We start from the raw sequence: 264,606 nt of genomic DNA on the forward strand, positions 1-264,606 counted from the left end.
CAGACCTCTTCTGTGTCCGTGGACAGATCTAAACCTCATCTGCATAATGTCATTCGTAAACTTAGGAAACACAGGTGATGTAATTGAAAAATGTGGAGTTTCTTTTCCTCATTTCACAATCACATCACCTGTGTTTCCTTTGCTTAGGTATCTCATACTGCAGATGGACTCTAGCATATCAAAGAGTACACATAAGCTGAGCAGTGTATACAACAATTTTGACATTTACATATGATTCAGCTTCTTATCTTGTTGGAGATGAAATGAGGCCTGTCTTGCAACATGGTGCATCTTTTCCATCACTGCTGCATCGGTTTCATGTGGCACGGGACTTTACAGCATGACACATCTGCCTAGATGCATCAAGTTGTAAATATGTCGCCACATAGCAAATCTTTTGCACCGCCGCTGCGTCACAAAAGTGACGCACAGCGGCGCAAAAGAGTCATACATCTATCATAAATCTGTCCCTAACATGTTAAATGATTGATTCAGGATGACATTAAGGTGTGGCCTATCCAGAGGTTTGTTTAAGGTAAGGCCTACTCAGGGTTGCAGATTAAATTTACGCTTGTTGAAGAGTATAGAGGATATAATACATGTGAAGACCTACCAATGAAGTAAGTCATGTCCACTTCACTCTTGAACAAAGGCCAGACCTCTTCTGTGTCCGTGGACAGACCTAAACCTCATCTGCACAATGTCATTCGTAAACTTAGGAAACACAGGTGATGTAATTGAAAAATGTGGAGTTTCTTTTCCTCATTTCACAATCACATCACCTGTGTTTCCTTTGCTTAGGTATTTTATAGTGCAGATCGACTCTAGCATATCAAAGAGTACACATAAGTTGAGCAGTGAATACAACAATTTTCACATTTACAGAAGATTCAGCTTCTTATCTTGTTGGAGATGAAATGAGGCCTGTCTTGCAACATGGTGCATCTTTTGCATCACTGCTGCATCGGTTTCATGTGGCACGGGACTTTACAGCATGACACATCTGCCTAGATGCATCAAGATGTAAATATGTCGCCACATAGCAAATCTTTTGCACCGCCGCTGCGTCACAAAAGTCACGCACAGTGACGCAAAATAAGCTTACACCTATCATAAATCTGTCCCTAACATTTTAAATGATTGATTCAGGATGACGATAAAGTGTGGCCTATCCAGAGATTTGTTTGAGGTGAGGCCTACTAAGGGTTGCAGATGAAATTTACGCTTTTTGAAGAGTACAGAGGAGATAATACATGTGAAGGCCTACCAATGAAGTAAGTCATGTCCACTTCACTCTTGAACAAAGGCCAGACCTTTTCTGTGTCCGTGGACAGACCTAAACCTCATCTGCACAATGTCATTCGTAAACTTAGGAAACACATGTGATGTAATTGAAAAATGTGGAGTTTCTTTTCCTCATTTCACAATCACATCACCTGTGTTTCCTTTGCTTAGGTATCTCATAGTGCAGACGGAGTCTAGCATATCAAAGACTACGCAGAAGGTTACAACTGTATGGAACATGGCTATGTAAGTCAAAAAATCAAAATCTAAATTTGCCAAGCACACGTGGGGGCGTATTTACAAGGACCTTGCACCACAGGGAAAGGTCTTAAATTAAAATGGGAAAAATAACATCAGAGAGACTCAAAGGCCTTATAAATATGCCCCAAGCAACCTATGAAGCTCTAGCATTACATATCAAGAAACCTAATTGATTTCAAAAATCGTTTTTAAACACATCATCTAAATAAATTATATACCTACATTCATCAGGAAGTGACTTAAAATGCCCTAAGACACATGAAAGCGTTTTTTTTAAGCCCTTGCTCCATTTTTAGATCACTTTTAACATGGCTATGTAAGTCAAATAATCAAGATCTAAATTTGCCAAGCACAGATGGGGGCGTATTTACAAGGACCTTGCACCACAGGGAAAGGTCTTAAATTAAAATGGGAAAAATAACATCAGAGACACTCAAAGGCCTTATAAATATGCCCCAAGCAACCTATGAACCTCTAGCATTACATATCAAGAAACCTAATTGATTTCAAAAAACGTTTTTAAACACAACTTGTAAAGCAATTATATTCATACATTCATGGGGAAGTTACTTAAAATACCCTAAGACACATGAAAGCGTTTTTTTCAAGCCCTTGCTCCATTTTTAGATCACTTTTAACATGGCTATGTAAGTCAAATAATCAAGATCTAAATTTGCCAAGCACACATGGGGGCGTATTTACAAGGACCTTGCACCACAGGGAAAGGTCTTAAATTAAAATGGGAAAAATAACATCAGAGAGACACAAAGGCCTTATAAATATGCCCCAAGCAACCTATGAAGCTCTAGCAGTACATATCAAGAAACCTAATTGATTTCAAAAATCGTTTTTAAACACATCAACTAAATCAATTAGATACCTACATTCAAGGGGAAATGACTTAAAATGACCTAAGACACATGAAAGCGTTTTTTTAAGTCCCGTGCAACATTTTTGGGTCACTTTTAACATGGCTATGTTAGTCAAAGAATTAAAATCTAAATTTGCCAAGCACAGATGGGGGCATATTTACAAGGACCTTGCACCACGGGGAAAGATCTTAAATTAAAATGGGAAAAATTACATCAAAGGAAGTCAAAAGCCTTGAAAATATGCCCCAAGCAACCTATGAAACTCTAGCAGTACATATCAAGAAACCTAATTGATTTCAAAAAACGTTTTTAAACACATCTTGTAAATCAATTATATTCATACATACATGGGGAAGTGAGTTAAAATACCCTAAGACACATGAAAGCATTTTTGTAAGACCCTTGCACTTTTTTTGCATCACTTTTAACATGGCTATGTAACACAAAGAAACAAAATCTATTTGAAAAACACTTGACACAAAGCAACATTTTAAATACACAACTTTCTTCATAATTTTCTCCCTAAACCATACTATTCTCTACCTAAATTAAATGAATCTTTTCTCACCTTAGCAAATACTTTATGAGTTTCAAAACAGTCTCAGAAACACACCAAATTGTCTTTAGCAGAGCAAAAGGTATGCACTCCAGAGTCTGCAGCTATGAAAAGCACAGAAATGCTGTAACTCATCACACATATCTCTCATGTCACCCAATCAAAACTCTTCCCTCACTTTTTTCAAATCAACACCCTTCCCCCCTCTGGCCTTTCTGCCTTTTTTGCATAGCAACCACCTCCTGAAAGACCTCTCATGTTTGCAAGTTCACACAACAATGTTTCAATTGAACTCTGAACTCTCAGTGCACCTGCGTATCCAGTGCAATCTTTCATTAAATGATTTTTTCTTGACCATTCAAATTACATCTTTCAAACAACACATCCATGCACCCTAACTTTCTGTTCTCAGCAATCAAAATCCACCAATCACTGCTACTGCTTCCTTAACACAGAAACTCCACAGTTTTTTTCATTTTAAACTCTTATTTTTTCAACTCCCATTTCATTGCCACACTTCATCTGACTGCAGCAGAACCTCCTCTCACAATGTTTTCTGTCTGGATTGTTGGACATAGTTACATCTACTGGGCTCAAAGGTATGCTGAGAACAGAAATTTACCTAACCTCAATTTACAAGATGTGAAAATTAAGTGGTTTGGCCACAGAGGATTAAAATGTCACCAATTGATACCATTGGTGAAAACCTTTATGCATTTGCCTAAACCTGACCTGTTAATTGTGCACTGTGGAGGAAATGACTTGGGCACTTTGACTGGTGTAGGTCTGGAAATGCTTTTAAAGGACACCTTTGAGCAATTGATGGCACTTTTTCCTCAAACTGCCTTGGTATATTCAAATATATGCCAAAGACAGAAATGGAGGTGGTCGAACCAATTTTGTCCACAAATTGAGAAGTCGAGGAAGCATGTAAACAAATCTGTTTCAGCTTACATGAGAGACCATGGAATGGGCTCCATGTACAACAATAACTTGCGTTACTACATGCAAGATATCTACAGAGGAAATGGAGTTCACTTCTCAGATGAGGGCAACAGAGTTTTCATTTTGAATTTAAGACTGTGCATTGGTACCTACTTATAAGTACCTAAATGTACCATAAACCCAAAAGCTCTTCTCAGAGCTACCCTACATCTGATCACTCACAATTATTATTTTACTCTAACTTTTTTCACAAATTTTCAACAAAGTACGCTCCCCGGAGCGCTACCCGGTACGCGATCCGGAAGCTAACCGCGCGAAATTTTTTAAAAAAATGTTTTTTTTCCGCACATATGGGCCTCCTCAGCCATGCACAGAAAATCTAGGGGGTCAAGATACGTCTACCGTGCCCCCTTCTACCCATTCTGAACATTATTTGCCCTCCATCTTGTATCTTAATTCGACCGAAACACAAAATGGTGGACTCCCGTAACGCTGCCGGTTCGCGTACCGGGGCGCTCACCGGGAAGCGCTCCATCAAAAAAGGTGGGAAAGTAATTTACAGAAGAAACCCTGGAGACACTTTCACCAAATATAGATTAGCTCATACTACATACCAATCCCTACCATTTTCAAAAATTTGGTTGGAATTCCATTTAGCCCTTTAGCCTGTAGACCTCTCTAAATACCCTGAGGTAAATTACTTCACAAAACACATCTGAAGTGTTGGAATTGACAACCAATTAAAATGTTACTTTCATTTTCTATCTTTTTTTTACCTGACATTTGATTGGTTATGTACCTGAATATATATAAAGGAAGAGAAGGAAACACAGCCATTTTGACTACTACTTCCTGGTGTACATTTCAATAGGATTTTCACTAATAACTTCAACTTCTTTTTAAAGGTAAGTTGTTATTTTAAAAACTGAAGTATATTGTGCACTTTAAGTTAATATGGTAAACTTTTTCTGATAGTTATATACTATCCCTCTGTAGTAGTTATAGATTTAGATAGACTTCTCTGTTATAGTTATGGATGGACTTAGGCTTCTCTTGTATAATTATGAATTTACGTACGTTAAATCACATACACTTTTTTATATTTCTACTTCCACTCTGATACTATACACTGCCCAAAGATAAATTCACTGTTAAAAACTGCCTATCTAAAATTAATCCCAACAGTGCCCTATCTCTACTAATATATATTTTTTTATGCAAATTTCAGACAAAATGGAAGGCGAACAGAAAGTTTCATTTGAAATTGTCCTTGCAGAGACCAACCAAGAAATCATTGATCCAAATGACATTGAATTTATGGATGAAACTTGGGACCAAGAACTACTGCAATGTGTGCAATCAGTAGATGTCCTCCTTGAAAATGAGGACATTTTACACACTCAAAAATTACAAGCTATGTTCAATGAAAATAACGACATTTCAGACAGTGAAATGTTAGACATTTTATTAAATTTTGAAACACAATGACAATAATAAATAATTGCTTAAAAAAAATCAAAAAAAAAATCAACAAAACAAACAATCAATTAACATACAATATTTGAAAAGTCTATCATTCTTTTTTCCTTATAGTACGCTCCCCAGAGCGCTTCCGGGTGCGCGTACCGGGCGCTCCCCACGCAAAAAAACTAAAAAATATTTTTTTTTTTGCCCCGCGGGGCCCTTTTAAAGCCTCCACATCAAACCTAGGGGGTCAGGGAGGATCTACTATGCCCCCTTATGGTCATTTCCCCCTTTGTTTTTGCCTCCTCTTGTCTCTCGATCCTACCGAGAGACAAGATGGCGGCCGCTCCGGACTGTTTAGAATGTTGACAGACACCGGAGAGCCAAGTAGCGAAGTTCCGTTACGCGTCAGGTACGCGAACCGGAGCGCTGCCCGGAGCGCGCTTACAGATATATATCTTTTTTTGCACGTTAATTTCTCAAAATCCACTGGATCACATATATTGAGACCTAGCAAAGGCACATCGGGCTACCAGTCCCTACAATTTTGCCAAGTTTCGTGCAAATCCATTCAGCCGTTCGGGCTAAAAGTGAGGCCAACCGCCCTATGGAAATTAACATGGGAAAAACACGTTTTGGGACCCCCCTTTTTTCTCAGCCCCCCCTCGACAAACCCCCCCCAAATTTTCAGTATCTGCTCAGAAACAAAATGTTCCATTTTCCTGAAAATTTCAGCCAATTCCGTCCACAAACGCCAAAGTTATTAGACATAGAATTTTCAAAAATCCCATAGAGCAAAAATCCTAACTATATATACCTACTGGCGACCGCCAGTAGGTAATATATATATATATATATATATGTATATATATATATATATATATATATATTACCTACAGCCAGTCACCAGTCGGTAGTTATAGTTAGGACCTTCTTTATATTCAAAAAGCATTTTATTCTTTTGCCAATATCTTTGGCACCGTTTGACGAATCTTCGCAAAATTTTCAAAACCAATGGTTCACTCAGGCCAGCCCCTGTTTTTTAATTTTTGGGGTAATTCATCAAGCAGGAGCCGAGGAAATTACATCAAATTTGACAAAAAGTTAGATCTTGGTCCAGAAAACCTGCTTTTTTTAAATAGTCTAAATCCATAGAGTAGTTGCTGAGAAATAAAAAAATATATATTTATATATCTGAGCACCGAGGAGGATTCGCGAACCCCCCCAGCACGAGCTTCATTCTGATTGCCAGAATGTGTTGGCAGCCATCTTGTGACTCTGTAAAACCGAGTCACAAGAAATCAGTTTAAAAAAAGAATAAAAAACAAGTAAAGGGGGCAGGGTAGAAATCCCTGACCCCCTAGGCCTGTTCAGGGGGTCCCATAAGGGCCCCCAGGGCAAAAAAAGCATTTTGTTTTTAAGAAAAGGACAAATTCATGCTGGATGCGCGAATCCAACCAGAAAAAAAAATGAAGAGCGGGCTCCAGCGCTTTCTTTGTTTTAAGGCCCCGGCTGGACCAGGTCCCGGGGGCAATTCATAATTATGGTGTGGGGGTCCCCACAGACCCAGGGACCTCCACCTCCCTAGGGCTTTTTAGTAAAAATGCGTGGGGGGTCTTGCCCTCCCTTGCTGCCCCAGGGACAGCCACCTCCTCGGGCATTTATTTTTTTAGGGAGGGGTGGCCTAGCGGGACCCTCCAAGGCCCGGGGACCACCACCTCCCTGGGTCTATATGCTATGAATGCAGGGGGCAACGTGCCCCCCCAAAGCCTAGGGGACACGCCACCTCCTTAGGGCTACAATTTAAAACTCTGTTTGGGGGTCTTGAGCCCCCTCACACTGCCCCGGGGACCACCACCTCCCCAGGGCACTTATTATTGAAATAAGGGGTTCCATTATGGATCCCTATCCCGGGGACACCACCTCTCAGGGCTGTGCAAATGTAGGGAAGAGGGCCACACGGCCCCCCTCTCGGAGCCCTGGATGGCCTTGGAGGCCGCCACTCCCCTGGGCCGGCTCCCGCAATGTCCGGGGTACCCACACCCAGAACATTGCTGTTTGCAATGACAAGGCTTGGAGAAGCAAAGCAGAATTGCTTATGGACAAGGGGAGCTGCATGTTAGCAGCTCCCTTTGTCCAAAAGCAATGCCGGCTCCTGCTGGAGGTGGGGAGCTGGCTGGGACCGTGGGGGCATTGGGGCTCCCCCACGGTCCCTAATGTAAGTACAGGTTGTGGGGGATGGGGTCCCCGGGCCCACATCTGGCCTCAGGAGGGGGTTCACGCTACACCCTCTATAAAGATTTTAAAAAACAAAGCTGTCCTGGCTCTGAGGATGAGGTCCCGGGGCCACACGGCCCCCCTCCAAAAAACAAAGCTGGCCAGGCCCCGGGGGATGGTGTCCCTGGGGCTATAATTGGCCCTCTCAAAAATAATTTTAAACCCAGTGCTGGCCAGGCCCTGGGGGATGGGTTCCCCGGGGCCCAAAAAGGTGAGAGGAAGGGGAAGGGGGCTACATGGCCCCCCTTCCTAAAATAAAAAACGGTAATCCTGCAACTCGCAGAAGCCCCGCCCCTTTCACTACTACTCTGCAAATGCAACTCCTGGTGTGTTCTTTGTTTGGGGTTGAAGTCCCCTACCCTACTGATGGTCCTTAGGGGCCAACTAGCCCATCTCTTACCTCCAGTAAACCCTATACAGTGGGATTGCTGTGAGGTGGTCCGAGGCCACGTTCCTTTTTACACCACTCTGCAAACGCACCTGTTGGCGCACTGCTGGTGAGGCATTGAGATCCTCTTGTTTCCTGAGGACCTCAGGACTAAAGTGGACTTCCTCCACCGAGCAGGAGTTGCACCAGGAGGTGCATTTGCAGAGTGGTGTAAAAAGGGGCGCGACTTTGGACCACTCTCAGCAATCCTGCTCTGTGGGACTTACTACAGATAAAAGAAATGTTAGTTGGCCCCCAGGGACCTTCAGGAGGCAAGGGGACTTCATCCCCCAACCAAGAGTACACCAGGAGGCGTCTTTGCAGATTGGTGCAGAAAGGGGTCGTGGCCTGTGTCCACCTTTCAGCAATCCCTCTATATGGGACTTAGCAAAGGTATCAGGTAGGCTAGTTGGCCCATAAGGACCCCCAGCAGCAAAGGGGTCTTAACTCCCCATCAAAGAGTTCTTAGAGGAGCGCATTTGCAGACTGGTGGGCAAAAGGGGCGTGGCCTGCTTTGAGAACTTACCAATGCTGCTGTGTGGGACGTACTGGAGGTAATAGGAGGGGTAGTTGGCCCCCAAGGTTGTCCTTGGGGGCCAACTACCCCTCCTGTTACCAGCAGTAAATCCCACACAGTGATATTGGTAAGACATCTTTGGAGGCCGCACACCCCTTTCTCTACTTCTCTGCAAATGCACCTCCTGGCACAGTACTGGTTGTAGGATGAAGTCCACTTTGCTCCTGAGGGACTTTGGGGGCCAAGAACACTCCTGGTACCTCTTGTAAGTCCTACGCAGCAGAATTCCTGAGTGCTGGTCGGAGGCCCAGCCCCCTTTCTCCACCTCTCTGCAAACGCGACTACTAGTTAAAGAAGCATTTGCGATGTAATAGGTTTCACATTTGTGCCAGTTAGAGCTATAGGCATTGTAAATGTTAAAGTGGTTTACTGATGTTTCTTTGAGTGGAGTGGATGTAGGTTGTGTGTAGTGAAATTATGTTTTATGATGTGCAGTGAAATTATGTGGATACACTCTGACTTTGATGTGGATAGAAGGTATGTGGTATTTAGTGTAGAGGAATTATGTAGAGTGGGATTATGTGTTATGGAGAGTAATTGTGTGGTATGATAGTCCATGTTGTGGAGTGGTAACCTCAGGTGTAGTCTTCCTCGTTTCCATAGAAATGAAAATATAAACTTAATGAGACAAAAAAAGGGAAGGAACCACTGAGGAGCACTTTTGGACCCAGTCAGAGGTATGAGCAGGGCTACTGGAATTATGCGCCTGTTTGGCTGCACTGACCTTTGCACAAATATGGATTTTCCAGATTTGCCACATAATCCATCATCTGCTGCAAAATGTGCAGATTAGAGCAAAAAAAACTTGTTTCCAGCTCAAAAGGTTCAAACGTTACCAAAAATGCTGCAACAAGTGTTACAGCATGGTGTTAGGCCCTTTGCAAACCTAGAATGGTCACCTTTTACTTATTGCTAAATGTGGGCATTAAATTAGTACTAATGGTGTACAAACCACTCTAGCTTCTTTCTGCGCCTCTCTTGCCTCTTTAAGCTTTCTGTTGCTTCATTCTGCACCTTTCTTTCTTTGTCTGCACTTCCTTTGCCTCTCTCTGTTCATCCCTTCTATTTTCTGCACCTCTCTTGCATCTTTCTGCACCTCTGTTGCCTCTTTCTGCACGCCACGTGCTTCTTTCTGTACCCCACTTGCCTCTTTCTGCACCCCTCTTGTCTCTTTCTGCACCCTTCGTCCCTCTTTTGGCACCTCTTTTTCCTTTTTCTATACCCCTGTTCCCTCTTTCTGCACCTCTCCTACCTGTTTCTGCACCTCGCTTGCCTCATTCTGCACTTCTCTTGCCTCTTTATGCACCTCTGTGGCTCATTTCTGCACCTCTGTTGCTTCTTTCTGCACTTCTCTTCATTCCTTCTCCACCTCTGTTGCTTCTTTCGGCACTTCTTTTGCCTCTTTCTGCACCCTTCTTTCCTCTTTGTGCAACTCTCTTGCCTCTTTCTATACCTCTTCCCACTTTCTGCACCCCATTTGCCTCTTTGTGCACCTCTGTTCCTTTTTCTGCACTTCTCTTGCCTCGTTCTGCACCCCTCTTGCCTCTTTCTGCACTTATGTTGGTTATTTTGCACTGCTTTTGATTTTTTCCACACCTCTCTTGTACATTTCTGCCCCCTCTTACCTCTTTCTGTATATCTTTTGCCTGTTTCTGCAAATTGTGTGCCTCTTTCTGTAGTTCCCTTGCCTCCTTCTGCACCTCTGTTTCTTCTGCTTCTGCTTCTTTCTGTACATCCTATGCCTCTTTCTGTACCTCTCTTGCTTCTTTCTGCACCTCTCTTGTCCCTTTCCGCACCTCTATTGCTTCTTTCTGCATCCTTCTTCCTTTTTTTGCATTCCTCTTGCCTCATTCTGCAGTTATTGTGCCATTTTCTGCACCTCTCCTGCCTCTTTCTGTACCTCACTTGCCTCTTTCTGCACTTATCTTGCAACTTTCTACACCTCTGCTGCTTCTTTCAGCAATTTTCTCGGCACCTCTCTTGCATCGTTCTGCATCTTTGTTGCCTGTTTCTGTACCTCAAGTGCTTCTTTCTGCACCCCTCTTGCCACTTTCTGAACACTTGGTGCCTCTTTTAGCACCTCTGTTGTTTCTTTCTGCACTACTCTTTCTTCTTTATGTACCCCTCCTACCTCTTTCTGTCCCCTTCTTGCCTCTTTGTGCACCTCTCCTATGTCTTTCTGCATCCCTCTTGCTTTTTTTTGCACCTCTGTTGGTTCTGCACTGCTGTTGCTTCTTACTGCATCTCTTCTAGAAATTTCTACATCCCTCTTGCCTCTTTGTGCACCCCTCTTCCCTCTTTCTGTACCTCTTTTGCCTGTTTCTGCAACTTTCGTGCCTCGTTCTGCAATTCTCTTGCCTGCTTCTGCACCTCTGTAGCTTCTTTCTGTAGTTCCTTTGCCTTTTTCTGCACCCCTCTTGCTTCTTTCTGCACCTCTCTTGCCTCTTTCTGCCCACTCTTGCCTATTTCTACACCTTACTTGCTTCTTTCTGCAATTCTCTTGCTTCTTTCTGCACCTACCTTGCTTCTTTCTGCACCCTTCTTCCTTTTTTGCATCCCCCTTACCTCTTTCTGCAGTTCTTTTGCCATTTTCTGTACCTCTTGTGCTTCTTTCTGTACCTCACTTGCCTCTTTCTTCTTTCTGCACTTCTCGCTTCTTTCTGCACCCCTCTTGCTTCTTTCAGCAATTCTATTTCCTCTTTCTGGATTTTTCTTGCTTGTCTCTGCAACTCTCTTGCTTCTTTCTGCACCCCTATTACCTCTTTCTGCACCACTTTTTTTTCTTTCTGTACCTCTCTTGCCTCTTTCTGCACCCCATTTCGTCTTTCTGCATCTTTCCTATCTGTTTGTGCACCTCACTTGCCTCTTTCTGTACCTCTGTTGCTTCTTGCTGTATTTCTCTTGCCTCTTTCTGTACCCTTCGGGCCTGTTTCAGCCTCTCTGTTGGTTCTTTCTGCCCATCTCTTCCATCTTTCTGCACCCCCTTGGTTCTTTCTGTCCCGTTCTTGTATCCTTGTGCACATTTCCTATCTCTTTCTGCATCCCTCATGACTCGTTTTGCACCTCTGTTGGTTCTTTCTGCGCTGCTCTTGCTTCTTTCTGCATCTCTTTTGTAAATTTCGGCATCCCTCTTACCTCTTTGTGCATCCCTCATCCCTATTTCACTACCTCTCATGCAAACTTCTGTATCACTCTTACCTCTTTCTGCACACCCATTCCCTCTTTCTGCCCTTTCCTATCTGTTTGTGCACCTCACTTGCCTCTTTCTGTACCTCTGTTGCTTCTTTCTGTATTTCTTTTGCCTCTTTCTGTACCCTCCGGGCCTGTTTCAGCACCTCTGTTGGTTCTTTCTGCCCTTCTCTTCCATCTTCCTGCACCCCCTGCCTCTTTCTGTCCGTTCTTGTATCCTTGTGCACATTTCCTATCTCATTCTGCATCCCTCATGACTCTTTTTGCACCTCTGTTGGTTCTTTCTGCACTACTCTTGCTTCTTTCTGCATCTCTTTTGTACATTTCAGCATCCCTCTTACCTCTTTGTGCACCCCTCATCCCTATTTCACCACCTCTCTTGCAAACTTCTGTATCACTCTTACCTCTTCCTGCACCCCTGTTCCTTCTTTCTGCACCTTACTTGCATGTTTCTGCCCCTTTCTTACCTCTTTCTGTACCTCTGTTGCTTCTTTCTGCACTTATCTTGCTTGTTTTTGCACCACTCTTGCATTTTCTGTACCCCTTTTGCTTCATTGTGTACCTCTCCTGGGTCTTTCTGCACCACTCTTGCCTTGCTCTGCAGTTCTCTTGCCTCTTTCTGTACTTCTGTTCATTCTTTCTGCACTGCTCTTGCTTCTTTTTGCTCCTCTCGCTTTCTGCACCCTTCTTTCCTTTTTTCATCCCTCTTGCCTCTTTCTGCAGTTCTTCTGATATTCTCTCCACCTCTCTTGCCTCTTTCTGCACCTTAATTACCTATTTCTACACCTCTGTTGCTTCTTCCAGCTATTCTCTTGCCACTTTCTGCACTTCTTTTGACTATTTCTGAACCTCTCTTACTTCTTTCTATACCTCCCATGCCTCTCTCTACACCAAACTTGCTTCTTTCTATACCCCTGTTGCCTCTTTCTGCACAACTCTCCCCCCTTTCTCCACCTCTCTTGCCTGTTTCTTTACTTCTCTTGCCTCTTTCTGTACCCTTCGCACCTCTTTCAGCACCTCTGTTGCTTCATTTTGTACTTCTCTTCCTTCTTTTTGCATCTCTTCTGCCTCTTTCTGTACCTCTATTCCCTCATTCTGCACATTACTTCTTTCTTTCTGCACCCCTTGCATCCCTTTTGCCTCATTCTGTACCCCTCTTGCATCTTTCTGTACCTCTCTTGCCTCTTTCTGAACCCCTGTTCCCCCTTTCTGCACCTTTACTGCCTCTGTCTGTATCTCTGTTGCTTCTTTCTGCTCTTCTCTCGCCTCTTTCTGCACTCTTCTCGCCTCTTTCAGCACCTCTGTTGCTTCTTTCTGCACTGCTCTTGCCTCTGTCTGCATCTCTTTTGCAAATGTATGCATCCCTCTTGCCTCTTTCTGCACTCCTGTTCCCTCTTTCTGTACCTTTCTTGCCTGTTTCTGCACCTTTATTACCTCTTTCTGCACCTCTTTTACTTCTTTCTGCACTTCTCTTGCCTCTTTCTGAATCCTTCTTGCCTCTTTCTGCACCTCTGTTTGTTCTTTCTATACATCTTTTGCATCTTGGGGCACCTCTGTTGCTTCTTTCTCACTTCTCTTGCCTCTTTCTGCACCCCTCTTGCCTCTTTTAGCATTTCTGTTGCTTCTTTCTGCACTTCGCTTGGTTATTTCTGTATGCCTTTTGCCTCTTTGTATACCCCTTTTGCGACTTTGTGCACCTCTCCTGCCTCTTTCTGCACCTTTGTTGCCTTTTCCCGCAATTCTCTTGCCTCTTTCTGCATCTCTTTTGCTTCTTTCGGCACCTCTTTATGTTCTGTCTATATAACTCTTGCCTCTTTCGGCATCGCTGTTGCTTCTTTCTCACTTCTCTTGCCTCTTTCTGCACCCCTCTGGCCTCTTTCATCATTTCTGTTGGTTCTTTCTGCACTTCTATTGCTTGTTTCTGCATCCCTTTTGCCTTTTTCTGTATCCCTTTTGTATTGTTGTGCACCTCTTCTGCCTCTTTCTGTACCTTTTTTGCCTTTTCCTGCAGTTCTCTCTTGCCTCTCTGTGCACTTCTTTTTCTTCTTTCTGTACTTCTCTTGCATCTTTCTGCAATTCTCCTACCTTTTTCTGCACCCCTCTTGCCTCTTTCTGTACTCCTGTTCCCTCTTTTTGCACTTTTTTCTGCCTGTTTCTGCACCTCTTGCCTCTTTCTGTACTTCTCTTGCCTCTTTCTGCACCCTTCGTGCATCTTTCAGTACCTCTGTTATTCAATTCTGTACTTCTTTCTGCACCCTCCTGCCTCTTTCTGTATCTCTCTTGCCTTTTTCTGCACCTTACTTCCTTCGTCCTGCACCCCTTTTGCCTCTTTCTGCACCACTCTTCCCTCTTTCTGCACCTCTATTGCCTCTTTGTGCACCAGGGTTCCCTTTCTGCACCTTTCCTGCCTCTTTCTGTATCTCTGATGCTTCATTCTACATTTCTCATGTTTCTTTCTGCACCCTTTGCGCCTTTTTCAGGACCTCAGCTGCTTCTTTCTGCACTGCTCTTGCTTCTTTCTGCACCTCTTTTGCAAATTGCTGCTTCCCTCTTGCCTCATTCTGCACCCCTGTTCCAAGTTTCTGCACCTTTTTTGGCTGTTTCTGCACCTCTCTTGCCTCTTTCGGCACTTCTGTTGCTTCTTTCTGCACTTCCCTTTGCCTCTTTCTGAACCCCTCTTGCCTCTTTCAGCAATTCTGTTCCTTCTTTCTGCATCTTTCTTGCTTGTTTCTGCACCATTCATGTCTCTTTCTGTACCCGGCCCTTTGCATCTTTGTGCACCTTTCCTGCCTCTTTCTGTATCTCTCTTGCCTTTCTTATAGTTCTCTTGCCTCTTTCTGCACCTCTTTTGCTTCTTTCTGCACTTTTCTTGCCTCTTTCTGTATCCCTCTTGCTTCTTTCTGCACCTCTGTTCGTTCTTTCTGCACTGCTCCTGCTTCATTCTGCATCTCTGTTCCAAATTTCTGCACCCCTCCTGCCTCTTCTGTACCCCTCTTCCTTCTTTATTCACATCTTTTGCTTCTTTGTGCACTTTTCTTGCCTCTTTTTACACCCCTCTTGCCTCTCTCTGCACCTCTGTTCATTCTTTCTGCACTGCTCATGCTTTCTGCACCTTTCTTGCTACTGTCTGCACCCTTCTTCCCATTTTTGCATCCCTCTTGCCTCTGTATGCAGTTCTCCTGCCATTTTCTGCACCTCTCTTGCCTCTTTCTGCACCTCACTCACCTCTTTCTGCACTGTGCTTGCTTCTTTCTACACCTCTGTATCTTGTTTCTGCAATTCTCTTGTCTCGTTCTACACTTCTCTTGCCTGTTTCTGGACCTCTCTTACCTCTTTCTATACCTCTCTTGCCTCTTTCTGCACCTTACTTGCTTATTCCTACACCCCTCTTCCCTCTTTCTGCACCTCTTCATCCCTCTTTCTGCACCTCTATTGCTTCTTTCTGCACTCCTGTTTCCTCTTTTTGCCACTTTCCTGCTTCTTTCTGCTCCTCTCTTGCCTCTTTCTGTACTTCTTTTGCCTCTTTCTGCACCCTTTGTGCCTCTTTCAGAACATCGTTGCTTCTTTCTGCACTTCTCTTGCTACTTTTTGCACCCCTCTTGCCTCTTTCAGCAATTTTGTTGCTTCTTTCTGCACTTCTCTTGCTTGTCTCTTTCTGTACCCTTTGTGCATCTTTGTGCAACGCTCCTGCCTCTCTCTGCACCTCTGTTCATTCTTTCTGCACTGCTCATGCTTTCTGCACCTTTCTTGCTACTGTCTGCACCCTTCTTCCCATTTTTGCATCCCTCTTGCCTCTGTATGCAGTTCTCCTGCCATTTTCTGCACCTCTCTTGCCTCTTTCTGCACCTCACTCACCTCTTTCTGCACTGTGCTTGCTTCTTTCTACACCTCTGTATCTTGTTTCTGCAATTCTCTTGTCTCGTTCTACACTTCTCTTGCCTGTTTCTGGACCTCTCTTACCTCTTTCTATACCTCTCTTGCCTCTTTCTGCACCTTACTTGCTTATTCCTACACCCCTCTTCCCTCTTTCTGCACCTCTTCATCCCTCTTTCTGCACCTCTATTGCTTCTTTCTGCACTCCTGTTTCCTCTTTTTGCCACTTTCCTGCTTCTTTCTGCTCCTCTCTTGCCTCTTTCTGTACTTCTTTTGCCTCTTTCTGCACCCTTTGTGCCTCTTTCAGCACATCGTTGCTTCTTTCTGCACTTCTCTTGCTACTTTTTGCACCCCTCTTGCCTCTTTCAGCAATTTTGTTGCTTCTTTCTGCACTTCTCTTGCTTGTCTCTTTCTGTACCCTTTGTGCATCTTTGTGCAACGCTCCTGCCTCTCTCTGCACCTCTGTTCATTCTTTCTGCACTGCTCATGCTTTCTGCACCTTTCTTGCTACTGTCTGCACCCTTCTTCCCATTTTTGCATCCCTCTTGCCTCTGTATGCAGTTCTCCTGCCATTTTCTGCACCTCTCTTGCCTCTTTCTGCACCTCACTCACCTCTTTCTGCACTGTGCTTGCTTCTTTCTACACCTCTGTATCTTGTTTCTGCAATTCTCTTGTCTCGTTCTACACTTCTCTTGCCTGTTTCTGGACCTCTCTTACCTCTTTCTATACCTCTCTTGCCTCTTTCTGCACCTTACTTGCTTATTCCTACACCCCTCTTCCCTCTTTCTGCACCTCTTCATCCCTCTTTCTGCACCTCTATTGCTTCTTTCTGCACTCCTGTTTCCTCTTTTTGCCACTTTCCTGCTTCTTTCTGCTCCTCTCTTGCCTCTTTCTGTACTTCTTTTGCCTCTTTCTGCACCCTTTGTGCCTCTTTCAGCACATCGTTGCTTCTTTCTGCACTTCTCTTGCTACTTTTTGCACCCCTCTTGCCTCTTTCAGCAATTTTGTTGCTTCTTTCTGCACTTCTCTTGCTTGTCTCTTTCTGTACCCTTTGTGCATCTTTGTGCAACGCTCCTGCCTCTTTCTGCACTTCTCTTGCCTTTTTTTAGTTCTCTTGCCTCTTTCAGCACCTCATTTGCTTCTTTATGTACTTTTCTTTCCTCTTTCTGTTCCCTTCTTGCCTCTTTCTGCACCTCTGTTTGTCCTTTTCTGCACCTCTCTTGCCTCTTTCACCACCTCTGTTGCTTCTTTCTGTACTCCTCTTGCCTCTTTCTGTACCCCTCTTGCCTCTTTCTGCATTTCTGATGCTTGTTTCTGCACCCCTCTTGCCTCTTTCTGGATCCCTTTTATGTCTTTGTACACCTCTCCTGCCTCTTTCTCTACCTCTCTTGCCTTTTCCTGCAGTTCTCTTGCCTCTTTCTGTACCTCTTTTGTTTCTTTCTGTACTTTTCTTGCTTCTTTCTGCACACGTTTTCCCTTTTTTGCATCTGTCTTGCCTCTTTCTGCAGTTCTCCTGCGATTTCCTGCACCTCTCTTGCCTCTCTCTGCACCTTACTTATCCCTTCTGCACTGCTCTTGCTACTTTCTGGACCTCTGTTCCAAATTTCTGCAACCCTCTTGAATCTTTCTGTACCCCTCTTCCCTCTTTCTGTACCTCTTTTACTTCTTTCTGCAACGTTCTTGCCTCTTTCAGCCATTCTGTTGCTTCTTTCTGCACTTCTCCTACTTGTCTCTTTCTGTACCCTTTCTGCATCTTTGTGCACCGCTCCTGCCTCTTTCTGCACCTATCTTGCCTTTTTTAGTCCGCTTGCCTCTTTCAGCACCTCATTTGCTTCTTTATTCACTTTTTTTGCCTCTTTCTGTTCCCCTCTTGCCTCTTTCTGCAACTGTTTGTTCTTTCTGCACCTCTCTTGCCTTTTTCGCCACGTCTGTTGCTTCTTTCTGTACTTCTCCTGCCTCTTTCTGCACCCCTCTTGCCTCATTCAGTATTTCTGATGCTTGTTTCTGCACTTTTATTGCTTCTTTCTGCACACTTTTTCCTTTTCTGCATCTCTCTTGCCTCTCTCAGTTCTCCTGCCATTTCCTGCACCTCTCTTGCCTCTTTTTGCACCTTGCTTACCCCTTCTGTGCTGCTCTTGCTTCTTTCTAAACCTCTGTTGCTTCAGTCAGCAACCCTCTTGCCTCTCTCTGCACTGCTCTTGCCATGTTTCTGAACCTATCTTGCTCCTTTCTATTCCTCTTTTGCTTTTTTTCTGCACCTTACTTGCTTCTTTCCACACCCCTCTTGCCTCTTTCAGCACTCTGCTTCCCTCTTTCTGCCCCTCTATTGCCTCTTTATGCACTCCTGTTCCTTTTTTTGTACCTTTCCTGCCTGTTTCTGCACCTCTCTTGCCTCTTTCAGCACCCTTTGCGCCTCTTTTAGCACCTTTCTGCACGGCTCTTGCTTTTTTGTACCTTTTTGCAAACTTCTACACCCCTCTTGCCTCTTTCTTCACCCCTATTCCCTCTTTCTGCACCTTTCTTGGCTGTTTCTGCACCCCTCTTCCCTCTTTCGGCACCTCTGTTGTTTCTTTCTACATTGATCTTGCTTCTTTCTGCACCTCTTTTGCAAACTTCTGCAGCCCTCTTGTCTCTTTCTCCTTTTTTCTTGGCTGTTTCTGCACCTCTCTTGCCTCTTTCAGCACCTCTGTTGCTTCTTTCTGCACCCCTCTTGCCTCTTTCAGCAATTCTGTTGCTTTTTTCTGCACTTCTCTCGCTCGTTTCTGCACCCCTCTTCTCTCCTTCTGTACCCCTTTTGCTTCTTTCTGTACCTCTCTTGCCATTTTTGCAGTTTTCTTGCCTCTTTCTGCACCTCATTTGCTTCTTTCTGCACTTTTCTTGCCTCTTTCTGTACCCCTCTTGCCTCTTTCTGCACTTCTGTTCATTCTTTCTGCAGTGCTTTTGCTTCTTTCTGGACCTCTGTTCCAAATTTCTGCACCCCTCTTGCCTCCTTCTTTACCCCGCTGCCCTCTTTCTGCACCACTTTTGCTTCTTTCTGCACTTTTCTTGCCTCTTCCTGTACCTCTCTGGTCTCTTTCAGCATTTCTGTTGCTTCCTTCTGCACTTCTCTTGCTTCTTTCTGCACCCCTCCTTCTGTACCCCTCTGCCCTCTTTCTGCATGCACCTCTCCTGTCTCTTTCTACACCTCTCTTGCCTTTTCCTGCATTTCTCTAGCCTCTTTCTGCACCTCTTTTTGCTTATTTCTGTACTTTTCTTGCCTCTTTCTGTATCGCTCTTGCCTCTTTCTGCACCTCTGTTCGTTCTTTCTGCACTGCTCTTGCTTCTTTCTTTACATTTCTTCCCTTTTTGCATCCCTTTTGCCTCTTTTTACAGTTCTCTCGCTATTTTCTGTACTTCTCTTGCCCCTTTCTGTACCTAACCTGTTTCTTTCTGCCACACACCTGCCTCTTTCTGCGCTTCTTTCTACACCTCTGTTGCCTCTTTCTGTACCGCTCTTGTCTCTTTCTGCACCTCACATGCTTCTTTGTGCACCCCTCTTGCCTCTTTCTGCACCCCTCTTCCCTCTTTCTGCACTTCTCTTACCTCTTTCTGCACCACTGTTTCCTCTTTCTGTACCTTTCCTGCCTGTTTCGCCACGTCTGTTGCTTCTTTCTGTACTTCTCCTGCCTCTTTCTGCACCCCTCTTGCCTCATTCAGTATTTCTGATGCTTGTTTCTGCACTTTTATTGCTTCTTTCTGCACACTTTTTCCTTTTCTGCATCTCTCTTGCCTCTCTCAGTTCTCCTGCCATTTCCTGCACCTCTCTTGCCTCTTTTTGCACCTTGCTTACCCCTTCTGTGCTGCTCTTGCTTCTTTCTAAACCTCTGTTGCTTCAGTCAGCAACCCTCTTGCCTCTCTCTGCACTGCTCTTGCCATGTTTCTGAACCTATCTTGCTCCTTTCTATTCCTCTTTTGCTTTTTTTCTGCACCTTACTTGCTTCTTTCCACACCCCTCTTGCCTCTTTCAGCACTCTGCTTCCCTCTTTCTGCCCCTCTATTGCCTCTTTATGCACTCCTGTTCCTTTTTTTGTACCTTTCCTGCCTGTTTCTGCACCTCTCTTGCCTCTTTCAGCACCCTTTGCGCCTCTTTTAGCACCTTTCTGCACGGCTCTTGCTTTTTTGTACCTTTTTGCAAACTTCTACACCCCTCTTGCCTCTTTCTTCACCCCTATTCCCTCTTTCTGCACCTTTCTTGGCTGTTTCTGCACCTCTCTTCCCTCTTTCGGCACCTCTGTTGTTTCTTTCTACATTGATCTTGCTTCTTTCTGCACCTCTTTTGCAAACTTCTGCAGCCCTCTTGTCTCTTTCTCCTTTTTTCTTGGCTGTTTCTGCACCTCTCTTGCCTCTTTCAGCACCTCTGTTGCTTCTTTCTGCACCCCTCTTGCCTCTTTCAGCAATTCTGTTGCTTTTTTCTGCACTTCTCTCGCTCGTTTCTGCACCCCTCTTCTCTCCTTCTGTACCCCTTTTGCTTCTTTCTGTACCTCTCTTGCCATTTTTGCAGTTTTCTTGCCTCTTTCTGCACCTCATTTGCTTCTTTCTGCACTTTTCTTGCCTCTTTCTGTACCCCTCTTGCCTCTTTCTGCACTTCTGTTCATTCTTTCTGCAGTGCTTTTGCTTCTTTCTGGACCTCTGTTCCAAATTTCTGCACCCCTCTTGCCTCCTTCTTTACCCCGCTGCCCTCTTTCTGCACCACTTTTGCTTCTTTCTGCACTTTTCTTGCCTCTTCCTGTACCTCTCTGGTCTCTTTCAGCATTTCTGTTGCTTCCTTCTGCACTTCTCTTGCTTCTTTCTGCACCCCTCCTTCTGTACCCCTCTGCCCTCTTTCTGCATGCACCTCTCCTGTCTCTTTCTACACCTCTCTTGCCTTTTCCTGCATTTCTCTAGCCTCTTTCTGCACCTCTTTTTGCTTATTTCTGTACTTTTCTTGCCTCTTTCTGTATCGCTCTTGCCTCTTTCTGCACCTCTGTTCGTTCTTTCTGCACTGCTCTTGCTTCTTTCTTTACATTTCTTCCCTTTTTGCATCCCTTTTGCCTCTTTTTACAGTTCTCTCGCTATTTTCTGTACTTCTCTTGCCCCTTTCTGTACCTAACCTGTTTCTTTCTGCCACACACCTGCCTCTTTCTGCGCTTCTTTCTACACCTCTGTTGCCTCTTTCTGTACCGCTCTTGTCTCTTTCTGCACCTCACATGCTTCTTTGTGCACCCCTCTTGCCTCTTTCTGCACCCCTCTTCCCTCTTTCTGCACTTCTCTTACCTCTTTCTGCACCACTGTTTCCTCTTTCTGTACCTTTCCTGCCTGTTTCGCCACGTCTGTTGCTTCTTTCTGTACTTCTCCTGCCTCTTTCTGCACCCCTCTTGCCTCATTCAGTATTTCTGATGCTTGTTTCTGCACTTTTATTGCTTCTTTCTGCACACTTTTTCCTTTTCTGCATCTCTCTTGCCTCTCTCAGTTCTCCTGCCATTTCCTGCACCTCTCTTGCCTCTTTTTGCACCTTGCTTACCCCTTCTGTGCTGCTCTTGCTTCTTTCTAAACCTCTGTTGCTTCAGTCAGCAACCCTCTTGCCTCTCTCTGCACTGCTCTTGCCATGTTTCTGAACCTATCTTGCTCCTTTCTATTCCTCTTTTGCTTTTTTTCTGCACCTTACTTGCTTCTTTCCACACCCCTCTTGCCTCTTTCAGCACTCTGCTTCCCTCTTTCTGCCCCTCTATTGCCTCTTTATGCACTCCTGTTCCTTTTTTTGTACCTTTCCTGCCTGTTTCTGCACCTCTCTTGCCTCTTTCAGCACCCTTTGCGCCTCTTTCAGCACCTTTCTGCACGGCTCTTGCTTTTTTGTACCTTTTTGCAAACTTCTACACCCCTCTTGCCTCTTTCTTCACCCCTATTCCCTCTTTCTGCACCTTTCTTGGCTGTTTCTGCACCTCTCTTCCCTCTTTCGGCACCTCTGTTGTTTCTTTCTACATTGATCTTGCTTCTTTCTGCACCTCTTTTGCAAACTTCTGCAGCCCTCTTGTCTCTTTCTCCTTTTTTCTTGGCTGTTTCTGCACCTCTCTTGCCTCTTTCAGCACCTCTGTTGCTTCTTTCTGCACCCCTCTTGCCTCTTTCAGCAATTCTGTTGCTTTTTTCTGCACTTCTCTCGCTCGTTTCTGCACCCCTCTTCTCTCCTTCTGTACCCCTTTTGCTTCTTTCTGTACCTCTCTTGCCATTTTTGCAGTTTTCTTGCCTCTTTCTGCACCTCATTTGCTTCTTTCTGCACTTTTCTTGCCTCTTTCTGTACCCCTCTTGCCTCTTTCTGCACTTCTGTTCATTCTTTCTGCAGTGCTTTTGCTTCTTTCTGGACCTCTGTTCCAAATTTCTGCACCCCTCTTGCCTCCTTCTTTACCCCGCTGCCCTCTTTCTGCACCACTTTTGCTTCTTTCTGCACTTTTCTTGCCTCTTCCTGTACCTCTCTGGTCTCTTTCAGCATTTCTGTTGCTTCCTTCTGCACTTCTCTTGCTTCTTTCTGCACCCCTCCTTCTGTACCCCTCTGCCCTCTTTCTGCATGCACCTCTCCTGTCTCTTTCTACACCTCTCTTGCCTTTTCCTGCATTTCTCTAGCCTCTTTCTGCACCTCTTTTTGCTTATTTCTGTACTTTTCTTGCCTCTTTCTGTATCGCTCTTGCCTCTTTCTGCACCTCTGTTCGTTCTTTCTGCACTGCTCTTGCTTCTTTCTTTACATTTCTTCCCTTTTTGCATCCCTTTTGCCTCTTTTTACAGTTCTCTCGCTATTTTCTGTACTTCTCTTGCCCCTTTCTGTACCTAACCTGTTTCTTTCTGCCACACACCTGCCTCTTTCTGCGCTTCTTTCTACACCTCTGTTGCCTCTTTCTGTACCGCTCTTGTCTCTTTCTGCACCTCACATGCTTCTTTGTGCACCCCTCTTGCCTCTTTCTGCACCTCTCTTCCCTCTTTCTGCACTTCTCTTACCTCTTTCTGCACCACTGTTTCCTCTTTCTGTACCTTTCCTGCCTGTTTCTGCACCTCTCTTGCCTCTGTCTGTACCTCTGTTGCTTCTTTCAGCACTTCTCTTGCCTCTTTCTGCACCCTTTGCGCCTCTTTCTTTTGATTCTTTCTACACCTCTGTTGCTTCTTTCAGTAATTCTCCTGCTTATTTCTGTTCTTCTCTTCCTTTTTCTGCACCCTTCCTGCCTCTTTCTGTACCTCCTTTATCTCGTTTTGCACCTTCTTGTATATTTCTTATCCCTCTTGCCTCTTTCTGCACCTCTGTTAGTTTTTTCTGTACCTCTCTTGCCTCTGTGTGCACCCCTGTTCCCTCTTTGTACACCTCTTTTATCTGTTTCTGCAACTCTCTTACCTCTTCCTGCACTTTTCTTGCTTCTTTCTGCACCTCTGTTGCTTCCTTCTATACTTCTCTTGCCTCTTTTTGCATCGCTCTTGCCTCTTTCTCCACCTCTGTTGCTTCTTTCTGCACTTCTTTTGCTTCTTTCTATACCTCTCTTGCTTCTTTCTGTACCCCTCATCCCTCTTTCTGCCCCATTCTTCCCTTTTCCTGTAAGTCTCTTGGTTCTTTCTGCACTACTCGTGCCCCTTTCTGCACCCCTCTTGCTCTTTCTGCAACTCTTTTGCTTCTTTCTGCACTTCTCTTGCCTCTCTGCACCTCTTTCCTCTTTCTGCACCCCTCTTGCCTCTTTCAGCACCTCTGTTGCTTCTTTCTGCATGTATCTTGCATGTTGCTGCACCTCTTTATATACCCCTTTTGGCTCTTTGTGTACCTCTCCTGCCTCTTTCTGCACCTCTTTTTCTGCAGTTTTCTTGCCTCTTTCTGTATCTCTTTTGCTTCTTACTGTACTATTCTTGCCTCTTTCTGTACCCTTACCTCTTTCTGCACCTTTGTTCATTCTTTCTGCACTGCTCTTGCTTCTTTCTGTACCTCTGTTACTTCTTTATGCACCTATCTTCACTTTTTTGCATCCCTCTTGCCTCTTTCTGCAGTTCTCTAGCCATTATCTGTACCTCTCGCCTGTTTCTGCACCTCACTTGCCTCTTTCTACACTTCTATTGCTTCTTTCTACCCCTCTGTTGCTTCTTTTGCTAATTCACTTGCTTCTTTCTGTACTTTTCTTGCCTTTTTCTGGATATCCCTTGCCTCTTTCTCTACCTCACTTGCTTCTTTCTGTACCTTACTTGCGTATTCTGCGTTCCTGTTCCCTCTTTCTGCACCTCTCTTTCCTCTTTCTGCATTCCTGTTCCCTCTTTCTGCACCTTTCTTGCTTGCTTCTGCCTCTCTCTTGCCTCTTTCTGCACTTCACTTGCCTCTTTCTGCACAATTCATGTCTATTTCAGCTCCTCTGTTTGTTCCTTCTGCACTTCTCTTCCTTCTTTCTGTACACCTCCTGCATCTTTCTGTACCTCTCTTGCTTCTTTCTGAACCTTGCTACCTTCTTTATGTACTCCTTTTGCCTCTTTCTGCACCCCCCTCCCCTTCCCTCTTTCTGTACTTCTCCTGCCTCTTTCTGCACCCCTGTTCCCTCTTTCTACACTTTTCTTGCCTCTTTCTGCACCTCAGCTGCTTCCTTCTGCACCCCTCTTGCCTCTTTCTACACCGCTCTTCCCTCTTTCTGTACCTTTGTTGCTTTTTTCTATACTTCTTTTGCACACTTCGTGCCTCTTTCAGCACCTCTATTGCTTCTTTCTGCCCTTTTCTTCCTTCTTTCTGTACCCCTCCTGCCTCTTTCTGTACCTTACTTGCTTCTTTCTGCTTCTCTTTTGCACATTTCTGACCCCTCTGGCCTCTTAATGTACCTCTGTTGGTTCTTTCTGTACCTCGCTTGCCTTTGTGTTCACCCCTGTTCCCTCATTGTGCACCTCTTTTGCCTCTTTCTGAAACTCTCTTGCCTCTTTTTGCACTTTTCTTGCCTCTTTCTGCACCTCTGTTGCTTCACTCTGTACTTCTTTTGCATCTTTCTGCACCCTTCTTGCCTCTTTCTGCACCTGTTGCTTCTTTCTGTACTTCTCTTGCTTCTTTCTACAACTCTCTTGTTTCTTTCTGCACCCCTCGTGCCTCTTTCTGCACCCTTCTTCCCTTTCCCTGTAAGTCTCTTGGTTCTTTCTGCACTGCTATTGCCTCTATCTGCACCCCTCTTGTCTCTTTCTATATATCTTTTGCTTCTTTCTGCACCTCTGTTGCTTCACTCTGTACTTCTTTTGCATCTTTCTGCACCCTTCTTGCCTCTTTCTGCACCTGTTGCTTCTTTCTGTACTTCTCTTGCTTCTTTCTACAACTCTCTTGTTTCTTTCTGCACCCCTCGTGCCTCTTTCTGCACCCTTCTTCCCTTTCCCTGTAAGTCTCTTGGTTCTTTCTGCACTGCTATTGCCTCTATCTGCACCCCTCTTGTCTCTTTCTATATATCTTTTGCTTCTTTCTGCACCTCTTTTGCCTCTTTCTGCACCTCTGTTGGTTCTTTCAGCACTACTCTTGCTTCTTTCTACACCTCTGTTGTTTCTTTCTGCACGTCTCTTGCATCTTTCTATACCTCTCTTGCTTCTTTCTGCATTCCATTTGCCTTTTTCTGCACACTTCTTCTTTCTTTCCGCACCTCTCTTGCCTGTTTCTGTTCCCCTCTGGCATCTTTCCGCATCTCTTTTGCTTGTTTATGCACTTCTTTTGCCTCTGTTCCTTCTTTCTGCACCTCTGTTGTTTCTTTCTGTAGCTCGGATGCTTCTTTCTGCACCCCTTGTCTCTTTCTCCACCCCTCTTCCCTCCTTCTGTAATGCTGTTGCCCCTTTCTGCACCTCTGTTCCTTCTTTCTGTACTTCCTTTATTTCTTTTTGTACCCCGTGTGCCTATTTTTGCAGCCTTTTGCCTTTTTGTAACCCTCAACCCTCTTGCCTCTTTCTATACCTCTTTTGCTTCTTTCTGCATTCACCTTGCTTCTTTCTATACCTCTCGTGCTTGTTTCTGGACCACTCTTGCTTCTTTCTATACCCCTTGTGCCTATATCTGCAGCCCTCTTGCCTCTTTTTGTAACCCTCTTGCCTCTTTCTATACCTCTCCTGCTTGTTTCTGCACCACTCATGCTTCTTTCTGCACCCCTTATCCCTCTTTCTGTACCCCTCTTGCATCTTTCTGCACATCTGTTCCTGCTTTCTCTACTTGTTTTGTTTCTTTCTATCCCTCTCTTGCTTCTCCCTACTTCCCTCTTACCTCGTACACAACCCCTCTTCCCTCTTTTTGCATCTATGTTATTTCTTTCTGTACTTCTCCTGCCCCTTTCTGCATCCCTCCTCCCTGTTTCTGCACCTCTGTTGCTTCTTTCTGCATTTCTCTTGCTTCTTTCTACATCCCTGGTACCTCTTTCTATACCCCTTTTCCCTCTTTCTGCACCTTTCTTTCCTCTTTCTGCACATCTGTTCCTTATTTCTGCATTTCTTTGGTTTTTAACTGTACCACTCTTGCTTCTTTCTGTACCACTCCTGCCTCTTTCTGTACTCCTCTTGCCTTTTTTGTACCTCTTCTAACCCTTTCTACATCCCTCTTACCTCTTTTTGCACCTCTGGCTTTTCTCTCTGCACCTCTTTTGCTTCGGTCTTGCACTTTTCTTGTCTCTTTCTGTATCCCTCTTCCCTCTTTCTGTACCTCTGTTGGCTCTTTCTGCAACTCTGTTCCAAATTTCGGTACCCCTCTTGCCACTTTCTCCATACCTGTTCCCACTTTTTACATCTCTGTTGCTTCGTTCTGCATTTCTCTTTCATCTTTCTCTATCCCTAATCCCTCATTCTGCAGCTCTATTGCTTATTTCAGCACTTCTCTTGCTTCTTTCTGCACCTTTGTCCCTACTTTCTGCAACCCTTGTTCCTCTTTCTGTACACCTGTTCCCTCTTTCTGCACCCTTCTTGCCTCTTTCTGCACCACTGTTCCTTCTTTCTGCACTTCTCTTGCTTCTTTCTATACCTCTCTTGTTTCTTTCTCTATTCCACTTGCCTATTTCTGTACCCTTCTTCCCTCTTTCTACACCTCCTTTGACTCCTCTATACCCCTCTAGCGTCTTTTTGCATCTCTTTTGATTGTTTATGCACTTTTGCCTCTGTTCCTTCTTTCTGCACTTCCCTTGTTTCTGTCTGTAGCTCTCATGCTTTTCTGCACCCCATGCCTCTTCTACACACCTCTTCCCTCTTTCTGCACATCTGTACCTTCTTTCTGCACTTCTTTTGTTTCTTTCTGCACATCTCTTGCTTCTTTTTGTACCCCTTGTGCCTATTTCTGCAGCCCTCTGCCTCTTTTTGTAACCCTATTGCCTCTTTCTATACCGATGTTGCTTCTTTCTGCATCCCTCTTGCCTCTTACTGCACATCTGTTCCTTCTTAATGTACTTCTTTTGTTTCTTTCTGCATCTCTCTTGCTTCTCTCTACTTCCCTCTTACCTCTTACACAACCCCTCTTCCCTCTTTTTGCATCTATGTTATTTCTTTCTGTATTTCTCTTGACCCTTTCTGCATGCCTCCTCTCTCTTTCTGCACATCTGTTGCATCTTTCTGTATTTCTCTTGCTTCTTTCTACATCCCTGGTGCCTCTTTGGATACCCCTTTTCCCTCTTTCTGCACCTTTCTTGCCTCTCTCTGCACCTCTGTTCCTTCTTTCTGCACCTCTTTGGTTTCTTTCTGCACCACTCTTGCTTCTTTCTGCACCTATCCTGCCTGTTTCTGTACTCCTCTTGCCTCTTTTTGTACCTCTCCTAACCCTTTCTGCACCCCGCTTGCCTCTTTTTGCACTTCTGGTGGTTCTTTCTGTACCTCTTTTGCTTTGGTCCTGCACTTCTTTTGTCTCTTTCTTTACCCCTCTTGCTTCTTTCTGTACCTCTGTTGGTTCTTTCTGCACCTGTGTTCTAAATTTCCACACCCCTCTTGCCACGCACTTCTCTTCCCTCTGCACCTCGTTCCCTCTTTCTGCACCTCTTATGTCTGTTTCTACAGCGCTCTTGCTTCTTTCTGAACTTCTGTTGCCTCTTTCTGTACTCAAATGGGAAGTGCAAGCTGTCACGTTTAAAGGTCTGCATGCTCTTGTGACTGAGGTATAAGTCTACTCGTATATGGAATCTCACATGTGTTATGCAAATGAAGATGGTAGCTTAAAAAGCGGGTAACTACTCCTACAGGTGGTCACATCTTTCAGTTCTGCTCTGTTATTCGGTTGCATAGGCAGACATGTCTTATGTATATATGTGTTATAGAGGCCAACAAATAGCCTATTGAATACCCATGTGCCCTGTATTATGAGCAAAAAGAAATATATACACCTTTTTGTATACATATTTACAGAGTATACTGTTTATAACACAGGTATTTTTATGTTTTTTATGTAACATGTCACTAGGTAAAAGCAGAGGTCTTTACAAACGTGGTCACACTACAACAGTGATATGCTTAGGATTGCTGTTTTATATTTGGTATGCCTAACATTCTGAGCAGTCAATGAATAGTGAATCTTAAAGAAAAAAGTGGTGTTAAAGACAACTTGGGAGAAGGATTAGTAATTAGTCTATTTTATATGAGTCTGTTGTAAGGTAAAGTTGGAGTAGGCCTCTTTCTGCACCTCTGTTGGTTCTTTCTGCACATTTCTTGCTTCCTTCTGTACCTTTATTCCTCTTTCTGGACTTCTGTTGCCTCTTTCTGCATTTCTCTTACATCTTTCTGTACCTTTCTTCCTCTTTCTGCACTTCTCTTGCCCCTTTCTGCATTTCTGTTGCTTCTTTCTGCCCTTCTGTATCCTCTTTCTATATTTCTGTTGCTTCTTTCTCTACTTCTCTTGCTTCTTTCTGCACCTTTCTTCCTCTTTCTTCACATGTCCTCCCTATGCAGGCATCGTTAGAAATTAGCATTTAAAAAACCTTAGACATTCAGTGAAAAAAAACAGAGGTTTCAGAGACGTTATGTTTAGGAATTAGATTTAAAAAACATTACAAATTCACTGAAAAAAACACTGATTTCAGGAACGTTATAGTTAGGCTGACATTTTACTCGGCCATTATAGTCAGCTGAGCTAATTATAACTCGTGCCTTCGCAATGCACTGCTGATGACATCACATATTACATCACTTCATATTGATGGGATTTCACTTTTTGCATTCTCTGGCCACTCGAGATATATGCATCGGGTCTCTAATTTTAATAAAGTTGCCATGACTATCAGGAAACGGTACTAGAAGCCGTAGTTGTATTGGACTAGTTAGTTAAGGCATGTATTCTTTTCAATCTATTTGTATTCCCTTTTTAATAATTGAATTGTATACATTGTCTTTCATGCTGTTTGTAAATAGGTCATCAAAATTACAAATGGTACTGTTGATCTTGTGCTCTTATACGGTTTTTCTTCTGAAACTGAATGATGTTATTTTGACTGACTGACTGACATCACTCATGACATGGTCAGTGACATCACTGATGACATCTCTGATGACATCTCAAATGACATCATCCACTTAATATCTGATGCACCTCCTCCAACCCTAATGTTACCTTTCACACACCCACTCTAAAATACAGACTATCATAAATGAAACCATAGACAACAATACCAGTTAGTACATACCCACTCACTGATTTATAGGTCTACACACATCCACTCACTGAACCATACAGTCACTCATACACACAGTGACTCATCAATACAGCCACTGATATATACACTCATACAACCATACAGACCCTAACATACCGCTACTCAGTCACTGGATGATGTTGTCAGTGATGTCATTTGAGGTCTTATCAGTGATGTCATCAGTGATGTCACTCACCGTGTCATGAGTGATGTAATATGCGATGTCATCAGCAGTGCATTGCGGGGTGTGCAAGTTAGTTAGCTCAGCTAACTATAACAGCTGAATTTCTCTGGTTTTGTACCAGTGAAATGTCAGCCGAACTATAACGTCCCTGAAACCTGTGTTTTTTTCAATGAATATATATATGAGGAGAGCACCCGCTCTGTGATTGCTGATATTAAAATCACCACTGCTAACACGACTGACGGTGTGATGGCGCTTTATTAAAAAGCTTGAATTTACTACAAGGAGAAGAGGTCTGCGCCTGTTTTAGCCCGCGCTGACAGCGGCCAAGATTGCTTTTATATATATATATATACATGTATATATATATATATATATATATATATATACATGTATATATATATATATATATATATATATATATATATACATGTATTCACGCTCCAAGGTTGTCCACCTTATGAGTAGCACGCGAGCAGCAGCTTTATTTATGTGTAGGTGAGGACGGGGATCCGCTCGTAGACGCCGCTCCGTAATGGATCTGCCCGACGCGTTTCGAAGCTTCATCTGCTTCTCTTCAGGGGCTTTAACGGAAGCGGTGTGCGCACCCGTTACACTTCTCCAATTTCATATAACTCACCCGCCAATGGGAGGCTCCAATGAGACTTCTGGGAAGTGTAGTGCGGAAAGCACACAATCAAGTCCTGTATGGACTCCACGAGTGGGCCCGTCCTCGATCCCATGTACGGCTGCTACTTCACTGCCGTGACCCCCACGTTAACGGGGTGGTGCATACTCTGCGGCTGGACTGCCGCATATAGATTCACGCTCCAAGGTTGTCCACTTTATGAGTAGCACGCGAGCAGCAGCTTTATTTATGTGTAGGTGAGGACGGGGATCCGCTCGTAGACGCCGCTCCGTAATGGATCTCCCTGACGCGTTTCGAAGCTCCATCTGCTTCTCTTCAGGGGCTTTAACGGAAGCGGTGTGCGCACCCGTTACACTTCTCCAATTTCATATAACTCACCCGCCAATGGGAGGCTCCAATGAGACTTCTGGGAAGTGTAGTGCGGAAAGCACACAATCAAGTCCTGTATGGACTCCACGAGTGGGCCCGTCCTCGATCCCATGTACGGCTGCTACTTCACTGCCGTGACCCCCACGTTAACGGGGTGGTGCATACTCTGCGGCTGGACTGCCGCATATAGATTCACGCTCCAAGGTTGTCCACCTTATGAGTAGCACGCGAGCAGCAGCTTTATTTATGTGTAGGTGAGGACGGGGATCCGCTCGTAGACGCCGCTCCGTAATGGATCTGCCCGACGCGTTTCGAAGCTCCATCTGCTTCTCTTCAGGGGCTTTAACGGAAGCGGTGTGCGCACCCGTTACACTTCTCCAATTTCATATAACTCACCCGCCAATGGGAGGCTCCAATGAGACTTCTGGGAAGTGTAGTGCGGAAAGCACACAATCAAGTCCTGTATGGACTCCACGAGTGGGCCCGTCCTCGATCCCATGTACGGCTGCTACTTCACTGCCGTGACCCCCACGTTAACGGGGTGGTGCATACTCTGCGGCTGGACTGCCGCATATAGACTCACGCTCCAAGGTTGTCCACCTTATGAGTAGCACGCGAGCAGCAGCTTTATTTATGTGTAGGTGAGGACGGGGATCCGCTCGTAGACGCCGCTCCGTAATGGATCTGCCCGACGCGTTTCGAAGCTCCATCTGCTTCTCTTCAGGGGCTTTAACGGAAGCGGTGTGCGCACCCGTTACACTTCTCCAATTTCATATAACTCACCCGCCAATGGGAGGCTCCAATGAGACTTCTGGGAAGTGTAGTGCGGAAAGCACACAATCAAGTCCTGTATGGACTCCACGAGTGGGCCCGTCCTCGATCCCATGTACGGCTGCTACTTCACTGCCGTGACCCCCACGTTAACGGGGTGGTGCATACTCTGCGGCTGGACTGCCGCATATAGACTCACGCTCCAAGGTTGTCCACCTTATGAGTAGCACGCGAGCAGCAGCTTTATTTATGTGTAGGTGAGGACGGGGATCCGCTCGTAGACGCCGCTCCGTAATGGATCTGCCCGACGCGTTTCGAAGCTCCATCTGCTTCTCTTCAGGGGCTTTAACGGAAGCGGTGTGCGCACCCGTTACACTTCTCCAATTTCATATAACTCACCCGCCAATGGGAGGCTCCAATGAGACTTCTGGGAAGTGTAGTGCGGAAAGCACACAATCAAGTATGTATCATAAATGAAACCATAGACAACAATACCAGTTAGTACATACCCACTCACTGATTTATAGGTCTACACACATCCACTCACTGAACCATACAGTCACTCATACACACAGTGACTCATCAATACAGCCACTGATATATACACTCATACAACCATACAGACCCTAACATACCGCTACTCAGTCACTGGATGATGTTGTCAGTGATGTCATTTGAGGTCTTATCAGTGATGTCATCAGTGATGTCACTCACCGTGTCATGAGTGATGTAATATGCGATGTCATCAGCAGTGCATTGCGGGGTGTGCAAGTTAGTTAGCTCAGCTAACTATAACAGCTGAATTTCTCTGGTTTTGTACCAGTGAAATGTCAGCCGAACTATAACGTCCCTGAAACCTGTGTTTTTTTCAATGAATATATATATGAGGAGAGCACCCGCTCTGTGATTGCTGATATTAAAATCACCACTGCTAACACGACTGACGGTGTGATGGCGCTTTATTAAAAAGCTTGAATTTACTACAAGGAGAAGAGGTCTGCGCCTGTTTTAGCCCGCGCTGACAGCGGCCAAGATTGCTTTTATATATATATATATATATAAATGTATATATATATATATATATATATATATATATATATATATACATGTATATATATATATATATATATATATATATATATATATATATACATGTATATATATATAAAATATTTCACTCTCTCCCATGTGAAGAAGACCTCACGGGACACAGCTGGGCTTTAATTCATTATTTATTCAGGAAACAGTACCGTTGACTGGTTTTGGCATGTGCCTTCTTCTGAACGCCTTAGTCCTTAAACAGTGTCAGCTCCCACTCGACTTTTATTCTAAGCTCCTCCTTCCAAGTGGTGGTGGGTTCACCTGATTCAGATTGTCTTGGCTTTCGTTAGTGTTGGGGACTCCCAGTCCCAAAATGCAACGTGCTGACAGTCCGATTTCAGGATGATGGGGGCCTCACTTTTGAAAAACAAATATTGTTCGTTGTTGTTTAAAATCCTGCATTTTCATGCCATCTCCCCTGTGGTAATCTGCTCGCAGGTATAGATAGGGTATCGGCGTCTCTCCGCCCCATCTGCCACCGATGTTAACAAGCTGCCTCACAGGTTTCGATGGCGGGCCGTGGATGCATCCGACTCCTCGGTAACCACTCCTTTTCTCCAATGAAAGCCACGGCCTCACATGGAAAGGGTCCCTTCGCGCGCTTCATTGGAACTACGCTTTACATTATTTCACTCTCTCCCATGTAAAGAAGACCTCCCGGGACACAGCGGGGCTTTAATTCAATATTTATTCAGGAAACAGTAGCGTTGACCGGTTTCGGCATGTACCTTCTTCTGAACGCCTTAGTCCTTAAACAGTGTCAGCTCCCACTCGACTTTTATTCTAAGCTCCTCCTTCCAAGTGGTGGTGGGCTCACCTGATTCAGATTGTCTTTTCTTTTATTAGTGTTGGGGACTATTCCATCTGTACCAAACACCAGTATCTGTGCCAGACGCATGTTGAGCTTACCCTGCTCTTGGTCACTGGCATACACAGAAAGCAGCTGCAGGAAAAAATTGCCACACCACAAGGCTAAATATTCCCCACCTCAATGGGCGTGTTCGCTGATACACCCTGGTAAGTGAAGTTTGCTTAAATGTCTAAACCCCAGTGCGTCCCGCTGCTGCCGAAATTCTTGCCCAAGTGGAGATGTCTGAAACTGTCAAGTAAGGTATCCACCAGTATTGACTCCTCGAACAAAGACTCACCTTTCCATTCACGTCACAGTGTCCTGACGTGCCGGACCTGCTTGATAAGCAATGGGACTCCTTTGCGGCTTCGGCAAGCCGCTATACACAAACGAAGAAAGAGTTGCCTCAGGTTGAAGGAGTCACACCCAATGAGTTAACTATTTATTCAGGGAGTTCCATGTGCCTTCCATCTGTACCAATGCAAAAACAATAGTTGATGGACAGAATGCAAAACAATGTCATACGTTCACCCCAGTACAGAGATCTCGGCCTAAATCCATTGTGTTTTTTGCTCACCATGCCATTCCAGTTTGAACCCAGCCGTATGCAAATCAGTCTTGACCCTGTGCCCCATGGGAACAGTCAAGCCCGAACTGCCAAGTCAGGCCTTCCCTGGACTGGAAACAAGCATCCTAGGACCAGGTTTGGGCTTTCAGCCCTCATCAGCCAGGATAGCTTGATTCCAGTGGCATGGAGAGCATGGGACTCACGTCTGAGCATACCCGACCCACTCAGGGTGACAAATGCAAAAACAACAGTTGATGGACAGAATGCAGAACAATGTCATACATTCACCCCAGTACAGCTATCTGGGCCTCAATTCATTGTTTTTTTGCACACCAAGCGATTCCCGTTTGAACCCAGCCATATGCAAATCAGTCTTGACCCTGTGCCCCATGGGAACAGTCAAGCCTGAAATGCAAAGCCAGGTCCTCCCTGGACTGGAAACAAGAATCCTAGGACTGGTTTTGGGCTTTCAGACCTCACCAGCCAGGATAGCTTGATTCCAGTGGCATGGAGAGCACAGGACTCACGTCTGAGCATACCCGTCCCACTCGGGGTGACAAATACAAAAACAACAGTTGATGGACAGAATGCAGACAATTGTCATACATTCACCCCAGTACTGAGATCTGGGCCTAAATCCATTGTTGTTTTGCTCACCATGCCATTCCAGTTTGAACACAGCCATAAGCAAATCAGTCTTGACCCTGTGCCCCATGGGAACAGTCAAGCCCGAACTGCCAAGCCAGGTCCTCCCTGGACTTGAAACAAGCATCCTAGGACCAGTTTCTTGACTGGGGTTGAATGTTTTGATTTGCTCTGCATTCCGTCCATCAATTGTGTGTCTATTTCTTTCCTGCCATAAGTGCACCAGGTATGCCCAGACATGGGTCCTGGACTCACTGTGCCACTGGAATCAAGCTATCCTGGCTGAAGAGGGGTGAATCCCCGAAACCGGTCCTAGGATGCTTGTTTCCGGTGCAGGGATTACCTGGCTTGGCAGTTCGGGCTGGACTGTTCCCATGAGGCACAGGGTCAAGACTGATTTGTATATGGCCAGGTCTAAACTGGGGTGGCTTGGTGAGCAAAAGAATGATGGATTTTACCCAGATCTCTTGACTGGGTTGAATGTTTTGATTTGTTCTGCATTCCATCCATCCATTGTGTGTCTTTTGCTTTCCTGCCCTACGTGCACCAGGTATGCCAGACATGGGTCCTGGGCTCACTATGCCACTGGAATCAAGCTATCCTGGCTAAAGAGGGGTGAAACCCTGAAACCGGTCCTAGGATGCTTGTTTCTGGTCCAGGGAGGACATGGCTTGGCAGTTTGGGCTGGGCTGTTCCCATGAGGCACAAGATCAAGACTGATTTGTATATGGCCAGGTCTAAACTGGCGTGGCTTGGTGGGCAAAAGAATGATGGATTTAACACAGATCTCTTGACTGGGGGTTGAATGTTTTGATGTGTTCTGAATTCTGACCATCAATTGCGTGTCTTTTGCTTTCCTGCCCTAAGTGCACCAGGTATGCCCAGACGTGGGTCCTGGGCTCACTGTGCCACTGGAATCAAGCTATCCTGGCTGAAGAGGGGTGAAACCCCGAAACTGGTCCTAGGATGCTTGTTTACGGTCCAGACAGCACCTGGCTTGGCAGTTCGGGCTTGATTGTTCTCATGAGGCACAGAGTCAAGACTGATTTGCATATGGCCAGGTCTAAACTGGGGTGGCCTGGTGAGCAAAAGAATGATGGATTTAACCCAGATCTCTTGACTGGGGTTGAATGTTTTGATTTGTTCTGTATTCCATCCATCAATGGTGTGTCTTTTGCTTTCCATCAGTACCAAACACCAGTATCTGTGCCAGACGCATTTCCAACATACCCTGCTCTTGGTCTCTGGCATACACAGAAAGCAGCTGCAGGAAAAAAGCGCCACACCACAAGGCTGAATAGTCCCCGCCCCAATGGGTGTGTTCGCCCTGGTAAGTGTAGTTTGCTAAAATGTCAAAACCCCAGTGGATTCTACTGCCGCCGAAATTCTTGCCCAAGTGGGGATGTCTGAAACATTCAGGTAAGGTCTCCGCCAGTATTGACTCCTCGAACAAGGACTCATCATTCCATGCGCGTCACAGTGTCCTGATGTGCCGGACCTGCTTGATAAGCAGTGGGACTCCTTTTTGGCTTTGGCAAACTGGTATACACAAACCAAAAAAAAGTTGTCTCAGGTTGAAGGAGTTACACCCAATGAGTTAACACCATTCATTCAGGGAGTTGCATGAGCATTCCATCTGAATCAAACACCAGTATCTGTGCCAGACACGTTTCGAGCATACCCTGCCCTTGCTCACTGGCATACACAGAAAGCAGATATATATATATATATATATATTATATATATATATATATATATATATATATATATATATATATATATATATATATATTTATATTTATATATATATATATATATCCACACAGGTTTCAACACACAATGCAGCGGACTCAATTCTGCCGCGGCACCGTCCAGAAACAGGAGACCCAGATTTCCGTGAGTAATTATTTATTTTCTGCAACGTACAGCATAACGTTTCGGCCTTCCAGAGGCCTTGGTCACATGGCGCCACTGAGGGCGGCGGCAGAAATTTAAAGTGCTAGTGCAGCTGGATTATCCAATCACAGTAGGTATGTATTTAAAACGCAAAGAAAGTAGTAAAAATACTACAATTTTAACGCTTACATTACTGTGTGCTTTTAAAATAAAAATCACAATAATGGGATCAATCCCCCTAGTCGTAATATTGCACAAGAATCTCATGAATCATGCTACTAAATTGGCTCACATAATGCTTGTAATCTTATATGTCATTGACAACATGATTATACACAGTAGCTGGATAAATCCCTAACCGCAATATACTTTATATTCATATATATCAATGACAATTTTAGAAATCTATACCATAACCACTCTGGATAGCATTGTTGATTTAAGCGTGCATTGATATGCACGACACCATAAAAGTAATAAATATTTATCTATAAACATTTATATACATATATACAAAAAAATCCCGTAAAGATGCTGAGCATGTATTTACATATGACTTATAATCCAATTTTCTATGTACAAGAAAACATGAATCAACATCAATGCCCCCAGCTTAGTTGATTCGCCAATACATGTATAATACGTTCATGTGCAAATTCGCTAATATTTATCCTACGTGATAATACCCTGCTGGATGAATCAGTGATAAAAATAATAATAAAAGTGCTCGATTTTTCTGTGGTTAACACTAATATGTGTCATATAGGTGTGATGTTAAACAGACTGATCCCAGTCTGACAACCTAACACATATGGTGGCAGGTTCTGCATAACCATAAACAAGGTTTTAAAATACAACTAAGAATAAGCATCACATTCGCACCAACCCGTTGGTATTACAGTAGGTTATATCCATTGTGCGTGCAAGTGTGTATTTATATGCTGATAACTTTGACGCAAGTTGGCACAGCTTGTTTTAAAGACAATGTTTGCCTCAGAGGCAGGTGTAAAAATCTTCTGAGGCATTGAGTCCCTGCGGTGCCTTACTGTCCAACATCAAAATATATCTAGTTTCCAACTTCCTGAGTGCAGCATCCCTGTCACCTCCCCTTCTCAGGGGTGCTACTGAATCAATGGCGTAGTACCTCAACAGAGTGCTATTGCTATTGTGGTACTCTTTGAAGTGTCAAGCCCCTGGGTAAACTGGGTCATTGGTGTTTATAGCCCTCAGGTATTGGAGAACCCGTTTGTGGACTTGCAGCTTCGAGCTGCCCACGTATCTCAAGCCACACGGGCACTCCAACACGTACACTGCAAACTCACTCTTGCAGGTTAGTTTTTTGTTGATCTTACACGGGACTTCAGAAAAAGGGGTGATATATTCTGTTCTGTTAACCCCATGGGCGCATGCCTTACAAATAGAGCATTTCCTAAAACCTTTGCTGCCCCCCAGCCAGTCTTTATTTGTTACTAGTTCTGGGCTAGATTTTACCAGAGCGTCTTGTAAGGAGTAGGCCCTTCTGTAGGTAATAGCTGGTTTTCTAGGCATGACTTTTCCAATGACTGGATCACATTTCACTAGATCCCAGTATTTGTTGACAATCTTTCTGAGTGCCCCATGCTGGTTATTGAACGACCAAATCAGTCTGACAGGTTGTTGCATAGGTATAACAGTTGGAGCTTGAGATTGTTTGAGAAGTAAAACAACCTCACGCGGGAAAGCATTAGCTTTGCAAATGGCAGCTGCAACAATCTTTTCACTGTATCCTCGTGCCAGAAACCTAAGTTTGCTGGCCTGTTGTGCTGCACTACATTGAACCTCAGTACTACAGACCCTTCTAATCCTGAGCATCTCCCCATAGGGGATGCTCCTGATTAAATGCGGAGGATGATGACTATGGGCGTGCAGTACTGTGTTTCCCGCCGTGGGCTTCCTAAACAAAGCTGTTTCCAAATGACCATTATTGATTTCAATGGCTACATCTAAGAAAGTTGCATATTGTTCACTGATGTTAGAAGTGAATGCCAGGTTGTAGTTGTTGATGTTCAACTGAGTGATGAATTGTTCTGCCTGTGTACATGTACCTTTCCAGATCATAAAAACATCGTCGATGTATCTATACCACCGGACGATGTGGTCTCTGCAAATAGCTGAGTGCTCACCATGGAGGACCTGCCTCTCCCAGTATCCCATATGAATACAGGCATAACTGGGAGAGAAACAGGCCCCCATGGCTACTCCCCTGACCTGTTGGTAATGTTGTTTGTTGAACATAAAAAAGTTATTGTTCAGGCAGAAACTAATCATAGACAGTAACATCTTGTTGTGTTCTACCAATTCAATCGCACGTTGACCCAAATAGTAAGACACAGCCCTCAACCCATCCACATGTACAATACTTGTATACAACGCCGTGACGTCAAGTGTGATTAAGAAATATTCTGGATCCCATTGTAGTTCATTGATTTTCCTCAAAAAATCACTGGATCCTGGATGTACGAGGGCAATCCACACACAAAGTCCTGCAGAAATGCATCCACATAGATAGTAGTTTTTTCCAAAAGCCCCCCACACGCAGAGATGATAGGCCTGCCAAGGGGTTTATTTGGATTTTTGTGGACCTTGGGGATCAGGTATAAGACGGGCATGATGGGATGATCATTTTTGAGATATTTCAATTCATCCATGCTGATGAGGCCCGATGACCTCCACCCCATCAACATAGAATAAAAGGTTATTTGGGACTTCTTAACCAACGCCACATCACAGTGTCTATAGCAAGAGGCGTCATTCAGCTGTAGTAATGCCTCCTCCAAATAGAGATCTCTTGCCCATAAAACAATATTGCCCCTCTTATCGGATTGATGTACGATGACATTTCCACATTCCTGTATTTTAGCCACCAAATCAGTATATTTGTGGTTGCGTCTGTGCTTGTGCTTGTTGCTCTTAAGTGTTTGTTCGTATAGGCCCTTGATATCCTTGACCACTGCCTCTTGAAAAATGTCAATGTTATCATGCACCATCTGTGGTGTATATGTTGACCGTGGTCTGAAGTTTGTGAGACCTCCAACGGGACCAGTGTGGTGGGTACTTGGACTCTGTGAAAGAGATTGTTCTAATCGTAACCCCTCCAAATCTTGTAATAATGGCATGTCATTGGCTGTGAGGGCTAGCATGCTAGAGTTGTTTTTGTCAATTCTCACTTCTGCCTTGCGTGATTTGTTATTGGCAAAATGCTTTTTCAATTTAAGCTTACGCGTAAATTTGTACAAATCAATGCGTGTGTCCGCATAATTAAAGTTCCTGGGAGGGCAAAAGGACAGCCCCAACGAAAGAGTCTTCAATTCCGTAGGCGTTAGAGTCATAGAAGTGAGATTAATCACAGAGAAATTTGCTGCATCCTGCACCCCTATTGTTGTTTCTTTTTGTTCCACTGTTTTTTGTAGGTCTTGCGTTTTGGTATGGCGCCTTGCATTTGCATTTGATTTGCGGCGCTCTCTCCATTTTGTATTGGGGCTTTCTTGGAAGTTTGGCGATCCACCCTGGGCCGTAGTGTGTCTCGTCTGTCCTGGCTCACACATTGCAATTCCTGTGCCAGGGTGAACCGAGTAAACCCCAACCCCGACCGGGTTCTGCCTGCCTCCTATTCAGACCCGCTGTCAATACTGGAACTGAGGTCTGCATTTGAGGAGCTAGCTGATGAAACTGATCTTTGAGCATCATTGCTGGCTGGGGCATTGCGCATAGTCGGAGGCTGTGACATTTTTCTAGCGTCATACTTGCGCGCGAATGTAAAAATGCGCCCCTCAAGATAGTCATTTTTGTCACGCTGGAATTTGAACTGTTTCCGTTTGATAATCGTGTCTTCCTCCTTTTGTACACGGACCATCATTTCCTCTCTTAGTTTTTGACATTCCGAGATATCCGCACCCATTCCATCTATTTCTGTGGTCAACTCCTCAATCTGCTTTTGTATCTTAATCCGATCCGATTCAGCATAGCGTACCAGAATTTGAACCAGTCTTTTAGAGGAATCCAAATTGCATTCGGCCCATTCTCTGAGCATTTCTGGATCAGGTTCATCATAGGTTGGGGCCAGCATTAGTCGTAGTCCCCTGGGTATACGATCAACCTCCAGATATCTACTTAGGGAGCGATGCTCCCACCACTTAGCCTGTTCCCGTTTGGTTAATTTCTCAAGTCTTTTAAATTTATCACGGAGACTCGGGCCACTATCAAATATTTTCTCAGTGGAACCTGCCACCTGTGACCCCCCGGCCGGGGAATCATCAAACACGTCGAAGGCAGCCACCTCCCTCCCTCTTCTTGCGCCAGCCGCCATGTTGCTTGAATAATATTGTTAATACGCAATGATGCGTTACTCACTTTTCGTCGCAAGGTAGATAAATGTCACTCGCGGACAAATATGGAACAAGTACTCCTTCACGGGACGTATCCCCAAACTTGCCGCGTTTTCTAGAAGTTCAAACAGCGCGGTTCTGAGACAGCCGTCCCACCACCACGCCGGATCCGCTTTCAAACCAAGCAGTGTTCACGGGTATCCCGGGGCTCTTCGCGGTCTCTCCCTAACAGGAGAAACAAACACCTCCGGTGCACCAGAGGTTACGACTTCCTGCCGCGTAGCCACTTTCTGAAGGAGGGGTCTCTCAACGCCGGAGAAGCACACAACCGGCTGTCAAATCCACACAGGTTTCAACACACAATGCAGCGGACTCAATTCCGCCGCGGCACCGTCAAGAAACAGGAGACCCAGATTTCCGTGAGTAAATATTTATTTTCTGCAACGGACAGCATAACGTTTCGACCTTCCAGAGGCCTTGGTCACATGGCGCCACTGAGGGCGACGGCAGAAATTTAAAGTGCTAGTGCAGCTGGATTATCCAATCACAATAGGTATGTATTTAAAACGCAAAGAAAGTAGTAAACATACTACAATTTTAACGCTTACATTACTGTGTGCTTTTAAAATAAAAATCACAATAATGGGATCAATCCCCCTAGTCGTAATATTGCACAAGAATCTCATGAATCATGCTACTAGATTGGCTCACATAATGCTAGTAATCTTATATGTCATTGACAACATGATTATACACAGTAGCTGGATAAATCCTTAACCGCAATATACTTTATATTCATATATATCAATGACAATTTTAGAAATCCATACCATAACCACTCTGGATAGCATTGTTGATTTAAGCGTGCATTGATATATATATATATCTATATATATATCTATATATATCTATATATCTATCTATATATATCTATATATATATATATATATATATATATATATATTACCTACTGGCGGTCGCCAGTAGGTATATATAGTTAGGATTTTTTCTCTATGGGTTTTTTGAAAATTCTATGTCTAATAACTTTGGCGTTTGTGGACGGAATTGGCTGAAATTTTCAGGAAAATGGCACATTTTGTTTCTGAGCAGCCCCTGACAATTTTGGGGGGGTTCGTCAAGGGGGGGCCGAGAAAAAAGGGGGGTCCCAAAACGCGTTTTTCCCATGTTAATTTCCATAGGGCGGTTGGCCTCACTTTTAGCCCGAACGGCTGAATGGATTTGCACGAAACTTGGCAAAATTGTAGGGACTGGTAGCCCGATGTGCCTTTTGTAGGTCTCAATATATGTGCTCCAGTGGATTTTGAGAAATTAACGTTTAAAAAAAGATATATATCTGTAACAGCGGACTGGGCAGCGGCCCAGGACGCGTACTTGTCGCGCAACGGAGCTTTGTGAAGCGAAGCTGATTGGTTCTCCGGCGTCTGTCAACATTCCAAACAGTCCGTAGCGGCCGCCATCTTGTCTCTCGGTAGGATCGAGAGACAAGAGGAGGTCAAAACAAAGGGGGAAATAACTATAAGGGGGCATAGTAGATCCTCGCTGACCCCCTAGGTTTGATGTGGAGGTTTTAAAAGGGCCCCGCGGGGCAAAAAAAAATAATAATAATAATAATCGAACGGCTGAATGGATTTGCACAAAACTTGGAAAAATATTAGGGACTGGTAGCCCGATGTGCCTTTGCTAGGTCTCAATATATGTGCTCCAGTGGATTTTGAGAAATTAACGTTCAAAAAAAGATATATATCTGTAACAGCGCTCCGCTTCGCGTAACGGAGGTTTGCGAAGCTGATTGGTCATTTTGTCACTGGGCTATAGTTGGGCTACATCTGGCTGATATTTGGGCTACATTTGTTTTTTTGTGTGTCTGGCGGCCATCTTTGGGCTACATTGGGCTACATTGGGCTTCATTGGGCTACATTCGGCTAATTAGCAAATAGCTCATCGCAAACTAGGAATGGTAAAGAATCGCTATTTATTCCTTAAAGTTCGCTATTTAGGAAATGCAAAAAACTTTGATGATACATATGGCGGTTCATCTCTAACAAGATAAGAAGCATAGGGATACATTTATGATGACTGGCGCATCACCAGGGATGTGTTAGTCATTCTGTGCCGCTGTTCCGTCACCTATGGTGTGCTGCATTTACAATGCGGCGCATCATGGGGCAAAAACAGCACAGATGCGTGATGTATCTGTGCCGTAAAGGTGGCGCATTGCTGGAGTTGTATCGCAAGTGTGATGAAGCTCCAGCAAGGGTCGGGGGTGCCCCTGTCGCAGGGTTTCTGTTCTCACACAGAACTGTGGACAGAGGATTGGAACCTCGGCGAATGCATTGCTGGAGTTGTATCGCAAGTGTGATGAAGCTCCAGCAAGGGTTGGGGGTGCCCCTGTCGCAGGGTTTCTGTTCTCACACAGAACTGTGGACAGAGGATTGGAACCTCGGCGAATTAGGGTGTCCCAAAACTCACGTTAGTAATGAAAAACTCCTTAGCAAGCTAGGTACAGTGTCACATTGGATATAACAAACTCTCAATGTTTAGACAATCCAGAATATGAACTTATAGTACCTCAGGATACGTGGAACTCATGAACAGTCGGTCGTTATAGATTTCTTAGAAACCAGAACATGGAGTTAAGAAGAACAGATGTGTATTTGAAATGTTTATTTACTAATGCCGTCTTCTCAGGCGTAGTACCTTAGATAATAAAAGTACACATATTATCAGTAGCAAAATTACCAGCATAGTTACTAGTACATAAAAAGTGAATGGTGATAGTATGTTAACATGCTGTAAATGAATAAGAGTTAGCAACACTTATAAGCAGCCGCGGGCCGTGGAGGGAGTTACGGTGAGGCAGGGAGGCGGGGAGGGGGAGGGGCAGGGTGGAGAATACAAGTACACATATTATCAGTAGCAAAATTACCAGCATAGTTACTAGTACATAAAAAGCGAATGGTGACAGTATGTTAACATGCTGTAAATGAATAAGAGTTAGCAACACTTATAAGCAGCCGCGGGCCGTGGAGGGAGTTACGGTGGGGCAGGGAGGCGGGGAGGGGGAGGGGCAAGGTAGAGAGGGCTCCACCCTGCTTCTCCCCCTCCCCGCCTCCCTGCACCATCGTAACTCCCTCCACGGCCCGCGGCTGCTTATATCTCACCCTCCCTAATACACATATTATATTATTTGCTAAGAAGGTCTCTTTGTGTTGGTTTAGGGCGTGCCCATACTTTAGTGTCTTAGATTTGAAGGAATCACATCAGCATACACCAGCTCTCTCTTCATGTGAACCGCATCAACTGTTGTGTATGTGTGTTCGGCAAAGCAATATAAAACCCGCCTCATGCCCAGAATTGGCAGAAGTTGCACTTATGTTATGAGTATGAAGTCGTGGAGATCAGACCTCATAACAATTCTGTATCGTGTTGTTCTTGAAACTTTAGCACTCGCTGTACAGATATAGTTTAACAAGCAAAGCAGATAGTAGAGCAATAACATATTATTCTCATGTAAACCACGATGAACTACTAGGTGGAAAGCTAAAGCAACAACTAAGTGTCGTGTGCAGAAGTTGCAAAAAAGGAAAAATGGCGTTTAAACCGGTAATGAGCCCATGCTAACTTAACACGGTGTAAAGATATCCAGGACCTAGATGACACCTCCCCATGATCCGGAAACAAACTGAATAAGATAATAGAAGTGCCATCTCATGAGAGCAGATTGCAAGTTTATATGTGGACGGTCCGCAAGGTAAAGCATTAAAAACTAGGAAAATTTAATGCTAAAGAAAAATAAAACAGCCAAGTACTTTATCGAGTCTTAAGCCAATAGGCAAGGTAAATAATAAAAACTTGACAAATAAGTCAATGAATTGTCAATGAAATGCTAGTACTCAGCATATCAAACATGAAAAAGGTCTATGACATAACTGTGTATGCAAAATAAGCTGCAACAGCCTCCAATAGGAAGTCACCGTCTTCATCCGAAAACAGTTCAGCCATCCAATTTAAAAGCGGAAAAGAACATACGTGCTCTCCCAGCACCGGATCCTCTATCACCATCAGAGGACAGCTGGGTGGGTTTTCAAGAAAGCTCTGTTCCAAGAAAGACTGTGCTGCCGCCAGTAAATTCCAGGGACCAAGTAGTCCATGCATCAATGCCACAGCCATAATCCTTTCGCCAGGAAAAACCAACTCGTGAGTAATGATAGGAGTCATCAGCTGATTAAAGTCGACGTCAGGAGAAACCGGTCCGCAGAGACACAAATCAATGGCCCAATCGAAATCACAGGTCAGGCAGTGAAATACAGGCTGGACACAGGTGAAGTAGGAGAATCGAAAAGATAATCCATATGCCGTGCTTAATATCGCCAACGGCATTGTGCCATAATATTCTAGCATGCGATTGCGGAACAGTGTCAGCAGCTGCAGGGTGGGAGGTTGCATAGGAGGGACATCCATATTTAAAAATGTAAAAAAGCACAAGAGCGTCCGCTGGTAATGCAAGTAAAAATGCCAATCCACGAACCAGAGTGGAGAAAATAGAATGAAAGGAAGCAGGGATGACTCCAAAGATTTTCTCAAATGAAGTCACGAGACCACTGGTAACAACTTTAAAAAAGTGCGCCAGGGACTTTGTGGAGGATGCGTTAAAGATAGTCGGAAACATGTTGCTGAAATTGAAAGGCAAATCTTAATTGAAAAGGGTGTGCACCTCTGTACGGGTGTTCGCTATGTGAAGTACGAAAGTTTCACGGGCCGAACTCAAGGCCACCTCTCTCTGAGACAAAAGAGCTCTTATTCTTGCCATGCCGTTGAAACGTGTCCCAAGGTTGGTATTTGTGGCCAGATTGAAAACTCCCTATGTTCATGTGTGGGAGGAAATAGAACATTTCTGCAGCAAATAACCCGTTCACTTACTGTTACGATAAAAGGAATACTTTTAATTAACTCAGAACAATCTTCATTATTGAGCATCAAATAACTACCATTTTCCAACAACTTGAACGTGGGGATGATAGCAGGAACTGGCGTGCCTTGCAACACGCAAGCCATATTTGGTCGGTGTTTGTTGCATGAACCGTGTAACTGTATGTGCCTACACATTAGTGAATGATCTGGCGTCTCAGTGCATTCCTCTCCATTCAGATAAACTTCTTGATCATCTTTGAAACATCTGTATGTGTATGGAAGCGACCAGACCTCATGAAGAAAAGCACTACCTAAAGGTTCATAACGACCTATTGGTATATATTTCATACAATTTGAAAACTTATATAAAGCAAAAGGCAGCGTTATTAAACCGTGGATAAGGCATGTTGCCAAAAAACCCGCAATCCTCTGCTGATGATGTCACTGAGCATGTCATGAATGATGTAATATGTGACATCATCAGCAGTGGATTACGGGTAATAGTATCTCTAGTTTACTCCCCTATAGCTGTCTTTCTTTTAACATAAGTGTCTGTTTCCTTCCCTTATACTTACTGTTTTTGGTTCGCTTCCGGTTCGCGTACCGGCGAGCGAACTGGGAAGCGAACTAAGAGAAATAGAGGTTGGCACAGTTCCAAATATTGTACCAATTTTTTAATAACGGGGAGGTAGTTCTGAAAAGAACTTTTTTTTTTTTTTTTTTGAACATTTTTTTACTGTTTTTGAATTTTTCGGAACAGTTTTATATTTTTTTGGGTTTTTCTTGGAGGGGGCAATGAAAACGATTCATTGTAAAGGGCTCAACAGGAGCAACAAAACAAAAAAAAGAAGTATTTATTATTTTGGGCGTTTCGTACAAACTTGCATATGATAGTCAATAGCTCTGTTGATCAGAGTGATGCTTTTTTCTCCGTAGGAAATGAATCCATCGCAAAATACGCAGATGTGTTTTACATCACCAAATCTCATTTGTATATTTGGCACCATCTCCCTGCCCTCTGGTCCCGTTACTTCCAGTACAACAGATCTTCTGGCCATAATAGGGAGATTATCTAGGTCGTTCCGAAACTGTGCAGCACTGTAGTTGTTAGGATGCCACCTAGTCATATGGCGATGCATTGTGTAGTTTCCGAAACTGTATTTTTTGTCGGTCCCTCTGGACAGTCTATCTTGACATATAAGGCAAGTTACGTATCTTGCATTTACTTTTTTCTGACCTTTGGGAATTTTAAAAAATTGCCAAATGAAGTTTTCTTTCCGGTGAGACGTCCTGGGCTGCTCAGGCAAAAACTGCCTCTCTTCGTGCTCGTCCTCCTGTTCCTCTTCTTCTTCTTCTTGTTGAATTATAACTTGAGCAGGTGGTCCACTCTTCCTTGGATGTGGTGGAGGTGGTGGGGAAGCACCAGCTGAAGCTACTAAAGAAGCCATTGCTCAGTGATCACAAAGGGTCTTTCTCTCACAATGATGAAAGTCAGAGTGAGGAAAGAAGGAGGGATTTTCATCATTTGGGAAAAACAAGAGTTCTCAACCAATCAAAAGTGTTCATTTTAGATTATATGACCTAGTCTTACATCATTAGGAAACCAAAAGTGAAATGAACCAATGAAAAGTGTTATTACCAAGTCACATGACTTGCTGTGTTTACGTTAAGCGCTTTGCAGGGCCTCCCGGTTTGCTTCCAGAAACCTGCGCTTTGCGACTCGCTTCGCGTACCAGTTCGCTAACGTAGTACGTCATATGACGTATCACGCGACAACGTGAAACGTCATGCGGACGGGAGGCGTCACGATGTTGTTTTGTAACGCGGCACTTGCGGTAAAGAAACGTTTACCGGCTCGCGGTCTATTTCGCGGCATCAAGGTCAGCTAACGGGAAGCTTCCTGATTTGCGAAGCGGGAACGAAGAAAAAAAAATATTTTAAAAAAAAATTATTCATAAACATATAAAATATATTTTTGGATTTAAAGAAGAATACATTTTACAGCTACAGATATTAGCTGTTAAAAAACCAATGAAATTCACAGAAAAAACCATAGGTTATGGACCATATATAGTTAGGAATTAGCATTTACAAAACCTTGAAAATTCACTGAAAAAACCATAGGTTATAGACCATATATAGTTAGGAATTAGCATTTACAAAACCTTGAAAATTCACTGAAAAAACCATAGGTTATAGACCATATATAGTTAGGAATTAGCATTTACAAAACCTTGAAAATTCACTGAAAAAACCATAGGTTATAGACCATATATAGTTAGGAATTAGCATTTAAAAAACCTTATTTTACTCACACAAAACCATTGAAATTCCATATATAGTTAGTTGCACTAACTATATATCGCGCACCCGCAATCCACTGCTGATCATGTCACATATTACATCATTCATGACATGGTCAGTGACATCACTGATGACATCACTGATGACATCTCAAATGACATCACTGATGACATCACTGATGACATCTCAAATGACATCACTGATGACATCACTGATGACATCTCAAATGACATCACTGATGACATCACTGATGACATCTCATTTGACATTACTGATCACATCACTGATGACATCATTCATGTGATAATACGATAAACCTCTTCAGACTCTAATATAACCTTAGATACACTCAGTGTAAACAGACACTCATAGACTGTCACTCATCCATGGAGTTACTCAGACACTTAGTCAGTCATGCAAAGAATCAATCACACCTCCATTTCCTCAACTATACAGTTATACACACCTTACTTATTCAAACATATACTAAAACATATTTACTCACTTATACAATCCTGGATACAAGTTCACAATGATCCATACAGCACTCACACATTCACTGGCTCTTATGCACAGTTATTTATATATGGTAACTCTCACATGTACTGTGTTTTACATTTGTACTTACTTTGACATGTAGCACTGAGATATCCATTCACTCACCAATACACTCATGCACACAGTCAACCGCCCATACAGCTGTTTCCACATGCACTTTTGAACCCATACATCCAGTCAATCAACTGCTCACACATCTATGCAGAGAGTGATACACCTCCCAGCCACCCACACACACACTCAGTCTCCCATACAAATGCTTGGGCAACCAATCAATAACCCATACAGTTAATCATATAGCTAATGATCAACACATGCAGCAGTTTACAGAACAACAGACATAATGATGCACAAATTAAGACAGTTTAGTCACTAACCCATGCACTCAGTGAGACACATTTAATCAGTCACTCATACAGTCAGCCATGCCCCTACTAAATCCTTCATCAAGACACTTATACATCCATTCATTCTTCAATATGTAAGACATATTTTAACTTTACAGAATTATACAGTCACTGGATGACGTCATCAGTGATCTCATCAGTGATGTCATTTGAGATGTCATCAGTGATGTCATCAGTGATGTCACTGACAATGTCATGAATGATGTAATATGTGACATGATCAGCAGTGGATTGCGGGTGCGCGATATATAGTTAGTGCAACTAACTATATATGGAATTTCAATGGTTTTGTGTGAGTAAAATAAGGTTTTTTAAATGCTAATTCCTAACTATATATGGTCTATAACCTATGGTTTTTTCAGTGAATATATATATATATATATATATATATATATATATATATATATATATATATATTCATTGAAAAAACCATAGGTTATAGACCATATATAGTTAGGAATTAGCATTTACAAAACCTTGAAAATTCACTGAAAAAACCATAGGTTATACACCATATATAGTTAGGAATTAGCATTTAAAAAACCTTATTTTACTCACACAAAACCATTGAAATTCCATATATAGTTAGTTGTACTAACTATATATCGCGCACCCGCAATCCACTGCTGATCATGTCACATATTACATCATTCATGACATGGTCAGTGACATCACTGATGACATCACTGATGACATCTCAAATGACATCACTGATGACATCACTGATGACATCTCAAATGACATCACTGATGACATCACTGATGACATCTCATTTGACATTACTGATCACATCACTGATGACATCATTCATGTGATAATACGATGAAGCTCTTCAGACTCTAATATAACCTTAGATACACTCAGTGTAAACAGACACTCACAGACTGTCACTCATCCATGGAGTTACTCACACACCTAGTCAGTCATGCAAAGAATCAATCACACCTCCATTTTCTCAACTATACAGTTATACACACCTTACTTATTCAAACATATACTAACACATATTTACTCTCTTATACAATCCCTGATACAAGTTCACAATGATCCATACAGCCACTCACACATTCACTGGCTCTTATGCACAGTTATTTATATATGTCAACTCTCACATGTACTGTGTTTTACATATGTACTTACTTTGACATGTAGCACTGAGATATCCATTCATTCAGCAATACACTCATGCACACAGTCAACCTCCCATACAGCTGTTTCCACATGCACTTTTGAACCCATACATCTAGTGAATCAACTGCTCACACATCTATGCACAGAGTCATACACCTCCCAGCCACCCACACACACACTCAGTCTCCCATACAAATACTTGGGCAACCAATCAATAACCCATATAGTTAATCATATAGCTACTGATTAACACATGCTGCAGTTTACAGAACAACAGACATAATGATGCACAAATTAAGACAGTTTAGTCACTAACCCATGCACTCAGTGAGACACATTTAATCACTCACTCATACAGTCAGTCATGCACCTACTAAATCCTTCATCCAGACATTTATACATCCACTCATTCTTAAATATGTAAGACATATTTTAACTTTACAGAAAAATACAGTCACTGGATGTTGTCATCAGTGATGTCATTTGAGATGTCATCAGTGATGTCATCAGTGATGTCATTTGAGATGTCATCAGTGATGTCATCAGTGATGTCATTTGAGATGTCATCAGTGATGTCATCAGTGATGTCACTGACCATGTCATGAATGATGTAATATGTGACATGATCAGCAGTGGATTGCGGGTGCGCGATATATAGTTAGTACAACTAACTATATATGGAATTTCAATGGTTTTGTGTGAGTAAAATAAGGTTTTTTAAATGCTAATTCCTAACTATATATGGTGTATAACCTATGGTTTTTTCAGTGAATTTTCAAGGTTTTGTAAATGCTAATTCCTAACTATATATGGTCTATAACCTATGGTTTTTTCATGGAATTTCATTGGTTTTTTAAAAGCTAATATCTATAGCTGTAAAATGTATTCTTCTTTAAATCCAAAAATATATTTTATATGTTTATTAATAATTTTTTTTAAATATTTTTTTTGTTTCGCTCCCGGTCCGCGAACCGGGAAGCTTCCCGTTAGCTCAATTTGATTCCGCGATCCGGTCCGCGAACCGGTAAGAAATCAACATAGTGACGGTATCGCGTTGCCGCGTAATGCGTCTTATGACGTACTGCATTAGCGCACCCGGAAGTGCCCCGGGGCGCGGACCGAGGCGCGAAACGCAACTCCCCGGAAGCGATCCGCGGCGCGAAAGCGCGACGTATCGCGTTGCCGCGAAATGCGTCTTGTGACGTATCGCGTTAGCGCACCCGGAAGTGTCCCGGGGCGCGGACCGAGGCGCGAAGCGCAGCGAACCGGAAGCTAACCGGGGAGCGTTCCGCAGCGCGTAACATGAGCGTTAGAGGTCATGTGACTTGTTAATAAAACTTTTCATTGGTTCATTTCACTTTTAGTTTCATAATTATGGAAGGCTAGGTCAGGTGACCTAAAAATAACACTTTTCATTGGTTGAGAAGTATTGTTTTTTCCAAATGATGAAAACCACTCCTTCTTTCCTCACTCTGACTTTCATTATTGTGAGAGGAAGACCTATTTTGCTTCTTGGAAGACCTATTTTGCTTGTGTGAAAATGGCTTCATTGATTGCTGCAGCTGGTGCACCCCCACCACCACCTCCACCTCCTCATGGGAAGAGAGGACCACCTCCCCAGGTGGTTACCAACACTGAGGAGGAAGATGAAGAAATGGATGAGGAGGGAGAACAACCACAATTCCTGGAAGAGTTGCCCCGGGTTTCAAGAAAGAAAGCCAGTTTCATCTGGCAGTTTTTTTCCATCCCTCCTGGCCAAAAAAAGGTCAATGCCAGGTACGCAACATGCCTCATATGCAAGGAACAATTGTCCAGAGGGACGGACAAAAAATACAGTTATGGTAATCACACCATGCATAGGCACATGACGAGGAAACATCCCCTAAATTACAGCCGGGCGGAATTAAGGGATATGATGGACAATCCTAGACCAACTCCTGTGGCGAGACCAACAACATCGGTTTCTTTAACACCAGAGGAGGCACGGGAAACTGTGCCAAATATCCAACCAAATTTTGGGCATATGATACATTTATGTATGCGCTGTCGTGCATTATTAGCTTGTGGCAACATGAGCATCAATGCACTCAACCTTGCATATGAACACCATGATTGCCCTAACCGCCCCCAGTAATTTTTTTTTGCTCCTGTTGAGCCCTTTTCAACGCCTGTTTTTTGTTGTTTCCCCCCCCAAAAAAACCAAAAAAAATATAAAATCGTTCAAAAAATACAAAAAAAACAAAAAATGTTCAAAAAATACAAAAAAAATATAAAACAAAAATATAAAAAAAAAAGTTCTTTTCAGAACTACCTTCCCTTTAAAAAAAAATTGATACAATGTTTAGCACTCTGGCAAGCTCTATTTCTTTTGGTTCGCTCCCGGGTTAGCTTCCCGGTACGCGGACCGGGAGGTAACCCAAAAAATTAAAAAAAAAAAAAAAAAGTGTAAGTATTAGGAAAGTAAACAGAGAGTGATGTTAAAAGAAAGACAGCTATAGGGAGTAAAGAAGAGATACTGTTTAATAGATCTATTTACCGAAGAAAAGACAGAAGAGGGTATAATTGTGAAAAACAAAATAGATAATGAAGTGAAAGAAAAACAAGCATTGGCATAGCCAATAGGTCTCGCCTTTGGGACCTTCTAAGTATTTAGTTATGCAGCATAATATCCTTGGTGCAGCAACATCAACTGTTGCATGGCTAAACACGTATAAGGTCCCAAAGGCGAGACCTATTGTCTATGCCAATGCTTGTTTCTTAAGTAGAATTGCAATACGTCTGACTCTTCCATGTGAAAAGATCTTATCTTGTGCTCTAAAGATTGCTAAAGTCTCGACAGAGAACAGGCTAGGCTGTAAGTAGGGTAAATTGCGCTTGGTGATCTGTTTGAGGGAGCGTCTGCTTTGCCTGGTGTCTTTGGAGAGCAATTTTGATTGTTATACTGGACAATATAGCCCTAATGTAAATAACATAGGGGCATATTATCAACATAGGCAATAAAAGTTTTGCAGCTTTTATCGGCAGAAATGTGTCGCTAAAGCTGCTTTTGCGGCAGAAAACTGCCGCTAAAGCCGCTTTTGCACCAGTTTTCTGCCAATAAAAAGAGCAATAATTTTATTGGCTGTATTCATAATATGCCACTTAGTGTGCTTCAACTACACAGAGAAAGCATTATGAACAAATAGTGATACAGTGATCAGTCAAAGACACTAAGAGTAATAGAGACGGAGTGAGTGAACAAGAGTGAGGAACTATGAGAAGAGAGGGACTGAGAAAAAGAGTGGAAGGAGTTGAGTAAGTAGGTAATAGAGAAAGGAATGAGGGAAGTAGCAAAGGCAGGAAACTGAGGATTAAAGAAATGAAGCTGTGGAACTAATAGTAATTCAATGTGATAGAAATGTAACGAAAAGAGTACAAAATATTTACCTTATAATTGTCGTTAAATTACTCACTTTTTGTTTTTATACTTTCAATCTGTGAAAGAGAGAACAAACATTTGAAAAATATAAAAACATGTATTAAAAAATTACAAAAGACAAGGGCAAAGATTGAAGGACAAACAGTTTTTCAACAACTTTGACACTTACAGAAGCTACACAGTCCTAAAGATATACATTTTAAACTAACACTATCTTGATGCAGATGAAGTGAGGCCTATCTTAAAACATGGTGCATATTTTGCATTGCTGTTGTTTCAGAAAAGTGTTGCAAGACACTAAAATTTTAAATAATTGCTTCAGGATGCCAATAAGATGTCTACTATCCAGAGTTTTGTTTCAGGTGAGGCCTACTCAGGGTTGCAGATGAAATTTCGAGTTGTTGAAGAGAATAGAGGACATAATACATGTGAAGGTCTACCAATGAAGTGAGTCATGTCCACTGCAATCTTCAACAAAGTCCAAACCTCCTATGTTTCCCTGGACAGACCTAAACTTGATCTGCACAATGTGATTCGTAATGATAGGAAACACAGGTGATGTAATTGAAATACATGCAATTTATTTTGCTCATTTCACAATCACATCACTTGTGTTTCCTTTGCTTAGGTATCTCATTGTGCAGATGTAGTCTAGCATATGAAAGAATACGCAGAAGTGCAGCACTGCATGCAACAACTTTGACACTTACAGAAGCCTCACCTTCTCCATGCCTCCTACACAGTTCTACATATACATCATAAATGCAAACAGTACAGAATTAATTATACATGTTAAATGGTTTATTTTTGTTGTTCTCAGAATGTATCAAAATTCACTAAAAACAGTGACTTGAAGGTATTCATCATGTAACAGCGGGGAAAAAAAACACAATCAAAATGATTGTGTTTAAAAAACCCATACAACATCAGAAATCAAAATTCAGAACTCCTTAAAGTTAACTTACTTTCCATGACGTCCAAGGATGTCCTATGAACAGCTTACACTCTGTTGTGCTGTTATTACTTTCAGCCCGCCACTTTCTGAAAGAAAATCTCCATCGTTTTTAAAAACATGTTACATACAATAAATGACTTCTTGCTCTCTACCACAAGATTCCACAAGGCCAAATCTTGTCAGAGCCATGTATAACTCTTGGATTTCTTGTTAGCCAATCCCGTCTTTTCGCATTTCCGCAACTTTCAGAATTAAAATGTTGAAGATCATTTTCACAATCCTGGAATAGTAATATCTTCCCCTTCTTGCTCAGTCATGTTCTACATTTCCTATGACACTGATACTGCTTACTATGAAGCAGACTTACACTAACTCTATGACTACTACAATTATTTAATTCTCTACATCACTTTTAATCACAAAGCAATGTAAAACAGTAGACAGCATTGCAGACTTACATTCCCTCTACTCCATGTTTTGATTGGCTGCTTCAATTAGCTTATAAAAAGAAACAGTTTTTCTGAACTCATTCAAAGTGCACTTATTTCTCCATGATGTCCAGTCTTATGGTTAGAAGTTATGTCTCTGAACTACACTTATCCTCAAGGCCAAATTGTGTAGGAGCCATTAGAACTTCTTGAAATTCCACAGAGCACATCCCGAGATTATTTCCCTAAAATTTTGGTTTTAAAAACACCAGGTAAGAGTTTTTAAGGTCATACGGCAATTTTTTTTTGAAAATTAAAACAGAATCATTGCAGAATGACCAGCCATTTTTAGACTTTAAATAAGCTGTGTAATGTCCTGATGTTATTGAAGGGCCGTCATGATATATAATTGCTGCAGTTACAAAAGTCCTTCCTGATATTGACAACTGCGAAGCTACAAAATTTTTAATTAAAGTTGTCAATTTTGTTCCATCAGGCCTACATCGTTGGAACATTAAAATGACGTACTGGCCATATGTTCGTATAAATAATGTGGACGTCATTTCAGATTTACATTGGCTACACTCCATGTTGTGATCAGCTGCTTTTACTAGCTTATTAAAGGAGACTGATTTACTGTCTGGCAAAGTTAAATATATAAATCTTTCTGAGTCTACACTAGTAGTACTTGATACCATACAGTTCTCGCAGTCATGCTGCCATTGATAAGAAAGCCCAAACAGCTGATCTACATCTACACCTTCAGCATGTAATACATCAAGCATATACATTAAAAACTCCTGACAATCTTGCTGAATATTTTGAGAGAATTGTGTTTGGCCTGGACATCTGTCTAACAGATTTCGAATTTCAGACACACTTTCTATGTTTCTTCTATCAGTGGTACATTTCTCTAACACAGAATTTAACAAACTGCAAAATCTTTGATCAGAATTGACCACAATCTCTTCTTTTACATTTTTTAGAGAAAACAAAACATTAATCACTACATTAGCATAGCAGTTGACACCAGAACTGTTTTCAAACTGAAAACCAACAACATCTTCAACAGAATCCTTTTTGTTTCTGCTTGTAATTTTAGGTTCATTGACTTTTTGTCTTTTTGCTACAACCTCCCCAGTATTGTTCTCATTTCTTCGTTTCCAGCCTACCACACGTTTCTCAAACAAAGGATACTGAGGCAAATGTGGCACATACTCTCTTCTTAACCTATTGTATTCCTTAACACAATCTAGATCCGCACAAATGTTTGTGACATCACACTCAATCAAGTACAATCCCGATAAAGTTCTAACTCGTGACAATGCCACATATGCCATACCCTCCTTGAACACAGAACTGCCAATATTCACCAATGCACTGTCTACACTTAAACCTTGCGATTTATGGATTGTCACTGCATATGCCAAGCAAACAGGAAACTGCTTACGGCGAACATATAAGTCTTTTACAAGCAAAAATCTAGCAGAACAACGAGCAATTAGCTGTACTTCCTCAATGCCATCAAATTTAATTTTTAAAAATTCAATTCCATCTCTATTTCTGTATTTTACAAAATCAACAACATTACCCATTGATCCATTTACCAGACCTCTTTCAACATGTAAATTCCTTCTTAAAATTATACGGCAGTTCAAGCACACATTCAGAGTCTTTTCAAAACCTGCAGTTTTAGATATACTCTTCTCTAATGAATCCAATTTTGTTTTCAGATTCTCAGACAAAATAATTGTTGATCCCATATGCTCTACTCTATCAATAGCTTCCAGTTTCACAATCTCTTGCTTTTCTAAATGCAACATTTTGTTGTTAAATTTGGCACATTCTGCAAGAGTTGGCATCAAACATATTCCAGATTTCTTCTCAGTAATTTTCTGAAAAATATTCTCAGGCACAACATCTTGTTCTGGATATAAATTTGACAGTAATCGTGCATGTAAAGCTTCTTTCCCATGCTCGGTCACTTTTCCAATTCTAACATCTTGTAGAATAGTCTTGTAAACTTCATCCTTCGCCTGACGCATATTTTCATGCAGTTCAGCATAATTGAAGTTTAACCATATATTGACGTTGCCAATGCTGCCTAGGCACTTCCTGGTATCTTCATGCGTGAGCATTTTGAACACAGGTTGCCCTTTCACTGGTGTCAGCTGCAGAAGATCTCCGAAAACAATGATGTGTTTGCCACCAAATAACACATCATACTCTGTTTTGAGAACTTCTTGCATTCTCAAATGCACAAAGGCAAGCATGACATTGGAAACCATGCTTACTTCGTCAATGATAAGAAGTTTCATTTTCCTCAAGATTCTTGAAACTTCAAAACAAGCATCTCCAGATAGCTTGTGATATTGTAATTTGTTGTCATGCTCCACTGGCAGCATCAGTAAACGATGTAAAGTAATCCCTTTAATATTATGTGCTGCCAGTCCAGTTGGAGCAGTGACAACACAAGACAGCGATGACTCTGTCCTTTCCTGCAAATAGCATGAAATTGCTTTAATGAGGAAACTTTTTCCAGTTCCCGCTTCTCCACTCACGTACAGTCGGACAGGCTTCAACGACGTACATGAGCACTCTTTCTTATCATGACTTAATCCATGATCAATTTGCATGGTAACTTCGTCATATATTTTCCTCTGCTCAACGTTGAGTTGTCTTTCCAACTCTTCTAAGTTAACCGCATCCTCTTGAGCATGTGCCATGGCTCTTTCCACTTCATTCATAGCAGTGGCAGCTTCATTTTCGATAACAGGTCCTCCTAGTGGATCCTGACTCAATGAAGCAAGACTCTGACTGTCCTGAGAACTGTCTCTGGCAATCTCGGCTGCAATCGTTGCTTCCTGCTCAATTTCCACATTCAACATTTCTACATATTTGGGAAAAGCAGGACATTCTATGGTCTCCTTGGCGGCATTGAAAGAGTCTTCGTAACAGAGGAAATCTCCAAGCAGTTCCTCTTCTGCACGCCAAGGCTTGAAAAGTTGCAAAAGTGCTAAATAGAAAAACTCCTTTTTTTCAGGAGATTCGCCACTCAATTTTCGATGGTTTACCAAGTGGCATTTTCTTTGCTTGACCAGACATCCCTCACTTCCTATTACAGCATACACTCCTTTCTCAGTATCTTCTTTGATGTTCCTCTTGAATATGTAATTTTGCAGAACCTCATACAGACAAACATTCTCGAGGTGACTGCTTCGATTTGGGTAATATGTATCCAACATGTTTGTCTTCAAAATGTCGGTACTGTTTGGCTCCTTTTCCGCCAAATACTCAATTTCCCGCACAGGTTTGAGAACTCGATTACGCGTTGCAGCAAGACCAAGACTCGCCCAAACGATACTCCTGGACTTGGCATAGAGACTTGCTGAAGACAACTGGTCAGAACATTCGTACGCTCCGATTTCTCGATGCGACAACATCTTCAGACTGAAACTGTACAACTTCTTGCTGAGGCTCTTTTCATGGGAAATGTCCTCCCACATATCCTTCAATTCTGTCTTCTCTTTTTTGGTGATGTAAGACGTCACATACCGAGCCACAGCCATACAGTTATCAGCCACAAACTGTATATCCATGTTAGCATTCCACATGGACAAAATCACCGGGTTGTAGTCGTTGATGTACTTGGACTCTTCGTTCCTCTTCAAATTGTAAGTGTTTTTAGGTGATTTCTTCATGACATTGTGTCGCAGCGAAGACATCAAACTGTTTACTCTTCCTTTAGAAATCACCGGTCGTGGAAAGCCGAAACGACATTTAGTGTAGAACTTGTCTTTGTTTCGGAATTTACGACGGCAGTACTTTCCACATCGATGGCTTTGGAAACGCAGAACTTTTTCTCTTAGGCTTTTCTTCTCCTTTGCGTTTGGAACAGCACACGTAGAATACTGTTGGATGAAACTCATCACTGAGTCTTCTGGATCCGTTCCAAATTTAGGTGCATCCTTGATCCACAGCAACATATGTATATGAGGAGCACCTCTTGCTTGGTACTCCTTTCTCCAGAAGAAATCCAACACCTCTCCAAGAGGTGGATTCTTCTTATTCATGATGAAAGACATCATAGCTTCAAATCTATGATTGAAGTACCTACATACATTGACTGGATCCAAAGAGCACAGTTCTCCGGGTGTCTTGAATTCGATGTTATCTACGTTAGCATTTGCCTCTCGTAGAAATTCAAGTAAGTCTTCCCAGCCATACTCGGCACAGCTCAGAGTGAGGAACCATGTGGGAGTACCTAAGTTCCTCAGCATACATTTTAAATCACCATGACGACGGTACCAGTACTCATTAGTACCACGCTGACATGCCATGAGATTAATCAGGTGAGAATCCAAAATACTATCTTGGACATTGACTTTATCCATAAAGTCACTTGCCGAGATGTTTTGCATGTGTATACCACTTTTCAAGATGTGGTTCACTGCATATGACAGTCCAGACAGATCGCTTTCAAACAGGAGATGAAACAAATAAGGAATGCATTGTCGAAACCTAGCATCTCCTGCATACAATCGCAAAGTCCGGTATTCAGAAGCAGGAATTTGATGAGGTCGCTCATCATATCTTCCTCCCTGACCTGTTGGAAAAAGCTGTGGGAAACACCGAGCTTCCAAACTTTCCTCCCAAACACTAATGGGACTCCCTTTGGCTTGTTTCATTTGAAACAACTCAATAGCATTCCCCATGACTTCCTTGGAATGCAAAGGATGAACACTATAATGTTCATATATTTCTTCACTAGTAGAGGGTTCTACTTTCTCAATTTGACCAGCACACAAATCGCTATCCTCTTCCTCACTTACTTCCTCTTCTGCAACATATACATTCTTATAGTATTTATTATTTTTTTTCAAATACAATGTTGCCTTTTTGACTTTCCTAACATCTACTAAATCTTGCCATATTTTCTTATTCTTTGTCGGAACCCCATTAACTAAGATAACCAGAGGTTCCTCTTCCACTTTTTCTACTCCAATTGTGTTAATGTTTTTCTTCAAATCTAGAGGCAAATAAACAACTCTTCCCTTTAATCCTCTCTGTAAATCTGATGGAGGCAATTTCCCTGTATTTGGCTCCATTCTTACAATAGCCTGAAAGGGATGGATACTTTGAATCAAAATAGATTCATAAGTATTTAAATCCTTCAATTCAGAAGGAATCTCAACCAATTCCAGATTATTATGAACTGCTCTAGCAGGCATCTGGTTTTGATTTAATTTGCAACAACAATAAGTACACACACGTTGATCCAATCCCAAATCAAAACAATTTTCTACCATCAAGTATGTTGCAAAATCCTTCCATTCACTATTATTTTCCCTTTCACTTTTTGCATATAAATCCACTAACTTAGTCTGATTCTTATAATAAGTGCGTCGACAACACACACAAGTGAAATTAGGCCTCTCACTTGATTTCACCTCAAACGTCGCAATTTCCCTCTGGAAATTATCTGTACTGGAAACCTGTACACTATCTTCCACATGACCCTCTTCTTCTTGCTCAATTTCAACATTCTCCTCTTTACTTCCAAAGTAACAAAACTCAATTTCTTCACATATATTCTTCACATCTATTTCAGAACCATGCAAAAGAGCAGCGCATAATTGTTTCAGCATAATTGCTGGACTCTTAGCATAATACAACATTCTAACTAATTTCCTCACTTTGTTATGATGCACTGCTAGCATCCTGAAATGATGAAAAACACTCTGGCATACTCTCCTGGAAAGACAAGCCAGTGAATGACCATGCAAACCTGTCACTTCTCTTACTCTGCAAGGATCTAATTCTTGCAACAACATCATTTTCTGCTTCAAACTTTTTTTATTAAATGACCGTACAAAATCACAAAGCAAATTGATCGAATCCTGTCGCACACTGCAAATGCTACTACACTTCCAGGTGTACACAGGACCCTTACCACGTCTTCCTAAAACCTCATTACCTAACACCTCTTCTGCCTCTGTTGTCACAAGTTTTTCTTTTTCAACTGGACAACCATCTTTCACTTCATAAGCACGACCACTGGTGTCAACTGCATGCACCAAATCATTATCCTGGAAATAACTCTCCTCATTAAAAAATGCCTCACAGCTTGAACTATGCATCCATTCTCCAGAAAAAACTTCACAAAAATTACTACGATTAACTATTCTCTTCCATCTACTATTTCTTTTGAAATCAAAAATTGCCTTGTTTAGCTTCCTAATTCTATTGATTATCAAAATAAATAACTTACGTTTAATTTCAAATGCCTGATCAATAACTTTCTCAAATTTTTTTTTCTCTTATAAAAAACTAGTTTCTGTTGACCTTTCTTAATATTTTTTAACAAATTGCCAATTATCCTGTTCCGGAACATTCGTTTACGAATCTCCCTAAACTGTTGTTTCCTTCTACTATCATGCACAGATTTATCTCTTGCTCTAGCAGTAACATTTTTCATTGTCCTTTCCTTTCCATTTGATTTCCTTCTCGTTTTATGGACTGAAACATTTTCTGTAGTAATATTTTTTTTACTACAAATATTTCTTATGAAATATTTAGAGCTCTTACCCGGTGCTTTCTTCGTGGCTTGAGAAATCTTTTTGTTAGAGGACTGCTGCGTTTTTTTTTCACCTGCTGTCTTTGACGTTTTGCAGCCTTTATCTGTCTTTCTATTGTAGGCATGATGAAATCTTGAAATGATCTGCAGTTGAATCTGTGGAAAAATATAATAAAAAATGTTATTAACCATTATTACCAAACAGTAAATCAGTAACAGTGATCAAAAACTTAACACACTACTTGACATTTTAATTAGAAGATTTTTTAGTCGTTGGCAAAATTACAATACAGAAATACCAGAAAAGAAATGACATTTATATTTATGTTACCTATGCTATTTTATATGTGAATCTGATCTAATTTTATGAGCATATTTTAATATTTTATTGAAGACACTACACATAACCTGTTTTTGAAGGTGTCTTTATTTTTAAATTAAACAGTTTACCTTTTTACTTTTTATTAATTATAAATTTTAAAAATAAATGTTTATATTTCCAAAGGCTCAAGCAGGTCAGCTTCCCATCCTATATCATATAGTTCGGACAAATCTGCATCCTCATCACGCTCTTCTTCATCCTCAGGATTTAAATCATCCAAAGGATCAACATCCACTGATGTTTCAATTACAAGTTCAATGATGAGGTCAAAATCAACTGATTGCAGATTGTCGCTCATGTTGAGGTTGTCTTTATCTTTAAAGAAAGATAACAACAATGAGATGTTGCAAGGTAAGAGACAAATCTCAGAGATTATAATAGTAAAATTGTTTAACAAGAGTAACATTTTGCAGCTATTATTTAGCCATGTCCAGCGATGCTGAGCAGGTGAAGCCTATGTCTAATTTTTCACTGAACAGGACTCATCTCTTCTTAACCTTGGATAAGCCTCACCGACTCTGTGTCCCCTGCACATACTTAAATGTAAAGGGGCAGATTTATGTTAAATAGCACATCCCCAGGCATGCACCAGTTAACGTGCACCACTGCTCTGCCACCCATGGTGTGCCGCATTTACAATCAGATAGGAGAAAGCTGCGTCAAAACCCTGCGCCTGCTTGAAGCTGGCATAGGTCTTGACGCAGCATTGTGGAGATGGGGCACCCCTGAGCCTTGCTGGAGCTGCATCGCACTTGCGATACAACTCCAGCAATGCGCCACCTTTACGGCACAGATGCGTCACACATCTGTGCCGTTTTTGCCCCATGCTGTGCCGCATTGTAAATGCAGCACACCATGGGTGGCGGAACAGCGGCGCAGGATGACTGGCACATCCCTGGTGATGCGCCAGTCATCATAAATCTATCCCTAAGCTTCTTATCTTGTTAGAGATGAACTGCCATATGTATCATCAAACTATTTTGCATTTCCTAAATAGCGAATTTTAAGGAATAAATAGCGATTCTTTACCATTCCTAATTTGCGATGAGCAAATTGCTAATTGCAAGTTACCCATTCATTTCCATGGGCTAGGAGGCTCATAGGAATGAAGGTTTAATTTGCGATTAGCAATTTGCTCATCACAAATTAGGAATTTTTCCAAGGGTGCAGGGGTGTCTCAAGAACACCCTGCTGCACCCCTGAAAAAAAATTTTGGGGGCATATGGCACACATACATGCCCTAAGGGCATGTGTTGGCGTCATATGGCACCTTTTGTTTTTTTGAAAAAAAGCTTTTTGAAAAGAATTCACAAATTACCACCAATTTACCACAATAGTTTCCAAATCCTTAATGTCATTTTTTACATAGTTTTTGTTTGATACATTGCATTTAAGTAGTCACAAAATTTGCAAATCCTTCAGTGCAATTGCAAAATAAGGAATAGCAAATTTTGCTACTCCTTATTTTGCATCAAACTTGTTTGATACATACCATTTGTCTAATTAACATTCGCAAAGGCCAAAATTCGTAGAATTGTGATCTTTGCGAATGCTAATTAGCTTGATACATATGGCCCCAAGTGAGGCCTGTCTTGCGACATGGTGCATCTTTTGCATCACTGCTGCATCGGTTTCATGTGGTACGTTTTTTTTTACACCATGACATATCTGCCTAAATGCATCAATTTGTAATGTTGTCGCCTCATAGCAAATCTTTTTCACCGCCGCTGCATCAAAAAAGTGACGCACAGTGGCAGAAAAGAGGCATACACCTATCATAAATCTGTCCCTAGCATTTTAAATGATTAATCCAGGATGACAATAAGGTGTGGCCTATCCAAAGGTTTGTTTAAGGTGAGGCCTACTCAGGATTGCAGATTAAAGTTACGCTTGATGAAGAATACAGAGGAGATAATACATGTAAAGCTCTACCAAGGAAGTAAGTGATGTCTACTTCATTGCGCCAGTCAGCATAAATGAATCCATAAGCTTCTTATCTTGTTAGACATCAACCGCCATATGTATCATATAACTATTTTGCATTTCCAAAAAAGCGAATTTTAAGGAATAAATAGCGATTCTTTACCATTCCAAATTTGCGATGAGAAAATTGCTAATTGCAAATTACCCATTCATTTCCATGGGCTAGGAGGCTCATATAAATGAAGGTGCAATTTGCGATTAACAATTTGCTCATCACAAATTAGGAATTTTTTCCAAAGGTGCAGGGGTGTCTCAAGAACACCCTGCTGCACCCCTAAAAAAGAAATTTGGGGGCATATGGCGCACATAATTTTTAACAACATTCCTTTACCTCAAAAACGATTTTCAAATCATAACTTCAAAACACTACACATGGGAAAATTACTTAAAATGTCCTTAAGACACATAAAAGCGTTTTTTGATTGGCTTTCCTGCATGGTAGGGTCACTTTTAACATGGCTATGTAACACAAACATTCAAAAACAAAATTTTCCATGCACATGTGGGAGCATATTTACAAGCAATTTGCGCCACAGAGAAAGGTCTTACACTAAAATGAGAAAAATAACATAAGGGACAGTCAATTGCCTTATAAAGAAGCATACACCATTATGTCCTTGTCATGAATTTAAAAACAATTCCTTTTCCCCAAAAACGATTTTCAAATCATAATTTCAAAACACTGCACATGGGAAAATGACTTAAAATGTCATTAAAACACATGAAAGCGTTTTTTGATTGCCTTTCCAGCATGGTTGGGTCACTTTTAACATGGCTATGTAACACAAACATTCAAAATCAAAATTTTCCATGCACATGTGGGAGCATATTTACAAGCAATTTGCGCCACAGAGAAAGGTCTTACACTAAAATGAGAAAAATAACATCAGGGACAGTCAATTGCCTTATAAAGAAGCATACACCATTATGTCCTTGTCATGAATTTAAAAACAATTCCTTTTCCCCAAAAACGATTTTCAAATCATAATTTCAAAACACTGCACATGGGAAAATGACTTAAAATGTCATTAAAACACATGAAAGCATTTTTTGATTGCCTTTCCAGCATGGTTGGGTCACTTTTAACATGGCTATGTAACACAAACATTCAAAATCTAAATTTTCCATGCACATGTGGGATCATATTTACAAGCAATTTGCGCCACATAATTCATAATTTTCTCCTTAAAGCACACTATTCTCTATCTAAATTAAAGAAATATTTTCTCAACTTAGCAAATACTTTGAGTTTGAAAACAGTCTCAGAAACACACCAATTTGTCTTCAGCAGAGCAAAAGGTATGCACTCCAGAGTCTGCAGCTATCAAAAGCACAGAAATGCTGTAATTCTTCACACATATTTCTCATGTCACCCAATCAAAACTCTTCCCTCACTTTTTTTCAAATGAAAACCCTTCCCCCCTCTGCCCTTTCTGCCTATTTTGCATAGCAACCACCTCTTGGAAGACTTCTGGTGTTTGCAAGTTCACACAACTTTGTTGCAATTGAACTCTGAACTCTCAGTGCACCTGCATATCCAGTGCATTCTTTCATTTAATGATTTTTTATTGACCATTCAAAATACATCTTTCAAAGAACACATCCGTGCACCCTAACTTTCTGTTTTCATCAATCAAAATCCACCAATCACTGTTACTGCTTCATGAACACAGAAACTCCACAGTTTTTTTTTCATTTTACACTCTCATTTTTTCAACTGCCATTTCATTGCCACACTTCATCTGACTGCAGGAGAACCTTCTCTCACCATGTTTTCTGTCTGGATTGTTGGACATAGTTATATTCACTGGGCTCAAAGGTACGTTGAAAGCAGGAATTTACCTAACCTCAATTTACAAGATGTGGAAATTAAGTGGTTTGGCCACAGAGGATTAAAATGTCACCAATTGATACCATTGGTGAAAACCTTTATGCATTTGCCAAAACCTGACCTGTTAATTGTGCACTGTGGAGGTAATGACTTGGGCACTTTGACTGGTGTAGGTCTGGAAATGCTTTTAAAGGACACCTTTGAGCAATTAATGGCACTTTTTCCTCAGACTGCCTTGGTATATTCAAATATATGCCAAAGACAGAAATGGAGGTGGTCAAACCAATTTTGTCCACAAATTGAGAAGTCGAGGAAGCATGTAAACAAATCTGTTTCAGCTTACATGAGAGACCATGGAATGGGCTCCCTGTACAACAATAACTTGCGTTACTACATGCAAGATATCTACAGAGGAGATGGAGTTCACTTCTCAGATGAGGGCAACAGAATTTTCACTCTGAATTTAAGAATGTGCATTGGTACCTACTTATAAGTACCTAAATGTACCATAAACCCAAAAGCTCTTCTCAGAGCTACCCAACATCTGATCACTCACAATTATTATTTAACTCTAACATTTTTCACTAATTTTCAACAAAGTACGCTACCGGGGCCGCTACCCGGTACGCGAACCGGGAGCTAACCTCGCGAAAATTTTTTTAAAAATGTTTTTTTTTCGCACATATAAGCCTCCTCAGCCACCCTCAGAAAACCTAGGGGGTCAAGATAACTCTACCGTGCCCCCTTCTACCCATTCTGAACATTATTTGCCCTCCATCTTGTATCTTAATTCGACCGAAACACAAAATGGTGGACTCCCGGAACGCTTAAGGTTCGCGAACCGGGGCGCTCAACGGTTCGCGTACCGGGTCGCTCCCTGGGAAGCGCACCATCAAAAAAGGTGGGAAAGTAGTTCACAGAAAAGCCACTGGAGACAATTTCACCAAATATAGATTAGCTCATACTACATACCAATCCCTACCATTTTCACAAATTTGATTGGAATTCCATTTAGCCATTTAGCCTGTAGACCTCTCTAAATACCCTGAGGTAAATTACTTCTCAAAACACATCTGAAGTGTTGGAATTGACAACCAATGAAAATGTTACTTTCATTTTCTACTTTTTTTACCTGACATTTGATTGGTTATGTACCTGAATATATATAAAGGAAGAGAGAGAAACACAGCCATTTTTGACTACTACTTCCTGAACTACATTGCAAGATCATTTTCACCCACAACTTAAACTTGATTTTAGAAGGTGAGATATTATTTTATAAATTTGAAAACATTTTCAGATAGTTATATACTATCCCTCTGTAAGAGTTAGACATTGAGAAAGGCTTCTTTATTATAATTATGGATTGATTTAGGTTTCTGTGGTATAATTATGAATTTACTTAGGCTTCTTCACAGGCACTTTTTAATAGTACTACTTCACGCCTGAAACCATACAGTGCCCATAGATTACTTCTCTGTTATAAACTCACAAGTACCTGTCTGAACTTAAACCCAACAGTGCCCTATCTCTACTGATATATTTATTTTTTATGCAAATTACAGCAAGAAAATGGAAGGTGAGCAGAATGTTTCCTTTGAAATTGTTCTGGAGAACAACACAGAAAAAGATATTGAGGACAATGATGACTCTGATTTCATGGATGAATCACGGGACCATGAATTAGTTCAATGTGTAGAATCTGTGGATCATTTACTTCATTATGATGACGGTCAAATGTGGGAACTTATGTTCACTCAACAAGAGGACATATCGGACAGTCAAATGCTAGACGTACTAATAAATTTTGAAAAACAATCCGAAAAATAAAATTGTATGTAATATTAAAAAATTGTTTGAGTCTTTAATCATTTTTATATGTAATTAATAAACTAGTTAAATGTTAGAAATGCTATTAAATTTTCAACCACAATCACAATAATAAATAATTGCTTAAAAAAGTTACAAAAATAAAAAATAATCAACAAAACTAACAATCAATTAACATACTGCATTTGAAAAGTCTCTCATTCATTTTTCATTGCAGTACGCTGCCCAGAACGCTTCCCGGTTCGCGGACCGGGCGCTACCCACGAAAAAAAACAAAACAAAAATTAATATTTTTTTGCCCCGCGGGGCCCTTTTAAAGCCTCCACATTAAACCTAGGGGGTCACGGAGGATCTACTATGCCCCCTTATGGTTATTTCCCCCTTTGTTTTGGCCTCCTCTTGTCTCTCAATCCTACCGAGAGACAAGATGGCGGCCGCTCCGGACTGTTTAGAATGTTGACAGACACCGGAAAGCCAATCAGCTTCGCTACGCGAAGTTCTGGTACGCTCCCCGGTCCGCGAACCGGGGAGCTGCCCGGTCCGCTGTTACAGATATATATCTTTTTTTAAACGGTAATTTCTCAAAATCCACTGGAGCACATATATTGAGACCTACAAAAGGCACATCGGGCTACCAGTCCCTACAATTTTGCCAAGTTTCGTGCAAATCCATTCAGCCGTTCGGGCTAAAAATGAGGCTAACCGCCCTATGGAAAAATCAATGTTAAAAACACGTTTTGGGACCCCCCTTTTTTCTCGGCCCCCCCTGGACGAACCCCCCCCCCAAATTTTCAGGGGCTGCTCAGAAACAAAATGTTCCATTTTCCAGAAAATTTCAGCCAATTCCGTCCACAAACGCCAAAGTTATTAGACATAGAATTTTCAAAAATCCCATAGGGAAAAAATCCTAACTATATATACCTACTGGCGACCGCCAGTAGGTAATATATATATATATATATATTAAGTACTCCGCTGCCTCGCCTCGCTCCGCGATAACACCAGCCAGGGCATACAAAGAGCTCACGGACACGGACCAAAGAAGTTTCCTTACAATTTATTGCAGTGCAGGTATGTCAATATATATTTATATATTTATATATTCACTGAAAAAACAATAGGTTTCAGGAGTTATATAGTTAGGAATTAGTTTTTTTCTGCTATATCCGGGTTTGTCGAGTTGAATCCAATCAGGTCCCGCCCCAGTGGGCATAACGAATCACAGGTTATTCCCGATTTGTAATATATACACAATCAAGTATTTGGTTTGATTGGATTCAACTCGACAAACCCGGATATAGCAGGAAATAACTGATTCTTGATTGCCGTTCCATGTGTAGTGTAAACATGCACAGATTATTTAGCCATCATGTATTCAAATTGTATTCACATAATGGTATTGTTAGCGCATCGGTTTCAATTAGCCCACGTGGGCGAGACGCTTCTTGAATGGACATCATGAATCATATGTTCTAAACTGTTGATAATGGTATTACAACTGAGTTGAATCTCCTAAGACTAAAAAACAGGAACTCCAGGCACAGGCTTTGTAAATCATAGACCAAAATCAATGTATCTACGAATATATGAATGTATTAATGACACTGACTAGGTTAAAATGGCGGCACAGCCACACACTAGGTGTTTTACTTTTAGAAGTGGATTTCATCACGGTGTTTAAGTCCGTTGTTTATTTCTAGTAACAAAAGTGTATTTAATGTGCAATCTGTAAATGCTTCTTAGCGTGACCAAGATGAAAGTCGAAACGCGTTGCTGTGCAGTCTGATGTACGAATAAATTACCTGCAAATCCATGCGAGGTGTCCGTGAGAATTCTTCCTGAGTGAGGAGGTACTACGTGTATTATTGTACGGGGCTGCCGGTGCCCTGATCACGGACCGCCCTGTGAGACGGCTTCTTTCATTACCGGAGCTGCTGTTTTTCATATATATATATATATATATATATATATATATATATATATATATATATATATGAAACACGAAATTTTTAGCTGGTCCCTAGCCTCTGTGTCGGCGGGCTCACGGCAGGGGTAGCCACCCCCTTTAACATCTACACATTCAACCAGCGTGTTCCTCCCTGCGATCCCAGAAAAGAACAACACAGGAGCCGTGGCCTCTGTTCGTGGTGCAGTTTAATTCAGACACAACGTAGTAGGTATATATAGTTAGGATTTTTTCTCTATGGGATTTTTGAAAATTCTATGTCGAATAACTTTGGCGTTTGAGGACAGAATTGGCTGAAATCTTCAGGAAAATGGAACATTTTGTTTCTGAGCAGCCCCTGAAAATTTGGGGGGGTTTCGTCAAGGAGGGGTCGAGAAAAAAGGGGGGTCCCAAAACGCGTTTTTCCCATGCAATTTTCCATAGGGCAGTTGGACTCACTTTTAGCTCGAACGGCTGAATGGATTTCCACGAAACTTGGCAAAATTGTAGATATTGTTTGCCCGATGTGCCTTTGCTAGGTCTCAATATATGTGCTCCAGTGGATTTTGATAAATTAACGTTCCAAAAAAAAAATATATCTGTAACAGCGCTCCGGTTAGCGCCCCGGTTCGCGTTCCTGACGCGTAACGGAACTTCGTGAAGCGAAGCTGATTGACTCTCCGGTGTCTGTCAACATTCTAAACAGTCCGGAGTGGCCGCCATCTTGTCTCTCGGTAGGATCGAGAGACAAGAGGTGAAGAAAAACAAAGGGGGAAATTAATGAAAGGGGGCAAGGTAGACCCCTCCTGACCCCCTAGGATTGATGAGGGGGCTATTAAAGGGTCCCGCGGGGCAAAAAATAAAAAATAAAAAATTCTGTTTTTTCGCGGTAGAGGCGCTACCCGGTACGCGAACCGGGTAGCTAACCGGTAGCGTAACGGGAGTCCGCCATCTTGTGTTTCGGTCGAATTTAATCACAAGATGGAGGAAAAACAATGTGGGAAATGGGTATAAGGGGGCACGGGAGACGTATCCTGACCCCCTAGGTTTTCTAAGGGTGGCTGAGGAGGCTCATATATGTCGAAAAAGAAAAAAAAATTGAATTTTTCGCGAGGTTAGCTGCCGGTACGCGAACCGGGTAGCGAACCGGGAAGCGAACAAAAGTGAAAATTAGTGAAAAAAGGTACATTTGAAATTTTTAAAGAGTAATCATAGTTAAGGTAGCTCTGAAAAGAGCTTTTGGGTTCTGTGTAAGTTCTAGGTACTTATAAGTAGGTACCAATACATAGTCTTAAATTCAGGATGAAAATTCTGTTCCCCTCATCTGAGAAGTGAACTCCATCTCCTCTGTAGATATCTTGCATGTAGTAACGCAAGTTATTGTTGTAGATGGAGCCCATTCCATGGTCTCTCATGTAAGCTGAAACAGACTTATTTACATGCTTCCTCGATTTCTCAATTTGTGGACAAAATTGGTTGGACCACCTCCATTTCTGTCTTTGGCATATATTTGAATATACCAATGCAGTTTGAGGAAAAAGTGCCATCAATTGCTCAAAGGTGTCCTTTAAAAGCATTTCCAGACCTACCCCAGTCATTTCCTCCACAGTGCACAATTAACAGGTCAGGTTTTGGCAAATGCAAAAAGGTTTTCACCAATGGTATCAATTGGTGACATCTTAATCCTCTGTGACCAATCCAGTTGATTTTCACATTTTGTAAATTGAGGTTGTGTAAATTTCTGTTATCAGCATACCTTTGAGCCCAGTGGATGTAACTATGTCCAACAATCCAGACAGAAAACATGGTGAGAGGAGGTTCTGCTGCAGTCAGATGAAGTGTGGGAATGAAATGGCAGTTGAAACAGTAGGAGTTTGTAATGAAAAAAACTGTGGAGTTTCTGTGCTAATGATTCAGTAGCAGTGATTGGTGGATTTTGATTGCTGAAAACAGAAAGTTAGGGTGCATGGATGAGTTCTTTGAAAGATGTAATTTGAATGGTCAAGAAAAAATCATTTTATGAAAGATTGCACTGGATACGCAGGTGTTCTGAGAGTTCAGAGTTCAATTGAAACATTGTTGTGTGAACTTGTAAACATGACAGGTCTTTCAGGAGGTGGTTGCTATGGAAAAAAGGCAGAAAGGGCAGAGGGGGGAAGGGTGTTGATTTCACTCACATTCTCTAAGAAACTCTTGTTTAATATTCTTCTACTCTCCTTTTTTTCTTTCACTTCCTTATCTATTTTGTTTTTCTCAATTATACCCTCTTACATCTTTTCTTTGGTAAATATATCTATTAAACAGTATCTCTGTGTTACTCCCTCTAGCTGTCTTTCTTTTAACATTACTCTCTGTTTCCTTCCCTTATACTCACTCTTCTTTTTTTTTTAAAAAAAAATCTGTTTCGCTTCCGGTTCGCGCACCGGGGCGCGAACCGGGAAGCGAATCAAAAGAAATAGAGGTTGCCAGAGTGCTAAACATTCTAGCAATTTTTTATAAATGGGAGGTAGTTCTGAAAAGAACTTTTTTTATTGTTTTTGTTGTTTTATATATTTTTTTAATTTTTCTGAACATTTTTTTACTTTTTTTGTATTTTATGAAGGGTTTTATATTTTTTTTGTTTTTTTTGGGGGGGGAAACGAAAATGATTCATTATAAAGAGCTCAACAGGAGCAACAAAAAAAAAGATAATTTACTTTCTGGGGCATTTTGGACATTTATGATTTTCAATAGCTCTGTTGATTAAAGTTATGCTACTCTCCCTATAGCAAATTAATTTGCCACAAAAAATGCAAACTTGCTTCACGACCCCGAACTTCAACTGAATGTTTAGGACCGTCTCCCTCGCCTCTGGTCCCGTCACTGCCTGTTCAGTTGATGTACTGGCCACAGGAGGGGGGTTTTCCTGCAGGTCACGTACCTGCGCAGCACTATAATTTATAGGGTGCCACCTCTCCATGTGCCGATGCATGGTGTAATTGCCAAAGCTGTACTTTTTGTCAGTCCCTCTGGACAGAGTTTTGCCACAGATGAGACATGTGACATTGCGGGCATTTACTTTTTTTTGGCCCCGGGGAAATGTATAGAATTGCCAGATCTAGCTATCCTTCACATGGGACCTTCTTGGCTCTTCAGGCAAAAACTGTCTTGTCCCTTGCTCCTCTTCCTCTTCTTCCTCTTCTTCCTCCTCTTGATTAAGGATGACCTGAGGAGGTGGTCCTTCCTTCCTAGGAGGTGGTGGTGGTGGTGGGGGTGCACCAGCTGCAGCTACTAATGAAGCCATTTCTTATCAATCAAAATAGGTCTTTCTCTCACAAAGTTGAAAGTCAGAGTGAGAATAAAGGTGGGGCTTTCATCATTTGGGAAAAAAAATGTTCTAAACCAATGAAAAGTGTTATTTTTAGGTCACATGACCTAGCCTTACATCATTAGGAAACCAAAAGTGAAATGAACCAATGAAAAGTTTTATTAACAAGTCACATGATCTGTTACGCTTACGTTACGCGCTGCGCGCCGCGCCCCGGATCGCTTCCGGATCGCGCCTCGGTTCGCACTCCGGAGCACTTCCGGGTGCGCTAACGCGGCGCGTCATAAGACGCATTACGCGACAACGCGATACGTCGCGCTTACGCGACGCGTCACAATGTTGTTTTCTAACGCGGCAGTTGCGCAAACGGAACGTTTACCGGTTCGCGGACCGGGTCGCGGCACCAAATTGAGCTAACGGGAAGCTACCCGGTGCGCGGACCGGTAGCGAAACCCAAAAATTTTTTTAAAAAATATATACGTAAAAAAATTGTATTAAAAACATATAAAATATATTTTTCGATTTAAAGAAGAATACATTTTAAAGCTTTTGATATTTGCTATTAAAAAAACATTGAAATTCACTGAAAAAACCATAGGTTATAGACCATATATAGTTAGGAATTAGCATTTACAAAACCTTGAAAATTCACTGAAAAAACCATAGGTTATATACACCATATATAGTTAGGAATTAGCATTTACAAAACCTTATTTTACTCACACAAAACCATTGAAATTCGCATATATAGTTAGTTGCACTAACTATATATCGCGCACCCGCAATCCACTGCTGATCATGTCACATATTACATCATTCATGACATGGTCAGTGACATCACTGATGACATCACTGATGACATCTCAAATGACATCACTGATGACATCACTGATGACATCTCAAATGACATCACTGATGACATCTCATTTGACATTACTGATCACAACACTGATGACATCATTCATGTGATAATACGATGAACCTCTTCAGACTCTAATATAACCTTAGATACACTCAGTGTAAACAGACACTCACAGACTGTCACTCATCCATGGAGTTACACACACACCTAGTCAGTCATCCAAAGAATTAATCACACCTCCATTTTCTCAACTATACAGTTATACACACCTTACTTATTCAAACATATACTAACACATATTTACTCTCTTATACAATCCCGGATACAAGTTCACAATGATCCATACAGCCACTCACACATTCACTGGCTCTTATGCACAGTTATTTATATATGTCAACTCTCAAATGTACTGTGTTTTACATATGTACTTACTTTGACATGTAGCACTGAGATATCCATTCACTCACCAATACACTCATGCACACAGTCAACTGCCATACAGCTGTTTCCACATGCACTTTTGAACCCATACATCTAGTGAATCAACTGCTCACACATCTATGCACAGAGTCATACACCTCCCAGCCACCCACACACACACTCAGTCTCCCATACAAATACTTGAACAACCAATCAATAACCCATATAGTTACTCATATAGCTACTGATCAACACATGCAGCAGTTTACAGAACAACAGATATAATGATGCACAAATTAAGACAGTTTAGTCACTAACCCATGCACTCAGTGAGACACATTTAATCACTCACTCATACAGTCAGTCATGCACCTACTAAATCCTTCATCCAGACACTTATAAATCCACTCATTCTTCAATATGTAAGACATATTTTAACTTTACAGAAACATACAGTCACTGGATGTGTTCATCAGTGATGTCATTTGAGATGTCATCAGTGATGTCATCAGTGATGTCATTTGAGATGTCATCAGTGATGTCATCAGTGATGTCACTGACCATGTCATGAATGATGTAATATGTGACATGATCAGCAGTGGATTGCTGGTGCGCGATATATAGTTAGTGCAACTAACTATATATGCGAATTTCAATGGTTTTGTGTGAGTAAAATAAGGTTTTGTAAATGCTAATTCCTAACTATATATGGTGTATAACCTATGGTTTTTTCTGTGAATATATATATATATATATATATATATATATATATATATATATATATATATATATATATATATATATATATTACCTACTGGCGGTCGCCAGTAGGTATATATAGTTAGGATTTTTTCCCTATGGGATTTTTGAAAATTCCATGTCTAATAACTTTGGCGTTTGTGGACGGAATTGGCTGAAATTTTCTGGAAAATGGAACATTTTGTTTCTGAGCAGCCCCGGAAAATTTGGGGGGGGTTCGTCCAGGGGGGGCCGAGAAAAAAGGGGGGTCCCAAAACGTGTTTTTAACATTGAGTTTTCCATAGGGCGGTTGGCCTCACTTTTAGCCCGAATGGCTGAATGGATTTGCACGAAACTTGGCAAAATTGTAGGGACTGGTAGCCCGATGTGCCTTTTGTAGGTCTCAATATATGTGCTTTAGTGGATTTTGAGAAATTAACGTTTAAAAAAAGATATATATCTGTAACAGCGGACCGGTTAGCGCCCCGGTTCGCGTACTTTTCGCGTAACGGAACTTCGCGTAGCGAAGCTGATTGGCTCTCCGGTGTCTGTCAACATTCTAAACAGTCCGGAGCGGCCGCCATCTTGTCTCTCGGTAGGATTGAGAGACAAGAGGAGGCCAAAACAAAGGTGGAAATAACCATAAGGGGGCATAGTAGATCCTCCCTGACCCCCTAGGTTTAATGTGGAGGCTTTAAAAGGGCCCCGCGGGGCAAAAAAAAAACATAATTTTTTTTTGTTTTTTTGCGTGGGTAGCGCCCGGTACGCGAACCGGGAAGCGTTCTGGGCAGCGTACTGCAACGAAAAATTAATGAGAGACTTTTCAAATGCAGTATGTTAATTGATTGTTGGTTTTGTTGATTATTTTTTATTTTCTTTATTTTTTAAGCATTTTTTATTGTGATTGTGTTTCATAATTTATTAAACTTTCTAACATTTCATTGTCAGAAATTTCATAATTATCATGGAATATACATTGTAGTCTCTGAGGGTGTAAAATATCCTCATTTGCAAGGAGGTTATCTACTGCTTGTACACATTGAAGTAGTTCATTGTCCCAAGTTTCATCGAAAAATTCAATGTCAATTTGATCAATTGTATCAATCAATTCTTGGCTGCTCTCTTGCAGGTCCATTTCAAAAGAAATTTGGTTTTCGCCTTCCATTTTGCCTGAAATTTGGATTAAAAAAATATATATTAGTAGAGATAGGGCAATGTTGGGAATAATTTTAGATAGGTATTTTTTATCAGTGAATTTATCTTTGGGCAGTGTATAGTATCAGAGTGGAAGTAGGAATATAAAAAAGTGTATGTGATTTAACGTAAGTAAATTCATAATTATACAAGAGAAGCCTAACTCCATCCATAACTATAACAGAGAAGTCTCTCTAAATCTATAACTACTACAGAGGGATAGTATATATCTATCAGAAAAAGTTTACCATATTAACTTATAGTGTACAATATACTTCAGTTTTAAAAATAAAAACTTACCTTTAGAAAGAAGTTGAAGGAATTAGTGAAAATACTATTGAAATGTACAGCAAGAAGTAGTAGTCAAAATGGCTGTGTTTTCTTCTCTTCCTTTATATATATTCAGGTATATAACCAATGAAATGTCAGGTAAAAAAAGTAGAAAATGAAAGTAACATTTTCATTGGTTGTCAATTCCAACACTTCAGATGTGTTTTGTGAAGTAATTTACCTCAGGGTATTTAGAGAGGTCTACAGGCTAAATGACTAAATGGAATTCCAATCAATTTTGTGAAAATGGTAGGGATTGGTATGTAGTATGAGCTAATCTATATTTGGTGAAATTGTCTCCAGTGGCTTTTCTGTGAACTACTTTCCCACCTTTTTTGATGGTGCGCTTCCCAGGGAGCGACCCGGTACGCGAACCGTTGAGCGCCTCGGTTCGCGGACCTTAAGCGTTCCGGGAGTCCACCATTTTGTGTTTCGGTCGAATTAAGATACAAGATGGAGGGCAAATAATGTTCAGAATGGGTAGAAGGGGGCACGGTAGAGTTATCTTGACCCCCTAGGTTTTGTGAGGGTGGCTGAGGAGGCTTATATGTGCGAAAAAAAAACATTTTTTTAAAAAAATTTGCGAGGTTAGCTCCCGGTTCGCGTACCGGGTAGCGCCCCAGGGAGCGTACTTTGTTGAAAATTAGTGAAAAATGTTAGAGTAAAATAATAATTGTGAGTGATTAGATGTAGGGTAGCTCTGAGAAGAGCTTTTGGGTTTATGGTACATTTAGGTACTTATAAGTAGGTACCAATGCACATTCTTAAATTCAGAGTGAAAATTCTGTTGCCCTCATCTGAGAAGTGAACTCCATCTCCTCTGTAGATATCTTGCATGTAGTAACACAAGTTATTGTTGTACAGGGAGCCCATTCCATGGTCTCTCATGTAAGCTGAAACAGATTTGTTTACATGCTTCCTCGACTTCTCAATTTGTGGACAAAATTGGTTTGACCACCTCCATTTCTGTCTTTGGCATATATTTGAATATACCAAGGCAGTCTGAGGAAAAAGTGCCATTAATTGCTCAAAGGTGTCCTTTAAAAGCATTTCCAGACCTACACCAGTCAAAGTGCCCAAGTCATTACCTCCACAGTGCACAATTAACAGGTCAGGTTTGGGCAAATGCATAAAGGTTTTCACCAATGGTATCAATTGGTGACATTTTAATCCTCTGTGGCCAAACCACTTAATTTCCACATCTTGTAAATTGAGGTTAGGTAAATTCCTGTTTTCAACGTACCTTTGAGCCCAGTGAATATAACTATGTCCAACAATCCAGACAGAAAACATGGTGAGAGAAGGTTCTCCTGCAGTCAGATGAAGTGTGGCAATGAAATGGCAGTTGAAAAAATGAGAGTGTAAAATGAAAAAAAACTGTGGAGTTTCTGTGTTCATGAAGCAGTAACAGTGATTGGTGGATTTTGATTGCTGAAAACAGAAAGTTAGGGTGCACGGATGTGTTCTTTGAAAGATGTATTTTGAGTGGTCAATAAAAAATCATTAAATGAAAGAATGCACTGGATATGCAGGTGCACTGAGAGTTCAGAGTTCAATTGCAACATTGTTGTGTGAACTTGCAAACAACAGAGGTCTTCCAAGAGGTGGTTGCCATGCAGAAAAGGCAGAAAGGGGAGAGGGGGGATGGGTTTTCATTTGAAAAAAAATGAGGGAAGAGTTTTGATTGGGTGACATGAGAGATATGTGTGAAGAATTACAGCATTTCTGTGCTTTTGATAGCTGCAGACTCTGGAGTGCATACCTTTTGCTCTGCTGAAGACAAATTGATGTGTTTCTGAGACTGTTTTCAAACTCAAAGTATTTGCTAAGGTGAGAAAATATTTCTTTAATTTAGATAGAGAATAGTGTGCTTTAAGGAGAAAATTATGAATTATGTGGCGCAAATTGCTTGTAAATATGCTCCCACCTGTGCATGGAAAATTTAGATTTTGAATGTTTGTGTTACATAGCCATGTTAAAAGTGATACAAACATGCTGCAAAGGCAATCAAAAAACGCTTTTATGTGTCTTAAGGACATTTTAAGTAATTTTCCCATGTGCAGTGTTTTGAAATTATGATTTGAAAATCGTTTTTGGGGAAAAGGAATTGTTTTTAAATTTATGACAAGGACATAATGGTGTATGCTTCTTTATAAGGCAATTGACTGTCCCTGATGTTATTTTTCCCATTTTAATGTAAGACCTTTCTCTGTGGCGCAAATTGCTTGTAAATATGCTCCCACTTGTGCATGGTAAATTTAGATTTTAAATGTTTGTGTTACATAGCCATGTTAAAAGTGACCCAACCATGCTGGAAAGGCAATCAAAAAACGCTTTCATGTGTCTTAAGGACATTTTAAGTCATTTTCCCATGTGCAGTGTTTTGAAATTATGATTTGAAAATCGTTTTTGGGGAAAAGGAATTGTTTTTAAATTTATGACAAGGACATAATGGTGTATTCTTCTTTATAAGGCAATTGACTGTCCCTGATGTTATTTTTCCCATTTTAATGTAAGACCTTTCTCTGTGGCGCAAATTGCTTGTAAATATGCTCCCACCTGTGCATGGCAAATTTAGATTTTGAATGTTTGTGTTACATAGCCATGTTAAAAGTGATACAAACATGCTGCAAAGGCAATCAAAAAACGCTTTTATGTGTCTTAAGGACATTATAAGTAATTTTCCCATGTGCAGTGTTTTGAAATTATGATTTGAAAATCGTTTTTGAGGTAAATGAATGTTGTTAAAATTTATGTGCGCCATATGCCCCCAAATTTCTTTTTCAGGGGTGCAGCAGGGTGTTATTGAGACACCCCTGCACCTTTGGAAAAATTCCTAATTTGCGATGAGCAAATTGTTAATCGCAAATTGCACCTTCATTTATATGAGCCTCCTAGCCCATGGAAATGAATGGGTAATTTGCAATTAGCAATTTGCTCATCGCAAATTTGGAATGGTAAAGAATTGCTATTTATTCCTTAAAATTCGCTATTTTGGAAATGCAAAATAGTTATATGATACATATGGCGGTTGATGTCTAACAAGATAAGAAGCTTAGGGATACATTTATGATGACTGGCGCAATGAAGTGGACATTACTTACTTCATTGGTAGGCCTTTACATGTATTATCTCCTCTGTATTCTTCATCAAGCGTAACTTTAATCTGCAATCCTGAGTAGGCCTCACCTTAAACAAACCTTTGGATAGGCCACACCTTATTGTCATCCTGGATTAATCATTTAAAATGCTAGGGACAGATTTATGATAGGTGTATGCCTCTTTTGTGCCACTGTGCGTCACTTTTATGATGCAGTGGCGGTGCTAATTTGCAATTAGCAATTTGCTCATTGCAAATTAGGAATGGTAAAGAATTGCTATTTATTCCTTAAAATTTGCTATTTAGGAAATGCAAAATAGTTTGATGGTACATATGGTGGTTCATCTGTAACAAGATAAGAAGCTTAGGGATACATTTATGATGACTGGCGCAATAAAGTGCACATTACTTACTTCATTGGTAGGCCTTTACATGTATTATCTCCTCTGTATTCTTCATCAAGCGTAACTTTAATCTGCAATCCTGAGTAGGCCTCACCTTAAACAAACCTCTGGATAGGCCACACTTTCTCGTCATCCTGGATTAATCATTTAAAATGCTAGGGACAGATTTATGATAGGTGTATGCCTCTTTTCTGCCACTGTGCGTCACTTTTATGATGCAGCGGCGGTGCAAAAGATTTGCTATGAGGCGACAACATTACAAATTGATGCATTTAGGCAGATATGTCATGGTGTAAAAAAAACGTACCACATGAAACCGATGCAGCAGTGATGCAAAAGATGCACCATGTCGCAAGACAGGCCTCACTTGGGGCCATATGTATCAAGCTAATTAGCATTCGCAAAGATCAAAATTCTACGAATTTCGGCCTTTGCGAATGTTAATTAGACAAATGGTATGTATCAAACAAGTTTGATGCAAAATAAGGAGTAGCAAAATGTGCTATTCCTTATTTTGCAATTGCACTGAAGGATTTGCAAATTTTGTGACTACTTAAATGCAATGTATCAAACAAAAAATATGTAAAAAATGACATTAAGGATTTGGAAACTATTGTGGTAAATTGGTGGTAATTTGTGAATTCTTTTCAAAAAGCTTTTTTTCAAAAAAACAAAAGGTCCCATATGACGCCAACACATGCCCTTAGGGCATGTATGTGTGCCATATGCCCCCAAATTTCTTTTTCAGGGGTGCAGCAGGGTGTTCTTGAGACACCCCTGCACCCTTGGAAAAATTCCTAATTTGTGATGAGCAAATTGCTAATCGCAAATTAAACCTTCATTCCTATGAGCCTCCTAGCCCATGGAAATGAATGGGTAACTTGCAATTAGCAATTTGCTCATTGCAAATTAGGAATGGTAAAGAATTGCTATTTATTCCTTAAAATTCGCTATTTAGGAAATGCAAAATAATTTCATGCTACATATGGCGGTTCATCTGTAACAAGATAAGAAGCTTAGGGATAGATTTATGATGACTGGTGCATCACCAGGGATGTGTCAGTCATCCTGCGCCGCTGTTCCGCCACCCATGGTGTGCTGCATTTAGAATGCGGGGCATCATGGGGCAAAAATGGCACAGATGCGTGACGTATCTGTGCTGTAAAGGTAGTGATTGCTGGAGTTGTATCGCAAGTGCGATGCAGCTCAAGCAAGGCTCAGGGGTGCCCCATCTCCACAATGTTGCGTCAAGACCTATGCCTGCTTAAAGCAGGCGCAGGGTTTTGACGAAGCTTTCTCCTATCTGATTGTAAATACGGCACACCATGGGTGGCAGAGTAGTGGTGCACGTTAACTGGTGCATGCCTGGGGATGTGCCATTTAACATAAATCTGCCCCTTTACATTTAAGTATGTGCAGGACACACAGAGTCGGTGAGGCTTATCCAAGGTTAAGAAGAGATGAGTCCTGTTCACTGAAAATTTAGACATAGTCTTCACCTGCTCAGCATTGTTGGACATGGCTAAATAATAGCTGCAAAATATTACTCTTGTTAAACAATTTTACTATTATAATCTCTGAGATTTGTCTCTTACTCTGCAACATCTCATTGTTGTTATCTTTCTTTAAAGATAAAGACAACCTCAACATGAGCGACAATCTGCAATCAGTTGATTTTGACCTCATCATTGAACTTGTAATTGAAACATCAGTGGATGTTGATCCCTTGGATGATTTAAATCCTGAGGATGAAGAAGAGCGTGATGAGGATGCAGATTTGTCCGAATTATATGACATAGGATGGGAAGCTGACCTGCTTGAGCCTATGGAAATATAAACATTTATTTTTAAAATTTATAATTAATAAAAAGTAAAAAGGTAAACCGTTTAATTTAAAAATAAAGACACCTTCAAAAGCAGGTTATGTGTAGTGTCTTCAATAAAATATTAAAATATGCTCATAAAATTAGATCAGATTCACATATAAAATAGCATAGGTAACATAAATATAAATGTCATTTCTTTTCTGCTATTTCTGTATTGTAAATTTGCAAGGACTAAAAAATCTTCTATTTAAAATGTCAAGTAGTGTGTTAAGTTTTTGATCACTGTTATTGTTTTACTGTTTGGTAATAATGGTTAATAACATTTTTTATTATATTTTACCACAGATTCAACTGCAGATCATTTCAAGATTTCACCATGCCAACAATAGAAAGACAGAGAAAGGCTGCAAAACGTCAAAGACAGCAGGTGAAAGAAAATAAGCAGCAGTCCTCTAACAAAAAGATTTGTCAAGTCACGAAGAAAGCACCGGGTAAGAGCACAAAATATTTCATAAGAAATATGTGTAGTAAAAAAAATATTACTACAGAAAATGTTTCAGTCCATAAAACGAGAAGGAATTCAAATGGAAAGGAAAGGCCAATCAAAAATGTTACTGCTAGAGCAAGAGATAACTCTGTGCATGATAGTAGAAGGAAACAACAGTTTAGGGAGATTCGTAAACGAATGTTCCGCAACAGGATAATTGGCAATTTGTTAAAAAATATTAAGAAAGGTCAACAGAAATTGTTTTTTTATAAGAGAAAAAAAAAAGTTGAGAAAGTTATTGATCAGGCATTTGAAATTAAACGTAAGTTATTTATTTTGATAATCAATAGAATTAGGAAGCTAAACAAGGCAATTTATGATTTCAAAAGAAATAGTAGATGGAAGAGAATAGTTAATCGTAGTAATTTTTGTGAAGTTTTTTCTGGAGAATGGATGCATAGTTCAAGCTGTGAGGCATTTTTTAATGAGGAGAGTTATTTCCAGGATAATGATTTGGTGCATGCAGTTGACACCAGTGGTCGTGCTTATGAAGTGAAAGATGGTTGTCCAGTTGAAAAAGAAAAACTTGTGACAACAGAGGCAGAAGAGGTGTTAGGTAATGAGGTTTTAGGAAGACGTGCTAAGGGTCCTGTGTACACCTGGAAGTGTAGTAGTATTTGCAGTGTGCGACAGGATTCCATCAATTTGCTTTGTGATTTTGTACGGTCATTTAATAAGAAAAGTTTGAAGCAGAAAATAAGGTTGTTGCAAGAATTAGATCCTTGCAGAGTAAGAGAAGTGACAGGTTTGCATGGTCATTCACTGGCTTGTCTTTCCAGGAGAGTATGCCAGAGTGTTTTTCATCATTTCAGGATGCTAGCAGTGCATCATAATAAAGTGAGGAAATTAGTTAGAATGTTGTATTATGCTAAGAGTCCAGCAATTATGCTTAAACAATTATGCGCTGCTCTTTTGCATGGTTCTGAAATAGATGTGAAGAATATATGTGAAGAAATTGAGTTTTGTTACTTTGGAAGTAAAGAGGAGAATGTTGAAATTGAGCAAGAAGAAGAGGGTCATGTGGAAGATAGTGTACAGGTTTCCAGTACAGATAATTTCCAGAGGGAAATTGCGACGTTTGAGGTGAAATCAAGTGAGAGGCCTAATTTCACTTGTGTGTGTTGTCGACGCACTTATTATAAGAATCAGACTAAGTTAGTGGATTTATATGCAAAAAGTGAAAGGGAAAATAATAGTGAATGGAAGGATTTCGCAACATACTTGATGGTAGAAAATTGTTTTGATTTGGGATTGGATCAACGTGTGTGTAGTTATTGTTGTTGCAAATTAAATCAAAACCAGATGCCTGCTAGAGCAGTTCATAATAATCTGGAATTGATTGAGATTCCTTCTGAATTGAAGGATTTAAATACTTATGAATCTATTTTGATTCAAAGTATCCATCCCTTTCAGGCTATTGTAAGAATGGAGCCAAAGACAGGGAAATTGCCTCCATCAGATTTACAGAGAGGATTAAAGGGAAGAGTTGTTTATTTGCCTCTAGATTTGAAGAAAAACATTAACACAATTGGAGTAGAAAAAGTGGAAGAGGAACCTCTGGTTATCTTAGTTAATGGGGTTCCGACAAAGAATAAGAAAATATGGCAAGATTTAGTAGATGTTAGGAAAGTTAAAAAGGCAACATTGTATTTCAAAAAAAATAATAAATACTATAAGAATGTATATGTTGCAGAAGAGGAAGTAAGTGAGGAAGAGGATAGCGATTTGTGTGCTGGTCAAATTGAGAAAGTAGAACCCTCTACTAGTGAAGAAATATATGAACATTATAGTGTTCATCCTTTGCATTCCAAGGAAGTCATGGGGAATGCTATTGAGTTGTTTCAAATGAAACAAGCCAAAGGCAGTCCCATTAGTGTTTGGGAGGAAAGTTTGGAAGCTCGGTGTTTCCCACAGCTTTTTCCAACAGGTCAGGGAGGAAGATATGATGAGCGACCTCATCAAATTCCTGCTTCTGAATACCGGACTTTGCGATTGTATGCAGGAGATGCTAGGTTTCGACAATGCATTCCTTATTTGTTTCATCTCCTGTTTGAAAGCGATCTGTCTGGACTGTCATATGCAGTGAACCACATCTTGAAAAGTGGTATACACATGCAAAACATCTCGGCAAGTGACTTTATGGATAAAGTCAATGTCCAAGACAGTATTTTGGATTCTCACCTGATTAATCTCATGGCGTGTCAGCGTGGTACTAATGAGTACTGGTACCGTCGTCATGGTGATTTAAAATGTATGCTGAGGAACTTAGGTACTCCCACATGGTTCCTCACTCTGAGCTGTGCCGAGTATGGCTGGGAAGACTTACTTGAATTTCTACGAGAGGCAAATGCTAACGTAGATAACATCGAATTCAAGACACCTGGAGAACTGTGCTCTTTGGATCCAGTCAATGTATGTAGGTACTTCAATCATAGATTTGAAGCTATGATGTCTTTCATCATGAATAAGAAGAATCCACCTCTTGGAGAGGTGTTGGATTTCTTCTGGAGAAAGGAGTACCAAGCAAGAGGTGCTCCTCATATACATATGTTGCTGTGGATCAAGGATGCACCTAAATTTGGAACGGATCCAGAAGACTCAGTGATGAGTTTCATCCAACAGTATTCTACGTGTGCTGTTCCAAACGCAAAGGAGAAGAAAAGTCTAAGAGAAAAAGTTCTGCGTTTCCAAAGCCATCGATGTGGAAAGTACTGCCGTCGTAAATTCCGAAACAAGGACAAGTTCTACACTAAATGTCGTTTCGGCTTTCCACGACCAGTGATTTCTAAAGGAAGAGTAAACAGTTTGATGTCTTCGCTGCGACACAATGTCATGAAGAAATCACCTAAAAACACTTACAATTTGAGGAGGAACGAAGAGTCCAAGTACATCAACGACTACAACCCGGTGATTTTGTCCATGTGGAATGCTAACATGGATATACAGTTTGTGGCTGATAACTGTATGGCTGTGGCTCGATATGTGACGTCTTACATCACCAAAAAAGAGAAGACAGAATTGAAGGATATGTGGGAGGACATTTCCCATGAAAAGAGCCTCAGCAAGAAGTTGTACAGTTTCAGTCTGAAGATGTTGTCGCATCGAGAAATCGGAGCGTACGAATGTTCTGACCGGTTGTCTTCAGCAAGTCTCTATGCCAAGTCCAGGAGTATCGTTTGGGCGAGTCTTGGTCTTGCTGCAACGCGTAATCGAGTTCTCAAACCTGTGCGGGAAATTGAGTATTTGGCGGAAAAGGAGCCAAACAGTACCGACATTTTGAAGACCAACATGTTGGATACATATTATCCAAATCGAAGCATTCACCTCGAGAATGTTTGTCTGTATGAGGTTCTTCAAAATTACATATTCAAGAGGAACATCAAAGAAGATACTGAGAAAGGAGTGTATGCTGTAATAGGAAGTGAGGGATGTCTGGTCAAGCAAAGAAAATGCCACTTGGTAAACCATCGAAAATTGAGTGGCGAATCTCCTGAAAAAAAGGAGTTTTTCTATTTAGCACTTTTGCAACTTTTCAAGCCTTGGCGTGCAGAAGAGGAACTGCTTGGAGATTTCCTCTGTTACGAAGACTCTTTCAATGCCGCCAAGGAGACCATAGAATGTCCTGCTTTTCCCAAATATGTAGAAATGTTGAATGCGGAAATTGAGCAGGAAGCAACGATTGCAGCCGAGATTGCCAGAGACAGTTCTCAGGACAGTCAGAGTTCTGCTTCATTGAGTCAGGATCCACTAGGAGGACCTGTTATTGAAAATGAAGCTGCCACTGCTATGAATGAAGTGGAAAGAGCCATGGCACATGCTCAAGAGGATGCGGTTAACTTAGAAGAGTTGGAAAGACAACTCAACGTTGAGCAGAGGAAAATATATGACGAAGTTACCATGCAAATTGATCATGGATTAAGTCATGATAAGAAAGAGTGCTCATGTACGTCGTTGAAGCCTGTCCGACTGTACGTGAGTGGAGAAGCGGGAACTGGAAAAAGTTTCCTCATTAAAGCAATTTCATGCTATTTGCAGGAAAGGACAGAGTCATCGCTGTCTTGTGTTGTCACTGCTCCAACTGGACTGGCAGCACATAATATTAAAGGGATTACTTTACATCGTTTACTGATGCTGCCAGTGGAGCATGACAACAAATTACAATATCACAAGCTATCTGGAGATGCTTGTTTTGAAGTTTCAAGAATCTTGAGGAAAATGAAACTTCTTATCATTGACGAAGTAAGCATGGTTTCCAATGTCATGCTTGCCTTTGTGCATTTGAGGATGCAAGAAGTTCTCAAAAGAGAGTATGATGTGTTATTTGGTGGCAAACACATCATTGTTTTCGGAGATCTTCTGCAGCTGACACCAGTGAAAGGGCAACCTGTGTTCAAAATGCTCACGCATGAAGATACCAGGAAGTGCCTAGGCAGCATTGGCAACGTCAATATATGGTTAAACTTCAATTATGCTGAACTGCATGAAAATATGCGTCAGGCGAAGGATGAAGTTTACAAGACTATTCTACAAGATGTTAGAATTGGAAAAGTGACCGAGCATGGGAAAGAAGCTTTACATGCACGATTACTGTCAAATTTATATCCAGAACAAGATGTTGTGCCTGAGAATATTTTTCAGAAAATTACTGAGAAGAAATCTGGAATATGTTTGATGCCAACTCTTGCAGAATGTGCCAAATTTAACAACAAAATGTTGCATTTAGAAAAGCAAGAGATTGTGAAACTGGAAGCTATTGATAGAGTAGAGCATATGGGATCAACAATTATTTTGTCTGAGAATCTGAAAACAAAATTGGATTCATTAGAGAAGAGTATATCTAAAACTGCAGGTTTTGAAAAGACTCTGAATGTGTGCTTGAACTGCCGTATAATTTTAAGAAGGAATTTACATGTTGAAAGAGGTCTGGTAAATGGATCAATGGGTAATGTTGTTGATTTTGTGAAATACAGAAATAGAGATGGAATTGAATTTTTAAAAATTAAATTTGATGGCATTGAGGAAGTACAGCTAATTGGTCGTTGTTCTGCTAGATTTTTGCTTGTAAAAGACTTATATGTTCGCCGTAAGCAGTTTCCTGTTTGCTTGGCATATGCGGTGACAATTCATAAATCGCAAGGTTTAAGTGTAGACAGTGCATTGGTGAATATTGGCAGTTCTGTGTTCAAGGAGGGTATGGCATATGTGGCATTGTCACGAGTTAGAACTTTATCGGGATTGTACTTGATTGAGTGTGATGTCACAAACATTTGTGCGGATCTAGATTGTGTTAAGGAATACAATAGGTTAAGAAGAGAGTATGCGCCACATTTGCCTCAGTATCCTTTGTTTGAGAAACGTGTGGTAGGCCGGAAACGAAGAAATGAGAACAATACTGGGGAGGTTGTAGCAAAAAGACAAAAAGTCAATGAACCTAAAATTACAAGCAGAAACAAAAAGGATTCTGTTGAAGATGTTGTTGGTTTTCAGTTTGAAAACAGTTCTGGTGTCAACTGCTATGCTAATGTAGTGGTTAATGTTTTGTTTTCTCTAAAAAATGTAAAAGAAGAGATTGTGGTCAATTCTGATCAAAGATTTTGCAGTTTGTTAAATTCTGTGTTAGAGAAATGTAGCACTGATAGAAGAAACATAGAAAGTGTGTCTGAAATTCGAAATCTGTTAGACAGATGTTCAGGCCAAACACAATTCTCTCAAAATATTCAGCAAGATTGTCAGGAGTTTTTAATGTATATGCTTGATGTATTACATGCTGAAGGTGTAGATGTAGATCAGCTGTTTGGGCTTTCTTATCAATGGCAGCATGACTGCGAGAACTGTATGGTATCAAGTACTACTAGTGTAGACTCAGAAAGATTTATATATTTAACTTTGCCAGACAGTAAATCAGTCTCCTTTAATAAGCTAGTAAAAGCAGCTGATCACAACATGGAGTGTAGCCAATGTAAATCTGAAATGATGTCCACATTATTTATACGAACATATGGCCAGTATGTCATTTTAATGTTCCAACGATGTAGGCCTGATGGAACAAAATTGACAACTTTAATTAAAAATTTTGTAGCTTCGCAGTTGTCAATATCAGGAAGGACTTTTGTAACTGCAGCAATTATATATCATGACGGCCCTTCAATAACATCAGGACATTACACAGCTTATTTAAAGTGTAGAAATGGCTGGTCATTCTGTAATGATTCTGTTTTAATTTTCAAAAAAAAATTGCCGTATGACCTTAAAAACTCTTACCTGGTGTTTTTAAACCAACATTTTAGGGAAATAATCTCGGGATGTGCTCTGTGGAATTTCAAGACGTTCTAATGGCTCCTACACAATTTGGCCTTGAGGATAAGTGTAGTTCAGAGACATAACTTCTAACCATAGGACTGGACGTCATGGAGAAATACGTGCACTTTGAATGAGTTCAGAAAAACTGTTTCTTTTTATAAGCTAATTGAAGCAGCCAATCAAAACATGGAGTAGAGGGAATGTAAGTCTGCAATGCTGTCTACTGTTTTACATTGCTTTGTGATTAAAAGTGATGTAGAGAATTAAATAATTGTAGTAGTCATAGAGGTAGTGTAAGTCTGCTTCATAGTAAGCAGTATCAGTGTCATAGGAAATGTAGAACATGACTGTGCAAGAAGGGGAAGATATTACTATTCCAGGATTGTGAAAATGATCTTCAACATTTTAATTCTGAAAGTTGCGGAAATGCCAAATGACGGGATTGGCTTACAAGAAATCCAAGAGTTATAAATGGCTCTGACCAGATTTGGCCTTGTGGAAAATTGTGGTAGAGAGCAAGAAGTCATTTATTGCATGTAACGTGTTTTTAAAAACGATGGAGATTTTCTTTCAGAAAGTGGCGGGCTGAAAGTAATAACAGCACAAAAGAGTGTAAGCTGTTCATAGGACATCCTTGGACGTCATGGAAAGTAAGTTAACTTTAAGGAGTTCTGAATTTTGATTTCTGATGTTGTATGGGTTTTTTAAACACAATCATTTTGATTGTGTTTTTTTTTCCCCGCTGTTACATGATGAATACCTTCAAGTCACTGTTTTTAGTGAAATTTGATACATTCTGAGAACAGCAAAAATAAACCATTTAACATGTATAATTAATGTTCTACTTTTTGTACTTATGATATACATTTAGAAATGTGAGGTAGATATGGAGAAACTGAGGCTTCTGTAAGTGTCAAAGTTAATGCTTACAGTGCTGCACTTCTGGGTACTGTTTTTTTTTTAAAACTGAATAGGCCTCACCTTAAAGAAACCTCTTGAAAGGACACATCTTATTTGTATCCTGAAAGAATCATTTAAAATGTTAGACACAATTTTATGATGGCTTTACATCTTTTTTGCGCTGCTATTGCATCACTATTGTGAGACATCAGCAGTGCAAAAGATGCACCATGTTCCAAAATAGGCCTCACTTCATCAGCATCAAGATACTGTTTGTTTAAAATATATATCTTTAGGATTGTGTAGGGGACGTATAGCAGCAGAGGCTTCTGTAAATCTCAAAGTTTTTGAAAAACTGTTTCTTCTTGAACCTTTTCCCTTGTCTTTTCAAATTTTTAAATACATGTTTTAATATTTTTGAAATGTTTCTTCTCTCTTTTACAGATTGAAAGTATGAAAAAATATTTGAAAAAGTTAACAAGAATTATAAGGTAAATGTTTTCTACTCTTTTAACCCGCAATCCACTGCTGATGATGTCATTGACTATGTCATGAATTATGTAATAAGTGGACATGACTTACTTCATTGGTAGGCCTTCACATGTATTAATGCATACACTGCTGCACTTCTGCGTACTGTTTCATATGCTGAACTACATCTGCACTATGAGATACCTAAGCAAAGGCAACACAGGTGATGTGATTTTGAAATGAGCAAAAGAAACTCCACGTTTTTCAATTACATTACTTGTGTTTTCTAAGTTTACGGATGACATTGTGCAGATGAACTTTAGGTCTGTCTATGGACACAGAAGAGGTCTGGCCGTTGTTCAAGAGTGAAGTGGACATGTTTTACTTCAATGGTTGGCCTTCACATGTATTATCTCCTCTGTATTCTTCAACAAGCATAAATTTGATATGCAACCCTGAGTAGGCCTCATCTTAAACAAACTTTTGGAGAGGACACACCTTATCGTCATCCTGAATCAATCATTTAATCTATGACATTTAACATCTATTAGTTCTACTGCTTCATTTCTTTAATCCTTACTTTCCTGCGTTTGCTACTTCTCTCATTCCTTTCTCTATTACTTAATTATTCTACTCCTTCCAGTATTTTTCTCAGTCCCTCTCTTCTCATACTTCTTCATTATTATTCACTCATTCTGTCTCTATTAATGTTACTGTTTCTGAATGATCTCAAAAAATTTTTAAAATAAGAACAGTAAGTATAAGGATAGGAAACAGACATTTATGTTACAAGAAAGACAGCTATAGGAAGTAAACAAAAGATACTGTTACTCGCAATCCACTGCTGATGATGTCACTGACCATGTCAAGAATGATATAATATGTGACATGATCAGAAGTGGATTGCGGGTAACAGTATGTTTTCTTTACTCCCTGTAGCTGTCTTTCTTGTAACATAACTGTCTGTTTCCTTCCCTTATACTTACTGTTCTTTTTTTAAAAAAAATGTTTTGGGTTCGCTCCTGGTTCGCGTACCGGAGTGCGAACTGGAAGCGAACTAAAAGAAATAGAGGTTGGCAGAATTTAAAAAATTCTACCAATTTTTTTTATAATGGGGAGGTAGTTCTGAAAAGAACTTTTTTTTTTGGTTTTTGTTGTTTTAATTTTTTTTTATTATTTTTCTGAACATTTTTTATATTTTTTTGTTTTTTCTGAACATTTTGTAATTTTTTTGTTTTTTGGGGGGGAGGGGGGAAACAAAAATGATTCATTGAGAAGGGCTCAACAGGAGCAACGAAAAAAAGAAGAATTTATTTTTTGGGGCGTTTCGGGCAAACATGATTTTTGATAGCTCTCATTATAAGAGTAATGCTACTTTCTCGGTAGCAAAGTGTTTGGCTGCACCACACGCACACTTGCTTTACTTCCCCCATGTCCATTTGAATGTTCGGGATCACCTCCCTCGCCTCTGGTTCCGATACTTCTTTGACAGCAGATCTTCTCACCATTGCCAGGGGATTTTGCTGTTCATCACGAAGCTGGGCAGCACTATAATTATTTGGGTGCCACCTACTCATATGCCTGTGCATCGTATAATTTCCGAAGCTGTATTTCTTGTCAGTGCCCCTTGAAAGTCAATCGTTGCAAATACGACAAAACACATATCTGGCATTGACTTTTTTTTGCCCTTCTGGAAATTTAAAAAATTGCCAGATGTAGTTTTCTTTTCTATTGTACCTCCTGGGCTCCTCTGGCAAAAACTCAGGCTCTTCCTCCTCTTCCTCCTCTTCTTGATCTTCCTCTTCTTCAAATATTGGTTGAGCAGGTGGTCCTTTCTTCCCTTGAGGAGGTGGGGGTGGTGGTGGGGGAACACTAGCTGAAGCAACAATGGAAGCCATTTCTCTATAATGTAAAAGGGTCTTTCTCTCACCAAGATGAAAGTCAGAGTGAGGAAAGAAGGAGGGGTTTTCATCATTTGGGAAAAGCAAAAGTTCTCAACCAATGAAAAGTGTTATTTTTAGGTCACCTGACCTAGCCTTCCATCATTATGAAACCAAAAGTGAAATGAACCAATGAAAAGTTTTATTACCAAGTCACATGACCTCTCACGCTCATGTTACGCGCTGCGGAACGCTCCCCGGTTAGCTTCCGGGTCGCTCAGCTTCGCGCCTCGGTCCGCGCCCCGGGACACTTCCGGGTGCGCTAACGCGATATGTCACAAGACGCATTACACGCCAACGCGGATCGCTTCTGGGTCGCTGCGCTTCGCGCCTCGGTCCGCGCCCCGGGACACTTCCGGGTGCGCTAACGCGATACGTCACAAGACGCATTTCGCGGCAACGCGATACCGTCACTGTTGATTTCTTATCGGTTCGCGGACCGGGTCGCGGCATCTATTTGAGCTAACGGAAAGCTTCCCGGTTCGCGGACCGGGAGCGAAACAAAAAAAATATTAAAAAAAAATTATTAATAAACATATAAAATATATTTTTGTATTTAAAGAAGAATACATTTTACAGCTATAGATATTAGCTTTTAAAAAACCAATGAAATTCATTGAAAAAACCATAGGTTATAGACCATATATAGTTAGGAATTTGCATTTACAAAACCTTGAAAATTCACTGAAAAAACCATAGGTTATACACCATATATAGTTAGGAATTAGCATTTAAAAAACCTTATTTTACTCACACAAAACCAATGAAATTCCATATATAGTTAGTTGTACTAACTATATATCACGCACCCGCAATCCACTGCTGATCATGTCACATATGACATCATTCATGACATGGTCAGTGACATCACTGATGACATCACTGATGACATCTCAAATGACATCACTGATGACATCACTGATGACATCTCAAATGACATCACTGATGACATCACTGATGACAACATCCAGTGACTGTATTTTTCTGTAAAGTTAAAATATGTATTACATATTTAAGAATGAGTGGATGTATAAGTGTCTGGATGAAGGATTTAGTAGGTGCATGACTGACTGTATGAGTGAGTGGTTAAATGTGTCTCACTGAGTGCATGGGTTAGTGACTAAACTGTCTTAATTTGTGCATCATTATGTCTGTTGTTCTGTAACCTGCTGCATTTGTTGATCATTAGCTATATGAGTAACTATATGGGTTATTGATTGGTTGCCCAAGCATTTGTATGGGAGACTGAGAGTGTGTGTGGGTGGCTGGGAGGTGTATGACTCTGTGCATAGATGTATGGGTTCAAAAGTGCATGTGGAAACAGCTGTATGGGTGGTTGACTGTGTGCATGACTGTATTGGTGAGTGAATAGATATCTCAGTGCTACATGTCAAAGTAAGTACATATGTAAAATACAGTACATGTGAGAGTTGACATATATAAATAACTGTGCATAAGAGCCAGTGAATGTGTGAGTGGCTGTATGGATCATTGTGCTCTTGTATCCAGGATTGTATAAGTGAGTAAATATGTTTTAGTATATGTTTGAATAAGTAAGGTGTGTATAACTGTATAGTTGTGAAAATGGAGGTGTGATTGATTCTTTGCATGACTGACTAGGTGTGTAAGTAACTCCATGGATGAGTGACAGTCTGTGAGTGTCTGTTTACACTGAGTGTATCTAAGGTTATATTAGAGTCTGAAGAGGTTCATCGTATTATCACATGAATGATGTCATCAGTGATGTGATCATTAATGTAAAATGAGATTTTATCAGTGATGTCATCAGTGATGTCATTTGAGATGTCATCAGTGATGTCATCAGTGATGTCATTTGAGATGTCATCAGTGATGTCATGTATATATATATATATATATATACTACTTGAACTGGCCCTTACGTTTTGTCCAACAGAAAACTTTGACTATATGAAGACCAGAATTGATATGTTTTTAAATGTACGTAAACTAAAATTGATGAAAATGTTTTTAAACAAAGAGAAGCGTGCCACAGGAACGTGGGCTGCAGGTGCTAGTAGAGATGGTACACTATCAGAGCACATATGCCTCAAATATGTTGAAGCCCTGGCATGTTTAGCAGAACTGGGAGGTGAAATGAGTGAGTGGGAAGATGAGCATGATACCATAGAACAGTTGGACTTAGAAACCAGGGGTACAGTCCCTACCAACTTCAGGCCTAGGTCCACTTTCAACCCCAACTTACCACACGACAACCTAGATACTTTTCATGAGGTAGTAATAAAAGATCTCATGAGAATCTGGAATGAAACCTCTAACAAACATGCACATAACTTAACACCTGAACAGAGAACAGCGCTAGGAACACTTAACAGCGACCCCAACCTCATCATCAAACCATCAGATAAGGGTGGGAATGTGGTCCTGTGGGATATCAAACTATACAAAAAGGAGGCAATGAGAACACTTACTCTCTCAGGTAATTATCAGAGATCCAGTAAGAGTGCATATGATGAGACAACTAGCCATTTCTACAGCAAAATTGACCAATGGAGAGAGCAAGAACTGTTGGGGGACCAAGAATACAAGTTCATATACAAAAAAACTCCCTACGGTACCATGTTTTTACATGCTGCCGAAAATACACAAGGACAATACCAACCCACCGAGGAGGCCCATAGTATCTGCCATTGGGAGTCTATTAGAGAACACATCCATATATTTAGACTCATTCCTTTTCCCATATGTCCTGAGCCTCCCATCATACTGCAGAGACAGCACTGATTTTATTAACAAGATCGACGGAATCACGTTGCAGGAGAACTTTTGGCTGGTGACAGTAGATGTAGTGTCTCTGTACACGTGTAAAAAGCATGAGGATGGCATCAATGCTTGTAGACACTTTTTTAGAGACAGGTCGGTCTTTTTTGGCTGGCCGCCGACAAACTGTCTGGGCCTCTTCGAGCTCCGCCGAGATGCCGCCATTGGGAGTCGGAGTCCCTCAGGGCTCCGTGCTGAGCCCGACTCTGTTTAACATCTTTATGACCCCTCTGGCGACATTGGTGGAGTCTTTCGGGGCCCAGATCGTGTCTTACGCCGACGATACCCAGCTCCTCTTTTCATGTCAGAAAGGAGAAGATTTCGACGGAGAGAGTGTCCGTGAGTGCCTTGGGGCTGCTTTTAATTGGTTCCAGCTGAACAGCCTCAAGTGCAACTCAGATAAATCGGAGATACTCTTCTTCGGTTGTGTCTCTGACCCAGAATGGCATGAATGGTGGCCTGCTGACATGTTCCCTCCAGCACACTCTTCTCAGTTAGCCAAGAATCTGGGAGTGAAGATCGATAATGGGTTGACTTTAAAGTCCCAAGTTCTGGCTCTCTCAGGAACCTGCTTTGGTCTCCTCAAAATGCTCCGGAAGATCTTCCCCCTGTTCTCGGAAGAGCATAGGAGGACCACGGTCCAGGCATTAATTGGCTCAAGATTGGATTATTCCAACATCCTCTATCTTGGCCTGCGGGAGTATCTCCTGCAACGTCTGCAGGTGGTGCAGAATGCGGCCGCACGGGCTATCTTCGGCCTCCATAGACGTGCCAGAGTATCCAGCCTATTGCAGTCGCTTCACTGGCTGCCCATCCGGAAGCGGATAGAGTACAAGGCCTTGACTTTGGCCCATAAGGCCCTGCATGCTAAGGGAGCTCAGTATCTCCAAAGGAGGCTTGCCTTTTATCATCCGGCTCGGTTCTCTGAGGTCTGAGTCTCTGTTTTTAGCTGAGGTTCCCCGTGTAAAAAAGGCCCGCATGGGTGGGCGCTCTTTCAGGCTGCGGGCTCCGCAGCTCTGGAATTCGCTTCCACTGTCACTGCGTAGCACATCCAATCTACTGGCTTTCAGGAAGGGCCTTAAAACGTGGCTCTTTGCCCGATAGCGGTCTTCTCTCTAGTGGAGTCTTCCACTCACTGTGGGTGTTCTGTCCTTTGCTGTCGATGTTTGTCTTTTCCGGTCACAAATCAAAGCGCCGGGACACTCTTTGGAGTAGCCGAGCGCTATATAAGACCAACCTAACCTAACCTAACCTAACCTTTGCGTACAAACAAATAAATATGCTCATTGAAATGCTGACTATATGCCGTACCAACAACTTTTTTCTTTTCAAAGACAAGTGGTACAAACAAGTGGTTGGTACCGCGATGGGAAGTTGCTTTGTGCCGAGGTATGCCTGTATGCTAATGATATGGTGGGAGGAGCAAGTGGTTTGTAGTGATGTGAATGAATGCCTGACTAGACACATTGTGTTTTGGACCTGATACATCGATGATGTATTCATGATATGGGGAGGCAGAAAAACTGGAATTGGATCAGTTTGTTATTCTACGCTTTACCCACAAGAGTGAAAAAAGAGAGATGGATTTTTTGGATGTATGTGTGCGAGTGGAGGAAGGTAGATTATCAACCTCTCTGCACAGGAAAGCCACCGCAGGGAATAGTCTCCTGCATGCCAGTAGCTACCCTCCCCCCAAACCTAAATGGAGCATTCCATATGGAGAGTTAATAAGAGCCAAACAAAACTTTAACTCCAACCTGAGTTGTGAGAAAGAGAGAAAGACCATGATGCACAGTTTCAGGAAGAGAGGTCATCCTGACAAAATTCTCAGGGTAGCCAGTGAGAGAGCGGATGCACAGGATAGGGCATCCCTATTGGTGACGAGACCAGGACCAAAGGGTGGAAAAAAAGAGATAAGGATGATAACAGAGTTCAATGTTGAGTCTAACAGGGTCCGAGATACTTTGAAAAAACACTGGCACATTGTTAAAAATGATCCAGTGATAGGAACAAGAGTCAGCGAAGCCCCTATGGTCACATACAGAAAGTCACGATCCCTGAAAGATATGTTGGCCAATAGCTACTTGGGCACTAGCAAACAACAGAGTTGGATACAACAACAGAAGAGTTTATTCAAGTGTGGCAAATGCATGGCCTGCAGCACAAGCAAGAACAGAAAAACATATCCACTGCCCACAGGGAAGACAGGGAACATATCTAAATTTATAAACTGCAATTCAGACTACTGTGTCTACGCCATAGTATGCCGGTGTGACAAAATGTACATAGGGAGCACCATCTTCCCAGTTAAGAAGAGAATTCTTGAACACATTAGAACAATGAGGAATAGTGACCTGAGTTACTCTACTGCAAAACATTGGCTGAGACATCATGACAAGAATGCCAACAGTTTGTCTTTCTTTGGTGTTGACAGGATGGCAGCAAGCCCTCGAGGGGGTAACCGCAAAAAACAACTGCGAGTCCTGGAGTCCAAGTTCTTCTTGCTCCTCAATACCAAGAACCCCTTCTGCCTGAATGAGGACGAGGAACTCTCGGTCCACATAGGATGAGTACATCACCAGTTTATAGACTCTTTTCTGCCTTCAAGAGTGATTCATGATTTCTCTGTGTATACTGTTTCACGGGGAGGGCCCTCCACCGTTACACAGTGTTAGCAGGTTGGAAAATGTTCACATGAAGCAAAACCTGCCTGGTCGACCCGACCGCTCCCTTGGAGTATGCATTTCCTTAACATCCCTACAATGGTCTAACCCCGGCACTTGCCACACACACCATTAACGAAACTGCAATACTGAAATCCGCCTAGCCTGCGTATTTTAATTTTTCTCATCTTTTCCTGAATTTATTCCTTTCACCTACAACCACCCCACACGACGGGCACTTGTCGTCATCACTCCCTTCCCTTCACTTCCTTTCCCTGCCCCTCAGCCCACTAGGAACCCCTTCACGGTATGTGAGAGCACTGTCATTCTACTGGGTATAATAAATGTAATATAGGACACATGAAAGTCCTTGTGGTTTAACAGGGATTTTTTCCTTTTCTTTTTGTTAGGTCATGTATTATTTATTGTATATAATTTAGGACCAATCCTCTTCTGTTTAGAGGCAACAATAATATGTGGTTAAAAATGGGCCACGTGGCCACAACTGCATGTTAAAACCAGTCAAACCGTATGTTTAAAGGTACCAGGAATTAAATTAAACATAGCAACAATACCCTTCTCTACCCCCACCCCTCGTTGTTATTCACAATGTGCATAATGCAAATGTAAGGACACATTTAATTTATTTGTTACAATTAATTTGTTCTTCCTACGCTGTCAAGTATGTCTATTAAGAAGGCAGTGAGTCTGTCTTCTACCACAGTGACAATAGTATTGCTTCTATTGTATCTATTTGGAATGTTCCTACCTTTATGTCTTGTAAATACACTGTTTAATGGTGGGCATTTGTGGTGAAACTTTGGCTTGTGAAGAAGAGCTTTTGCTCAAAACGCATCAGCCAGTAAAATGAAACTGTGGTTACAGTCACCGTGGAGTGCGAGTCTTCCTTTCCTGTCACCTAGTTACCGGAAAATGGCAACATTCTATTCCCAATAACTTTGGCGCCGATTGACAAATCTTTGGAAGCGCCTATGTTGAAAGTTTGGGGGTGATTCGTCAAGGGGGGGCAGAGAAAAAATGGGGTCCTAAAACGTGTTTTTTAAATGTTAATTTCCATAGGAAACTTTAGTAAAGGCTACAGGTCGAACAGGTGAACAGAATTACCCCAAATTTGGCAGGGAGAAGGGTCTAGAAAGCACGCTTTTTTTATTTGGTGTAAATCCGTTCAGTAGTTTTTGAGAAATATCGAAATTTACAGATATCAATATTTGGGAATTCTGCCATCTGATTGGCTGAGGCGTTACGAGCACGAGCCTGTTGCTGATTGGCTGCAAGCGGTGCGAGCAATTGCAACTAGGAAGTGTTGGCCGCCATTTTGTGATTCTGTTGAAGCGAGTGAGGGGAAAAAAGGGAGAAAAAAGTGGGAAAGAGGAGGGTAGGGGCGCTGTGAGGTTTGTAGGGTGGGTAGGGTGTGCTATAGAGGGAGTGTGAAACAAAGTATTTTTCCCCTACTGGTGTGAAAGTGCTGTTTTGCCCACTGTGAGATGGTGCTGAGGTGAGGTGCCAGTACACTCTGGGATGAAAGCGTGTGCCTAAGCTGTGAGTTGATTGCTCTGTAGTATACTGGCAGAAGCAAAGTATTTACCATTACCGGTGTGAAAGTGCTGTTTTGTCAAGTCAAGTCAAGTAGAGAATTTGTATAGCGCACTACATACCCATAGGGTCTCAAGGCGCTTAGGGAGGGGAGGAGGATTACTTGTCAAATATCCATGTTTTAAGCTGCTTTCTGAATGCTAGGTGGTTCTGGGTAAGGTTTTGTGTAGAGTGAAATGGTGCAGAGGTGAAGTACTGCTAAACTCGGGGATGAAACAGTGGGCCTAAACTGTGAGCTGAGTGCTGTAAACTGATGTGCTCTGGGCGGTGTAGCATACTGGCTGAAGTGAAGTATTTACCCCTACTGGTGTGAAAGCGCTGTTTTGCCCACTTTGAAATGGTGCGGAGTTGAGGTTCAGGTACACTCCGGGATGAAAGCCTGTGACTTAGCTGTGAGTTGAGTGCTCTATAGTTTACTGGCAGAAGCGAAGTATTTACCCATTCCGGTATGAAAGTGCTGTTTTGTCTAGAGTGAGATGGAGCAGACGTGAGGTACCGCTGAACTTGGGGATGAAAACGTGTGTCTAAAGTGTGAGCTGAGTGCGGTAAAGTGATGTGCTCTGGGCGCTGTAGCATAGTGGGCGCAGTAGCATATCTGTGCAGGTGCGATTAGTATGCATTTAGAGTATAGCGGAAGTGGGAAGCAGAGTACTTAGTGGTACCGGTATAAAGACTCAGGGATGAAACTGTGAGTGTAAGTTGTGGGTTTATTGCTGTGAAGTGATGTGCTGTGGGCACTGTAGGATACTGGCCACTGTAGCATACCTTGAAAGTTGTGTTAGTGTGCGTTTATTCTATACAGGGAGTGTGAAATGAACTACTCATCCCTATTGGTCTGAAGAGTCGAATGTAGTGTTTTAGGAAGCAGGAATAAAAGAATAATCGTGAAGAATATAATGCAGAATGTTGCAATGCCAGAGAAGGAAAATGGTAAAATGAGTTGTGTCTAAGAAAGTGGTTGTGTGTAATAAAGGGATGGAGTTTGAAAATTATATAGAAAGTGTCTTTATTTAAGTGCCATAATTGGACCCACTGGTGCAAGAGCTAGGGTATCCAGCTGGTGCAAGGTTGAACCACTTCTGCTGTATTCAAATGTAAGCTCCAGCATCGGTGAATTGTATATTATATGTTACAGTTACATGTGAAATAAACAATAGCTATTACTCTTGAATGACTCTACATTCTATAAGGAAAATAAAGGCAGGATACGATTACCACACGTATCATTTAAGAAAATAAAACAATTAAAAAGAAATTGCAAAATGTAGTCATCAAACTTTTTATGTACCTTGGCAGTGCTTTTTTATAACAGAAAATTATCAACAGTAGAATAGTTAGCAATCTGTTGTACAGTAGATTCAATGTGGTGCGTGTCAGAATTGGTACTAATTCTACCCACATTGGAACTTTGAGGATAAATACAAAAATGTTGCTTCTGAGAAGCACATTCGGTACCTTTGTAGTCAAACCGTACATTTTTGTCTTCAGTTGGTTCAAAAAACATTCTTGTGTAGAGAGCTAAGGCATCGAGCTTAGACAAACTCCAAACGCTTCTGCTGTAGTCAAATCGAAGCTCCTGCATCAGTGAATTGCACATTAAATGTTACAGTTCCATGCGACCTACAGAATAGCTATTAGACATGAATAAATAAATTGTATAATGAAAATAAAGGTAGTTTAGGATTACCACACTGTGCAAACAAAGTCGTCTTTTTACATTTTTATCGTGAGGTTCTGAGCAGAGGCTGACTTTGAGTAACATTGTGTGAAAGGGCTTTGTGAATAACAGGCAGGCAGAGAGGTGTGTGCACACAGAATAGACGTGGTTTCTAAATGGGTGTCAGGTTTAGGATAATTTTAGAAGTAAATAGCGTATTTGCATAGGCCATACATCACCGATTCCTGGTTAGACTGGAGATGTAAGGGGTAATGATGAGGATAGAGTTCAAATATCTGAGTATACTTAGAAAGTTATTATACCAAAGTAGTAGGATTGAAGTGTATTATAAAAAATGTAAGGGAAAAAGTGAAAAAAGATAGAAAAAATCCATTCAAGAATAATGTGAGTTTCTTACAAGTCTTGGTGATTCCAGTCCAGAAGTTCTTAAGCGACTTGAGATACGTAATGTTCCAAGAGGCTAGTGTTGCCATCGTGTGAGAAAAGCGAAGCGATCCAATTCATATCCTCAAAGAGACAGTAATGTTCCTCAAATGTTGGAGCGGTAATTTATATGGGCAGGCAATCTGTGATGTTGTGAAAGTTTGCACGTTGCAGGAGATCTTTCGCGGCTGCGCAGGAATCCCATTCCGCTGCGATTCCTTTTTGCATTGCTCCGCTGCCAGAACAATCACGTTCATTGTTTTAAATATACTCCATTACATGCTGGATATTGGGAGCGATTGTTGAGATGTTGGAAAGGCATACTTCCATTCGCCAGTCGAATGGGCAAGTTTTGCAATCAAACGATTGTTGTACGCATATTGCATAAGTGTAGATAAATGTTATGTTGTAGCTCGCTCAGATTATAGATAGATTCAGGTAGCCGAAAAGTTTTTCTGTTTTTTACAGTATTGATGTAGCTTGGCGTAGAGGCGTATTCTGTCAGACATAGTTGTTTACATAGAGAGCGTAGCCATTTCTAGATGTAGAATTAGTTGTAGGATGGCCGCAGAGAGGGCGAGAATTATGGGCTCTATTCTTGTTATTCCAGAGATGGTCGGAAGAATTTCTGATGTAGTCTGGTATTAAAAGAAGAACAGTTTGAAAGCCTGTTAGAAGGCTATGGGAGACCATGTTAAAAACGTGTGCCAGACCTTGAGTGTGACGTGTTGTAAATTGTGTAACAATTCACAAAGTGTAATTGGCGGTTCGTATTAAAAAGGGAGTACATTTTATTTGAAGCTCGTGGTATCTGCAGTCGATAAATTTATTTTGCAGAAGTGAGGGAGACTTCTGTTCTGAACAAAGGTGCTTTTAGTTTGGTTTGTTTCTTGAAATGTGTTTTCAAACTAGGAATTGAAGGCCAAGTTGAAGTTTGGGAGTTAGTTTGTGTGGGTGGGAATAGAGATTGCCACGGGAAGTTACTGTGTTTGAAAAATTAAGGACATGCGGTATGCCAGCTCACATTCAGTAGGAGTGTATGTTATTTCGAAGCAGATAACTGTTGTTAGAAAGCTGTGTGAATGTTGATGTTATTGTGGGAGTTGGCGTCCTTTTAAGAAAGGAAGCAAGATTGGTGGCTTTAAGCTTAGAAGCGCTGTGTAGTTGGACATTCTTGGATAGTAATAAATGACTGCCAGTGTGGTCGCACTATTCACCTGTGAGAAAAACTTTTGCATGCTCTTTAAGACAGTGATATGTAAATGGGATAAACTACTGCTCATGAATAAACGCGCTACCTTATGTAATGACATTCAATATGACAAACATGTGCACGTAGCAGACACTATGGCACTACATACTGTGGGAACCCGTCGCTAGCCATGTATACAAACTAAGCATGGCATGGCACCTTTGCCTCACTATGCAGGATACGGGGAGAGATGAGCTCAAAGTATGTGCGAAGGTGGCAAATAATTCTCGATTATAAAAGTATACAATGTGAAGTCCTGAGGGGATGTGTCGGGCAGACTTGAGTATGCAGAGCACAGACATGTACATGTCAACATGCACTGATGGTCTATTGAATGAAGTGGACAGTGGACGCAACCATGATAGTACAATCAGTAGGGAAGATTATGGAATGGTAGTGCGTACGTGCCTCCCCCCCCCCCCAAATGTTTAGGGAAGTGGGCTGGCTCAGCGTATGCAAGGCTAGCATAGGGGTATGAATAAAAAGCAAGTTTCTTTGGGTGTGGTTCCCTTCCGGATTGGTGAGCGTGTCTGCCAGGTCTGCGAAGCTTACACCACTACGAAGCTGACACTGTGAGGGAAGGTGGGTGCGTGAATGATGCTCTCAGCCTGTGGGAACTCAGAAACCGTCATGGCTGCTGTGATGCGTATATGCCCCACAGTTCACCTTTCGACACCGCTGTATGTCGAAGAGGGCCCACCACGTGTTGGCGGAAGCTCCTGGGCCGAGGTCTGCGAGCTCAGAAGGATCCTGAGATTAATGCTGGCTAACGCATCACAGGCACACAACGCCCAGCCTGAGGCCAAGAAGTGTGGATTGCTCTGTATACTAGTAACACAGTAGTTCGACAGGTACTGACAGTCGAACTGTGTTTTTGATACCATAGTGGGCGATGCTAGAACTGTATCTGAGAGTGGAGAAAAAGGTACTCCTTTCGAGCAGGTGGAAACAACTCTGGGTCCCAACCGTGGAACGGTGTCTTGATTCCACAATGGACGATGTTAGAATTGCATCTGAGAGTGGAGATGAAGGTACTCGCTTCGACCAACTGCAACCAACTCTAGGTGCCAACAGTGGAACTGTGTTTTTGATACCATAGTTGGCGATGCTAGAACTCAATCTGAGAGTGGAGATGAAGGTACTCCATACGACCAGCTGCAACCAACTCTGGGTCCCAACAGTGGAACGGTGTCTTGATCCCATAATGGACGATGTCCGATAATACCTGCTGGTTGCTTTTCACAGAACTCCCTCAGTTGAGGTGCATCACACTCTGTGCTTCTATAGCTAACTGCTGTACTGGATTATTGGGCTTTGTTGACTGTAGTTGCTGGACTAAAGCGCGGTACAGCAGGTCCGAACAATGAAACGGGGTCTTGATTCTATGATTGAGGATGTCAGAAGTTAAAGTCTCTGATGATTTCGGTGTACCCCCTCCGATCAGGTGCAACCAAATCTAGTTCCGAACAGTGGAACGGTGTATTGATCCCACAGTAGACTATGTTAGAACTGCATCTGAGAGTGGAGATGGAGGTACTCCCTTTGACCAGCTGCATCCAACTCTGGGTCCCAACAGTGGAATGGTGTCTTGATCCCATAATGGATGATGTTAAAGCTCCATCTGAGAGTGGAGATGAAGGTACCCCCTTTGACCAGGTGGAACCAACTCTAGGTTCTAACAGTGGAACGGTGTCTTGATTCCACAATGGAAGATGTCCGGTATTACATTCTGCTTTGATTTTGACAGAACTCCTTCCGTTGAGGTGGATTAGGCTCTGTGCTTCTGTAGTTAACTGCTGCACATGATTATTAGGCATGGTTTATTGCAGTTGCTGGAGTACACAGCGGTACAGCATGTTCGAACAGTGAAACAAGGTCTTAATTCTATGATTGAGGATGTCAGAAGTTAAAGTGTGTGATGATTTTTGTGTATAGCTTCTGATGAGGCGCAACCAACTCTAGATACCAACAGTGGAATGGTGTCCTGATCCCTCAATGGATGATGTTAGAAGTGGATCTGAGAGTGGAGATGAAGGTACCCTCTTCGAGTAAGTGTAAGAAACTCTAGGTCCCAACAGTGGAACGGTGTCTTGATCACACAACGGACGATGTCCGATATTAACTGCTGCTTGCTTTTCTCAGAAGTTCGTGAGTTGAGGTGCATCACAGTCTGTGCCTCTATAGGTAACTGCTGCACATGATTATTGGGCTTGGTTGACAGTAGTCGGTGGAGTATACTGTGGTACAGCAGGTGCAAACAGTGAAATGGGGTCTTGATTCTATGATTGAGGATGTCATAAGTTAAAGTCTGTGATGATGTGCACCCCCTCTGATCAGGTGCAACCAACTCTGTGCATTTGAATCCAATGGTATATGGCTGTGAGTTGTGAATGACCACTGGATTTGGTCTAGACTGCGGTTTGTAGGGTTCACAATTTAGATTGCGTGGTGATTGTTTAATTACAGAATCCAGTAGTTAAGTAATTAGAATGTCTATTGAAACATACTCAATATTGTTTTAGTATACTTGCGTCAAGAAGTTTTTTTATATCAGTTATAGGTTTAGTGAAATGACCAAATTCATCTTGCAAGTCCAAAGGAACAATGAATAGTGTAGACTGTGGAGAGATGAAATCCCAATTCGAATTGTTTTGATTTAGTCTAAGCATGGGTGTAAAATCCTTCCATTCGCGTAATTTGCGGATTTTCAGCAATTTCGCGGTCCGCAAATCGCGCGAAATTGCTGAAAAATCCGCGAAATCGCGTTTGGGACTAATTTTCAAAAACTGAAGTACATGAAGCACTTACAGGGTTACATCAGGTGCCCAAGTTGAAGCTAATTTCTTTGTAACCATTTACAAAATGGTTACAAAGAAATTAACTCCAACTTGGGCACCTGCTGTAACCCTGTAAGTGCTTCCTGATCGGCGCCTTCAGAGTTGTTGCCTACTTGCAACTATTCTCTGACCCGGCTCTGACCCTCGAAGCAGGGTCAGAGAATAGTTACAAGTATGGCACAATGCTCCAGGCTGTCACAAAAATAAAACCACAACAGGAAGCACTTACAGATAAGGAAGCAGGTGTCGGACTTGAAGCTCAAATTCAGTAACATATTAACCAGCCCCCGGTTGAGGCTGGGCAGGTGTGCTTTCTCCCCATAATCTACAGTGGTGAACCAGAGGGTGCTGTGATGAACCAGAAGGTGCAGTTGTGAACCAGAGGGTGCTGTGATGAACCAGAGGGAGGCAGTGGTGAACCAGAGGGTGCTGTGATGAAACAGAGGGTGGCAGTGATGAACCAGAGAGTGGCAGTGATGATCCAGAGGGTGGCAGTGATGAACCAGAGGGTGGCAGTGGTGAACCAGAGGGTGTCAGTGGTGAACCAAAGGGTGGCAGTGGTGAACCAGATGGTGCTGTAATGAACCAGAGGGTGGCAGTGATGAACCAGAGGGTGACAGTGATGAACCAGAGGGTGACAGTGGTAAGCCAGAGGGTGGCAGTGGTGAACCAGAGGGTGGCAGTGATGAACCAGAGGGTGGAAGTGGTGAACCAGAGGGTGGCAGTGATGAACCAGAGGGTGGCAGTGATGAACCAGAGGGTGACGCTGCTAAACTGCCCAGGAGCCCTGTGGGTGTGAGCCCCTGGGCTGCTGAGCTGCCCAGTGGTTGTGAGCCCATGCGCTACTGAACTGCCCTGGGGCCCAGTGGGTGTTAGCCCCCGTGCTGCTGAACTGCCCCAGAGCCCTCTCAGTCATTCGTGCTCAATTGCCTGGGAGCCCTCTGGGTGTGAGCACACATTGTGCTAAGTGTCCCCCTGCCCCCAGTACATATATACCTGTACCACACAGCACCATTATGGTCTTGCACCATGAAGTCTGGTGCCTGGATGCTCCTGATCCGTGTAGGTGGTACCACCATCTGGTGCAGTCAAAATGTAAAGTCATAACTTGCTACACAGCACCAATAAACACGTGCCCCCCTGACACCGGTATGCGCATGTACCAGGTGTGGAGCACCCGCATGCCACTACACCCTACTGCCCAGCGCCAGCATATGCCTGTACGGGGCACTTTAGTGTGAGAAGGGACATTGTCCAGCAGCAGCAGCTGCATGCGCCTGAACCCACTGAGCAGGATCAGAATGGCTTTGTACCAACACACGCAGCAGAGCTATCTTGGACATCTGAAGGATTCTTGGGTCCTGTGCCAAACGTATTTTTGCATCCATGAGTTTCCCGAGCACCATCCCTGTGTAGCTCCTGTGACCAGGAGGCTGCTTTCTCCTCATCTGCTGCTCTGCTCGGTCTCTGACCCTTTATAAACAAGATGCATGTGAACTCGCATAGTAACCCCGCCCGTTTGGCCCCATCCACCACACACTAGCGGTATGAAACATATTCCCGCCCGTCCCCACTATAATGGCCGGCTCACTCAAGGGACCTCGGCGCCTTTTGGCGCGCTGGCAAAGTTACAGGCACATGTGGTCACATATTTGTGCAAATGGCACAAAAATCCGCGAGTTCGTGGGAAAATTCGCTAACTCGCAGACTTTTTTTTCAATTTTTCACAAATTCGCGGACCGCGAATTCGCAAATTTCGCCCATACTTAATTTAGTCATTGTAAAGTTCTCTGTAATTTATGTTGTTTTATTTTGTAGAGAGGGAGTGAGAAAAAGTATTGATGGTTGTGTGTGTAGGTACTCTTGTAATTAACAATGTAGACAGTAGTGTTCACAATTCAGATCGAGTTGCTATTGTAGATGATGTAGTCCTGTAAGAGAAGAGATTGCTGTAGTGTACTCTGTCTGCACCACTTATACGCATCATTGCAGGCTCCACACACATTTTCTTTGCTTCGCGTATTGCAAACCGTAGAGCTCAAGTCAATGCCACGTGGGTGTGGGCCCTTGCTGAACGTTCTCTCTGGCCTATACTGCAGACTTCAGTGTCCCCATTTGACATTGAGTCGATATTATAGATGATGCAGTCCTGTAGGAAAATACATTGCTCCAGTGCAATCTGGCTGCACCACTGATATGCATCATTGAAGGATATGCACATGTTGTTTTTTACACGTGTATTGCAAACTTTAGAGCCCAAGTGAATGGCAGGTGGCTGTGGGCTCTTGCTGACTGCTCTCTCTGGCCTACACTGCAGACAGAAGTGTTCACAATTCAGATGGAGTCGCTATTGTAGATTAGGTAGTTTTGTAGGAAAATACATTGATTCAGTGTGGTCTGTCTGCACCACTCATACGCATCATTGTAGGCTCTGTAGACGTTTTTTTTGCTTTGTGTATTGCAAACTGTAGAGCTCAAGTCAATGCCATGTGGCTGTGGGACCTTGCTGAATGCTCTCTCTGGCCTATACTGCAGACTTCTGTGTCTACATTTGACATTGAGTCGGTATTGTAGATGAAGTAGTCCTGTAGGAAAAGGCATTCCTCCAGTGCATTCTGTTTGCATCACTCATATGTATCATTGCAGGCTGTGCACACGTTTTGTTTGCTTTGCATATTGCAAACTGTAGAGTTTAAGTCAATGCCACGTGGCTGTGGGCCTTTGCTGAGCGGTCTCTCTGGCCTGTACTGCAGACTTCAGTGTTCACATTTGACATTGAGTCGATACCTCCAAGGACTGGACCCAACCTCCTCCGCCACATACACCTCAACACCCGCACCGCACGCAAACACACCGTCGAGCTCTTGGATCTGCTCGACACCTCCGTCCTAGACGTGGACTTCCTGACAGAGACCTGGTGGAATGACTCCTCGGTGCCCGACATCGCGATAGCCATCCCGGACAGCTACAAGATCACCCGCAGGGATCGCGCCAATGGAACCGGAGGAGGAATAGCCATCATCCACAAGTCCACCCTCAAGGTCACCACCCATGCAGACGACACCCTCAACGCCGCCGAACACCTGCACTTCTGGATCCACACCGACGACAACACCACCCTCAGAGGAACACTCATCTATAGACCCCCCGGACCCTGGACTCAGTTCAGCGACTCCATCGCCGACCTCGCCAGCACCCACGCACTCGCCTCCACGGACTACATCCTCCTCAGGGACATGAACTTCCACGTCGAGAACAACAACGACGCCAACCCCGCCACCCTGATCGACAACCTCGCCAACTTCGGCCTCAGACAACTCGTCACCGCACCCACCCACGCTGCCGGCCACACCCTGAACCCCTTCTTCTCCACAGGCACCCAAGTCACCTTCAACCACACTACCGATCTCCACTGGACTGACCACCGCTGCATCCATTTCACCTTCAAGAAACCAACCACGCACCACCTCACCCAACAGCTGCCTCGCTGCTGCTGGAGCAAAGTCACCGAAGACCGGCTGATCACCACCCTTGCCCAGAACCCACCCACGACCCCACCAACCCAGACACCGCAGCCCGCAATCTCAGACAGTGGATCGACGACTGTGCCAACACCCTCGCCCCGCTCAATAAACCCTCCAACAACCACACCAGCAAGAGAGCCACCTGGTTCTCCAACGAACTCTAGACCTCCAAGCGAGCATGCCGGAAACTGGAGAAAATATGGCTCCACAAATGCACACTGCACAACCACGCAGCTCACAGGGATGCCACCCTAAGACATCACCCCCTCATCAGATTAGCCAAGAGATCCTCCTTCAAAGACCGCCTGGATAACAATGCACACGACAGCAAAGAGCTCTTTAGCATCGTAAAGGAACTCTCCAACCCCAGCGCCAACACCAAAGACATCCCGCCCTCTCAAGAACTGTGCGACTCACTAGCCACCTTCTTCCACCTCAAGATCGCTGACATCCACAACAGCTTTAACACCACGACCGCCCCGACTACGTCAAACTCTACCTCCCCTGTGAACAGCGCCATCCGCCTGACCTCCTGGTCCAACGTCAACGACGATGAGAGACGCAAGGTCATGAACTCCATCCACTCAGGATCTCCATGAGACCCGTGCCCACACTACGTATTCAACATAGCAGACGCATCCATCGCACCCCAACTACGGAAGGTCAACATCTCCTTCAAAACAGCCACATTCCCAGAAAGCTGGAAACACGCCGAAATCAACGCCCTCCTCAAGAAGCCCAAGGCGGACCCCAAGGACCTTAAGAACTTCCGGCCCATCTCCCTGCTCCCATTCCCGGCAAAGGTCATTGAGAAAATCATCAACAGACAGTTGGCCCGCCACCTGGAAGACAACAACATCTTGGACCCTTCCCAGTCCAGATTCAGATGAAACCACAGCACCGAAACAGCCCTCATCAGGCGCCAACTAGACAATGGCGAAACATCATCCTCCTGGACCTGTCGGCCACCGTCGACACGGTCTGCCATCGCACTCTAAAGACACGCCTCTTAGAAGCCAGAATCCAAGAGAAGGCACTTGACTGGACCACGTCCTTCATCACCGGCAGAACCCAGAGCATCCGCCTCCCACCCTTCCGATCCGAAGCCACCTAAATCATCTGCGGTGTCCCCCAGGGCTCATCCCTCAGCCCGACACTGTTCAACATCTACATGGTCCTTCTCGCACAAGTGGCCCGCCATCACGACCTCAACATCATTTTTCTGAAAACATATTTTATTAGCATTTTGTTGACAAAGTGCAAGATACAGTACAGGTCATTGCCATAATTCTTCAAAACAATTCCAAAAACTGTTACGTTACATCACGTAAAAAAATTATCGCACCAGTTCTCCAGCTTGACAGTGGCGCTATAATCTACTCGTGTCCTTCACCCTTCACTCTATATATGCCTAACCTCCTTATTAATCTACTTCTGACCCCAACTAACACCCACCCCCTCCCCTTGCCACTGGTGTGTAGTACATGAAGCCCAAACTTAAAACCCCTCTCATGACCCAGCTGCAATTTGAGCGTACCGATAACATCAATCTACAAGGTCTCCTAAGGTAACAATGCACCCCATTCATTCTTCCTCCGTTAGCTGATCAGTCAGCGATTGCACCAGCATCTACCATGCCGTTGCTGTCTCCATCGCTTTCTCGTTGTTCGAGCGTCGTGCCTGTTGGAATCTAATAACACTCCCACTACTGGCCCAATTACTTAGCTCTGCCTTCCATCTCTTACTGTTGGGACCCATCCTTCGACTTCCAGTGCATTGTTATTTCTCTTTTCGCTAGTAATAATCCCATGTCCACAAATTTACTGGTCACCTTCGTTTTGGGCGTGTGGGGAAACCAATGTAGCAAGCATGTAGCTATATCAAAATCTAATAGTCGATCAGTGACTGCATTTAACAGGACTCCCACTTCCTCTCAATAACCTCCTAACTTTGGACACTCCCACAGCATGTGCTCCAACTCCACCCCCTCTCTCGCACATCTAGGACATGCTGCATCTTCTACCTGAAAGTATTTCCGAATCTAACCCGGTGTTAAGTATGCTCTGTGTAGTATGAAGAAGTGCACCAGTTGGAACTGTGCATTTCTGGTGCCTTTCCAGGCCCTGCGAAGGATATGTCCCCATGCGGGTTCCGGTATGAGCTTCCCGATGCCTGTCTCCCATTTTGCTCGTAACGTGTCTAGTGGTTTTAGTCCCTCATTTAGCATCCTGGAATAGAGGCATGCCTTGAAGGTCCCTGCCACCATCACTGCATATTGACAAGCCATAATCGATTTGGGTTCAACTGATCCCTCCCTCCAGTGTTTCCTAATTGCCGCTACCAGAGCAGCATGTATTAAACCCCCCCCCGGAGGATCATACCTCTCCTGTAGCACCTGGTAGGTCAGTAACTCGCCATCCTCGTATAGGTCACCCAATACCTGAATCCCTGCCTGTTCCCACTCTATCAGAGGAGTCCAATCACCACCATGGGGTAACGCTGTTATCATCCCCAGTGGGATTTCAGGAGCATAGGGGTGTAGTACCCCAGCCCTATTCTGGCTACGATTCTAACATAATCTCAGCGTTTTCTCTTCTAACGAGAGATCCCTAATGTTAAGCTTTTGCTGCAGAACTATAAATGACAATACATGTCTTTGGATTCCCCTGCCTCTCAAGTGTTCCGGGCCTCTAAACTCCCTTGCGATGTCTTGTGTCAAAACCTGGAGTTGTGCTGCTAGATAATAAAGCTCAAAATCTGGAACCGCTAGTCCGCCTTCAGCCTTCCGGCTCACTAGTGTTGCTTGGGCCACCCTCCGTCTTCCAGAGCCCCAGAGGAACCCTACTATCTTGGATTTCAGTAGTTTGAACACCGAGCCCGGGACCAAAATGGGCAATGTCCTAAAGAAATATAACAATCTAGGTAGAGCCACCATTTTCAATAGTGCTATCCTTCCCATCACAGACAATGGTAGCGTCGACCAAAATGCCATACTCCCCTTCAAAGCTCTCACACATCTCCCGATGTTCCCCTCCAGCATATCAACAGTCTCATGGTAAATTCGGACCCCTAAATATGTCAGGCACGTCGGCTCCAAAACGGACTATCCAAGAAAGCCCAGGTATTAAACCGCCAGGCTTCACCGGTAACAGGCACGTCTTATTCCAATTCACTCTCAACCCTGAAATGTCGCCAAACTTCGATAGCAAGTCTGCGGCTCCCTGCAGCACTCCCCCCGTGTCCGCCAAAAACATCAGCAGGTCATCCGCGTATAGCGAAATGTATTGCGGTTCCCCTCTAAATTGCAAACCATCAAAACTCTGCCCCAACCTAGCTCTAGCTGCCAAAGGCCCTATAGCCAGTGCCAACAAAAGCGGGGACAGCGAGCAGCCCTGGCTCGTTCCTCGTGCTACTCGGTATTGGGGTGAAATCAATGCCCCCACTCGCACTCTTGCCACTGCCGAAGTATATAACACCCTAATCCAGCCTACAAACGTATTGCCCAATCCAAACCGCCCCAATGTTTTATATAAGTATTGCCATTCCAAACTATCAAAGGCCTTTTCAATATCCACTGATAGAACCGTGGGCATATATGAGCCTCTTTGATCGTCCCCCATAATCCTCAGCAACCGCCGCACATTTGTGGTCGTGTTCCTAGTTGGGATAAACCCAGCCTGGTCCCCATGTATCAAATAAGTCATATGCTGCAGAAGACGGGATGCCAATATTCGACTCAAGATTTTATAATCCGTGGTCAGCATCGACAATGGCCTGTACTCTGTCATATCTGTGCTTTCTCGCCCTGGTTTTAATAAAGGAATAATAAGCGCCTCCCTCATGGACATAGGAAGGTGACCCAGTTCTCGTGCTTCGGTATAAACTGTTAACAACCGCGGGGCTAGTATATCCACATAACGCAAGTAAAATTCTATGGGTAGTCCGTCTACACCCGGAGTTTTATTCCAAGCCATGTGATTAATCGCGCTCTGAACCTCCTCCAGAGTAATGTTCTGGCCTAAGGAATCCGCCTGTTCCTCCTCCAACTGCGGAAGTGGTACACTCTCTAAGTAGGCTTCGATTTCTACTTCTCCCACCACCAATGTACTGCCATATAATGCCTTATATTAGTCCAGGAATCACGCCAGAATCTCACGCTGAGTGTATATGACGTTACCATCCTGTGCTTCCAACTCCTTAATTGGAGAACCTCTCAAATTAGAATTAGCCAACCATGCCAACAATGTTCCCGCTTCATCCCCCTCAGCATGAGCCTTCGTGACATAAGTCTTATAATCAAAGCGTAATCTTTCTATTTTCCCTGCAACTGCCTCCTTTGCCTCTACCACTTTCGCTTGCACTTCCCGTGCTCCGGTCTGGCCTGTTCCGCAGCTTTTAACTTACTTTCCGCCTTCTCTACATCTTGTAGTAACACCTTTCGTACTCCTACATGCTTGCTAATACAGAGCCCCCGTATCACCACCTTAAAGGCGTCCCACTCCACTGCTCTAGTAGAAGCCGTTCCTTCATTGTCTGCAAAATAGTGCTCTATACCCTCCCCAATTTCCCTCTGGAAGTCCGGATCTTCTAACGTCTCAGGACGCAGTCGCCAAGTGGGAATGTCAGACTTCACCGTCACCCAGTTCACGGTAATCAATAACGGGTTGTGGTCTGACAGTGTCCTCGCTAGATATTCTCAGCATTTTACAGTGGGCACTATCGATGCTGAACATAAGATTGCATCTAACCTAACATGGAGTTCATGCATCGCCGAAAAGAAGGCGTAGTCCCGGTCTCACGGGTGGTGGTTGTGCCATACATCTACCAGGTTCCATCTGTTCAGCCAGTCCAACCTGCTTTTGGCCAATCTACATGTGGGGGAGTCTGCCAATGTCCCCTCCCAGTACCACTGGGCCCGTCAAATAATGTGCTAATACACCTGACATGCGGTCAAGGAAGCGTGCCTGTTCTATGTTTGGAGCATATTCACTGCATAGCGCGAAGTCCCTACCATGTAATCGCCCCTCCACCGCCACAAAGCTGCCCTCCGGGTCTATTGTCTGTTTCGTGGCCTGAAAAGGGACCCCCTTTCTCACCCAGACTAACTCCCCTCGTGCAAATGCCGAGTATGATGTACTAAAAACCTGGCCTCTCCACCTGCGCTGCAGTGCCTGACCTTCTGCTTCGGTAAGATGGGTTTCCTGTAAAAGCGCTATGTGTACTCCCCTCCTGACTAAATATGCATGGACTTTATGGCGCCTCATCATAGTATGCAAACCCCTCACATTCCAAGTGATGCAACACAATTCAGGTAACGTCCCCATTGCAGCTGAACAAATTCCACCCTTCGCTCCGCACATGCTCACACATCCCAGTGGCCCCTACTTCCCAACCAGAACCCCAACAGCCCCATCCCCCGCCCCTCCAAGAACAGGTCCTAGAACAAAACTGCCAGTCCCAGTCCAAACCATATCAACAGTCAACACACATCTAAGCCCACCAGTAGTCACTGCGGGCATGCCTTATGGGCAGTTGGGGGTGCTCAGTGCCAACAGGCGACCGCGCAAAATCCTGTACCCATCCCACTTGAATCTCTACTAAAACACCAAAACCCCTACCTTCCTGCCCATTTTTCAGATCCCTTGAAGCCCCCATCCTTATCCAGGCCCTGCGCCACAGAGCTATCGCCGAAAGCCCCCCCGGGTAACCAAGCTCCTGCATCCTGCAGCCACAGCAGTGTCCTCGAGCTCACCAGATTCCTACCACTCCAAAAGCGTTCTCCCAATGTACATGCCACTACTCATTTAGTAGTCCATCCGCTGTTGACGGTGTGACTGTCCGTTTCTGATATCTCAGTGTCCGACTGCGCCTTGTCCCGTTCCGAGTCCGTTCCTGCCGGCGAGTGGGTCCGCTGGTCTCCCAACATAGCCGATACCACTTCCAGCACCCCTCGGCGATTTCCTCATTCTGTGACGTCGATGGTTTCCGCAGTCCCTGTCGTCTTCGGCGTAGCCATTGTGATTTCTGGGGTTGATGGGCTCTCGGTGGGTCTAACACCTGAACTCCCGTACGATCTGTCCCAGCCCTGTAGGATTCCAACCATGTCCATGCCTCATCCGGGGTGTCAAAGAACTGGGTCTTGCCATCCAAAATTATTCTCAGTTTGGCGGGGAACAACAGGGAGTACTGAAGCCCCTCCGTTCTGAGCACTTTTTTAACCGATAGGAAAGATGCGCGGCAGCGCTGTGTCTCCAAAGTATAATCCGGGAATAGTGTTACCCTGCCGTTTCCAACCAGATATGGACCCTCGGTGCATGCCTTCTGGAGCAAGAAATCTCTGTCTCTATAGTGGAGTAGACGGGTCACCACTGGTCGAGGCGGGTGACCCGGTAGCGATGGCTTCACAGGCACCCTATGTGCCCGCTCCAATGTGTAGAAAGAGGATAGTCCCTCAGGGGCCACCGCCGTCTTCAGCCAGTTCTCTAGGTACTGTACTATATCTGCCCCTCTTCTTTTTCAGGTAGGCTAACCACGCGGATGTTATTATGTCGATTCCTGCTTTCAGCATTCTCAGCTCGTCTCTCCAGCGCCTGGATCCGGTCAAATGCATCCGTCATTTTGCTCTCCAACGCTGTTTGGGCTGGTGCTACCTCCTGGAGTTTGCCTTCCACTTGCTTTACCCTATCAACAAGCTGAGAGTGATCCGCTCGCAAAAGACCCAGGCCCGTCGCTACCTGCGCAATGTCCTGTTGTAAGGTGGTGCGAGAGTCCGCTATGGCCGCTAAAATGCGGTCAAACTGTTGTTGCATCCTAGGGTCTTGAGGCGTCTCCAGGGCTCCCTGTTCTGCCTGGCTGGGAGTCTCTGTGTCTGATAGCTGGGGTGCACCGTCCTTCTTCCCCTTGGGTTTCACCATGGTCTGACCCTCCAGCCCGTGCCCCAGTATGCACCGGCTCGCCACCTCGTCTTTAACACTGATAGAAAACCCAAGTATGGATCCGCAAGGCCAGCTGCGCCTCTCCCCAGGAACACCCATATGTAGAAGTTCACTCAACTCAGTCCGCAGTGCACCCTCAGTATGCAGGAATTGCAATTCTGGTGCACTAAGGGCGCGGTCCCTGTTATGCCTATCGTTGCCAGTCCCAGAGCCTCTCACTCATATTCGTGCCTGCTGCCCACCAACTCAACCCCGGGATGCAGCCTCCAGATAGTTCCCGGTCTGCTGCTCACACCGTCAATATGTCCGCTCAGGCCAAGATTATCCCCCCGAGCCCACTCCGGTGCTGTAGGTGCGGCGCCCCACTACTCAGTCCTGATCACGACCAAAGCATTGTCTCCCAATCTCCGCAGTCGTGCTAAAGACCCCAATCCAGTGCCAAACTGAGTCGCAGATCTCTCTTGTGTTCAGCCGTGCCCCTCTCCTCCTCCTTGAGCAATCTCCAGGGCACAGGTCCAATCCTAAGGTGCTCTGCAGTTCTTGCGCCTCACAGGCCCCCACCTAAGCCACAATGTTCACTTTGCTCATCCAGTGGCGTGTGCTCTTCTCCGCTCCCACCTCAGTCCGTAATCTGCTATTACTCATGAAGCTCCGCCGCCTCCTCTCCGTTGCAGGGTTCCCAACCATGCAATTCTCTCCTCATTGCTTCTTTTCTACCGTGTCCGCTCCAAATACCGTAAACCTCCAGGGCCATACCAAGTTGTTGCCGCCCGAGGTCAGCCCTTTTCCCCACCGTCCTCTTCTGTAGCCTGCCGCTCTCCTCCACTCTCCACTCTGCCTATACTAGAACACCAGTTCCAGACGTCCACCGTCACCCATCTCGGGCTGCACAGGGGCCCCAGGAATGCCTCAGCCAGCGCCACTTTGCCGTCTCCGTTGCTTCCCTGTGTGCCTCCTCACTCCAGCCCCAGCTCGCAGGGCGCGGCCTACCCCGCGCCCCGCTTCCTCCTCCGCAGCGCGGGGCCGAGGATTCTGGGTCCGCTCCGCTTCCAGGACACTCGGCGCCGACAGATGGGTTCAGGTATCGGGGGATTTCAGGATAAAAAAGGCGATTTTCGCAGAACTCAGAGCTCTCACCGCCTCTTCCATCAGCCTCCAAGCCATACCCCCATGACTTCAACATCATCTCTTACGCTAACGACACCCAGCTCATCCTCTCCCTCACCAAGGACCCACACACCTCCAAAAACAACCTCCACGAGGGAATGAAGGCCGTCGCCGACTGGATGAGGAGCAGCCGTCTGAAGCTGAACTCGGACAAGATGGAGGTACTCATCCTCTGACCCACCCCCTCAGCCTGGGACGACTCCTGGTGGTCAACCACACTGGGATCAGCACCAACACCCACCGACCATGTACGCAACCTAGGATTCATCCTCGACTCCTCCCTCTCCATGTCTTAACAGGTTAGCGCCGTCTCCTCCTCCTGCTACAACACCCCCCGCATGCTCCGCAGGATCTACAAGTGGATACCGACTGAAACAAGAAGAACGGTGACACAGGCACTCGTCAGCAGCAGACTGGACTGTGGCAACGTACTCTACGCAGAAATCCCAGCCAAACACCTACGTCGACTACAACGCATGCAAAACACGTCCGCCTGACTGATCGTCAACGTCCCCCGCCGCAGCCACATCACCTCCCACCTGAGAGACCTACACTGGCTCCCCGTCGACAAGAGGATCACCTTCAAGCTCCTCACCCATGCACACAAAGTACTCCACAACACCGAACCAGCCTACCTGAACAGCAGACTCAGCGTCTACACCCCCACTCGCCAGCTCTGATTTGCCAGCCTTGCCCTCGCCGCTGCCCCCGCATCCAACGAACAACCCGCCGGCAACAGATCCTTCTCCTACCTCACCACCAAGACCTGGACTACCCTCCCTACCCACATACGGCAGACCGAAGACCTACTCACCTTCAGAAGACTCCTCAAGACCTGGCTCTTCGAGCAGTAGCAGCACCCCCCTCCCCTCAGTGCCTTGAGACCCTCACGAGTATGTAGCGCACTCTACAAGTACTATGATTGATTGATTGATACTCTGGATGAGGCAGTCCTGTAGAAAAAGACATTGCTTTAGTGCGCTTTGTTTGCACCACTCATACGCATCATTGCAGGCTCTGCACACGTTTTGTTTGCTTTGCGTATTGCAAACTGTAGAGCTCAAGTCAATGCCAAGTGGTTGTGAGCTCTTGCTGTCCGCTCTCTCTGGCGTACACTGCAGACAGCAGTGTTCACAGTTGAGATCGAGGTACTATTGTAGATGAGGTAGTCCTGTTGGAAAAGATATTGCCCCAGTGTGTACTGTCTGCACCACTTATTGGCATCATTGCAGGCTCTTCACATGTTTTTTTTAGTTTGTGTAATGCAAACTGTAGAGCTCAAGTAAATGCCATGTGGCTCTGGGCCCTTGTGACCGCTCACTCTGGCCTACACTGTAGACAGCAGTGTTCACAATTGAGATTGAGTCGCTATTTTAGATGAGGTAGTCCTGTAGGAAAAGGCATTGCTCCAGTGTGTACTGTCTGCACCATGCATATGTATCATTGCAGGCTTTTTCACACTCTTTTTTGTTACTTTGTTGACGACAAACTGCGTAGGTGAAGTCACTTTACATATCTGTGGGTCCTTTGTGACCGCTCTCTGTGGCGTACACTGCAGACAGCAGTGTTCATAATTCAGATCGAGTCGCTATTGCAGATGATGCAGTGTAGATGGCAACAGATATTGCTCCTAGTACGGCCTGTCTACAGCACACATTATCGGTGTCTGTGCACATGGTGAATGCTTTTAATGTGGTTATGTGAGTGCACTAGGACTGATGAAGCATTTATGATATAATCTTTTTGTGTATTGTTTTAGATCTATTGATTGTGTCAGTATACCACAAGTTGTTGTTCTTTTATGATGGAATTATTTCTGTATTATTTCACATCTACTGTCCCTACCTTGCGGCAGCATAAATTATTGATTCTTTTAATATTGAATCTCTGCGTGTGATCCAATGTTTACTGTTGTAGTTGATGCTAGCGGCAACCATTCCCTGAAGGCTGGTTTACACTTACCGCACACACATCCAGCACAGACGTCACTGGATATGTCACCATGGCAATAAAAAGGAGTCGAGCGTACGTGCCCATTCCACTTCCACTGTCTATTTGTGTCCGTGTGTTCATTATATAAGGATGATACTGTCTCTGGGCCATACTATATTACGTTGTGTTGTGGACAGCGTATGCAACCATGTTACCTGTGGTATTGGAGAAAATATTGGTAATGTAACTTTTAGGTGTATGGCTATCATAGGTGGAATGCTACTTTACAAAGCATGAATATTGATGAAAATGATGGTTGCTTGTTGTGTGTAGTGTAAGATTTGTATATATTGCAAAAAGTTTTGAACAAACCTCTCTAAGCAGAAGAGGTGTGTCTCATGAAATGCAGTACAGATATTGACTAAAATGGGTGGCGTTTTCGAACTGTTACAATGGGAAATGTTATAAATTAATAAAATGCTTTTTTTATGGTTACATGGCAATCTTTCAGACAGTGCGCAATGAGATTGCACCCAATGTGATTTTGAGAAAATATATTTACTATAATATAAGTTTACTAGAGTTAGAAATATATAACAGTTCAAAATATTTTTAAGTATCGCTTGTTCTCATATACACTTAAAAGTTTTTTAGATATAGTTTTGAGACAAAAAAATGAGGGAATGGCGTATGCGGTGCAGCATCGTACGTCTATGACGTAACACAGGGCGTGGCAGTGTGCATTCATCGCATTCGCAACGCGCAGTGGGTGCGACCCCATATGTACATGACGTAACGCGCGGCTTGGTAGTGCGTACCCATTGCATACCAAAGTAGCAGCTGGCACGACCTCATACGTACATGTTGTAATGCTGGAGGCGGTGCCACAAACCTGTCGGATTCGAGATGTGCATCATTTAAATGTGGTGGATAGGATTCGCTTGTTCATCAAGCTTGGTAGACTACCGGTACAAGACTGTAGTTTTCACAAAAAAAACTATTTGAAAAAATATAGGTTTTATAAATATTAACATATGAAATTAACATTTAAAAAACCTTTGAAATTCACTGAAAAAGCCATAGGTTTTACAGACGTTATAGTTAGGAATTAACATTTAAAAACCTTAGAAATTCACTGAAAAAAAACGTAGGTTTCAGGGACGTTAAAGTTAGTTGGACATTTGACTCATATAAAACTAGAGGAATTCGCCTGTTATAGTTAGTTGAGCTAACTATAACTCGCGCGCCAGCAATGCACTGATGATGACGTCACATATTACATCACTCATGACATGGTCAGTGACATCACTCATGAAATTACTCATGACATCTCAATTGACATCACTGATGACATCAACCATGTGATAGTCTGACACACCTCTTCACACTGTAATATAACCTTTGATACATGCACTGTAAAATAAAGACTACCATTTTGAAACGCATAGACACACCAATACCAGATACTAGATATCCATCCACTGTTTCCTATCTATATATTGTGAGCCAGATATACACTGATAAAGTAACTCATACATGGTGTCACTCATCATTACATCAGTATAATATCCATTCATACACCTATAAATACATTTACACAGTGCTACTGATCCATAGAGTTACTCACACATCCATTCAGTCATGCCAAAAATCAATCATACACCCTTGTACACCCTTGTACTCACCTATGAAGATATATACACAACACCTGCCTTATTTATACACACACCACGTTCCTTATTTATATAGATACTATCACATACTTACTCTCTTATACAATCACTAATACAAGTACACATTTGTGTATGTAGACACTCTTGCAATCACTGTCTCTCACATATTCAATTATACACCCCAACACTCACATATACTGTGTAAAAACGTATATACGTACTCACATATATACAACGGAGACATCAATTCACTAATCAACACACCTGTACACACAGTCAGCTACCTATACAGCCCTTCTGAGATGCAGTTTTGAATCTATAGAACCAGTGAATCAGCCATTTAGACATGTATGCACAGAGTCAGACACCGCCCACACATCCACATAGACACTCACACCCCATACAGATACTTATACAATCAATGAAAAACACATATACACACTGATGTAGCTACTCACCAACCCATGCACCTGCTTATACACCAAGTGAGAGACTAAGAGAGACATTCACACAGTCTAGTCACTAATCCATGCATTCAGTAACATACATTGAATCAGTGACTAATAGAGTCAGTAATGCATATACTAAATAATGTATTCAGGCACTTTTACATCAACTTATTCTTGAATAGACCTTGGCATAGATATATATTTATGAAAAATATTTCAACTTTACAGAAACACACATTTACTGGATGATGTCATCAGTGATGTCATTTGAGATGTCGTGAGTGATGTCATGAGTGATGTCACTGACCATCTCATGAGTGATGTAATATGTGACGTCATCAGCAGTGCATTGCAGGTGCACGAGTTATAGTTAGCTAAACTAACTATAACAGGCAAATTTCTCTGGTTTTATATGAGTCAAATGTCCAACTAACTATAACGTCCCTGAAACCTATGTTTTTTTTCAGTAATATTATATGATAATAGTATATATAATAGTATATATATATATATATATATATATTACCGTTTCACTTCCTCCGAAGTGCCGGGACACTACAGACAGCGGTGCATCCCAGGGTCCGAGGTCGCCCTGAATTTTACAAACTTTTTTGCCGTGCATTAAACAATGCGCCGATGCACTCCCTCCAAACGAAATCACCACTCCAAATTTATTGCAAACAGGATTATTATTTTTCTTCTAGCACAGTGAGCCAGGAGAAACACCCTACACGTTTCGGCAAAAGAATCGCCTTGCTCACAGGTAGTTTGCTTTGTGAAACAGATCAGTTAAATAAAATAACAATAAGGTTATGTGAAACATTAGTGTGTCAACATAAACATAGGACTACTGTTCCAAAAGGCGTGTCGGCCATCTTGTAGTGGTTAACCAAGCAAATGCTGTATACTTTTTAATAACTACCCCAAACAATTCATCAGTGCAGTTACTTTTCCAATTTTCTTTGAAAACGTCAAAAGTAACAAATAGGTTATCTCCAATTAAATAATCATATCTCAAATTTACATCTCGAACACATTTTTAGATCATACAGAGATAAATTAATTGATATTCTCTGACAACTGCTCTGTCATTTTGTTATATACTGCATATCCCCCCAAGAATCTATATTCTGTCAACAGGTTTGACACAATCTGTACTTTGTAAGCAGCTAAAATAATTGATAGTCATACCGACATACCTGAGTATACTGCATACAGAGGTTTCTTGCACTTTTCATTATTCTGAACATAGCAACTGTATTTTGGCGATAAAATAAAGTAAAACCCAGTTGGGTAATTATTATGCAATCTATTAACCCTTAAAAGGACATCCTGTCCAATTAATCTCAGAGTGCATTCATAAGTTCTTAATTCAATCACTGATCTTAAAAATATGGCATCTTGAAGTACCTACACCCAAGTAGGCTAAATTTAAATTTCCCTCTTGAAATGCCAGTTACAGAAACCTTGTGCCGCTGTTATCCCCCGTTGAGATATAACCTGGACAGAGATAGAAAATAGACGTGAGACAAAAAGGGGTAGTTTAGAGCCAAGCCATTGTTTGGAACATATGGTGAATTAATTACATTGTGCGTGATTTCAAAAGCATGATTAAAAACTATACCAGAGATGATACATAGGTTGCTCAGCAAATTCAAATTCTAAAGATAATGGAGAAAAACTTCTAAATGCCACAGAAGGATAACTGTACTCAAGATCTATAACAATGAGCAGCACAATATGCCATTTACAGAAGCCCAGTAAAACTGAAAGGGTATAGAAATTCCTCAAAAATAGGGGAATAAAAAATACACCTAGGAAGAAATCAATCTCCTAAATGCCGTGATAACTCTTCTTCAGAATTCAATCCCCCAGGAATCTGGTGTCCAGATCTAAAATATATCTGGGCTCCAATTGACGCAACTTGCGTATTCTGTCACCCCTTCTTTTCATAGGAGGGATTCTGTTAATTACAAAGAATCTCAATACATTCCGATTACTTTTGTGAATTTCCTCAAAATGTTTAGCAACTGGTGATAGTTGGTCTTTGTTCTGAATTGCCCTCATATGTTCAAGGATACGCTTTTTTGCTGTAAACATAGTGCACCTCACATATTTTTTTGCACAAGGGTATACTGAAACATATATGCAATAGTCCGAAAGACATGTAAGATATTTACCAATTTTTCTTTCTCTGTCACTCACACGGTAATGCACACTTTTGACATTCGAGCTAAATTTGCATGCTTTACATGACATACATGTAAAGAATCCTTGAGCATCCATTCTCTTGCTTTTAATACATGATACCTCGTTCTTACATAGTTTATCTTTCAGCGAATCAGCCTTCCGATATGTGATGTTAGTAATAAAACCCACCACATCCTCCAGGGTAGGTTCAGTTTTAAGAACTTTCCAGTGTTTTCTAAGACATTTTTGTATCTGCCATGAGTTAGAATGATAGGTCGTAACAAGTCTCACAACCGTATCCTTCTCTTCAGCCATCCTGTCTCTAGGTATCAGTAGTTCAGCATGTGTCAGTTTGCTAGCTTTGAAAAATGCCTCTTTAATGACACTACTGTGATACCCTCTCTCCACAAATCGCTCAGTCAAACAGTCACCCTCTAGGACAAAATCTTTTTCCGTGCTGCAATTCCTCCGTGCCGGAGGAATTTGCCAAAAGGCATACTGCGAATTAATGATTTAGGATGTCCACTGCCAGAATGTAGCAGAGTGTTACCTGCAGTGGTCTTGTGGTACAATTTAGTGGCTAGTCTGTTGTCTACCACTTCAATCTGTAGATCCAAACATTCAATGGCTTGATTACTCATTTTTCCCTCAAACCTCGGATTCAGCTCATTCTGGTTTAGGCTCTAGATGAACTGGTCAGCAAGTTCCTGCGAATTGTCCCAGATGATGAATAAATCATCTATATACCGCAGCCATAATTTGACATGGCTGGGGTATAAATCATGTGCCCTGGGCACCTGTTGCTCCTAGCAGCCCAAGTGTTTTTCCTGGCTCACTGTGCTAGAAGAAAAATAAAAATCCTGTTTGCAACAAATTCGGAGTGGTGATTTTGTTTGCAGGGAGTGCATCAGCGCATTGTTTAATGCGCGGTGAAAAGTATGTATATATATATATATATATATATATATATATATATATATATATATATATATATATATATATATACATAAAGCGGCACTAATGCAGCTATCTGACAGGGACTGTTATGTCAGGATCAGCGCAACCAATGTAGTGAACATACAAGAGAGATACCACCAGAGTTTGTATAATTGGAGAACCGCGGGATTAATCAACAAACAGGAGTTTGATTATCTTAAGAACAATTACCCAGTCACACCTCATCTTTACCTCATTCCGAAGATCCTTAAAAACGAACATTGCTCTCCAGGAAGGCCCATAATATCCGCAATTGGGGGGTTATTTGAAAGTACCAGCAAATTCATTGACTATTTTTTGCAACCCTATGTACAGAAATTGCCTTCTTATATCAAGGACAGTGGGGATTTTTTATCAAAAATTTATGATGTGAACTGGCAACAGGATTTTGTCTTTGTCACGCTCGATGTGCAAAGTTTGTACACCGGCATTCGACACAGGGACGGTTTAAATGCCATCAAGCATTACCTACATCAGCACACCTTAATGCTACTACAAATGATAGAATGGTGTCTCGAAAACAACACGTTTATGTTTAACAAACTTCTTTATAAGCAAACACAGCGTACTGCCATGGGCACTTGCTTCGCCCCCAGCTATGCTAATTTGCATATGGGCTGGTGGGAGGAGCAAGTACTCATGGCAGAATACAGCACACAAATGTCAGCAAATGTGGCGCTTTATAGTCGCTACATAGACGACATTTTTCTGATATGGAAGGGCAGTGAAGCAAGTGCAGTTGAATTTGCAGAAAAACTAAATGAAAATACTTTGAATTTAAAGTTCACATGCACCACCAGTCAAACATCTGTTGTGTTCTTAGACTTGGAATTATTTATCACCAATGATAAGATCCAAACAAGAACGCACCGCAAACCACTTCTGGCAATACCATTCTGCATGCCGGGAGTTTCCATCCGCCAAGCCTCATTTCCAGTATCCCCTATGCAGAGTCCCTCAGGATGAAGCGTAATTGCAGCACACAGGATAGCTTTGAAACATCCAAAAAACAGTTATTCAAAAGATTGCGCACCAGAGGGTACACTGAGAAAACTCTCAGAACAGCAGAGGCGAAGAGCAGTAACAAAAGTAGAGAAAGCCTTCTTTTCAAGGACACTACACAAACGAGATCTACCAAAGAGATAGAGACACCACGCATCATTACAGGGTACAATGTCTACCATGCACAAGTACGTAAGATTCTATACAGTCATTGGCCTGTAGTACGCAGCGACCCCACAATAGGAACATCATGTGCCAAACTGCCGCAGATAACCTATAGAAGGGCCAAATCGATGAAACAAGAATTGGTATCTAATATCCCGAGACATGGCAGGAACATCAATTGGCTTCGAAGCACAAAGGGATTCCACAAATGCACTAAGTGCAAAGCTTGCAAACATGGCATAAACACCAGCAAAGTGCAGCTCCCACTTAGGAAAACACCATTAGACATAAGGGAAAATTTCAATTGTAAAACAGAATACGCCATTTATGTCTTACAGTGTACGTGCAAAAAGCGTTATGTAGGCAGTACATTACATCCAGTGCATGTAAGAATATTACAGCACTTAAGAGCAATCACCAATGATGATCAGGCCTACCCGGTGGCTCGCCACATCAATGCTTATCACAATGGGAGAGTGGAAGACTTACAATACTTTGTCATCGACAATGTTAACAAAAATGTAAGAGGGGGCAACAGACTCTTAGAACTTAGGAGGCTAGAGTTCCAGGTATATGATCATGCTCGACACCAAGACTCCAAATGGCCTGAATGCAGATGAGCCCTTGAGTGTACATTTGTAATACAACACCATGAATGGCCCGACACTTACATTCCTTAACTACAATAGTGCTCCACTGACGCACCTAGCCCGCTCTTCTTAGAACTTCTTAACAACGGTGCTTAATGAACAGTTACAGCACAACAGTTTTTTATTCATCACAATTAATAGTATCACACAATGGAGCTTGGAGGTAGTTTTGCACTAGGGTAACTCACAAGCACAATGACCGTATTTTATTGCAGGACTTAGACACACAGTATTATTTGCATACGACACAAGACCAGACAATGTTATTCCAAACACATATGTTCCCACAGCTACACAAACTCATGGGGCAATATTAGTCCCCTGTCTGTTCATCCGGCACTTGTAGGATTACCCAAGCCCACTAGGGCTATATCTGTGAACCATTGTTATTGATTTCCATTCTGTGGGGTTGTTTCATTATTGTCGTATAAGTTGCACATTCTAGTCCAAGTACTGCTTCAGTAATCATAATCACTGCTTACCACTGTTTGAAATTACACACTAGCGTACTCACAAATCACTATTTCCCTGATACATGCCTCCCTCTATGTGGACAGTCAGACCTGCAATTAATATAATTGCACGGACACAAAAACACCATTCTTGTATTTTTTATGTGTTTGGAGATCTTTCTTGCAATGATTATAATTATACTATGAACTGCATACATATGTTTTACATTTCAGGTGAACGATGGTTCTAAATTAGAAGAAAGACTGCATGTAACATGGTACATCACATGTTGTACAAAACATACCTTTTCCATGACTGTCGGTGGGAGGGGACTCACCATGGCAACCAACCCATGACACGAACAAGCTCGAGAAACCTTGTATATATATTGCACGCCGCACTAAATGTTAAGTTGTTGGGAACAAGGCGGGATCCCTGCCGAAACGTGTCAAGCCACTTCGTTCTGGAATAAAACAACTCTTTTATGATAACTGATTCCCACGGTGTCAGCGCCCTATTTCAATAAAGGGATTAAGGATTGGATTGTGTATATATATATATATATATATATATATATATTGGGGTTAAACTTACCTGTTACATTTTTACTCCTTCATACGCCTATACTTTATATGCTTTTACAATGAAAATTTGTTGTACACGCATTGTGTGGTAAAGGCATATGAGTGGTAAAGACTTGCATGGTAATGGCATGCGTTGTAGTGTCGCAATGACCGCATTGTGAAGACGCTTGTGGTAATAGTTTGTTATACAACGTGACTCAGAAACCGGGGTCCGTATCATAATGGCCTTTTCTAGTGCTACGTAGAGCCTAGAGCAAAGCACCTGTTTTATGTGATAGCAGTCTATAGTTAATTCATTTAACGTGATCTTTCTCTCAGAAATTGCTTTATTTTTAGACAGCACAGCTCAGAAACTGAGAGGCAAACCATTTCAAAATACAGTACTAACTTAGAGACATATTGGTTAAATGTATTCACTTTTTTCCCTACAGGAACATAAAACAGGCGCTGGGTTCTGCAAACATCATGACAGGGAAACTAAAAGACAAAAAAGCATAGGTAGAGCCACGCGAGCACCCGCAGACACTGATTTTTAAGAATTATTTACTGATGTACCAAAGAAAGGAAGCCGTCACCTGAGTTTCTTCGCACAGAGCAGCAAGTACATGGACTTCACTGAACAGTTCAAAAGTTCTTTGTACACTTGATGGCAGTGCACTTTCTACACCAGGCGAGCAGATGCTTTACATATAAATTAAGGAAACATTCAGATCTTTCAGTAAAGGTTATGTCTGCTGAAGGGGTGAAACGTATTTACTGCTCCAATGAGCTGAGCAACTTTAGCTAAGGTTGGCAGGGTACGCGATCTTCCGTGAATGCATTTTTCGACAAACTGTGTTTCTTCGGACAGCCTCTCATTTCTAGCAATCCAACCTGTAAAAACAAAAAAATTGAAAGTTTAGGCATATGGAACAGCACAGGCATTCAGATATTCCTGAAAGCCTAGATTTATTGTTCGCTGTGCATGATTTCACTATTCTACACCATGTTTGTTTTATAAAGTCAGTTGTTTAATAGCTAAGTAAAACTATTATTGAAGTGACACTAGGATAATCTGTACATTTAATTTTGTTTGAGCAATATAAATAAATATATGACTAACTAAATAAATACATAAATGTATAACTAAGTAAATAAATACACGAATGAAAGAATAAGTGAAACGAGGATTATTAGCAACGATAACAAAAGCAGATTTTCATTATAATCAACATATATATGAATTCGGTCTCTGGATGCAAATATATCTCATGAATAATCTTTGTGTAAATCTTGAAATTCCAGAGCCCCTAAAGGAGGCTACAGAATACCCATGAAATAGAGCAAAATCCAACACCTCAGTTTTATGCGTCTTTTTAAGCCAATTAAGTGATTTCAAATTTTCCTATCACTAGGGCAATGAGCCATGATGGTCCTTTGTTAATACTAAACCGCTGCAATATGAAACCTGATGCCAAATTTCCTTTCTGCTTAGAAGGACATTCACCTTTTTTAGTATATTGTCCGGTGGGATGAGGAGTGCGTGTTATGTTTTGGCCAGGCCAATTTAGGCCTGGGTAGTCACCTAATCTTTCACCTACATTATTCCTGCCATTGCACTACATAACTGTTTTTGGTATTGATATTTTACCTAGTTAAGGTGCTGCATAAATGTTGTGTGGTTTCCCAAAAAACTAGCCTCATTTATTATGCATGAGGATTTTCAGAATCACAGCAGAATTACTATCTTCTGCATAATAACTATGTATAAGGGTCATCCCTTCCATCATCCTCGGCCGACATGACACAGCAAGGTAGAACACTTTGAGTATATATATATCATATCTTTGCTGAGGAAGGGAGAGGAGAAATACTTCCATGCTGACACACTAACGTGAGAGGCTGAGGTTCCTGCATGCAGACACTCCAGCACGCAGTGGTCTGACATCCCCACTGGTTGTCCATCTCAAGACCAAGATGGGGTCCTTCATTCTCTCACACCAGATAATGGGATTGCGTCAGCCTAGGGGAATTCTTGGGGCTATACCTCAATACATGCTAGGTACAGTTAGGTACATCTAGATTAAATTGCATCGTAGGAGTACGCATTATTATTGTCATATATTTATATGCTTGCATATATACATTGTTTTAGCACTATGGTAGAAATCTACCATCCATTTACTCTGTTGGTACTAATAATCATTTATATTTGTTTCTGTCTATGGTTCTTTCAGCACACCATTTTACAGAAAAATGACTCTGGTTCAATGAATGCTTATTGAAAACGTCCCCACCGTTTATTCTGTGTATTTCCCTGAGAGAAACTAAGCATGAATGACCGAGCCAAAAGTATGGTACTGGTCCACGATCCCTGATGGGTTAGGGTTGTCATGTTTGATAGTTGCCAGGAACTATTCTCTCCTTGGTAAGAGGAGTTCTCAGTGGCACTGTGAGCTAGCAGGTATACAGACGAACATCCCTGTGGTGGTGTCAGGAATCAGTCTGGACACCGATCCCACAGTCTATGTTGTCTAAATGCACAGATCCTATATAGATTTATAGGAACTACATGACATGGCGCCATCGACATTTGTTTGGTACTTATTTAAGGGTCAAATCTGAGTAGTTCAGTCGTGCTTTCTCAGAGACTCCTATTCACATAAAGCCAGAGATGTCTGTAGTGGGAAGGGAAAAATCGTCCACAGCTAAGTAGGCATATGCTATGTATTGACTGTAGGTTTAATCAAGCTTGAAGGATAAATAGTTCCCTATTGTGTATAAAACCGTATCTCAGTTTCCTAGAAACTTTTTCAACCATGGCTGATGAAGACATTGCTGCGCCAGCGCTACGTGCAAATGCAGCAAGGGAAGTAGTGCAGGAAGGTGCTATAAACATTTCAGAAACTGTCAGAACAGTCCTTACTTTAAAATTAGCAGAATTTGTAGTAACAGAAAGACGTGGGACTGCAACCTTTGTGATTGAGGCACACAAGTTATACAGGACAGAGGTATTTTATTAATGGGTCAATTTCCCACCAGCATATGCACTCACAAATACATTTCATTCATACACTGAAGATGAAAGACGAGAGGAATATTGTCCAAACGAGGACATTGCAGTTCCGCTCACTTACCAGGAGCACATAAACTGGATTAAAAGTGCCTTCCCATACACAACATATAAAGTAAGACTTGGTCAGCTTGGCATAGATGGAGTGACTTGGCAGGTCCTAGTGGCTTACACACCGCATCCAGACATTGACACAATACCGGTAGCAGACTTACTTCCACTTTACAAAGAAATAATAGAACTTTACTGGAATCTGACACCGTTCATTATGAGAACACTCATACTTCAGCGAACAAGGGATACACCAGCAGGACAAATGCAGTGGTCTGCAACTAAAATAACTCTACAAACGCTGCATGCAGTTATGGGTAAAATGCCCACTAAACGTTAACAAACACCATTCTAGATATCTCAGAAAATCATACAGTTAAGGGAAGTGTTTCCACCCACAAGCCCTAAATGGGGATGAAATTGTTAGGAAATGTTGTCCAGGTACAACTATAATTGGGGAGGCAGCAGGGGTGGTGATACACCAATGCCTGAAGGATTTCACTCCTATACAACAAGAGCGTGAATTATCAAAGACACATGCCGAATTAGGTAGAGATAATTTGGAAGCTAGAGCAACAAAACCTCAACTCATGGATGGACCTGAAAAGGATAACACCAAGCAAGCACCTGATTCTTCCAAGAAGAAATGAGACAAGAAAATACAAAAGATAAGAGGGAATAGATTACAATCGAGAGGTGGGTCTCCTCAACAGGAGCCCTCCGAAATGAGGTACAACCTTAGGAATCGTGATAAAAAAAAAAACCTTACAGGTATCAGGATACTGATAAACTTTCCTTTTGTTCCTTTCAGGGTTCATCAAAACACTCCAAGAGGGAAGGTCGGTCAGAACACAGACAAGAAGAGCGTACAAAGTCCAGAGACACGCAACGCATTTCAGACTATAATATCAAAAAAGAAGATAAACCAAATTTTAAACCACAATTAAAAAAGAAGAGAGTGGCAGGTCTCAAAGTAAAAAATGCCAAGATTACTGAGGACTCAACTTTTGAACGGGGAATGGGCTCTGACGATACTAGACAGCGCAGCAGAAGTAACAATAGCTCACCAGAACTTGATGTAATATCTGGTGACAGCGGTGTTGAATGAATATATCATGGTGGAAACACCTGATTCAAGGGCAAGTGTCCCACATCAGTTACATGAAATAACTCTCCAAATGGAGAGGGACAAACCCAGATAAATTAAAGGTTTCTTTTGGGAGAACCTGACTTATGGCTATGACATCCATGTGGCTGAAAACGACTGGCTGCCTGAGATTGTTATGGAGTGCCCAAAGGGAGAAACAATAATTTTACTGGCTTTCTCTGACCTCGTTCCAGTATCACTAAATCAGTCATACACGCAGGAGTGTAGTAGTTTATTAGCATAGTTAATAAAAACTACTGCAATACAAAACATCAAAATGTAAAAGCAAATCTGCATACAATGTTAAAAACAGTATTCCATAATATGCATCTTTTATCTTTTTTAAATCGTTTATAAAATTAATATTTTGAGAGGTCCATAAATAAAAGTGCTGTTTGTGTTACGATAAACCATGAATCTGGTTTTGGCATTTTCTTGTCCACCACCCTCATGAACTTCACCAGACTACAATTCAGCTGTGGGTCATTAGGTGTAAAGCAGGCGAGAACTGCTCGTCTTCGTGATCGTATCCCATGCTGATTGAACTGGCATTTTAACAGACGCTTTCGTTCTTCGAAAATTTCATTGAAGGAACTCAGCAAATGCAGCAGATCCTCTGGCACTGAGCTGCATAGGCAGCAGGAGGAGCCCACTTATCCTTTAGCCAATGCGGAAAATGCTAAATACAAGCTAGCAAGCCCAATCTGTACTTTAAAAACATAATTTTAGTAGATTTTGTGCCAGATGTAGGTAGACAAATACCGGTCAGTAACGGCCGAAAATACAGAATTTCGGCCGTTACCGACCGGTATTTGGACAATGAGATGTAGGGGGGCATTTTACCGATTCAGTAATTTACCGAATCGGTATTTTAAGGAATCGGTAAATTACCAATTTCTTAAAATACCGAATTGGTAAATTACTGATTTTGCTATGTAGGGAGCACTCAAATGAGTGCTTTTCCCCTTTTAATATTCATTATTTACCACCAACTACAGGTTGGTGGTAAATAATGAAAACCTTGGAAAAAGCATTTTTTTTGCTTTTCCAACAGTGCCATGTTGCAGACATACATGCCCTTAGGGCATGTATGTCTGCAACATGTGCACCCATATACAATTGAGGGGTGCAACAGGGTGTCAAAGTGACACCCTGCCACCCTTCAATGTTTCCCCCTTTTACCGAATCGGTATTTACCGATTCGGTAATTGGCATTCATTCCTATGGGCCTCCAGGCCCATAGGAATGAATGGCAATTACCGAATCGGTAAATACCGATTCGGTAATTACCGAAACTTACCGATTCGGTAATTTTTTACAAAAAATGACCTACATCCCATTTGCCTGTATTTTAATACCGAATCGGTATGATTCGGTATTTAAGAATCGGTAATCTGTGATTACCTACATCTGGCCCTTAGTGTAGCCCAAATCAAGGTAGTTCTGTGGTGCTGGTGTGGAATACGAGCACAAGGTCTTCCAGCCATGTGACCTTTTCGTGAGGGATGCCTTGTCCTCAAACCACGAGAGATGTTTAATCGTCTTCCAGAGTATCCCAGAGTTGGTTTAAGCCAGTATTCGCCAGACTGCTTTTGAGGTACTTGACAGCTGGTTAGGCTGAGTGTTGCTCTAACTCCTTCCATAGGTATTCATTTGAAGTTCCTTGGATGGATTACAGCACTTTGTCCCAGGTAGTTATGTACGCCCCCTGTCTTGCCAAGAACTGTTTCTGAACGCCAACCTCTAGCATGATTTGAGCTGGTGAAGTATGTTTGGGCAAACCAAGAATAATCCTGTATGCAGATATGACTGTATTATCTAGAGTTTTTGCATCTCTGCCTCTCTGTACTTCACTACCATAAGCGATTGTTGGAAGGAGTTTGGCACGTATCACTTGAGCCAGAGGTAGGAGCGACGGGCCGGTTAGTTTATTGATTAGTGTTTTTCAAGAGATTGCTAAGGCGAGTCCTTTGCCTCTGATGCTGGTTTTCTGTAAAGTAAAATGTCCGCCTTTATCGATTTTTAATCCTAGATATTTGTATACTGATGTATCCTCGATACGTGTCTTGTCCCAAAACCAGGTAAACGATTTTTTCCTGTTTTTGCTGATTGCCATTGTCTGCGTTTTCTCAAGATTTATGGTCAGTTAATTTGCTTCAGAATAGCCCTGTGTAGCGTTCGCAAGATGTTGCAGACCTACTTGTGTATGGCTAAATAGTACTATATTGTCCGCATAAAGGAGACACAGTAGTGATAGCCCACCTAACCTGGGAGCGGGAGAGTTACAACTATTTAATATTGCGACGAGATCCGCTAAAAACAAGTTGAATAATGTGGGGCTAAGATACAACCCTGTTTGAGCCCTTTGTTGGTTAGTATGCGCCTTGACAGTAGTGACCCATCACCCAGCTTTATCTGGACCCATGTGTGCGTGTGGGGGCTGATCAGCAAGTGTAACAGAGACCTTGGTATCCCCCAGTTGCTCAGTTTAGACCATAGGATGTTCTGCTTTATATGGTCAAAGGCAGCCTTGTAAACTATAAAGCAGGAATGAATGGGCATTTTAGTTGATTCTGCCTTATCTATTAGCATTCCCATGGTTAGGATATTTGTGGTTGTCCGACAGATTTAGCAAAACCAGTCTGGTTAGCTGGGATTAAAGAATTTTCTGTGACTCAGGCCTGCAGCTCCTCCAAGAGTGTACCTGCAAAATACTTTGCCTCATTGCCTTAAGGGCCACTAATTGATAATTCTTTGGGAGCGATGTGTCCCCTGACTTAAATATTGGAGAAATAATTGATCCCTTCCAGGAGCCAGGCAGTCTGTTAAAATATCTTATTTCCAAAAACAGTGGTCCAATTGCTGCTGCCCATTCATTCTCATCTTGTTTATAAAGGATGGGTCGAATTCCGTTCGGGCCTGGCGCCCCCTATCTCCTTCCTTTTCTAATTTGGTGCTTAATGATGTTTTGTGTGCTTGTCAGACCATCATTTATTGATAATGTATTACCATTAGGTTTGCAGGTGCTCAGATGGACTGTATGTGCTTTAGTTTTTAATCATGCCTTTTGTCGCATTATCAGTTTTTGTCTCCAAATTAATAGATTCCATATCTTGATTAAAGTGATTCCTAAGGTAGCTTGCCCATACTTCTTCTGTAATTTTAGAGGAAACTCCATCCTGCAAAGGTTTTGTAAATTGGTTTATGGTTTTCCAAAATCTTGCAGTATTGTTCTGTCTGGTGTCAGCGTATAGTTTTGCCCAAAGACTGTCCTCCTCAGATCTGTTGGCTTACCATTTTTGTTTTTTCAGCATTACCTTTAGCTTCTGTAATAGATCAAATTTCACTGTATCTGTTTGATTAAGCCGAAGTTGTCTCATCGTTTGAACAATTGATTTTTTTGTGCCCCATGATCTTCTCTTTATATTCTTGTGGGACTTACTTCATGCTCCTACGGCCCGTTTGGACCGGTGGATTAGTTCTTGTAGCATAAGCTGCCATAGATTTTGTAAATTGCTCCCATTTATCGACTTCACTTGAACTGGTTCTAGTATTAAAGTCCTGTTTTGCATTTTCCAGCATTGTAACGTCGGTCACTGCTGCAAACTTAATCTTTTAAGATTGATGGTATAAACTGATTCTTTAGGAGCCAAATATCGCTCAAATTTGGGCTTGTTTACTTTAAGCGCAATTTCTTGGGGGCGGTGATCACTGTCAGCTTTATCACTCATCTGAAATTAAATCATGTGTTGAAATAGAGGCTGGTATTGTATTAATTGTTGTTGAATAATGTGTTGTAGCTGGGGGGGTTGTCTTCCATTTATTGCTCTGATATTAAAATGTTCGAAATACTCTAATATCTGTTTCCCTATTTTGGTTTGTGTGAATATTCGCAGCTTCCCTTGTAATGGGATATCCCAAGTTGAATTTTGCAATAGAATGTCTTCATCTAATGAAGTTCCCAGAAGATTAAGGTTAAAGACCCCAGTAAGCATAAGATCTGTTGTGGATTTTTCCCATATGCACACCTCCAAAAAATTGCATAGTTCCTTCGCTGCCTTTGTTTTCCTTTTTGGATGGATGTAGGCATTGATTAAAGTAAGATCCATGCCGGCTTTGCCTGGTGTTAATTGTGAGGTGAGTAAGTTTACTGCCATTGTCACTGAAGAAGTTGGTCCAACTACCTTGGCTATGTGTACACTTGTGACTGAGACGTAGGTGACTAGCCCGCCTTGGAGGTGACTATATTGTGCACAAGTAAAGAAACTTAAAAATCCCTGAAGGTGCAGAGGGTCTATTTGCCATGTTTCTTGCAATGACATGATGTTGAAAGATCTTTTGTAGCTAAAAAAGTCTAGGACAGTCATTTTGTTTGCTAAACCGTTTACATTCCATGATCACATTCGTAAATGATCATGCTTACTTGATCTTACTTGTGAACTGGTGTTTCGTCAATTTGTTTGATTATTTATTGTTCTAGCAATCCATCTTAGCTCTGTTAACCAACTTGGTGACATTGTGACATCTTGGTCGCTTCTGTCATTACTAGGGTTTTTCTCAGTACTCATACTGCAGTTCCCTAACGTTCCTCTCCACACCGATATTCCAGGTCTATTTACAGAAGCCTGAACTCCCACTATTGCGAAGTTAGCAAGTCAGGATATCCTGGCTTTATATACGGAGTAATTGTCATCCCCTTGTTTTTAAATGTATGAGCCTCTACTAATATTTTTTGTACAATTGATGGCGTTGTCCATGTTGTTTTCATTTTTTCAACAAGGGGTGGTGATGGACAGAGTCTCTGAATTAAGCAGAGTACTCTCACCCAGTCAAGAGATCAGGGCTAGATCCAACACCGTTTTTTAGCTCATTGCACCATCCCAGTTTCAGAACCTGGCTGTATCCAAATTAGTCTGTCCCTGGCCCAGTGCATCATGGGAACAGGGCAGACCAGACTACAAAAGCCAATTCTTACACTGGGAAGGAAACAAGCTTCCGGGGACCGGTTTCTGGCATTACAGCCGTCTTCGGCCCGGCTTGCTTGAATCCTGATGGTGCAATGAGCAAGGGACTCACATCTGAGTATACCCTTCCACGCTTAGGGTGGACAAAATTATTTACAACAAGGGGTGGTGATGGACAGAGTCTCTGAATTAAGCAGAGTACTCTCACCCAGTCAAGAGATCAGGGCTAGATCCAACACCGTTTTTTAGCTCATTGCACCATCCCAGTTTCAGAACCTGGCTGTATGCAAATTAGTCTGTCCCTGGCCCAGTGCATCATGGGAACAGGGCAGACCAGACTACAAAAGCCAATTCTTACACTGGGAAGGAAACAAGCTTCCGGGGACCGGTTTCTGGCATTACAGCCGTCTTCGGCCCGGCTTGCTTGAATCCTGATGGTGCAATGAGCAAGGGACTCACATCTGAGTATACCCTTCCACGCTTAGGGTGGACAAAATTATTTACAACAAGGGGTGGTGATGGACAGCGTCTCTGAATTAAGCAGAGTACTCTCACCCAGTCAATAGATCAGGGCTAGATCCAACACCGTTTTTTAGCTCATTGCACCATCCCAGTTTCAGAACCTGGCTGTATGCAAATTAGTCTGTCCCTAGCCCAGTGCATCATGGGAACAGGGCAGACCAGACTACAAAAGCCAATTCTTACACTGGGAAGGAAACAAGCTTCCGGGGACCGGTTTCTGGCATTACAGCTGTCTTCGGCCCGGCTTGCTCGAATCCTGATGGTGCAATGAGCAAGGGACTCACATCTGAGTATACCCTTCCACGCTTAGGGTGGACAAAATTATTTACAACAAGGGGTGGTGATGGACAGAGTCTCTGAATTAAGCAGAGTACTCTCACCCAGTCAAGAGATCAGGGCTAGATCCAACACCGTTTTTCAGCTCATTGCACCATCCCAGTTTCAGAACCTGGCTGTATGCAAATTAGTCTGTCCCTGGCCCAGTGCATCATGGGAACAGGGCAGACCAGACTACAAAAGCCAATTCTTACACTGGGAAGGAAACAAGGTTCCGGGGACCGGTTTCTGGCATTACAGCCGTCTTCGGCCTGGCTTGCTTGAATCCTGATGGTGCAATGAGCAAGGGACTCACATCTGAGTATACCCTTCCACGCTTAGGGTGGACAAAATTATTTACAACAAGGGGTGATGATGGACAGAGTCTCTGAATTAAGCAGAGTACTCTCACCCAGTCAAGAGATCAGGGCTAGATCCAACACCGTTTTTTTAGCTCATTGCACCATCCCAGTTTCAGAACCTGGCTGTATGCAAATTAGTCTGTCCCTGGCCCAGTGCATCATGGGAACAGGGCAGACCAGACTACAAAAGCCAATTCTTACACTGGGAAGGAAACAAGCTTCCGGGGACCGGTTTCTGGCATTACAGTCGTCTTCGGCCCGGCTTGCTTGAATCCTGATGGTGCAATGAGCAAGGGACTCACATCTGAGTATACCCTTCCACGCTTAGGGTGGACACAATTATTTACAACAAGGGGTGGTGATGGACAGAGTCTCTGAATTAAGCAGAGTACTCTCACCCAGTCAAGAGATCAGGGCTAGATCCAACACCGTTTTTTAGCTCATTGCACCATCCCAGTTTCAGAACCTGGCTGTATGCAAATTAGTCTGTCCCTGGCCCAATGCATCATGGGAACAGGGCAGACCAGACTACAAAAGCCAATTCTTACACTGGGAAGGAAACAAGCTTCCGGGGACCGGTTTCTGGCATTACAGCCGTCTTCGGCCCGGCTTGCTTGAATCCTGATGGTGCAATGAGCAAGGGACTCACATCCAGACATGAGTCCCTTGCTCATTGCACCATCAGGATTCAAGCAAGCCGGGCCGAAGACGGCTGTACTGCCAGAAACCGGTCCCCGGAAGCTTGTTTCCTTCCCAGTGTAAGAATTGGCTTTTGTAGTTTGGTTTGCCCTGTTCCCATCATGCCCTGGGACAGGAACAGACTAATTTGCATACAGCCAGGTTCTGAAACTGGGATGGTGCAATGAGCTAAAAAACGGTGTTGGATCTAGCCCTGATCTCTTGAATGGGTGAGAGTATTCTGCTTAATTCAGAGACTCTGTCCCTCACCACCCCTTGTTGTAAATAGTTTTCATTTTTTCAGCATCCATTTCATCCTTGTCTTTGATGAATTCGATCGAAGCCAAGTCCAAAGTTGGCACTTCTTTCAGAGAGGAAATATGAGATAACAGCCATAGAATATTACCTCTGTTCAGGATGTCGTGCCTACCTTTATAACACTTGTTTCCTTCCTTGAGTCGTCTGAGCTGATGGTCCCTTTATTATCTCGACATAATGGTATAGGCTCATGACTTCGTGTTTTTGATAATGCCTGACGGTTGGAAGATTCTACTTTCTCTCTCTCACTCTGAGGTATTAATTGTTGTCTTGGTTTAGACAATTGGCCTAAAACTCTCTGCCAGGGGAGATCTTGCATGGTTCCTGGTTGTTCTGCAGGTGCCAGGGATCCTTGTCTCTGATGGGCCCTTGTATGTATTATTGGTGTTGCCTGAATATTGTAGGCCGGTTGATTGTAATTTGTCTCCTTATAATCGCTCCCTTTTGTTTCACCTAGTTCCCTAATCTGTGAGCATTGGTCGTTGTGATTCTTTAGGTTTATTACCGAAGTGTTATCACCATTTGTTTGATTGATGAGGAAATGAGTTGTTGTATTGCTCTATTGTGGTACCTTCTTATCGGTTCAAAAGATTCATTTTCCTCTTTGATCATTTTAGGGATCATGCTAGACCTTTTTCGGTGAGGGGCTTCTAGTTCTTCATTCCTAGCGTTCCCGAGTTCTTGCATTTTCTCAGTTATTTGCAATGCTCTGTTGACAGTCTGATGTGTTCCTCTTGCTGCTTCTGTATTCAGTCTGGGGACCCCTACTGAATTGTTGTATTTTCAGGCGTTAGAACGCTTTGTACTAATGATGACCGAAAGAGGTGCATGAATCCATCCTTATTTAAATTTAATTTTTGATTTCCGCCTTTTCGTCTTTTTGCTCGCCTTTGCTTTGCATTAATTCTTTTGTGTAATTTATCTCCCGATAGGGCATCAGACATTTGGCCTACTAGTGTTTTAGGTTTACTACCCTCTGTTCCTATAACTGATTGCACTGGGTTTTCCTTTGTCATGGAATTCCGTTTATAATAGATTTTGGTTGAGTGTGTTTCTGTTGATTCATGAATTTCTTTTTCCGGGTGACCCTCAGAGGGTTGGTTATTTGGGCACTGCAGAGCCTTTTTGAGTTGTGTACACAGATCACTCAGCATTACTGGGAGGAAGGCCAATTTGTCAATAATTGGGCCACATTTGCAATTTAAATTAATGTTTCGTACGATTGTCTTTAATGTGCCAAACTTTCCGTCGATAGCAACCACAAAGACAGCCGGAGTGTCTAGCAGCGTTAGTTGAGTGTACATCTTGTCAGATTGGTATTGGAGGGCCTCTACCAGGAGTTGCCCTGTTTTTAACAGATTTGGCCAAGCACTTCCATAATTTGTATTTTGTGGTGATCCATCTTGACTTCCTAGGTTTATAGCAGCATTTTGCTATCCATTAGTCACCCCCGCCGCCTGATCTTCCTGATTGCCTTCAGTTGTCGTTTTAGAAGTGTTTGCGGGAAGGCCACTCCTACACTTGTCTTGAGAATAGGCGGCCATAAGGTCCTCCCACTCTTCCTTCCCCAAGTATGAAGAGGCTTCTGTGTTCTCCATGGAGTGAGTTGCTGGCCTGTTTTCTTTTTGTTGCTGTAATGCGATCCTAATGGCATTTTGTACTCTTGATCATTCTGTGTTGATACTGGAGATGCCGGAGAGAGTTCTTTTTCGCTCCCTCTTTCCTCATATATTTGTACTTTATGTTCCCAGGCTGCTTTGTTACCTCTGGGCTTCTCTGTTCACAGATCATTGGTACGTCATTTGTAGCACAGTTGCCTATTACATTTCTACTGTGAAGTGATCCTCTGGCCATAGGCATTTCATGTATACCTATTTGTCCTTCACTAGACCATCCTCAGAGATTTTGCGTTCTTCCTTAGACCTATGTACTTGGATTAGTCCAGTGTCAATTGCAGCTTTCTTGACTGGGGTTTTAGTGTCCTGAGCCGCCAGTGACTTGTAACATTGTGGAGTCGAAGTTACTTGTGGTGGTCAGCCAACTAACGTACTTGAGCTTTCCTTTTTATAAGTGCTTCTCAGCGAACCAGTAAATTGTAATGGCTGGAGAGGTGACTGAAAGCCCGGAACTTCTCTGGCATTCGAAAGGAGAGTGTTCCCGCATTTTTTTAAAAGCAACATTACGTGAAAATATTTGGTTGAAAAAGAGTTTGGCAGTTTTTTTATTTTTCTGGTTTTGATGGGTGCTCATTCGCTTGTTCGCTTGAAATGTTTTTATCTGTAGTTATTTCAATTAAGTGGCAGTCACACTGTACTGCTGGCCTGGTTTTAGTTGGCGGTTCTTCCCTGGAACCTTCTAGCATCTTAGCAGTCCGCTTACGCTTTTTTGTAATTCCTTTGACCGTCGGTCCTCCTCGTAGACCGCCTGACCTCATACCTTGCTTTACTGGGCTTTATATTTTTTATTAATTAATTAATTAAATAAGCAGAATAAGTAGAACCTTTAGGCAACTTTCCAAGAGACCTTTGAAGTACTACACATTTTGAGGGTTTGTAGGGTTTGGGGGGTTTGGAGGGTTTTGAGAGTTTTGTTTTCCAGTCTTTAATATCTGAATTTATGATAAAATTATGATGCTTCCAACCCAGCACAGCACATCACAACGCAGCGCCCGTTGATATTCCCAAGGCAGCCCTTGTTTACAGACCGCCCTTCCTCAATGTAGTTTGGAGGATAACCTGTGCTAGGAGCTGAGACCCCCTTTATTACCTACCTAAGTTTCAGATTATTTTTCCATTCTTTGATGTGCAGTCAACCACCTCCTGCAGGGTGATCTTTTTCTCAGACTCTCATTTTGATTATTTGCTGGATTAGCGCTGTTTAACACTATTTTCATCCTCTGTTTTCACCACTTCTCCGCCCTACAATGGTGAACGATACAGTGGTTTGGAAAATGCCACTGACAATTCTCCCTCTTGCCTGCCTGCCCTCCTGTCATCGCTGTTAGCAGGAACCTTTGGGCTGTTGGGAGTAGAATGCCATTGGGCTGTTGAAGAGAGGGGGGCCAAGGAGAAGCGGAGAGCGGCGGAGCAGTGGAGCAGGAATATGTGAAGTATTGGAAGTATGGGAAGCCGGGGGAGAACCTACGCTCTGCTCAACCTGGCTCGACCCTTCTCAACCCTGCCCAATGTAAGTTTGCAGCAGTTACCACCTCCCTTGCGAATAAATATTCAATTCAATTTAAAGCGGGTGCGCCGTACTCACCAGTGTCTCTCTCTCACTTGAACTTGGGGGAGTCCCGGATTTGTAGGCTTTGTATGCTGTAGCTGCTCACCATCTGCCTGGCAGCCTAAAAGCCTGCGTTTCCTGCCAACCCCTCACCGCTCCTCACTGTACAGCAATGATAATGCCGGTGATGACGGTGTAGGCAAGTGATGGGAGCAGGCAGTGGAAGCAGGTGGCAGTAACAGACAGCCTGACCTACCTTCACCTCTCGCCTCTCAAATCACAGCTCACCGCTCCACCGCTTCAGCTTCAGCAGAGCTGTGCAAAGCTCTTGCCTCTCAGTTCACAGCTCAGCACTTTGCCACTTCAGCTTCAGCAGAGCAGAGCTACACACATGTCGAAATCCTAGACCCACCACAGCTCTCGCAGTACCCCCATGGCTCCCGTGGTTCTTGGAGCTCCGGTGGATCCGGCAGGTTCGGATCTGGATTCTGCAGAGCAGAGCTACACACGGATCGTAATCCTAGACCCACCGCGGCTCTTGTGGCTCTAGTGGTGCCGCCACGGCTCCCACGGGTCTCGGTGGATCTGGCAGATTCTGATCTGGATTCTGATTCGGCTCACACAGCTCCTGTGATTCCAGGTCTCCCACGGCTCAGCTCTCCCAGCTGCACTGCACAGCACTGAGCTTTCTCCAAACCCGGAAACAGAGCCTTGTTGCAATTACTGTTCAGGAACTTCTTCTTGCATTAGACATATAGAGGAAGTCCTCTTTTGTTCTCTACTCTGCTTTGAACTGGTAAAGGAAGAGTAGCCGCAAAAGAACACGCAGGAGTGGGTAGTAGCACATGCTCCACCTTTGTATCACAACCATGTTGGGTGGGATGCTGAGTTACAGCACCATGTAATCCCAGTTAAAACTACTCCAACTCCACAGAGACAATACCCTATTAAACAAGAAGCAAAAAAGCAAGTCAAGGAGATCTTAGACCAACTTGAATACCAAGATGTAATAGAGGATTGCAATAATCCTTTGTTTCCCGTAATGAAACCTGACATTTCATACCATCTAGTTTTAGACTACAAACATTTGAATACACGCACAAAGACATTTTGCAGTACATAATGCACACTGTGCCGTTCAAAACAACACTAGACATCTCAAATGGATTTTTCAACCAAAACCTACCACCCGAGAGTAGATATTTAACAGCATTCTCAGCCGTAGGCTCTCAGGGTAAATTTTGTTGACTACCCCAAGGGTATAAGAATAGCCCTGGGTTGTTCTCAGCTACGGTAACAGAATTACTCCAACATTTCGATGAAGAGGCATTGTCCTATGTAGATGATATTTAACTGATGGATGATGATTTATTGGATCATTTGACCAGGGTGAGCAACATCATTTTGGGGTTCGCCTCTGAGGGCTACAAATTCAACTTTAAAAAATCTAAAATACCCCACCTCAATGTCCTGTTTTTGGATATGAGTTGTCAAGTGAAGAAAAAAGCCTAGCAGCTCACTTTTTAGAAAAGTGCACGCTACTTCAACCTCCAAAAACTCTGAAAACATACAATCTATATTGGGATTCCTAAAATTTGGCAGAACATACATTTAGGATTAAGCAGGAAAAGTGAAACCTTTCTTCGATTTAATCAGACCAGATTTTTCAATTAGACATTGGATACAGGAACACACGGATATCTTTGTTTCTTACAAGCTGACACGATAGCTTCCAAAAACCTACACACACATGTAAATACCACAAATCTGGTGATCTGTGTAATCGCGGGTCAATCAGTGTACATTTATCTAATCTTCAATGAAGGCGAAATGGTACCCATAGCATACAAATCACACAAACGTTGAAATGTGCTTTGCTTCTACAGAGAACATTTTGACAGCAGTACAAACTGCTGGGAGAGAAAGAGCACTGGCTCAGGGGAAATGAATAATTGTTGTGACTCCAGTACTGGCCTTAGAAGCTGTTACAAAGGCAAGCGTTCGAAATGCTAAAGTGCTACATCCATGATGGATGCAATGGGCTAATTCTCTCACTGCAACAAATGTAGGCTACCAGTTTGATTTCCTATTAAAAACACAAGCATTTTTGCAGTACGAACAAGAATATCTTCTAAAGAAGGAAATAATGCCTCTGGATCAGTATGAATATATTATTTACACTGACGGTTCTGCTCAGCCTGCCAGAGGAAGTAAACAGCAATGCAGCACAGCTTGTGCGATTGTGAAAGGACGTATGCAGAAAGGCAAGATCCATCCTAGCAGTATGAAGATACAGTCACTAGGGGATTTAACGGCACTGCTGGCAGAATTAAAAGCCCTAATAATGGCACTGATAAATACGGATCAGGAATTCCCCACACTTATACGATTCGATTTACTGTGTCTAGTCTTACAATGAATATCTACACTACTGGGATTGGAATGGGTTTAAAGACTCAAAGGTTGCACAATAAAGCACAAATTGCTTTGGGAACAAGTGACAAAGCTGAAAGAAATGTTGCCAAAAGCTCACGTGATACACACGCTGAGTCATCAACGTGATGGCATTTATGTTGAAGGGAATTTATTGGCTGATGAAGCCGCCAAGGTAACTGTGCAAACTGCTGCCGTAGCTGCAATCACTCATTCTAGTATGAGAATAGATGGAGACATAATGGTAGCTGTCATTGCTTCATGCAAAAACAGCTCAGCTGTAACAAAAAGCTTTCAACTCAAGTACTCCTGCAAGTTAGATGCAAAAAATATTCTGTATGCTCAAATTCCAGGAGTGGGTTATAGAGTAATACCAAATATAGATAGCAGATGAAGTTTAAATCTAGCTGCACACAAGGGCCTGGGTTCTGCACATGCAGGGATTACAGCAACAGTTTATCTACTGAAACAATGCTATTGGTGGCCATGTTTAACAGAACAAACAAAAGCATTTGTTCATAATTGCGACATCTGTCAGCAGATGAAGGGTTCCATGGTAGCACGTCCGGCACAAACACCATTACTAATATCAGACAGACCTCTCTCCCCTGTGCCTAATTGGACCACTCTGGCCCCTTACAATCTGATGGAGCTTACAAGTTCATCTTGGTGGCAGTAGATTCATGTTCTAGATTCCTGTGGGTTTGACCTCAGCGCTCGGCTAATGCTCCAACTGTTATAAAAGATTTGCGAGTCCTCATAGAGACGTACGCAGTTGGCACATTACATTCTGAATGTGGCCCTGCGTTTAGCTCTAGGGCTTACAAGGAAGCCATGGGAAGTTTGGGTGTTGTATTGGGGTATTCCTCTCCATACCATCCAAGGGGAAATAAACCGGTACTTAAAGCAATCTTTAACACTAATGGTATTAGGCTTGGGTATTTGTTAGGTCAATCACCTATATGGGGACCAGTGGGCACTTAATAACATGCCAAAAAGTTCCCTAGGAGTTATCACCCCTTTCGAAGTCCTATTTGGGATGAGAATGTGGGTATCTGGTAGCACAGTGGCGGATGAAAAACCATTTGCCATCAATACACGTGTGGCTGTTTTACAGGAACTCAATGAATTCCCGGCACTACAAATCAACGTCCTAGTGAAATGCACTGCACTGGTGAGGTAAAATCAGAAATGGCAAGACCTACCTGGGTCCCTAAAGTCGGGGATCTGGTCAGCGAAAATATTGCAGACAAGTAAGAATCTGGGCCATCATATAGAACACATGTACCTGTCCTGGCTGTCAAAGGAACAAGAACAATACTTCTTCCGCTTCTTGCTGGCAAGAAAGAAAACAGATTTGTTTCCATTGATCTGATTAAACCACACTATGTGGCCCATCCTAAATAGCAGGCCACTTGGACTTCTGGGTAGCTGCCGCACTCCTCTCGCTACCATACAGGATGTTCAGACAGAAAGACTGATAACATTCGAAGTCTTCCATACGTAGTAATGAAGTTACCAACAATAAAATAGAACTCTTTCCTATGCAAATTGAACATCATCAAATTACGAGTGAAACACAGATATCAATTCAGCCTACCACCAACATCTACATCTAGATGCCTCTACAGGAGACATCTGACAGTTCAACAAAACCTGCTGAACTACCAAAGATAGATCGAACTGCACCTGGCTACTTTATTGATTTTCAATACCAAATGGGATGTGTCTCCGCACTCGTATATTCTCAATATATTGTACCAATTTGTATTGTTTTCAACTGCGTGATTGGTGCTTGATGTGAATCCCCCACTGAGCTTGTTGGGGGTACAAATAATGGTTCAAGAGAGTGTTTCCTGAGTCTCAAGATCCACAATCACATCAGCACTCGACATTAAATTTGTTCAAATTCAAAATAAAGGTATTCTCATATTATTCAAGTATTTGTTTTCATTTATTTTCCAAATGTATCATTATTGGATCATCATAACTTTCATCATTTGCTTAATTCATTTCTTAGTCAATCTGTTTCATAATCAATTTGCCCGATGCATTTCGAGCTAACAGCTCTTCCTCAGGGGACTTTTCATCTGAAAAAATATGTCAAACCATGTATGGGTACATCGCAAAATATGCCGTTTTACTTCAACATCAATATTTATTTTCCGGTCCCCGGTTTGCATGTCAATGCTGTACTCTGACTCTGTGTCACCTTATACCCCTTTACATAAAAACCTCTAGCTTAGTGAGATCTATTCTGCATCACATGCATGGTGATATATATTCGGTGTGATATTTCTTACTAGTGTTCATCACCAACCGTTTACTCGTGTACTAACCTGGGCAGTTCATATATTTTTCTAGAGCCCCAAACTGTAACGACAAAATGTAAATACAATGTCACCTTCGACTATAATATAATAGCGTGTGATTAGAATGGCTAAGTTGACTAATGTTCAAAGCTTTCAACTGTCTCTAGTTCTTACCGTGCGTGTAAACACCTGCGGCGTATCTGTTTCCCTTCGTAGTCTATGGCGTGCGTCGCTCTATCCTGGTTTATTGATTTGACACATTTTCTCTGGGTCCAATTAAATCTTAGTCACCGCCATCTCCAGTTTCCTGCAAAAACCAACTTCATGAGTTCTACACTTTTCTGAAAAAGACATACCTAGTCTCACCATGGCTACAGCTCTGGATAATATCTGGAATGCTGTTCCTACAGTTCTGTTTTTTTCTTACTAGTGAATGGACACTATCTCCCAGAACGCTCCGCAGTATCAGATGTGAACTTGGTTTTGAAACCTCATATGTCATCTCATCATGAACAAAGAGACCTGTCCTATGTGAACATTACATCAGTTCCAGTTTCTGATGGAATAGTTTGGGACAGAGTTTCATATGATGTGTTTGGTCCCACTGAACTTTTGAAAACACCACATGTATTCAAAATGTCTTTAAATTATATCATTATCTCCAGTACATATTCTAACCCTTTTTTAATTTTTTTATTGACTCAATCCATGTCACAAATACATATCATATCAGTTATGGTCAATACATACAAATTAACCCAATACCATTCAGTACCTTGCCAGCAACAGAACACATACAAAAAAAGAACATATTTCAATCATAATATCCTCATGCTATCAGAATTCAACAATTATTTCATATATTGTATCATAGATTCTCATATCTGTATCCCACATTTTTGCCGTCTGGTTGACTTCTGAGAATATAAACTGTATTCTAAATTAAAAATATTATAAAATGTAGCCCTCCACATCTCAAATGTGGGAGCCTCACTCTGAAGCCAACATGAGGCAATGCATAAACATGGCACTGCTGTGGCGATGAATGTTATATATCTACATTTGTATACTGGTTGTTCACTTGAGGCCTTTGCCCATATCCCTGGTAAGATCATTTCCTTCTTTATTGATATAGGAATTCCTGTAACCTCTTGCAAAAACAGCTCTATTTGTTGCTTTAATTGTGACAGTGCCATACAGTTGAAGAAGACATGCACAATATCAGCTCTATCGTTGCTGCATCTGAAGCACTTTCCATCGTTATTCCCACCCCACTTCATCATACGCTCTGGTGTGTGATATAAATCAAAGACGATCTTGAAGTGTTGTGTTTGCAAATTCGATGATAACAATATTTTCCCAGTAGTACTGATAGCAATCTGCATAACCTCTCCATTATGCCCTAATCGTGCAGACCATTTAAGATCATGAGCAGCCAAATTATCCTTTTGAGACTCAATTAAAATAGAATATAATACCGGTAATACCTTAATACCCACATGTAGATGATGTCTAACAAGATAGTCATGTAATTGCAGATATTAAAAAAATTCTTGATGTTGAAGTTCATAACTTTCAGCTTAGTGAGCATAATACCCCCCTTAAATAAATCACCCAAATATCTAATCCCCTTCATCTTCCAACACAGCATTTTATAATCCCAAAATATTTCTTGCAACCTCACAGCTGAATTGAGAGGAGAATATTAATTCAGCTGTGGAATATCCCTTTTCCATACCTTGTAAACTGTAATCATGACCTTAAACCTTGTTTTTTTATAGTAGTTTTGCTCAGAGAATTTCACTAGCACGTTTCTAGCTTCCTCCCCAAGCAATAAAATTTCGTTCCAGGGACAAGACTCTTTTAATGGTCTTCTAATCTGTTGCCCACCTGGTTCAAGTAATACCTTCTTTGCGAATTTAAGCCCACTTTTAGAATTTAGGGCCAGATGTAGGTAATCCCAGATTACCGATTCTTAAATACCGAATCATACCGATTCGGTATTTAAGAACTGGCAATCAGGATGTAGGTAATTTTACCAATTTAATTACCGAATCGGTATGATTCGGTAATAACCGAATCGGTATTTACCGATTCGGTAATTGCCATTCATTCCTATGGGCCTAGAGGCCCATAGGAATGAATGTCAATTAATTGGGGGAAACATTGAAGGGTGGCAGCGTGTCACTTTGACACCCTGTTGCACCCCTCAATCGTGCATGGGTGCACATGTTGCAGACATACATGACCATCTGCAACATGGCACTGTTTCAAAAACAAATGAAATGCTTTTTAAAGGGTTTTCATAATTTACCACCAATTTCTAGTTGGTGGTAAATTAAGAATTCTTAAACCCCTGTAGCACTGATTACAGTGCTACCTACATGTCAAAATACAGATTCGGTAATTATACTGATTCGGTATTTTACCGATTCGGTACAATTCCCGAATCTGTATTTTAACATGCCCCTATATCCCAAACTCCAAATACCGGTCGGTAACGGCCGAAATCGGACGTTACCGACCGGTATTTGCCTTCCTACGTCTGGACCTTAGTCTCCTAAACAAATGTTTTACTTTTTTGGGTGACTGGAACTTTCATCTGGAAATGTTGGAGACAAAGACACAAAGGAGCTCTTGGAGTTGATGTCTGAGTTGGGCCTTATTCAGCTTATCCAATAACCTACGCATCTAGCAAGTCATACTCTAGATGGTCTTTTTTCCAATACCCCTGCTCTTCATAATATACATACTCTTCCGCTAACATGGTCTGACCATCATGCTATCCTTTTTAGATACAAGCCTATTTCTATGTGACTACAGGAGTAACACTTCTACTAGTATCACTTGTAGATGTTGGCATTGCATTGATCCTCTGGTTCTGGTGGAACATTTAGCCCAAACTCAGTCGGACCTGGAGTTAAATGCAGAATCTCCAGCTATAAAATACACATCATGGCTGGATTCCAACTACCTTACCCTTGCCCCTACTGTGACCACTAATAAAAACAGGAAAACGCCTTCAGCCCCATGGTTTTCTGAAGCCTTAAGACTGGATAAACAGGCTTGCAAAAGGCAAAAAAGAGCCTGGAGACAACACTACGAAGCACCAGAAATAGTTAAATACAAAGCTCTGTAACAAACTTTTAAAAAAAAGTCATTTGCGAAAAGAGCCAATACTATACATCCCTAATTGAAAAAGCTGGGTACTCAAGCAAGGAACTTTTTCAAACAGTCAAATATTTGACGTCAAGTATAAATGGGGACCCTGTCATTTGTAGCCAAGATTTATGCGATACACTGCTCATACTTTTAGATCTAAGGTGGACCAATTTTTTTATCAATTTGCTTCTTCAAAATCATGTGAGAAGATAGGGCAGGAAGATACAGTCAAAACACTCCTACTTAACTTCACCCATACCTCAGAAATTCAAATAGTTAAATCTATCTCCATGGCCAAATCAGGATCACCGGAAGACCCCTGCCCCCCTAGCATTTTAAAAAGTATTGGTCATTTTATAGGACCTTACTTGTCTAAATTATTTAACCAAATGCTGGCACATGGGTCCTTCCCTTCTGTTTGGAAACAGACCTGCATTCTTCCTTTATTAAAAAAATCAAACCTCAATGTAAATGATCCTACCGATTATCGAACCTATTGCTAAAATTCCTTTACCTGAAACAATAATAGAGAAAATTGTAAATAAAGTGCTCTCTACTTTTATCACCGATACCGAAGTCCTGGATCATAGTCAATTTGGTTTTAGAACCAATGACAGCACGTAAACGATAAAAACTACAGAATAAATTCGATCTTCTCTAGATAGCGGTGGGTCTGCAGTTCTTATACTGCTAGACCTATCCGCTGCATTTGACACAGTAGATCACAATCTTCTGGTGCAGCGTCTAAAAATAATAGGAATTGGAGTAACTGCTCTTTCTCTTCTGACCTCTTTTTTGTAAGATAGGACTCAATCTGTTCATCTGGGCAATTTTAAATCAGCACCGTTTACACTGCCTTGTGGGGTCCCGCAGGGCTCTTCATTGAGCCTCATGCTTTTTAATATTCATGTAGCAGAATTGACCCCTTTAATCAGAAGCTTTGATCTGATTCCTACCTCCTTTGCCGATGATACCCAATTGGTTATTTCAACAGTGGACAAGGATATCAATTATTCCACTAAGCTCCATGATTGCATGACTAAATTTAGCACTTGGATGAGTGATCACTGCCTGAAATTAAACTCTTCCAAGACGGAAGTGATTATGTTTGGGAATCTCTTTCCTCCCTGGTCCCTGGAGTGGTGGCTAGATAATATCGGCCCCCACCTACACCTGTGACCAAAGTCAAAAACCTGGGAGTCATTATAGATGATAAGCTGAGTCTTAAATCTCAGGTATCTAAAGTGGTGTCCTCTGCATATTTTATGCTAAAATTTCTAAGGAAATATATGTCCTTTTATTCCTCTAAAATCCAGAAAGACGGTGGTGACTTCGCTGGTCTTACCCAAATTAGACTGTATATCAACATTCAATCTACTCTTCTAAAAAAACTGCAAACAGTGCAAAATGCTGCCGCAAGACTTGTACTGGACATACCTAAATACCAGTCGGTCAGAATAGGGATTCAGGACCTTCATTGGTTGCCTGTTGCCCAAAGGGTATAATTCAAAGCCTTGTGCATAGCTCACAAAGCCCTCCATAAAGAAGTCCCTCAATTTTTATGGGAGCTCTTTAAATGGTATATTCCAAATAAATCCCTGAGATCTGCAAACACTCATCTGATGCCTACGGCCAGAATAAGAAAGGTGAATTGGGGAGGTAGGAGCTTCAGCTATAACACCTCAAAGGAATGGAACTCTTTCCCACGATACTTGAGGGAAATTCCAATGCTCTTTGAGTTTAGAAAGCAACTGAAGACATGGCTCTCATAGTACTATTTTGTCTGAAGCACAGCAAGGAATACCGGCAGCGCCAAGACACCCATAGGTATACGCGCGCTATACAAATTGATAATAACATAACATAACATAGTTGATATATCGATGAAGCTTCTGCATTTATTACATCTTCCCCTGTCAGCAGGATACGCATGGTTGGCAGCAGACACACATAATAGTAAAAACAAAAATTCGGGACTGTCCATCCTCCCATACCCAGTGGTAACATCATAAATTAAAAAGCTCTCCTTGCTTTTCGTTGTCCCAACATGAATCTATCACATATAGATTGAATCCCTTGCAGCTGTTTTTTTGTGAACTCTAGTGGTACTGCTCTAAAATAGTTAGACAGGGATTAGACTACAAAGTCATACATAGTAAGATAGCATGTGCCAAAAGAAAAATAAATGCAATTTGGTATAAGGAAATTGCCTTCCAATACAATACTTATAAACAAGACAGATATGAATATGGAGAGTCGACTGGGCGGTGCCTTGCACAGAGACTTAGAGTTAGACAATCCTCTCAGAGAATTTCGGCTATGATTGATGCAGCGGGCAAAAGGGTTGAAACAGAAGAGGGTATTATGGGGGTTTTCTGTGAGTTTTATCAAGAATTATATGGGCAACATGACTTAGATGAATTAGATATAGAGAATTTCTGTCGAAAAATAGACCTGATCAGGATAAGTGCAGAGGAGCAAATATCTCTAGATGAATTGATAACAATCGAGGAACTGGAGGAAGCATTAGGACAGTTAGCACGTGGGAAAGCTGCAGGACCAGATAAATTACCATTAGAAATATGTCAGCTGTTTTTCAGGTGTTGAAAATTGATATGTTGGGTGTTTTTCAGGCAGCCCAGCTAGGGAATGTGCCTCCATCATGGTATGAGGCTAATATAATGGTGTTTAAAAAAAGGACAGGCCTCCTAATACACCAGGGTCATATAGACCAAAATCTTTGTTGAACGCCGATGGGAACATTTATGCTAAGATTTTAGCTAATAGGTTAGTGCGAGTTATTACGCCTTTAGTTTCTATGTCCCAACATGGATTTATTCCAGGTAGAAGTTCCATTACTCATATTCATAGAGTTATCATAAAAAGTTTGGTTTGCTATTTCTCAACGCTGAAAAGGCGTTGGGTCACGTTTCATGGGTTTTTATGTGGGGTATCATGCGGTGAATGGGGTTTGGGCCGGATTTTATCAAGGCGATTCAGAGTATGTACAAGTCACCACGAGCTAGAATTTTTGTTATAGGCAGGGAATCTCAGCAAGTATGTATAAATAGGAGAACAAGACAGGGATTCCCCTGCTACCCAATATTGTTTGCGCTATATATTGCCCCATTTGTGCAGATGCTAGAACAAAGCGCTAGTATAAGGTCAAAGGAATGGGGCTTTTTCAGGTACGCATTCTAGCATATGCGGAAGATATTGTAGTAGCTTCTGCAGATCCAGCACAAGCAATAAGGGAGATAGAAAAGCTTGCTGAAGAATTTGGGGCAGTTTCTGGATATATACTTAATGTGGCCAAAACTCAGATAGTGTGTACTAATCAGGCCTGTCTGGGGGAGAGTCGGGTAATGGACAAAGCTTGATACCTTGGTATAAAAATTACCATGTCTCTACAAGAATTAATTGAGGTTAATTGGGGTAATATAGTCTCAGGGGTGAAGCAGCAGTTGGATCTGCTTGAGTGTCTGCATTTGACTTTAGTTAGGAGACGAAATGTGCTAAAAATGATTGTCCTTCCCAAAGTACTTTATTATTTTAGAGCAGTATATACTCTAACCATTGGGATTTTGAAAGTGTTAATAGTATATTGTCTGATTTAGAACTGTCTGCAGCATTTATGAAAAATAAAATGTTTGATGGCTTGTCTGTTTTTGATACCATGTTCTGTTACCAACATTATGGTCATCATTTTCTCCATAAAACAAGTGCACCACATAATGTTTTCGCTTACCACCAATGGGAACATAGCCCAACACCACTGAAAGGTAGTTCACAAACGTTTGCACAAAAGTTTGCTTATTTTTCTGGGTTTAATATGTTAGGTCCACGCTCATATTATCATAAGCCTGCACCTGCGAAGAAAAGAATGCTCACTATCACAAAAAACAGATATACTCGGCATCCTTTATTACCCAACTGTCTGAACAGGGTTTCGACTTATGGGGAGACACTATAGACATAAAATCAGTCTGGGGTACTGAGGAATGGTAGGTTCAGGGAACTGAGGCACTATTTAGAGCATTTCTCAAACCATGACAAATCTTTTTTCTGAACGACACTGTGCAACAGACTTTCTGTCTTGGGTTAGCCAAGACTAAGGTCTTGAACACACCTTGTATTCCCTCACTTTCACAGTTGGGGGGATGGCAAAACTATAAAGAAAAAGGTGAGGGTACACTCAATGACATCATGCATAGCATGTCATACAATTCAACAGACCGCAATTGGAAGGGATGGTTGGTTTGGCCTATAGACACAAATAGGTATCAGTCAAGATTCAGGGGTACCGCTGAAGGGTTTAGTATCCATAGGCCTGTCTTACACCATGCACAACAAGAACTTCCAGGAGTGGTGCCATCATAGAGTGTTGGGAAGTTATGCCTGATTGGCTAAGAACCTTGACACTGTCACAGGTGAAACAACACTTTTCCTTACTCTCAGACGACAAGGATCTTAGGGATTTTTTGCTAGGTCCCTAAAAACCATGGCAGAAATGCTTCTTATATGATGTTTATAATGAAATTTGGAAAATCTCTCAACAAGAAGCTGAAGAGAGATTTGTGAAATTGACAGAATTAACTTAGAAAAGGATTTGGCTGTGGTTGACAATGGTATGACCACATTGACATCCAGAATTTATTCACTGGGCAACATTGTATCTTCTGCTATAGATATAATGGAACAGGATCTGTCCATCGTACAACATGGACAATCACAGTTATGTTCTATTGTACCATTAAGCTGGATGCTAAAATCATTACACTCTGGTTAAGTGCCCAGGCGATATATCAACAGCACGTCTCTGTTTTCTGCATATAATTTGACTGAAAAGCAGACAACAATGACACAAAGGGATGCGAAATATACAATGCTGCACATTGAAAAATTAGATTGATGACCTTTTTACAGTGGCAGAGTCACAGTCCACAGAATGGTTAATTCATGGCCATATAACATTGCCAGTAACAATTTTCCAGTTTCAATATAGCCTAGAACACCACTAGGTAGGCATATATGAAACAATGGGTAGGGAATGCATCCATGAATCTTGGGAATTACAGTATAGATTTAGATGCAGGAATGGGGACACTGAAGTGTTTTCTCAGTGGTACAGACTGCAAGAATTCTTTGAGTGGCTCTCTCATTTGCCAGGATATTATGCTTCACGGGGCCTGTAATGGTTCAGGACCGTCTTCATGCGGCGAATCAGAAATGATGCGCGAATCCATTTTGTTTTGTCACAATACTTTAAGGGTATTAGTGTTTGCAGATTATATATTTCTTCAAACTTTGACCCTTGGTGCTGAATTCAAGCCCTGATCTTCCTCCTTAAGGTGTTACAGGCAGTTGCTGGGCTACAAATAAACATGACCAAATCTGAAGTTCTAATTATAATGGCAGTGAACCGCTTAGCAGAATCCTACCCAAGATAACTCAGTTTTGTTGACTCATGAGCTCCATTAATTACTTGGGCATCCCCCTGATGCCAGACCTCTACACTTTCACCAGGAGAAAGTTTGAACTTCTCTTGCGTGAGACTAAGACCTCAATGGCACCCTGGAAAAATCACTCTACTCTCTTTTGTGGGTAGGACGTATTGCGGCATTTAAAATGATCTTGGTGCAGCCTGTTTTTATTACTATTCCAAGCTATGCCTCTCCCCATCAGCAGAGACAACATGTCTTGTCTCCAGGCAGACCATATGAATTATGCCTGGGAAGGAAAACGTTAGAGACAGCTCTTCAAGACTGCCACAAAACACCCCTGCGAGGGAGATCTAGGGGTACAGGCCTGTAGCGAGGAGTAGAAGTTTTGGGGCAGCCTGGCCCCTAAATGAAAAGTATACCATAAAAAGGGTCTTGGGGTGAACAGAGATGTGGTTAGCCCTACAATAGCTTTAAAAACACAATTTACTGAGGTTTTAAAGAACGAATACATTTGACAGTAGCTTTTTAAAGTATTCTACCTTGGCAACTATATACGATAAGTAATATGAAATTATGCCTTTAAAGCACAGTGACAAAGTAATGAAGGGAGCCGTTTGGGAAATGTTTGTAAAATGGTATTTTGAAAGCATGTCTAACAAAATTCTATTAAAAAAACTGAATAGAATATGAATGCAAGCATACATGGATTTGTGTATTTTCCATCAAGATACTTGTGGGGAAATGTGTGGCAAATGCTACCTTTGTAGGCACACTTTAGTAACAATCATTGCAAATAACAAAATGAGTTTTGAAGGCAGTTCTAAACACATTGTCACACGTGAGAGTACAAAGACATGATGCATACAACAATGTGATCCCACTGTCAGTCAGCAGTATTCAGAAAAATGCTATGACACTCTCCTAAAAAACACCTTAAACCCCTACACTAATGTATTTACAGATTAAACAGTGTTTAGATTCTACTACTAGCAGGGAAAGGAATTGATACATTTTGGGGGTAGATCCTCATTCTGTTGTGGTCTCTTTCTTTCCCTGACTGCCTACAGAGTGCTTCTACATTGACTGTGAAGGTGGCAAGCGGTGCAATTGAAATGATGATGAAAACTAAAACAATACAAACGGGGGATTGTCCTCTCCTTCAAATGCAGCAGGCCTAGCCTGATTGAAGCCCCTCTTTCTTTACTGTGACACCAGAATGCATATGACATCTGTGCACCACTGTGAACTATAAATCTGAATTCTGTGAATGTATATTGGCTGAGAAAGACTTCTGGTTAATTTTGGCAGGGCTGAGGAATTATTTTGCTTGGATGATAAAAGACTGTTTTATTGTCTCAAGATTAAAACTTAGGAAATATTAGTGGTGAACAGCAATTGCCAATGTTATTCCCTCTTGGTGCTATGATGTCCTCTGCACGGTAAGAATGCCCAATTGTTCTGTTTCTGGATCCCTAATGCTGTTTTTTTGTCATAGGCAAACATGAATCATGCGGTTGCGCCATGACAAAGGCCTGTCTCAGGGACTGTGGTATTGTTGGACCGGTAGGGACAACCAAAGCTCTGTCCTCATAGTGTTGGAAAGCTACCACCTTCAGCAGGAGTTGAGCAGCACAAGCATGGTGGTGGCCGCATAGCGTGTAGTGATCAGTAGTAGTGAACGGGAACTTTCACAATGTGTCACTGGAGTGAGGTCAACAGTTTCACTCACCTTTTTAAAAGTTCTGCTTCTGTGTGCTCTACTTACCCTTGTCCTACATCAGGTAGAGACCGAGTGCTGCGTAGCGCATGAGAAGTGACTCTGTTTTAGTTGTATGTGTGCCTGCGAAGGCTACAGGACAATGGTGGTGCAGTACTGTACAGGACATGTGTGAATAATACATGTGAGGTGCGTTGGTATGCCTTAGAGGAATACATGTAGTATGTAGTGCTGAGCAGAGCAGGTACAGAACAGCTTGTGCTGGGTTATGTATTTGTGTGAACTACATGAAATGAAAGGTGAAGAATTGTGCAGCGAGCACATAGTGAATGTGTGTGTTTTGAAATCACCCACCCTGGGTAAAGATAGAAGAGTGTCAGTGCCAAACAGCGTGGGCAGACTGAGGTGTGCTCTGCTCTAGTGTCAGCAATGCACAGTCTGTGCCTTCAAGCTGGTACCCAGTGTCATGTTAATATTCATGTGTTGTGGCATCCCTCATCATTGTCCTAATGCTGGTGTCCTTGTGTCAGTGACTCAGCATTAGTATTTGAGAACTTCTCAGTGTTCCGGGGTAGTTTCCCAATGTCTATGTTTTGTTATATATGAACCAGTATCCCTCTGTGTCTCCCATCAGTGTTTCAGTGTCATGTTCCGTGCCCCTATTTTTCGGCCTACCAAGTGTCAGTGCCAAAGTATCAATGTCTCAGGATCAATGTCCCCATATCAGTTCTTTTGGTTGTGTTACTGTGGCAGTAACTCCTTGAAGTGTTGCAGTGCCCAGTGTCAGTATCAATGCCTGTGTCCCTATGTTTCTGTCTCCAAGTCAGTGTCCCAGTGTCAGTGACCCATGTCAACAACCACAGATCAGCACAGCAATTTTGAATCCCTCCAGGGAGTGTTTGGGTGTTGTGTCCTTGCATCAGTATCTTAGTGTGAGCATCCTAACATCCCCTTTCCAATCTCAGTGTTACTGCCCTACCCCTACCATTGTCACAGTATTGAGGTCTGAGCCCCCATCAGCATTCCAGTGTTGCATGCTGCATCTGTGTTCCAGTGACTGTATCCTTGTATCAGTGTTACACTGTGATAGATGGTGCCACTATGGCAGTGGCTCCCAGTGTCATTGTTGATGCCACTAAGTCTGTGACTGCATGTCAAGTTTGTGACCTGTGCCATTGTTCCAGTTTCACTGTCCCAGGTAAAAATCCCAATGTCAGTGTTGGTGTCTCTGTGTCAGTTTTCCAGTATCTGTGCCCCAGTGGCAATAGATCAGTGTCATTGTCTCCATGCTAGTGTCTTTGTGTCAGTGCCCCCTACCGGTATATACATTTCAATTTACTAATGTCTTCTCCGGCCAGTCAATGTCCCTATGTCGTGACCTGGTATTGTGTCCTACTGTGCACATACTTGTGCCCTAGAGTCCCTGTGAAAGTGTCTCAGTGAAACACCCTCATGCCAGTGTCTCAGCATTAGTGACTGTGTCCCATGTCAGCACTCCAGTATCACCGTTCTAATGGCAGTATTGGTGGTCTTAGTTCGGTGTTTCCTTGGCAAGTACCTCAGTGTTAATGTTGTTTACCTTTAGAATTATCCTAGTGACAATACTTATTTGTGTTAGTGTCCCCTTGTTAGTGTCCTAGTGTGGTTCTTCTTTTAGCAGCATGTTAGTGTCCCTATGTCCACGTTGAGACTCTTGTAGCAGTGAGCAAGTGGCAGTGTTAGTGCGCACTTGCTAGGGTCCATGTGTCATTGTTTGTACCCTGAGTCAGTTTTCTGGTGTTGGTGAGTGCCTCCCTCCCAGCCCCCAGCCAGTCACTTTCAACAAAACATTTTTTTGTCTATCTAACTACTCAAAATAAACAGGTAATATAAAAAATACACAAAGGGTTACGTGTAGGATGTGGTCCTTTATTGCCATTCATGGTTGTGGTGACATTTACAAGCCACTGAGCCGTCATCCTTGTGGTGTATGATGTCACCAAAACCCCTTGATATCAATTTTTGACCCTACTAAATACTTGCCATCTATATATATATATATATATATATATATATATATATATATATATTACCTACTGGCGGTCGCCAGTAGGTATATATAGTTAGGATTTTTTCTCTATGGGTTTTTTGAAAATTCTATGTCTAATAACTTTGGCGTTTGTGGACGGAATTGGCTGAAATTTTCAGGAAAATGGCACATTTTGTTTCTGAGCAGACCTTGAAAATTTGGGGGGGGTTCATCAAGGGGGGGCCGAGAAAAAAGGGGGGTCCCAAAACGTGTTTTTAACATTGAGTTTTCCTCACTTTTAGCCCGAACGGCTGAATGGATTTGCACGAAACTTGGCAAAATTGTAGGGACTGGTAGCCCGATGTGCCTTTTGTAGGTCTCAATATATGTGCTCCAGTGGATTTTGAGAAATTAACGTTTAAAAAAAGATATATATCTGTAACAGCGGACCTGGCAGCGTCCCAGGACGCGTACTTTACGCGCAACGGAGCTTTGTGAAGCGAAGCTGATTGGTTCTCCGGCGTCTGTCAACATTCCAAACAGTCCGTAGCGGCCGCCATCTTGTCTCTCGGTAGGATCGAGAGACAAGAGGAGGCCAAAGCGAAGGGGCAAATGACCATAAGGGGGCATAGTACATTGTCGCTCACCCCCTAGGTTTGATGTGGAGGTTTTAAAAGGGCCCCGCGGGGCAAAAAAAAATAAAAATAATAATAATCGAACAGCTGAATGGATTTGCACGAAACTTGGCAAAATTGTAGGGACTGGTAGCCCGATGTGCCTTTGCTAGATCTCAATATATGTGCTCCAGTGGATTTTGAGAAATTAACGTTCAAAAAAAGATATATATCTGTAACAGCGCACCGCTTCGCGTACTTTTCGCGTTACGGAGCTTTGCGAAGCGAAGCTGATTGGCTCTCCTGTGTCTGTAAACATTCCAAACAGTCCGTAGCGGCCGCCATCTTGTCTCTCGGTAGGATCGAACAGCTGAATGGATTTGCACGAAACTTGGCAAAATTGTAGGGACTGGTAGCCCGATGTGCCTTTGCTAGGTCTCAATATATGTGCTTCAGTGCATTTTGAGAAATTAACGTTCAGAAACAAGATATATATCTGTAACAGCGCTCCGCTTCGCGGAGATAAAATTATATGTGTATTACCTAGCTGTTGCTAACACCAGTTAGCGACGGCTAGTAGAATATAGCGACCATCTTGGGCCCCACTTTGCATGTGAGTGATATTTATCACTAATGACATGCAAAGTGGGCATGCCAAGATGTTAGCGACTGGAAACAGTCGCTAACATCGCTATCTCCTATTATCAACTTTTGGAAATATTCGAGATAAGCGCGAATATCTCCAAAAGCTACCACCTGCCCTGAGCAGTTCTTAGCCATGCTATCCAATGGGAGGTGGATAACATGGCTAAGAGCATTAGCTCGGTAATGCATGAATATCGCTGAGTTTTCAGCGATATTAATGCATTGCGGTCGTTTTTTATCGTATTTCCGATAAACCTTGATAATAGCAAGGTTTATCTGCGATAATTTCTGACGGTAAAAAAATCGTTGCTAAGCATCGTTAGGGATAAATATCGCTTAACTTTGGTAATATGCCCCAACGTCTGTTAACGTTCGATTCGAAGGAAATCAGGAAGTGTTGAAAAACATTGTCTGCGCCATCTTGTCTTTTTTCAAATGCCACACTTTTGTCGTGCACGGCAGCCATTTTAGATGCCTTGACCAGACCCACTCTGTGCACGCTGTCGATCCTTAGCATGGCTCCCCACCCTCGCAAGCATCTCCCCCAGGCAGTGGTCACCCCCGCTCTCTGTCTTATGCATGGGTAATAAACCTCCCCCCATCTGCGCTGCTCTTCCCTGAGAATCACACCCTGTGCCCGCCCGACACCTCCCTTTCGCCCTATTCACTACCGCACCCTCTGACACTCCTTTTCCTCTGTGTCCGATTGTCCAGGCTGGTCCTAGGGTATCAGCTAGCCCTGCAGATGTAGTTTATGGCCACAGCTGTAAAGAATCACCCCTCTTCAAAGGAGTTATAGTAGATCAAGGCCCACACTCGATGAGATCCGTCACAGCAGAAGCGTTGCTATTATCTGAAAACCATCCTGTATTGTGATTGGGGAGGGGACCGAGCCTGAAGCGGAAGATTCCAGGGATGACTCTTTGTACATCAAAGTTTTTACAATTATGTGTCACATTAAAAATATATAGCACTCCGACAAAGTAGTAAGATTATAAAACTTTAATAATTTATAAATATATACAAGAAAACAAAAATAGTAATAACATATAAACATTTTTAGGGAAAAACAACGAAGTAGCGGTCGGCTGTGCGAATAGTCCCAACGCAGCACAACGTCCAGATTTCCGGCGTGGGGCGTCGCGGGGGGTGGGTCATCAGTAGCAAACTGTTGTGCGAATAGTTCCAAGGCAGCAGAACGCGCTGAAATCTAGATGACACTAAAGTGATGTCTAGTAAGTTGCCACCCAGCAAATAACGGCATGGGGCGTCGCGGGGGGTGGGTCATCAGTAGCAAACTGTTGCGCGAATAGTTCCAAGGCAGCAGAACGATGGCACCAAGGTGATGTCCAGTAAGTTGCCGCACTGGTTTTGGTATCCTACAATGCTGCTCCGAATAACGGCGCGGGCGCCCCGGGGGAGGCGGTGAACGGGCCTCTCCAGGTGGAGTGTCATCTGTTGTAGTGGGGCGCCCCTTTACCGTTTCAGTTGCCATTCCGTCCGTTTTTGGTCCACTGTGTCAAAAGCCGCAATTCAGCTGAGTTGCGCCCACTCTTGCGGTGCAGCGATAGGCGGCTGTCACAGGACTCTCAAAATGGCGGCAGGCTGTTTCCTTTTTGGGCCTGGTCCACTGAAATGGCCCTGGGACACCTTGGAAATCGGACGCTTGTCTGCTAGGTCTTGGACCCCATTCTCGAAAGCGTCCCCTCCGCCTTGAGAATTCATCAAAAGTTTTGGGGGCTCCGACTCCTGCAGGCTTCTGGTGGGGAGCGGCTGCCATGATTGCTCGCGGAATGACCACGACTGAGCTACGAGATGGTGGTGCTCTCATGCTGACGCCAGCTTCAGTCTGAAACATCCAGAAACAAGGTGGGGCTTTCATCGTTTGGGAAAAAAAAAAAGTTTGCATCCAATGAAAAGTGTTGTTTTTAGGTCACATGATCAAGCCTTCCATCATTAGGAAACCAAAAGTAAAATGAACCAATGAAAAGTTTTATAAACAAGTCACATGACCTGTTATGCGGCATAGGGTGTAAAATGCGGAGAAAATACGTTGGCACGTGAGGCGGCGTCAGTAGCGGACCGATGTGCGAATAGGCCGAAGGCAACACAACGCGCCAAGATCCGGATGGCACCGAGGTGGTGTCCAGCAAGTTGCAGCACTGGTGTGGCCATCCTACAATGCTGAAAGTCGGCGTGGGGCGCCCCGTTGGCACGTGAGGCGGCGTCAGTAGCGGACCGATGTGCGAATAGGCCGAAGGCAACACAACGCGCCAAGATCCGGATGGCACCGAGGTGGTGTCCAGCAAGTTGCAGCACTGGTGTGGCCATCCTACAATGCTGAAAGTCGGCGTGGGGCGCCCCGTTGGCCTGTGAGTTTGCGTCAGTAGCGGACCGATGTGCGAATAGGCCGAAGGCAGCACAACGCGCCAAGATCCGGATGGCACCGAGGTGGTGTCTAGTAAGTTGCCGCACTGGTGTGGCCATCCAACAATGCTGAAAGTCGGCGTGGGGCGCCAGTTGGCCTGTGAGTTTGCGTCAGTAGCGGACCGATGTGCGAATAGGCCGAAGGCAGCACAACGCGCCAAGATCTGGATGGCACCGAGGTGGTGTCTAGTAAGTTGCCGCACTGGTGTGGCCATCCAACAATGCTGAAAGTCGGCGTGGGGCGCCCCGTTGGCCTGTGAGTTTGCGTCAGTAGCGGACCGATGTGCGAATAGGCCGAAGGCAGCACAACGCGCCAAGATCCGGATGGCACCGAGGTGGTGTCTAGTAAGTTGCCGCACTGGTGTGGCCATCCTACAATGCTGAAAGTCGGCGTGGGGCGCCCCGTTGGACTGTGAGATGGTGTCAGTAGCGGATCGATGTGTGAATGGGGCCGAAGGCAGCGCAACAATATTTTCGGAATAGAAGACACCACTAGGCGCTGAGATTCCAAGATCCGGATGGCACCGAGGTGGTGTGTAGCAAGTTGCCGCACTGGTGTGGCCATCCTACAATGCTGAAAGTCGGCGTGGGGCGCCCCGTTGGCCTGTGAGTTTGCGTCAGTAGCGGACCGATGTGCGAATAGGCCGAAGGCAGCACAACGCGCCAAGATCCGGATGGCACCGAGGTGGTGTCTAGTAAGTTGTCGCACTTCTGTGGCCATCCTACAATGTTGAAAGTCGGCGTGGGGCGCCCCGTTGGCCTGTGAGATGGCGTCAGTAGCGGACCGATGTGCGAATGGGGTCAAAGGCAGCGCAACAATATTTTCTGATTTGAAGACACCACAAGGCGCTGAGATGCCAAGATCCGGATGGCACCGAGGTGGTGTCTAGCAAGTTGTGGCACTGGTGTGGCCATCGTACAATGGTAAAAGTCGGCGTGGGGCGCCCTGTTGGCCTGTGAGATGGTGTCAGTAGCGGACTGATGTGTGAATGGGGCCAAAGGCAGCGCAACAATATTTTCTACAATATTTTCGGAGTAGAAGACACCACAAGGCGCTGAGATGCCAAGATCCGGATGGCACCGAGGTGATGTCTAAGTTGCGGACCGATGTGCGAATGGGGCCAAAGGTAGCGTAACAAGATTTTCTGTATGGAAGATACCACTAGGCGTTGAGATGCCAAGATTCGGATGGCACCGAGGTGATGTCTAGCAAGTTGTGCCACTGGTGTGGCCATCGTACAATGGTAAAAGTCGGCGTGGGGCGCCCTATTGGCCTGTGAGATGGTTTCAGTAGCGGACTGATGTGCGAATGGGGCCAAAGGCAGCGCAACAATATTTTCTGACTGACACCACAAGGCGCTGAGATGCCAAGATCCGGATGGCACCGAGGTGATGTCTAAGTTGCGGACTGATGTGCGAATGGGGCCAAAGGCAGCGTAACAATATTTTCTGTATGGAAGATACCACTAGGCGTTGAGATGCCAAGATTCGGATGGCACCGAGGTGATGTCTAGCAAGTTGGTGTGGTCATCCTACAATGCTGAAACTCGGCGTGGGTCACCCCATTAGCCTGTGAGATGGCGTCAGTAGCGGACCGATGTGCGAATAGGCCGAAGGCAGCACAACGCGCCAAGATCCGGATGTCACCGTGGTGGTTTCATAGTTGAGAGGCTCTTCATCTGCAGTGGGGCGCCGAGATCCGGATGGCACCGAGGTGATGTCTAGCAAGTTGCTGTACTGGTGTGGTCATCCTACAATGCTGAAATGTAGTGGGGCGCCCATTTACCGTTTCAGTTGCCATTCAGCTGAGTTTCGGCTGCTCTTGATGCTACAGCGACAGGCGGCTGCAAGAGGACTCTCAAAATGGCGGCCTGTTCTTTGGATTTGGGCCTGGTCCACTAAAATGGCCCTGGGACACCTTAGAACTTGGATGCTCGATTTTTTTTTCCTTTCCTGTACATGCAAAAAAAGGTAAATGCCCGGTACGTTACACGCTTCATCTGCCACGATGAACTCTCCAGAGGAAGCGAAAAAAAATATAGTTGTGGTAACTATACCATGCATCGTCATATGGAGAGGTGGCACCAATTAATTATAGTGCTGCATAAAAGAGAGATTTGGAGGAGAACCCCTGACCTGCTAGTACATTCATCAAAGAAGTGGCACTGAGAGCTTCAGAGGCAAGGGAAACGGTCCCAAATATTTAGAAGAACTTTGGAAAGATTAAAATGACATGTTTAGATTGTGGTAAATTAATTTCATGTGGACAGATGAGTGTTACTCTAATAAATACAGCATATGAACATCATCATAGTCGATGGTTGGTAGAGACATTTTGACTATATCCTGGACCTGCCCGTCCTCGCCCAAAATGGCGCCGGAATAAATGGGACTCGTAACTCCTTGTTGTGTACTGGTTGCAGAACCTTGAAATCACGAGATACGTATGCAGTTTTGAAGCACATGGCGGGCGGGGACGAGAATTGATTGAATATTTCGACATCCCTATTGATATTAAGTTCTGATGTGTTATTGATTACTGTACTGTTGAAAGTTCGAATTAACGTCACCCATGGTACTTGCCCGCAAATGTATATCTAGATAATTTTATTGTAACTGGCCCTGTCGTATTTTAATTATAAAATGTACGTCCACCGATTCCGTAACTGTTAGACACCTTAGTTCTTGCAACCTAATGGCCCGCCCGTTACGTTCCTCTACAGTGTAAATGTCTATTCATCATATACGATTACAGTTTGCTCCGTGGCAGGCCCACGTGGTTATAGGCTCGTATTTGTATAATGAAATTTTCACAATAAAGGTTTTTAAAAGAAAACATGGTAGTAGTATATACATTGGTAAAGTTTTTAATAATAGTCACTGTTTTAGAATCATTAAAAGGCAAGTGAAATAAAGCAGACCAATTACATGAAGGGTAAAAGGTATAATACGAAGGAACGCAGTAAAGATAAATGGTCAAGGGCTGTTGTGTTTTCTATTCCTGCAACATAAAGTGATCGATAAGAATCTCATATTCAGGCGTATCGGCGACTAAGACAGCAGGTCGACCCTCTTTTGCTCAACGGCTCCGTCATGGGACGAAGAAACGCTCTTTTTCTCGAAAAAAGAATATATTTTACTTGCAGGACAGTTGTAAAATTTCCGGGAAAGTACATTAGCCTGGAACATTATAACATATATTTAAGAAAAAATAATGTTCGGAAGTAATTAAAAGCGTAATTTTTAGGTGATATGACCAAGGCTTTCATCATTAGAATAAGAAAAGTAAAATGAACCAATGAAAAGTTTTATTAACAAGTCACATGACTTGTTATGCTTACGTTACGCGCTGCGCGCCCCGGATGACTTCCGGATGCGCTAACGCGGCGCGTCATATGACGCATTACGCGACAACGCAGGTCCAGAATATAGTCAAAATGTCTCCACCAACCAGCGGTCGAAACACAACCCCTTTCAGCAGGCTAAATAGTTCTGTTAAATGACAACAGAAGGGACAGGCAACAAGAACCATCAGTCAAAGAGGGGAGGGCTAGTTCTTCTCTACCGGGTTACATTGGGGCGCTACCGGAACTGATCGAATTGGTAGTCTACAGTGTTTCTGGATGTTTCAGACTGAAGCTGGGGTTAGCATGAGAGCAGCACCATTTCGTAGCTCCGTCGTGGCCATTCCGCAACCAATCATGGCAGCCGCTCTTTATCGTTATTTTGGGCGGGGTGGGTGGCGGAGCCGAGCTGTTTTGCAGCCATCATTGTGTGGAGTTCAGTTCATCTCACTAGTTTTGTATTTGTCATGAGGGGTTGTTCCTAATGTTTCTATTTTAGCGAGGTCAAAAAGAGATCCCATTAGTGGCCTACTGATTTTGCTCGATTCCTTTTCTTTTTTTTTACACGATTTTTCGTTATCTGCAAAGACTAAACAGAGTATTGCGACTCTGTGTTTGTTTGTAAATAGAGAATGAACCAAAGAGAACTAATTCTAAAATAGTAAATACTTGGATAACAATCAATCAAATGGAGAGAGAAGCAGGCACGACGGATTACAACGGGGGCAAAGGCCTGCGTTAACTACCTTTCACTATCTGCAAAGAGAGAGTACTCCTAATAGAAATGAGGGGGGGGGCACCATTCAAAGCAGATCAGTGTGCATAAACACGAAAATGTTTTCACTTACCACGTACTTGACATTCGACAGCTTATGATATTTGCTATTAAAAAACCATTGAAATTCACTGAAAAAACCATAGGTTATAGACCATATATAGTTAGGAATTAGCATTTACAAAACCTTGAAAATTCACTGAAAAAAACCATAGGTTATAGACCATATATAGTTAGGAATTAGCATTTAAAAAACCTTATTTTACTCACACAAAACCATTGAAATTCCATATATAGTTAGTTGCACTAACTATATATCGCGCACCCGCAATCCACTGCTGATCATGTCACATATTACATCATTCATGACATGGTCAGTGACATCACTGATGACATCTCAAATGACATCACTGATGACATCACTGATGACATCTCATTTGACATCATTCTTGTGCTAATACGATAAACCTCTTCAGACTCTAATATAACCTTAGATACACTCAGTGTATACAGACACTCACACACTGCCACTCATCCATGGAGTTACTCACACACCCAGTCAGTCATGCAAAGAAACAATCTCACCTCCATTTCTTCAACTATACAGTTAAACACACCTTACTTATTGAAACATATACTAACACATATTTACTCTCTTATACAATCCCTGATACAAGTTCACAATGATCGATACAACCACTCACTCATTCAGTGGCTCTCATGCACAGTTATTTATATATGCCAACTCTCACATGTACTGTGTTTAACATATGTACTTACTATGACATGTAGCATTGAGATATCCATTCACTCATCAATACACTCATGCACACAGTCAACTGCCCATGTAGCTGTTTCCACATGCAGTCTTGAACTCATACACCTAGTGAATAAACTGCTCACACATCTATGCATAGAGTCACACACCTTCCAGCCACCCCCACACAAACTCAATCTGCCATAGAAATACTTGGGCAACCAATTAATAACACATATAGCCTCTCGTATAGCTAATGATCAACAGATGCAGCAGTTTACAGAACAACAGACATAATGATGCACAAATTAAGACAGTTTAGTCACTAACCCATGCACTCAGTGAGACACATTTAATCACTCACTCATACATTCAGTCATGCACCTACTAAATCCTTCGTCCAGACACTTATACATCTACTCATTCTTCAATATGTAAAACATATTTAAACTTCACAGAAACACACAGTCACTGGATGACGTCATCAGTGATCTCATCAGTGATGTCATTTGAGATGTCATCAGTGATGTCATCAGTGATGTCACTGACCATGTCATGAATGATGTAATATGTGACATGATCAGCAGTGGATTGCGGGTGCGCGATATATAGTTAGTGCAACTAACTATATATGGAATTTCAATGGTTTTGTGTGAGTAAAATAAGGTTTTTTAAATGCTAATTCCTAACTATATATGGTCTATAACCTATGGTTTTTTCAGTGAATATATATATATATATATATATATATATATATATATATATATATATATATATATATATGTATATGTGTGCGTCTGTCATTCTCATTTATGATCCTATACGTCCAGCTGTGTCTCAGGTTCTCTTTCTCACTTGCGTCTCCTTCTACACCCCTAGCTCTGTCTACGTTTATATAAGTCGACAACCGCCCCAGTGCCTGTGTTCTGGGCACACTCAGATCTCTGACCCCACACCTGCAAGGACTGTAATCTTGATCTTTTAATACTGCTAGGGAAAAGAGATGCAGTGAGAAGGGGACGATCTCCCATGTTTGAAAAAATCTTCTTCCATTTTTATCTACTTCATAAAGGTCAGTCAGCATTCAGTGTCAAGTGTTTGAAGCCCTATCAAATGAGTATATATATATCCAGTGTTTAGAGGCCGTCTCTAGCATTTTGTGTTTCAGTTTGGCGATCAGACCACTTTTTATTTTTATAGTACTCACCTGGATTGTTGTTTCAATTTATGGGGGCACAAATTAAGCTTTTGTCAGATCCTAGAGGACACCTATCTCGTAATTTGTATGAGCATCATCCAAAGTCCTCTTTCATGGGCCTGCAATGGTGTCTGCTACAATGAATGGACAGTTAGAGAATAGAAATGATTAGGAACGGTTTGTGTATGAATGTTAAATTAATGAATGCTTAATGGCGGGCTGTTTTTAGGTGTATTGTGCACAGTCACCATAACTAGAACATTGGCCACTAGTGAGATAGCATTGACCCTCAGAGTGACCAGATATTTCTGATTTGCTTGAATAGTCCTTTTTTTATTATCTCTGTCCAGGTGTCCTGACATTTTGTCATTAAACAAAATACTTGTTGCAGTTTTGCGAGGTCAAGATGAGCACACGCAAGATGTGTAAAATGTTGCTCATCACACCTCTATTGGACCTGATCACATGTTCAGCATGGTACGAGGACAGGTAACCTTTTACCACAGCCCTGCCAAGTTTACCAACTTTATGTGTGACTAGTTGCTCTAGTTAGGCTGTTTTTTCCTTGCATTCTGTTACTCCAAGCCTTGTTTCTCCCTTTATAAAGCTAAATTTACATGTCCCATAATGTCCTGCTTTTTGGTTCTGAAAACCTGGTCACCCTACTATTAGCATAATTAAAATACGGTCTTTAACTGACAGGCAAATTCCCAATACTCAAGCAACTTCTCCCTCACCTACTGCATAGCATTTGTTGATAAACCTGCATAGCACATAATAGCTTCTGAACAGTTTGCATATGATGCTAATTTAACAAACAGCAGAATAAGCCCTAGTGGGATTGGACTTAGTTAACCAACTCAGGACAGAACCTACCACTTCTGGTTATAGTGGTGACAAAGAAGGAGACAAAGTCAGAATGACACCAACAACAGCACCTATACATCTCTCAGACTCTACTATCAGCAAATAAGAGACACCAAATGCTCTGAGTTCACCGGTCGCATCAAACGAGGCACTAAAAGCAGAAAGGAAACCTAACCATATTGAAACACTTCACCTCTCTGGCAGCAAGCTCCACCAGCGTAACCCCCTCTCAGGACCAGTGCACCAAGCTGTCCCTATTCGTCAGCAACAAGATTACATGTATCTACAAAAAATGAAAGCCACAACTCGACCTTTCTAAGTTTGCAGGGTTTCTGTCTATCTCTACCAACACCGAGACCATCACCCTGACCACATGGCTCATTATCACTCAGGAAACCACAATGCTTGTGTACTCCATACACTCTAAATCCCTCTCGGACTCCTACCCTCACCACATCCTCATTAAAGGATGCTATAAGTGCAGCTCTCATCCTCATCCTGAATAATTCAACCATCACAGCAGCATACCCCGATGCCTGTAAACACACCATAGTACTCCTACTCATCAAGAAACCCTCAGCACGCCTGAAGATGCAGGCCTACAACCCGCCTACCTCCCTGCTATCCTACCCAGCAAATTTATGGAAAAGGTGATAAACTACACAAGGAGATTACTGAAGGTAAAGAGACTGCAGAACCGGCTGTTATAACAAAAGAAGCAGTAACAGCATTGCAAACAGTTGTCACGAAAACTCCAATAGCAGCTGCCAAATTGACCATCGGATCCCCCTTCAACGCACAAGGCGAGCAGAGCGGTAAGCAAACGCCCATTTGTGAACCAGTAGTAAACGTAACTAAAAATGAGACAGTGACAGGGAAAGAAGAAAGTGCTAATAACAAAACGCCAGTTCCCTCTCTGGCTCTTTTCGGCCCTGTGGGACATGAGAACATAGATGCAATTAGTATTAACACTAATAAAGATGCTAATGCGCCCCCTACAGCTTCTATAGCCGTGACCACCACAGTCATCACAGCTAAAACTAGTTCATCCCAGCTAGGTGCTGATCCGGGGGGGTTTACTCAAAAGGCTGCAGAGAGATATCAAGTCAACAAGGGGCTGAGCAAGGCGGCACAGAACCAGGACTTGGTTATTAATAAGAGGAAAGCTAACGTGACTGTTGAAGACGCTGAAGATGGTGATGGAGTTTCTAACCTAAAAAGCCAACCAAACAGCCAAAACTTAGGCTCCACAAATACAGACATAACAAGTGAGATTAGTGAGACTATTGTAAACGCGGGAAACATCCTATACGAATCGCTACCTAGAAAAGGGGAGGACTCTGCGAAAATTGACGTCTCAGGAGCCTCTGGTGTGGATTCCAATGAGGATGAATATGAGGATTTGGCTAATGAGGAGGGGGTTGAGGGTGATGAAAATGATGAAGATCCTGTTATAATCATGAATGACAAGACTAATGGTCTACAAAAAAGGAAAGAGAAGGCAAAAGCTAAGACTAAAAAGGGCAGAAGCATGAACTTTAACTCCATGTCATTGACACTAGCATCTGCAATCACTAGGGAGAAACTCTTGAAAGATCAGAGTCCATTACGTAAGTGAATTCAAGCTAAAGGTGGTTCTAAAACTATCTCTGGTAATAGCCCCATGGAGGGATTGAGTAATACCAAGACCCCTTCAGACTCTTTAATAACAGGTGTGTCAAGAGTGGTAGAGGATTCTGTCTTAGCTGCAAAAGAAGGTGAGACTGTAGACTTGCTAACTCCTCTATCTCCTCTACCCTCTGTATGTGCTGATTCAACCCATGTTACCTCCTTGATACCAAGCCCTTTGATACCATCCCCATCTGCGATACTAACTCTGCCTCCAAAACCACACCCAGTATCCGTGACAGCAGGAACTTCTCTGGATTTGATTCTGCAGACTCTTTTAGAGCACCGCCAGGAGGTATTGCACAACTTCTCTCAGCTAAGGGAAGATAACTGCAAAATGCAGAATTGTCTGCAGGAGGTCACAGGCAGACTACATAATGTCACAGAGGAGATAGTGGAAATTCAACAGAGGATTGTTACGGTAGAAGAAACTTTAGCTACCACGGTTGTTTCTTCTGAGTGCCAGGACAAAGACATTGTAACGCTTAAAAATAAAGTCGAAGACTTGGAAAATCGCCAGAGGTGCCAGAATCTGCGCTTTTTTGGGGTTCCCGAGGGATCGGAAGGGGCTGACGCTAGGGCATACATTGTTAAGTTACTACACAAAGCTTTCCCAGACCTCTCTGATTGGGATTGGGACTCCAAAGTTCAGAGAGCTCACAGATTGCCCATGTTCGCTAAAAACAAGGATAGCAGATTTCCAAGACCTATCTTGATCTATCTGGGGAACTTTTTACTAAGGCAAGCAATTTCCATCAAGGCTAGACAACACACTCCAGTGATGGTAGACAATGTAACGTTTTTCACGAAGTCCGACCTGAGCAAGGCCACAATGGACAAGCGATGGGAACTGAGAAAATTGATAGACCCCTTGAAGTCAATTGGGGCGGTGGTCTATTTACAAGAACCTGCTAGGCTCAAGGTTATAAAATCAGGTCACACCCGCATATTTAATGATTTCAAGGAGGCCGAACAATTTCTCGCATCATTAACAACCGACCGCTAAAAATACTAGAAGTACTTCATTTTATTATATAAAGAGACTTGATTGGATATTGTGTTTTCATCTCTTGCTTCACTTCACTTCTTTTTCTCTCTCCCTCTTTATTCCTCTCTATTTTTGTAAGTTGATACTATTTGATACTATTTTTTTGACTTTCTCTTTTTTTTGTCTTTTTTTCTCCTGCTCTCTACCCCGATAATACGATACTTAAGTATGCATGATGGGATGCGGAGGGGGAGGATCCGTGGAGGGTCCACACTGTCTCGCTGCCTAACCAGCGGCAGCAGAAGATAGGGGTAGGCTTCCGGGTAGGTACAGGGTGGGGGGAGGGACCTAGGTCCAGACCTGGGGGTGGCTGTGGGAGGGGAGTGTGGCTAAATAAAAAATGTATCACAGGCAGGTATGATGCAAGTTACAAATTTATATTTTCAGAATGGGTACATATGTCACTAGAAGCGGTTATCCAGAACATTTCTGAACTAAGAAATGTGCCAAGTTAACTGTCTAGCATGGAACGTATCAGGGCTTAATAATAGGAACAAAAGGCAGCTTGTATACGAAGACTTAAGGATGTATAACCCTCACTTGGCACTGCTAAATGAAACACATATAAGACATCGAGATAGGAAAATGCTGGTGCAAGGGGGGTATGAGCTGATAACCAGCACATCTCTTAATGCCCCGATACGGGGGTTAGCTATACTAAGGAAGAAAACATTCAAGGCAGAGGTTAATAGGGTTGCATCTGATAAAGCGGGTAGATGGTCCATCGCTCAAATTACGGTATCAGCTTCTAAATACACCATATGTGCAGTATATGGGTCTAATCATGATGATGCTGCAGTTTTTGATCGTTTGAATATAGAACTACTAGGGTGGGAGGGAGAGATATTAATCATGGGGGATTTCAACTGTGTTATAAACTACACGACAGACACGACCAAGAGTACCCCCTCACAGCGAATGTGCAAAACCAGGGCATCTATTTTAGAGTTGGCCCGTATACATAAATTAAAAGATGTCTGGAGACAGCTATACCCTACATTGGCGGGATACACCTACCATTCTATACCTCATAAAATGTATTCCCGTATAGATATGGCATGGGCAACGAGCCAAATCATCAATGGCTGTAAAATGGAGATCTGTCCAAAGGTGACGTCGGATCACAATCCTATAAAGGTAATTTTTAAGGTACTTCCTTTAAAAAAAGAACCCAGGCTATTTTCTTTCCCCAGACATCTTTTATCAGATAACACGTTCATTCCTCTACTGAAAGCTCACATAAAGGAATTTTTAGAGTTTAATATTGATTCGACTAAAATCACTTTAGTTTGGGACTGCTGCAAGGCCAGTATCAGAGGATTTGCACAGCAATATATTATTCAGCAGAATGTAAATCAGAAAATAGAGACTCAATGCTTAATTTCAGGAATTAGAGGGTTAGAAGAACACCTGGCTGAGATTGCTAGAAAAGAAAGCGCAGGAGCTCCTAAAAATTTAAACAAAGATAAACTCGAACTTAGATTAACTACGCTGCGCTGCGAGACTAAAAAAATTTTAAGAGATAAAATTACTGCTAAACTATACAAATATAAAATTACACAGTATGAGAGCAGTGACAGAATAGGAAAGATACTTGCCTATAAAATAGCTGACGAACGAACCACCTCTCTAATTAAGAGTATAAAAGGAACAGACGGCACTATTTATACTCGAGCTGATAAGATATTGCAGCAGTTCGCTGATTATTACACTAAGCTGTATACCCCTGAGAATATGCCCTCTAGTGATTTGGTGGAGAATTATATCAAAAATTACTGGCAATCGGAGAACGATTCGATAGGTATGGAAGAGCTAGAAAAAGATTATACTGAGGAAGAATTAAAACTAGCTATCTTTTCCCTCCCATCTGGAAAAGCTGCCGGAGATGACACCCTCCCTATTGAAATTTATAAATTATTATGGGAGGAACTCGTGCCTGTACTTTGTTTGCTTATCAATCAGATTGTTACAGATGATGGGGCCCCATCATCCTGGAACACCGCCAAAATTATTATTCTTTTTGAAAAAAAATAAAACTCCTACGGAATGCGGATCATACCGCCCAATCTCTTTGATTAATGCTGATGCCAAGGTGTTTGCCAAATTAATAGCCTTGAGACTGTCCCCAATAATGCCGAGTTTGGTTAGCAAACACCAGCATGGTTTTGTAGTAGGTAGAGATACGACGCAACATGTAAATACTGCCATCACAGTGCTTGACACGGCCGCAGCTGACTCCACCCCACTCGGTATTATACTACTGGACGCTGAAAAAGCTTTTGACCGAGTGGGATGGGATTACCTGTGGTCAGTTTTGAAAGCAATGGGGTTTAAGAGTAAATTCATTACAAAGATAAAAGCACTTTACTATTTACCTAATGCATTAATTGGATACGACTGTCTACTTTCCACCAAATTTCCCATAAGAAGAGGAACTCGGCAGGGTTGCCCTTTATCACCCCTTTTATTTGCACTCTCTATGTAACCTTTTATTAATGCCATACAGCTTCAAATTATGATAAAACCATTTATATCTGGGGCAAACTCTCTTAAAATAACAGCATACGCCGATGATCTGGCAATCTACACTAGCGATGTGACAGAATCCATGTTAGGTATAGTTAAAGAGGCTGAAATATTTGGAAAAGTTTCGGGCTGTAAGTTAAACTTAGATAAAATCCAAATTATAGCCAACTATAAACCGCCAATATCTGTGATGGGAGTATGCTATGCTGCTACTTACCTCGGCATCAAGCTAACATCTAATATAAGGGAAATTATTATACTGAACTATGATACTTTATTAAAAGAAACTGAGACCCTCCTTAAAAAGTGGCATAAGGTACCATTAAATCTCATCGGGAGAATCAACCTTATTAAAATGAACATCTTGCCAAAATTTTTATACTTATTCAGATGCATACCCCTGAAAATAAACACAGTTTTCTTTAGAAAACTAGATGGCATATTGGGCAGCTTCATTTGGGGTTATAAAAAGAACCGAAGAGCACTTTCTTCTCTGAAACTCCCATTTATAAAGGGAGGGCTTAATTTCCCAGATTTTCGACTATATTATTTTGCATCATTTATGGGGCGGCTACAGAGCTTGTTTAATTCCAGCAACCCATATTTTTTTCATCAATTGATGCTGGGGCCAGATTGCTTGCAGTTCTTGGCTAGAAGTAATGACCCAAACTACTTCAAAAGAGTGAGGTTCAAGACCGCAAAGGACATGATTAACATTTGGAGGATACTTATGAATTATAATAAGTTGTCATTTTATCACCCTCTTTTACGCCTATGGAACAACCCAGGATTACCTAGCATTTTTTCTGACTCTGGGTGTAAAATATGGACGAGTCAAGGTATACTGAAACTTGGGGATCTGTGTGGCTCCTCAGGTTTTTTGGAGTTTGAAACGTTAAGGCTATTATATAAGCTACCAGAATACACTTATTTTAAATATGTACAAATTCGTGACTTCCTTGTAAGAAAATTAAAACTGAAAGAGATTTTGGACTCGGATTTTTGGCACTGCTTATACAAGGGAGAGGAAAACCAAAAAATAACTATTAGCGAGGGATATAATTGTCTTATGGAAAATAAACAAGATGAATGTCCAAAAATAGCAGAGAAATGGGCCTTACACTTTCCCATAGGTATTACCTCGAATGAAATATCATACTCTTTAAAGAAAATTGACACGCTAGTGCATTCTTCAAGCTTAAAACTGCAAGCATATAAAACAATATGCCAACTTTATTATACACCTCTACAAATAAGCAAATGGTCCCCGAATAACGCCTTTAATAATCGAACTAAATGCCCAAAATGTCATCTACAGGCCGCTGATTTAGAACACATGTTGGTTCTTTGCCCTGCGCTAGTTCCGTTTTGGGACAGTATAGGAAAGATACTGAGATTGAAATTGCTAATTGATGCACCTTTAACATCTGAAATGATTCTGATAGGTATACAGACCAATCCTACACCTTTTCAAGATGTAATCTTTATTGTGTTGGCATGCGCAAGGCTAGTACTGGCTCGAGCCTGGATAGCTGATCAAGCACCCAATGCGAATGAATGGTGGTGCTTGGTTAAAGAGATACATCATATGGAACTATCTCTAGCCAGTAAAAGAGGAGTGAAAGCAATGATTAAAGTAAAGAGAATTTGGGGAGGCATGTTTTACACATCCGAAATTAACTAACCTGATTTGTATTTATGTCTATCTCTAATTTAGATAAGACTGTATTTATTTGTGTTAGCCTTTTTTTTTTTTATTACTGTATTTAAGTGCCCGTCGGAGTAGTGCTCATTACTTGCAAGTTTTGGTCATCTACTTTTTGTAATATTTGTGTAAATACTGGTAGTTATGTACAACAAAATTCTGATTACTTTGTTTAAATCTGCCTGTGATACCCACAATTAAAAAGGTTTAAAAAAAAAAAAAAAAAAAGGAAAAGGTGATAAACACCTAGCAAACCAATTCAATGGCATGATTCAGATACAACTACAGTACAGAGTCTGGCTTAATCGCCGCCATTGACTATACATCTGGATGATCATGGACACAGGTGACACCACGGTCCTCAGCCTACTGGATCTTTCTGCAGCCTTTGACACTGTCTCCCACCCCATCCTTATCCAACAACTGTGCAAAGCCGGCACCCAAGTTCCCGCACTTGCTCCGTCCCAGTAGGCCACGCCCATGTGGTCAGCCTGGCCTCCCTCACCTTGGACACCATAAATGCCATCTGTGGAGTTCTACATAGATTCTCATTAAGCCCTACTCTGTTCAACGCCTACATGGCCCCATTCGCCAGCATTATCGCGCCCAAGGAATGAAATGATATCCTATGCCGAGGACACTCAGATCATCCTCCCGCTCTGTGACAAGACACTGAAATCACAGGGGGATGAAAACCAACTGACCTAAGCTCAACACAGACAAAATGACTCACCATGAACGCAGATTCCATCTCCTGCTTCCATTCACTCAAGATGCTCAATAAGGTCTTCAAATGACTCTCCATAAAGACTCGCAGAACCGTCACCCAAATCCTCATCACCAGTAAGATGGCTTACTGCAACACACTCAATGCTAGAATAGATGCTCAACTGCCCAGAAGACTCCAGACCATACAAAACTCAGCAGCCTGGACTCCCACTCGCACGAACTTCCTGTAGACAGAGAACATTATCCAGTGGTTGTGCCATACTACCTTGCTCCTACAGTCTGGAAAGATCTACCCCTGCACATCATTGCCTTCTCATTCCTCAAGAAACCAAAAGGCATGGCTGTTCACCTAGTCACGACACTGACTCAGCGCATACTGCTCCTGCTTCAGCGTCAGGGTACCCTCCTGTGTGAGTTGTGCGCTATACAAATACACATTGTATAACATTACAGAAGGAAGAGGCTGGGGAGCCATTAATAATTCAAACCAGATGCCTGGTGTAGCTCACCTCGACCGACGTCTTTTTGGCCCCTTCCATTAAAACATGACAACTTTTAATGCAGCTTCTGCCTGCCATCCATGCTTTAGGCTCATTCATAAAGCATTCAAGTCAATGGGCTAACCAAAATCTCGTTCTCCTGAAACAGGAGTACGAGATTTCGAGCTAGTGGCTAAATTGTGAAACTATAAAACATGGGATGAATCCCAGCTTCAACACCTGACCAAAGTGTGTGATCCTGCACAAATGTTTTATTTCACCATGCTGTTTTCATGATTATTGCACAGGAGAACACATTAACATATGTGACTTTAGGATGTGTCCCGTACAAAAGCAAAAACTGTCTTTATTTGATAGGCTTTAAAGTTGCAAGCTATAAAACATATTTGGTACACATGGCAATTGAATTGCCTCTTGGTGTTCATCGATGGCACTGTTGACTGGTTGCGGGCAGAGGTGTACAGATATGTTTCCAAGTTTAAGTTTACAAACTCACCTTCAATATAAAGGCCTTCCAACGCAGTGATATAAGCTCATACTTAAAGTAAAACGTTCCCAGTTTGCTAATGTCTAATACACGTTTTTGAATCTGAGATTTATTTTTACATAATATTTGGTGCATGATTTATATGCCAAATATTGACTTAGCTGCACAGACTCTTTAAAGTGCAGCCAGATCCTTTGCTGGCCCCTGTAGGGCGCTACGTGCCCATTTGTTGTCTTGCCCACCTATTATGAGAGAGGACTTCATTCTCTTTTTTTTTTGTAGACAGGACTGAATTGCAGAGCAGGAGTTCACTCAGCTCTCTAGAGGGCCACGGATTCCTTGTTCGGACTCGCTCCCGGTTCCAGGGTTGGTACCTGGTGGAGTCTGCAGTTCTATGGCTGATAGTGGCTGCTTTGGTGCAGATAGCAAGAGCTACAGGGAAAGCAGCTCTGACAGGCTGGTGGCTGCAGGTGCAATAAAAGCAGCAGCATCACTGTGGAGCCCTGTGCTGCCTGTCACTCTGACAATGTCTGCTGGACTGGTAGAGTAACGGAAGCTGTTCCTGCACAGTGCCACGTGGAGGTCTCTGCAGACTCAACAAAGTTGACGATTTCATTTCTGGAGGCAGAGTAGGGTAGAACAAAACAGGACATGCCCCACAGCCCCCCTATACCTCGTTTGGCAGTTAATTTCCCATTTTCGCTGCAAAAGGAAATGTGTGTCCCGCAGCTTGAAAGCAGACTTCTCCACTATTATTTTACATGAGCTCCCACACAGCCATAGCCCCTAGTCAAACTAAGAGGAGTAACATACAGTGGACTCGAACAAAATAATATTTTTAATGCCACAAAAAGCACCAGCAAAGCTTGATTTGTTGGGGGGGGGTGAGGGGGGTGGGGGGGGACACATATATGGACTGGCCTGGCCCTGCTGGCCCCCCTGTATGGGTACACATCTGCTACATTATTACCAGGCATTCCAAATACGCTATAGCAGTGTTTCCCAATGCATTGACTCCATACTCTGGCCCCCGTACAGTTCGAAAAGCAGTTAAAGAACAAGGGGTTATATCATCTGGCCATGATGCTGGATCACTGACTTGGGACTATTCATTTTCTCATCAACCCGGGCTGGAGAGTAACATTGCCACTGCGTCTATTGTAGGGAATGAGTACGGCACAGCTCCTCCTCATTCTCCTTCAGGGGAAATGACTCTTGCAGTAATTTATCAGACCATCATGGCCCATCGCAAGGAAAGCCGGCAAGAAAGTGTTCGCACGCAAGGTGCATGCCGTAGGGTACAGAACTCTATTCGTAGAGTGGCCAAGACTTGTTCAGACATCGCCTCTAGAATAGGGGTGGCAGAAGAGAGGGTTTCTACTCTTGAAGATGATATGGACACTCAAAAGGGTGTTACTGACTCAATTAAGACTCAAAGGGAAGACATTGGGCCATATGTATCAAGATACCACTTAGCGAATCTGTAATAGTGATTTTTAAGAAATTGCTATTTCAGAATCGCTAAGTGGTATGTATGAAAGCAATCGCAAAAAATAGCGATTCCTTAAAAATCGCAAAAATATGTGCGAATCCTACAATAGCGATTTTTTCCCATACAAATCGCAATGTTGCGATTCCTTAACGGAACAAATCTCAATTTTGCGATTCCTTAACGGGAAAAATCGCAAAATTGCGATTTTTCGATTGAGCCAATCAGAAACACAGGTGCAGATTGATGACATCACAACCAGGAAGTGAGTCTACCCATGCTGCACCTGTGTTACTGATTGCCAGAGTGAAGGAGTGTTGGAGACAGAACACTGCAGTGCACTGTAAACATGCAGGACACAGGAGACATGCCTAGCCAGGACACCCACCAGCAGCAGCAGCAGGAACAGCAGAGGAGGAGAAAACAAAAATTCTCTGAAGCAGAGCTTGAAGTCCTCATAGAGCAAATGGTAACAAGCCATGAACTTCTGTTTGGGAGAAAGTCAGTGAGGGTCCCTGAAACAAGAAAACGGCGCCTATGGGCAGACATTCAGGATAAGGTGAATGCAGTTGGGGTGACACATCGGAGTGTGGAAGACATCCACAAACGATAGTATGACATGCGGCAGCGCTCCAAAGAAAAGGTGGCTACCAGGTTGGAGCATGCAAGGAGGACCGGTGCAGGGACTTCGACTGCCACAGATTCAACACCATTGGAGGAACTTGTGGAGGCAACACTACTGCCAGAGAGCATCATAGGAGTGGCTGACCTGGACAGCTCAGACCCCCCCAGGAGCAGGACAAGGTAAGAGGCTTGCTTTCACACCCCTGACCCATCCCCAACTACCCCACACACCCAGCAATGACCCTTGGGCAGTAAGAAGGTAGTAATCCAGTGCAGGTATACAAACACACACTGCAATGCATTATGGGAGATGTAGTCACATGCACATTACATTGGTAGTCTGACACCCAGCCACACCCCAAAAGCATATGTGCATCAGGGAAGTGAGACTCTACAAACGTGTAATTCTCAAAAGTTGAATTTATTTATTTACAAGGGCAAATCAGAACAGAAATTAAATGTATGCCTTTATGTCCACAGCATCTAATACTAATCAGGCAACAGGCAGTGGGAGACAGGGCAAGTCCCCTACCAGAACAGCAGCTGCGCAGGAGCAAGAAAGTAAGGACGGGCTAGTCCGGTCAACCCCCCCAAGCACCGCAGGAGGATTGCAGTGAGACCTCTAACCCCTTTGGAGGACGAGGGCCAGGACACTGATGGGGAAGGCCAAAGCAATGACACACAGCCTGAAACACAACAGCACCGCCATGCAGAACCAATGCAGGAAGTCCGAAACAGGCGCAGGTCCTGTGCTGCAACAAGTGCTGGAGATCCTGGGGATGGGTCGGTGTTTGCCGGGCTTGAGCTCAATATGTTGCAGGTCCAGCGCCTGCAAGCCAAAAACATCAAGTTACACCAAAGGAAAGTCAGGGCAGGCTTCAGGAGCTTAACATGTGCCATGGAGGAACTCTGTGGCGAACTCAGGGCTGACCGTGCAGCCATGCGTAGGGAGATGCAGCGTCTGGACCTCTACACACGTGCTGTGAACCGCCTGGCCTCCTCAAACAACATACTAGCTAGACGCTACATCAGTATGCAGCGTGAGTTTGCGCACAATAATCAGAACGTTGGAAGGGCCCTGCTACGAATATCTACGGCTGTAGATGAACTGCGCGCGATCCGCACCACAGGGCCCGGAGTCCTAACTCCAAATGTTGATGAAGCCCTATCAGTAAGGAGCAGTGTAACCCCCTCCACAAACCATGGATAGGCGCCGTAGTGGAAGCAACTGTAGGGCAACTGATATGAGTGAAGGAGGCAATGTGCATCCCCAGACAGGAGCTTCCTCCCTCCCCCGCCGCTAATAAAGACACTTCAATGGAGCCACTGCATTGTTGCAGCTAACCACTGTGCAGGGACACTTGACCATGAATGGATACATGCACTGTGCATCAACATGTGCTAGACATTATAAAGGATATTGTTTCCCAGTCAGCCTGTGTGTCTTTTACATTCATGATGTTAAGGAATAAACACAGTATGTCAATTGTAAATTAGCATTGTGTCATTTTTCTTACATAGAAATAGTTGAGCGTAATCTCATCCCGCCTCTGACGGCCAGCAGCTGCACCTGCTACTCCGGCATCCATGCATCCTTGAGCTGGGCCCTCCACATCAGATGTGTCATATTCACTGACCTCCACCGGTGTGCCTTTCCTGGTTGCAATGTTGTGCAGGATGGCACATGCGACGACTATTTTGCACCACGGTTCTGGGCTGTATTGCAATGCCCCTCCACTTTTGTGGATGCACCTGAATCTGCTTTTGAGAATACCAAAGGTCCTCTCTATGGTGCCTCTTGTTGCAATGTGTGCCCTGTTGTACCGCCGCTCTGCTGCATTTCCTGGATTGAGGTAGGGCGTCAGAATGAAGTCACGTACTGCATATGCACTGTCACCTGAGGGGGGGAAGGTATATGGTTAGCCACTGTCCAGCACATGCAATCCTTGACAAGTGTGTATAGTGTGCAAATGCATTCACCTAGCAAATAGCCATCGCCAAAGTCCCCATTGAGGAGCCTACGGTGTATCCCACTGTGGCGGAAGATGTAGGAGTCGTGCGTGCTGCCAGGGTATTTTGCAACAATGTCCGTTATTGTTAATTACGAGGAACTTTCCCAAGAAATCAATAAATTATCTCTTTATTTAATTATCCTTGCTCGCAGAGAGATATGTAAACTTTGGGTCAGTCATACTGTTCCTTTATATATTGATTGGATTCGAGCAATAAGGCATACACTTAACTTAGATACGGTAGTTTGGAAGAGAAGAAAACATTTTTGGAACTCATGTATCAATTGGTTGGATAGGATGTGAACGATATTGTCCAATGATTATGCCTTTTTGCAGATTGGGTTACCCTAAGATCAGTTCAAGGGCCGGGATAAATGCAAGAACTGAATTGAAGTCAGATTGTGCAGTACTGTGGGGTATGCATTGGGTATCCACTAAGATCTTCTGAGTTTAAGAAGGGGCCCCTCTGTACTTGTGCAGAGGTTGGCAAGGATCGGCGACTCTGAGAATATCTTTTTTGGCGTATGAGGACAAAAAAAAAAACAATGTCCGTTATGATGTGTTTAGCATCACACACCACCTGTATGTTCAGGGAATGGTAGGATTTACGATTCCTAAACCCGTACTCATTGTGGAAGGGGGGATATTGCAACGTGCGTACCATCTACGCACCCGATGACATGGGGAAATTGGGCCATTTGGTAAAAATCCTGTTTGGTCTGATGCAGTTCCTGTGGGGTTCTGGGAAGGTAAATGTGGTGTGGCATCCTCTGTACCATGGCGTCAAGGAACGCATGGAAAAAACGCGAAAGGGCACTTTGTGACACCCCTCCTGCTGTGGCTATCACCCCCTGAAAACTACCTGAGGCCAATAGGTGTAGTGAACAAAGGACCTGGATGTGAGTGGGGATGGCTTGTGTCCTGCGTGTGGGGTGTTCTAGGTAGGGTCTGAGTTCTTCTATTAAGTCATCAATACTGTCTTCATCCAGTCTGTAATGGGTAAAGATATCCTCATCAGTGCGCTGGTCCATGGTGACGCGCAAACGGAATATCCTCTCCTGGCGTCTCCTCCTCTGGGCAGCAGCTCTCAGTCGCATCCTCCTGGCTATCAGGTAAAGCCCCGCCATTGTGGAAAGAAGTTTGTTGCATTCTGTTGCTGCTTAAATAGGTTGCACCTGGTTACCACCTGCTCCTACTTGGTGGTAATCGCAATTCTTTAAATTGCGAATTCCATCAAATCGCAATTAGCGATTATTTCATACATACCATTGCAATTTCTAGTTTTGCGATTTTTTAATTGCGATTCTTGCTAAGTAAGAAATCGCAAATCTAGGTATTCGCTGGTTATTTTAGTATGGATTTTCCTACACACATCCCTTTTTGCGAATTCGAATTCTGCGAATTTCGGCCTTTGCGATTGCGAATTTCAATGATACATATGGCCCATTATATGGAAGCTTACGGACCGTGAAAATAGAGCGTGTGGCAATAACCTAAGAGTCTTAGGAGTCCCGGAGGAGCTTGAGGGGTCGGACGCTAGAAAGTACATTGTTGATCTATTTACGGAAGCATTCCCTGAGGTCAAACAGTGGGACTGAGAACTGGAGATCCAGCGGGCCCATCGTTTCCCATTCAAATTAAGGAAAGGGTCAGGCAAAACAGATGATAAACCACATGCTATTCTTATATGTTTCAATAACATTTTGGCCAGAGAAAGGATTTATGACTTGGCATGGCCAGACAAGAAACGGACTGGCAAGAGTTGCCAGTTTTTTGTTAGGCCTGATCTATGTCCAGCTACTGTTGAGCGGAGGTGGCAGCTCCGTCAGCTAATAGCACCCTTTCAATCAAAAGGGGCCCAAGCCTATTTACTTTTTCCATCCAAATTGAAAATCATTGCTCAGGGCAGACCAGATTTTTTACATCTGAAATTCACGCCAATGAATTTTTGAACTCTTTAAAGTCGTAACAGGCACTATGATGGTTGAAGTCCGATCTTCCCTCTTCTCCTTTCAGGGACTTCAGGGGGTTTTCAGGGAATCCAAGCACTGGGAGGGAGGGCTACGGTCTGGGATTTTAGAGGATTGTGGCTTTGTGATTTATGTCTCTTGCTGGGTTTTATCTCTGCTTTTCCTCTTTTTTCCCTTGGATCGTACCCTCCCGAATGATTAAAGTGGTGAGGTCACCGGGGGTCTGTGCTTTGAGACAGCTTCTACATCACAGGGACCTTGGTCCTGATGCCCAATGTAGGGGGTGGTGGGGGAGGTGGGGGGATGGTTATCAGGGGGGTAGGTTCGGGGTGGGCACAGTTCAGGAGGGTGGTTTGGGGGTGGTGGTGGAAGGGGGGTTGAGCGGGTTGGGGGTTGGGGGAGAACAATAAAAAAAAAGCTTGAACACACATTTTAAAATTGAGATATTGTTTAACAAGGCTATCAGCAGTATACTGTCAATCTTTGGAAGGCTTAATGTTGCTCTGTTGTTTTTTGCTCAGTCTGCACGATCCAGATTAGGTCCTCTATGGCTGTTTTTTTTTTTTTCAGAATCGATGGCTCAAGGTAAAATACGCAGAGGTTCTTGGAACATTTGTGGATTGAACGATGGCAAAAAAAGGCATTGTTCTCAAGAGTTGTTCAGTCATTACGCTTAGAGGTACTCTGTTTGCAGGAAACGCATGTATCCTGGAGCGATCATGATTACCTGAAAATTTCGGGGTATGATTTAATTGGTTGCTCTCGCCAGACCTCTAGGATTAGAGGGGTGACGGTTCTATTAAAACGTGTATCAGGGCTTTGTAAGAAGACCGCTCAATATAATGCTGGGAGCTGGGTAATAATGAGCTGCAAATAAATGGTAAATCCCTAACTATCTGCACAGTCTATTCTTCAAATCTGGATGATCCGGCAGTGCTGCATCATTTGAATGTTGAATTGTCTCTTTGGCCATGGCCTGTTTGCGTCTGTGGTGATTTGAACATCAATTTGTCTGCTGATTTCGACTTAGCGGGGGTGCAGAATTATGTTGGCAAAAAGCCCAGAGTCTTCAGGTCTCTTCAATCCTTGGCCCATGAGCATTACCTTACAGATCTTTGGTTTCACCATAATAAACATCTAGATGGCTACACTTATTTTTCTGCCCCTCATAATAAGATGGTTCGGCTAGACTACTGTCTTATGTCTGAACAATTGGAACACTCTACATCTATCTCAGTCCTTCCTTGGATCTTATCGGATCACAACCCTTTGATTATGGAATGTACTTTTTCTCATACAACATGAGTCCCAAGAACTTGGACATTTGAGAGAAAGCTCCTTTTAGAACGATCATATATAGACCATATGAGGAATTGGATTGAGGAATTTCTAAATCTTAACAGAGGGACTGCCTCCTGTATCACTGTGTGGGATACGTTAAAAGCAGTAGTTCGGGGGGAAACAAAGAGCTTTTCATATTTTTGGCAGAGGTCCATACAGGCTGAGATCGATAGGAGGATTGTGGAATTGGGGTTGGTAGAGGCCGAACTTGCGTGTGCAATTAAGGAGGGTCGAGATACAACTCAAGGGCAGTTACAGGTGGCCAGGATTAGGGCCTCTTTGTTGGAGTTCTTTGGGCAAGACCTTGCAGCTAAGTACCTGCAATTCCGCTCTATGATGTTTGAGTTTGGGGAAAAATCAGGGAGGGTCTTGGCTAAGAGACTCCAGCAGAAAGGGTTGGCTAATCGCGTTACTAGAATTCAGGACTCTCAGGGGAATATTCAGGACACATCGGAGGGAGTTATGGAGGTTTTCCGGCAGTTTTACTGTACTTTATATACAGAGGAAATCAGATACTCCAATTTAGAATATGAGGCTGAGGCTTTCCTGCAGGACCTTAACACGTTACAGGTCACTGCTCAGCAGAACGAAGTTCTTTCTGCCCCTATAGACTGGGATGAGATTGAGTTGGCAATCAACTCACTAGCCAATGGGAAAGCTTCTGACCCTGACTCCATTCCTCTGGAATTTTAAAGTCTGTTTCGTTCAGAGATTCGGGATGATATGCTGGCCACTTTTAGATGGGCTCAGGTTGGCCATATACCAGCTACATGGCACCAAACTACGATTATTTTAATTTAAAAAAAAGGGAAACCAGAATTAGATCCATCTTCTTTCTGCCCCATATCTCTGATCAATGCAGACAATAAAATATATTCGAAAATCTTATCCACTAGACTGTCCTTGGTAATTTCTCCATTAGTCTCCCTGCATCAGCATGGCTTCATCCCAGGCAGGGACATGGCCGACCATGTCCGCCGTGTAATTGCACTCTCTGACTGAGCCCAAGCTACGCAATATCCCCTCGGTGCAGTCCTGTTGGATGCCGAAAAGGCATTCGACAGGGTAGCCTGGGGGTTCTTATGGGCCGTTTTACAGTGGAAGGGATTCAGCTCTGAATTCATCAGGGCAGTCCAAGCACTTTATATTGCCCCGGAAGCTACTCTTTCGGTCTCAGGGTTGCAATCAAGAACATTCAGTGTCAGCAGGGGCACTAGGCAGGGTTGCCCTTGTTCGCCCCTGCTGTTTGCGTTGTATATTGACCTTTTGCTAAGCAAAATTGAGAACTCATTGGATATACTTTCAGTTAGGGTTAGTATGTCAGAATATAAGGCTCTGGCTTACGCCGATTATATTATAGTTTTGACCCTCAATGTAGCATCAGCTTTCATAGCTATTAGGAATCTAGCAGAGCAATATAGTCGGGTGTCCGGATATAAACTCAACGTTACTAAAACCAGGTTATCCAATCAGCAGCTATGGGCCCCTCTGAAGTTCCAGTTGTTCAAAAGGCATTGTATCTTGGGGTCAAAATTACAGCTGAAGTTGAAAAGATCCTTGACTTGAATATTCTACCTGTTATCAAATCTGTTAATTCTACTCTGACTAGATTAGACAATCTGCATCTATCTTTATATGGCAGGGGGAATGTTTTGAAAATGTTGGTTTTGCCGAAGTTCCTGTACCTATTCAGAACCATTCCACTGGAGTTCTCCCAAGCCAGCCTTGCTTACGCTGAGAGATGCTGTAATAGATTCCTTTGGGGGTATCATCAACCCCCGAGAGCGGCCAAGTGGATGCATCTATTGCGTGATCGAGGAGGGTGGTCTGTGCCAAATTTGGTGTTGTATTGGTGGTCAGCTTTTCTTCAGCATTTTGCTACACCACTAATTGGGGACAAAGCATTGCTGCCATCTCACTGTAGTCCTTCCATTTTTGAAATAGGGCTGGGGGGGGATGCCAAGGGGATTTTACTACGGGTTTTGGAACCTAGTTACTACAAGAAAACGAAGTTCAAGGTGGTTATAGCAATGTTTACAGTTTGGCGCAAGGTCCGACGCAAATGGCCTATTCCTAATCTTAATTCCTACACACCTTTGGACGCAGCTATACTCTTACCCCATATATTTCAGGATCACGTCTCATTTAACTGGATGACGAAGGGAATAATGTTTTTGGGCGATTTAGGGTATTTTTAAAGGATAAGTTTTCTTTAAATACTCATTAATTTTTTAAATATCTACAAATTCGAAGTTTTGTGGATAAATTGAAGGTTCAAAAATCCAGTTTTTTTTGCAAGAATTTATTGATGAATTGATTTTGAGGCGATCAAGAATAGGTATATTGTATCAGCATTTACTCTCAGGCCTTCCGGATGACCTTTCTACTCAAAATGCTAAATGGGAGTTAAAGTTGGGCAAGGTAGGGCTTGATATTTCCCAGGCTTTGGAACTATCAATCAGTGTCTTAATATCAGGAAGTCTACATTCTCAATGCTATATGGCATTATTCGATCTCTACTACACACCAGCCAAAATATTTAAATGGGGAGGGAGAGGGGGTCATTGTTGTTCAAGATGTGGTTTGGTAGCGGCTAACAATGTACATATGTTTTTTAAATGCCCTACCCTTACCACATTTCTTCAGGAGGTAGAACTGTTTATCAATTCCAGATTGAAAATTCCGGTTGTTCTCTCCTCCAAGCTTGTTATTTTTGGTTGTGAGAGTAATTGTGCATTGGAGAGATCAAGAAATGCATCTGCCCTTCTTTGTATATCTATGTCCCTAGTACGACTCTGTATAACATCGGAATGGATTAGTCCTGAGGCTCCCACTTTTGTAACTTGGAGAGCAAGGATTCTGTCTCTCCATAATTTAGAGTCAGTGGTTTTTCAGAGGTGGGGCAGAAAGAGGCGGGAACAGGGCTTGAAAATCTGGGCCCCGTTGGAAGAGTGGCTTGGTGCTTAGAGGAATGGCTCTTGATGTGTGACTCAATTTTTTAGTTTAAAGATTGCTTTCTTTATGTTCTCCTCTTGGCTTCTCTTAAAGCCGGCTTTTCCTCCCCCTTTTCTCGATGTATGTATAATTTATAGCCACAGTTTGTATTCTTTGATTTGCCAATATGTTGCTGTTTCTTTTTCAAGCTTCAATAAAAATATAAAAAAATATATAAAAAAAAGGAGATGCAGTACCAACCTTCCCATTACATTTTTTCCCTTTTTGCAAATTTCTTCAAAATAAAAAAAATACTAAGGGCCAGATGTACGATCTGTTTTCATATGCGCGAACGGGTTTGCAAACCCGTTTGCGCATGCAAAAACCTATTGGGCCATGTACATAGCTTAATTTGCGAGTCTCCATTTTTTTGCGACTCGCTAAATAGGTTTTGGGACTTGCTATTTGGAAGGGGCATTCCCTTCCAAATAGCAAGTCTCAAAACCATGTACAAATGTTTTGTGACCGCAATTGCGGTCGCAAAATACTCGCAATTACCACCTACTTCTAGTTGATGGTAAAGCATTCGCAAATGGGAAGGGTTTCCGAGGGGGCCCCTTCCCCTTTGCAAATGCATGCAAAATAATTTTTTAAGGGCTGCCCTTAAAAAATGAAACGAAAACATTTCATTTTCTTTTTTTTTAATGCATGGAAAATGGGCTGCATTTTTTTTTAACTGCTTTATTTAGAAGCAATCTCAGACATGGTGGTCTGCTGAGTCCAGCAGGCCACCATCCCTGGGAGGGCTGGCATTCCCAATGGGCTCGCAAATTGCAAAAGGCTCATTAATATTAATGAGCCTCGCAAATTGCTACCCCATTGGGAATCCCAAACAGTGTTAAACACACTGTTGCACATTTCATTTAGTGACTCGCAATTTACCACTCGCAATGTGTCGCCAATTGCGAGGCGCTAAATGAAATGGACGTACATCTAGCAGCAAAATCCTTAGTAATGTATTTGTTTTGTTTGCACACATGTGTTTTTTTCGAATTACTGTTTTAATATTTGAAATTTAAATCATACAAATTACTCGGGGGTCCCCGGCTTCCAGTGGTGACTCAATGGGGGTCCTCAGGATTCCAACGTTTGGGAACCACTGCGCTATATGGCTGAATGTATCAGAGAATAAACAGATAAACAATGATGTCTCGTAGACCAGAACCTTTAATAAAGCTACTAATGAGGTCCCTAAGAGCATGAGGGGTCAACTCATGATCTCTCCCCATTACTAGACCCATGTAAGTAGTTAGAGACTCCATTGCCACCAAGAAGGGTGTATCCTTTCTTCCTTCCCCCTTCACACTAATAATGACAGCACAGATTTCACACCAGGTTTGAAAACAAGGGCCTTTCAGATTTGGAGGGAGAGAGGCTGCTTTCACCTCGGCTACTTCTACTGCGAGGGCCAGGGGAAAATATTTGAGGAGATCAAGCATGAAAATGGGTTTCTCGAATCTGAATGTTTCTATTATCTCAAGATCCACCACTGTGTCTCACACAATAGTGTCATAGCATGCGCCACTATAGCACTAACACCTTTTGAGAAGTTCCTCCAGCGCCTCTCTTCTCCTAAGCATTTGGTCTCTAGCAGCTATAACATACCCCAGCATCTGTGGATAATTCACTCTTTCAACTACACTGGTAGAAATGCCTGAATATTGCAATAGAGCCCAAACAATGGTGAGATGTATTTGTTTGAAATAAAAAATGTGTCTATCACGCAAGAGACAGGGAGGTCCTCTACAAAATGCTGGTTCATTGGCACCTTATCCTACACCACCTCCAAATTATAAATCCCACTTATCCTTAGATCCGCTTGCATGGATGTGGTGACAAATGCTTCCTTGTGCACATCCTGTGGTCCTGCTTGGGAGACTTTTGGCACAATATCTTTCTTACAAATTCACACATCCAGGGTCAAATCCTAGACAAGCTCCTAAAGGTAGCTCTACTTGGTAAACCATCAGGTGGATTTTACCCACAACACTCCAGTGCAGATAAGAGAATAACCCATCTCCTCCTAGTGGCCAAGCACACCCTTTTCTCTATCTCTGGGAAACCAACAACACCAACTTACAAACTTTGGCTCCATCAGCTTTGGCATCCATTGGGGCATGAGAAAATAGCATATGACCTGGTGGAGAAATCGCAGACCTTTCATAAACTATTTTAGGGCGTATTATCAAGGGGGGCGATAGACAATTATCGCCGATTTAGCGGCCGTTTTCGGCCGCTAAGCGGCGATAATTCTATCGCCCTATTAGCAAGCTGTCGCTAACTGATGTTAGCGGCAGCTTGTAGGCGATAGCGAGCGGTTTGGGGCCCGCTTTGCATGTCAGCGATGTTTATCGCTAATGGCATGCAAAGTGGGCGTACCAAACCCGTTAGCGACTGAAAGCAGTCGATAACGTCGCTATCGCCTATTAACAAGGCAGGCGTAGCTTTGGAAATATTCACGCTAAGCGCGAATATCTCCAAAAACTAACGCCTGCTCAGACCAGTTCTTAGCCATGTTATCCAATGGGAGGTGGATAACATGGCTAAGAGCATTTTGTCGCTAATGCGTGAATATCGCTGTATTCTCAGCGATATTCACGCTATCGCCGGAAAATGTATCGCTTTGGAGATAAACGTTGCTAATGGCACGTTATCTCAGCAATAATTTCCGGCGATGCTTAGCGATAAAAAATTTGTTGCTAAGCCTAGTTATCAATAAATATCGCTAATCATTGGTAATATGCCCCGCAGTCTTTTTCTTTCATATTTGAGCATGGGATTCAGAGGCTAGACGTGCACACAAGGTCTGCAAACCGTAGGACGGCTCGACCCTGCGGTGCTGCCCTGACTTTGAGCCTCTGTTGCTCTGGAATTTGATTTGTAATTCATTGTATATTTACCATGTGACTGGTCCAGTGTGCGGAGGGGGATTCAAGGTGGGGGAACTGAGAGGCTATCCTTTGTATTTGTCTTTATTGAGGGTTGCTTTGATCGGCCATTTATTTTCCTGCAAATGCATCAAAGAAACTCATTGAAAAGTAAAGTTCAGAATTAACTTTGAGAAATTCCAAGACATATCTATTATTTTAGAGGCATCAGGGGCAAAAGAACGGGCGCTGGCTGTGCGCTGAGCATGACAGGGGTCTGTGATGCAAACGATGCATTCATACTCAAGCAAACAGAGAGAAATCACTAAAACACATGCTTTGGAGTATTCCATGCCTATGAAGATGCAATAAATGACTAGAGATATTACCCGCAGTAAATCACGGCTCCATTCTTGCTTTCGCATTTTCCTGATTGTCTTCAAGATGGTGTTTCAAATCAGAGACATTTTTGAAGTGTCGTAAAACCCCAATGCCCTTTACTGAACCGCCTGTGTTCACTCCTCAATATTATGTGCTATTATAATTGATAAAAGTGTCTCCAAATGCATTGTAAATTAAACTCACTTTATATATGATGGTAATATATCTAAAGCAGTAACTGGTCTCACTGAGTCATCAATAAATGTGTCCTGCAGTCACATGCATTAAGTTAGAGGACTCCATGCTTATGAGGCTAGGCGATAGTTATTGCCTCATATATCCTCCACTGCCGGGGGATTATCACTTAAATGTTTAACCTGTTTTAAAATGACACCTCAGCTGGCAAGAGCTACAGGTAGATTTTTACTTCATCAGCAGGATAAATTGTCACTACATAATATGGAAGCGGAGCAAGGAGCACGTTTTTACATTTTAGTATTAACTTGGGGATATTACCGACCCCGAAGTAAGTATAGAAAATGAAACTTTCAAATACATACAGCTAAAATGAAAAAGCTGAAAAAGTGCAGCGCTTTTGTCTTCTCTACTTTCTGCCTACAATATATTTTCTTACCTAGAATTATGTTCTTTTAGCTGTGGCTAACGCATCAAAGATATGTTCTTGTCTATGTGCTGAAAAGTAAAAAGGAGGCATATAATGTGATATTTAAGCAGTAGAATTAGAAAACTTTGAAATTAGTAGAACTTCGAAATTAGAAAACTTAGAAAAAGTAAGAATGAAGCATATAAAGTGACATTTAAGCAGTAGAAGTTTGACAGCTTCGAAATTAGTAGGGCTTCGAAATAAGAAAGCTTCAAAAAAGGAAGGAGGCTTATAATGTGACATGTAAGCAGTAGTAGTTTGAAAACTTCGAAATTTGTAGGACTTCGAAATTAGACGTGCGATCATGACCCTATCAGGTACATGTCAGGGGTGGAGCTCGTCTCCAATTAGAAAATCTAAGAAGCATAGGAGTCGTAGTGTGCTTTCTACAGCACATTTGTAGATGAAGTGGAAACAAGACACAGGTGTTACAAGCAGCAAAGGGCCAATCCTAACCGTCCCGTGGATATTTGGGGCTCCCTACCGCAGCCCCCCAGAGAAAGGATTGAACTCGCAGGGGCAAGCAATAGATTTTCCTGCATAATTTCCCTAAAACACTTTCCACAGCAATTGTTCTTATAAATCACACCCTGAGCATTTATTTGATATGGGCTCTCTTTCTTCAAAATGTATATAGGATTGGCTTTCACTTCTACATTCACCTTCAGCAGTATTCTCTCTATAAAGATTCTCAGTCATACAGTATATCTGAGAATCTCCGTAGAACGGACTGGATGAGACAATGATGGCTATCCCATGGTTGACACCCTTTTCACATGCTCGGGGTGTGAACTAAAGAGCTATCCCTCAGGTCTTATAGATCTTACAGGATATGGTCTTAGAAAACAGGTCAATCCCTTGTGTCACCCAGGATTACAGGCTCCTGTCTCAGACAGCAAAGCTATCCATATGCTTATGTAAATGTAAATGTAAATGTATGTATACTTGTAAAGCGCACTGTTACCCCCATCTCAGGGCGTCCTGGCGCTGTATACCACTGGGGAACCCGTCCTGGCTTTCCCTGTGAGATGGTCCCTCCTGGGCACCCCCAAGGTGAAGCCAGGCATCCCCGGCGCTGATAGGGCCGTTGTGGAGATTAAACAAGCTATTGCCCAGAGTTGCAGAGTGGGACCCATGGTTAGCGTAGGCACCTAGGCGAGAATTATCGAGTCCGCGTACATTGACCCAAGACCCTGCCGCGTCGGGAATTTAACCCTAGTCCCGGGCCGACCTCTGCTTCAGGGTCTGCCGCTTCTAACCAGTGAGCCACACTTCTCCACTTCTTCTTATACATAGTTTATAGGCTCTGAATCAAACAGCAGAGATGTGCATCAGGTTAAAATGATTCACAGGTTCAGGCTTCAGTCGTGAGATCTATGACTGTGTCTACTTAGGACTTACAGGGTCAAGAATATCACAGCACTGCTATCTCCAGGTAACACTGATACCAGTAATATGCTAATATACTCTCTCGTAATTACACATATTTTAGGCTTAGGATTCAGATAGTAGACCCTGCCTAAGGTTATGGAAATCCTACAGGCGAAGGTCCTAGACAGCAGCCGTGTCCGCCATGTTGCACATTGCATATAGGACCATGAGTCCTGTCTATCCAAGCTGCCCATTCATTGTCACATCTCCAGGGTGATGTCCCTAGTGCTTCTAACCTCTTTTTACATCCCTTTTCAGCAGCACCCTGGCTAAATCCATACATTCGCAGGTATAGCTTTGGGACATAGCTTGATTGCCATTGCTCAAGTAAGTACAGACTCCCAGAAATATAATTTATGTTAAATTCAAGCTGTGTCCTTTGATTTTAGGGGTGGCCGAGCAATACTCCGCTGACTCAAGGAACTCTGCGGAATTCGGCAGAGTTTTTCGGCAACTCAGCCGAATTCTGCGGAGTGAAACTCCACGAGCTTTGCCCAGGACTAACCCTGGCACCACACGTTTCACTCCTAAGGAGTGAATCTCACATAATGTATGACAATATCAGTGTTCACTAGTTTCAACAACCCATTGAGTTTAATGTAACTCTCTCAGATGGAGGTTACAATAAGAAGTAAAAATAGTTGCTAGTCCATGACCTCTAAACGTAAGTTTTATATCTAACCAATCAATAGCGATAATTATCGCTATTGCTTGGTAATATGCCCCAAAATTTTACCGCTGAGCTGCGGCGATTTTTACCGCAGATAAACCTTGGCATTACCAAGGTTTATCGCAAATGCGATAAAAAACGGCCGCAATGCATGAATATTGTTGAAAAGTCAGCGATATTCATGCATTACCGAGCTAATGCTCTTAGCCATGTTATCCACCTCCTATTGGATAACATGGCTAAGAACTGCTCAGGGGCAGGTGTTAGCTTTTGGAGATATTCGCGCTTAGCATGCGTTGTAATGTCGTACATCCATATACATTTGATAATAGCACACAACAGTGTGAATTCCTATCGATAGAGGTGTTAAAACCTAGCTTTTACACAACATTTAAAATGTATTTAAAATGTACTTCTAAAAACATTTAGTAAAAGTAAACACATAGCCTTACGGGTGCCTGGTAATTACTGGTTTACAGTGGGGGAGAGGGTTGCAGTTAAAAGAGATATGTAACATTTCCTAGTAATTACAGGGTGAAGTATACTAACCCTCAGACCAGTTTTCAAACCTGCCAAAATGTATGGTATAGACCTTTTAAAGATCTGGGCATGTAGATTTTGGTAGGGATCACAAGGTCAATCTTAGAATCAAGTACATAACTTTCAATTAAACAGTTGAGAATATCCAGGTGACCCCATACTGTGTTACATAACAGACAATGTAGTTCAATCTACTATGAGCAGAAAGTGGCTCTTTGTTGTGGTACTGCTAATACAACAGCATCCACTAATCTCTCTCATAGTGATTTGGGAATTCGCATACAAATGACAATTTTGTGGTACAAACAAAGCAGCAACTTCCTACTATTTCCGAAATATATACTGCTATTATCTTGTTCCAACTTGGGTTAACTTGATGGACATTGCAGTCACTGGAATATGTGTTTACACAAGGCATTGGATTTAATAGTGCCAAGTTGTGAGTTTTTCTATTAATGTCTGTGACCTGGATAAATTTCAACACTTTGCCAAACTGTATTTCTGAATTATCTAAATATTTTATTGTACTTTGGTCCCGTCTGACTAGTTTGTTGTAGTTTGCTGCACACACATAGCAATAACCCTTCCTTAAACTAATTTTATCATATGATGCTACTTTCCTTTCAAAGTATACAGATACTATTTTTTGAGCTGCCAGGAACTCATCATTTGTTAAATCTTTAATAGTCACTTTCCCCATTTGAAAGCACCCATCTATTGTCTCCATTCTCTCCACACGTATCAATGGATCCATAAGTCTATTGATTGCATTTTCTATCTCGCCATCAATATTGCAGGTTGCTTTAACTAATGGTATCATCTGAATTAATGTCACAGTATTTAAAATTTGCATTTCTACATTTTGTGTTCCAGAGATGTGAGACACTATGTAGCCATTTAGGTCTTCAAAATGAAAACAGTTATTTGAAAAGAGTGGCCCATTGTGGCGTACACAGTCTGAAAGATGCACTAACTGATGAATATTCATAGTCATGAACCTCTGATCATACAGGTCTGCAAAAATTTTGACAAAGGTGAGCAAGCAAGTCTCTGCTCGGTCGATTTCTGAAAATGTTAGACTTTCTTTATCTAGTAAATATATTCCTTTTGAGAAGAGGCAAAAATGTACAAATAACTGATTGGGTAATACATCAGCTAGTACTGGAATTCCCCAGAAGAGCAAGAAGTTTCTGTATTCAGAGGATTTCCATAAATGGACATCTTCAAGGCTACGAGGAGGTCTTGATATGTTAAGTGGAGGCTTGATAGCCTGTAATCTCTTGCTAACAAGGTCTCTGTAAGAGTGTGCTGAAAAGCATGACTTCTCATAGTGCTCCCCGAACCATAATGTGAGCATCAGTTTCATTACACCAGCGCAGACCCCATGCATATAATCTAAATGAAATCCATTAATACATGGGAAAAGGGAAAGGAATAGAAACCGGAAAGGGCCTTTCACACCATGAACTGAATATTCATGTTCACCCTGTTGTATTTTAGCTAATGTTTCATTTATATAATTCTTCAGATTTTCAGTTGTTCTTGGTGGTCCTTTAGGATCATCGTCATCGTAAGGAAAAACATGACAATGCCCCATTCCCGATCTTGAAGTCATACCTGGCTGTAAACAGGACCAACAGCTAAATTTCCCATTGAACTGCTTATTGTTGGTAACCAACCAACGAGCTGGTAGATCACAAGTACATGAAAGCAGTGCAGCACGACATACAAAAACAGAGCCTGTATTATCTGTAAACATAACTCCCTTTTCCAAACGACTCAATTCCTCAGTTAAAGCATGTAGGTATGTCCACATATATGGCTTTCTTTACCCAATCCAAATTCCATAGACAAGCATGTTTTCTTTTGCTTTGCGTTTTGTTACGGAGAGCTCATTAATCATTAAAAACAAAGGTCACATGCTTAGTTTACTACTTTTAAAAATGTTGACTCCATCTGTGTTCAGAACAAAAGAGATATTGTTGTTCATACTTAATATCCCCTTATCAAACAGGTTTTTGTATCCAATTCCATCATAAACATCACCTATTACAGAGTTTCCATTCTGTTTGTAGTGCTCATATCTGTCTGTTCTCACTTCCTCCGTAAAATCTCTCCTCTTAAACATAGTATTTAGCTGTTCAATTATGGAGTGTTGGACAAAAAAAGCAACAGCACCAGGCTCTGTAAGATCCTTCAGACAATGGGTGTTCGTGCATATCTTTGCATTATCGCTGATGCTTTCATAGCAAGAGGAACAGTAGTTTCTTATTTTAGGAATAATGATGTATTTTTTCATAAACATCTTAAATTTGAATAACGAGTTAATCATTTTATTAGGCACTGGTAAAATGCAGCAGATTAGGTCCAGTAATGCCCCTAATGCCTCATCAGAAATTCTAAATCTAACCGCAAAGCAAATGATAAGCAGTAGGACAGCTTGCACAGTGTGTTGTGAACCTTTAAATAAAAAATTGTCTTCTTGGATTTCATGCTTTTCAGAAATATTACTTTCACCCTCATTTACAATAGCTATATTGTTTACTATATTCTCTGTAAAGTCTTGTGCTTCAAAACCGATTTCATTGTCTTCTGGATCAAAACTATTTTCTCTTTCATCTGCATATTCATTCTGATGTCCAGATGTGTGTAATTCCTCATAAGCCTCTTCATCAAAGTCATATGTCGGAGTACCTAAATTATATTCCATAATAAAGAATGAGACTACTTCAGTTTCTAACTCTTTAGGATCTGTGCATAAACTAAACAAAACATGCATTGAAGCCTATTAGAAATTAGTTTATTAAGCTGCCCTAAATGAAGTATTGTGCAGGACAGAAAATCCATTCACTTATTAACACACACACCATCCATGGGAATGTCAGTTAACACAGAATAAAGTTGTCTGATGAGGTAACAGGGTGGGATGTGATAATATAGTTCTACCTTGATCTTTCCTTTAGATTTGTAATCATTTAACCCCTCACACTTAACGTGAAGGAAATTGTATGTCTGTTTGGTAAAAACGCATTGATTGCAAAGAGGGAGCTGTTATGGTGCAAATCATTTGTCAAAGCCCCTTTCTTGAACATCTTACCCTGAGGAGAAAGGTTTTTGTAGATGCCTATGTGTACAAGCTTTCTGTAGTAGCATAATTTGTAAAAGAGCATAGAGAGAGCATGGCAGCTCAATGTATACTCAATGAGAGTTATTACACTACAACACGCACAATTAACAGTTAAATAAACTATTTTACATGGTTGTGATATGACAATGGTAGTTAAAAAGTTTTTACCTGTTTTTTTTGATTGACTACATTCATCCTGTACACCTGGTTTATCACCAATTGCATTGGAAAGTATGATATTTTTATCTAGAATACCTAAAATTGGTGTTAACATTTTTGTTGTTTCCATTGATTCCTATAAAATAAAGAAAGGTGTTTATAAAAGTATATCTTCCAAACTGTGCTTGCGATCAAAATTCATAAGTCTAACAAGAGGTGAGGTCGACGTTTGTATCCCATTAAGCTCTATTTTTACAATTTTTTTTAAATGTTTACTCTTTTAACGCATGTGATTCGCTCACAGTCTGAAAGATCATTGGAGTGTTGATATTCCGGACTTACAAGAGGAAGACTGGCCCGAGGCCCTAGCCTCTCCAAGGGAGGTAGCAATCAGGGCCCGGTTCCGTCTAGTCCAAATCAAAATACTGCATAGTGCATACATTGCATGTACCACACCTGTTGAAAATTGGACGTAGGGCGGAAGCCACCTGTAACAGAGGATATGGGGAGATTGGATCATTCTACCATATTATATGGACGGCATTGAATGATTAGCTCCCATCCAGGTAGAGTGAAGCATCTGGAGTTCCTGAGTGCCCCCCATCTGTAGGGGATCTTAACTGCTGCAGCCAGGTCAATGTGAGTGTGGTGCACACAGCCCAATCAGCCCCACACTGCAGGCTCTGAGGCGCTCACAGGCCAAAAGGAGTGACTAGCACTCATAACTGGGTGTCAGGCACTATGATATGTGCTTCAAAATGTTGTGCTAGTGAGCCCTGTTTTTTATGATTCTCTTATCACTCTTATCAACTTCCTAAGATGTGCCCAGGTCCCTTTATGGTGACCTGTCACTAAATCAAAGAGAACCCTTGGAAGTGTATAGGTGAAGCCTAACTCTTCCCTCTCCAGTTTGCGGCTCACTCAGCTTTCAGGAATGCAACAATACACAAATCGGTCTGTGGGATTACTCTATGTCCTCTACATGTTTCCCCAATGCTGGACTGAGTTTTACCTTTCAAAGGCACACATACACCCATTCAAACATCCTAAATCACTTACCAATATTAAATGTTTGTGGTATGGACCTCGATTTTTAGAAATTCTTTTTTTTCCTCCTGCTTCTACCATTACTCCTACGATGTAAAAATAATCTTAAGCCTTGAACAATTGCCACGCCTCTCCATTTAATGTATGTCACACTCTGTATGTATATGTGTACCTATGTACATACTTATAATTATCAATATAATTATTTAAATCATTTTTTTCTAATTATATAGACTAATTACAATATGTTGTCTACCTATAGGGAATTTTAAAAGGGCATATTCAACACCCAAATCCTAGCTCAGTAATATGCAACATATAAGTGTAATACGGTGCTATAATAATCCACCTTTAAGTGTTATAATATTTAATCGGCTTGAACATTTTAACCAGCTTGTCCTTTCTGAACATGTTTAGGCGCTGGTAAAACATTGCAAAAATTAGCTAAACATTTGCACGTACCCCTACAATATTTAATTTGCTCTTAACTTGCAGCAGACCCATACACACAAAGCAGGTTCATTTATAGCTACATTTAAGGTAAATTTTTCTTTAAATATCCATAAATCACAGCAGATCAAGCGCTTCAAAACATCAATGCTTTATTGAAAACGTTGTCACATAAATATGTGTTAGGAATACTTTAATTTTCTATCTTGCTCCTATGGGAATATATGCAGGTAAAAATTATACACAGCATTTCCCATTATAGCCTATGGGCAAGATAGCCTTTCAATAGTGATAAACAAAATTGTCAGTATTTTACTATCAGAGCATGTCACCCACACTAGTACATGCTCTACCTTTCACATACACTGCATACTGGCCATGTCAGCATGGCAGTTACAACTGCACACAGGCACTGCGGTGGCAGGCCTGAGACACCATTTTAGGGCTACTAGTAGCATTTGATTCAGCAGCCCTGGCCCACTCAGTGCACTTTACTAGGGACCTAGTGGTAAAACAAATATGCCAATCATGGATAACCAATCACAATAACAATTTATACAGAGAGCATATGCACTTTAGCACTGATCTGCAGTGGTAAAGTTCGCAAAGTCCTATTGCCAACAACCACAGGTCAGGAAAAATAAAGGAGGAAGAAGCTAAAGTTTGGGGATAACCCTGCAAAAAGGGCCATTTCCAACACAACCCCCTTCCAGCCTAAAGCCAGGGTAGACCAAACGATACCTGAATGGGATTCCCTGCTTAGGGCGATAAAACACGGAAACCGGCCAAAACAGCAGGGGACTATCCCTCTTCTACGTCTTCCTGAGCCCAGTTGGATCCCTCTATCTATACTCTCAGGGTCCACCAAGCCAACCCATGTGGAGCCCTTCTCCTCACCTGTGAGTTCACCAATTCCTTGCCCCACATCCACCACCGACTTCAATCTTGGCTAAGGGCACACTTATTAAAACAAGCATTTGCAATAGGTCTCGCATTAGGAAAGAGTGAGCTATTGGTATTGTAAATGACATTTTTTTTAATATGTGTTGGCTTTGAGAATATATAAATTAATAGCATTGTTATTCACAAAACCAATAGCTTACACTTTCCTAATGCGAGTCCTATTGGCTACGACAATGGTTGTTTAAGCAAGCAAGGACACTGCTGTTGTGGTGCTGAGTGATGATGTGGTTGGGCTGAGTGATGTGGTGGTGTTCCCGAGTGATGTGGTGGTGTCCCTGAGTGATGTGGTGGTGTCCCTGAGTGATGTGGTGGTGCCCCTGAGTGATGTGGTGGTGTCCCTGAGTGATGTGGTGGTGACCCTGAGTTATGTGGTAGTGTCCCTGAGTGATGTGGTGGTGCCCCTGAGTGATGTGGTGTTGTCCCTGAGTGATTTGGTGGTGCCCCTGAGTGATGTGGTGGTGTCCCTGAGTGGTGTGGTGGTGCCCCTGAGTGATGTGGTGGTGCCCCTGAGTGATGTGGTGGTCCCCCTGAGTGATGTGGTGGTGTCCCTGAGTGATTTGGTGGTGCCCCTGAGTGATGTGGTGGTGCCCCGAGTGATGTGGTGGTGCCCCTGAGTGATGTGGTGGTGTCCCTGAGTGATGTGGTGGTGTCCCTGAGTGATGTGGAGGTGCCCCTGAGTGGTGTGGTGGTGTCCCTGAGTGCCAGACTGCATGAAAGAATCAATAGATCAGAGAAAGTATTTGAAGTATTTGAAGTTCTGCAATACTGGGCCTGTTCTTTATACATGTTGGTTAACATAACTCTGACCATCAGCCTGGAGGACAGAGCTGCAGCAGTTGTAATGTAATGGCATTTGCTAATGCACTTATTGATGTAAACCCTTTTTCCCATCCTTTTGGAGACAGGTTTCACATTTTAGCACAAACATCACCGAGCTCTATGTGCAATAGATAAAAACGTAAGAGTCAATAAAAACTCAACTGCTAACAAACACCACAATAATTCGCAGAGTCAAAGTATCTGGCTTTAATGTGCCAATTAGAGCAACAGCCACGCACAAATGGTCTTTTCATATGCCAACACTATCGCCTTTGTCAATGCTCCTCTTACCTACAGCTTAGTGACAGTTACTTATTTTATGAACCAGCAGTGCAATTCACTCACTGATCCATTGTAATGGTAACAGGCTTGTGGCGCATATCCTAGTTGGCAGTTCCCTGTCAAGAAGCTAGTCAATTTGAATTGGAATACATGTACAGGTTCTTGGTGGCGCACCGTCATGCACCGCAAATACCATAAATAATACACCTGACCAAGTGTAAACAAACTAAGAGGCACGAGCTGGCCCTTTGTTTCATGCGACTTGGCATATTTCCACAGATCGTGTGTTAAGCTGGCAACTTTACAATGAAGAATTAACCTTTTTTACCACGCATTCGAGAATAATTTTTCATTTATCATAATAACCAGTAATTAATACTGTAAATAATACAGTAAATAATTATAATAACCAGTATTTGAATTTGGGAAGAAACTGAAACACGTTTATAGTGATACCCCCGCCACCCCTCTCTGCCTCGAAAGAAGCAAATTTAATTGAACCTTGTGTAGCAAAACATCATCAGATAAGGTAATGAATCTGTACCTCTCAGGATATCAGAGAAAAAAAGATGATAATGTCATAGGGTCCCCATGGGGACAAAGCTTAATACAGATGGATTAAGTATGATATATTGGGTCTGCTTAGCGGTTGTTTTTTAGTTAAGCGCTAGCAGGACGTTTGAAATCAGTTTTACATTCGGGAAAATTCTCGTTTGCTGTTTTAAGCGAAGTATGCAATGATCTTACAACTAATGTATTTGGAAGAAAACTTTCTTTTATTGTACTTCATCATATGAAAGGTTGAGTGATGCGTCAACTAGAATAAAAATATTTGATAGCTAGCGAATAAATAAAGCTGTGGTGTCCAAGTGTGTTTAAGCGTTGACATAAGCAATATTAGAAACAAACACCGAAAACATAGGCCTCAAAGATCAATGACTACACAAATATCAATGTCTCCCCTAATGAACCAATAAAGCAAAGCTAAATGCATATTCAGGAAACCTTCACTGTCTGAAAATTGTTGGGAGGATCCAGTGGCCAAAAAGGGGGAGCCTATGCCCCTTTGAAGCCCCCAGCGGCTTGTCCCTTACTGCCCTGTTTGGGCATATAATGGTTTGCTTTGGGGTGGGGGAAGGGGGTGCACAATCGGATGCGCCCCGTTTTTTCGCGGGCTTCTGGGATTCCCGCCAACGGAAGCGTTCCGCACATGCCCCCTTTGGGTGCGGCATCGTCTTCCCGGCCAGTGCCCGCCCTCTGCAATAGCATGACAACTGCATGGGTTAACCATGAATGCTAACACTCTAAGGGTGTTGCTCCTTTCAAGGGTGTTGCAGGGTTGTCATGGGCCATAGTGAAAAAAACGCCTCTCATCCCCTTGTTGTAAAAAAAGGGGATAGACTTGGAATACATTCAGAATTTTGGACCACCATCTTTGATAAATCACCCTTTGGCGTTATTTATTTTAGGCTTCATCATTTTTCACCAGTATATTATTTTATTTTGATTTTCCTGTAAACGTCACTGAAAGGGAAGCAAATCCAGTGTGCCTGGCGTGGCTGAGAATCACAAAGTGTTATTGTAGGTCCCACTTTGTTTAATTTTGGATGTGAATGCTTCATCAGCATATCGAGACACTTCTAGCAAATTTGGAACTGCGTGTGGAGGAGGAGTTGGCTGTTGGACCTCTCACTGTGACTATCTCCCTTGACTCTGTTTACTGCTTGCCGGACCCGCTTCCGCAGTTTTGAGGATGGTGTTTGTTCGACCTTCGAGTGGAGCGTTAAGGGCAGGGACTGTACAGCAGCAGGGCTGCGAGCTGCGTAGCAGGGACTCCGTATCCCAGGAGTGCCTGCACTGACCACCAACACACCTGGTCCGCTCTCCCTACTGCCACGCCCCCCGCCCTCGAGCTTCGAAGAGCAGCGGTGTTTCCAGCCTCTGTGGGACACTTCTAGCAAATTTGGAACTGCGTGCGGAGGAGGAGTTGGCTGTTGGACCTCTCACTGTGACTATCTCCCTTGACTCTGTTTACTGCTTGCCGGACCCGCTTTGCGGGTCCCCCTTCCGCAGTTTTGAGGAGGGTGTTTGTTTGACCTTCGAGTGGAGCATTAAGGGCAGGGACTGTACAGCAGCAGGCTGCGAGCTGCGTAGCAGGGACTCTGTATCCCAGGAGTCCCTGCACTGACCACCAACACACATGGTCCGCTCTCCCTGCTGCCACGCCCCCCGCACTCCAGCATTGAAGAGCAGCGGCGTTTCCAGCCTCTGTGGGACACTTCTAGCAAATTTGGAACTGCGTGCGGAGGAGGAGTTGGCAGTTGGACCTCTCACTGTGACTATCTCCCTTGCCTCTGTTTACTGCTCGCAGGACCCGCTTCGCGGGTCCCGCTTCGGCAGTTTTGAGGAGGGTGTTTATTCGACCTTCGAGTGGAGCCTTAAGGGCAGGGACTGTACAGCAGCAGGGCTGCGGGCTGCGTAGCAGGGACTCCGTATCCCAGGAGTCCCTACACTGACCACCAACACACCTGGTCCGCTCTCCCTGCTGCCACGCCCCCTGCCCTCCGTCCACCACTTATAACAGGATCAGCACACCGCTGCGCGGGAGCGTCCCGGGAGAAGCCCGGGACAAGGGCGGGCCGTCTGTGGCCGTCAGGGCCTGCAGGAGGCTGGGCTGGGCCCACTCTCTGTCATCCAGTATAGTCAAACGGACAACACTGTATAAAGCGAGGCAAACTGTCATCTTGTTTTGCTTAATCTACGGTCCGTAGTTTAAGTTTGCTCCTGGGCCTTGAGAGGACCCGCTGTGGTCTACATTGTTTTTGCCCGCCCTTCGTGCGGTACTGACTACTAAGTATGTCTTCACCCCCAACCACCCCCGTACTGAGTCCCCTCCCGCCTATGGTAGGGGTAACAATCTTGGGTCCCCTAGACAAGTACTTTAGTAGGGCAACTCGCGATATTGATAAAGAGATTGCCTACGCTCGGCGCGTCTCTCAGCTAGGGCAATCTATTGATCTCCTCTGGAGAAGCGGCCACCCCTTGGTCCCCTGGCATCGGTTCCCTCTTCACCACCTTTAACCGTGCCAGTGTCAGTAGAAATGTCCCATGTCTCTCCACAGCCGCCCAGTCTGGTCAGGGTGGAAGGCAAGTTTGGTTCGGACCCCCTGACCGGAAGTACCCCATCGGTCGCTTTCTCTACCATCTTGCCTCCCCCTATGTCTATTATTTTAAATGTTTCTTCTAATGATGAGGAAAATACTGCCCAATTGGGTATGTTACCCCATGCGGCCTCCAAAAACCCTCACATTAAAAGGAAAAGACACACTACTCCGAGGAAGGGTTGTTATCCTAAACATCCCAAGAAAATTAGGAAACTTGGTATAGGACTGGGAGCCTCCTGCAAGCCTAAAGGGGTCGGTTTAGGTGGGGCTCAAGCTGTTAAGGATGGGGTGACCCCGGTAAATTCTGTATCTACCCCTAGTGATTCTCCGGTGACAGGTCCTGCTGAGATTTTATCCCTGGATTCACCCCTACTTATGCAGTTAGAGAAATTGATGAAGTCCTTACTGACCCCCATTGTAGAACGAGTTAAAAGGTTAGCTGATCGATTAGATTGCTTTGAACAGGCTACCTTAGACAACTTTTTTTTCGACTAAATCCTTAATTAAAACTCACCTTAGGACGGGGGACAGTAATAATCCTTCTAATACAAGTGGGCTGGTAAGTGGGGTACCTGTTCCAGAGCCACTTCCTCCCGTTGTTATTACTACTAAAACGGGGCCTCGTCTTTCAGGTCAAATCCATAAGATCACTCCCCACCCTCCAGACTACTCACGGGTTAACACATCTCAACCCAAGAAGCGTTTAGCTGCTGAGGTCACGGGTATTAATGATAGAGCCAAAACTGGGAATCCTGGATCTAAAAATCCCAACGCTTCACTTCAAATTCTATTGACCTGCCCTGTTCTTCTCCCCTCTAGTCTACCCGATACAATCCCTCCTAAAGTGCCCCGCAGAATATCTCCCATGAATCTGCCCCCAGACTGCTATCCTTTTGTTGCCATCCTTACCAACGTACCACCATTGTTGGTTGGGCAGAAAGACTCCTTCCAGATGCTGAAAAATAAAACAATGCACTGGTTAAGGATTAATAGACCACTGCCCAGGGAAGTGGATGGGCTGATTATTGGTGTTAGAAGGATAGGTTGGGTAGGTAGTACACCTAAGCGCTTCGAGGGGGATTGTGTAGTAGTTAAGTTCAAGGATTCCAGGGTAGCTCATTTAATCTCTAGGCAGAACCTGGGCACAAGCAGCGCTGGCATTGGCGTAGTTGACCTGACCTTCTTCTACCCGAGACCACCTGGCATTTATTTTGGCATCATCCCAGAAGTGGGTTGTTACCACAACCTTCCCACACCCGGACTTGACCCCTTCACTGTACCTTACCAGCAGGGAAACCTTTATAACGTACCAACGTTTAATCGTTTCGAAGTGATGTCAGATCCGGGGTGGGTTGATTGACAAAATGGTAATAATATATTGGGATTGGGCCGTGAAAATTTTTATTTAGATTATACTTTGACTAATCGGGAAAGTATGAATTCAGAGGAAAGGTTTGTGGAGTCTGCATTGATTTCCGAGGTTTCAGGTAATGAGGACTTAATTGAAACTAGTATCAACAACCAGACAAATAAACAAGATATTCCACCTAGAAACTCAATTTTAAAGTTCATGTCATGGAATATAGCGGGCCTAAGAAATAAAGTAGATGACCCAATATGGAGAGAATTCCTAGCGACCTTTAATATCATCGGATTACAAGAAACGTGGGATATTACGAATACTTTTACTCTAGATGGATACTCCTCTCATTGCCTTCCAGCTATACCATCTGCAACGGGGAGAGCAAAGGGGGGACTAGTGACCTTAATTTCGGCATCTATCCCGGGGACCCATACGCAGCTAGTGACGGGTTCACCTTATTGTCTAGCAGTCCAAATTGTATGTAAAGGGGAATGTAATGTTTTAATTGTTAATTTTTATAATTCCTATGATAGAACAACCCCTATCGACCATTTGTCGACCTTGGAACTGTTTTTGTCTAGACAAATTGCGGCCTTAAATAACCATTGTATGGTAATTGTACTGGGAGATTTTAATATTCATGGGTGCCGAGACAAGTCTCTCTTGTTTGATAAATTGGGCCCCAAAAATCAAGGTGAGATACATTTTGAGCATACTGCCCAAGGAGCGATCCTTGAAAATATCTTGGCGAGTAATGGGTTGATGCTACCTCACAGGGAGGAAATGGAGATCCCAACATTTGAGAATACCATCAGTTGCTCAACCATCGATTATATTTTTATAAGTCTTACTTTGGGGAACCGTATCTGGGAATACTCAGTATCCAGGTCACACTTTAGTGATCATAACCCAGTGACCCTGATCATCACCAACTTGTTCAAAACATCTGAGAATCAATATAAAAGGGTGGACAAGTATGATATTCGACCAACAGATCAGGGACGTAGGATTAGATGGGAAAGGGTTGTTCAGCAGGATTTTGTAGATAATCTTTTTAAAACAAGAGGGATGGATATGGAAAAATGTATGGACATTGAAACGGGGGATATAGAGGTCCTTGATGCTTTTTTAAAAATTTGTACTCAAATAGCATCGGATCTCAAGTTATCAGGCAGGGTGAAGGAGCAAGGGGGTGTTGGTTGGTTTGACCATAAATGCTCAGTTGCCAATCAAAAACTTAGAACTGCCCTGAAAAGCAAACCTATTGATAGGTCACTTGTGGCTTCCTTAAGGCAATTATACAAAAGAGCAGTGGAAGTCAGGAAATGTGAGATTAGAGAGGCTGCCTGGGAGGAGCTAACTTCAGTCAACGTACTAAAAAATAGTGCCAAATTTTGGAAAGTTGTTAATAAGCCATATTTTAATGATCGCTGTAACAACCAGCTTGACTGCGGCATTCAAGAAAATCAATGGCTTACCCATTTTAAAACAGTTTATGAAGGGGGGGTTGCAGGTTGTGAGGTTGTGTGCACCCCTGCCCTACATATATACATTTTGTCAGTCACAGAAACAGAGGTAGCTGAAGCCATCCGGAAAATGACCAGCAATAAGGCTCCTGGCCCCGATGGTGTTCCGGCTGACCTCTTTAAGTCACTCATCAAGACATGGTCTAAAATCTTAGCTAATGTTTTTAACCGTATTAGTAAATCTGGTATCCCTCCCACATGGTCGGAATCAGTTATTGTCCCTATCGTTAAAAAAGGTAATGGGGAGATCCTGTAAATTATCGACCGATCTCTCTTATTGATTCGACGGTAAAAGTCCTTGGCCGAGTTATACTGAGTAGGATAACAGAGAAATTGGAAGACACAAATACCCTTTCACCCTTGCAGTATGGATTTAGAAAAGGGAGGGGTACAATAGACCAAAGTCTTAATCTCCAACTAATAATTGGAAAGTATACCATTGCTAAAAATGGTATTCTGTACCTGGCTTTTATGGACTTGTCCTCGTCCTTTGACCGAGTGAACAGGTCCAAATTGTGGGATTTGTTATTAAAGCTTGGTATAGATGAAAATATTGTGTACTTCCTAGCTGACCTACATAGGGATCTCACGGCTATAGTCAGATATGATTATAAAGGGAACTGTACCGGAAAGATAAGGATTGCGAACGGGGTTAGGCAAGGCTGTATTTGAGCTCCCTTGCTTTTTACCCTTTATATTAATGACCTGGGGACAGTTTTGGGGGCGGTAAGTAAGGATATACCAAGGGCAGGTAAATTTATGATACCTGCCCTGCTTTATGCGGATGATGCCGCTCTTTTAGCACGTACACCAGTAGGTCTCCAATGTCTTTTAAATTCATTTTATAATTTTATGAATGCACTGGACCTCAGTGTCAATTATTCTAAATCTCATGTTATGGCTGTGGGTAGTAAAAGTAAAAAATTGAAAACCCTGTATTGCGATGGTAATAGGCTATCCAGAGTCACGAGCTTCCCATATTTGGGGGTCATTTTTGATGACAGCTCTAGCTGGCTGCCCCAAATGGCAGTTAAACGAAATGTTTTTGTAAGATCTATTTCAGCCGTTTTAGATTTCTCTCGTAAATTAGGGGTGAAACCACTGGAAGCCGTTTTGAAAGTTTACGACGCAAAATGTGTATCCATAGCCATGTATGGAGCAGGCCTGTGGGGTTTTAAAAGCGTAAAACACCTACAGATTGCTGAAGATAAGTTTTTGAAAAATATCTTATCAGTGCCCCAATCAACCACAGGTTATATTGTACATCAGGAACTTGGGGTTGGTTATCTGGAAGACCGTATAGCTGTGGCACGGTTATTAGAGTGGATATCATCATGGTTAAACCCGGAATTGGTCCTAAATCATGAGATTTTGAGCGATTGTTTGACCCTGGATTATAGTGTATCCATCCCTTGGTTGAAATATGTTAAAAATTTAGCTGTTCTACTAGGTCGCCCGGAACTGTTTTCTCAGCCCCAAAAATTGGTTAAGGGTGATTTGAAATGGACCAAAGATACTTTTATGTTGAAAAAAAGCTTTGTAAGGGAGGAAATGGAACTGAGTAAGGTGACCGTGAGGGCTCACCAACTTTTAATCAGTTCCATTGACATTGAACCTTACCTGAAATTGGTCAACAATAATAACCATCGTTTTCTCTTGACTAGGTTCAGGTTGAATAAATTCCACCTGCTACTCACTACACGACCAACTTGGACTAAAATGAAAGATCTAGACATTTGTCCCTGTGATGGGTTTTCTATAATGGACACTGCACATTTTATGTTTTTTTGTAAATATTTCGTGGAAATACTGAAGAAGTTCATTTTACCACTGATTAAACATACAGGGTTGAGACAAGTTAAACCGGCCCTCATGTACCTCCAGTTGCTGTCGAATATTTGGGAAATTTTTAATGTGGCATGTTTTTTAACAATAGCTATGAGACTAGAGAAAAAAATTAACTGGCATAGTTGTAAATAGTAGTTCCTCTTCTAGGGTTTTTTATATATATATTTATCATGTCTTGTCTATTTTTAATAATGTCCTATGATCTTGATTTCTGATGTGTGTATAGTTTTATGGTTTTTGATTGAACCGAATAAAGTACTTTTGACTGACTGAATATCGAGTCTGTGTGACTGACTGTAGAGCGCTTTGATCCAGGAGTTGCAAATGTCAGATTTTTGCAATGGCACAACCACGTTATTGTGATTATGAAAATGTAAGGCGGCTACACGATCTTCTGGTCGTTTTTTTATGTTTGTGAAAAGCTTCAGGCGCCTCTTTTCCTCCCACTTGAGCAAATATTGGCCTGAGTGGAAGAGCCTTAATTTGCGCATATGCCCATTTGCCCGTTAATTAGATGTGATTTTGCCCGACTGTAAGCCTTGTATTTATTTCCTTTTCTTTTCATGTATTAGCATTTAGAGCCGCCTATGGCTGTGTACTCGCACTATCCTGGCAGATTATTACTTAGAGCGTTTTTAGCTGTCATGTTGCTTGCTTCTATCTCTTTTAGGAATGATGGAGACACTTTGAGATGCTCTTCATTAGGGACTACATTTGTCTTAAATTAATTATTTATTACTGTGGTCGTTTAATTAGACATCATTGTGTCCGAAAACAAGCAGTGCATGCTTTAGGCACAAGGGGCCTTATTTATGAGGCCTTGCGTCAGTTTTGCGGTTCTGATGCTTCACTTTTTGTGACGCATCAGCGGCGTAAAACATGCCTCCTGATGCGCACTATTTACAAAGTGACGCATCTAAGCAGATGCGTCACTTTGTAAACCCCTGCGCTACATTATACCCGCAAAAAGCCTCGTAATAGTGACGCAGTGAAATCTATGAGATTTCACAGCGTCACTTTTAGGACGCTGTTGCGTCAAAATCTTGCGCCTGCCTCACAGCAGGCATAAGACTGACGCAAGCCCTTTCATATGGATTTTTCCCCATGTGAAAGGAAGCATTGCTGGAGTTGCGTCACTTTTGTGACACACTCCAGCAATGCGTCACTTTTGCGGCTACAGATACGTCAGAAATACTGACATATCTGTAACTCCTTGCGACATGATGCGTCATATTATAAATATGACTCATCAATCATGTCACAAGGAGGGTTGCAGTGAAAAGTGACGCATCGCTGTTTTCACGCAGCGATGCGTCACTTTTCATAAATGAGGGCCCAACACTTTAAAGCCGGCCGGTGCCCATGCGCAGCCACTTATCTGGCAGCTCACTACCTTGGGTGTTTTTAGCGGTAATGTTGACTGTTTTGTCTTTTTAGGAATGCTGATATTTTGTAACTTTTATGTAATCAAATATTAGATTATGTACTTATTGTATTGTATATTTTATGGCCTGTCTTTGACAGGTTGACACAAAAAATACATACATTAAATGAACGAATAATGCACCTGACTACTCTAGAATGTGCTGTCAAGTAAACACCCCTTGGGATATTATGCAACCTCCTCCACAGGCTGGAGCAGCCAAGCAGAAGCTATGACCTGAAAACAGGCTCTGATGGCGGCGTTAAGTTACAAGAAATAACAGAGCTCAGACTCAGGCATGGAGTGTGTGCTGGTGAAGGGCTTGCAAAGACTCACTAAAGATGACTAATAATCTCCAGTTGCTGTGTCAGTTTCGGCTTGCTGATAAACCAGAGGTTGACCAGCTTACAGGAGAGACAGGCAGATTTGCCAACAGGCTGGTGCTTTGTTAAGTCTAGTTGGGCTGGGGAGGTTTCCTGACCATAATCCTAATCAGTTATGCAGTGAGTGAAGCCCTGACCTACATTAGCTCTCAGCATCTCCATGGTCTAGTGAACTTGCCCCTCCTTGGTCCCCTGCACAGCTGATGTCATGTGTCACGCCTACAAGCAGCACTGACTGTAAAGCCAATGGCACGTTGTATTTTGGATTCTTAAGGCTATCCTAACAAGCATTTGCAATGCAATAGGTCTTGCATTTACACAAGTTTGAGCTATTGACATTGCAAATAACAATGCCTTTTATTTTTGGTTTTGTTTTTAAAACATAAATAAAAGGCATTGTCATTTACAATGCCAATTGCTTAAACTTGCGTATATGCGAGACCTATTGCATTGCAAATGCGTGTTTATGCTCCTATCCCTCTTAGGTTTGCTCCTCTGTGATCCAATGACGTTTTAATGTTGGCCCTCACATTTCTGTGTCCATGTGTCATGCCAGCATTTCACAACACGTTCCTTTCTGTAATTCTCTCATGCAGCGTCCCTTTCCTATATCTGATGGCCTGCCTTTCTTGTGGTGGCATTGAATTTATTAGCTGTTTCATGCCTGTTTCCTGTACTCCATCTTTGTGCATTGGCTTTCTTGTAGCTCTTATTTGCCTAGTAGACTGGCGTCTCTTTCAACGACTCAGACTTTGCCCCTCAAGCCCCCTCAGGCTTGTACCACCCCTCGTATACCACCCCTCGTATACCAGAGCTTCCACAAACTTACTTGCCTGGCTGGGCCTTGGTCTTCTCATGTCTGGGCCTCTTCCCTCCCCCATGTCATGGCTTTAATGTGCATGTGAGTCTTTTTCATTGCCTGTGTGATGCTTTTGCACCTCTGGAATGTGTGGTCAACTTTCGGTCTGCCCAGGACAGCGTCCGCCCATCCCATGTTTCTTTTGGCCAATGCCTCATTTGGAATGCCTAGTGCTCTTTTCTATGGACATGCCTTGACCTCCATGTTGCTAGACGGTTCTGCCTGTGTACGTTGGCATGCGGGGTCCACTGTCGCTTTGGCATGCCATTGGCTCAGCCCTCTCACATGCTGAGACTCATTAGTCAAGTGTGGATTTTGATCCTCTGGCATTCCTTGGTTACTTTTGTACGGTCCACTACAGTATATATCCTCTTCAGGCTCTTTCCTTGTCCCATGCCCTGGACTCTGTGTTCCTGGTAGACACTGGCCATTCAAACATGGCTTACCCTGAACTTTAAGTGGGATGAAATAAGTGGCGGCCTCTAAAAGTGGCCCATCTAATCAATGGCATGGCTTATACACGTAAACAACATTTCTGTGGTTATCATAGTGTGCCACCCAACCAATATTTTGGAGCCTTTCGGAGCTTTCGGTTATTGCATCCAGATATCCAAGACTACAACTGACATACACCTAAAACCAGCCAAGATTTCTGGCTTTGTCAGTGGTAATTTGATGTTTAAGATATTTTTTCACTTTTTTAAGCTGATTTTTCTTACGCATGTGGTGTGGGTGTTTTGATTCAAATTTATTTGAATATAACATTGTATTGATCAATAATCTGCCTTAATTGTATATCTTTATGGTTTGAAAAATACCTTCCTTAATTTATGCGGGCCCTAATTTAGGTCCAATTCATTGTAAATGTATTTAACTTGTTGTCCTGTGTCTCAGAAACAATCAAAAGGTCCATCCTTTGGGTACAATTGTATTTGTGTTTGTACCAGAATTTCAAAAAGGGTGAAAATTGCCCCACTATCACATGTGCAGGGTGTCACTCTGTAGTAAATCATTTGTATCATTTACAGTTACCTGCATGCCGTGCTGTCCCTTCAATTGCTGTGTTCGACAACCAATTGTGGGCATAAAAAAAGCAGTTGACATGTAAATAGACAAACGTTGAAACCTGAAATGGGCAATGCCAAGCAGTGGAAGTTTGTTGTGAATTTCCCTACTGTTCCTGTAAGTGGGAGAGTTATGTATCATTATGGGCACCTTTCTTCATTTTGCACAAAAGGGCAGCCCCTAGGGCTCGAGCATTACGTGTCACGGCTCATTTTTAACATACATTTTGGTTTTCCTGGACTGCGCACTGTTGTAAATGTAAATGTCATGGTACTTATAGAGCGCACTGTCACCAGACGGTCACCTTGAGGTGTCGCCTATTCGGCTTCCTGGCGCTGATACTCATACCGTTGTGGAACCCCTCCTGGCTTTCCCTGTGAAGTGTCCACTCCTGGGCACCCCCAGGGTGAAGCCAGGCATCCTTAGCGCTGTTGGGGCCGGTGTGGAGGCTAAGCTAGCTATTGCCCAGAGTTGCAGCATGGGACCTGTGATTAGAATAGGCACCGAGGCGAGAATTAACAGGTCCGAGGAAATTGAGCACGAGACCCCGCCGAGGCGGGAATCGAACACTGGTCCCTGGCCAGAACTCTGCATCTTATCTGTTAAAAGTGCCACCAGAGGCCTTTGCTGGCCTGCAGCTTGCGTTCACGAGCGCATGCACGTGCTCAACTACCACCTGTGTTTTTATTGCTGGAATCGGGCTCCTCTGCTCACACTACACCCCCCCACCTTATCCCCCTCTGTACTTTTTCTACGTGCACATTAGATGGGAATACCCAGTCCAAAATTCTAAAACATGGATCACATTAATATACCGCCACACAAGATCAGATAACCAATCGGAAAAAGTATTGAGGTGTCTGAACGAAAGCTCAGTTAAACCACCAGTAATACCACATCTATAGACACATTGTAAAGCTAGTGGGAATCCTGCGGTACAAAAGGGGGTGCTGATGGACAGAGCATCTGAACCATTCAAACACTTACACCCAGTCAACAGATCTGTGTTTAATCCATCACCGTTCTTTAGCCCACTCTGCCACCCAGTTCAGACAGATGTAGATGGCCCAATACCGGTCGGTAACGGCCAAAATTACTGAATTTTGTCCGTTACTGACCGGTATTGGGCATTTGGGATGTAGATGGCCTAAATTACAAATTCGCTAATTTACCAATTTGGTAAAATACCGAATTGGTTAATTACCGAATTTGCAATGTAGGGAGCATTCAAATGAGTGCTTTTCCCATTTTAGGATTCCTTATTTACCACCGACTGTAAGTTGGTGGTAAATAAGGAATACCCTTGAAAATGCAAATCTGTGCATTTTCAACTGTGCCATGTGCCAGACTTACATGCCCTTAGGGCATGTATGTGTGCCACATCTGAACACCATGATTCAGGGGTGCAACAGGGTGTCAAAGTGACACCCTGGCCCCCTTGAATGTGTCTCTCATTTTACCGAATCGGTATTTACCGATTCGGTAATTGCCATTCATTCATATGGGCCTCCAGGCCAATAGGAATGAATGGCAATTACCGAATTGGTCAATACCGATTCTGTAAATACCGAATTTTACAGATTCGGTAAAATTTACCGAAATATTACCTAAATACTATTTACCTATTCTTAAATACCAAATAGGTAAAATTCGGTATTTAAGAATAGGTAAATAGTATTTACCTACATCTGGCCCAAAGTGTTTGTTAGATAAATTGCAAGCAGAATGCAGTAACTCTAGACATGAACAAGCATGCTTCTGCTCAGTAATGAGTGTAGCTGCAGAGAAGGAACATGCTCCTTGAATGGCCTTCACAGTCCTTCTGGAACACTGACGCAGTGTAGCTAAGATGGCTGACAATAAGCAGCTCTGTAAATGAACCTCTGGCCAGGGTGCTTTATACAGAAAAATCCTGATGTGCAGCTCTCTCTTGAGCAGTGACCCATGTCGTGGACGGCCACAAGAGAAGAGGAAAGCACATAAGACTTTGGCTCAGAGCACACATTACATATACTACATACATCTGAACAGGAGACAAACACAAGCACGCCCCCACCACAGACACGCAAAGTACATGCATGATAGATGCTCATGCAGCACAATTCACAGGGGCTCACACTGCAGGCACATTACCATGTATGCCAATTCAGACTGCCCTGCAGGGTTAGATTGTTTTTCTGTTTTGTTTATTTCAGAAATCTGACTAATCTTTGCTCTCTGGCATTTACACAGAGTACAACTGCGTTGCAGTCACTGTGTAGGGTGCTGCGTTACAGGGAAATGCTATGAATGCACTGTATTTATCACAGTTAAATATTTACTCTTTAATTTACAGGCCAGCCATGGCGCACATGACGAGGAAATCGAGTAAGGACTGCTATTGCTGTATATTTTACTATGTAGACCATTCAGTTGTGCTGCAAAGTCATGAGGAAGTCACTTTTGATGCAAGGGAGAAGACTTCACAACTTTTATTAGGAACCGGCTGTCACAGTGCCTTTGAAACATTTGACCTAGACGATGAAGGAAAACCTATCAAGAAGAAAATGATTTATAAAGGGATCCTAGTCTTCTCAAGTGAATGTAAGTGTGCTTTTGAATGTAAGTTGCTTTTGAATATGCATATCGATACTAATAGCTAGGCTAATGCTGAAGCCGTTATGGCCATGGAACTCTATTTGGTTCAGCCTTTACACAATCTGTACATGGAAACACCAGTCTGCCCTTGATGATATCCAGTTCCTTTCTTTTCGGTGTGAAGTTGCAATGAATTTCACAAATGCAATGCTCCCTTTTGCACTTTGACTCTACATTGTTTTCCTAGGTGTTACATGCCTGCCCACAGCTCCATAGAAAATTAGTACAAATTAAATAAATAATGTAATGCAACACTTTACAAATATGTGACATGATTTACAGATTGGTGGATGAGTACTCCAAACATTTTAAATTAACTATCCACCATATTACAAATGCATTAGGATGTGATGCACTTTCAATAAGGTGGAGAGGATCTGTCATGTTTGTGAATGAACACTTGTTTGCCTAAAGTCTAATTGAGGTCCATAGTTAATGTTCTATATACGCTGGGTGCTATAATCTCACAAGTTTCAGTGACAAGTAAATTTACGCAATAATAGGTCCTACAAATTAGTACTGTATCGCAATTGTTAGCAAATAGGAACATTTAGAAAATGAAATGTTTGTGTTTTTTGTTAATTACAGTCAAGAAACAATGTGCAGCTGTGAAAAAGACTATGGATGTGTTTATCAAAAACAGCAGTACGACTGTAGCACAGGAATCGGGCAAGGAATTGGTAAATATGGGTAACATTGATACAAAAAAACTCCCTTCATTGAAAAAGGATCCAGCTGCCAGTCGATTAAAAGAGGTTAAACAAAATAAGCCAGTTGTAGGAAGTCAGAAACCCAAAAATGATTTCAATGATTTACAAATGAAGAAATCACAGAGGGATGAATGCGAAAAGGAAAATTCAAAACCTGCAACCAAAAGGAAAAAGCAGCAATTCACCAGAAGCATTCAGCAGCAACAGAAAGATGGCATTAAAAAGGCAAAAGTTGTTGAGACAGTACTAAAGAAAAATACAACCAAAAAAAGTGATAGAAAAAGTGTAGATCCAACAATGCAAAGAATGTGTGAGGAATATTCTGGATATAACTTTCAATTGCAAGAGAGTGATATTTTACATACTTCTGTGACAACAAACTACCCTGATCCACCACCAAAAAATCCAAACCAGACTGGAATTTCTATCTCAGAAAGCCTCAATACTGGACAAACTATTGCCCCATCAACCAGCACTGCACCTTCAGGAACACTACGTTGTAGCCCAGTAACAACAAATCTGAATCATAGGCAACTAGCAGAATGCAATAGCTTTACTTCTGTCCCACCAGCAGCCCAAACGCCTTCATTCAACCATTTGACCGCTAATGGAAAACCCAAACACCAAGTTTTGAGTTACCCAGGCCTACAAAAGTCAACTATTGAAAGAACGGATTACACTACAGAGCAAGTTGGGAAACACAAAGATACAATTACTTCTGCCCTAGCGTCTAACAGTCTTTCTTTCACTCAAGAAACCGTCCATCAGTCAGGAAGTATACATGGTTCTGCAAGGGACTTACTCAATATTGATAATCAATGTGCAGAATTAAATCAGACAGAATTACATTGCACCATGTCATCACCTACAACATCGTCACACAACAATTATTTATTGAATGACTCAGCTGCTATGACATCGGTCTCATCTTCAAGATATGTGCCAAGAGTCAATGATGAAATAGCCCAATATAGTGGATCAGAACCCACGTATCATAGCCGAAAAGATTGGCCCCTAGTAAATTCACAACCAGTCCAACCATCACAAAGTAATACATCCTATCGATCATCTGTGCATCCAGAAAACCAACTTCAATCCACTGTACTGGCACAACAAATTAATTCTGAATACAGGCCACAACAGATGCAAGAATTGCTAATTGCAACCATCAATAAATCTATTAACATAGGCAATGGTGAGGATCAGATATGGGAAAATCTCGGCAATTATCAATCTAATGAAGATGATTTTCACAACCATTATGAACAGTCTGACCACAGTGAGGCAAGACCTAGGGGCCGATTAGGATGGCGGACGGAAATGGGTACTGTCCGCCATGGTGGGGGAAATTTTACTCCCGGCTGCGCCGCGGAGAAACCGCGGTTGGGATTAGGATATTCATGTCACGAAACTCCGACCGCGGCGGACGGAACACAACCAACACCGTCCGCGGTGGACGGAACACAACCAAGTCCGTCCGCGGCGGACGGAGTCCAATGAACAACCACTGCCGCGGACGGAAATGACCGCGGAAAATAAAACATGTACCGCCATCCCTGAGAATACTCCGTGGCCGCAATTAGGATAAATCCGCCCGTACAACGGAACTCACAGCCATCCACGTCCGCGGCGGAAACAATGCAACGAGAACCACAGCATCAGGGCGGAAGGCCAACACGCACAACATCCCTAGCGCCTAACAAATGTATGAAAGTGCACCGCAAGTCCTAAGCAAACATACGAACATTGACAAGGCCCCCCCCCCCAGCACAAGCCACCATGACACGTCCCAATTATCCAATAATGCACACAAGTCAACACGCCCACCTACCACCTGACTGCAAACAACCATCGAGACACGACTATAAAAAGACACCCCCACACAACCACAATCCCTTGCACCACAGCATTGCTGCCAGCAAGAGGGCCATTCGAGACACTGCTAACTCACATAAAATCACATAGAAGACACCCACCCACCACCCTACCACACAAACACCCACCACACAAATCCTACACATCACACACCACACACCTGCACCTCCCAACTCACTCAACTCACACACTGAGCACCACACACCATGGCACCCAAAAAAAACCCCAAATTCACGGAGACAGAGTTGCGGGTAATGGTAGATGAAATTATCCGTGTGGAGCCCAACATCTTCGGGGCCCAAGTCCAGCAGACGACCGTGGCGCAAAAGAACCACATGTGGGACAGGATCGTCACTCGTGTGAATGCGTCGGGGACTGTGCCGAGGACCAAGCACGACATTCAGAGGCGGTGGCATGACCTTAAGACCAGGGTCAAGGGCATCCGAGCGAAAAACCACGCCAGAGCCAATCTTACTGGCGGTGGCACACCCCCGGAGCCCATACCCTACACCGATTGGGAGGAGAAGGTGCTGGTGATACTACACCCAGAGAGCCTAGACGGCCTTGACGAAGGAGAAGAGACTGGTGAGTACAAACCAAGCACCACGATCAGCACGACATGGTCAGGCTCACACAACTGAGAAGAAACATCCCCCACGCCCCAACCCATGCACGTCGGACACCAACACACTAACATGTCCATGGCTCCCAACAGGCCCCCATGTTCACGGGGAGGGTGGTGGTGGTGGTGGCGGTGGTGGAGGGTGGGGTGTGTGAGAGGCCCAAACTACAACTCCCAACAGGCCCCCATGTTCACGGGGAGGGTGGTGGTGGTGGTGGCGGTGGTGGAGGGTGGGGTGTGTGAGAGGCCCAAACTACAACTCCCAACAGGCCCCCATGTGCACGGGGAGGGTGGCGGTGGTGGTGGAGGGTGGGGTGTGTGCGACAGGAAACAGAAATGTCTACAAATCAATGTAACCATGTACTGTCCACATTACTGACCTGCTCGATCTTGTCCCTCAGGTGATCGTCAACTGACTGGGGAAAGCAGTACCCGGCCGCCAGCCTCGCCTCCCACACCTACAGGACTCTCTGCCGACGACGACACAGGCAGCTCCGGGGCGGAGGATGGAGCGGGACCAAGCACGCAGCCAGGGCCATCTGGCTCACAGGGACTCCCGGGACCAACCAACGTCGCATGTGTGACTCCCGCGGCACCCGTCTCTGTGATCTGCACAGTCCCCACCACCACCAGTACCACCAGTACCACCACTACCACCACTACCACCACTACCACGAGCACCACGACTCCTGCCGGTGCCACCCAGCATGACCCAGCGCGCAACGCTGGTCCAACCGCCCCACACACAAGCAGGGTGAGTGGGCCACAAACACAGGCAACGGGACAACTGCCAATCAGGCGACCCACACACCGCCGGTCAGAGGAGGGACAGCTACCCGAGCCAGTGGCACAGTCCCTACAAGCTCTTGCCAGGTGCCAGGCCTCATACGACCGGTCCCAGGCAAACGCTGATCGTGTTCACGAGGACTCAGTGGACAACACCAACAGCCTGCGCGAGATCTCTGGCATCCTTGGCCAGATGTTGGTGATCATGGGCCAGCAGGCAACGATGTGGAGGGAATGGGTTGCCCGGAACAACCCCCCCCCCCTCCACCATGTGTGTCAGCGCCACCGCCACCGTCACCTCCGCCTCCCCCGTCACCTCCGCCTCCGCCTCCACCGCCGCCACCACCACCTGAGCCCCTGGCGACGGATGTGGCCCATCACCAACCTGCCCTCCCAGCTGCCTCTGTACCACCTCCGAGACGGAGGGGGCGGCCGAGGCAGGAAGTTGCTGAGAGCAGTGTTGGAGCGCCAGGCACACGCTCCAAGAGGGGACGACCTTGACAATGCCACTGCCTGTGCCAGACATTCACCCTGCAAACCATCCTGTCCCACATAGACAATCATTGCCACTGGTCTGCTGGACTAGCCTGACACCCCCCAATGTGGTGTCAGCACGGAAATTTCATCTGCCATTACCTACAACTCCAACTCCCTCCCTCCCACTTACTTGTAAATATTCACCAGCACAAAAGCACAACCTGTCAATAAATTGCATTTACTCACACAATGATGTTTTGCCTCCATGTTTATTCACATGATTGCCATCAGATACAGACGTAAACAGGTACAGGGATCATAGTCGCACATGATCATGGCGCTGCGGGAGTGACCTAGAGAAAACCAGAGACAGCAAACACACGTCAGTAAAGAGATTCACACACATCACAACACAATGCACAGCAACATTACACAAACGACAACCATCACACAAGCATGGGATGGGAGCACACACATCATGGACACTCCTATGTCCAAAGACATGAAGACACACATGTGCAACCATCACAAACCACACCCAGCTGAATAACCCCATATCCACACAACACCAGAAAACATACATGAGGCATTGTCAACCGCCACTAGAGGTAGATACTCACATTCAAGGGAAGTAGCGATCAATGAGCTGGCGCCTCTGGTCCACACCTTCCTCCTCACCACTATCCTCATCAGTCGACATGGGTGGGATGGGAGGCCGAGGAACTCCTTCGTCTTCAGGGTCCAACAGCAGTTCAATGTCATTGCGTACTGCCAGGTTGTGGAGCATGCAGCAGGCAATCACGATCTTGCATACTTTTCCTGGTGAGTAAGGCAGTGCCCCTCCGGTCTTATCGAGGCACCGAAACCTAGACTTCAGCAGTCCAAAGGTACGTTCGATGACTCTCCGTGTCCTTCCATGTGCCTCATTGTACCGCATTTCACCCGCCGTCCTCGGATTACGTAGGGGACTGAGGAGCCAGGGCCGGTTTGGGTAAGCCGAGTCGCCTATGTAGGGGGATGACAGAGACAAACATCAGAACAAGATATGGTGGGTACCCCATGCAACACAGAGATCACAAGAGTCCCCACTGCACACTCACCAACAAGCCACGCTTGACCGGGTGGCAGATTTGCCATGAGTCGTGGGACATTGCTGGTTCGCATGATGTGGGCGTCATGTGCGGATCCAGGAAATCTTGCACACACATGGGAGATGATGTTGCTCGCCAGGCACACCACCTGCACGTTCAGCGAATGAAAGTGTTTGCGATTCCTGAACACTTGTTCGCGTGCCCGTGGTGGAATGAGCGCGATGTGCGTGCCATCAATTGAGCCCACAACGTGAGGTATGTGGCCCAGTGCATAGAAACCAGCTTTGACAGCTGGCAACTCTTCCGGACGTGGGAAATGTATGTACTCATCCTTGTACAGCATCATAGCTGTTAACACATCCCGAAGAACCGTGCTGAACATTGCCTGTGACATACCCCCGGCACCTCCAACTGTATACTGAAATGTGCCAGTAGCGAAGAAATGTAGTACCGCCATGACCTTTGCAGTGGGTGTAAACGAGCCAGGATACGTTCTACGTGGCTGCAGATGAGGAGCCAATTGAGCCACAAGCTCCAGCAACCGACGTCGATCCAGCCTGAATTTCCGAATCACCTCCTCGTCTACCATATCCTCCAGCTGAGTGTATGGGCGATGCACATTTGGAGCCCTCCTGTGTGGGAGAGAGATGTAACATAGGTCAACGTACAAACGACGCATACGTGTACAACTCCATCACATGTGTACCTTACTGACATAACTCCAGTCGTCACCCTAATGTATCGTAGACACGTCACAGACACTCATGCAACTGCATGCACACAAACGATAAGTTTACACACGCCATGTCATCAAGCACAAATGCCACCACCAATGATGATGTGCATACGGTAATGACATGCATGGTGACAGAACGTATAAATCACATACACGGAATGCATGTGTACCACCACCACTGTAGTCACCTCGACACAACAATAAACCGACAACAGATGCATGAATTGGCCACACAGCCGTGATGTACTGTGTAGTTGTGAAGATGTAACAACGTCTGTAGGGTCAAACCCGACGTCAACACGTACGAATGCACATCTGTTGGCCATTGTGTGCCGACCGATGTCCATTGTATGGACACACATGCTATATTGTATGACATATGACCTTTCACAATCACGCTCACATCCCTCATGACGCAACTGCACACAACACATCACGGTGCAGCGTCTGACAAGATCACATATTTGGCGCCGCCATGGCGGTGCTCAACTTCCGCTACTTCCCAAAGGCAGAATGCGGCCTGCGTCCCTCTTCCCATTGGCTGCATGTGCAGGGACCGTGACGGGCACACATCGGCAACCGCACGTGCAAGCTTCAGGCACGGATGCTTCAGTTGCAACAATGTACTATCACTGGCGCCTCCATGGCGGGGCACGTACACAGCGGGGGAGGTGCAGGCCTATACACCCTGCAGATGTACTCAATGGACATGCCAGTTCATGACCCCCCTTACAGTCACCTTGCATCATCCACCGTACACCGGCCGGAGCGGCCGGCCCATGAACAACCGCCGTGCCCGGCCATGAACAACCGCCGTGCCCGGCCATGAACACAACCGCCATGGCCGGGCACGGCCATGAACAACCGCCGTGCCCGGCCATGAACACAACCGCCATGGCCGGGCACGGCCATGAACAACCGCCGTGCCCGGCCATGAACAACCGCCGTGCCCGGCCATGAACATCCGCCGTGCCCGGCCATGAACACAACCGCCATGGCCGGGCACGGCCATGAACAACCGCCGGTCCCGGCCATGGCGGTTGTGTTCATGGCCGGGCACGGCGGATGTTCATGGCCGTGCCCGGCCATGGCGGTTGTGTTCATGGCCGGGCACGGCGGATGTTCATGGGCCGGCCGCTCCGGCCGGTGTACGGTGGATGATGCAAGGTGACTGTAAGGGGGGTCATGAACTGGCATGTCCATTGAGTACATCTGCAGGGTGTATAGGCCTGCACCTCCCCCGCTGTGTACGTGCCCCGCCATGGAGGCGCCAGTGATAGTACATTGTTGCAACTGAAGCATCCGTGCCTGAAGCTTGCACGTGCGGTTGCCGATGTGTGCCCGTCACGGTCCCTGCACATGCAGCCAATGGGAAGAGGGACGCTGGCCGCATACGGCCAATCGCAAGTAGCGGAAGCTGTGCACCGCAACAACAGGGCCAGTCATTGGCCCATTTCACGATCACGCTTCCAGGGCTGACCAATTGCTGGCGACGTATGCCACTGACACGTGCTGAGGGCCCTATATATGTGTCTTGGCCAACATGAAACTTCCTACCCTGGGGACCAGTGCTGCCTGTGACCATCACCTCGACCTGCTGCTGCTGCTGCTGAGCTGACCACCGACTGCTGCCTGTGACCATCACCTCGACCTGCTGCTGCTGCTGCTGAGCTGACCACCGACTGCTGCCTGTGACCATCACCTCGACCTGCTGCTGCTGCTGCTGAGCTGACCACCGACTGCTGCTCTAGTGCCATACTCCGTGATCTTGCCATGTCGAGTGGCAAAGAGATCCGGTCTCGACCCTTCACCGCCGCGGAGCTTGATGTCCTCGTGGACGGTGTACTCCGCAACTATGGACGCCTCTACGGCGCACCGGGACGGGTGGTAAGTGCAGTGTGGGACATGTTGGTGTGCATGAGGGGGCCAAATGATCAGGCCTATTTATATCTTAGCTGTGTAGTGTGGGCTAGACATATGTTCCTGATTGTGCATGGCTGCTGACAGTAACGTCTTGCCCCTATGTGTGTGACAGGCCACCTGTCCACTGACTTAAACCCTTTTGTCTCCCATCATGGTAGGTCAAGCTGCACCTTCGCAAGGACCTGTGGAGGACCATAGCACGGGAAGTACGGGCATTGGGGGTGTGCAACAGACGACATACACACTGCCACAAACGCTGGGACGACATTTCCAGGCTGAGCAAGAAGGTAGCGGAAGTAACACTGGGCCTGATTCCAAGGACGCCCCGTCTGGCCCGACGCTCCATGACCCCTCTCATGCACCGTATCATTGCAGTGACGCATCCTGACCTGGCCGAACGTCTGAGTGCCGATCAACAGCAAACTAGCGGTGAGCATACTGTCTGTGTAGGAAACTTGTGAGTGCTATGCATGTATTGGTGCACAGACACACTATTGAGTTCCGTGTTGCGTATGTATGCCTGTGATGGCATTTTGGTCCCATTGGGTGGTACTCATTTGACATCCAGGTCCGCCATGTTGACACGCCACTTGCTTAGTAGTTGAGTGTTAAAGCACATCCCCTAGTGGTCCATGTCCCCATGGCAGAAAATGTGAGGATGACTGGTAGGGGTGGGCCATGTGCAGGCTGAGGGCTCATGAACCTTTGTCTGCTATGTGATTTGGCTATCCTGTTCCTTCTGTACGTGAGTGTGCCCATGACTCACACATCTTTTCTGTGCATTTCAGCTTTGACAGAGGACACTCAGCCACAGACGGTGGAGAGTAGCCGAGGAAATGAGTCCGGCTCAGACTTCGCACACACGCAGACTGACACGGAGGAGGCCAGCGCCGGAGAGGGGGACAGGACCGTCCCTGAGGACTCGCATGTGGAGACACCATCGTCCTCCTCGTCGGACACTCTTGGTGAGCCTGCACTGTTGTCACAGACTGGGAGTGGGCACTCATCACCTTCTGTCGGAAGACAGCACACAGGGCCCACACTTCCGCCAACTGCACCATGTATTGTTCGTGGCCGAAGGAGTAGGGGGAGCAGAGTGGCGTTCGGTGCAGGCACCGCTGCCCCTGCCACGGTGAGCCAAAATGCACTGTGTGCTGAGGCCGTTGATCTGCTGCGACAGCTGTGTGTGGGTCAGACCAATATGACAAATGCTTTCCAGGATCATGATAGGAAGTTGGGGCAGGTGGTGGCATTCATGGAAGGGATGCATGGCGATCTTGCAGGTCTACACAGGACAGTGCAGTCATTGGCAAGCAGTGTGTCGTCTGCAATAGTACAGTCGAATGAACAGGGTGCTACTTCTGTTTCCCCATCTACACCGCTGGATGTCTCAGGGGGTAGTGATTATTCAGAGCAGGACTCAAATACAGGTTATTGCACTAGAAGCAGCGTCAGACAGCACGTCAGGGCACGCAGGGCACAGACCCCATCCCCTAGATCAGCTAAATCTGTTCAGGTAGACGACGTCAGATGCACTGGAGTACACACACAGGATCCACAAGTGTTGTTGGGGGACATGCCTTCCGGAGCTACACAGGCATTCAACACGAAAGGTACTCCGAAGGCAAGGGATACTCACATGTCCATGGACTGTTCCTTGGACAAGGCCAGTCAGAAGACAAAGGCACCTACTGAGAGCAGGGAGACTCCCAAGAGCAGGCCCACAGCAGAGGTAAGGGACACTCCCAAGGACAGTGAGAAGACTAAGGCACCTACTGAGAGCAGGGAGACCCCCAAGAGCAGGCCCACAGCAGTGGATAGGAACACTCCCAAGGACAGTGAGAAGACTAAGGCACCTACTGAGAGCAGGGAGACCCCCAAGAGCAGGCCCACAGCAGTGGATAGGAACACTCCCAAGGACAGTGAGAAGACTAAGGCACCTACTAAGAGCAGGGAGACTCCCAAGAGCAGGCCCACAGCAGTGGATAGGAACACTCCCAAGGACAGTGAGAAGACTAAGGCACCTACTAAGAGCAGGGAGACTCCCAAGAGCAGGCCCACATCAGTGGATAGGAACACTCCCAAGGGCAGCGACACACACAGGGAGCAGGTGTCTGCTGGAGGCAGGTGCACCACAGACGACAAGTCTGCTGGCAGGAACAGGGCGGCGAGCAGGGCACAGGCTACATCCAGAGACAACACTCCACCTAAGGATAAGGCACATCCTACGGACAAGGCATCTAGCATGGACAATGGCGCAATCAAGGACAGGCATACTTCACCCCTGGCTGCACTGAGGCTGATGTTTTCTACTAAACGCCAAACTGATGTCTCCGCGGCGGAGTCCCCCCATACCTCCACTCCCATCCAGGCCAGTCAGAAGCAGAGGAGGGTGTCCCCTGTTGTTGCATCCCCCATTACACATCATTCCGAGTCCAGGCGGCAGGCACAGAGCAAACGACAAGCAGGCTCCAGCACGTCCCCCGAAACCAGATCCCCGGCAGCAGTTGCTCCACCTATGCTGGGTGGTGATTCTTTGGAGTCCCCACCACTTGGCAGTCCTGTCCTGTCCAGGGTGCACTCACACCTCCCTAAGAAACGCAGACACACACCATTGACACCTGCAAACCCCGATTTGGCTCTAGGTGAGCTATCCCCAGCTCCCAGGCCCACCCTGCCTCCTGGCCCATACAGCCCTGTGGCTCATCATTTCAGTTGTCCCAGTGGCGCCGGTGCAGTTGACTCTCATGTATCAGATGGTGGCACAGTGTCAGTTGTGCCCTCTCCTGTTGCAGGTCCTGGCAGTGTATCTGGGTCTATGGCTCACGTGTCAGTTAGAAGATCTGTGGCTGTGTTGCACACTCCTGTTTCTGGTGCTGGCAGTCTGTCTGGGTCAGTGGCTCACGTGTCAGTGACTACATCTGTGGCTGTGTCTCACACTCCTGTTGCTGGTGCTGCCAGTGTGTCTGGGTCCGTGGCCCATGTGTGTGTCACTCGGGCTGTGGCTGTGTCTCACACTCCTGTTGCTGGTGCTGCCAGTGTGTCTGGGTCCGTGGCCCATGTGTGTGTCACTCGGGCTGTGGCTGTGTCTCACACTCCTGTTGCTGGTGCTGCCAGTGTGTCTGGGTCCGTGGCCCATGTGTGTGTCACTCGGGCTGTGGCTGTGTCTCACACTCCTGTTGCTGGTGCTGCCAGTGTGTCTGGGTCCGTGGCCCATGTGTGTGTCACTCGGGCTGTGGCTGTGTCTCACACTCCTGTTGCTGGTGCTGCCAGTGTGTCCGAGGCAGGTAGTTCACGCAGTCCCCCCTGATTCTGTGATGTGACGTGCTGTACACTTCACTCAAATGTTAATTCACATGGTGTGTCCATTGAGAACTGCGTGGCACTCTTGTGGTCCCTGTGACGGGTTGGTAGGGACACGTAGTTGTGCTGCCTCTGATGGGCCTGTTCTGTGCAATGGACTGTTGATGCACTTTGCCCCTCTCACGTGCTGCCTATGATGTACCTGCTCTGTACTCTACAATGCCCTGTTGATGCTCTGATACTGCAACCTGCCCTCTCGTTACCTGCCTCTGATGTACCTGCTCTGTAATGCACAATGCCCTGTTGATGCTCTGATACTGCATACTGCCCCTCTCACGTGCTGCCTCTGATGGGCCTGTTCTGTGCAATGGACTGTTGATGCACTTTGCCCCTCTCACGTGCTGCCTCTGATGGGCCTGTTCTGTGCAATGGACTGTTGATGCACTTTGCCCCTCTCACGTGCTGCCTCTGATGGGCCTGTTCTGTGCAATGGACTGTTGATGCACTTTGCCCCTCTCACGTGCTGCCTCTGATGGGCCTGTTCTGTGCAATGGACTGTTGATGCACTTTGGCCCTCTCACGTGCTGCCTCTGATGGGCCTGTTCTGTGCAATGGACTGTTGATGCACTTTGCCCCTCTCACGTGCTGCCTCTGATGGGCCTGTTCTGTGCAATGGACTGTTGATGCACTTTGCCCCTCTCACGTGCTGCCTATGATGTACCTGCTCTGTACTCTACAATGCCCTGTTGATGCTCTGATACTGCAACCTGCCCTCTCGTTACCTGCCTCTGATGTACCTGCTCTGTAATGCACAATGCCCTGTTGATGCTCTGATACTGCATACTGCCCTCTCGTTACCTGCCTCTGATGTACCTGCTCTGTAATGCACAATGCCCTGTTGATGCTCTGATACTGCCCTCTCGTTACCTGCCTCTGATGTACCTGCTCTGTAATGCACAATGCCCTGTTGATGCTCTGATACTGCCCTCTCGTTACCTGCCTCTGATGTACCTGCTCTGTAATGCACAATGCCCTGTTGATGCTCTGATACTGCATACTGCCCTCTCGTTACCTGCCTCTGATGTACCTGCTCTGTAATGCACAATGCCCTGTTGATGCTCTGATACTGCATGCTGCCCTCTCGTTACCTGCCTCTGATGTACCTGCTCTGTAATGCACAATGCCCTGTTGATGCTCTGATACTGCATACTGCCCTCTCGTTACCTGCCTCTGATGTACCTGCTCTGTAATGCACAATGCCCTGTTGATGCTCTGATACTGCATGCTGCCCTCTCGTTACCTGCCTCTGATGTACCTGCTCTGTAATGCACAATGCCCTGTTGATGCTCTGATACTGCATGCTGCCCTCTCGTTACCTGCTATGTTGTACCTGCTCTGGTGCCCACTTTGCCCATGTTCACGCATACACTGTGATTTGACCCCTATTATTTGACAATAAAGGTAGTCTATCAAGTCTCGTGGTCTGTCGTTGTCATTCCTGCTTGCGTACTGCTAATGTGTATTCGTATATGCTTCTCATCAGTGGTTTCGGTAACATGACACTCCCCCTCCCTACGTCACGTCCCTTGCTGGTATTCCCCTCCAGACAGCCAATGGTTTGTACCTTACCTGCGTCGTCGTCCATAGTAGGCCATGACTAGGACGTGGTGGATCGCGAAGAGCATCGGGAAAGCGTGTAGCGCCGGGTCCATGGTGGTGGTCAGCTTGCGGTGGGTATCTCGGCTGTGTCACCTATGTTCGCTGTGGGGATTCCGCCGTGTTAAGACAGGTTGTTTTTCCGCAGCGGTTTTATGTGTGTTTTCCGCCATCTTGATTTGGGGGACGGTCTTCGACGTCAGTGCGTACGGCGGAGCGTCCGGATGTGTTCCGTCCGCCGCGTGGTCGTGTGTAGTTGGCCGGCGGAGCGTGTTTTTCCGTCGCGGACGGAAATTTGACACGTTTTCCTATCCTGATATGGCGGACGGAGTATCCGCGGCAGGCGGACACGGAAAAGGCTTTTTCCGCCTACTCCAGGGCCGCGGTGGCTCTTCCGTCCGCCATCCTGATCGACCCCTTTATGTGTACAATAAAGATCACAGAGAAACCAATATAACAAATATGCAAACAAATATAAATCGTGCTGATGTGATGGCTGGTAAGTTTAAAGTCTTCTTTTGTATATGTCAACTTAAACTATCAAATGATTGATGAAATAAAAGCAATATACATTTAAATGTACACATATTTGCTTTTTTGCAGCACTTGGGATTGACCTAAAAGATCTCCCAGTGGTAACAAAGGCTATTAGAGGTCTCCTGAATATCCTTTCAGAAACGAATGTAAGTTTGTTCTTTGATAATTGCTCAGTTATTTGTACTGTATGTTTCCAGTTGCTGTTTAGAATTTAAAATTATATGCGTCAAATTTTTAAATAGTCAAATGCATGGATATTTCACTTTTTTTTCCCTGCACGCTTATAGCATTTTACCCTCCTTCTCATTCCACTACCCATTAGTCAATCACATTTTATATCCTCCTGGATAGCTTTAGCAGATTTATATGCAGAAGCAAACTGTGTAGTCTTTTTTTTTTTTTACTATTTTTTTATTATTTTTTTGATATTGGCATGTTCGCATCACAATTGAAGATCAGACTACCATGGAGCAGCAAGACACTAAATACACTATAGCTGATATTTTTACACCACTCAGCCCATGGTGTATGATGTCATCTGAAACTTAGTGTAAATTGTTGCTATACTGCCATTCTATCACCCCTGATATATGTAAATTCATATTCACACATACAAAAATACTTGAAATCAGTTTCCTAAAATTAATATGTGCATGGTGGTGTTGCATAGCTCTCTATCTTTATCTCTCTAAGGGCAAGATGTACAACAATTGTATTTATCGAATAGCAAATTGCGCTCCATTGTGAGTCACTAAATAACATGAACAACAGGGTTCGCTAATTGCATTCCTCATAAATATTCAATTTGCGACACCAGTGGGAATTGCTGGCCCTCCCAGGTATGTTGGCCTGCTGGGATCAGCAAACCTCCATGTCTGAGGACTTCTTTTCAACAAAGCGTTTTTTTTTGTTTTTTTTAATGCAGCCTGTTTTCCTTAAAGGAAAATGGACTGCATTTAAAAAAATAAAAATGAAACGTTTTTGTTTACATTTTTTGAGGGCAGGTAGTGTCGAGATTCCTATGGGTGTGGGCCCAGCACTCAAATGACGCTCAAACTGTTATCAACGCATATTGCGGTTGCAAAAACATTCTTACATAGGCCTCCGACTTGCTATTAGGAAGGGACGCCCTTGGAACACCCCTCCCGAATAGCAACTCTCAATTGCTACTTAGCAAGTAGCAAAAAAATGCGACTCACTAAATATGAATTGGTACACTGCCCTATTAGATTTTGCATGCGTAAACGGGTCACAAACCAGTTTGCACATGCAAAATAGGGTCATACATTAGGCCCTCGTTCTCGAACCCTCTATCTCTCTCTCTCTAACTCTCGCACTAAATTTCTATGTCTCTTTCTCTCGCCCTCGCTCTCTCTCTCTCTCTCTCTGTCTATCCTATGATACTTTTTGGAAATGTTACTTGGGGCATTAAACAAGAGTTGTTGCACCCTACTATGAAGACTAATGTTATTAATGTTAATTTCATATCAAGGGTAATTTGATGTGTTTGTATCTCTAATATCCATCTCCATTCGTTCAATGCAGGAAGAAACAAACTCCTCTGAAGAGATGGGCAGTGCATTTTTAGAATCCAGGCAAGGGCGACTTATACAACTCATCAAGGACCCGAAAAATCCTCTTCAATACAACAATATCTTGGTAGATGCTGGCCAACTTTATAGTTTAATTGCAAGAGCACCAACTTCAAGTGACCCAGGAGCATTTGTACTAAACAGAGTCATATCTATGGTATTCGAAGATCAAGAATTGGCTAGCAGCAAAGGAACTGGCCAAAGAAAGAATTCTAAAGATAGAGGCTTGAATGAAGAGAAAGTTTCTGCTTGCAGAGGTATGTTTGGATGTATTTTATATATTGAACTAGTTAACCTTGGTGTATTTCTCCTTTTTTATCCATTGAAACTGATAAAAGGATGCTTTCCAGTATAGCAACGTCCCGTATGTACTCCACAGTAACCAACAACACTGAAGGGGGCTTGAGGGGAAATCAAAGGTGTTGCTGTAGTATTTTTAGTCAGTAGGGTACAGGTGGTAAATGGAACTGTGAGGACAATGACTGAAGGAAATGCTCATGACCGAAATTAATTGACCTGACTGTTACCAACTGTTAATATATATCTTTAATATAACCACTTTTATATTTATTCTACAGAATTTGTTTGGGCTCTTTGCAAGGAGCACCACTGGAAAGTCCCAAATAGTGACCAATGCATCTTTAACAACAAGTGCACTAATGCAAGACGGAAATTTACAACACATCAAACTTTATACGCCCAGTTTATTTACATAGCAATTACAGGTTCTTGAGATGCACTGGTAACATTTGTCACGTTTTTCTAAATCAATTCTGATAATTACTCTATTCAAATGTGTGATGAAGACACTTTTACTACTACTGATGTGCTTCTAAACTTTGATTGATATTGCAATATATCTATAAGTGCATATGCCAAGAGATGGACTGTTTATATGTGTCAATTACAGGTTCAGATTCATGACCTGCACTGGTAACATTTGTCAAGTTTTTCGAAATAAATTCTGTTAATTTGATAGCCAATTACTCCATTCAAATGTGTGATGCAGACACTTTTACTACTACTAATGTGCTTTTAAACTTGGTTTATATTGCAATATATCTATTAGTGCAGATGCCAAGAGAGGGACTGTTTATGTGTCAATTACAGGTTCAGATGCATGACATGCACTGGTAACATTTGTCAAGTTTTTCAAAATCGATTCTGATAATTTGATAGACAATTACTCCATTCAAATGTGTGATGCAGACACTTTTACTACTACTGATGTGCTTCTAAACTTTGATTGATATTGCAATATATCTATAAGTGCATATGCCAAGAGATGGACTGTTTATATGTGTCAATTACAGGTTCAGATGCATGACATGCACTTGTAACATTTGTCAAGTTCTTCAAAATCGATTCCGATAATTTGATAGACAATTACTCCATTCAAATGTGTGATGCAGACACTTTTACTAGTACTGATGTGCTTTTAAACTTTCATTGATATTGCAATATATCTAAAAGTGCAGATGCCAAGAGATGGACTGTTTATATGTGTCAATTACACATTTGATGGACTGTTTATATGTGTCACGTTTTTTAAAATCTGTTCTGATAATTTGATAGACTAGAACTCATTCAAACATCTGATGACATTTTTACTAATGTGGTTTACAATTGATACATTGTAAGTTCAAAGAATCTGTAAGTTCAAACAATCTGCATGTTTCTTCTATCAATAAAATGTCATCTCACAGTCCACCTGCAACTCGTTATTAACTTTTTACAAGTTAATGCCATAAAAGCCTTGTAAAATGTGTTTAGCAAATTGTTTTTCTAAATTATAAAATTAATATAGACTGTTGCAAAAACAACACAGGAGGAATTAGAACAGTTAAGCTTTTATCTGGCAACAAATTCAGTTTTGCACAATTATTCCCTCTGGGTAGTCTGAAAACAAACACATGTTCCAGGTACACATCATCAAATGTTTGCTGAATGTATGACTAATGAGTTTGTAACAGGCAGATTATAATCATTCACTCCGAAAACATTTAACAAATACGTTTTAGTCTGGATGGCCCATAAGGCATCATTATGAGAAGCCCCGTGCAAGCAATCCAATCAACATTACTATAAATTAATCGTTAGTATTCAGATATTGCTCACAAAGAATACCACTAGTCTTCAAGTAGTGGTCCGTTAGTATTCATATATTGCTCGAAAAGAATGCTACTAGTCTTTAAATAATGGTCCGTTAGTATTCAGATATTGCTCGCAAAGAATACCACTAGTCTTCAAATAATGGTCACAATCAATGAGATTAGCCTTCTTTTTGCTCCTGAAATAGCACAAGAGCTGCAAATAAACCCTAACAGAATACTACTAAGCTTCAAATACTATTCTTCTTGAATACTGCTAGTCTTCTTTTAGCAATCAATTGAAGTGTTCATCATGTATTTGAAGGGTAGTTGAGTAGGACTAGTATTCCCTCATTAGCATATTTCGGCTCGTGGGCATACTACTTAGTCTTCATGCATACTAAATGAATACTACGTTTTAATGGTAAATGAATACCACTGTAAACACTGAAATCACACTAAATGAAGAGCTTCCATTTTGGTGAGGGCAATGCCACAGAAGCCTATGAGAGGGGCAAGAGCTGGCCGTGGGGCAGCTGCAGGAAAGGAAACCGCAGCCGGGGCAGGGACTGCGGGGGCTGAAGGAGAGCTACAGAAGAGTGGTTCCTCTGAGCGCAATTTTCAAGTCACAGACGGCGAAGAAGATGCAGGCAATCACGGCTCGGGCAGACGCTGCTTCTGTCAGTGTGAGCCTCACACATAGATGTATTATACGAGCCCATTGCACCTGAAAAACTCTGTGGCAGAGAGGTGAGCGATGAGAAGCCATTCAAGGGGTATGAGAGGCAATATAGACACAAAGTAGATCACAAAATCTGCGTTTTTAGAGAAAGAAAATGAGTCCACGTTGCTGTACGTAGCCTAGAGTGCCTTTAATACAGATGTGCTTGGTTTTCATAGATATACTTATTTCTTTCTCTAAAAATGCTGATTTTGTGATCTGATTTGTATATATATTGCCTCTCATACCCCTTGAATGAATGTTTAACTTTGTGTTCAAGTGGCACCTTTGTGACGTGACCTGGTAGTGCAATCCTCGATAACCAGGCTGCCTTATCAAAGATTAGCAATGAGAAGTCTATAGTTAAGGCTGGGGGAGACACTGCTGAACTTGGGTCTGGAAGCCCTGCTGGGGGAAACCTGCATGGCGGTGCTCATGGGGGGTTTTATTGGTCAGCCCCCGAATGGAGAAAGAGGAACCAGCAGTATTTAAGGGAGGAAAGGAGGCTTTAGGACGAACCCCAAGGGTGAAAAAAGGAAAAGGAGAAAAAGAAAGCCTGGTTATGATTAGGGAGGACTAAGCCGGCAACATTGATATTATGGGCTCCTTGGACAAGGTGGACTTTGGGGATACATTTTTTTCAATGTCAGACCCCTCGAAATCCTCAAGTGATGAGAGAGGGGGTGGTATGAAAGACTGGACCGTAGAAGAACTCACCCAGAGCAATGGCAGAGATATAAGTAATATTCACCCCGAGGAGGAGGCAGCAGGGGCTGCAGAATCTAAAGGGGCCGTTGGCTCATTGGTATGGGATTATTCCTTTTCACACAATCTTGGCTGCGATGAAAATGTAGTTGTTGATAATGCATTGGCTGGGGGAGTGGAAAACCCAGAGGAAATGTCGCTCTCTAATATTTATAACAGTATCATGACACATAGGGAAGAGACATGGGCAGAGAGTCTAAAGACACAAGGTGCATATAGAAAACTGCAGAACTCCATTCGGATAGTGGCTAAATTGTGCACAGAATTTGCAAAAAGGATTGGGGAAGCAGAAACTAGGATCGTCAGACTGGAAGATAAACTCTTCGCCCAAAGCACTCTAACGGACTCCATAAAATCACAGAAGGGTGATACTGCCTGGAAATTAACAGACACGGAGAACCGACTAAGAAGCAACAATTTGAGAGTCTTAGGTATGCCTGAGGGGGCGGAGGAATTGCACATGCATAAATCTATTGTCGATCTCTTTGCAGAGGCATTCCCCGAGCTCACACAATGGAACTGGAATTTGGAGGTGCAAAGGGCGCATAGATTTCCTTCTAAGCAACAAATCAGAACAGGACAGTCTGTAACCAGACCAAGAGCTATATTATTTTTTGGAGTAATTTCTTGGCACAGGAAGCTATTTCTGACCTTTTCTGCTCAATCCAGCCAAATTGAAAGTTATTTGTAAAGGTCAAACACAATTTTTCACTTCTGAAATGATTCGCCAAGGAATATCTACTTTCAATATAGAATATAGATTTGTCAGGCCAGAACATGTAATGATACGGTTTATTTTTCTGTTTACTTAGCAGATATACAGTTTGTTTTTTGATGCAATGATGGGGGAAGCAGCAATGAGGGGGGGGGGGCATTGTCAGTTTTCCATCACCAGGGACCTTGAGTCCTTATGCCTTATTTTGTGGGGGCTTGGGGAAGGAAGGGCTCTTAAGGGTGCGGAGGGGGGTCTGGGGAGGAGGTTAGGGAGCACAGGATGGGGAGTGGGTGGGATCGGGGAGCAAAGAAAAAAGGAGGCCATGGTGTAGACGTGAAAAGCAATATTCACTTTAAATGGATGTGTCTAATCAGGAGCAGTATGTCTTGAGAAGATGGAGGGTAGAATGATGACGGGGAGACCACGGATATGCAAATTTAATGTGTCGGGTTTAAATGATAAGGTCACGAGACAGTGTGTAGAGCGGGAATTGAGAAGCTTCAATACAGATGCAGGGTGCCTTCAGGAAACACGTATCCCATGGGAGAACCGAAGCATCTTGGCTGAATTGGGATATACGGTATTAGTCTGTATGCAACATACCACTACAACTAGGGGAGTGGCTATACTGGCCAAATTTTGTGCACCGCTGGTAGGAAGGGTTCTGGCAGAAAAATATGACCGGTGGGCCATAGCTGAATGTGCTGCTGTAGAATGGAAATTTGTAATTTGCTCAGTGTACGGGTCAAATGGTATACACTCAAAATATCGAGTTTTTAATATCGAGTTACATTAATATCGAGTTAAAAATATAGAATGGACAAAATATCGAGTGGACAGAATATAGACAACAAAAATATCGAATTTGAGGTAAGTAGGTTAAAATTAATTTAAGTATTTTTTATGTTAGTATATGTGTGAAAAGTGTATATTTATTTTATAATTTATTTTAATTAATTAATTTTATGGTATTTAATTTTTGAGTAATATAATTCTGTAGCGGGTTGTGGGTTTATAGGGGAATAGGGTGGAAAGTAATTTAATTATAATGAATTAAATATGTACATTTATTTATTGGTATTTATTTTGAATTAATTGGTAATTAATAATGAATTGGTAATTAATTAAAATATAATTTGTCATTATTTAATTAATTGATTAATTGATAATTATGTTAATTTCATTAATGTATTTTCTGTAGCGGGTTGTGGGTTTCTAGGGGAATAGGGTGGGAGGTAATTTAATTATAATTATTTACATTTTTTAATTTATTTATTGGTATTTATTTTGAATTAATTAATTATTTACATTTTTAATTGGTAATTAATTAAAATTTAATTGATTAATTGATAATTATGTACATTTTATTAATGTATTTTCTGTAGTGGGTTGTGGGTTTATAGGGGAATAGGGTGGGAAGTAATTTAATTGTAATTAATTAAATATTGTTATTGATTTATTGGTTTTGTTTTGTTGTAATTTTTAATAATGTTTTAATTGTTAATTAATTAATTGTTAATTGGTAAATAATTTGTATTAATAGGTAATTATTTGTAATTATTTTTTTCGTATTTTTAATTGATTAATTATTATGTTGTATAAAATTGTTAATTGCTTTTAATTAATTTGTATTTGGTATTAATATTTAATTTATTTTTATTCATATATGAAGTATTTACTTTCCCTACTGTTGCACTCTCTGGAGTGTGAATAGTAATTTTTACTCCTACGCTATCCAACGCTTTCCCTACTGTTGCAGTCACTGGAGTGGGAATAGTAATTTTTACCCCTACGCTATCGAATGCTTTCCCTACTGTTGCACTCTTTGGAGTGGGAATAGTAATTTTTACCCCTACGCTATCCAACGCTTTCCCTACTGTTGCACTCTTTGGAGTGGGAATAGTAATTTTAACTCTCCCGCTATCCAACGCTTTCCCTACTGTTGTACTCTCAGGAGTGGGAATAGTATTTTTTACCCTGCCGCTATCCAACGCTTTCTCTACTGTTGCACTCCCTGGAGCGGGAATAGTAATTTTTACCCCTACGCTATCCAACGCTTTCTCTACTGTTGTACTCTCAGGAGTGGGAATAGTATTTTTTACCCTGCCGCTATCCAACGCTTTCTCTACTGTTGCATTCCCTGGAGCGGGAATAGTAATTTTTACTCCTATGCTATCCAACACTTTCCCTACTGTTGCACTCTTTGGAGTGGGAATAGTAATTTTTACTCTCCCGCTATCCAACGCTTTCCCTACTGTTGCACTTTCTGGAGTGGGAATAGTAATTTTTACCCATACGCTATCCAACGCTTTCCCTACTGTTGCACTCACTGGAGTGGGAATAGTAATTTTTACCCCTACGCTAGCCAATGCTTTCCCTACTGCTGCACTCTCTGGAGTGGGAATAGTATTTTTTTTTTATTTGTTTATTGTCATTTTATTAACATACAAGCACAAAGCACAATGCAAGCATCTTCAGGACAACAATGATACGATAATCCGTTTCATGGACAGTATAAGCATAAAACCTCACTGTTGCACTCTCTGGAGTGGGAATAGTAATTTTTACCCCTACGCTATCCAATGCTTTCTCTACTGTTGCATTCACTGGAATGGGAATAGTGATTTTTACTCCTATGCTACCCAACACTTTCCCTACTGTTGCACTCTTTGGAGTGGGAATAGTAATTTTAACCCTCCCGCTATCCAACGGTTTCCATACTGTTGCACTTTCTGGAGTGGGAATAGTAATTTTTACCCCTATGCTATCCAATGCTTTCCCTACTATTGCACTCTTTGGAGTGGGAATAGTAATTTTAACTCTCCTGTTATCCAACGCTTTCCCTACTACTGCACTCTCTGGAGTGGGAATAGTAATTTTTACCCTCCCGCTATCCAACGCTTTCTCTACTGTTGCACTCTATGGAGAGGGAATAGTAATTTTTACCCCTACGCTATCCAACGCTTTCTCTACTGTTGCACTCTATGGAGAGGGAATAGTAATTTTTACCCCTACACTATCCAACGCTTTCTCTACTGTTGTATTTACTGGAGTGGTAATAGTAAATGTTACTCTCCTGCTATCCTATGGTAAAAATATAGTATATTTTGTATTAATATTATGTTTATATATATATATATATATATATATATATATATATATATATATATATATATATATATATATATATGTGTGTGTTAAAAATGTAATTGTATGTTTCTTTATTTTTAACTTAAATTAATTATTTATTAATTTTAAGGTTATTTCAGTATTTTAGGTATGTTTAAGTTAATTATATTTATTATTTCATTACTTTTACGATATTTTAAAAATTCGATATTTTGACTAACTATAATGTTTACATCGATATTTTTGATTCGATATTTTTGTACTTACCTGTTTGGAGATAGGAAGTCGATATTTTGGTATTCTATATTTTTTCATCGATATTATGTTAGTGATCCGGGTCAAATATAGACAAAGCACAGAACTTAGAATTGCTCAATATTGAGCTGGCATCATGGGCAACTCCAATAATACTCTGCGGAGATTTTAATATACATCTAGCTGGACCAGAATTACAAACTTATAATGGAGCCTATCTGTGGAGGAAACCTAATGTTTTTAAGGCTTTTTAGCAGCTAGTACTAGAGCATGGACTAGAAGATCTATGGTTAACAAATAGGCATCCTTATCCAGGATTTACATATTTTTTCCTACCCCCCATAATAAATGTGTGAGACTGGACTACTTCTTTGTCTCTAGAGGGCAGGCTGCCATGGCTAAAATTCAAATGCTTCCTAGACTTACTTCTGATCATAGCCCTGTGGTTATGTATTTGCAATTCAAAGCTTATTCAGGCCACAGAGGCGCTTCACAGTTGATTGGAAATTTTTGGCAGACGAAATGTTTGTGCTCCATATGAGGGAAAGGATTAGGAACTTTCTCAAAATAAACAGGAACACGGCTTTGCCCACTGTAGTATGGGACACACTGAATGCAGGTCTCAGGGGGGAGATTCTGTATATATAAGCAAAACAGCAAAATATCCTTCTCCAGGGCCTTTATGATGAGCGTAGGCGGGCTAAATGTGGCTTGACACAATGTGTAATCAAAAAGATATCAAGTTCTGTGGCGCAAGCCACTGTAGCTCGCTGTAAGGCGAAGATTAACCTATTATGGTCCAAAGCCATTGCTTGTAAATATTTAACCTATAGGAGAGAATGTTATGAATTTTGGGAGACGGATGGGAGATGCCTAGCTAAACAAATTAGAAACAGGAAGACTGAACGTGGCATTGCGGAATTAGAAGACTCTGCTGGAAAATTAGTGAGCAGACCTCCAGAGATTTTAGCAGCTCTAAGATCTTTTTATCAAGAGCTATATGCAGGGGAAGATATACCAGATGGAAATGCAGCTCTATGCTTACCACAAATGGATTTAACCAGACATTGAGCAGGGAAGACACAGCAGAATTAGAGACGCCTTTAACTCAGGAAGAGACTGAGAGTGCTGTTAATGCACTAGCAATGGGTAAAGCAGCTGGCCATGATGCATTACTGTTAGAATTTTATAAGGTCTTTTTCTCTGAAATTAAAACAGAAATGTTGACAGTCTTTAAAGCTGCTCAACAAGGACAGGCACCAGCATCATGGTATACTGCTAACATCATGGTCTTCAAGAAAAAGGACAAACCACCAACTCTCCCTGGCTCTTATAGGCCCATCTCCCTTTTAAATTGTGATGGTGAGATTTATGCAAAAGTTCTTACAGCACGACTATCTCGGGTAATAACCTCCTTGGTTTCAATAAGCCAGCATGGTTTTATCCCAGGAAGAGGCACGGTCAATCATATCAGTCGGGTGGTGACCATGTTTGACATACCAAGAGTCCAACAGGCTCCACTTTGACTGATACTTCTTGATGCCGAGAAGGCGTTTGACCTTGTCTCTTGGGAGTTTTTATGGGCAGTCATGAGCCTATTAGGGTTTGTGTGTGGGTTTATTAATGCTATTAAAACAATGTATAGGCTCCTGGTGACTTGGATTTGTGTGATGGGATTGGAATCTGTTTTTATAACCCGTGGAACACAGCAAGGCTGTCCATGATCACCTTTATTATTTGCACTTTATATTAATCCTTTGCTGGTTCTAATAGAACAGAGTATGGTTATACAACCTATACAGATTCAATAGGAAAAAGTTCCGTTACGCAGACGATGTCGTTATTCTAACACCTGCTATAGCCACGCCTGAGATAGAACGGCTGGCAGACTCATTTGGATCAATCTCAGGGTACAAATTGAACACTGGTAAAACACAGATTATATGTACAAATTAGGCTGTTTTTAATGATCTGAGAGTTGTTCAGGAGGCAGTCTATTTAGGTATTAAAATCAAAGCATAATTAGACAATTTAGTTACTGCGAATTGGGATCCAGTGTTAGCTGAAATTGAGAAAGAACTGGGGAGAATAAAGTGCTTACATCTCTCACTGGTAGGACGTTGCAATGTACTGAAGATGAACAGTTTGCTTAAGGTGCTGTACTTTTTTAGATCAGTTCCATTAGAGCGTACTAGAATACGGCTGTAAAATCTACAATCCATCTGTGGAAGGGTCATGTGGGGTCAGAAACAAGCTCGGAGAGCGATGAAGTATATGACTCTTCCTCGATCCCCAGGAGGGTGGGCAGTCCCTAAAAGGGAACAACTCAGCTGATGTTCCCTCTATTTTCCATATGCTGTTAGGGAGAAAAGCTGAGAGATGTCTTTAAAGGTAATTGAGCCAAGCTACTACAAAAAGACCCGGTTCAAGTTATTAGGAGCAGCCTTTAAAATCTGGAAGCAGGTTCACAAGTATTTGAAAATTGGGAAAATGAATTATTATACTCCTATTGATGCAACATAGCTATTACCCCCCATTGTCTGGGACACGATCATGGGTAGGTGGAAATTAAAGGGGATTTCAATTATTGAGGATTTATATGATAAAAGCAATCTTTGTACCTTTTCTCAGTTGAGGGAAAGGTGTGTCTTGTCAAATAGAGATTTTTTTAAATATCTTCAGTTACAGGATTATATAGATAAGAAGAAAATGCATCCGGGTGATATAGAGAAAAAGGATATGGTTGAAGTCATTAAGAGTAGACAGAAAATAGGATGTCTTTATGGGAATCTTGTGGAATTGCATGGGGTTGATCTGGAAGAGCAGGAGAAGAAATGGAATGAGAGGTTAGGGCAAGGCGAGGGGCTGATACAGAGGTTGTTTGACATTGCAGGGGAAATATTGATTTAATCAATTCTTAGGCCCCAGCATTATAAAACCATCTTCAATCTGTATCATACCCCCTTGAAGATGCTAAAGTGGGGTGGCGCTAATGACGGTAAATGCTTTTGGTGCGGAACCGAGGCAGCTGACAGCCTCCATGTTTTTTATGCATGTACCAAACTGCACCCCCTACTTTTGGGGATAGAAATGTCTTAACCTACGTAACTGAGGTAGAAATTGTGCTAGCCCCAATAACCATGCTGCTAGGTTTGGAAGAGGAACAATTAGTTAGTCGTGGCACACCAAAGGTTGGATATATTATTTTTATGGCTACCGCTGTAGCACAGCTCTGTATCACTTCAGCATGGCTGCAGAAAGAATCACCCTCTTTTGACATGTAGACGGCGTGATTTTTAGCCTTCTTCAGTTTAGAGCACAATCTATATTCCCATAAGAGTCCTCGTACAAGTAACCTGGGTTTAAAAGTATGGGGAGCCATAGCAGACTATGGGAATGATGAAAGGGAAATCAATCATTTATACACTTTCTGGGCCTGATTCCGATCTCGGACAGAAACCGTTCCGAATGACACGGACCCGGAATGTATTCTGACAAACACATACACGTGCCGTACGACCGGCGTAGTACGATGCAATGCGTGTGAAATAAAGCCGACTCACACGGACACATTCTGTAAGACTGAAACGTACGAAAAACATGGTCTACCACGAAAAGAGCTCATCGCGACCGACGGGTACGCGAACGCTGCAGCATAACATAATGTGAGTGACAGACTCGGATTACCCCGCAATTGCCGCTGTAAGCGGCCGTCCTGGTCAACTGAATGTCTCTGTCATGCTCAACAAAATCAAATAGAAACAGACAGAAAATGACCAAACAAGCATAAACAGACAGAAAATGACCAAACAAGCATTGTCAAAGTAAAAAAAAAGACAAACCCACAACTCTACCTACATAAAGGGCCAAAATCACTACCATTTGCCTTTGCAAATTCAGCAGATCAGCCAGCAGGGAACACTACCACACTGCACTGAGAGACACACTCACAACTCACCCACCACACAACCTTAACACTACCAGCACCTCTCTAAAAGCACACTCACAAACACCCAGCTTAACTTACACTCACTCACCCACATTTTCACACTCACATACACACCCATCTCTACCACCACCCATCACCATGCCCCCAAAGAAGAATCCAAAGTTCACAGATAGTGAGTTGGAAGTCATGGTAGATGAAATTCTCAGAGTGAAGCCACAATTATTTGGCACATTGGTCCAACAGACCCCTATGTCCGAGAAAACCAAGATGTAGGCGAGGATTGTCAACAAGATGAATGCAAAAGCAACTTGCCTGCGCACAATGGACGATATCAGGAACAGGTACTATGATGTGCAAAGAAAGGGTCAAGAAGCTGATTGCCAGAGACCATGCCCTGAGCCAGCAGACCGGCGTTGGCTCTCCTGCAAAAACTACCCACTTCACTTCCTGGGAGGAGAAGGTGCAGGCCATCCTTCCACTCGAGGACATTCATGGATTAACAGGAATACCAAAGCCTGGTTAGTACATAACCAACTAGCCAATATTGTGAGACAATACACACACACAGACATCACTGTCAAGGGGACAGTGAAACCAATCACTTTTAGCAAAGCCATAGCAACCATAAGCTTATTATCCTGTGATGTGCATGCTAGTTAGATAAACACAATACCTGCAATATCAGAGTAATATGAAACTATGTCATAACATGCACAAACTTACTAACACAAATAGCAAGGCATTAGCCTCAAAACACCAACAAACACTGTCAGCCATCCTGCCGGCACTGACTGTTACACCATCTCACAGGGAAGCTGATTCACAGGAAGGAAGGTTAGGTGTTCTGGGAAGGTGGGTGTAGCAAAAAGCTTGATGGAAGTTGTAGTCACAACCAATAGTACTCATCCCACATGGCTCATCAAGCCCACCCTGAACCATGCTCACCTCACAGGGAGTGGAAAAGTACTGACAAAATGGCTGACATTGGGCTCTGCTGTGGGGAGCAGAAGGCCCTGTTGGAAGTACTGCTCAAACAAACAACAGCACACCGCTGTCAGCCATCTTGCCAGCACTGTTACACCACCTCACAGGGAAGTTGATTCATAGGAAGCAAGGTTGGGTTTTCTGGGAAGGTGGGTGTAGCCAAAAGCATGATTGGAGTTGTAGTCACAGCCTATAGTCCTCATTCCACATGGCCCATCAAGCCCACCCTGAACCATGCTCACCTCACTGTGAGTGGAAAAGTACTGACAAGATGGCTGACTCTGGGCACTGGTGTAGTGAGCACAAGGCCCTGTTGGGAGTTATACTCAAACAAACACCCGGACACCACTGGCTGACATCCTGAAAGTAAACTATGACTCCCTGCCATGGATTCATGCCTCATTGGTGATTACCTGGCCTCTGGGGGAGAAAGAGGTCCTGCAAGCCAATCTCCACACACCTTCTCAGCCAGAACAAATACCACCCTTGGGACCAGTCACTCCATGACAGTGAAAGTAAATGCCCTGGCGAGATGGCTGACACATGGACCTGATGTATATATTGGCTGCAAGTCACACCTAGGCACTGCTCTTCTTACACACGTTCACGCTCACAGCCATCTCAACTGTATGTTTTCACTCACTGTCTGGGGTTGCAGTGTCCCATGGGGTGCTCCATGCCATGGCTGTGAAGGTGTGTGGGGTCTACGACAATTGGGGAGATGCAGACATAGCACACATCAAAACACACACACAAAGCTACATATACATAATTGGCAGGGGATACCTGACAGTGAATGGAATGGCCACAGCAAGATAGCTGACACTGTTGCATGGTGTCATTTACACAAGGCGCTGTTTTGAGCTGCATTCTATTCTTACATCATTCAGTGTGGTCAGCATCCTTGACATAACACTTCTCTCACTGTCAATGATACTTGAAACACAAGGAGTAACCTGGACTGGGTTGGAGGAGGCATACAACTCACAGAAGCATAACTCAAACACTCAAAACTCTGGCCCTCACTGTCATGATCATGGCAAATCAAGAGAGCAGCCTTGGTTAACTCCTGTTTCCATGGACGACATTGACAAGATGATTGACATGTTTCACGTACAAAGCTCAGCAGCAACATCATTTGATACGGTAACACCATCACATGTGTGCAATAAGATGTAAACTAGTAACACATACAACAAATTAGTATCTCTCAAGAGATCTCAGACATACCGGACTGTGACCATGTCATATAGACACACTAATGTGACTCAAAAATTACATGCACAAATGCCAGCACACATGCACCAAACTTGCAACACATCGTATGAAGAAGTGCATGTATGTTATTGTTAAAGCACAAATGTTGACAAGGCAACACACCTGTGTCAGGCACGGGATTGCACTTGAATAGCAATGGCCATGTACAGACAATGAATCAATACATGAGCGGCTCATGCACACAGCTCTACGTGCCCATCAAAATGTTTCAGGTTGTCATGACAATGTGCCTAACCAATATAGATCTATGTCTGTGACAATTGAGGACAAAGCAATATACATACACTCATCATGAAGTACAGTGGCAACTGTAATGAGTGTGATCCGTTGATGTGTGCTGAACCACAACATACATTGTGTGTCTCTTCCACCCACAGGAGCTGCTGGGGACACTGCAGGAACAGAAGAAGAATCCCAGTCTCAGACTCTGGTTGACCCTGAGCTCTCTGGTGTGGATGTCTCTCAGTCCCCCTCGGACACCGACAAATGACCTGGCCCCTCCAGTGTGGGTCAGCATTCAGCTCCAGCATCTGTAACATCAGCACCCCCTTCCACCACTCCTGCTACATCTGCAAACACACAGGTGACCTCTACCAATACTTACAGACCAAGTCAACATAACACCGATGGCAGAGCTACACAAGGCACTCTGGAGGTGGCGGACAACACCACCTGTACCAACACAGAAGGAGGCACAGTGTCATCTGTGCCTGCAACGGTAGGTCCTGCTCATGTGGCTAGGGATGGTGGTAGGGTGGGAAGGGTGATGCCATGGTCTGAAGAGGGGGCTGCACTGCAAGATGATCCACAGATGCGTACCAGGAATGCACCAGAGACTTTGGCCAGGTAGTGGGGATCCTCAAGGACATTCAACAACAGCAGGCTGCCCATCATGCCAGATTGGTCTCCCACATATCCTGGTTGGGGACACACATGTCCCGAATGCAGTCCAAAATGGAGAAAATTGATGAACTTGCAGCGGTGCACAGGGACATGCCTCTGCCAGATTGCTGACAACATGACAACATGACCACACCACGCTGTGTGCCTCCTACATCTGTTGCCACAACATCTGCACTACCACAGGGAGGGATGAGGACTATGGCTGAGAGTCTCTGGCACCACAGCAGCCTGCAATTGAGGGTCCCCCTGAAGAGAAGAAGAGGGGTCGTCTGAAGGACAAGTGAGAGGCAGATGGCAATGCATACCGCCCAGGAAGTGGACACCTGCTCCTGATATCCTCCATAGTGTGCAAACCGTTCACCTTGTTGACTGTCACTGAACTCTCCCACATGGGATGGAGGGTCTAAGTTGGAACAATGACTCAAATGACTGTGGACTTTACTCAGGAAATTTCTTCTAACAACACTACCAACTCTTCTGTGAACTTTGGATTTTGATCACACTGCACAACACTTTCAATTACGTGTACAATTCCCATACATGCATGTAAATAAATTCATAACCACACAATACTTGCCTCTGCTGGGAATTAAACTGCAAAAACAACAGTTGATGGACAGAATGCAGAACAATGTCATACATTCACCCCAGTACAGAGATCTGGGCCTAAATCCATCGTTTTTTGCACTCCACACCACCCCAGTTCAGACCTGCTAAACAAAGAATGTGCAGGAAAACTACTACAGGAATATAAACACAGTTTTGTGAGTCATGGTGATGTGACACATATGAGAGATACACACCACCGTCAACACAACACAAATTTTCCATGGCAATCATACTCATTGCCTCCACTATTGAGAACTGAAAAAGACACTGAAATGCACATACACAACACTCATTCTGAGTCAGTGGCAATCAGGCCACAGGTACAGTATGCAATTGAATGTCGGATGTGTGGATACAGATGAAGCACATCCCAAAGTGGAGCGCAGGTTCATTACACATTCACAACATGTGAACTCCACAACGGATGCAAGGTAACCTCACGTGACAGTGAGCACAAAGTATCCAAGAGGGTCAGAAATGTCAGTACTTGGGTTTGTGGCACTGCATCCAGTTTCCACAAAAAGTTGCACTCTGTAACAGGTTTGTGTGTTTTGGAGGTCATATGTCACCAGACAACAGCCAAAGTACCCTGTGAAGGACAGACATACAACAGTATTGAAATAACAAAATACCTGCATACATCTTCAATAGACATTCCACACACAATTCTCAAGATTCATGAAAACAACCTAGGAATCATGTTAACACTGTTTGGGAGAACATACTAACTCAATGGACACATAACTGCAAGGATCATGTCAAGTAGCATGGAGCCACAGGCATGCATTGACATTGCACTACATCTACATATTGGGCAAAGAAAAAACGTAGATAACTCATCACTGTATACTCAAAATCATGAATAAAAGTTGTTGATGAGCTGTGTCCGAACATCCCCCTCACCCTCATCATCACTGGCAACATGACCAAGGGCATGATCCTACCCGGCTGGCGGCTGCTGGTCGTCATCATCTTGGATGAGAGGCAACTCCTCCCTCACTGCCAGGTTGTGTAGCATGCAACACAGAATGATGATCTTGCACACTTTCTCTGGTGCATATTGGAGGGCCTCTCCTGTCCAGGCAGCAAAATCTGCTTTTCAGTAGTCCAAATGTCCGCTCTATCACTCGCCTGGTCCGCCCAGGTGCTTCACTATAACGTATCTCTGCAGGTGTAACAGGGTTCCTGAGTGGTGTCAGCAACCACAGCATGTTTGGGTATCTCGAGTCACCTACATACAAACAAACAAACAAACAAACAAACATATCATGGATCCAAAAAGAGGGTTAAATTCCAAGATACAAAAAGCACACAAGGCAAACAGATATTACACACCAACAAGCCAGGCACGCTGGTTCTGCAGCTGTGACATCATCTGAGAGATCCTGCTTTTCCTCATGATCTAAGCGTTGTGTGCCGAACCGGGGAAGCGTGCACAGATATGTGATATTGTCATGTCTGGCAGACATACCACCAGTGCATTGATGGAGTGAAAATGTTTTCTGTTTCTGTATGTCTGCTCATGTTCTTGTGGTGGTACCAAAGCCACATGTGTCCCATCAATGGAGCCAATGACATGTGGCATCCTTCCCAGTGCATAAAAGTCACTCTTTGTGTCAGGAAATTGTTGTTGTGTCGGGAATTGGATGGACCGGTTCAGAAAATACAACATTGCCTCCAAAACATCGCAAAGCACAAGGCTAAACATTGTCTGGAACATCCTACCAACAGAAGCCACAGTGTACTGGAAGGTTCCTGTGGCAAAGAAATGTAGGGCTGACATCACCTTCACATTGGGGGTCAGCGCTGATGGATATGGATGTCCAGGTTGCAAATGTGGGGCCAACTGGTCCGCCAACTCCTCAATTAGTGGTCTGGTGAAGCAGTAACATCAGATGCAGTCACTTTCAGCCATAGTTGCAAGGTGTGGGAAGGGTCTGTGGACAGCTGGTCTCCTGCAGTACATAGGTGATCAAAGAAACATGGTCAGTTCCCCTGCATATGTGGCAATGACCATGCTAAATATCACATGCTACATCATAGCAAGACAAAATTAAGTCAGGTGTGTGCAGTTGAGCATGGACACATATGCCAGCTATGTGCCCCTCACCTAACATTTCTGCTCCAGATGGTTACACAAGTACAATGCTGTGAACAATCTATGGGGTATGTCACAGTACATCTGAACAAATGTCACATACCAAACACACACCTCAGTGACTAGTGAGGATACATATGTTGTCTAAATGACAGGTGTTTGTAAGTTCCACACACAGGGAACTTCTAATGCCACATGGACACTGTCATCATGTAACGTCTGCTGTACACGTACCATCACACCTATAAACACACATGATGTGCTCCCAGATTAGTTTGCATGGAAAACATGGATGTCTGTGACACAGACACAACAGCAACTCAAATGCCATAATCAGATGAATGTTGGAAATGATATACATCTATCACATACAAAAAGATACATGTGTGTAGCACAATACGCAAATACTCTGGATTAACCTTACAACGGTAGCTCAGGAACACTTTGTTACACACAGTCCATTTCAGCTGTAATTCAGGGTGTATGTAACAAGTGATCATACAATGGGCAACTGGAACTGTGTACAGGCCTCGGTTGGTGCTCTTCAAAGTTTTCACTCACAGTAGTGATGTGCATCATACACAATGATTTTTATCCCCATGAAACATGACATATCCTGGGAGTGTGTGCCACAATATGCTCCCTACAATATGAAATGTGAAGCCATGCACACAGACATGGTATGAAGCATGAAATATGATTTTATATACTGTATGACAGGCTGTTTGTCTATTGTAAAGCACCTGAGTCTCTGCCCAAAAATTGTGGGTGGCATCCTTTGGCTGTTTTCTGTAATGGTGACAGACACGGGTGAGTTTTCAAAAGATGTGTCGTACAATTACGGACCAAGCCGGGCGCACGCATTGGCTATTAACTGTCACGGAGACAAACGCTGGTGGGTTTTTAAAAGATGCGTTGTACACTTACGGACCAAGCCAGGCGCACGCTTTGGCTATTGACTGTCATGGAGACGGATGCGGGTGAGTTTTCAAAAGACGCGTCGTACACTTACGGACCAAGCCAGGCGCATGCATTGCCTATTGACTGTCATGGAGATGGAGGCGGTTTCTCTACATGTATGAATTGCGTGCAAACAGATTCTGTTGGCTCACAACAACAATGTATCAAAGTCAATGGTGTCATGATGCAGATTATTTGAATGACGCAGAAGGCATGCACGTTGTGTGCAATGTCATGGATTGGCCAATTTCAGATGATGCGAATGTCTCGGACGTATCGCTTCGGACTTTTTGGAACAGAATCTGCCTCTGCAGCACAGATATGAGACTGTCTGTTCCCCAGAGACTTCACATGCCTGCACTACATGCCACAGGATTGCATATCTAACAACCACTGCTGCTGTCTCTGCATCCTCTGGGTTCTGCAATAGCACGGACTGTGGAGAGGGCCCCAGTATTCACAGAGGAGGAGAACAAGGCCCTGCTGAACAGCCTCCTTCCACAGTACTTCAAGCTGTATGAGAATCTAGGGGAGCAGGTGAGTGTTGAGTATACTACCATTTCATTTGTACATGTTATCTGACTGGCACTACTGGCATTCTGATCACCAAGGGCACTAATGCAGACTGAGTAATTGTAAGTCTCAAAGTGTGCAGATACATGTACTGTACAGGTACAGTGATGCAAAAGTTAATTTGTTTCATGGTTTGGATTTCCATGCACTGTTCTCATGTTGTTAATGCAGCCTTGCAACACAGGACAACTGCCCATGACCATAATTGCACTACCAGTATTCATCATATGCCCTTCTTACAATGACATGTAAGCCCAACGGTGTGATGAACAAACATGTTGCATGTGTAGAAATGGGGTCTGACTTTGGCATCCTTACAGGTTGATGCCCATCAGAAGCAGGAGATTTGGCGGACCATTGTCCAGGCAGTGAGATCTGTGGGGGACTTCAGACGCCGCATCCGCCACTGCCAGAAGAGGTGGCATGACCTTTCTGACTAGACCCAGAGGATTTCCAGAGTTTTTGGTGAACTATGTCTAACATGCAATTTGCACTCCTTCATCCGGGTAACACTCCCACAGTTTGTCCGTCTCCTGAGACAAGACTCATGTGGCTAAATGTGGTGATGACCCATTCCATATGATGACCAGGTGTGTCCCTTTTCGTCTGTGACATGTATCACTTGGGTTGTGTGTATTTGCTGTCGTCCAGGGTTGATGTTGAGAACAACATCTGCAACAGGTGCATTGAGTTGAGCATCATGAGTGACGAAATTGTCTGGCATGTGTCAGCATCTTGACTGGCACCTATGACCTGTACTCTGTGTGGCCCATACATAAATGTGCGAATCGCTGATCTGGGTCAGCATATTTGTCTAAGGTATTTGCTACATAACCATGCAGCAGGTAAGACCCATGTTGAGGCCTCAGACAAATGAAATTTATGAGCGTAGCAAATGCGTAGTCACCTGCCTAGTGCTCCGGATAATCCCATGTTTCACATGGACCAAGGACAGGTATGCCAACTCCAGCCATCTGAGACACCGTGGCCTCCTAATCTTGGGTGTCAGCCAACAGTTTGCCCATTGTGAAATTAGTAATCATGTGTCTGACTCTGTGTCAGTGTGGACTGGCATAGCTTTTTGGATTACAAGTGTGACAAATATATTTGGTATGGACAGACATCTAATATGTGGAAATTGCCTCTGCACACAGGACTACATATATGTGTGTTAACCCTTGACTGTGCCTAATGGTGGATTCAACATATTTGTGTATGCAGCTTTGCTTTGTTCTTGGAAGCATGCAATATGTTCATGTATACATATTTGTTGAACCACAAACTCAAATGTCTCATGAGGTCAACGTGTAATTATCAGATGTTTTCAAGTGTGTGTAGCATGTGGTGGACATGTATACTTGACCACTACAGAGGTTGCTTTAACAGTGAATGCATGAGTGTGACACAGTGCTGAAGCACAGCCCCTGTGACAGGAGTCAGTACTGACTGATTGGCCAGACAGGCCTGTGGTATGGTGTGCCACATAAAAATCTGGAGGATACAGATTTCTCACTTGTCTGTTGTCCTGCATGCACACTATTCTCTCATTGACTTTGAAGACATGAGCCCATCATGGTGTCAGTGGATAGAAGTATGTTCATCATATCAACAATGACTTTGGCCATCCCATTTGCTGTGCCAATTACAGAGTCACTTGCATGAGATGAGACATGTGTGTAATGAGACATGCCACTCACAATCATTGCAGATCAGACAAGAGGCATAGCAGTGCATGCGTGCCCATGTAATAAGTGAAATCGTACATACATCTGACAGATGGGTTCATTCCCAGCATGTGTACGAGAAGCAAGGTTCATTGGCAGACTGACAAGTGCCTGGTTCACATATGTGGCTGTCAAGTTAGCAGTGGCTTTTGAATTATGCAAGGGCTTGCTCTGTGATGTCTTGCAATTAAACTCATGTGTCAAGTCAGTACAGGTGACTGATGTGATTCTGTTTCTCCTCCTTGTTCTCAGCATCATCTACGGCTACTGGAGGACACAGCTCCACGGACCAAGAAGAGGTGGAGAGCCAGCCTGGGTCCGCTGTGGAGGAGGTTGAGGGACCCAGTGGCACGGAGGGTGATGGGAGCCACACTGAGGGACGCTCAGCAACATTGACATCAGCTGAGGAACACTCCAGCTCCAGTGATAACTCCCTTGTGGAGGCGGGTGTGACTAGACCAAAGAACACAACTAGTGAGTCTGTCCCAGCCACCACCACTATCTCCACCCTCCCAGCTGCTCCCATCCCAGATGTCCATGGAGCCTCTCGTGTTAGGGAGCATGTCTCCTTTTGGTCCAGGCACCACACCCCCTGCCTCTGTCTTCCCTGCTGCCCTGAGTGTAGAGGAGTATCTGCTATCACGCCAGGAACCTCATGGCACATCGCTGCTGTCTCCTGATTCCAGCCATCACACAACTCTAAGGAGCAAGCCCTATACCTAATCCGGTACGGCACTCAAACAATCCCCAACCTTTGATGCAGTAGCGTACTGAGAGGAGCGGCGGCCGCCCCCTCCCTCCATTACCTCCAGGACAACCATTCATGTTGTTATCGCTACTTACAGAGCTGTGGCGATCTTATTCGGAAGTCACAAACTCAATTTTTGATACTTCTGCCGACTGGCACAAACATGTTCTGAACCAGGCAAATGTTATTTTCTAGTCCTGATGATGATCCCAGTTTACCATGAGCAAGGGATCGAAACGTCGACATTTCTAAATAGAACCACAAAAGTCCATAGTGCTTAACTGTTGTGGTATCTTTTTTTGGTCAAAACTTGCTGTTATTTAAAACTGAATGCAGGTGGCCAAAGCTTAAAGTCTTTGCCTGTATTTCTGTTTTGGTTCGATTGTCTGTATTGTTACCCCATTCCCCCACATTTCCCGGTTTTTAAAGGTACAGGCTTGTGCCTCACTATTTATGCTGTTCTAAGTATTTCTGACTTTATTTTCTCCATTGTAAAAATAAAACTCCATTGTCCGGCTGGACACTGGATGGCTAGAGTAACCCATCGTTGGTTATATTCTAATTATTTTGTGCACATTATTATTTACTTAGGACCTTTGTTCCTTGAAATAGCCCTGAGTGTATAGTCTGTGGACTTGCTAAAGCAGATCCGTGTGGGGCTGACATCAATGCTGAGTGTCTTCCCTGCCCACACCAGTCTTTTGATGCATTTGGTGTCATACATGGAGAGCATGTCATCACACATGTCTGCCTACAGCGGACCCATCTGTCCATGGCCTCCTCACTAACGGCAGCAGTGTCCCTCCTCCAACAGCCCTCACTGCCTCTTCCTCTGCCCTATCCACACTCCCCTCTACCCTACCTGCACAATGCACACTCAAATAGGCACATACACGCACCACTACAGACAAAAGCAGCACACAGCAACATCAGTCGAAGCCAAAATTAACAGGCACGCACACTCAGAGGACTGATGGCACACTCACATGCAATAGGGTACAAAAGCACACACCGCAATCGACAACCACTCTGCATTCCTCATATACCTCTTCCTCCAAAACCCCTTCTTTTGATTAGTCTGCAACCCCCATTCCCATAAGGTCTTCTTCTGTGACCTAGGCCTCTTACCCACAGATCATTCTGTACCAACTCACAAGAAGAAGAGGAGGTCACCACACACAGAGAGGAGATCCCCACCACAAGCACACCCTCCCCCAGGATCAGGAACACTGAGGCCTCACCCGAAAATCCCCCAGGCCCAGAAAAAGCAAACACCACCACAATCCCACACTCCTACCACACAGTCTAAGTCCTCCAGCCCCCGGCCACCACTCCAAAAGATCCTCGCCACACCCTGTCCCAGGTTCCCCACACACCGTTACACCATCCCCAAGATGATTAGACCCTCCCCCTACCACAAACACTTCCACTCCCATGAAATTGCACCCTCAGTCTGTTCCTGCAACTGCAGTGGAGACCGTGTCTCCCCAATCCGTCCTGCCTAGAGCATTTGAGCCCCCGCCCACTCCTTCGGACATTGGCACTGCAGTGGAGATCCCAACCACTCCATGGGACATGGCCACTGCAGTAGAGAGCCCGCCCACTCAATATGACAGGTCAACTGCAGTTGCCACAGAGACTCCTGTTCCCACCACTCCACCCCCTGCCCCATACTGGTATCCCCTAATCTTGTTCCTTCTGTCCCTGGCCTCCCCCTATGGATGCCCTCCAAGGGGAGATGTCCCCATGCCAAGTCAGTGCAGGAAAGCAATGTGTGACAACTTGTCATGTATCAACCATGACGGACTGTTGACATGAACTGGCCATTGGCCTTTTGATTAATCAGAATATCGCAATTATTTTTTTTCCAGCTGAATAAAGTTTATTTTTCTCATTTTGAAGATTTGCATTTAATGTACATGATGCTGCTGATGAGTGTCCTGAAGTTGCTATTGTAATAGTGTTTGTTGACAATAAGTGACATGGTAATGTGATGGACTGCATGTGGTCCATGGTATATGTGTCCCATTACAGTGTGAATCCATTTCATCATTGGCTGTAATTTGAGGTTTTCATGACCCCAATCATTTAGCACAGGGAGTGTGACATTTCCTTTCACCACTTCACATCTTTGGCGTACACCGCTGCACATATTTTGCGCTGACATTTTTGCACGTTGTACATTTTTCTGACAGTAGGCCCGTCTCCACTGGACATGCAGATTAGCGCATTGATATTGAACAAGTCATCTGTGTCATCAGTGCAACTTGCTAAACATGTGTTTTGGGTATGTGCAAATGACTTGAGATACACTCCTGTACACAGGCTGATGTGACCAGAGATTTCTGTGTATTGTAATTGTTGGTTCTATGTGCGAGTTTTATTCTGACAGGACAGAGCTGTGCAATGCCAACGTTTGACACAGCTGACCTTCCACATGAGTGAAGTCACCTCACGGCAGTGTGTTATTCATTGACATTGGCTGAGCCCATGGTGTGGGCTCTGTTAGCATGACTGTGTGTTCCCATCCCTTTTTCTGCACAGCTTGTAGACCCTGCAGATGTACCTGTTTGTGATGCTTGGTGTGTTGTCCTGTGCTTTGTCAACATCTTTGAATTTGGATTTCTGGGATTTAGATGCATGGAACACTGCTAGTCATTAGGGTGTCATTGTTGGGTTTGGTTTATGTAAGGGCCTCCACTGTGTGCAAATGCACATTTGACATATTCTGGATTTACCGACTCATATTTGTGTATCAGATTGTTTTTACTATGTGGTATCTTTCTGTGACTTTGTCACTTGTATGTGTGCGTGACTGCTCACACTCATCAGATTCTAACCTTCAAGGTTGGATGATGGCAACATGTGTACTTTGTGTGTCTCCTTGAGGTTTTTATTTATCTGGGACTGTGATGAAGATCCCAATGTGACTGATACATTTCACGTCATGCACATGTACCTCATACTATGCAGTATGAAAGACATTCACAATGCTTGAGGACTGGCATGTGTAATGTGTTTGTACACCTCAGATCCCATCACCACCCCTGTGATTGTCATGGGTGCATGTGCAATGTCAACAGTAAATGTGGGTGTAGCTGATGCACATTGGTGCAGATAAGGTGTTTGGCTTTTAGACTGGCCAAATGTGAGTTATTTCAGGGCTAGGTCCCCTCCCACAAAGTGGCCTTACATTACATGCCATGCCCAGTGAGTTGTGTTTGGGTATGTGTGATGGAAGATGATCTGTCAAGAAACATGACACAGTGCGCACAGGTGAATGTGTTCCGTAGTGTGGGCAGCATCCAGATTTGTCATCACAGAGGGTCATAAGACAGGATACTGTCACCACAGTGTAGGGTCCTTGAGGGTGCTGCTGGAGTGGGTCTGTCTCTTGATGTGTTGGTTTTTGTCCCGCCCAGCTTGTTTCACATGTGTCTGTTGTGAACCAGCTCATCTAACAATGCCCAATTGGCCACAAACAGGAACTCAATTCAGGAGATACATCTGGACTGTCTGGGTCCGCTCGTGGAGCAGAGTGGATCCGGATAATTTATCTGCCCTCTTAATTGACTCCTACCCCACCTTACAAGGCCTCTCCACTCTGGCTCAGGCCAATGCCATTGATCAGTGGCTCTCTTCAGCTAGTGAGTCCATTGCTCCGCTAAAGCGGTTGACCTCTAAGCGGGAGAAGGATGCCAATCTGTGGTTTACCGACGACCTTAAAACCATCAAACTAGAGGTACGCCGTGCTGAGCGGGCCTGGAGGAGAAATTATTGTCCCATTCTTAGAGCTGATTTCATCGCTCTCTTGGCTCAATATAAGAAAGCTATTCTTGCCGCTAAAACGGCCTTTTTCTCCTCTAAGATCCTCACAGCCGAGAACCAATCGAGGGAAATTTTCTCGATTGTTCACAACTTGGCATTTTCGGACCGGACATCCCTTAAGCCCTCCCCTTCTTAAGGGATGTCCGGTCCGTTCAAGGAATCTGTGATTCCTTGAACAGTTTCTTCATCAATAAGATTGCCGCCATCAAAGCCAATATTCCCTTACCCTCCCCTACTTTTGTGGACCCTCAGTGTCCTCCACCCCAAGGACAACTTAATGCCCTTCCACTTCTGACCAAGGAATCCCTCTCTTCATTAATTCCCCTCATCAAGTCTGGTTCCCCTCTGGACTCTTGTCCCGCTCACATCCTCCGTCACATTTACTCAACTTGTTCTGATCCCCCTCTTCACTTTCTCAATAGTTCCCTCTCCCAGGGGGTTGTGGCCAACCCAATGAAAACAGCTATCATTCTACCCATCTTAAAGAAGCCTGGCGCGGACCCCTCGGTCCCCGCCAATTATCGCCCCATCTCTCTCCTACCATTTTTGGCTAAGGTGCTCGAGCGTCATGTCACCAAGTCTCTGAGCGCCTTTGTGGAGGAGCATGGGGTTCTGGCTTCTCGTCAGGCTGGCTTTTGCCCTGCACACTCAACGGAGTCCGTAGTGCTTTCGGTCCTTGACAACCTCAGGGAGGGAATGGACACCAGTCGATCCCAGGCTTTGATCCTCCTTGATCTCTCAGCCGGCTTTGACACGGTTGATCACACCATCTTGCTTTCCCGTGTCAGGGCGGCAGGGATTGGGGGCACGGCCCTGGTGTGGTTGTCCTCCTTCCTGAGGGACCGCACACAGGCGGTTCGCCTGGGTGACTTTTCTGCGGACTTCCGGAAGGTTCAGTGCGGGGTCCCCCAAGGTTCTTCCCTTTCACCTCTTTTGTTCAACCTTTACATTGCTCCCCTTATCTTTGCTCTACAACAAATGGAGGTCGCCGTATATAACTATGCGGATGACCTCCAACTTGTTTTCAACCTCTCTTCTTCTTCTGCTTCTATTCTTAATTTTCAGTCCATTATGATTTTCATCCGGGACTGGATGGACTTTAACCACCTGAAACTCAACCCAGATAAGACCGAGTTGGTGTTGACAGGTGGTGCCTCCAGTCCCTGGTCTTCACTTTTTTGGCCCCCTTCCCTAGGTTCTCCCCCGGTCCTTTCTACCTCAGTGAAAACCTTAGGCATCAAACTTAATTCTCACCTCACCCTTCACTCCCAGGTTAGCTCCGTGGTTTCTTCTTCTTTCCTTTCACTACGCACCATCCGCAAGGTATCTCGTTTCTTTTCCTTCGAGGCCTTGAAGCTGATCATCCTTGCTATGGTCATCTCCCGCCTGGATTACGGCAACGCCCTATATGCTGGTATACCTGCATATAGTCTTAGGCGGCTGCAGTTGATCCAAAACCAGGCGGCACGGTTGGTGTTCAAACTCCCTAAATCTTGTCACGTTACACCCCTCCTTAAATCCCTACACTGGCTTCCTGTCCGTGAACGTGTCCAGTTCAAGCTTGCTTCCATCACCTTCCAGGCTCGACTGGGCACGGCCCCTGCCTTCATCGCTTCAGAGATTGTTCCATATCTTCCAACTAGGGAGCTACGATCCTCATCTCAATCCCTGTTATCAGTCCCCCGGTTCCGCAGGAAAAAATGGGGGGGGGTCGAAGTTTGCGACCCTTGCCCCAGTCTTATGGAACTCTCTGCCCTTTGAGCTCAGATCCCTAACGCCTTACCCCCAGTTCCGAAAGAAACTCAAAGCTCACCTATTCACCAAATCATTTAGTTAGATTTTTTGTTACGTTGTTCCTCCCCTGCCATTCCCACTCTGGAGAACTGCATGTCACAGCGCCATGAAACCGCTGGTGAAAGGGCGCTTAACAAATACTTTTAAACTCAAACTCAAACTCAGACTGTACTTAAAACGCATATGTCTCAGTGGAGTTCATCCTCAATCATGTGTGTTGTAGTAGCCTGGAGACACTTACACAGACACATGTTGTGTTTGTTCTGCAGTGTGTGGCTGGCTGGTTGTGTTAGTGCATCTGCAACCATGTATTTATATTGGCTTTGACGGTCATGGCGTGGATGTTGTTTAGAGGTTTTTTATCTACTGGACCTGGGACTCCTACATCGTCAGTCTGCACATTCATCATGTTTATTATTTCCCATTGCTGCCACAGTATGGTACATGATCTCCTAAATGCTGTGGTCTTCGTGGGTTCCTTTGTATGTGTGTCTGTTTGTAAACAAATGTGTGTTTATGCATCATGATGGTTACTTCTTACATTGTCCAATTGAACAGTGTAGGCATTGTTCACCCTCATGGGCAATGATTGTCTGCACATGGCTGAGGGTATGTTTAAAGGCACAACAATGTTTCCCTCAACAGATCTGTGTTTGTTTGGCACACAACCACTACTTTGTCACTACACTTTTAGGTTTTAGGGCCAGGAATCATACATGATAGTTTACACAAGCCTGTATTTTGAACCACAGATTCACCTTTGGGTCATTGCAGAGAGGGGGGATTAGACCCCATTTCCCCATTTTGCCTCACAATGCTGGGGGTTTGAACCCCACACTCACCTTTTGGTCACTGCAGTGTCGGGTTAGACCCCATTTCTCCATTTTGCCTCCAAATGCTGGAGGTTTGAACCAAACACCCACCTTTTGGTCACAATTGTGATGGGCCATTCAGTGAATGTTCCCTTTATGTGTCACTATTGCAAGCAGTGTGGCCACATGACACAATGTGGGTATGATAGTGGGGGGAAGTGTTCAGTCTCCACCCTGTATAGGGTAGACAGGGCTGGGAGTGATAGTCATCCGCCCCTCTATGGGCTGGGCAATGCTGGGAGTGATAGCTATCTACCCCCTATGGGTGGAGACTGCTGGTAGTGATAGCCACCCCTCCCCCTTTGGGCTGGCTAATGCAGGGAGTGATAGCCACCCACCCCCTTTGGGTAGAGAATGCTGGTAGTCTTTGCCATCCATCCCCCTATGGGGTAGACATTGCTGGCAGTGATAGCCATCCACCCCACTATGGGCTGGACAATGCTGGTAGTGATAGCCATTCATCCCCCTATGGGCTGGACAATGCTGGGAATGATAGCCATCCTCCCCCTATGGGTAGATACTGCTGGTAGTGATTGCCATCCATCCCCTCATCGACTGGACAATGCTGGGAGTGATAGCCACCCACCCCCTATGGGTAGAGAATACTGGTAGTGATTGCCATCCATCCCCCTATGGGGTAGACAATGCTGGGACTGATAGCCATCCACCCCCCTATGGGCTGGACACTGTAGGTCGTGATAGCCATTCATCCCCTATGAGCTGGACAATGCTGGGAGTGATAGCCATCCTCCCCCCTATGGGTAGTGATTGCTGGTAGTGATAGCCATCCATCCCCTTATGGACTGGACAATGCTGGGAGTGATAGCCATCTACCCCCTATGGGTAGAGACTGCTGGTAGTGAGAGCCATCCATCCCCCAATGGGCTGGACAATGCTGGGAGTGATTGCCATCCACTCCCCTATGGGTAGAGGCTGATGGGAGTGATAGCCATTCATCCCCCATGGGCTGGACATTGCTGATAGTGATATCCATCCTCAGCTCTATGGGTAGAGATTGCTGGTTGTTATGGCTAACCACCCCTTATGGGGTAGGCAATGCTATCGGAGATAGATATCCACCCCCTATATGTGTGTTACTTTTCACTGGTTTGTGAGGTTTATGTGTGTGATATGTGTTTTACTTACCGTCTGCTACATACGCGTCAGGTCCGGTTGTTGATTCCGTCATAGACGTACAGTACAGGTATGACATGCGCAATCGGATACATGGTTGGTGTGTCTCGTAGGCGTTGGTCATTGGTTCGTCTCGTACGCGTAGATCATGTTGTGATGGAGATCGGACCTGATGTACTGCTCTTCCAGATGCTGTGACGTGCTGTGACGTGCTCGAGTTGGCGACCTGTTCAAGGGGTCTGGAATTAGAGCTCGACCACAAGTCCCATAATGCATTTTAACAGGAAGTGATTCCATAAATGAATGCCATTGGAGGCAAACAAAATGACATTGAACATCGGACTGTGAGGTGACGCATGAGCGAGGCTTACCTTGAAAAAGTTCCAGGCGGAACGAAACATGTCGGACAAAAGCCACAAGCTGCTTGTTTTAAATTTAAATTCATTAAAAGCTACTGAAACGAGGCTTCCAGGTGTGACCAACCGTTTTTTCCTCTGGGATCAAACCTTGTTTTAATACGTATCGGCGTGGTTCAGCCGAAGGTCTCACACCGCCACAAGAGCGCCAGCTATCTCCCGCCCTGAACCGTCTTGTTGTGATCGGGAAAACCGAAGAAAGGGAGATGGGTGCCACCGAGGACTGGATCTCGGCATTGGTTTGGCTGCCAGTCTCCATGCAGGCTGACCCGCGGAAGCCCGTCACCCAACTGAGGTACTTTGAAGCAAGCCCCGCAAGAACAGCAGCGTAGCGCTCGACCCACTGGAGGGTTTTTAAATAATTAGCAGGCTCTTTGAATCACTGTCCGACCTCTAGTGTCAGAAAACAATTAATTGGGAATAACAATACTGAGGGAGACACGGAACAAAATAAAACATCCTTTAAAGAACTCGGACTGAGTATCAAGGGGTCTGGAATTAGAGCTCGACCACAAGTCCCATAATGCATTTTAACAGGAAGTGATTCCATAAATGAATGCCATTGGAGGCAAACAAAATGACATTGAACATCGGACTGTGAGGTGACGCATGAGCGAGGCTTACCTTGAAAAAGTTCCAGGCGGAACGAAACATGTCGGACAAAAGCCACAAGCTGCTTGTTTTAAATTTAAATTCATTAAAAGCTACTGAAACGAGGCTTCCAGGTGTGACCAACCGTTTTTTCCTCTTGGATCAAACCTTGTTTTAATACGTATCGGCGTGGTTCAGCCGAAGGTCTCACACCGCCACAAGAGCGCCAGCTATCTCCCGCCCTGAACCGTCTTGTTGTGATCGGGAAAACCGAAGAAAGGGAGATGGGTGCCACCGAGGACTGGATCTCGGCATTGGTTTGGCTGCCAGTCTCCATGCAGGCTGACCCGCGGAAGCCCGTCACCCAACTGAGGTACTTTGAAGCAAGCACCGCAAGAACAGCAGCGTAGCGCTCGACCCACTGGAGGGTTTTTAAATAATTAGCAGGCTCTTTGAATCACTGTCCGACCTCTAGTGTCAGAAAACAATTAATTGGGAATAACAATACTGAGGGAGACACGGAACAAAATAAAACATCCTTTAAAGAACTCGGACTGAGTATTAAGGGTTCTGGAATTAGAGCTCGACCACAAGTCCCATAATGCATTTTAACAGGAAGTGATTCCATAAATGAATGCCATTGGAGGCAAACAAAATGACATTGAACATCGGACTGTGGGGTGACGCATGAGCGAGGCTTACCTTGAAAAAGTTCCAGGCGGAACGAAACATGTCGGACAAAAGCCACAAGCTGCTTGTTTTAAATTTAAATTCATTAAAAGCTACTGAAACGAGGCTTCCAGGTGTGACCAACCGTTTTTTCCTCTGGGATCAAACCTTGTTTTAATACGTATCGGCGTGGTTCAGCCGAAGGTCTCACACCGCCACAAGAGCGCCAGCTATCTCCCGCCCTGAACCGTCTTGTTGTGATCGGGAAAACCGAAGAAAGGGAGATGGGTGCCACCGAGGACTGGATCTCGGCATTGGTTTGGCTGCCACTCTCCATGCCGGCTGACCCGCGGAAGTCCGTCACCCAACTGAGGTACTTTGAAGCAAGCACCGCAAGAACAGCAGCGTAGCGCTCGACCCACTGGAGGGTTTTTAAATAATTAGCAGGCTCTTTGAATCACTGTCCGACCTCTAGTGTCAGAAAACAATTAATTGGGAATAACAATACTGAGGGAGACACGGAACAAAATAAAACATCCTTTAAAGAACTCGGACTGAGTATCAAGGGGTCTGGAATTAGAGCTCGACCACAAGTCCCATAATGCATTTTAACAGGAAGTGATTCCATAAATGAATGCCATTGGAGGCAAACAAAATGACATTGAACATCGGACTGTGGGGTGACGCATGAGCGAGGCTTACCTTGAAAAAGTTCCAGGCGGAACGAAACATGTCGGACAAAAGCCACAAGCTGCTTGTTTTAAATTTAAATTCATTAAAAGCTACTGAAACGAGGCTTCCAGGTGTGACCAACCGTTTTTTCCTCTGGGATCAAACCTTGTTTTAATACGTATCGGCGTGGTTCAGCCGAAGGTCTCACACCGCCACAAGAGCGCCAGCTATCTCCCGCCCTGAACCGTCTTGTTGTGATCGGGAAAACCGAAGAAAGGGAGATGGGTGCCACCGAGGACTGGATCTCGGCATTGGTTTGGCTGCCAGTCTCCATGCAGGCTGACCCGCGGAAGCCCGTCACCCAACTGAGGTACTTTGAAGCAAGCACCGCAAGAACAGCAGCGTAGCGCTCGACCCACTGGAGGGTTTTTAAATAATTAGCAGGCTCTTTGAATCACTGTCCGACCTCTAGTGTCAGAAAACAATTAATTGGGAATAAAAATACTGAGGGAGACACGGAACAAAATAAAACATCCTTTAAAGAACTCGGACTGAGTATCAAGGGGTCTGGAATTAGAGCTCGACCACAAGTCCCATAATGCATTTTAACAGGAAGTGATTCCATAAATGAATGCCATTGGAGGCAAACAAAATGACATTGAACATCGGACTGTGGGGTGACGCATGAGCGAGGCTTACCTTGAAAAAGTTCCAGGCGGAACGAAACATGTCGGACAAAAGCCACAAGCTGCTTGTTTTAAATTTAAATTCATTAAAAGCTACTGAAACGAGGCTTCCAGGTGTGACCAACCATTTTTTCCTCTGGGACCAAACCTTGTTTTAATACATATCGGCGTGGTTCAGCCGAAGGTCTCACACCGCCACAAGAGCGCCAGCTATCTCCCGCCCTGAACCGTCTTGTTGTGATCGGGAAAACCGAAGAAAGGGAGATGGGTGCCACCGAGGACTGGATCTCGGCATTGGTTTGGCTGCCAGTCTCCATGCAGGCTGACCCGCGGAAGCCCGTCACCCAACTGAGGTACTTTGAAGCATGCACCGCAAGAACAGCAGCGTAGCGCTCGACCCACTGGAGGGTTTTTAAATAATTAGCAGGCTCTTTGAATCACTGTCCGACCTCTAGTGTCAGAAAACAATTAATTGGGAATAACAATACTGAGGGAGACACGGAACAAAATAAAACATCCTTTAAAGAACTCGGACTGAGTATCAAGGGGTCTGGAATTAGAGCTCGACCACAAGTCCCATAATGCATTTTAACAGGAAGTGATTCCATAAATGAATGCCATTGGAGGCAAACAAAATGACATTGAACATCGGACTGTGGGGTGACGCATGAGCGAGGCTTACCTTGAAAAAGTTCCAGGCGGAACGAAACATGTCGGACAAAAGCCACAAGCTGCTTGTTTTAAATTTAAATTCATTAAAAGCTACTGAAACGAGGCTTCCAGGTGTGACCAACCGTTTTTTCCTCTGGGATCAAACCTTGTTTTAATACGTATCGGCGTGGTTCAGCCGAAGGTCTCACACCGCCACAAGAGCGCCAGCTATCTCCCGCCCTGAACCGTCTTGTTGTGATCGGGAAAACCGAAGAAAGGGAGATGGGTGCCACCGAGGACTGGATCTCGGCATTGGTTTGGCTGCCAGTCTCCATGCAGGCTGACCCGCGGAAGCCCGTCACCCAACTGAGGTACTTTGAAGCAAGCACCGCAAGAACAGCAGCGTAGCGCTCGACCCACTGGAGGGTTTTTAAATAATTAGCAGGCTCTTTGAATCACTGTCCGACCTCTAGTGTCAGAAAACAATTAATTGGGAATAACAATACTGAGGGAGACACGGAACAAAATAAAACATCCTTTAAAGAACTCGGACTGAGTATCAAGGGGTCTGGAATTAGAGCTCGACCACAAGTCCCATAATGCATTTTAACAGGAAGTGATTCCATA

General features: G+C 43.2%; 2 protein-coding genes across 7 annotated transcripts; one reads left to right on the plus strand and one right to left on the minus strand.

Annotated features, from left to right (window-relative positions):
- Nucleotides 1-127,089: 127,089 nt before the first annotated feature.
- Nucleotides 127,090-199,471, minus strand: LOC144753257 (uncharacterized). 6 transcript variants are annotated; one of them, XR_013594266.1, is made up of 6 exons: nt 199,088-199,471; nt 198,038-198,164; nt 192,072-192,130; nt 146,313-146,445; nt 146,166-146,199; nt 127,090-127,632 (listed from the first exon to the last, which is right to left on the minus strand). XR_013594266.1 is itself a non-coding variant. In XM_078641007.1 (3 exons), exons 1-3 carry the CDS (start codon nt 199,154-199,156, stop codon nt 196,658-196,660), a joined length of 975 nt encoding a protein of 324 aa, XP_078497133.1. In that variant the 5' UTR covers nt 199,157-199,471; the 3' UTR covers nt 194,512-196,657. The 6 variants fall into 6 exon arrangements, 2 of the variants coding, with proteins under 2 accessions (XP_078497133.1, XP_078497132.1); XR_013594267.1 differs by lacking the exon at nt 192,072-192,130; XR_013594268.1 differs by lacking the exon at nt 146,166-146,199.
- Nucleotides 199,472-215,562: 16,091 nt separating this feature from the next.
- On the plus strand, nt 215,563-231,941 carry LOC144752511 (uncharacterized). The gene is made up of 4 exons (XM_078640415.1): nt 215,563-215,803; nt 229,640-229,719; nt 231,119-231,422; nt 231,744-231,941. Exons 1-4 carry the CDS (start codon nt 215,563-215,565, stop codon nt 231,896-231,898), a joined length of 780 nt encoding a protein of 259 aa, XP_078496541.1. The 3' UTR covers nt 231,899-231,941.
- The last annotated feature ends 32,665 nt before the right edge of the window (nt 231,942-264,606 follow it).

This window comes from Lissotriton helveticus, chromosome 5_1 (assembly GCF_964261635.1).
Source record: "Lissotriton helveticus chromosome 5_1, aLisHel1.1, whole genome shotgun sequence".
NCBI classification, from domain to species: Eukaryota; Metazoa; Chordata; class Amphibia; order Caudata; family Salamandridae; genus Lissotriton; species Lissotriton helveticus.

What these genes read in the sequence shown, in the direction of transcription:
- LOC144752511 (XM_078640415.1), top strand. Translation starts at nt 215,563, where the DNA reads ATGGCGCACATGACGAGGAAATCGAGTAAGGACTGCTATTGCTGTATA. An exon ending in ATATCCTTTCAGAAACGAAT is followed by an intron (nt 229,720 to 231,118) that starts GTAAGTTTGTTC and finishes CGTTCAATGCAG; the next exon opens with GAAGAAACAAACTCCTCTGA. An exon ending in GAAAGTTTCTGCTTGCAGAG is followed by an intron (nt 231,423 to 231,743) that starts GTATGTTTGGAT and finishes TTTATTCTACAG; the next exon opens with AATTTGTTTGGGCTCTTTGC.
- LOC144753257 (XM_078641006.1), bottom strand. Translation starts at nt 196,558, where the DNA reads ATGTGGACATACCTACATGCTTTAACTGAGGAATTGAGTCGTTTGGAA.